The sequence below is a fragment of the Jaculus jaculus genome, chromosome 7, assembly GCF_020740685.1.
Source record: "Jaculus jaculus isolate mJacJac1 chromosome 7, mJacJac1.mat.Y.cur, whole genome shotgun sequence".
Lineage (NCBI taxonomy): Eukaryota > Metazoa > Chordata > Mammalia > Rodentia > Dipodidae > Jaculus > Jaculus jaculus.
The window spans coordinates 13,214,157-13,502,514 of NC_059108.1; the positions used below are offsets into that span (position 1 = coordinate 13,214,157).

Genomic DNA, 288,358 nt, shown 5'->3' on the forward strand with positions numbered 1-288,358 from the left:
TCCTGAAGCTACACAATTGATTTCTATTGCCAGGGCGCTATCAGTCAATGCCAAATAACTCTCCCTTCCCTTCCCTTCCCTTCCCTTCCCTTCCCTTCCCTTCCCTTCCCTTCCCTTCCCTTCCCTTCCCTTCCCTTCCCTTCCCTTCCCTTCCCTTCTCTTCTCTTCCCTTTCCTTCCCTTCTTCCCTCCACCCCTCCTTTTCTCTGTGTGATTCCTTCCTTCCTGACTTGGGTTTGAACCTGAGTTTCATCCTTCCCTCTGCATCCAGGCTTCCAAAGCAAAGAAAGGGCCTGCTGCAGTTCTGCTGCAAGCTAACGATGGCTTGATCCTATTACTGCTTTCCCTGGAACTCATAATTTTCTCAGCTGTTAGAGAGAGGAGTTTGGGGCTAGAGAGATGGCTCAGCCTTTAAGGTGCTTGCCTGCAAAGCCCAAGGACCCAGGTTCGATTCCCCAGTACCCACATAAAGCCAGATGCACAAGGTAGCACATGCATTTGGAATTAGTTTGCAGTGGCTGAAGCCCTGACATTCCCTCTCTCTCCCTCTCTCTCTCTCTCTCTCTCTCTCTCTCTCTTTCCTTGTTTCTCTCTTTCTCTCTCAAATACGTAAATAATTTTTTTGTTTGTTTTTCAAGGTAGGGTCTCACACTGGCCCAAGATGACCTGGAATTCACTGTGTTGTCTGAGGGTGGCCTTGAACTCACAGCAATCCTCCTACCTCTGCCTCCCAAGTGCTGGGATTAAAGGCATGTGCCACCATGGCCAGCTAATAAAATATATTTTTTAAAAGAGGGGAGTTTGGGCTAGAGAGATGGCTTAGAGATTAAGGCACTTGCCTGCAAAGCCTAAGGACTCGCGTTCTATTTTCCAGGTCCCACGTAAGCCAGATGCACATGGTGGTACATGCGTCTGGAGTTTGTTTGCAGTGGCTAGAGGCCCTGGCATGCCCATTCTCAGTCTTTCTCTCTCTTTCTGTCTGTCTCTGTCTCCCTCTCTCTCTCTCTCTCTGTCTGTCTGTCTCTAATAAGTAAATTTTTAAAACTTAAAAAGAAAAGACAAACCAAACAAAAAAATCCACAAAGAAAAAGAAGAATTTTTAAAAGGGGGGGGGGGGGTTCTCACAACAGATTTCCCATTCTGTTGCTGAGTCTTCAAGCTCCCTAAACAATTCATCTAAGTTCTCTCACTCTGCCATTTATAAACCTCTAGGCAGTGTGTTTCTCTCTGTCTAATGAATGAAAATGCGTTCATTTTTAATCCTGTGGGGCCACAGCACTTCATGCCCATCCTCAGGTCACAGCCCGACTACTGATGCTATTTTCGTCTGAGAGACCTGCTCAGAGGACTGTCTTCCCCATTAGCTGGCCTCTTGAGGAAATAGTGCCATTACAGAAAGTCAGCGGTGAGCAAAACAAAGCCCATCACTATAAATCATGCCGAGCAGAGGTTTTCAGGAATCTGCACGTGCAACTCCCAAGGGATCTGGTCTGGCCTTGAGGGAAGAAAATGGGGCCATGTCAGGTAGAATCTGATGTTTTTGGTTTTTGCCCCTTCCCACTCTCTCATGCTAGCCACCAGCAGCAGCCAGCATCCTGCTTTCTCAGCGGGCCTCCCGTCCCTTAAGATGGGGATAGAGGTGAGCTCTGGCCACTGCCTTCAGTTCACTGAATCAAAGTGGGGGTTTCTGCTAGGCTTGTAGCTCAGTGGCAGAGAACTTGTCTAGCATGTGTGAATCCCTAGATTCAATCCTCAGCACTGAAAACCAAAGTGTGTTGAAAATCAGGGCTGGAGAGATGGCTTAGCTATCAGTTAAAGGCTTGCTTGCAATACAGAACCCAGTAGCCCAGGTTCAATTTCCCAGTACCCACATGATTGAAGCAAGAAACACAAACTGACATATGCATGTTGAATTGGATTGCTGTGGCTAGAGGCCCTGGTGTGCCTATTCTGTGGGTGGGCGGCGGGGAGGGGGTGTGCACATGTGTGTGTCTGTTTGCAAATAAATAAATATTAAAACATTAAAAAATCAAAGTGGGAGATTCTGAGGTGAGAATGGGGTTGTCTTGGGAAATGCTAGATTAATGATAGCTCACTTGGGGACTGGAGAGATGGCTCAGCAATTAAAGGGACTTGCTTGCAAAGCTTGCAGCCTGGGTTCAATTCCCCAGCAACTACAGAAAGCCAGGCATAGAAAGTGGCGCAAGGGGCTGCAGAAATGGTTCAGTGGTAAAAGACACTTGCTTGCAAAGTCTGTTGGCCTGAGTTCCATTCCCCAGTACCCACATGAAGCCAGATGCACAAAGTGGCACTTGTGTCTGGAGTTAGTTTACAGTGGCAAGAGGCCCTGGCACAGCCTCTCTCTCTCTCTCTCTCTCTCTCTCTCTCTCTCTCTCTCTCTCTCGCTCTCGCTCTCGCTCTCGCTCTCTCTCTCTCTCTCTCTCTCTCTCTCTCTCTCTCTCTCTCTCTGTGTGTGTGTGTGTGTGTGTGTGTGTGTGTGTGTGTGTCTCCCTTTCTCTCTCTTTCTCTGTGTGTGTGCATCTTTCTCTCTCTCCCTCTCTCCTTTCTCTCTCTCAAATAAATAAATTAAATATTTTTAAAATAATAAATAAATAACAAGGTGGTACAAGCAACTGATGTACACTTCTGGTGAGCAGCAAAAGACCCTGGCACCCTTGCCAACACACACATGCAAATAAATCAAATATACACACATAAGGATATCTCACTTGGTGTGTTTACCTTGGTGTTTCTCTAAGCCTGTTCTAGTTTTTAAAAATATTTTTATTTATTTATGTATTTATTTGAGAGAGACAGACAGAAGGGGCAAACCAAGGTCTGTACACACTGCAAATGAATTCCAGACGCATGAGGCACAATGTGCATCTGACTTTCGCAGAATGGAACCTGGGTCCTTAGGCTTTGTAGGCAAGAGCCTTAACTGCTAAGCCATCTCTCCGGCCCCTGTGCTATTCTTGAGTGCGTTGGAAATCACTAGGAAAGGAACAGTTTTCCAAACTTACCTGGCCAAAGAGCCCTTTCTCCACAGTGCATGCTGTGGGACCTACTCACAGAAACACAGTTTGTGAGATACTGCTTGAAGGGCTCTTCATCTGCTCTTACACACTGCCCTGTTCAGCCTCTTTAACGTCTTGTTTCTTCTACCTCGTCCCAACTTCTTTTGCTTTAAAGCTTTCTTCTTTCAATTTACCCTCCTAACAAGCCTATTCCTCAAAATACACACATGAAGAAAGCATGTTGAGGGGTCTCCTCTTTCCAGAGCCTGGCTGGGAAAATCCAACAAAGCCTGTGAACATACAAGGAAAACTGAGAGAGAGATAGACAGCGTGTTCAAATTCAGAAGCAAAGCAGAGGCAAAGCCAGGTGGTAGACTGTCATCTGTAGACCACAGGCTCTGCCCTCTGCTGTGTTCCCAGGAAGGAGCCCGTGTGGGGAGGTCATGTGTGGGATTCCATTAGGAAGGACGGGACTGGATGGGGTTCAAAAGGCAGATGCCTGGGATTTGAACAGTGGTCCCAGGAGAGTTTGAATCTGCCCTGCCAATTACCTCTTCTCCCATGAAACCCCAGAGCCAGATGAGGACCAGCCAGTGGAAGAAGCAAGGTGACATTTCACTATGAGCAAAGATGCCCGACGGCCCTTCACACAGGGGCTCCTGGAGCATCATATGCTGGGACTTCCAGTAGGCCAGAGCCTGGGCAGATCTTTCCCTGCTCCAGGACGCCCTACCACAGGGGACTGGCAAGACTACTCCCTCTCTGGAGTGAAGGAGGTCTAGGTAGGATCCTGGCCTCTGGTTGGTGCTGTTTGATGAACAGACCTGAATTGTCCCATGGTGATGCTTTGCCACCCTCAAGCATAATCTGCCTTGTAGGAGGCAGGGACTGTGCTCTTTCCTTCACTCCAATACTCAAGAGAGGTGGCTGGAGCGCCTAGAACCTAGGTCAGGTCCCTTTGTGAACAGGACAAGGAACAGGCCACAGACACCCTGGAGGCCACTGTGTCCTGCCTTAATCCTGACCTCTTGGGCTGCCTCACTTCTGCACCTCCCAGGCTCTCCCCTTCGCATCTGCCTCGTATCACAGATTCTCACGACAAAAAGAAAAAGTGCCATTTGTGTGTACCTTTCTTACGAACAGACATACTAGTACAGGATTGAAATCTTAATTAGTGGTTTAGTTTTCCTAGAGAACAACAAAGCAAACCTATTTTATCCGGGAGAGTTTTCTCTGGTGAAGCACAGACAGGAAAACTTTGCAAGGAAGACTAGGCAATATTTTTGCTCATCCACCAAGAAGGTTGATACACTCAGAGACACGTTCCAACTCCCCCAACTTGGGAGCTTATTTGAAAAAGGAGTTTTGCAGACACAATTGTGTTACAGATCTTGAGGTGGGGAGGTGACAGTGGTTTTCTCTAGTTTCTTTATAGGAGACCAAAGGGGACAACAGAGATACATAAGAGGAGGAAGAGGAGGAAGATGAGGAAGAGCAGGAGCGGGAGAAAGCAGCACAGCTCCCAGAAACCAGAAGAGGCAGGTAGGATCTCCCTAAAAATATACACATGAAGAAAGCATGTAAAGGGGTCTCCTCTGTCTAGAACCTGGCTGGGAAAATCCAACAAAGCCTGTGAACATACAAGGAAACTGAGACAGAGATAGACAGTGCGTTCAAATTCAGAAGCACAACAGAAGCGAAGCCAAATCTGTAACACCTTGGGTTCACACTTCGAGCCTCCAGAGCTGTGAGAGAGTAAATGAACTTGAATGTAGCTTGTGGTGACCGCATACCAACAGCAGCCAGAGAAAAATAACACAGACATCGAGCCTTCTAGAAGAGACATACACACAGACTCCACTCAGGCATGAAGAGCCTCGCCCGTAGTGATCAGTGAACTGTTTCATTTGTCCATTTAGATGCTCATGTCATGTACATGTCAGGCTCTGTGTCAAGCTCTGGGGCCACACACAGGGCTGAGAACCCACTCTTGTCTCCAAGGAGCACACGCCATGGTAGTAAAAGGCCGCAAGCAGATCTTTGTGAAGGAGCAACGTGGACTAGGGAGGGGGCTGATCGAGACTTGGTCAACAGCTTTGGAGTGCCCGTGAGACCTTGCGGTCGCCATGGCCAGCTACTTAGCCCAGATGATCATGATGGGTGTGCAGGTGGTGGGCAGTGCCTGGGCTTGGGCCCTGTGGCAGGAGTTTGCAGCCATCCAGGCAGCTGCTGATGCCCAGGGATGGGCTGGACACCGATCTGCAGCTGCATCCAACCTCACTGGCCTCAGCCTCCAGGATGCCCAGCGTCTACTGAGTCCTGAGGAGGCCCAGAAGGACTATGAGCACCCGTGGGTGGCTCCTTCTACCTGTAGTCCCGGTTGTCTGTGCAAAGGGGTGCCTCAGTGAAGAACACAGAATCCATGCCCAGAAGGACAAAAAAGGAAGGGCCGAACCCCAAAACATGAACGCTTGCTCTCCTCACCCCACCCCGCAACCTCATTATTTATAGATTGGTAATAAATTCCTTTTACACACACACACACGTTTGGAGATGATTCTTTGCCGGGGCAGAGAGAGAGAGAATGGGCATGCTAGGGCCTCCAGCCACTGCAAATGTGCATCTGGCTTACATAGGTCCTGGGGAATCAAACCTGGGTCCTTTGGCTTTGCAGGCAAATACCTTAAACTCTAAGCCATCCCTCCAGCCCAAGGCTTTCTTTTTTTTTCTTTTTTTTTTTTTTTTTTTGTTTTTCAAGGTAGGGTCTCAATCTAGTAAAGGCTGACCTGTAATTCTGTAATTCACCATGTAGTCTCAGGGTGGCCTCAAACCCATGGTGATCCTCCTACCTCTGCCTCCCGAGCACTGGGATTAAAGGCGTGCGCCGCCAGGCCTGGCAACTTTCCTCTTTTAATCCTCACCACTCCTGGCTCATATCTGAGGCCCTATTCAATCTCTTCTCATTTTACCCTTCCCTGGGGTCAGGTGGCATGTGTGCCCATGCATGAGTGTTTGTGCGATGTGTGCTTGTGAGTGTGACAGAGAGAGAGTGGGGGGGGAATATGCACCCATGTACACATGAGGATAGGAGGGTGTGGGGGGGGCAGAGCTGCCATGGCGGATGAAATAGAATTTGGAATGTACCATATATCTTGGAGTTCTTTTGCTGAGATAAACCTGCCCCGTGTTGTCCACAGACTGGCTTGCTGAAGGAATGCCCTTGCAGAGTCCACTCCTGGACTCAGTTTGGTCCCTAGGAAGGTTACTCACCTCAATTTTTCCTCTTTGAGTCCACAGAGGTTTATGTGTCGGTACTGCCTGCTGAGGAACTGTGGGTAGGGCCCCCCCGAGTCCCAGGAGCCCCGCTATCCTCAGCAGCCCATAGACCAGTTATTAAATGCTTCCTTCATTTCCATTCTGCCACTCTTCCTGCCCGCCCCCTCTGTGGCCCCAAGTACTTTCAGTTGCGTCCCCTTCATTTTGCAGCTCTGTGGCCTGATCAGTACTGGAAAGGCAGTGCCTCCTTCCTGAGGACCAGGGCTAAATCCCTTCCGGAGGAATCCCAGAAAGCTAGGTACTTGGGGGGAAAACATGACAATACAGTAGCCGGTGTGCAAAATGCCTCAACTCAAACACGCGCAGGACACACACGTAAGCGCCATCAACACGTGAACAGCCCGGCAACTGGGCAAGTCACACTGTTCTAGATTTGATTCTTGCGGGTGTTAAGCCCGGGGAACTATTTGCTCCTAGATATGTGCCATCTAATTATAGAGGAACGTATAGGACTTCAATCAGGTCACCCGGCAGCTTTTGTAAAGATTAGAACGGCAAGCTGCAGTCAGATGCTGTATCACTAAGCTATACTCCTGACAAATACTTTCCGCACAGTTTATATCAGCCTTCTTTTATTTTTATTAAATTTTTAAAAATGTTTTATTTATTTATTAGAGAGAGAGAGAGAGAGAATGGGCACACCAGGACCTCCAACCATTGCAAACACACTCCAAACATATGTACCACCTTGTGCATCTGGCTTTATGTGGGTACTGGGGAATCTAACCTGGGGCTTTAGGCTTCCCAGGCTATCACCTTAACTGCTAAGCCATCTCTCCAGCCCTATATCAACCTTCTTAAGTGGGCTACACTTAATGTGACTTTCTCATATACACAGACACGGCACTGGTGGCCAGGTGTGACGAGGCTGATAAAGAATCATCTTTGAACTGCTGCTCTTACAAAGCTGTTCTGAAGACTCAATGTTTTTGTTTAGTAGCCATGAAGTGCCCCCAAACCCTCAAACAATACTTACATCACTCAAAAAAAAATGTTGGGCTGGGACTGCAGAGATGACTTAGTGGTTAAGGTGCTTATCTGCGAAGGCTAAGGACTCATGTTCCACTCGCCAGGTTCCACATAAGCCAGACGCACAATCTGACACAAGCAGCAAGGTTGTAAATGCACACAGGGGGTGCATGCGTCTGGAGTTCGATTGCAGTGTCTGGAGGCCCTGGGTGACAACATTCTCTCTCTTTTTCTCTCTCTCTCACACACACTCTCGATCTCTTGCATAAAAAAAAAAGGCAGGGGGCTGGAGAGATGGCTTAGCAGTTAGGGCACTTGCCTTCAAAGCCAAAGGACCTCGGTTCGAATCCCCAGTACCCACATAAGCCAGATGCACAAGGTGGCACATGCATCTGGAGTTCGCTTGCAGTCTCTGGAAGCCCTGGCCAGCCCATTCTCTCTCTGTCTCTCTTTCTGCCTCTTTCCCTCTCTCAAATAAATAAATAAAAAATTAAATGTCAGAAACAAACATTTTTTAAAGGCCAGTCTGTTGGGATTGCCTCAAAAAAAAAAAAAAATAAGTTGGGTTGACTGGGGTAACTGAAAGAAGTAAGATAATCTTTGATGTATTCCTGATTCAAAAAGTAACCACAGGAGCTGAGGAGATGTCTCTGCAGTTCAAGGCACTTGCTTGCAAAGCCTGCTGGCCTAGGTTCAGTTCCCCCAGCACCTACATAATAAGCCAAAGACACAAAGTGGTGCATGCGTCTGGAGCTCCTTTCAATGGCAAGGGGACCTGACATGCACCCATACTCTCTCGTCCTCTCTCCCTCTCCTCCTCTTCCTTCTTTCTCTTCTTCCTACCTCTTCTCTACCTTTCTCTCATGAATAAATACAACCTGGGCCTGCACCAGAATCCTGGCAGATCCCCGCTTACTCCTGCTGTTAAGCCCGCGGCCAAGGATTACTGTCTCGAGACACGTGTGCTCTCCATTTTGCCCTTTGGATTTCTCTTTGCATTGCTGCCTGTGAGCGTGCTGTGTCCGTGGTTTCCTGCGCATTCCCAAACAAACCTCGTTACTCTTCGGAGAACCTGCTCAGTTGACACCGACAATTCCTGCTGCTGGTAGTTGGCACATCTTTAAGATGGGGGAGTGCTGCCTATTGCTAGTACATTTTAAAGTTAGATTCTCCAGAGACATTGTTGGCACCCTCTGGCTTACAGATGTCCTGGGACCCAGAAGCCAGCAGCAAAGAGATGGTTCTGTGTGACGGGGAAGTTCTGTGGTCAACTTGATCTGTTTAGGACTCCACGGGCATTCCTCTTGAGTGGGTCTCTGAGGTTGCTTCCTGGAAGGACTACTGACTGATGGAGGAAGTCCTTCCCCCAGAGTGGGTGAGCCCCTCCTGGAAGTGGGGCTTTATGGAAAGAAGCCCTGGGAGAAAAGATCCCCTTTCTTGCCCTTCTGCCTGGCCTGGCTGCCAGCGCTGCTTGCTGGTGCATCCCTCCTGTTGGGTTACCCTTCCTCGGCCTTGGAACCAAATTCCCTCAGCCTTCCAACATGGACTGAAGAGCAGCAGCTCTCTAGGAAACCCCCAGGCCTTCAGTGTTGGATTGGGACTGCTGAGGCCTCCAGCCATGTGGACTTTCGCAGAATGCTAATGTTGGACTGCCTTAAGCTAACCCAATAAATTCCTATTTATTTATTTATGAGAGTGAGAGAGAACGAGGCGGACAGAGAGAAAGAGATAGAGTGAGAGAATGGGCATATCAGGGCCTCCAGCCACTGCAAATGAACTCCAGATATATGTGCCACCTTGTGCAGATGGCTTATGTGGGTCCTGGGGAATCGAACCGAGGTCCTTTGGCTTTGCAGGCAAGTGCCTTAACCACTAAGCCGTCTCTCCAGCCCAAACTCCCTTTCTAATGCAATTAATTCTATCGGTTCTGCTCCTCCGGAGAACCGTGACTTAATACACCCTGGGTACCCAATGGCAATAGACTCTGGGTTTCTACTGAACCCACAGCAAGCCGCGGGCCTGATGTCGTGGCTGCGTGGGTTTACAAAGCACTTTCGTGGACCATACAACGTGTGGGACGTGAGAGACCAGCACACCTGTTTGCACAGTGGCAGCAGAGGGGTGAAAGCTAGCGATGGCTGGAGAGAGGAGCTGGACAGGCCCCTCCCTGCCTTTCACAGGGCTACCTCGCTTGAGCGCTCACTCTGGCAAGAATATAAACTCTGCACAAATTCCCTGACTCTTTAATCACCACCGTGTGGAGGCAGGCATAAACTGATTTTACCGGAAGTAGCCAGAGGGGGCTTAAGTAAAAGCCCAGCAAAGGGGGCACTGGAGATGATGTACCAGTTAAGGAATTTGTCTGCGAAGCCTAGGTCCTCAGGTTCGATTCCCCAGTACCCACGTAAGCCAGCTGCACAAGGTGGTAAATGCATATGGAGTTTGTTTGCTAGAGGCTCTGGTGTGCCCATTCTCTTTCTATATGCTTCTTTGTCTCTCTTAAATAATTAAATAAATAAAATTAGGGAAAGGGAAAAAAAAGCCCAGAAAGGTGTAGGGAGATGCCTCAGTGGATAAAGTGGCCACAGAAGGACTGAAGTTGGGGTTGTCATGCAAGAGTTTATGTACTGGAGGCTCGGTACCCAGAGTGGACATGTTAAGAGGTGGTCTACCTTTAGAACGCAGCATCTAGCAGAGGTCACTGCAGATGCCACCCTCAGGAGGAGTTTATGTAGTTCTTGTGGGACCCTGCTTAGCTCTCTGGAGAGAGTTGAAATAAAACAGCAAGACTGGGCTGGAGAGATGATTCAGCAGTTAAGGCGCTTGCCTGCAAAGCCTTAAGACCCAGGTTTGATTCCCCAGTACCCCTGTAAAGCCGGATGCACAAGGTGGCACATACATCTGAAGTTCCTTTGCAGTGGCTAGAGGCTCTGGTATGCCCATTCTCTCTCTCTCCCTCTCCCCGTTTGTCTGTCTTTCCTCTGTGTACCAAACTCATACCTTGCACGCAGGGTGGGTCCTCGAACCACCTCAACTGACCAAATCCTGACATTCCCCTCACTGATATAACCAAAGATTGTAAATCCTGTTAAACTTACAACCAGAGATGAACCACCACACTCCCCTTTAAGTTACGTGTATCCATTGCTTACACCTGCCACCGCAATGTAAAGTAACTAGCAGGTAACCCAAAGAAAAAGCTTACTCTGGCCTACGGTTTTGGAGGTTTCAGTGTAAGATCTGGCATTCACAGCTCAGCCCCCCCCCCCACCGTGTGAGGTGTGTGGCGGGGGAGGTGCTACAAGGGAATGGCAGGGAGTGGGTAACTGTGAAACTCATGAACTGGAGACAGAGAAAACAAAAGAGGCCAAGTCCCCAAATCTTCTTTGAGGGCATCCCTCCAATAACAGGAAATCTACTAGGCCCCACCTCTTAAAGAGGTCCCACCACTTCCCAAGGGCACTAGCTGGAGAACACGATTTTAGCACACACAGCTCTTGGGGGGAGGAGGAGACACTTGTCTTAAGTACGGCCGTGAATAGGGGGGCAGGGACGATGCCAGAAGGCTCCTCCTTGAAGAGCAGCAGTTGAACTGTACCAGGAGACACGGGGTGCACTGGCTCCGGTGAGGAGCCGATGCCAGTCCACCAGGCACACAGAGCTGTGGAAGTGCGGCAGTTTCTTTATAGCAATGCTCGAATTCTTCTCAAGATGGAGAGTGCGACCAGAACGTCTCTCTACGGCCAATGTGAGAAGGATAAAGCAAAACTGCAAACAGACGCGAATCAGACACATGTCTGGCTTCACCAAGGTTCAGATGATAAACCTCTTCTTCCAGCTGAGATTCGGGTCTCAAGGGTAACCCACAAATTGTCAATAGCCATGTGGTCCCAAATTTGCATGTTAACTCTGCCTCACCTGGGACTTAAAAAAAAATATTTGCCAGCAGGGGTGGAGGGAGGTAAAGAGTATGGGCATGCCAAGGTCTCTGGCCACTGCAAACCGACTCCAGATGTATGTGCCACTTTGTCCATCTGGCTTACATGGGTCCTGGGCAATCAAACCCAGGTTGTTTGGCTTTGCAGGCAAGCACCTAACAGCTGAGCCATCATCTCTCCAGCCCTCACTTGGGACTTTTGGCCTAGGTCCGATCCGTGTCTGACAGTACCTGTTAGTGAGCCGGTGGCCTGGTCTAGGAGTGCAGACTCTAACTTTTGGTTGACCCGAGTTGGGATGTGTTTTCTCCACTTCATAAACTTCTTGAGTCTCTTAAGATTATGAGGCACAAATGTCACGGGAGCTATTAAGTTACAACCGAAAGATGAACCTTTCCTGATGGCCACCCTCGCGTGCAGCGTGGGGCATCTGAACTTCAGTGTGCACCTCTCTCCTCTCCAGTGTTATCCTTGTTTTGTTCTTAGAAAATAAGCAGACAAGATGAAGTGTATTAAAGAGATTTTGATGGGATTGACTAAACATTTTTATAGTTATGTCTTACAATGTTAGGTCACGATGCTGGACTGTAACATAGATGGTTTCCTGATTTCTAGCTCATGAAAATTTTGTAACACCGCCTCCCATATGCTGACAGACAGAACCGTTGTTGGTTAAGGACTAAATGGGTGACAAACGATTGTTATGTCAGTAGTACTTTTTCTCAATGGTAAAGTTGTATTCACTTTGTATTTAAGAGACTTTGGGAAAGAGGCAGATGAGAACGGGCAGGTCTGCGTCCCCAGCTGCTGCAAACGAAAGTCCAGGCGCATGCACCACCTCACACAGCTGGCTTACATGGGTCTTGGGGAATTGAACTTGGGTCCTTAGGCTTCACAAGCAAGCACCTTAACCACTAAGCCATCTCTCTAGCCCTTTAAGACTTTTTGTAATGTAGTAACTACATATGCAGACTTTCCTCAGGAGAGTGATTTTTCCCACACCAATCTCATTTCTGCTGTAGTAACTCGCGCCATCCTCCCACCCCATTTTTCAAATGAATGACACAGCAGACAGTTTAGAAATTACTCCAGAGGATGAACTTTATTCTAAAGCTCATAGAGTTTCACAATCAGTTTACAACAGTATCAGAGTCTTCATTTCACACCTTCACACAACAACGTACTGTACGGTGAGATAGGACTTTTTAAGTTTTGTTTTGCATGCTGCTAACACATTTCACTAAGCTTTTGTTTTATTCACTGAATTTGTACTAATATGAAAGCAAAATCAGTCTATTAGAATTAATTTTTGAAAGCCCTTATGAGTCAGACTTTGTCTTGTTTATAAACATCCACACATGCTGAAATGGAGAGCAAAATGCAAGAAAACGACCTTGGCAAGAGCAGATGCTTGGATCTCGTCGGCCCTCTTGAACAGGCAGTACAGTGTGTTTCCTCAGAGACAAGTCACCCATCCTCAGTGATACAAATGGAAATACTGCACAGAAGCTCGGTATGGATTCACAATTCCACAGGAATCTCAAAGTTACCAAGGCAATTTTCCCTTTTAGGATCATAAAGACTACAGACTTAAGCTTTTTTCTTTATCCATATAATACACAAAATTTCTAGACATTCTTAAAAAAGAAAATATAAATAGTCTCAGTCTGTTATGTAGAACCACATACTATGGCAAAACTGCTTCGTTAGCTGGAGGAATGTGTGCCCCGCCACCTAGTCCAAGTCCATAGTTACAGAGCTCTTCTCTTCGGGGTAGCACTCTCCGTTCTGATGCGGAGGCTCAGCACCACAATTATTTTTGCCTTCTAGATCATCTTCCTTTTTGTCAACATTTGGGCCATTTGGAGTTCTCTCCAGTTTAGGTGATTCGATTTTTGGTTTGGGTTGTGTTACGACAGGTTCACACACATTGTTTAATTCCTTCAAAAAAGAAAAGGAAAAAGAAAGTGATCATTACAGTGACTCAGACCTATCTGTCCAGTTCATTCTCCTCCCACGCCAGTGTTTACTAGCATTTCCACCAACTCCAACCACACACCTACCAAAGAAGTCCGTATCTCAAACACTCCCCCACATCATAGCTTGAAGCCTGATCATGAAGTGATTATTGTACAATCATGGACTTCAGGTTTTATACTTTATTCCTTGCAACATTGAAAGACAGAAATTATGATCTTCACATTATAATTATATTCAGTGAGGTTAGATCATTTCAAGGTAATGCAAACTCATGGGCAAAGAACTGGAACTCAAGTTTCCAGCCTAGAATGTGAACGTGGCTGGAAAGGTCCCCTTATCCATAGTTTTCACCCCATATTAAGGCCCTTCCTCTCTACCCAACTGTTCTCCTCCCACAGCGCATAATACGGTCCGCTGCGTGACATGCCCTTGTGCATTACTGGTCCTCCACCAGCATGTGGTCTCCGCGGGGCAGGGACTGTGGACAATGAATGCTCAGTTGCTGCTGGCGACACACACACTGATGAGCTCAAGTAAATGTAACCCAGCACAGACTTCAGAGACTTTTTTCTTTTGAATTTTTTTAAAGGTTTTATTTTTATTTTTTTATTTGAGAGAATGGGAGCACCAGGGCCTTCTAGCCACTGCAAACCAACTCCAGACGCATGGACCACTTTGTGCATCTGGCTTACATGGGTCCTAGGAGAACTGAACCTAAGTCCTTAAGGTTCCCAGGTGTGGTTTGATTCAGGTGTCCCTCATCAACTTAGGTGTTCTAAATGGTAAGTCCCCAGCTGATGGCAATTTGAGAATGAAAGCCTCCTGGAGGCAGTGTAGTATTGAGGGTAAGCTATGGTTGGCACAGCCAGTTTCCCCTTGCCAGAGTTTGGCACACACTCCTGTTGCTGCTGTCCATCTGATGTTTGCAAGGTGATATCCACCCACCCTCTGCTCATGCCATCGTTTTCCCCTGCCATCATAGAGCTTCCCTTCAAGTCTGTAAGCCAAAACAAACCCTTCTTCCCCGTAAGCCACTCTTGGTTGGGTATTTTCTGCCAGCAATGCAAACCTGACTGCAACATCAGGCGAAGCCTTAACCACTAGGCCTTGTGTCCAGCCCCAAACTTCGGAGACTTTGTATGTTTGCTGATGGCAATAACGAACTCAAGAAGCCCGTCTTAATAGGGATGAATCAAGACTTAAGAGACAATGGCATGTTTAAGGCTCTAATGATTTACATTAGGCCCCCAAGAGAACCCAGTAGAGTCAACACTCACCTTAATCTTTGCTTTGATTTCCTGAGCCCGTACGACGGGGTCCTGGTCAAGACTCTTCTTAGCCTGGGCGTTCATGACATTATTCATCCACTCCATTGCCTCATTAACACATTTCTCAACCTTTTTCATTTCAGACTCATCGATGTGGCTGTACTTCTCATCCTGCAAACAACGCAACGGTCAACGAATACTGAACAGCCCATCGAATCAGACCCAACTCACCAGCACCCTGCTCTCAATGACCCAACTTTTCACCATGGAAACCCCTGAGCCCCCATGCTGGCTCATGACAAGCTAGGTCTCCTCCCCCGCCCGGGGCAAGGAGCACCACCTTGTTTCTGAAGTCCGCCGCGATCTTGGCGTAGTGCTGCAGCCTGTGTCCCAGTTCTTCAAGCATTTTGGGCCTTTCCTCAGCTTCTTGAAATCGGACTTTAACTGGAGTGCCCATTTTCTAAAATAAAATGTAATGAACGGTTTTCATGCTTAAAAGGGTACAATTTTAAAATACGAGTACTCCTTTTTAGGGGAAGAAGAGAGCCTACCATTAACTCTTCCAACTTGTCAACATACGCTTGCTTAGCTTGGTCCTCTCCTTCTTCATAGAGCCAGTCCTCAGTCTCGGTGAGCAGTCTCAAAAACTTTTGATGTTCCTTCAAATGAAACATGAAGAAATTAGTGCCCATCTTCCTTCAGAAGTCTTTTTTTCTTTTTAAACTTTTTCTTGACAAATTCCATAATTTAGAGACAATAAACCATAATTCCCTCCCCCACTTCCCTTTACAAATCCACTCTCCATTACATCCCCTCCCTCTCTCCATTAGTCTATCTTTTCTTTTGATGTTGTCACCTTTTCCCCCTATTATGAGGGTTTTCTTGTGAAGGTAGTGTTAGGCGCCGTGACGCCGTGGATGTTGAGGTAGCTGAATGATTGCATCGTAAGCAGTCCCACCCCTCCTTTAGCCCGTCAGAAGTTTCTGTACAACAAAGAAACCGCAGCACGCGCCCATCTCCGCACTGCAGAGGCAAGGCAGGAGAGGACCGCCCCGGGTGTGAAGCCAGCCGGGACTACAGGGAGACCCCACCGCAACGCAAACACCACAACACTCAGAGGCACCCAAGAAGGGTAGGCCGGGAGGGAAGGCACTGTGACTGGCTGCAGCTGCCTTCACTCCATATCCTCCTGCTCACTAGTGTAACAGAATCTTCCACACGAACACAGGTAATTTATGACATCTGTCTTGTTACACAGGACATGTGGATGTGCCTAAAAACCGAACTCGTCACCGTACCTGCTCACTTATGAATTTCTCATACGGCCCACACAGCTTCTCCCTGAACTCATATACACACTCCTCCACTGCGTTCTTAGCATCATTTCTTTCTTTTTCCAGCTTATCTTGCATTATCATCTTCCCCTGTCAGGAAACAGAAAGGCTTATTTTAATCTTCCAGTATTGAAAACTAAAACAAAACATACAAAAATTGTTGTTTCAGTTTACCCCTCATTAGATTGTTCTACAAGCACTGTAGGTGGGTTCATCTTATAAATGCATGTGATGTTGTTTAATATATATAAATTTGGGCTGGAGAGATGGCTTAGCGGTTAAGCGCTTGCCTGTGAAGCCTAAGGACCCCGGTTCAAGGCTCGGTTCCCCAGGTCCCACGTTAGCCAGATGCACAAGGGGGCGCATGCGTCTGGAGTTCGTTTGCAGAGGCTGGAAGCCCTGGCGGGCCCATTCCCTCTCTCTCCCTCTATCTGTCTTTCTCTCTGTGTCTGTCGCTCGCAAATAAATAAATATATATATATATATATAAAAATTTCCTAACTTCACATTTCAGACTGGGTATCACAACCCATTGGGTAGATATAATTTTGTTCTCTTGCCAGTAGTTATATGGGTGGTTGTATCATGGTGCGATTAATACTGGCCAAGAGCCATACTACTTTTCACATTTTTAATTGATTTTAAATAAATGAACTTCTCCATAATTCAAAGAAACAGTGTATTTTAAATACACTTTGTTAATTGTTGTAGTCAGCTTCAGTAGCTGAACCCAAGTACATTAATCAATAAAATTCATTATAAATACAACGGAGTATCTGTTCCTTTTGCCTTCATCGTACAGAAATTATATACAAAACTTGGGATGTAGGAAAGAATTGCAGCCATTTATCTACTAGAACTATGTAGAGACAAATTAATCCAATATAAAAATATTTAATTAAAATACTCACCTCTGTCTCAATATACATGTTAAGAAGGTCTTTTCCTAACTGCCAGACCAAGTTGGCTTCAATAGGTAGCTCAACATTTACCACTTTTATTTTAGGTTTTTTAGCTTCTGGAGGCTGGTCAACCTTCTTTTCATTTGCCTTAAGAAGAGAGGAAGAAAAATAAGAGAGAAATTAATAATCCTTGGAAAATAACCACCACCTACTATCTTACTGATTGACCTAGGCAAAACCCAGCACCTGGCCTCACGGAGCTGAGTCTCTAGATGGCCTAGTTCCCACGGCCCGGGCTGACCAAGCGCCCCGTCTGCACCCCTGCCCAGACACCCTCTCTCCACTGAACTTCACATTCCCGTGAGTGCTTTTCTTCATAGGCCTTTAATTTCCAATCCCTTCTAATAAACAAGCATGCTCGTGAATCCCCAAAACAGTCCACTGTCCATACCTTCCCAGTCTACAATCTAACAGTAATCTCATATAAACTATGACATCGTATCTATCAGTTAGGACTTGCTCAATTTCTAAACTATGTACCTCAGCCCCCAAATCCTAATATTATACCTGTTTTAATCATAGTCAGCACTGCCCTGAGTGCTTTGAAAACTTCCTAACGCTTGCAGATGTACTATCTATTATCTGCCTTTGGGGAATGTAATTTCTCATCAGCAACTCAGAAAGGCAAAAAGCAGCACAAGTCACCCAGGTGGGTGGTGGCCCATGTCTGCAGTTCCAGCTCTCGGAAGTTGTGGCAGGAGTGACAGGTTGAGGCAAATCAGGGCCACTTAGCAAGACCCTGTCTCAAAACAGAACAAAAAAAGCTTTAAAGTAGCAAATGGGATGATGTGGAAATGATAATGAAGTGTGAGCACCCCTAATCTGAAAAGCACCAAAATCTAAAACTGACTAAATTCCACAGCTGACTTCATGTGACAGGTCAGGTGAAACACAGACCCACTGACATTACTGTGTAAACTCGCGTTCAGGTCCTGTGTGTAAACATGAGTGCACCGACTGCCCAGACTGGAACCCCAATCCCAAGACTTCATTATGTATATGTAGCTATGCCCTAAACAAACTCAGAACATTTCAGCAAACATTTGGGGAAGGGATACTTGTGTATTTTATTGTAGAGTTTCCCAAAATAATGTAAATATAGGCTGAAGCAGCTTGGAATTTTCCAAGCCTCTCCTATGTATTTCCATTTCTTCAGATTCCTATCCCTTTCCTGCCACACTGAAAAATGTAACTGAGGGGACTCAGCTCTATATAGACACGCGAAAACCAAGATGTAGAATGCCCTAACATGATTGGCCAGGGTGTCCCAGCGGGAGGAGACCCAACCACTGCTTCCCTGGGGATTCAGTCACGAAGGCTGTCGGCAACTGTAGGCGCCTGACCACAGAAGCTGGGACTAGAAAATTCAGTGACGACTGCAAAGCACGTCTGCCAGCCGAGGTTCCACGTTCCTTAGAAAACAGCAATAAGCACCATCACTAATGTCAGCCAGCACAGATGTGGTCTCCTTCCTTCTAGTACGAGAAAACGCGGCACGCAGTGAGCATGCGCTGAAGGAATGACCCACAAACAAGAAAAAAGTGCATCAGACACCTACAGCGAGCAAGACAGCAAGTGCAGCCGACTCGGGCACCGCTCAGGACAGTGTACACGTCGCAGTTCAACAGGAGCACAAACCTGAACTGACCACTGACAAGGCCAATACATCACAAACTGATACTGCAGCATGGAGTGGACGAGGAACCCTCCACGTGAGAGTTTTAAAGGGCTGAGATTAACGGTCCCACCTTCCACTCTGAACAAGACATTCCACCCAATGTCCTTTTCTAGTCAGGCATTGACACTGTCAGCACAAGTCCACTGACAGCCCTAAATCAAGGGCAATGATACTCAAGTAACTACCATCGTCACACAACTCTAACCAGAGGAGGAAAAGGTACCTTGTAGAAAAGAGTCAGGACCCACAAGACTAATAAGGAAATGCAAACTGAAAAACTCTTACCTAACATAAAATGCATTTGACCTCCACCAACAATGCTCTAAGTACAGAACCCTATCTTCAAAAATGGGAGAGAACCAAGCGACAGGAACGAGTTAATGCACATGGAACCTGCCGAGAGCGAGCTGCGAAGTGACCTGGAGACAAGGGCAGCGCCATGTCCACCTGACCACCCGTTTTAAAGGTCCGGTAAGAACCTGGTCACTTTTCAAAGATCTTGTTTAACTGTAGCTTCCAATGACTACTGCAGAAGCAAGGGAAGGCGTTACTTTGAATGCACCGTGGTTATTGCCAGATCATCACAAGGAACTTACTTGAATTGACAGGTAACCTGAGAGGAGGCTTGCGGCACTCCCGTGGCCCGTGTACTTATCATCTCATTAACTCACATGAGAACCGACCCCACGGCTCTGCCCACGACAAGACCACAAATGCTCTGCATTCCTCCGCGGCTTCTCAGAGTGGCAGTTAATCAAGAGAAGCGCTTGGGTATAAAGGAGATCCAATTTCCCTACTTGAGCAGAGTACTTCACTCATAACTGCTTTAAGTTGAGTAACACAGAAAATTAACAGAAAAAAAAAATCCACAGAGAATAAAATCACGGGGAGCTTGCTCTTGAAACTGCAGGCTCAATACCATTACGATTACATGCTGCAACATTGTCTAATGGAACGAACCAGAAGATTCACTCACTTTGTCAGCATCTGGGGTTTTGTTTTCTTCTGAGGTAAGTTCAGGTGAAGGGGGAGACTGTGAGGTTTGTTGACCATCAGTTTGTACCTGGGGCTGTGTTCCAGCTTCACTGTTGTCTTGCTGGATATTTTTCTGCAATGAAAGCCCAGGCACAAAGGATGTAGAAAGGAGGTGTGCTTGTATATATAAACGGAAAAGTTACAGGCGCCACACACAGTACACTCAACTTCTGAAATCTTAATAGGTGGGCAGAAAAGGTGCTAGATAAAAACAAAAGCAGCACAAAATACTTCAAAACTTAAAGACACTTTAAACCTGTAAGAGATTTGTGAATGACAGCAGTTAATATAGTTAGGTAATGCAGGTAGGCATCGGTGTGATGTGGTGACACCCAGAAAGTCCCCTTTAAGCACCTGCTATCTAACCTAACCTTGTAACACATGGGAGACGGGTTACTACTCCGGGCCTCTTTCCCAGAAACAAGCCTCCAAGCCACAGTCTCACCAGCAGCCACCACGCATCTGAAGAGCAGTACTTCACCTCACTGGGCAGTTACCTCCGCCATGGCTCATCACCCAGCTGGCAGCTCCCTTGCTTTCTGCCCAGTCAGCGACTTATTACTTCCAAGGCCCCTGGGACAAAGAGTGCACGGGAACAACCCTGCCTAAAACTCCTCTTTTTAAACAAAGGGAAAGAAACTGAGCTCTAAAGGGCTTTAATCCCCAGTGCTTGCTGGGTGCCCTTTTCTAATCTGTGGAAGAGGAAACCCTGGCAGCTGACTCTTCTCTGCTCACCCTGAAGTCTCTCAGGGTCCCCATCCCCCAACTTCAAGAATGTAAAGGACACTGACCTACTACTAAGAGGCACAGCATTACTAACATCCAGAAGGTACCAGAACACTGGGAAGGATGCAGCCTGTCTGCTTACCTCACTACTGTGTGGGGTTTCCAGATGAGGAAAGCACTGAGCTTCATAATGCTAATGGTGCTTCAGCATTCTAGAACTAGCTCACACCTTAATACCCCCACTAGTCCCCAGATATAAACTAACAGTTGTAACGCACCGAGCCCCTAGGGAAGCAGCCCCCGAGTCACTGCACGTCGGCCTGAGACGCCGAGCTCTTACATCCGCACTCTCTCTGCCACTCCCCAACTCAGAATCTCATTACTGAACACAACAAGTCCCTTGGAACACCAAAACCCATTTTTCCATACAATTGGAAAAAAAAAAAAAGACCCAAAGCATCTTTTCCATTTCTGTTTATGTATATTTAAAACTTAAGGGAAAAAAACATTTGACCAAACATGTATGTAGCTTTGATAAAAAGGCAAAGAAACTACCTGCTTTAATTAAATTATGTATCAGTTAATTCATACATAGATCACTATTCACTAAATTCCTATATATTTCCATTAAATAAAAAGCTATTATCTATAGTTACAAAATTTTATCAAATTATTTATCAAGAAAAATGCTTTAATCATTACTGTTGGCCTACAGCTTAGAATCAAGTTAGTGCCACGTGCAAATGCAAAGACTTCTCCATCACTTACTTCAGCATCTGAGCTGTCCGGTGGTCTGCTGGGACATTCCACGTCTCCGTCCACAGAGGACACGTCACCCTCCTCGGTGGGGACTTTCTCTACCATGGACGCGGTGGACACAGTGAAAATGCCATGCATGTTAACTCGAACCTTGACTTTCACTCTAGATTTTTCTCCATCTTTCTGTGCTGAAACATTCTGGACTACAAAGCGACCTAGGCCACAGAAAATGACAATTTTAGGGATGACACAATCTCTGTGAAGAACAGAACAAGAATTACAAGTGCTGAGCTTAATAAAGCTCACAAGTCCCGTTGTTCCAGAATCATCTCCTGAGTCCCTCCAACTCACAAACCCTTTAGTATACTTAAAGTGTGTTTGCACTTCACAGGATTTGTGTTAAGATGTCATACACAGCTTCAGAAAGCCAGAGTAATCCTGTAACTAATACTCTGGACAGACGACAAAGCTGCCCCTGCCCTGCTCCCCGGCTGGAGAAGCGCGCCAGACTTGGGCTCTGCTAGTGGTCGAAGGCAGATGTTAGCCAGCAGCACATGCTACATGTCCATCCTATAGAGAATCAAAAGTTGGTCATGTTTTAAATACGGGAGGTGAGCCAAAATGGGTGCCGCCGCCTAGCAGCGGTGAGCACTACATCGGGCACACGCCGAGCTCACGGTGGGGTCGGCGAGCTACGGCCGCCAGCGCGGCTGCAGAGACCACTACCTCACGTAGTTCAACCCCGACTGCGAGTGCCAGGAGGTCTGGCAGCCTTTTACTCGCCAGTCTGTCTGCACAAACATGGAAAGTCACCAGTTTAATTACGAGACCAGTGAAGGGCGCTGGTTAGCTATCAGGTGACTACTTCAGGAAGGACTGCCAAGTGCTCCATTCATAGCAAGAGCGCCTCAGGAGGACGGGGCGTCACAGGGCGCTTCAAGTACGTACAAACAAGCTCTTTGGTATGGTAAAATACCAAAAATTATAGATGCCATGCTGAAGAGCTTGAATTTTATCTTCTTGGCATGAGAACTAAGATATAGTATTCAATTTATCAAAACATTCTAGGCGCTGGGTGTGGTGGCACACACCTTTAATACTAGCACTTGGGAGGCAGAGGGAGAATGATCACTGAGTTCAAGGTCAGTCTAAGACTATATATATAGTGAATGCCAGTCAGCTTGATTAGAGCAAGAACCTGCCTCAAAAACAACAACAAAGCCCTCACACATCAGCATCTCCAACTATGTTTCTACCTCATATTAAATTTGTGGTAAATGTTACAAAAAATTGGGCTGGGGAGATGGCTTTCAAAAAATCTTATTGCTGGGCATGGTGGTACTTGTCTTTGATCCCAACACTCGGGAGGCCGAGGCCGGAGAATCACTGTAAATTCTGAGGCCAGCCTGAGACTCCCTAGTGAATTCCAGGTCAGCCTGGACTAGAGCAAGACCCTACCTCAAAAACAACAACAAAAATACTACTGATTTGAGAGACAAAAAAGTGACTTGCTAGGGCCTCCTGCCAGTGCAAGTACTCTCCAGAAGCAGAAGCCACTCTGCATCTGGGGGATACTGAGGAATTAAACTTGGGTCACCAGGCTTTATAAGCAAGAGCCTTTAAGTGCTGAGCCAGATGGCTTTTAACACCACTTGCTGCTCAAGTATGAGGGCCTGAGACCTTGTTGAGCGTCACTCACGGCACCCACATCCCCAGCCACGTGGTCACGCACGCCCGTAGCCTCGGTGCTGTGGGCAGGAGACTGTGTCTCAGGGAAGTATGCAGGTGAGTGACACGGGACAAGTGGCGCTCTCCTCTGACCACTTGTGCAAACACAAAGATAAGGGATATGAGTCATCACTGGTGGGCTACATCACCTTAGTCTTCAATGAACAAGAAAACCACAATTGACCAGGTGGGATTCCTTAAAATGGCTCCATTATTTATTTAAAGAAGTGGGACGAGGGTGAGTCTTAAAGACCTGGAAATGCTGGCAAGCGTCCACAAGCCAGATGAACAACTATTGTGAGTTGAAGTGAAGAGGCCATGTCAAGCCTCCCAATGAAAAAGTACCTAAAAAGATGTACCTTTAGAAAAGTGGATCAGTACAAAGCGTATTTGAGAAGTCCTAGACTGCACAAAATATTTCACCTAGAAGAAAGGTCATCATTTCAGAAGGCAATATTCTTTTAAGTAGAGATGACATCAACGTAAGAGGGAAGCAGCCAAACCAGGATGTCCTTTCAACCTCCTCAGGCCAGCACATCCACCAAGAAAGATTCCTCCACCACCAGTGCGCTGAGAGGAAACCACCTCACATGGGATTTGTTCCACTTAGTATTGCTAAGAAAAACAATGTGAAGTGTTTACACTGAATGAGAGCCCAAGTCTTCATCTCAAAGAGCAACACACACACACACACACACACACACACACACACACACACGGGGGGGGGCGCTCTCACCTATTTTGGCTTCTGGATAGGGAACTGCTTGAGGATCGGAATAGAAAGCTTCTAGCTCAAAAGGCCCTCTTCTCAAGAAGGTGAGGACTTTGGAGAAAGGAGCAGCGTGGTTCCGACTAAACACTTCATGAACACTAGTGAGGAAAGGAAGACATGTGTCAGGTCAAGTACTTAAGCTAACTAAAGAAACTCTGTGAAGTGCAGTTCAGCCTGGGCTAGAGAGACCTTACTTCAAAAGGGGGGGGGGGGAGAAAAAGAGGAAGGGGGGGCCTAAAATCCTTACTCTATCCCATCAACTCCTAGCAACCAACTGCTAAGTCTTGATAGGCTTGGTTGGGTGTTGATAATCTTAGCATATCTCAGCACTCTACCATAAAAATCATTCAACTTTTATAGTCAAGGCAGTATTGGAAAGTGATTTACTGCTACATACCCTTCCGTGTCCTCTGAATCATGGTTCCACACCAGAGATATTGAGAAAGGAACTGCATCTGTGACGGAAAATTCTCTCACTTTAAATGCTGGAGAAAGAATTGCACACTTAAAAAAGAAAAAAGTTAAAATGGTTATCATCACATTATTACTTTCCACTCATCTTTTACAACTCAACCCCAAGGGATGGGCAGATTTAAGTGGAAATCCAGAACGTGCTTACAGCACATGTTCTCGTAAGCACACACTCTGCCATGCTAACACTACATTAATCAGTAGCGCACAAATGGCTCTGGGAACAGGGAGTCTTAACACCAAGTTCCACAGGCTTAAGAGAAGGCAGATTTTCCAGAAAGGCCTTGCTAACAGCAATGCAACTCACTACAAATTCATTCTCTTCTGGATGCTTTTTAAATAAATGTAAAACATGAAAAGTGTCTATGCACACTTGTATTCTCAAGTGATCTTGCAAAGGAGAAAGCAGTGGCAGGAGGTGGGGGTGGCTCAATGGACAGAAGTGCTTGCGGCACAAGCATGAGGAGAGCCGAGTTTGATCCAAGCACCCACGTAAGTCTGTGAACGGCAACGTGCGCCTGCAATCCCCGCGCGAAGCCGGGTGAGACAGGGTGACTCACTGGGGCTGCTGGTCAGCTAGCCTAACTGAAAGTCAATGAACGTCAAGTTCAGTGTGCTCAGGAAGGCAGAGAGATAGAAGAGGAAACTTCTGACTTGTGCACAGGGCACACATCTCTGCACACATGGGCATGCACCACACGCACACTAAAAAACCCACAAAACTATTTAACAGAAGTAGCAGCAAATTCAACCAAGAGTTGGAAGGTTTGTATTATGAAAACCCTTTTTCCTTCTGCACACATTTCTAAGAATTATTATGCTAAGGATCTTTGTTTACAAAATTTCATTTTTGTATAAAAATCCCTGCTAATTAGATCAAGAGTTCCAACATGTTAAACTGGAAAAAGTTTAATCATTTAGCTCATAATTTGACTATAGCCTCTTTAGTTCTAACTTCCAGATTTACTACTTTGCTTCAAAAACTGGCTTTATGCTTCTGATTAGTCTTATTTGATAAGCAGGTTAAAAATCCACAGGGGGGGCTGGAGAGATGGCTTAGCGGTTAAGCGCTTGCCTATGAAGCCTAAGGACCCCGGTTCGAGGCTCGGTTCCCCAGGTCCCACGTTAGCCAGATGCACAAGGGGGCGCACGCGTCTGGAGTTCGTTTGCAGAGGCCGGAAGCCCTGGCGCGCCCATTCTCTCTCTCCCTCTATCTGTCTTCCTCTCTGTGTCTGTCACTCTCAAATAAATAAATAAATTAAAAAAAAATTCTTTAAAAAAAAAAATCCACAGGGGAACGGGGGAGGGGATGTTCTCAAACCGTATCTTTCCCCTAATCAAGCCTTTATGACGTCAGATTCCCATCCAATCCCTCTGCCAGGGTTTTGCGTAACTGTCACTATCACACTTTAATCTGTGCTCAGTGCCTGCATTTCCTGTGATTCCCTCAGAACCATGTCTGTTTCTAATACCTTGTCTGAAAAATACCAGGCTTAGTCGTTCTTTCAATCTTTCACTTGGGATCTTCCATATTTCAACACGGTCCTTCTGCAGCCTAATTATGTGCACACAAGGCGCTCTCAATGTGCGCTGACCACCAGGACAACGGGGAGGGGTGTGCAGGGAAGAGGCAGGGTGACAAAATACCTGTAGTGCACACCCTCTGGCCACCGCTTCATCTGCATTCAGGGTCGTGCTAACATCTTTTCCAAAGAACTTGGCAATCTTCTCTTTCACAGCTGGAATTCGTGTTGCGCCTCCAACAATCTCAACAGCGCTCACGTCTTCTACCTTCAAGTGAGTTTGTTCCATCAATGAATAAAGGGGGGCTTCTATTTTTTGCAGGAGTTCAGCACAGAGTTCTTCAAATTGTGACCTTACCAAGTTAAGAGGAAGAATTTATAAATCATTAGAAAAGTTACAGCCAATTATCACCTTGTACTGTTTCTAAACAATATAAATAACCCAGAAGTTTTGCTTCTCTCGGATAGATCCCACATGGGCCAAGTTCTTCATACCCTCCCCTGGCTTTTTAAAAATAAATCAGATAGCAGAAAAGACAGGAAATAAGAATTCTGTAGGTGTGAGAAGAAATCACTTTTAACAAATAAACTGAAACACACTTTACAAAGATGCCAAGTTTTAAGCGTCTCCAGCCATAAGCCCTGCAGCAGATAGACCACAAACGTAAGTCAATACCCAGTGGCGGCGGGCTACAAAGGACCTCTAGACTACGGCTTCAGCCAAGTTCATTTACGTAAGCAAGCAGCACAAGGCACACACCTGTTCATCTTCCCCGAGACATCTTTGTCATTCATGAAGCATTCAATATTCAGTGGCAGGTCCGTGCTGTTGGAGCTCATTAGCTTTTTCAACTTTTCACACTCTTGATAGAGACGAAGGAGTGCTCGAATTTTGGATTTTGCATCTAACTTGTACTTCGTTTTAAATTCTGCACAAAAATGCTCCACAAGCTTTTCATCAAAGTTCTTTCCTCCTAAGAAGGGGTCAAAAGCTGTTCCCAGAACCTAAGAAAGTCAGCACAGACAGACAGATTAGTTTTCATCACACATGTGACTAGAATCTTAGATATTCCTGTTCAAACCACCGAAAAGATTTGAGCACTACACTGAAGATACCATCTTTTTCTTCTTTCCTAATAGACACTGAAGAGCATCTAAGACAGTAAGAGAATTACACTACCTTCGTGCAGACCAAACAAGTCCTACTTAAAGTAATTCACCCGCTGAGAGCGGCCTGAAGGCCCAAGCCTGCCCCATCAGCAGCCTGAAGCTCCTGAGCTTGGTCCCGAGTCACATTTAACAGGCTCTGGTCTCTTAGCGCCACAGCCACAACTTTACCTTCAGTTTCCCCTTGTTAAAAGCACAGGCAGATACTTGGAAAGCCGAGTGTCCCATGTCCACAAAGACTACGATCCGAGGCTTGTCATCTGGGCTTGGGAGATCCTGCTTATAAATTCCGTAATTCAAAGCAACTACAAAAAAAAATAGTTTTAGTCTTTTGGTTCATGTTTTTCTAGTCATTTCACTGTTACTCAAGATGGCGTGAATTAATTCTCTCTTCACTTCAGGTCAATGCCCTATCTGTCCTTCAGTACGCAGAGATGTGTTGAGAATCACACCTGGTGTGAGCACCAGTGTGCCCACCTGTCACACTTCTTGTACGCACAACCTGCTGGTGGACTGCTCTCCCCCAATAACTAGACACTGCACATGCAGCCCAGCAAGTGCAGCTGCTCCGAGATCTTTGTTTTCTTGCTTTTGTTCCATCCTTAGCATTTTGACCTTAAAGTGTGTTTTGGTTTCTGGGCTTTGGAATCACTGCATTTCTTATCATTTATACCTAACAGCTTTTCAAGAACCTATTGGAAATATACTGGAAAGCAGCCTAAGAAAGCCAGTATTTATTTCTGACTAGTTTTTTCTCGTGCGTGGCAGGAAACGGGCACAAGCTCTAGGAGAGGGCAAGCGCTGCGCTCCTTAGGAGCAGCCCACGGCCTGCCAAGCGGTGCCGACCTGCGTCAGTGCTCGGCGAGTAAGCAACTCCTAAAGCCACACTTCAGAAAACATACGATGAAAAAGAATGAATGAAAGCAATGCTTATAGCCAAGTACTTACAACACCCAGGACTGCGTAGCTCTGGGAAAATAGGTTTGTTTCTTAACCATGAAAAAAGTTAAATGCAGCCTACCTAATTTGAAGGATTAAGTTGAAAAACAAAAGCTAAGAGATTTCTAATGAAAACACTCTACGAATGCTCAGATCCCCCACCTGCCGCCGTGTCATTCATGAGTCTCAGGCAGTTCAGGCCGACGATCTGCGCGGCGTCTAACACGGACCTCCGCTCGGCATCTGTGAAGAAGGAAGGGACCTGCGAAAAGAAGGATTTTAATTCTTCTAGAGCACAATACTTACAAATGCTTCACCAACCAGTTCTAATCAATTTACAACAATGCAACTAAGTGCCTGGCCAGGTCCCAAAACAGAAGGAGAATTTTAAAAACTTAAATTTCTAGCAAGTTCCTTAACTTCCATAATGTTGTTTTTAAAGACTACCTCAAAACTAGTAGTGTCATAATTTACACTATAATCAAATTCACCAGAATTAATAAAACGTTGGAATGACTTGAATATAAAATTTAAGTGAATGAACTAATGCTTTCTAAACTAGCCTTAAATTTGAAAATTAACCAGGTGTGGTGCACATACCTTTAATCCAAGCACTCAGGAGGCTGAGGAAGGAGAACTGCCATGAGTTCAAGGCCATTCTGGAGTTACAGAGTAAGTTCCAAGTCAGCCTGGACTAAAATAAGACCCTACCTTAAAAAATAAACAGGGCTGGAGAGATGGCTTAGTGGTTAAGGCATATGCCTGAAAAGCCAAAGGATTTGGTTGAACTCTCCAGGACCCACGTAAGCCACAGGCACAAGGAGACACATACATATGCACTTCATTTGCAGTGGCAAGAGGCCCTGGTGTGTCCATTCTCTCCCTCTCTCGAGTAAATAAATAAAAATTAAAATAAAGGAACTAGAAACTATAATGCTAAATCAACATTTAATGCTAGCTGGAATAAAATTATAGGTTAAGGACTACTAGCATTTACAGGTGATACCAAGCTAATTCTAGCATATGCCACTGCCCTGCACTTTTGTTATTCAGAGTTCAAGCATTAATAGACTGGTTAAGATCACAAAAATGGCTGGGTGCAGTGGTACATGCCTTTAGTCCCAGCACTTAGGAAACTAAAAAACCTTAAGAAATTTTTTAAAGGCCTGTTCATTTTCTTAAGGGTTGAAGCTTCTGATGGCACCAACATGCTTCTAGTTTTAAGCAGTTCTTTTTATTTTGTTTTAATTTATTTATTTGGGAGAGAAAGAGAGAGAGAATGGGTACACCAGGGACCCCAGCCAATGCAAAGGAACTCCAGATGCACACACCACCTTGTGCATGTGGCTAATGTGGGTCCTAGGGAATCGAATCTCGGTCCTTTGGCTTTGCAGGCAGTCGCTTTAACCACTAGGCCATCCCTCCAGGCCTTGATTTTTGAAGTAGGGTCTTACTCTAGACCAGGCTGACCTCAAACTCAACAGTGATCCTCCTACCTCTGCCTCCAGAGTGTTGGGATTAAAGGCGTGCGCCACCATGCCCGGCTTTAAGCAATTCTTTTGACTGCCTTCTAGGGCAGCATTTTAAGTAGGGCACTCATTAGGAAAGGAGTAACCATAAACTCACAGCAAGCTTGGCAAAGTGTCACAGATTTGTAGATGCTTAAGACAGGGCAAGAGCAAAAGCAGATCCCAGCTCAACTTTCAGATCACAATACTTCCTTCATCAATCTTAATAATAATTTAATAATAATAATAATAATTTAATAATTTTAAATGACTAGACTTAACGAAGATTAGTATCTTTCTAGCAGCAGTCCTTTGGTAGAACAGTTTGTCTTACAAAGGCTAGAAGAGACATTTTTATCCCTTCTGCCTAGGTCATTCATGTCCCTAGGACGCAGTGTCAGAGACCTCCAACTGTTCTGAGCAGGCCACACAGCTCACAGCACCTACCTCACACCACCCCAGTGCAGAGTAAGCCTCGGCAGACGGAACCACCATCCGACACTTGGGAAAACAACTCACAGCTACTTGTTTAACATAATGACCTTTCTGGTTCACTTCAAGTATCCCTTGACAATCTACCTCATAACTGTCCAGGCAGCAAGAGGATTGTCAATACTAAAACTTCTGAAGTCCTGGTTTATCAACTGAGGGTAGAATTCTCAACACCTGTAAAAAGCTCTCAACCACAGCAGCTGTTTGATATCACAGCAATCAACTGCTGTACAGAACAGATGTGGCCAGTCTACATTCTCCAACAACTCCACAGGGCATCCTGGTTTATGCTTTCAAGAACCTTTGCAATTTTTGGCTAAAAATATCATTCAAGTCTACTTTGAAATGCTCCAGAACCTTAATGCTTGAGTACAGTTCTGTTCTCTGCTAATAATACAGCAGACACACAGGTGGTACTTTAAGAACTGAATTCTACTCACGGAAATGACGCAGTCAGTCACTGGCTTCTTGAGATTGTGCTCAGCCGTTTCCTTCAGCTTGGTCAGCAGCATGGCCGTGATCTGCTCCACGCTGAACAGATGCCCCTCATCCATGTACATTACCTATCATGGAGAGAAACAACACTTCAAGGGCACGCTGATATGACTTCCCAGTAATACACTCTCCACAAAATCCTAGCATTTTAAGAAAGAGGACGAAAATAATGGGAGGAAAAGGGGAAGAAAAGAGCTTTTCCTAGAACAAAAAGAGGGGAAATTTTTTAAATCTAGGCAAATCTCTCCCTCTTCAAAGTCCAAGACAAAGCACTATGGAAGTAGTAACTTTTCACCAAAGAAATGCATTGAAGTATTAGGAATGCCTCCGATAGTTACACTACTGCTCACCAAACAAGTACAAATGAAGTGTCTTAGTACATTATTTCTTTAACAAAGAAGCCAAAATTTTCTAACTGCTAGAAAGTTAGAAAAACACAAATTCAGCAGTATATATTACCACTTGACTGTCTCAAAAACAATTTAAGTTATGCTCACTCACTTTTTGAGCTAGACAGAACACAAAACCCCATGTTCAATTCAGAGGCTTAAATATTAAAGACATCAACATTTTCCTCTACAGATGAATTACCAACAGGTGCTGGATTGAGTGCATTACCTTTATTCCAACTCCACCATTTTTCATTGGCACCAAATCGTAACTCAGGTTTTGCTTTTCCTTCTGAATGAAGGGGTCATTGAAAGTTCGGCCATGAAACCTCTTGAAGTTCGACACCGTATTGTTAGCATGAGTAATTTGCTGTAAGAGAATTTCAGTATTTAAGATTTTTCTCGCATGTCACTGCTTACTAGTACCGACAGTAATTTCAGATATAGTCATTTGTCCAGCAAACCCTGGGGATGCAAATAATTTCTCCTTGGAGCCTTCAACTTCCCATCAATGGATAGCCTTTGTTCTTTTTTCTATGAAAATTATCAGGGAGGACAACAGTGTCACTGGAAACAGTCAAGAGATCTCAGAATCTGCGAGGAAAAGTTAGTGAAACTGTCCGTCAGGCTCTGCACACCCACCTCATCACCACCAACTCATCTCACCCCGTTTGTAGCCCAACTAAATGTGCCACATTTCATGCTCAGCTGCTGTTGGGAGTCACATCAGATGAACAGAGTCCAGCTATTCTACAGTTCTAGTCCCCACAAGACTGGGGTACAGGAGTCCTGCTATACCCAGATGTTTACATGGGGGCCAGGGAATCAAGCTCTGTGCATGCACGTGGATCCTCCCAGGCACTAGGGCTTCAGCGGGAAGTACTCCAACTCCTAAGCCATCTCCCCAGCCCTCAAGTGTTAACTTATTAATAGACTTCCAAGTAACCAGGATAAAATTTTATGGTAGAAAGCACCGTGGACTGCAGTTTTTCCTAGGAATAGCATGGGAAGCTGGCTGACCTAGACCAAGAGTTAAAAGATGAGGATAAATCAGTTTCAATGCTTTCAGCTCTATGTGTCTATTTCTGAGGGTGCAGGAGCCACACATTTTATCAATAATGACTGAACCCGTACTCTCTTAAAGGAACTGGCGCACATGCTTGTAAAGAGAAAAACTCTCAGTGCCTAAGTGTGTGCAGAGCACACTCCAACACCTGTCGTTACTTGTAGCGGCCTTTGCTGGAAGTGGAAGGCTGTACTTCAAGCAAAATGTTCAAGTGAAACACTCAAATTCAGAAAAACCAGAAATATGCCAAGCTGTTAGGAAATAATGCTTTCTAAATCTGCTGTTTGAGACAAATACTTTTGGATCAGCTTTAGAATCTGTTAGTAAGTCTCACTTTGGAGTAAGTATATTTCACTTAAAGTAAGACCCTCGTTTAAAATAAGATTAAAGTCACCTGAGTGTTTATTTTCTGCCAACTACTTTTAAAGATAAGAATATAACCTGGCAGTACCAGTCATTCAAGCAACATGGAATGTGTTTTTATCCTAAAACGTCAAACCTGAGATGGAGGACATGAGACTCTCCTATAGGCTAAGCGCGAGTCTCAACTTGTCCTCAAGTGACTGCAGCTGTAGAAATTTAGGACAGGGCTCTCACCACCCTGCGCAGGCTCACTGAGGACCAGCACTAGTAAGTCCCTCTACTCTCCAGCAAGTCACTTTGAGCATAACTTTTTAAATTTACTTTTTCTCCCTCTTGTCATGATCTTCAGTTCAACTAGTCATACTAACATATACTTCAGAATTTAGCTTCTTTCTTAGCAGTAGTGTTTTCTGTGTTTATAAGCTTTTTAAACATTTCTTTCTTAAAGCCTCTCCAATGATTTCTTTTTCACTCCTCCTACCCTACAGTAGTGCTATTTAACTTTTTTTTTTTTGGTTTTTCAAGGTAGTGTCTCACTCTGGCTCAGGCTGACCTGGAATTCAGTATGTAGTCTCAGGGCGGCCTCGAACTCACCGCGATCCTAATTCTGCCTCCCTAGTGCTGAAATTAAAGGCACAAGCCACCATGTCCGGCTTTAACAGAATTTTAAGTCAGAAGTAATAATCATGTATGTAAAACCTTTTAGTAGCTACATGAAAATAAGAGATACATTGGGTATGGTGGCACATGCCTTTACCCCAGCACTCAGGAGGCAATGGTAGGAGGATTGCCTTGAGAGTTCCAGGCCTCGAGGCCACCCGAAGACTATACTGTGAATTCCAGGTCAGCCTGGGCTAGACCAAGACCCTACTTCAAGAAAAAAAAGAAAAAAGAGGTGTGATTACCCAAAGGAGTATGGGAAGCTGTCAATGGAAACATTCTAAGTCACCAAACAAAACAAAAGAGGAACATAAGGTAAGAAATGATCAATTGAGAGTTCATGAATGTCTCAATTAAGTATTCAAAACTTTAAAATAGATTAAGCTTAAGCACTTTACTGGTATGTTAGGGAGATTTTCCTTTAAAGCCCCATCAGAAGGCTCTTAAAACGTACCTGATTTTTGGCTGCAACCCCAATGGTTCTGTTTTTTGATCCAAATGATATAACAGACCTAAAAACAAACACAAACCAAACATTTCAAAAATATTAAAAAGCAAAAATGTGGACTTTTTTTCATAGACAAGAAAATCCTGATGTTTTCTAGTGGTAGCAGGGCAGGTACAAGCCCAGCATTATTTTGGAGTCCACAACTTTCACAGACATGCGAACTTGGGGGAGGTATCATGTACCCACTGACAATACAGTCAAGGGGATAGTCCTACCACCCCTGGCATCTCTGCTCATCAGAACTCATGTTCCAATACCTCAATTGCTAATATAATGCCACCAGGTCACCAATTTATAAGTATCGAACGCTAGTTTTGAAAACCCTTTGGATATTTCAAGGCCATTATTCAACTTGACATTAGAGATGACTAACAAAAAAAGAGTGTCATTCTACCTCTCAGTCAACCAATTCTTGTTCAAACCTAAATGTCACTGCCATACCTATTTCTGTCTTGATAAATCATCTGCCTCTTCAAGGTTCCAAAGTTTTTATTTAAACCTAAGCAAAGGAGTCTAAGTTATGTCTCTGGAGTCTCAAGAGCACAAAAGAGGCTCCCACCTGTTAAGAGACTATCTGAAAAGATCAAAGATGACGATGCAGACAGAGCAAGCCATAGGAGAATGGAATAATAAATGTCAGTACGAAATCTGCTGCGACAAGACTAAAAAGTGACTGTAACTGTCAGGCCGCTTCTCAGCAATGAAAGTGGCATGTATAGTAACAGTAGAGGCAAGATGGAGAAGCCTTGTGTGGAGGAGGTAGTGATTAAGGCTTTGGATTAGGCGTAATCTAATTGTGCATTACTAATCCAAATCTCATCTAATTTTGGTTTAGTTACTCCTACATAGGTAAATGAGATGAGTCAATTGGGACTGTACTGAGGACATTTAAATCTGCTGTGAAAGAAACAACTTGGGCCCAGACTGTCTAAGCATGCACAGTCAGGAGCATTAAAAGCAACTCCTAGACAAGGAAGTCTAAAAACGACCATTCTAGAACAATGATACACTGGCAGGATGGGTCTCATTCATCTTCCAAGAAATCGGATTAATTAGGAAAGGAACCAGTATCCAATGTACTTGTGAGCCAATTACTTTAACAAGCACCTCAAGAGGGATGCCAACAGCACCCTCAGTTTACCTTTCCCACAACAATACCTTTAAGTTTTTAGTTGTATATTATGGTCACTACATTCAAGATCACAAATTCCCTCCTGCTTTCCTTTGAACGGCTTTTAAAAAATTACTATTACTGAAGAACAAACACGCAAACTGCACGCAGGGAGGAATGTCCCGAAGGAAACACTGTCACCCCTCTTACTAAACTCCAGTTGAGTCTTTCACACTGCCAAAGAACAGACCATCATGGATTTGCAAAAGTCCTGTTGAGGGGGGGAAAAAAAAAGTGTTTCTAACAGTCAGCGTTTGCTTATTTCCTCTTCACTTTCAGAAACGTTCACCTGCATGTAAGTATCTGCATAAAGGCCAGTTATTTTACTTTGGGTTTGATGGTCCAGTTTACACATCAATTTGGACGTGGTGCATTAATTAATTAAAAAAAAAAACGACAGCAACTACTGTGATAAGCAGATTTCTTATGATTGCACAGGCAGGTTATGTTTCCCTCTTGTTACCTTGGGAAACAACCCCCCTCAAAAAGTTGGGTTTTTCACCATGTTGCTTCCTGCCTGCCCACCCCATGCTGCTGCACAGTGTACCATTTTCAAGTATATATGAACCAGTCAAATAAAAACTCGGTCTAGAAATCTTCACGAATGACTGTTAACAATGCGTTAGAAGGAACGCTTATAGTTCTCCCAAACACACACACACACCCACCCAAAAATGATTTCAGGGCACTGAGGCCAGCGACATTAGCAGACGAGAGTAAGAAAAGAGGTAGGTAGGTGGGTTGAGGTTTCACCGAGCATTATTGTGGTAGCTAACACCACCCGCAGGCTCCCCCAAGGCAAGAAGCGCAGCACACTGGCTCTTTCTAGAAGCTTCTAGGTCATCTCAAGATCCACAATGCGGAAGAAAAGGCCGAGCAGCTCCCAGCTCCGCGGTGCACAAAGGTACTCGCAGGAGGGGCACAGCTGAGGGTGGTCCACCCAGCGAGCTCCGAGAAGCCCCGGAGGGCAGGGCGGGGTGGCCGCGGAGCGAGCCGGACTGGAAAGGCGAACCAGTCGCGGGCTTCTGCTAACAGCCGGGGCTCTGCGGTTCTCCCCCAAAGTACCGACCCTGGGCGATCGGCTCTCCGAGCTCCTCTGAACCCCGACAAGCCCCAGGACCACCCACCTACCCAATCACCCAATCCAGGCGACGAGCTGATCGCATCCTGCCCGGGCCCGACGCGGGCTACCCCGCTCGCCGCCGTGCTCGGGATGCTTGCCTTTGCTCTCCGTAGGCTCCCGCTTCCCCCGAGCTCTCCCCTCCCCACCACCGGCATCGCCCCCCAGGAAATTGCTACTCACGGGGTGCACCGGTCGCTGAACTCGTTGGCGATGGTCTCGATGCCCCCGGCCCGAGCCACCGCGATGTAGCAGCTCTGCGAGCCCACGTCCAGCCCTACCACCGACATGGCCGGCTCACGGTCTCGTCCCCGCTCCGCTCGCTGCCTGCTCGGGCGCTCGGTAGATCTCGGAAGATGTCTCCGGCTCCCCGGCGGGCGGGCTGGCGGCAGGAAGGATGCTCCGGCGAGAACGCTGCGCCCGGTGTCGGCCGGCCTCTCGCCGCCGCTCCGCTGCCGACCCAAAAGGGGAGGTCCCAACGCCTCAGCCTTATGTAGCGCACTGCTGAGAACTTTCCAGAATCTGCGGCATTTACTCACCGGCGCCTCCACGTGCCACTTCCGCTTCCTTCTTCTCGAGCCTTCTCGAAAGATTTTACCCAATGGGTGGCTCGGTCCCCGGATGACGTCAGCCGTTGCCATAGCGGCAGGACAGCCGCTCCCGTACCATTGGCTCAAGCGGGGCAAGGTGACCGCCCCCCCTCTTCTGGGTCCTTCCCTTCCCCGGCAATGGACTTCTTGCACTCTCCTTGTAGCACAGGCAATGAATAATAGCTCTAAAATTCCTAAAATTCGTAATCTGACACTCGGCGGCGGTGTCTGGTCCTTAGATTGTAAAGAAAGGAGGAGCGGAGAACGCCCGCCAGCTGTCAGGAGAGCATGCCGGGAAGCGTAGTTTTAGCGGGTTGGAGACCTGAGCGCATGGCTTGCCGGGAGGCGTAGTTCGGCGAGGCGACGAGGACGCACTGCATGCCGGTATGTGTAGTCCGGGCCGCAGTGCCTGCTGGGAGCCGGGCTTTGTCTCTGGGGCTCCTGGGAGAGGCCCGGCTTTCTTCCCCCGGCGTCTTCGCGCGCTTTCTCGGCCAGACGGGCGGTCGTGTCCTTGTGCTGTGTGTTCCGATCGGTTCCGACTTTGAACTTCAGTGTGGTCCGCACATAAAGCGGCGCGGCCCTTTGTGTGGTTTTGTATTCCTTCGTCCGGGGCCGGATGCCCTTTTGTGTTATAAAATGGGGTTTTGTGTGATTAAATGAAAGCGGGTCTTTAGTTGCGATGTCATTGGGAAGGTTGTGAGTGTCGCCTGCCGACCTTGTCCCTCCCTGCCGCTCCTAACCATAAGTATAAGTTGCTGTGTTTTGTTTTTTTTGTTTGACCTGCTACAGCTTTTGTGTCTTTTCTTGGAAAGCGATGCACCCCCCCACACACACACACACATATACACCTTAATTTAGGTTCAGTAAAGCTCTTTTTACCTTCAAGTCTTTTAATACTCTCGAGTGTAGAAATTATCATCTTTTTTTTGTTGTTGCTTATACAAATAAGCACAATTCAAACGTGTGTGGCTAACTAATGTGAAATGGAATGAGGAATTTGTGACTCAAAGTTAGAAAACTCACGCATGAACAGTTCGACAGATTTTCCTACTCTAGAAAAACAAGCATATTAAATCAGAAGTTGGGGCTCATATTCCATGTAAAGTAAGCCGCCTATGCTTTTTTGAGGGTCAGGTTGCTCTGTCACTTACTCAAGTTACCTTAACCTACTTCACTTAACTCATTTAAAGCAGAACGAAGAGTATTCAGGGTGGATGTTTTTAAATCTAAAAATATGATTTAAATTTGAAAAATATGATGATTTTTGTTGCACATCTCCAAAACTTTGACCACCTCAACAACTACTTTGTTTTGTTTTTTTTTTTTTAACAAATGAAAAGTTAAAACCCATGTAATGACAGCAGTTTCAAATAGAAAAGACCTTTGAGGTTATTTTGTCTGCTTGCCATGCTTTATATAGGTGAAAACTGCCAAGAAACGTGGAACCAGACAGGTTAGGGACAAGTCCAAATCCTCACTTTCGCTGCCCAAGATGCATTCTACAAAGTACAGCTTGCAAGAAGGGCACCATTCCCCCACCCCCAGGAACTTCAACGGAGTTGACTCCTGGCTGTCCTTATTAATTTGTAAGCAGTGTGACTCTGTAATTAGTACCCCTTCCTGTGTACTTTTCGGGATTTTTTCGTGACTTAAAAGGCACACGGAGCACGAAACATATAATTATTATTCCATTTTACTTAATGTCTGTAACCCCAGCCCAACCTGTAAAATGGAAATGCTACTTATTTCTGATGAGATTTTAGAAGGATTAGATATAACTAATACATGTAGTGTGATGATGAAGAATTCAATAAGTTGCAGGAAGACAGCTTAAGAAAATTCAACAGCAGAGGCAGAGGTAGGAGAATCGCCGAGAGTTTGAGGCCACCCTGAGACTACATAGTGAATTCCAGGTCAGCCTGAGCCAGAATGAGACCCTACCTCGAAAAAACAAAAAAAAAAAAAAAAAAAAAAGGAAAAAGAAAATTCTCATCATTTGGTAGGGCTGTGGTAATATACGCTCAGGTGCACAGTCCTGTCCTGACTTCCTTTAGCTACCCACTTCCCCTTAGCTAGTCAGTGACAGAATAAGCAAGTGTTGAGAGAACATAAGAAGTACCACAGTTGAGCTTGAGATGGCTCGGCTGGTGAAGGTGCTTGTTTGAAAGCCACATGGCCTGGCCTTGATTCCCCAGTATCCACACAAAGCCACAGGCACAGGGTGGGGCATACATCTGGCGTTCTGTGTGCAGGGGCAAGAGGCCATGGTGCGCCCATTCTTGTTCTCTCTCTCTGCTTTCAAATTAAAAACTAAAATATTAAAAATGAAGGCAAGTTTTTTAAAAAAAAGAAATTCCATCACCATTACCTAATTTAGACACTTGTTCAGGCTGGAGAGATGGCTTATGGTTCGGGTGCTTGCCTATGAAGCCTAAGGACCTAGGTTTGATTCCCCAGTCCCCATGTAAGCCAGAGGCACAAGGTGTAGCATGTGTCTGGAGATTGTTTGCAGTGGCTGGAGGCCCTGGCATGCCCATTCTCTCCCTCTCTCCTTCCCTCTCTTCTTCCCCCCTTCCCCCCTCCCCCTCTCTCTGTCTAATCTGCCTCTCTCTCTCAAATAAGTAAATAAATAAAATATTATCTTAAAAGGTTTTTTGTTTTGTTTTTGGTGTTTTGAGATAGGGTCTCTCTCTAGCTCAGGCTGACCTGGAATTCACTACGTAGTCTCAGGGTAGCCTCGAACTCATGGCAATCCTCTTACCGCTGCCTCCCAAGTGCTGGGATTAAAGGCGTGCGCCACCATGCCTGGCCTAAAGTTAATTTTTTAAAAAGAAAAGAGGCCAGGCATGGTGGCACACATCTTTAATCCCAGCACTTGGGAGGCAGCGGTAAGAGGATTGCCATGAGTTCGAGGCTACCCTGAGACTACGTAGTGAATTCCAGGTCAGTGTGCCTGAGCTAGAGTGAGGCCCTACCTTGAAAAACCAAATAAGAAAAAAAGAAAAAGAAAAGAAATGGTTCATGGGGCATTACCATTACACCCTCCTGTCTTCTCATGGGCAGGAGCTCTTCATATTGTCTCCTCTTGCCTTCTCTTAAGCTACAGAAGTCTCTCTAAACTTGGAAACAAGAAGGAAGGAAGTTCACACTGCCTTTGCAAACTTGGTGTGAACCCCTGCACCCAAAGCACTGTGTCGAGGCACACACCTTTTCCCTACAGCACTGTTTTCTTCCCTGCCTAGAAAGCATTCCCTGTGGCTCAGGGCTAGGTCGGCTTCTTTTCATCATCCTTCAAGGCTCTGGTTAGATTTCACTTCACATCAAGGAAGATTTTTCTTTTACTGCCTTTTCCAAAGGTACACTCAGTTTGGGTACTCAGGGCTGAGTGGCAAACGCTTTATGCACTGAGCCATCTTCTCAGCTCCTGTGCACCCAGTTTTTGTGGTTTCTATTTCAGAGAAGTCGGTGGCAGCACCAGTGCCCAGGTGGTCTCCCTGGCTTGGGCCAGCAGCACATCCCATGCCCCCGGGCCTCCATCATTGGTTCAAGAATGGTATGTAATCCAGGCAGTCCACTCAAGGTGGCTATCAGGAAAGTGGCTGAGCATTCTAGAATGTGAAGGTTGTCTATCAGTCCCTCTCCATTGTCCTTTCCTTCCCCTGCCCTCCACCTTCTCCCTCTAGAATCTGGTGATGGAGGTTTTGAGGACTGGAACCATTACAGCACCCTCACTACCGTCTTGGAAAGGAAACCGAACTCTGTATATGGATAGAAGCAAGAAGTTCCAGTGACAGCCAAGAATTTAAATCAGTCTCATCACAACTCAAAGAGATTTGGAGAGTTGATGTCAAAATATATGTCCTTGGGAAAGGACTAATTGGAAAGAGGAAGTGCTCAGTGGAATAGGGTTAGGGAGGGAGAGAAAAGAGAAATAATGGAGTAGGAATATGATCAAGTTGTAGTATGTTCATGTATTAAAGTTCTCAATTAAAATACCATATATGGGCTGGAGAGATGGCTTAGCGGTTAAGGCACTTGCCTGCAAAGCCAAAGGACCTTGGTTCTATTCCCCAGGACCCATGAAAGCCAGATACACAAGAGAGCGCATGCATCTCGAGTTCATTTGCAATGGTTGGAGGCCCTGGCATGCCCATTCTCTCTCTCTTTCTCTCTCTCTCCTCCCTCCCTCTGACTCTGTCTCTCTCAAATAAATAAAATATTTTGAAATGCCATATATATGCATTCATATATATGTATAATATATGGCATATATATATATATATGTACACATACACATATACATATACATACACACACACATATACATACACGCACATATATTTAAAGCAGTCTTGACACCCACCCAGACTCTGGGTTTAGTTGGATAAGCAATATTTCTTCACCATGTAAACAGCTTGAATTGGGGCTCATGTTACTTGCTCCATCAGGTAAATCGCTTCCTTTGAATCATTTTCCTCCCCCATCTTATCCAAAGTACCTTCCAGTTACTGTCTGCAGTCACTTAATTTCCTTCACAAATCTATCACACAGTCCGCAGTGATCATCGAGGCTATGCCTGTATGTGCATGCTTTCCTGCTCTCTGACTGCATAGCTCAGGAGAGCAATGACTCTTTTTCTTCTTCCTAGTGCTGTGTAAATGCACAATAAATATTGATGGAGTTGATGGAACAGTTGGATGATCAAAGTGCATTATAAATTTACTATGAGAAAGGACACTTATCCGCCTTTCTTTATTATGAGTTTATTGACTTTGGCCCTGTTGATATGTTTGGCTGGATAATTTTTAAAGTACCTTTTAGAATTAATTAATTTAGGGCTGGAGAGATGGCTTAGTGGTTAAGCGCTTGCCTGTGAAGCCTAAGGACCCTGGTTCCAGGCTCGATTCTCCAGGACCCACGTTAGCCAGATGCACAAGGGGGCGCATGTGTCTGGAGTTCGTTTGCAGTGGCTGGAGGCCCTGGCGTGCCCATTCTCCCTCTCTCTCTGCCTCTTTCTCTGTCACTCTCAAATAAATAAATAAAAATGAACAAAAAATTTACAATTTATTTATTTATTTGCAAGGAGAGAGAGAGAATGAATAAGAATGGGCGTGAGACGACCTGTTGCCCCTGTAAACAAACTCCACCTGCATGTGTGACTTTATATGGGTGCTGAGGACTTCCATCACGCCATTGGCTTTGCAAGCAAGCACCTTTAGATGCTGAGACATCTCTCCAGCCCTTTGAATAATTTTCTGTTGTGTACGTTATACAAAGTTTAATTTCACCCCAGACCTCTACCCACTAGAAGTCCGAGCTCCCTGCACCCCCATCGCCCATTGAAACAACCAAAAATGTTTCCAGACTTTGCCAATGTCTCAAAGCTACAATATTGGTCTTGGCTGAGGATTCTTGCTATCAGCACTGGAAATTTGATTTAAGCCTAAGGGATACAAAGCTAGCATAGTTTTATATTGTGTGGTAGAGATAACAGAACCCTAGTTTGCTTGCTAAACCACAGAGGCTAAGGGATGAGGAGATAACCCAGGCCTGACCAAACCAGACAGCTCCAGCCTGTGTGGATCCCATATGGGAAATCGCTCATGTCTCTCATGTGGCTACAGGGCATGCCTGCTGTTGTGCTCATGGGCACTACCCACTCTGAGGCAATCATCTTCACTGTGATCAAAAAGCATTTTTTATGCTTACCAGTTATTTCATTTAGAAGTGCTCAAATAATTCAGTGCTTACCTTACTTTCCTTTGTTACTTAACAGCAATCTGAATGCCTGCATAGTTAATGAAAATGGAATTAATTGTTACTTTATGAGTCTTACCTTATTAGCCATTCTGTTGGAGAGAAGGAGCTCGTTGAGATGAGCAGGATCGTTGTCGCCTTACGTAAGATTCTGGTTTCCTATCCCAAGAACTGAATTCGCATTACCAGAAATAGACCTTCTTCTCTTTGTTTCTTCAGCGCATGTGAGAAAAAGAGGACAGGAGAAAGAGTTAGTATCCTGTGTCTTTTCTATTCTGAGCTCTCACAGGGCACATTCAAAGTCTTTCTGCATGGATTCTGTGTTGTCCTGCTGAAAGGAAACAGGTTCTGAGCAGAAAATAACCACCGAGGTTTGGGTGTATTTTTGATGGGTCAGGCGGATGCTGGAGCTGGGAGATACCTAAGTCATCTAGAGATGATGACAACATTACAGACACGTATGTTGGGTAGCATGTTAAGTTCTTAGAATCAAGGGTGCATTCATTACTCTAAATGAACTAATAATCCACTCGGAAAGGTGGAGTAACAGAATAAAAAATAAATAAATAAAAACAACTTTGGGGATTTAAGAAAGGTAGGGCCAGGCGTGTGATGGTGCATGCCTTTAATCCCAGCACCCAGGAGGCTGAGTTAGGAGGATTCCTGTGAGTTCGAGGCCAGCCTGGGACCACATAGTGAATTTCAGGTCAGCCTGGGCTGGAGGGAGACCCTACCTTGTAAAACCAAAAAACAAAACAAACAAACAAAAATGGAAAGGAAGGAAGGAAGGAAAGGAAAGAGGGAGGGAGGGAAGAAGGAAGGAAAGAAGGAAGTCTGGCATATGCAGCACTTAATTGAAGGGTCTGGAGTCATGGAAGCTTGGAGCCCTTGATGGGCGGTGTAGCTGAGAGAGCAGCTACTCATGCTGTGTCCAACAAGCAGTCCTCTGTCTGGAAAGACCGTTGTCTTTGCCCAAGTGTGCAGCATCAGCAGGCACACTTGTGGAGCACTACAGGAGCTAGATCACCTCAGTCAATGAGGGGACAGATAATATGTCACATCCATGAATCTGTTGCGGTTTCTTTTTCATTAGTCTGTTTTTATTAAGCAATTGAATTCTGTCTTTGTTTGCCTTATTTGGGCCATGTGAAATGAAATCCTTCCTTTGGGACACTTTGTGGTCATTTGAATCAGCTGTCCCCTATAGACTCCTGTGTTGTGAATGCTTGGTCCCCAGCTGTAGTAATTGGGGGGAGGTGAAGCCTTGCTGGAGGAAGTGTGTTGTTGGGGGGCAGGCTTAGGGGTGCTGTAGCCTAGCTCCCACTTGCCAGAGCTCAGCTCGCTCTGCTGCTGTGCCCCACCTGTTGTGGCAGAGGTGATATGGAGCCTGTGCTCCCGCCATCGAGAAGCTTCTCCTGGAGACTCAACCCAAGTAAACCCTTTCCTCCCGGTGGCTGCCTTTGGGCGGGTGTGAGTCCCTGTCACGTGAAGACAACTCCCACACACTTCAGGAGAGCTGTCTTCCTGAGCACAGTCACATGGTGGTGCATCCCTTCTTTCCTTTCTCCTGTCCTTGCCACCATTTGTGAATCCTGGACTTTTGGCGGTGTCCCCCAGCCAACCCTGACCTGCCTTCACCAAGGTTCTGATCCACTGTGCTTTCTTTTGGGGTCTGCCAAGGACTAGGAGCCATGGGCAGCCAAAAGCAGATCAGTGGTCTGGACACATGGTGGCAGACAGTGGGAAAGTGCCCTCTGCTAGGACAGACCATGCCACGCACCACACTCCCTTATTCACCTGTGCCCTGCACTGGCATGGCCAGTAGGGGATATTGTTGTTGTTGTTTTTCAATATATAGGGTTTCATTCTATAGCCTAGGCTGGCCTCAAACTCATTGTTTAGCTTCCTGCCTTAGCCTGCAAAGTACTTCCACCCCCTGGCAAGACCTTTGCTTTGTGCCAGGTATACCACGACGTGGCACCCACGTCCCTGTCTTCAGGAAGCAGGGGAGGGGGGAAGGGACTAGCCCTTAGAACCACAGCAAGGTCAAGGTCCTGAGCTGGGCTGGAAGATAGTCCCTTGGACTCTGTTGGGAGTACAGCCAAGAAACTACAACCTTTTAGCGGGGCGGGGGACACATCATCTCATTCCTGAGAAGTCACGCCTTGTAAAACATGGATAACCCCCCCCCCCCCCGCCCCGGTTTTGATCTTGCAGGACCAATGATAAAACAACAGGACAGAAGCAAAGCACCTGCCACAGAAAAGAAACACGAGAAGTGGCGACTGTGGTTGTGGAAGCCCTTGTTTCTGCGCTGCTGGTCACGTGAGAACTGTAGAGAAAAACATGGAAATTCTCGGCATTGCTTATATCAGCAACAGCCCACAAATTTCAAAAAAGCAGGTCAGTGTTAGGATCTTTGCATAGAATTCCGAATCAGAGAGTCAGACTTTAGAAAGGAACTTAAGAGACCTCCTTTCCTTTGGAAAAGATTAATAAAAACATGTGGCGTCCCACAAGGTTTAAAATGTGCAATTTGGAAAGGGTTAACTTTACTCTCTTTGCTTCTGTTTCCATAAAATTGTTCTTCAGTGTTATTAAAAAAAACATCATATTTCTTCTCAGAAGTATGGCTCCAGCAATAGCAGTAAATTTTCCAAAGGAGCATTATGGCATAACACATTAACTGGTCATATCTTTGATCATCCAGCCCTGGAAGTTTCTCAGATTCATTCATTCATTCATTCATTCATCCATTCATCCATTCATGCAGCAAGTATTTGTGGAATGCCTCCTGTGGAAAACCATTATGCCAAAGTGTTACAGTTTTTTCAAAGATCATTATCACCACCACCACCAACAACAACAACAAAAGTGGCCTGCCTGTAAGGGTGAGGGGGTAAGAAGAAGTAATATAGGGTTGGGGTAAGGCCCAGTAATAGAGGACTTGCTGGCAAGTTTGAGGTTTGATCCTCAGCATGCACGCGCGCGCGCGCACACACACACCCACACACACACACGGAGTACAATGAGATAATGAGGAAGAGTATAGGAGGTGTAGGTGATGCCAGTGGTTTGGAGGACCAGAGAGAGGTCACTTTAATGCTGTGACAGTGTGTGACTCTCTCACCTCTAAAATGTGTGGGTCTTCCTTCATTCAGTTAACAAACACGCCTGCTTTGTGCTTGGCAAGTGTCCCTGTAACTCAAGCTCGTGTGTGTGTGTGTGTGTGTGTGTGTGTGTGTGTGTAGTTCAGAGAACATTGGCCTTTTGCCCTCTTTGAGGCAAGCTCTCTCTCTCTCTCTCCCCATCATTAATTATTTATTTAATGAAGTAGGGTCTCGCTCTAGCCCAGGCTGACCTGGAATTCACTATGTAGTCTTAGGCTGGCCTTGAACTCACAGCAGTCCTCTTACCTCTCTGCCTCCCAAGTGCTGGGATTAAAGGCGTGCGCCACCACGCCCTGCCATGCTCTCTTATTGATTGCATACAGCAAGCTTCTGGGGGGTCCTTGTGCCTCCCACTCCCGTCTTGCCATGGAGGTGCTCTGAATCACAGACCTTCATGACAGAGTCCAGCTTTACGTGGGTCCTGGAGAGCTGAGCTTCGATTCTCATGTTTGTTTTGATTCTTTCCACAGTGCTCTAAGGCTTCTTGACAGTGGATTGTCTCTGAGGGCTGAACGAATAATAAAACTTCCCATTCTTTTTTTTTTTTTTTTGCAGGAAAAATGACCCCAGGAAATCTTCATGATAAAACAAAACCAATATCGATGAGCATTTGCTTTTAAATATGTCTATACAAATCTTCTAATGACAATACCAATCAGCTTTTTTCTGGCTGTTTTTTTTTTTTTCAGGATTTTTCTTTTACAAAAATTTCTTTTTTTTTTTGTATTTTTATTATTTATTTATTTATTTGAAAGACGGAGATACAAAGAGAGAGAGAGAGAGCGAGAGAGAGAGGGCACACAAGGGCCTCCAGCTGCTGCAAATGAACTCCAGATGCATGCGCCACCTTGTGCATCTGGCTTACGGTGGGTCTGAGGAATTTGAAGGCAAGTGTCTTAACCCACTAAGCCATCTCTCCAGCCCTTCTTCTCTTTTTTCCTAAGCAGTCAGTTCCTTCTCAGAATAATTTGGAAAAGAACATTTCCCATGGCCAGGACTCACAAAAGCATGCTTGAGTCTGGGCTGTTTTCTGTAACTGCCGCTCCAACTTTGTAGTGATACCAAGACGGGTTGTTTCCCGCCCTTGACTCTTGGAGGAGGGAAGGTAGGTGACCCACACTCCCCTACGTCAAACCATTCCCGGTCTCACTGACTCACGCCACAGGGCCACCCCGTCATGCAAGACCAGAGACGAGATGCGGACAGCTAGCCGCAGGCTCCCAAAAGAAATCACCGTGACAGCAGGGACAGGCGAGAGCAAACTCAGTGACCCTAAAGACTGGCAGAGTGGAAAGGTGAATACGCCGTAGGAACGAGCAGCCTTATGCAGAAAGCCAGAATGCTGGAGATGTGAATTTATTTTCTTTGCCACCCAGGGGAGCCAGAGACTCACGAAAATCTTGTACAAGCTGCCACGGTGAAGAGAAAAGCAGTGTTTGGCTTTAGGACTTAGTCACAGGTGCCAAACACCGAGTCACCGACGGAGCAAAGCAAAAACAGGACGCCAGCAGAGAAGGTGTGCATGCCAGGGGGGTTGTGAGGCCCATGGGGTTTAGGCCCAGGCATATCTCTCCCGGGGATCAGGACTTTCTCTCTCTCTTTGTCTCTGCTGAACTCCTCTCCGTATTGGATTCCTTCTCAAGAGCCCCCAAGGTGACATTCTTAGAAGAGAAGAGCAGGTGGTGACCTGGCCATGACCCCTGCTGTCATTGGATAGGGGCGTCTGGCCCATGTGGGCTCAGGAGTGGCGAAACCCCAGGAGCTCAGTATTCCTGCAGAATGGTTAGGAACGGCTCCGCGGAGATAGGCCCAGAAGGCAAGGAATGAATAAATCCTACCATGGCTGGGGAGAACCGAGAGAGTGTCTCGGCCAAGTGCGGGGTGTTTGCTGTTTTCTCTCAGGGACTCTCCCAAGCAGCCCTGGAGATAGGAGTGGTTCATGATCAGCTCTGGTTTACAGATGAGAGCAAGATTCAGCTCTCGACATAAAGAATTTCCCTAAAGATGTCAGGTAACGATAGAACCGAGTTTTAGGTCCAGAAACTCTTGTTTGATCATCAGGGAAGGGACAGGCCGGGCGTGGTGGCGCACGCCTTTAATCCAGCACTGGGGAGGCAGAGGTAGGAGGTTTGCTGTGAGTTTGAGGCCAGCCTGGAACCACAGGCTCCATTCCAGGTCAGCCTAAGCTACAGTGAGACCTTACCTACAAAACAACAAGAAAGAAAGGAAGGAATTAAAAAAAACGGGGGTGGGGAGAGGAAGTGAGATACTGGGAACAGGCAGGTAGGTGTTAGGAAATAGGACAGAGAGTCCTTAAGGAATGGCTTCCCTGCCTCCAGGTGAACTTAAGCCCCAAACTTTCATGTCCCAGATGCCATAGTGTATAGGCTTCTGATGGAGGCCGAGGCTAGAAGAGTGCCAGGCCATTTTCGGGACACCTCACACAGAACAGGCACTAACTCCTGGGGACAGCAGCTCCGGAGGGTCTGAGGGCTGCTGCCACCTGGGGTCCTATCCCAGGAAGCTCTCTGTCCACCCCAGGCCTTCAGCCCCGTTCTCATCGTCCCTGCCACCCCTCAGGGGGTCGCACTGAGGTCCATGGGGGCAGGTCCGCCCTGATCAGAAGCCAGCAGGAGCCAGAAGGGCTGGCAGGAAGAGAGGGATTCAGTGCCCCCTGGAGTGGTTGATTAAATCATGAACTAGAGGGCTCTGGAAAGAAAGTTGGTGTCTCAGTTTCTTCTTGAACTGAGAACGTTCCAGTGGACCTGGCCAACAGGAAATGAGATAACAGTCCAAGCCTTATGTGACCGGGAGACAGACTCATAAAAATGTCATCGGTCTTGTCCGACTTGCTGGCAGCGCTGGCAGAGTCGTAGCCCTGGCACCATGGTAGAGGCTCTCATGGCATTTGTATTCCCTTGGCTTTCTTTTGATTGTTACCTGAGAGCTTTGCGATCTCATACTGTTTCAGTTCTGTTGAGGAAGAGGGAATTAGGATGGGTGGCTTTTGGGCTGTGCTGAGCTCCACATTCTGCCCTGCCACAGCCATCTCCGGAAGTTTCTGTAGACAACAAAGTCACACAAAAGAAACCCATTCCAGGTGGCTGGTCCTTCAGACCGCCGCGTGGACGTCTGATGCGGTTGATGGGGGTCCTGCTGAGGCCCAACCCCGGGACTTCTTTCCCCAGGGTTCACTGCCGAGTGTCCACTGAGTGTCTGCTGGGTTCCAGGCGCTGTTCTGTGCACTGGGCATCCAGTAGGAAATAACAGACAAAAATCCTTGCCCTCAGGCTGGAGAGATAGCTTAGCGGTTAAGGTGCTTGCTTGCAATGCCAAAAGGACCCAGGTTCAGTTCCCCAGGACCCACGTGAAGCCAGATGCACGAGGTGGTACATGCATCTGGAGTTTGTTTGCAGTGGCTGGAGGCCCTGGCATGCCCATTTCACTATCTGCCTCTCTCTGTCTCCAATAAATAAATAAATAATAAAGAAAATCCCTGCCCTTGTGAACATTATGCTGTAATTGAGGAATATGGATAAAAATTTAAAGAAGAGTTGGGTGTGGTGCCGCATGCCTTGAATGCCCGCGCTCAGGAGGCAGAGGTAGGATCACCGTGAGGTTGAGGCCACCCTGAGACTCTCTATAGTGAATTCCAGGTCAGCTTGGACTAGATTGAGACCCTACCTTGAAACAAAACAAAACAAAACAAATTTAAGAAGAAACAGGTTAAGGTAAGTGTTATTAAAAAACAAAACCAACTAAAGCAGAGTGCGGGCACAGGGGTGTATGTGTGTGTGAGTGTGTGTGAGTGTGTGTGTGTGTACCTACATTCGCTCCTAGTTTAAATAAGCAGAGAACAAAGGCCGTGAGGGGATGACGTGCAGGTACCTGGAAATGGAAAATCACCAGCAAAGGCCCTGAGCTAAGGAGTATGGTCCCCAGTTAACAAGAGGCCAGTCCACTATGAATGGAGAGGCAAGGGCAAGAGTGACGGGAGGTGGGGCAGAGAGGTGGTTAGGATCCCCTGAGATCTAACACCTAAGACCTGAAGGACCACATTCAAGTCTTTATTTGTCCCGGAGTGAAATGCCAAGTCAGTTTTGAACAGAGAAGCTATCTGACGTTGCTGATGGGCCAGGGCACAGTGCAGTCTGCAGAAACAATGTGAGCCCCAAGAGTCGTGAGCCGGGCAAGGTTATGGTTAAGAGGGTTTGGCCACTCTTAGCAGCACTTGGGAGGCAGAGGTAGGAGGATTGCTGCGTGTTTGAGGTCAGCCTGAGAGTCCATTGTGAAGTCCAGGTCAGCCTGGGCTAGAGCGATACCCTACCTCGAAAAGCAACAACAACAACAAAAAGAGGTAATAAATGACTCATAAATGTCATTTAAAAAGGAAAGACAGACACAGGAAATAAGTGTAACAGTGTATGTCATTTTAATATGTTTAAGGTATTACCAGTTCGAATAGTATAAAAGGTAATCAAAGATGTGAAACTTCAGTGTGCAGTTTAGGGTTACAGAGCGCCTTAACTTAGCCACAGTTCAAGAGCTTAGCAGTCCTGTGTAGCTTGCCATAGCACATGCTCACACTGCAGGGGACCAGGGTGGCAGAATGTTCTCTGAAGCAGCGTTTTACATAGTCCAGGTGAAAGGCAGGGAAAGGTGTGGCCAAGGGCAAAAATCACCACCAAGAGGAGGGACCCAGGGGCAATGGCTCCTGCTAAGGCCCGCGTGGAAACTACTGACTTGATCGCTTTTGCTCCCCGGAAGCAAAATGTAATGACCATAGGAAGAAAATTCCAGGCTCTGTGGGACAGCTACCTGGAAGAAAAGAGACTCCCTGCTTCCTTTGTTGGTGCTTAATATTGTCTTCACCATGCTCCACCATCCCAGAGGCCCTGGCTCCCAGAAAGCTCCTCTAGAAGCCTCCGTGAACCTTCTAGTAGGCTCCCCCTGCACCCCGAAAATTCCCACAGTGGCCAGGAACCTTCTCCAGCATCCAGGAGGCTCATCCACCTCTCTGCTCTGATTGTTATGTAGAGCTTGGCCACTCTTATCAGCAAGCACCCCCTTGCATGCACAGGGGGTGCTTGGGGTGGGGACCTTAGGGAATCTTGCCTTCTGGAGGCGAGAATTTTCCTTCCTTCTGCTCTTGGCTTGTTAACAACACATTTGATGATAGGGGAGTTCAATCACCTTCCCCTTGCTCTCCAAATCCCTGTGTGCTGCATTGGGACTTTCATGGGCCCTAGACACTTTTATCTTTGTGTTCCCTTCTCCCCACTAAAAACAAGTAAATAAATAACAATAAGTGTATATACACATTCACATATGTGCTCACTTCTGGGTTGGTAAGAAAGATGGTCATAGAGCTTGCTTGGTCGAGTGCTTGCTTAACGTGAATGAAGCTTTGTGCCTGGTCCTCAGGGGCACATAGACTGGGCATGGTCACACATGCCTGTAATCCCAGCGCCCAGAAGGTGGAGGCAGGAGAATCAGAATTGCAAAATTACCCTTGGCTACATAGTGAGTTCCAGGCTGGATTGGCTTACATGAAACCCTATCTCCAAAAACAAATGAGTGTATTTATATATACTTGAATTTTTCTTCAAGATGAAATGAAAGTACCCCCCCCCCTTTTTTTTTAAATTTTAAGGTAGGGTCTCACTCTAGCCCAGGATGACCTGGAATTAATAATGTTGTCTCAGGGTGGCCTTGAACTCATGGCAATCCTCCTACCTCTGCCTCCTGAGTGCTGGGATTAAAGGCGTGTGTCACTAGGCCTTGCTATTTTTTTCCCATTTTTCTTTCCATGACGTTTTGAGCTCCTAAAGTATGTTTTTTTGTTTTGTTTTGTTTTGTTTTGTTTTTTTTTTTGAGGCAAGCCCAACAGACTGGCTTTTTTTAATTTAATGCAAGATAAAGAGAATTGATGTGCCACTATAGTAGAACTCCAGATGTGTGCACCACCTTGTACACATGTGTGACCTTGCACTCTGTGTCACCTTGTGCATCTGGCTTACGTGGGACCTGGAGAGTCAAACACAGGTTCCCCAGGCTTCATGGGCAAATGCCTTAATCGCTAAGCCATCAGTGGTTAAGGCATTTGGCTGCAAAACCAAAGGAGCCTAGTTCGATTCTCCGGGACCCATGTAAGCCAGATGCACAAGAGGGTGCATGTGTCTGGAGTTTGTTTGCAGTGGCTGAAGGCCCTGGCGTGCCCATTCTCTCTCTCTTTCTCTCTCTCTCTGCCTCTTTCTCTCTCTCAAATAAATGAATAAAATTTTTAAAAAATTATTTAAAGTTCTAGATACCTTGCCTGCTGGATCTAATAGGGAATTTGGCCCTTGCCCTACCCATTCACAAAATTACCCTCCCTATCTTTACTGTGTCTCCCCCCAAGAATCAATAAGGGGGTATTTGAGCTCCCCAAGGCCTTTATAAATGTTTCTTAGATGTGTCTTCACAGTCTTCTAAGGCATGACATCCGTTGAAACACTCAGGGTCACAGTCTTCAGTAGGCTAAGTTGCCGTTAGTCATGTCTTTCTAAGACTAAGTGTGCCTGGCAGTTTTATATAAAGACTATCACGTATATACCCAGCCTAAAGAGTACACCACTGGAATAGGAAATAACCTAACTGTTGCAGTCCGCTTGTTGTCTCTAGGACAAACATCCAACCAGACACAGCTTAGGGAAAGAAATGGGGTTATTTCAGGTTTACAGACGCAGGGGAACACCATCAGTAGGAGAAGCAGTTGGCTCCCTTTCAGAGAGCCCAGCAGAGAGACACCAAGGACCACAGAATGCCAGCAGGCATGAATAGCCAGAGCTCCAACTGCCCTGAACACACCTAGGTAGGGCTACGCTTAATATTCACCCCAAACATATCTTGCAGGTGGACTCAAAGATCCATGCCCAGTGAAACTCCCCCAGCCAGGCTGCTGGAGACCCAAGTTACAAGCTCAATTTCTCATCAAAAACATCTGAGTGCATGGGGCTACGCATTCAAATTACCACAGCAACTTCTCATCAGCATATCAAATTTTAATGATTATGGACCCTTTCATTTTTTCCCTCTGTGGAGGGATACAATGTGTTTTGTTTCATTTTCCCCCTTTCTCCCTGGTATGAGAACAATGTCAGGTGGCTGGTGGATTCTAGACACTTTGTTCAGTTGCCCAACCTGAGCCAGCTGCACTTTCAATTGATGTGACTCCTGGAAATCCTTAAGTGACTCTCCTGTAACTCGGTTTGCTTCTTTCCAGGCAGAGGATGGGAGAGAGCGCTTTCCTTTTCAACTTGAGCATGACCACATGACCTCTTGGTGAAAGTCTTTTCAAGATAGTATGCAATTTACCGGATTCTCTTTCCCTGCTCTGGGTCTACTTTGTCACAGATGGACAAAAGGCCTGTGCCTATGAAGAAGACAGCACAGAGCAGAGACCCCTGCTGGCCCCAGAAGACAAGTATTGTGAACAAACTAGGCTGTGTGTGTGTGGTGTATGTGTATATGAATATATATGAATGCATTGTTTTTAGGTTTGACAATGAGGCATAACCTATTGCAACACTTCCATAATTCTTTTTTCCATGTTCGGGTCTCTTTGATGTCTCCCTTTATCTTTTATTTTGTTTAGTTATTTACTTATTTGGGGAGAGAGAGAGAAAGGCAATCAGAGTGAGAGAGAATGGGCACTCTAGCCAGTGCAAATGAACTCCAGATGCATGTGCCACCTTATTCATCTGTCTTACGTGGCTCCTAGAGAATTGAACCTGGGTACTTAGGCTTCTTAGGCCAGTGCCTTAACCACTGAGCCATCTCTCTAGCCCCATGTCTCCCTTTTCTAAAGTTCCTGATGATCAATCTAAAATTTAAGGTTGTAGCAGCATGAGTCTGTAATACTGTTTACTTACGTTCAGTGCCCTGCCTGTTACAACCTATGAAAAGGTATAACACCCCTGTCGTTTAAATATGTCCCAGACTGTACCCTGTGAATTGTGAGCCAAAATAATCCCCTCTTCTCTTAATTTGTTTCTGTTAGAGATTTTAACACAAGGACAAGGAAAGTAACCAATGCCATTCCCAAATCATATGCAAATGGCATTAGGATTAAGAATAGATGAGGCTGAAGAGATGGCTCAGCAGTTAAAGTGCTTGCCTGCAAAGCCTTATGACCTGGGTTTGATTCCCTAGTGTTCATATAAAGCCAGATGCACAAGGTGGGGCATGAATTTGAATCTGGAGTTCATTTGTAGTGGCTGGAGGCCCTGGCATGCCTATTCTCTCTTCTCTTTATCTCTCTCTGCTTATAAATACATAAATAAAATTATAAAAAATGAATACACGAGGTGATGAAGCAGAGGCCCCAGGACCACATTTATAAGTAACTTTAGAGTCAGAAGTGTGTTTCAGGGAGCTCAATAGTAGAGCGCTTACATGGCATGCTCCGGTTTTGACGCCTAGCACATCAAAGAAAGAGAGAGAAAAGAAAAACAGGAAAAGAGAGGTTGGAGCTAGCAGGCTTACTCTGCCTGGCATATGGTCCCTCTGCCATGTTATGATGTAGCAGCAGGAAGCTCTCACCAGATGCTGAGCGGAGGTTGGCACCATGCTCTTGGATCCTCAGCCTCCAGAACTGTGAGCCACATAAGTGTCTCTTCTTCATAACTTATGTTTTTGCTAATATTCAGCTACAGCAGTAAAAGAATGAAGGATCCTCCTTGCTGAGCTCATGAATGGCCATGCAAGTCTCTTTGGCCAATGAAGTGTTAGAAAAATGACATGTAGCTTGCTGTGTTTCTCCTCTGTCTGCTACTTGTGTTAATGTCCCAGGAAGACTTCTCTGTCATCCTGCATGGGTCCTGGGGACAAGATGACATTAACAGAGTCACACCTGGCTCCGGATAGTTGCGCAGCTTAAGAGAGCTACAAACCTTTGTGGTGTAAGCCTCGGGGTTCCAGATCTTTCACCACTGCAACACATAGGTTATCATGGCCTGACCTGACAGATAACACTTATTACCTTAGGTCCATAGAATTTCAAAAACCCCAGAAAACCATAGAATATTACCCTTAATGGGGAAGCGACATGTTCAGACCTTTCCCTCCTCATAGTGGATGGCATGAATACCCCACCTGCCTCTTGCTCATTCATGTCCCAAGTACCTCCACGGCAGAAGGTCCTAATGATCTGATGGATTCAACTCAAGAGCTATTATTGCAGTCAGGTTCGCGTTGCTGGCAGAAATCACCCAACAAAGAGCAGCTTGTGGCGGAGGGTGGGGGGAGGTTTACTTTGGCTTACAGACTTGAGGGGAAGATTCATGTTGGCAGGGGAAAACAATGGCATGAGCAGAAGGGGGACAACAGCAACAGGACTGTGCCAAACACTGGCAAGGGGAAACTGGCTATAACACCCATAAGCCTGCCCCGAAGAATACACTGCCTCCAGGAGACATTAATTCATCAGCCGGGGACCTAGCATTCAGAACACCTAAGTTTATGGGGGACACCTGAGTCAAACCACCACAGATATCAAGACATTTTCTAGGGCTGGAGAGATGGCTTAGCGGTTAAGCGCTTGCCTGTGAAGCCTAAGGACCCCGGTTCGAGGCTCGGTTCCCCAGGTCCCACGTTAGCCAGATGCACAAGGGGGCGCACGCGTCTGGAATTCGTTTGCAGTGGCTGGAAGCCCTGGCGCGCCCATTCTCTCTCTCTCCCTCTATGTGTCTTTCTCTCTGTGTCTGTAGCTCTCAAATAAATAAATAAAAAATGAACAAAAAGTATAAAAAAAAAAAGACATTTTCTACTTGTCTCTTTAAGAAAAGACAGGAGAAACCTCTACTTATTTATTTAATTTGTTACTTTATGCCATCATAAGGCCTTGGTAAGGGTGCATGTCACCCTTCGGGTGGTAGTTTGAATTAGTTGTCTCCCACAAACTCATGTGCTCTGAAAGCTTGATCCCAAACTGATGGCAATTTGGGAACTGGATCCTTATTGGAGGTGGCATATTGTTGGGGACAGGCTTATGGGTGTTATAGCCAGCCTCCCCTTGCCAGTGTCTGGCACACTCTCCTGCTGCTGTTGTCCACCTGATGTTGCCAGGAGGTGACGTCCAGCCTGTGCTCATGCCATGTTTTCCCTTGCTATAATTACGCTTCCCCTCGAGTGTGTAAGCCAAAATGAACATCTTTCCTCTCCTCAGCTGTTTTTTGGGTCTGGTGCTTTGTGCCGGCAACAAGAAGGTGACCACCACACTTCCCTGTTTCATTTCCTGAGCAGTACGATTGCTGTGTTAGCACGTGGCATGTGGAAGGAAGGGAAAGGCTTCCTTCAAGCCCCTGGCCTCCGCCAAACGCCTTTAGCTTCCTAGAGTCCAGCACTGGGCTATCCACATTGACGAGTTATTTCTGCATAGTACTGGCTGCTGGTCATGGGTATGTGGCATTTATGAATACGTCCCAGAGGGAAGGAGGAATGAGAGAGTCGCATTTCAGGAAATCCCCTCAAGCCCTAGGTCCTATAGGGAAATTTCATTGTCTCATCTGAATGGTCTGTTATTTTTTTTTTTCCTCTTAAGCAAAACAGACAATAGATTAACAGGGGAAAGAACAAAACATTATATAGGGCTGGAGAGATGGATCAGTGGTTAAGGCTCTTGCCTGCAAAGCTTAAGGACCCATGTTCAACTCTCCATGTAAGCCAGATGCACCAAGGTGAGGCAAGCACGAGGTTGCACATGCCCACTAGGTGGCCCAAGCGTCTGAAGTTCCAGTTCAATGGCTGAGGCCCTGGTGCGCCAATTCTCTCTCTCTCCCCTTCCCTCCCTCCCTCCCTCTCTCCCTTCCTCTCTCCTTCTATCTCTGTCTAAGATTAAAAAAATATAAAAATTAAAAAATATATCAACAGGAGCCATGTAAAATATGAAAATTCAAAGAAGGGCCAGAGAGCTGAAGCTTAAATACTCACTTCCTGGGGGTACACGGAAGAATAGTGTGGTGGTTTGAATCAGGTGCCCCCCATAAACTCAAGTGTTCTGAATGCTTGGTCCCCAGCTGGTGGGAGTTTGGGAGGTAGAGGCTTTCTAGAGGAGGGGTGTTATCAGGAATAGGCTTAGGGGTGTTTCAGCCACGTCTCCTTTGCCGGAGCTGCTGTTTCCACCTGCTGTGGCAAGATGTCCAGCCACTGTGGAGCTTCCCCTCCAGACTAAGTGAAAATTCAAAACAAAACAAAACAAGCTGGGCAAGGTGGTGCACATCTTTAATCCTAGCACTTGGGAGGCAGAGATAGGATGACTGCCTTGAGTTCAAGCCCACCCTGAGGCTACATAGTGAATTCTAGCTCAGCCTGAGCTAGAGCAAGACCCTACCTTGAAAAAGCCAAAAAACAACAACAAACAAACAAAACACTCTTCTGGTCAGGTTTTTGTCCCAGCAATGAAAATGACTGCATCACATGGGGCTTTAGAGGAGTGCTAAATGACTTTCAGACAAATGAGCCTGGAGGTCACACATGGCCTGAGGAAAAGACCCCTTGGGCCTTTTGGTGGTGGACTTTGTGGTCTGGCCCTTTTATAAGATAATTTGATTTTCCCTGGGTAATGAAATCTCCGTAGGAAGGCTGAAGTGGTGATCGTGTTCTCGCAGGTGCAGCAGATCTCCAGCTAGAGGAAAGTTCCCTGCTCCCAGTGTCCCTCCCCATCTCCCCCTTCCACCTGATGTTCCCTTTGGGCATATTCTGGGGAGTTGTTTTCTGAGCTATAACAGTCCTTTAAGTCTATTCAGTCTAAGTGCCAACTTCATCAAGTTCGAAACCAAAACCAAAGCAGCATTCCAGACAGCCCATTTCGGGATCTATCCACACTGTTTTCATCAAGGAGGCCTTAGCTGAGATTCAGTGTCGTCTTTAGGAAGGAGCCAGATAGCAGCACAGGGAATCGCGGCTCAGTGAAGATCCTTCACTGATCTAGTTCAAATTAACTTTTGTTTTCAAGTTGAAAAAAAAAAAAAAAAAGCTATGTTTAGGAAATCTGCAGGGCAGCTGGTGGCTGTGAAAGCTGTGGTCCTCACAGAGTCAATACACGCTGCCCGTCACTTTGCCACAGGGGAAGCAAGTACCACAACCAACCCAGCTACCTTATTTATTTGAGACAGAGTGTGTATGTATGGGCACGCCAGGACCTCCAGCCGCTGCACATGAACTGCAGAGGTATGCACCACTTTGTCCATGTGGACTTATGTGAGCACTGGCGAATCAAATCCAGGTTGTCAGGCTTTGCAAGCAAGCGCTTTCAACCACTGGGCCAGCTTCCCAGCCTCCCCCCAGTCATTATTTACACCAGTGCACTGCACATCCCGGGCCATTCTCTGCAGTGCGGCAAGCGCAGGGAACATTTTGGAGGGCCCAGCGCAGCAGTGTGTATTAGAGATTCTATTTTCTGTAGTATTTCACAGTTGGATGGTTCTCATAAGAAAAAGCACTGAGCCTTGCATGCTCAAACTGAATAGCATTTTCAGAAATGGGACTTGTGACCACATATTTCTATTATTTCCATCCCCACTGATTCAAGACCTACACAAATAACTGGACTTCTGGCCTGTTTGGGAAAAGACTTCCAAATTTGCAAATTAATAACCCAGTCCTAGCTGAAATGCTAATGTTCAAATAGCTCATTTAGAAAACAAACCCAGCTTTATCTATCGGAGTAACCTTCGATTGTGGATTGGGTTGTAATTTATTTGTGTCCCTTCCTGCACCCCCTCACCCCAACCTCATGCCAACCCAGGACTGACAGAGAAAAAGTCTTCTGGGCTTGAATGTGGGACAGTTTAAATTATTTATTTATCTGCAAGCATAGAGAGACAAAGATAGATAGATAGATAGATAGAGAATGGGCATGCCAGAGCCATGTGCCATTTTGTGCATCTGGCTTTACATGGGCACTGAGGAATCAAACCCCAGTTGTTAGGCTTTGGAGGCTAGTGCCTTAACCACTGAACCATCTCTCCAGCCTGACACGGGACAGTTTAAATGAAGACAAGTCACTCATTGACTTCCCAATTACACCTATTGAGATGAGCCAGCCCCAAATGCCAACATGTATATCTGTCGTTACTGAGGAAAATCGCAGGAACTTGAAACAATTTTGTAAAACTATTTCAAACATTACATATGTTAAACCAACAGGCTCTTCAAAGCACTTGCTGTGTGTTCGGCACCGTTTGGATACCATGGCGAGTGCAGATATGGAAACAATAGTAACAGTACAAGACAAATGGTGTAAACATCACAGAACTATGTACAAAGTGGTTGTTCTTGGGCTAGCGTCAAGGCTATCTATGAAGACACAGGAAGGGAAACTATTAGAACTCTAGCTTTTATCTCATCCTTTTCCTATCTGTGTGATTTTAGATATGGACTATTCACATAGCAGCAGACATACAGTGAACAGCTAGACACAAGCAGACATGGTTCACATCACCTCTGTCTTGACAGACCAGCTGAAGGAGGGCAGAAACAGCAATACATCTATGGGGGTTTTCATTACTCAAGCTCAACGGTTCAAATTCCAGACATATGCAGTTCACAAGTTTGAAATTCCATGGCCTTCTGAGTGTCCTGTCCCACCTGGACATAAATTATCTGTTTTTTTTTTTTTAATTTTTATTTATTTGTTTGAGAGTGACAGAGAGAGAGAGAGAGAGAGAGAGAGAGAGAGAGAGAGAGAGAGAATGAGATTGGGCGCGCCAGGGCCTCCAGCCACTGCAAACGAACTCCCGATGTGTGCACCCCCTTGTGCATCTGGCTTACGTGGGTCCTGGGGAATCAAGCCTTGAACCAGGACCCTTAGGCTTCACAGTCAAGTGCTTAACCGCTAAGCCATGATTGTTTTGTCCAGGAGATGCATGCGATATAGACTCCTCACACACTGGTCACTTCATAGCCACTTCAGTTATCAGATCACTGGTTGTTACATAGCAGAGTATATGTTCAAGTAACAGTTTTTTTTTTAAAAGTCTTCCCTGACAACCTCCATAAGTATCTACAAGTATACAATACACCATGGTCATAGCCCCTCCCACCACCCCTTTTGTCCCCCTTCCACTGAATCCAGTCTTCTTTCTTACTAGCCCCTGGTCTGTTTTGATGTCATCATTTCGCCCTCCTGTTAGGCAGCTCTTGTGTGAGTAGCATCGCCTTCTGTGAGGTCATGAGCATCAAGGCCACTTTGTGTCTGGTCTGGAGGACAGTACTGTAAGCACTCCTCCTTGTCCTTTGGCACTTACATTCTTTCGGCCATCTGCTCTGCAGCGGTCCCTGAGTGATACGTATTTTACTTCAAAATGGCCCCACAGCATCATCAGACTGGCATGCAACAATTTTCTTTTCCCTTCTCTTTCCTTTCCTTTCATTTTTCTTTCCCTTCATTTCCCTTCTCTCTTATTCTTTCCTCTTCTTCCTCTTCTTCTTTTTTTTTGTTTTTTTACAACAATGTTTCAACATGTAGCCAAGGGTAGCCCCAAATTTAGGATGCTCCTGCCTAAGCTTCCCGAGTACTGGGATTATAGGCATGTGCCATCATTCTTGGTGTGGTGGTTTGATTTAGGTGTCCCCCATAAACTTACGTGTTCTGAATGCTAGCTCCCCAGCTGGTGGCAATTTGGGAATTGGAGTCCCCTGGAGGCAGTGTTTTGTTGGGGGTGGGCTTATGGGTGTTATGGCCAGCTTCCCCTTCCCAGTATTTGGCACACTCTCCTACTGCTGTTGTCCACCTGATGTTGGCCAGGAGGTGATGTCCACCCTCTGCTCATGCCATCATTTCCCCCTGCCATCATGGAGCTTCCCCCTTGAGTCTGTAAGCCCAAATAATCCCTTCCTCCCGCAAGCTGCTCTTGGTCAGATTGATTTCTGCCAGCAATGCGAGGCTGACTGCAACACTTGGTGTTCAGTTTTCTTAATAGTGAGCATTTTAACTCTTCTATTTTATCATTAGCTATTGCTATTAATTTCTTAGTGCCTAATTTGTAAACTAAACTTTCCCATAGGTCTGTATATGTAAGGGGACACGGGATACGGTTGTTGTAAGGAGGAAACAAAGAGAAAGCTATTATCCAGTTCAGCCAGTCTGGAGGAGGGGTGGTAGACATACGGGGTGGCCAGGGAACCAAGACTGAAGCCAGCCAAGGAAGGCACAAACAAGTCCCACATCAAGCTGGGGACGGATCCAGCACATCTGCTGCCAGCTCTGGCTGTTGGTGGCACCTTGCTACTGCCCCCATTCACTCCTTCAGCTGCTTGTTGGCTTATGCCTGGGCTGTGGCAACAAGCTGTACACCAGTCTCACTGTCATATGTCTAGATGCTTTTCTGGCACATTTTGGACTCTGCCTCAGAATCTTCATAATGGGCTCTCAAAAGCCCAGTGCCCTCCTAAGTGACTGTATACACCACTATAACAAAGACCTGAGAGTTGAGATGGTCAGTTTATACAGAGGTGAAGTTTACTTTGGCTCACAGGTTGGAGGTTGCAGTCCATGAACCACTGGCCCCACTGCTTCTGGGCCTGTGGCAGCCCATCATGACATCGGTGTATGGTACAGCAAAACTACTTATGGCCAATAAGCAAAAAGAGACCTGGATGTTCCTATCCTCTCAGTATATACTCCCAATGACCTAACTTCCTCCCAGTAGGCCTGTCCTCCTCCATTACCTCCCAATGGTGCTAGGGACCATGCCTTTAACTCTTGAGACTTTAGGGTACGTTGCAGGTCCAAAATGTTCCACAATAGGAGGCAGCAGAACTTTGTAAACCATTTTAGAACTTTCTAAAGGCATTTAAAGTTTCAATGGTGTTGCTTCCATGTCCTTACTTGTACTAATGCTATGTATTCTAAGGTTTACTTCAAATACTTAAACAAAGGGCTGTTATCTTGTGTGGACACTAGAAAGAATATGTTGATTCCAATCACTTGAAGGTCCTTTAAATTCTACACGTGCAGTGTTTCTCCTTGCAATCTTATCTGTTCTATTATTACTTTCTTACTTCAGTTTCTCTATTCATTATTGGCTCCAATGTTCTTCAATAAATCATGTTAGCTTCCCTGAACATCTACCCCAAGATTTGGGCTTTCCTTTTAGCTCATGTCCTTCCAAAGGTACTTGTCAATGCATGAAGCAGGCAAGCACAAAATAGAGCTTGCCTACTCTTCCTTGAGAACTAAAAAACACGACAATTCCAACATATGCTTGACTTGATGCTTATAAACTGCTATTTCTGAAAAACTGTATTTTCATTTGTGTAAGGCTATTATGCCACAGCTATTTTATTGTTATGAAAGTTGAGAAATTATGAAGAAAACACATTTTTAAGGAGGGAAAGATATAAAGCAAGCTTTGGCTCTGGCTTCTTCAATTAAAATAAATTATGTGTATATCTCTAAGCCCAACATCTCTCTTGTGAATAAATAAGAGGTCTTCAGGGTCCGTTGGCTTCTTCCCTGTGGGCCTAATTGGCTGTATACTCTCCTCCCCAGCTGGCACATGTCCCTCCCCAGGGCTGGTGCTTTCCTCCTGGGATTGCTACTTCCTTCTCATCCCCATGTCATCTTTGTGTGCCTGCAATATGTTTCCTGACTTGATTCATTGTAGTTACACAGTCTGTTTACCAGCCTGAAAGTCTCTCTTCCTTCACTGGCTTGCTGTGTGCTTCACCCCTCCCTTTCCATCTCTTCCCATGGATGCCTCTCACATTTCATGACCTCTTTTTTTTTTTTTTTTTTTTGGTATTTCAAAGTAGGGTCTCTCTGTAGCCCAGGCTGACCTGGCATTCACTATGGAGTCTCAGGGTGGCCTCGAACTCATGGCAACCCTCCTACCTCTGCCTCCCAAGTGCTGGGATTAAAGGTGTGCACCACCACGCCTGGATCATGACCTCTTTTTTTGAGGTAGGGTCTCACTCTAGCCCAGGCTGACCTGGAAATTACTATGTAGTCTCAGGGTGGCTTCATACTCACTGTGATCCTCCTACCTCTGCCTCCAAAGTGCTAGGATTAAAGGCATGCACCACCATGCCTGGCTCATGACCCTTATTGTTTTTCTTTATTTATTTACAAGAGAGAGAGAGAGAGATTGAGAGAGGTAGAAAGGGAGAGGGAGAGAGAGAGAAAATGGGCATGCCAGGGCCTCCAGCTACTGCAAACTCCAGACACTTGCACCCCCCTTGTGCATCTTGCTTACATGGGTCCTGGGGAATTGAACCAGGGTCCTTTGGCTTTGCCAGCAAATGCCTCAACCACTAAGTCATCTCTCTAGCCCATGACCCTTATTTTAATCCCAGCATCTCCCTGCAGCCATCTTTGATCATACAAGCCAGAGTTTTCTTTTTTCCTCAGACCCTCTCGGTGCATCTGGACTTCTTTCACTACCTGTTGCAGTAGTTACCCACGTGCTTACTAGGAAACCGTCAAGAAGCACACAGAAGTAAGATGACATGCTTTTTAAAGTATATTTTTATTTATTTATTTGCAAGTCGAGAGATAGAGGAGAAACATACAGAGAGAATGGGCATACCAGGGCCTTCAGCCAATGGAAATGAACTTCAGATGCATGTGTCACTTTGTGCGTATGGCTTTACGTGGGTACTGGGGAATGGAACCCGGATTGTTAGGCTTTGCAGGCAAGTGCCTTAACTGCTGCACCATTTCCCCAGCCCCCAAATGTTTCATCTTTAATAGTTAATTATCTCAAATATCTTGTTATAGTCACCAAAATTGGACGAACGCAGGCTGGCGGGGTGGAGGAAGGACAAAGGTGATTGACAGGCGATGTTGTGCTCACCGGCATCCAGCTCTCCTCTATTCTGAGCTACAAAGGACAGGACCTTCCCCCTCATCCCTGAAGCCTGATGTGACCTATGGCACTTTCACTGGTAGCTCTAGTTGCTGGTGCTTGACTCCTCAGCAGCCTCCTCCCATGCCACAGTGACAGTGGAGGATGAGCCCAGATGGCAGCCAGCCTGGTCACTGGCAATGGGGAATGGCTGGGCTTGAGGTTCCTTTGCATCATGACCGAGAAAGTCTCCGCTATAGTAAGTGATGGAAATTTGGGGGTTGTTACCTTAGTATAACATTGACCATTTAATTGACTCCTGTTATTTTAAATCTCTAGTGACTGGAGTTTGAAAGGTTGAGAGTCAAAGTGGTGTTCTTTGAAATGGAGTACCTCAAACACAATAGATCTGAAAGTGAACTCTGGGCTACCCAGTGCCAAGGGTAAGTGAAAGGGCTTGGGGTCAGCTTGGTGAGCTCCTTACTAGTGGCTTCCATCACTTATAAACTATGAATCTCAAACTAGCCTTTCCCAAAGGTTTTGTCTTAAGACCCCTTTATATTCTGAAAAAGCGCTGAGCTTAGCTTATGTGCACTATTTCTATGAATATTTACCACATTAGAAATAAAACTGGGGGCTGGAGAGATAGATGGCTTAGTGGTTGAGGCACTTGCCTGTGAAGCCTAAGGACTCTAGGTTCGATCCTGCAGTACCCACGAAAGCCAGATGCACAAGGTGGTGCATGTGTCCAGAGTTTGTTTGCAGTGGCTAGAGGCCTTGGCGTGCCCATTCTCTCTCAAATAAATAAATAAACAAACAAATATTTAAAAAGATAAGAAAACTGAGAGATTTAAACACAATTATTAATTTACTTAAAATTAGCACTAGGGCTGGAGAGATGGCTTGGCGGTTAAGCGCTTGCCTGTGAAGCCTAAGGACCCCGGTTTGAGGCTCGGTTCCCCAGGTCCCACGTTAGCCAGATGCACAAGGGGGCGCACGCGTCTGGAGTTCGTTTGCAGAGGCTGGAGGCCCTGGCGCGCCCATTCTCTCTCTCTCCCTTTATCTGTCTTTCTCTCTGTGTCTGTTGGTCTCAAATAAATAAATAAATAATTTAAAAAAATTAGCACAAACCCTATCACAATACTCATATTTTTATGGAAATAGTTTTTAAAGCGAAAAGTTGATGAAAAAGTATTTTTACATTTTTGTAAATCTCTTCACTGTCTGCTTCTCAATTAGCCTCTTAGTTTTGTCTGTTGAGATATACTATTCTGGATAAAATACGTGAAAAAAACATCAGTCTCATTCTGAGATGCAGTTGAAAGAGGAAGTTGAAATATTTAATCGTGTTTTTGTATGGTTGTGAATATTCTTTGACTTGACACCTCAGTGTGCAACAACTGGAAACTTATGACAGGTTCATTGCAAAGTATCCTTTGAAACCATGTTAGCTTTATAGTAGGTTTAAAGTCTTGGTCTGGGTTATATTTGGAATGTAAATAGTACATGTGCATGATTTTGTCACATTATCTGTAGGTCATTTGGAAAATACTGTTTGACCAAAGTATGCCAACTTTCCAACTGTTGATCCTTTTTTGATTTTTGATTTTTTCAGTTTTTCAAGGTAGGGTCTCACTCTAGCCCAGGCTGACCTGGAGTTCACTCTGTAGTCTCAGGGTGGCCTCGAACGATCTTCTTATCTCTGCCTCCTGAGTGTTTGGATTAAAGGTGTGTACCACCATACCCTGCTTGTTGATGCTTTTCATTATCAAACATTAAAAAACAAACAAACAAAAAGCCTCTCTCTCTCTCTTTTTTTCCAATTTCTTTGTTTTTCTCCAGGTAGGGTCTCCCTCTAGCCCAGGCTGAGCTGGAATTCACTATGCAGTCTCAGGTTGGCCTCAAACTCACAATGATCCTTCTACCACTGCCTCCTGAATGCTGGGATTAAAGGCGTGTGCCACCACGCCGGGCAGAGAGAAAGGGAGAAAGGGAGCACTGGGTGCCTCCACCGCTGTAAACTAACTCCAGGCGTGTGCGACACCTTTTACGTGAGTACTGGGAAATTGAACTCTGGTCATGAGGCTTTGCAGGTAAAGGCCTTAATGGCTGAGTCATCTCTCCAGCCCGAACTCACTTTTTTGTTTATTTTTTTTTTTAAGTTTTTTATACTTTACTCATTTATTTGAGGGAGAGAGAGAGGCAGGTAGGTAGGTAGGTAGGTGGATGGATGGAGATATATATATATATATATATATATGGAGAGAGAGAGAACAGGCCTCTAGCCATGCAAACAAGCTCTAGACACATGCACCATCTTGTGCATCTGGTTTATGTGGGTACTGGGGAATTGAACATGGGTCCTTAGGCTTAGCAAGCAAGCACCTTAACTGCTAAACCATCTCTCCAGCCCAAGAAATATGTTTTGTTTCCAAGGTAGGATCTAATTAGCCCAGGCTGACCAGGAATTCACTATGTGGTTTCAGGCTCATCTCAAACTCACAGTGACCCTCCTACCTTGGTGTCCAGAATGCTGGGATTAAAGGTGTGCGCCACTCCTTTCAACGGTAACAAGTTTCATCTGTTTTTCCTTCACAATAGGCTCACTTTTTTTTTTTTTTTTTTTTTTTGAGAGAAATGTTTGTCCTGAGTCACTGTAGTTGGTTGGCTTTTGTTCAGTGAAACTTAGTCCCTGAAATCAGCGGTTAGCTCAGCTCATAATTCAAGCAGGCTCACAATGGCCTCTGGACGAGACGTCTGACTGTGTGTGTACGAACGCATGCTTTGATGCCTACCCCTCCATTTGTTCCACAAGCTACAGAGGAGATGTGTATTCAAGGGTTTAATTTAATTAAGTTGGCAATTTCCACTGCTTCAAGGACTTTCTTGAGTGAACTTGGCTTTTCTTTCCCCCAAATACAGCTTGATGCCACGCCCTTGATTATCGCTTTCATCCATGCATGCTTTTGTACCATTGGTGGAAAGTTCCACACAGAGCCAAAGCAACATTTCAGTATTTCCATAAAAGTGGTTTCAACCTTGCAAACCTGGATACGTGGAAACCGTCTCAGGTTCTCCTAAGAGAAATATAGTCCTCAGGCAAGCGACTTAATCCATCTAAAATAGCAATGGTAGTAATAAAGCTGTTTGGAAAATTAAATGAAAGCTTACTGAACAATACTTGTCAAGCACTTAGGCTGATGCCTGGCATGAGAGAAGTGTTCAGCGCATTGCTGTGAATCGACAGGTATTGTGGAGGCAGAGTTATCATTTGTATGAATAGTGACGCTAATAATCTTTCACTTTTCCTCCCAAACTCATTCTTGTGGCAGATCTCCATTTCAGTTCATTGCCGTGTGGATCCCCTCCTGTGAATCTCTTTTAACACTAACCTGTCCACTCACAAGTACAGTTGGCATGACTTCTGCCACACTGCCATGGCGACCCCTTCTTTCCAGCTCACTCATGCACCCTTGCCTCTGCAGGCAGTGCTGGTTGTTGGGATCTGACCTTGCTAAGACTCATTTGACTCATCTGGAAAGGGGGAGGCCGAGACAGGAGGAACACGAGTTCCTGAGCAGCCTATGCTATATAGCAAGACCCCAAATCCAAGGGGAAAAGAAAAAAAAAAGATAAGGAAAAAGCATAGCCTTTTTATGTTTCTGTGGTGTTTTATTATGAGGATTAAGTGAAATAATATATTTAAAAGTAACTGGCAGAGTGCCTAGCTATATAGCATGCATTTCTCATATATTTTTAGGCAATCGTTTTTCTCTTCTGCCCTCATTTAACCTGCCAGGATGTTACCGTTGAATTCATTTTCTCACTGCTTTGCTTCATTCATTAAATTCCAGTACACATGATGGGGCGTTTCATCTGGTAAGTTCATCATAGAGTGAAATATTTATCCCTCCTTTGAGAGGGGTTGTAGTCAGGACACAAGAAAGGTCTGAAGAGCTACAGGCCTGCCATGCTGGTTTGGCCTCATCAGCTGAAGCCTCCGTTGCATTTCACTGCTACTTCAGAGCCCCACCCTGTAGGTAGGTCGGTCTCCCGAGGCTGGCACATGGCACTTGGGGCCCTACTTGCCTTTGGCCTTGACCAGCTTCCCATCCCTAGGAGCTGGCAACTCCTGTTCCTGAATTTTCTCTCTCTCTCTCTCTCTCTCTCTTTTTTTTTTGGTTTTTTGAGGTAGGGTCTCACTCTGGTCTAGGCTGACCTGGAATTAACTCTGTAGTCTCAGGGTGGCCTTGAACTCACGGCGATCCTCCTACCTCTGCCTCCCGAGTGCTGGGATTAAAGGCATGCGCCACCACGTCCGGCCTCTCTCTCTCTCTTTTTAAAAATTTTATTTACTTATTTGTAAGAGAAATAGAAAGAAGAGAGACAGACAGACAGAATGGGCACACTAGGGCCTCTAGCCACTGCAGATGCACGTGCCCTTTGTGTATCTGGCTTACGTGGGTCCTGGGGAATTGAACCTGTGTCCTTTGGCTTCTCAGGCAAATGCCTTAACTGCTAAGTGATCTCTCCAGTGCCCCCCCCCCCCCTTTTGAGGTAAGGTCTCACTCCGGCTCAGGCTGACTTGGAATTCACTATGAAATCTCAGACTGGCCTTGAGCACACAGTGATCCTGCTACCTTAGCTTCCCGAGTTCTGGGATTAAGGGTGCACACCACGATACCCGACGTCTGTTTCTGAAATTTTATGGTTCTGAGCTTTCATGTCAGTTCTCACCTGTCCCTCTGTCTTTCTCCATCTGCTACAGCCTGTCTGCCAGTGTGCTATCTGTGTGAGGTTTGCTCCTGTCCCTTACAAGTGGCTTTTCTCCTCCCTGCACTTCTATCTAACCTCGCTTCTGGGCTTCTCAGAGGACATATGTGTCACACGTGGGCTTATGATCACACTGTGTGTCTCTACCCTTTTAACTGGATGTGATTCCTCAGGAAGGCATTCCTTCCCACTCTCATGTCATAGGAGGGTTGGTCATTTGCAGTTCCTCCAGGAATGCTCATGGATACCTTACCAAAGCTGCCAGTCATGGGGGCTGGAGAGATTGCTCAGTGGTGAATGCAAAGCCCAACAACTCAGGTTCAATTCTCCAGTACCCATGTAAAGCCATATGTACAAAGTGGCACGTGCATTTGGAGTTTGTTTGCAGCGGCTGGAGGCCCTGGTGCGCCCATTCTCTCTCTCTCCCTATCTCTATCTCTTTGCTTGCAAATAAATTTAAAAAAAAGAAAAAGTTACCAGTCATTATAGTCAGCTTGTTAATCAGGATGCTGTACCTTCCCACAAGCTGTTGTAAAATGAACTTGTAGAACTCCTGATTCAAACTAGATGGACCACTTGGCTGTTTTGCTCTCCTAGCAGAGCTACTGACCATCCATTGTAGTTGCTAGTTGTCACTCTCAGCACACTGTCTGTTGGATACTGAATGAGCGTGTCCCATGCAGACACTTGTATGGCCCCTAGTCCACTATACTTCCTGATTGTCTCAAGCATGGGCAGCAAGTGACTGGAAAGGACAGCCCAACAGGTAAAGGGGTTCGTCTAGCTTTAATGAGAAGGTCCTGGGACAGTGTATCTTGGAGAGACCACTTTATACCATTTTGCCTTCAAAAGAACAGGTGTTTGCATATCAAATGGCTTCAGATTTCTGGTCTTGTCCTGGGAGCCCGCAGAGGTGAGATGGTAACTTGACTTGGTAACTTCTTGGTTTTTAGTTCGGGTTTGGTAGACTGTGAGAATCCTTTAGTGAAACTTCTTTGGCTGAAAGTCTGGTTTGACAGAAGGCGTTTGCCATGAATTGTCGTTGAAAGACCAGCTGTCGAGATGTCACTTTAGGTCAAGAAAGGATTCTTCCTGAGTACCGGCAGGGGGCTGCGGTCTCTGGAGCTGCACTGAGGGGCGAGGGGCTCTGCTCTCTCTCATTTTCTTGTCATACTATTCTCCCGTGGAGGCTAAAGACCCTCTTGCTTCCTTAGAGGTTAAGGCATCATGTAAAATGGTCACTCTCCTATTACCCAGGGTGCAGAGTCTGGAGTGAGGGGAGGGTTAAAGTATTATATTGGGGGTCTGACATCACAGTGATCTTAAGTCCTTCAGATCCAGTTTGAGTCTTTCTGTTCCACCCTCAGACTCCAGGCCTGCTTTAGTTTGGAAAATAGTCCTTTGTACCACTCATGACTTATCATAAAGCCGGGCCCCAGCGTGGAGAGGGAATGGCCCTCTTGGAATGTGTCCTGAAGCTAGGCCCAGGGGACTGGAAGAGACGTAACCTGTTCTGTGGCCTTTGCTGGAGCAAGAACTGGAGTCCTAGGTCCACTCTGGAGTCACAGGAGAGAGGCAGCAGGGGCCTAACCAGAAGCCTTCTCTGCCAGCCCAGCCGGTGGCATTTGGTTAATCTGCCATGTGCACGCAGTGCTTCTGCCTGGAACTGCGCCTTCTCGTTTCTTTCTCTTTTTTAAAGTCTCTTAGCTTGGTGTGGTGGCGCACGCCTTTAATATTTTATTTTTATTTATTTGACAGGGAAAGGGGGGGGGGAGAGAGAGAGAATGAGTGCGCCAGGACCTCCAGCCTCTGCATACGAACTCCAGACATATGCACCCCCTTGTGCATCTGGCAAACATGGGTCCTGGGGAATTGAACCTGGGCCCTTTGGCTTTGCAGGCAAATGCCTTGACCACTAAGCCATCCCTCCAGCCTTGGAACTGGACCTTTTCATTCTCTTCGCCCAGAAAGCTGCTGTATCTCCTTTAAGAAGTTGGGCTAGTCACTTTACCAGCAATTTCAAAGGACTTGGTTCCATATTTTTCTCCATACTTTCCAGTGTTCCTTCCATCTACGCATGTTGTAGCATCTATGGCTCAGGAGGAATATCAGTTATGAAGATTTTCTCTCCCAAGTGGACTGGGAATTTTTGGGCTCAGAGCCAGATATCTGTCATAGACTTCCAAAGGGCTCATCAGCCAAGAGTATCAGTTGAATAAATGAAGGCAATCCTGCCTTTTGGGCCTACTGTTTTTGCAAGACCAGAAACCATCTATACAGGGTGAGGGAGATGGCTCAGTGGTTAAAAGTGCTTGCTTATAAGCCTGATGGACTGTGTTCAGTTCTCTGGCACCCTCATTAAAGCCCGACCCACAAAGGGACGTTAATGATTTTATTAATACGTGTTTATATTCTCCTCATGCATTTATAACAATCATCTAAAATTATAATTATTTCAAGTCACCAGCCTGTTTTAATCACGTTTCTGTAGGATCCCCTGGGGAGACAGCTCATGCTTTTCCCTCTGTCTTCTCCCAAGGGAAGTGGCATATTCCCAAAAGCTAACGTGAGGGTAACAGCTTGGATTAAGGTGAAATAATCCAAGATAGAGCTATAGCTTTCTTTCTTTTCTTTTTTTTTTTTTTTTGGTACCTCGGAGTTTCTGAGAGAGATTTATTTTGTCCCACCGAATGTTGTCCCGTCACGCCTGGGGTGCCAGGGAAGCCGTGTCTCGCGGAGAGACGGTCAGCGTCCCCGTGGACATGTTTGTTCTGTAAGTCTTTCTACTCACAATAGGGAGACAGAACTCCCAGCAAGTCCATTTATCATATGACCAGAGTAACTGAAAGGCAATCCGTTATCACACGTGAGCTATGGAGCTGTGCAGTGTCCCATTTATCAATGTCTGCATGGAGAGGAGGCCAGGGTAAGTTTATCACTTCAGGAGAGGGCTCTGCTGGCTGTAGGGCCCAGTTTCCCATCCTCCCTCTGGAACACAAGTGACACTGTACTATGTGAATTTGGATGAAAACACGCACAGGCTGCTAGATTTGCTTGCTACCTAATGTGGAGTCCTCAGCTGAGTTTGTTTTATGTACTCAACTTCTCTCTTGACTTGAACATGTCTGGCTTTTCCATGTGTACTACCTAACATACACAAGGGATATTTTCTTGGGAAGCTGGGCAACTCTGGAAATCGGAAACAATCCAGAACTCCCAACTAGGTAAGTCTTGGAATTTTCCCAAGAGGGGTCTAAGGGGCCGGTCATGGTGAAGTTGAAAAGCCTGGCTTGGGTCCTCATTAGAAGTTCAACACGGTGGATATTCTAAGGCCACAGAGAAAAAGATCAGCATCAACAGGTGGCTGAGCTGCAGGCACATTGTAAGCAGTCCTAAAATATGATAAAGGTATGAGTGAAACCTTGGCCACGGCCTCCAGATCATTGGTCCTGATCATTCCCTTGGACACACAAGTGAGTCTTGGCTGGAAGGAAGTCCCAGGAGTGCAGAAGCAATGGGGGTCCCTGGTTATTCACCTGAAATCGAGCTCCCTTCAGTCCACTGGGTCAGCCCCTCTCCTTTGGTGCTTCCACTCTTCCTGGGTGGGTGGGAGCCACTTAGTAGTTCTGTGGAGCTAAGAGGAACTATGCCTATAAGGGCTTCAACATCATGCCACTACCCTATATTCCAAAGTTAATTTCCATAAGTGTTATCTTTTTAAAAATATTTATTTGAGAGAGAGAGAGAGAGAGAGAGAGAATGAATGAATGGATATGGGTGTGTGCCAGGGCCTCTAACCATTGCAATGAACTCCAGACGCATGTGCCACCTTGTGACTGGCTTACGTGGGTCCTTTCGCTTTGCAGGCAAGCACCTTAACCACTAAGCCATTTCCCCAGCCCCCATCAAATATTTTGAACTAAATATTTTACCTTTCCTCTCATTATGGTGAACACTGAAAATCACATTCAGAGATTTCATTTACACAAACATCTATTAAAAGCAAAATCCCAGGCCCAAGTGATTGGCCAAATTCCATTTAAAAAGAGGATACTAAAGTAAATACGCTGAGCTGATTAAAAACACGTTCATCAGAGAAGAATATTGGTGCCAACAATATTAAGGGTTGCATTATCGATTTTGCTTCCTTTTTAAAAATATATCAGCTAGTCCATTAGTAGAGAAGATAAATTATGCCCTGTCCTTTACTTCATAGTAAGGGGAACAAGTCATCAATTGTTGGGGGGGTGTCCCCCAGTAAAAGGGTGATACGGTTTCGGTCAGGGGACTGCTTGGAGAAGAAGAAAAAGGGAGGATGGGGGTTGGCAGCCAGGGGCAGCGGAGGGAGGAAGTCGCCAGGGAGGAGGGCACAGGCTGGGCGGGCGGCGGGGATGGGGGGTCACTGGCGCCCGCAGCAGCAGCAGCAGCAGCCCGTCGGGCACCGCGGGGTCTGGTCTCCGGGCGCTGGAAGCGCGCAGCGGGGCGCTCCCGCTCCCGGCCGCCAGAGGGCGCGGCCCGCGCCGGGAAGGGAGTGAGTGAGGGCGGGCGGGCGGGCGGGCGGGCGGGCGGGCGGGAGGAGGGGAGCCGGCGGAGAAGGGTCAGCGCGGCGGAGGCGCCGGCGGCGGAGCGGCAGCCGCGCAGCTCGGCTCCCGCGCGTCTCCGCTGCCCGCGGCCGCCCGGAGAGGGCGCGCAGCCTCCGCCGCCCGGGATGCGCTCGGCCGCCCGCCGCCCGCGCGGCCGCCTCGGGGCGCTGCTCCTGCTTCTCCTCACCTGCTCGGCGGGTAAGTGCGGCGGACGGGCCCGGGACGAGGCGTGGGGAGCGGGTGGGCGAGCGGGGGGCCGGGCGGGTCCCTTCGGCTCCCCGCGCGCGCACGGTCCCGGGCCCCGCCGAGCCGCAGCGCCCCCTCACGGCGCTCAGGTGGGACGGGGCGCGCCCGCCCGCGGGGTCCTCGGCTGCCCGGCCCGGCCGCGCCTCCCGCCTCCCGCCTCCCGCCTCGGGTCCTCCTTGGGCCGGCCGGGCAGCCCGGCGAGGCGGGGCGTCCACCCCCACAGGAAGCGGAGCAACTGTGCAACTGCGAGAAACTTTGAGAGACGCCGCGCCGCGCCGCGCCGCGGGCCCGCCCCCTGCTTCCCGCCCGCCCTTCCGGCCTCGGGAGGGACGTGCCCGGGGTCCCAAGGACGGGCGACCCGCTGGCAGTAGCCCCCTTGGCCGGTCCTGCCGCGGTGGGGCGGGGCGGGGCGGGGACCGAGGGCTGTGGGGCAGGGATGCTGCTGCTGCTGCTGCTGCTGGGATGCTGGGATGCCGGGACGCTGCTGCTGCTGGGATGCAGATGATGCTGGGATGCTGCTGAGGCTGGGATGCTGGGTGGTCCCCGGGCGAGCGCGCGACGTGCGGGGACAAGTCCCGCTTCTTCCCTGGGAACATCGCAGATATCCACGCTCACGGGGGGCTCCCGCTGTCAAGGCGCCGCCTTCCTTTAACCAAAGCCTTCCTTCTCGTGAGGGAGGACATTTCCCACCTTTCTCCTAACACGGCGGAATAAAAGTTCTTTTAAAAAAAACCCCACCACCATGGCAAATGACTTCTCTGATATTTGCTCAAGTTTGAAAGGCTTGAGGAAAAAGAAAAAAAAAATTCACTCCCTTTCAGAGTATTACACTACAGTTCTCCAACCCAGACTTCCTTGCGTCTCCAACCTGTGAAAAAGACGGTAATTTCAGAGTTTTTTTTTTTTTTCTTTCTTTTTCTTTTGGAAATGGCAGAATGATGCCGTTTGGGTAAAGACGTAGCATTTTTTTGCATGCTGCTTTTGCTAGCCAATGTGAACCTTGACAGCTCGTTTCTATTTGGACTTAACCTTTCCAAATAGAGGCTTTTTTCTTTTTTTTCTTCCCTGCTTTGGTGTACTTCTGACATTTCTTTAGGGGCTCACTTAGTAAGAAAATCAAGTGAGATTAGTTAATAATTAATTGTTCACACGCACGATTAATTTGGCAACAATGTAATTTAAAACGTTAGGGCACCTTGGACCCTGAAGGCTGCAATTGATCATGGCGAGCAATTGAATTAGGCCAGCGATCTTTGCAGGGAAGAAAGCATTGCTGAGTGGTAGCCCCAAGTCCAGGAGAGGTAGGAGGTTTGGGAAGTGGTTTGACTGCTGGGCTTTGGTTTGTTGGCTGGAAGTCTCCTGACTAACCAGCTGGGTGGGTGGTGGCTGAAACCGGCATTCTATTTATAGCACTGCATTTATTAATGGGGACATGTTTGTGTACCCGGTACCTAGGCTGAAATGCACATTTGTATTTCTGTCTACTTTTTAATAGCCTTAGGGAATGCACTGCTCAAATTTGATAATACACTGAAGGACATTCAGAATGAACTAAAATGTCAACACATTTTTAGAGATGTCTCTTAGCCTCGTGAAGTTGTCAGATAAGCACAGTAAATAAGACACAAAACCCATTAAAAGGTCCCTGTGAGACATTTGGGCTTTCATGGCTACTGAGGTCTAGTGTAAATCACTAGTGAGGCTTACTGTTCTCTACTTTGATGTAAGGGCAGGGGGCCCCTATTTGTAACCTTCTGAGACTTTGGTGGAAAGAGAAAATGGGACCTGAGCTCTGAGGTGAGTTGACAATCCTGATAGTTTTAGTACTTTATATATCCCCTTGTAGGAGTGGTCTGACAGTGGGTGGTTTCTTTACAAATTGGTGTGAATATCTAAGTTTTTTTGGTGGGGAGGGAGTATAGAACATTGATTCTATTAAACCCATGTGTACAGACAGAATTCACTGCAACTTAGGCTCTGGAATTAGATGGCAAGCCTCTTGGTTACCACGTATTAGTTCTGAATTTTAGTCTTCTCATAAAATCAGAGGCCCAGACTGTGTAGAAGCCTGGACATTTTGCAGCACATAGTTTTTTTTTTTAAACTTTTAATATTTATTTATTTGAGAGAGAAAGAGGCAGATATAGAGAATGGGCACGCCAGGGCCTCTAGCCACTGCACTCGAACTCCACATGTATGCACCTCCTTGTGCATCTGTTTACATGGGTCCTGGGGAATCGAACCTGGGTTGTTAGGCTTAGCCACGAATCTATCTCTCGAGCCCTGTCTGTACAGTTTTAACATGCCTATTTTATTGTAGCAGAGACTGCTAACTGTCTACCCACAGACCTTTGTCCCTTCTTTTCCTGACCAACGGGACTTTCTTGGGTTATAGCAGGACTGAGAGAAAGGGAGGAGGGACAGTGGTGATGGTGACAAATAGGAAACATCTCTCAGTGGCTCTTGCCACGTGGGGTTGACCAGTGAGAGATGTGTAAAGATTGTTGAGAAGGCTCACTTAACGCGGCTGGTGCGGCGGGAATGTAGATCTTTTGGCCTTGCTTCACCCTCCTCATTGCCTGTTCTGTGGATCTGATGGTTGGAGCTGTGGAGGCCATGTTGTGGCCATGAGGTGACCTTGGAGATGGAAGCCAGTTGTAAAGATAATAGAAGGTCAGAAGCAGTCTGGGAGCCACGCTGGCCCCATCTAACACCCATTTCCAGCCGTGCATTGCAGATTCTGTGCAGCCAAACCTAATCTTCATAGACACTGCTGCAAAAGATGATCTGAACCAGTGGTAAAATAATAGGTATTAGCTTTGATCCTTCTCGTCCCTGTCTTCTCTCTGTATGAGCCAAGCTTGTATTTCTTAGCACCTGCCAAATTAGGGTTTTTTTTTTCTTCTTCTTTTTTTGTTCTGAGCCAATTCTTGCTCAGATTCTTTTCATTACAGTGAGTCAGAAATTTTAAGACAGCAAAAGTCAGATCTAATTCCAGGTTGTTTTGTGTTTTTTGATTTCTTTTTTAAATTTCTCCCTGTATTTCTTCAACAGTACAACTGTATCACTGGCACTGATTTTAATCTTCTGGATAGATTCTTTGTTATCCAGGACCCAAGTTGGTATATTCCCCTTGGGCATGAACTTGACCATAGGGTGTTTGCCTGTAGCCCATAGTCATACGCAGGGGTGGGGAGAAGATATTCTTCTTTTTCTTTAACTTCTGAGAAACCACCCTGGCCTCATACCTAGAACAAGTCTGGCTCTTTCTCCTTTGGGTCCCTAAGGACTGAGGCTTTTGCTTCTTAAAGGGCATATTATAAAAGGCAAGTGGGCACGGACAATATCTGGGCCAAAGGTACAGTTGATGGGGAATGTTCAAGTTGGCGCTGAGTGCCATCTTTGGCACTGTGTGGATTCTTGCTTAATAACAATATCCAGAAGTCCCCATAGGTTACCCTGTGTTCCCTGTGACAAAGGAAAAGTTACAGTGAGTGCCAGAGGGTTACCGTACTTAACTGATGGAGAGTGTGCTTGTAGTACCATGACTTCAAAGTTTTATTCTCTAAGCCACTCTTGGAGAAAACCACATTCAAGCTTAGGGGCTCATTTGAGCTGCCAGTCAGGGTCAATTGCAAAGTTGTACTAAAAGGAAAATGACTCAAAGTGTCTTTCATTATTCAGATCGTCATTGCTGAGAACCTGCGATGGGCTGTTGCAGGAATTAGACCGGGTTAGTCTGCCTCAGCCCGCGTGGACATGGCAGTAGAGGAGGGAAGAGAATGTTTAGCAGCTACCCCAGAGACCGACTGCAGGCTCTGCTAGCTGAGGATGCTTCCAGAACATGTTGTGGCGAGATGCACAGCTTTATCTGGTCTGGGGCAGTGGTTCTCAAACAGAATTGATCGTGCACCCCAGGGGACGCTGGTCCATATCTGGAGGGGTTTTGGTTGTCACTAGGTCACGGTGTGTGGCAGGGGATGCTGCTGAGTGACCTGAAAGGCACAGGGCAGCTCTGCTGTGCCATCAAACGATTGATTATTGGGTTCTTTCTTGTCAGTAGTGCAGAGGTTTGAGCAGCTTAGAAAATGGGCTCACTGATGGCTTCCTGGAGGAAACAAGTGGTTGTAACTCAGCTGGGAAAGGGAAGCTGGAGCTAGTTAATTGGAGGGGAGAAGTGAGCGGGCCAGCGTAGGGACAGCGGGCTTTGGGGCTGAAGGAATCAGGTGGAGAAAGGACAGTGGGCTGGAGAGTTTGAGAGAACAGCTATTGAGCTGTGTGGGGACCAGGTGAGGCAGGGCCACACGGAACAGATGACAGATTTGCAGAAGACCGTGTTGAAAGGTTGTCATGTGCCAATACGTGACTTCCATCTTATGAAGCTCACTCTACTTGTCCCTTAACAAAACATATTACTGTGAATGCTTACCTAAGCAAAATTAATTTTAAAAAATACAAGCTTTAAGAAGAGCGATTGCTTGGGTCAGTGAGCTGAGACAGAATGAGTCATTGACTTTCCTCCTTCCCTCCCTCCCTAAACCTGTTGATCCAACCTTGGGCTTTATACAGACTAGGCAAGTGCTCTGCCACTGAGCTGCACCCCAGCTCTTGAGTCACTTACCTGTGGTAGGAGCTGAGCTGACTGGAGGATACAGTTTACTGATGTAGGCTTTCATGGAGGAGCGCCGTGTCTCAAAGATTTTCCTTTTCAAATTGTGGTTAAATATGTATGACTCAAGGGCTGTAGAGATGCCTCAGCGGTTGAGCTTCTTGCCTGCAAACCCTGACGACCCGAGTTTGGCTCCCCAAATACCCACGTAAAGCCAGAGAACACAAAGTGGCGCATGCATCTGGCGTCTGTTTGTGGTGGTTGGAGGCCCTGATGCACATATTCTCTCTTTGCTTGTAAATAAATAAGAAATATTTTTTAAAATGTGTATGTAATGAAATTTATGAAGTATAATAAATCTGAGATACACAATTCTGGGGGTTTAAATAACCTGATTTTAATTTTTTTGGGGGGGAGAGGTGAGACTGATGAGTTCTGGACAACTTGAGTTTGGGGTGCATGAGACATTCATTCAGGTTATATGTCAGATGAGTCCTTAGTCACTCGGGTCTTATTTTCTGCAGTGCTATAGCCACTGGTAAGTTGTTTGTGCTTTGATAAATCATCCTCCACCCATGCTGGTGCAAGCAACTCTCACTGAACTCCGTGAGTCACAGATACACAAGAAAAAGGGACTTTGAAGTAGAAGTCCTGGTTAGAAAGGGGTTCAGTAGAAGGCCTCCAGCCACTGCAAATGAACCCCAGATGCATGTGCCACTTTGTGTATCTAGCTTTACCTGGGTGCTGGGGAATTGAGCCTGGTCCGTTAGGCTTTGCAGGTAAGTGCCTTAACTGCTAAGCCATCTCTCCAGCCCAAGGAAGAGAGTATTGAAAAAAAAAATCATTTAAGCTTTTACTAAAAATGTGTGCATACTAGAGATTTGATAAAGAGAAAGAGGAGAAAGCAGTTTCTGTGTATAATGTGGAGCTGTGGGTCTAGTAAAAAAAAAAAAAAGTCTAAGCCTCCTGTGGTAAGATTTGCATATATCTGAAATATGCCAGTGCCATTTTCTCCCCTGGGATATGACTTACTTCCACTCCTAATAGAATGTTAGGAAACTGAACAGGTGATCTATTGGAGTTACATTATTGCTTCCTGTAGGAAGCTCAAGGCTTTTTATGCCTCAGGGTGAATTTATCTTCTTTAGGTCCTTGAGGGTGGCTGTGCCAAAGCTTGCACATTGTTTATGAGATGAATGGAGTGAAGGAAGCTAAATGGACGGCGCGGTTATGGAAATAGCTCCACCGTGTTCCCTTGAGTTCCTCTGTAGCTGCCTCAGTGTGCAGCAGGCTTCAGGGTACGTGAAGGCCATCTTGATGTCTTACGAAAGCCTCCCAGGCTGCTTACGTGCCGTCATAACATAACCCAAGGCTGGGTTAAAGAAAAGAAGTTTTGGCCAGGTGCGGCGGCATGCGCCTTTAAGCCCAGCACTCTGAAGGCTGAGGTAGGAGGATCGCAGTGAGTTTGAGATCAGCCTGAGACTACATAGTGAATTCCAGGTCAGCCTGGGATAGAGCGAGACCCTACCTTAAAAAAAAAAAAAAGAGGTTTTTACTCAGCTCATAGGTCCAAAAGTGGCTCAGTCCTAGCTTGGATGGCCGCATCTGGTGAAGGCCTTCTGCCATGTCAGGACGTGGTGGGTGATGTCACATGTGGAAGAAAGGCACACAGGCATGGGGAAGACTTGCTTTGTTTAATTGCAGACCCCTCCTTAGATATTTAATCTAGTCCCTTAGGACCTTGCCCGCTCCTGAGAGAGGGGTATCGATCTCTTCTTGAGGTTGGCACACTGTACTGAGTCATCTCACACTAGGGCCCCACGGCTTCCCAACGCTGCTATGTTGGGGTCCCAGGTCAAACCACGTCCAAACCATAATACTGGGGTTTGAACTTCAGGTTTCTGGTTCAGATCTGAGATGAGGCCTGTGGATGTGTATTTATTTATTTATTTATTTTAGCAAGGTGCTCAGGCGAACTGTACCTGTAGCCAGGTATGGGAACTAAGTCTGGACCATCCTAGGTTCAGGTATAAATGGAGACTGTTGCATCCACCAAAGGTACGGGTGATGACTCAGTTGCTTCCCTTTCAGATGAATTACCAAGTTATGGAATAGAGGCCTGATACTCACCAATCAGGTGCTGGGTCTACCTAGGAAAAGAACTGGAAATCCCAGGACTGAGAAGTCATTTCTAGAGATAGATTTTTTTTCAAATCCTTCTGACGGGAGTTGTTACAGCAAAGACTTCAAAAGACTTTTGGGCTGGACATGAGGACATTCCTAATGGCTTAGCATGTCTCAGATGCGTATATCATGGACTGAGTGGACTGAGTGTGCTGATAGAGGACTTAACCGGGTGTGGTGGCTCACTCTTTTAATCCCAGCATTTGGGAGGCAGAGGTAGGAGGAGCTCTGTGAGTTCGAGGCCACCCTGAGGTTACAGAGAGATTTTTCAGATCAGCCTGAGCTAGGGCAAGACCCTACCTTGAAAAACAACCCCCACTCAAAAAAAATTCCACTGTTTGTAATGGATAAGATACCCAGCAGTAGTCAATCATCAGTTGTATTTTTATCAAATAAACCTGACAGTTACCACTCAATGTATGATTGCAACTGAAAGGAATCGTACGAAGAGCAGATTTCTCGTGCTTGAGTGTGCTCTGTGTTTCACATCAGTAGGCCCTGCAGGTGGCCTGTGTGAGCAGGGATTTTTCTGACTGTCTGTGATCAAAGTTATTATTTGTACTTATGAAAAAAATTTTTTTGAGATAGGGTGTCAGTCTACCCTAGGCTGACCTGGAACGCACTCTGTAGCCTCGGCTGGCCTCAAACTCACAGCCATCCTCCTACTTCCACCTCCCCAGCTCCGGGAATAAAAGTGTGCACCACCATGCCCGCACGGCTCTGAACTGGCATTTTGTGTTTCTCATATCCTAGTATTTTGTGGGAGATGTGAATCAAAGAAGTAAATACTCTTTGCACGTGTATATGGCCCTTTCCCATTTCTGTCCCGCATGTTGTCCGTTTTGTAAATGTGTTTACCCTCTGGTACGCAGGCTGTCCGGTTGAGGCTGAGTTTGACCTTATAGTCTGCTGCTTCTCACAGACAAGTGATGCTGCTGGCTCAGAGCTCCTCCACCCATTGTACCTTTGCCTTGGATGGCAAAGAAACAACTTTGAAACAACTCCTTAAATGTTCCTTGAGCAACTGCTTCTCTCTCTGCCTTTTCGTTCTTTGTGTTTCCTCTCGTCTTGTCTGAGTGGTCTAGTCCCAGTCTTAGGGATTCAGTCCCTCTGCGCAGCGGACACGCCAGTGTTTAGACCTCTCAGACACGTGCACATAATGTCCTCAGGGCCCTGGGGCCAGCTTTCCCCACGCCTGCTCGCCACACTGCCTATTCTCCAGCCCAGCAAGGGCTCCCTACGCCACCCCTGAACTCACCTGTGTTTTCATCCGCCCCGCAGTCCTCCTGGGCTCTTCTCCTCTCTCACCCACAGCCACCCACGTGTCTTTCCACCTCAAGGTTTCTGCTCCTTCAGCCTCACAGCCTGAGGTGCAGGCCACCGTCCACCCCAGTGCAGGCCCAGGCGTGTCCGTGCATGACATGAGTGCCTCCAGGCTGGCTTATCTGTGCCCTCCCCACAGCTGCCCCATGCACCCTCCGCAGGACCGTGCCTCGGACGCCCAGCCCCGTGACACGCTCTTCCTCAAGGACCTGACGATGCTTTCACGCCCAAGGAAACGAATCAGATCCTCTAGTTAACCTGTACATTGTACCCCTGCATTCAGCCTCGCTTCTAGCTCTGTGAACTTCTGCTCACCAAGACGCTACCCAATGTCCCCACCCAAGCTAAGCTCCCCACCAAGTGTTCCCACCTCGGTCACTGTCCCCACCAGGTGTCTCCACCCCAGCCAGTCCCTCCATCCAGGTGTCTCCACTGCAACCGCTCCCCGCCTCCCGGGGCTCTTCCCTCCAGTCACTTCTACCAGGTGTTCACACCCCAGTCACTCCTCACCTGGGCCCCCACCCCAGCCACCCCCCCCCCAACCAGCTGTGGTTGTCCCAATCCCAGTCTTTCCCTCTCTCAGGTGTCACCCAAGTGTCCTTGCCAGTCTCTCCCTCACCGCATACCCTCCCTTGGTGTCCACACCCTGGACACACTGAACCTTACGTGCTTATTCTGGGAAGAGTGTTTCTGAGCCTCCCAGGGAGTGTGATCGGAGCCTTGCATGTGGAATGCGCCGCCTGTGGGAGCCAGCTCCAAGCACTGCCTCTCCTGCCCTAGGAGGTGTCCCCCACCCCCCTTCCTCAGTTCTCTCCCCTCCCCGTTGACTGGCAGGCTCCTCCCAGGAGCGAGGCCTTCAACCTCAGCCTGACATGGGGACTCTTGCCTGCTGAGCCAGGGAAAATGTGAAAATGTGAGTCGAGTGTTGGTTGCCAGGCATGGTGGTACACGCCTTTAGTCCCAGCACTAGGGAGGAGAAAGGGGATGGTAGGAGGATCACCGTGAGTTGAAGGCCATCTTGAGACTACATAGTGTATCCCACACCAGCCTGGGTTAGAGTGAGACCGTACCTCAAAAAACAAACAAACAAACAAACAAAAGGGCTGGTGAAATGGTTTAGCAGTTAAGCGCTTGCCTGAGAAGCCTAAGGACCCTGGTTCGAGGCTCAGTTACCCAGGACCCACGTTAGCCAGATGTACAAGGGGGCACACGTGTCTGGAGTTTGTTTGCAGTGACTGGAGGCCCTGGTGTGCCCATTCTCTCTCTCTGTCTATCTGCCTCTTTCTCTCTCTGTCTGTCACTCTCAAATAAATAAATAAATATTTAAAACAAACAAACAGAAAATCATGTCATGTATACCTGCCGATGCTTACAGCACCCACCAGGAGCCTTTCCTAAACATGACACTTGCTAAGCCATTTGGCCCATTTGCTCCTTGGTGGGTGGCCTGATTCCTTGTGGGCTCCAGGGCACAGTGAGTGAGAGGACCCTCATTTTTTGGTTTGGCTGTGGTTCCCCTGGGTGGTACCAGGCGCTGGGTCCCAGTGTCCATCTGCCCAGGGTGGATTTGGCTGCTGACCCTTGCCTGTGTACACTGAGCTGCCCTGGATTACCCTCGCGCCTTGTAACCTGAGACAAGCAAACTGGCCTTGAGCGCGCGTCCCTCCCTGGGGGGCCTGGGCATAAACCTGCGCTGCCCCAGGGAGCACCAGCCCTGGAGGCCAGAGCTGCTGGGGGAAATGTTTTGTAAGTAGGTCACAAGGAAGAAAGAAAGTCCGAAGGGTTCCTCCCACAGGGCCTTAGAAGAAAACGTCTGCCAGGGGTTCTGTCTCTCCCTTCTGGCATTTGTGAGGGGCTTACAGCTACCTAGGTGCTGACAGACAGACAGGCTGACAGTTATTGTCCCAGTTGTCAGCATGACCTCATACTGTAGCATGAGCTGTTTATATTTTATTTTTTTTATTTAAAGCCGGGTGTGGTGGCGCACGCCTTTAATCCCAGCACTCAGGGAGGCAGAGGTAGGAGGATCACTGTGAATTTGAGGCCACCCTGAGACTACATTGTGAATTCCAGGTCAGCCTGGACTAGAGTGAGACCCTACTTTGAAAAAAAAAAAAAAATTATTTATTTATTTATTTGCAAGCATGGAGAAACAGAGGGTGTGTCTGGCAGGGGTGGGGGGGGCGATGAGAATGGATGCGTCTCCAGCTGCTGCACCCAGGCTCCAGATGTGTACGCCACTTTGTGCGTGTGGCTTTGCATGGGGTAATGGGGAGTCAAACACCCATCATTAGGCCTTGCAAGCAAGTGCCTTAACCACTGAGCCATCTCTCCAGCCCCCCCTTTTTTTTTTTTGTAAGTTTTTGAATCAGGGTAGGCCAGGCTAGCCTGGAACTCATGGTTTGCTACCTCAGTCTCCTGAGTGCTGGGATTATGGGCATGCACCATCTCCCTAGTTTGCCTGAGCTTTTCTTCTATATGTACCAAGCTGGGCTGTAAATGCTTAACAAGTCACCATCTTGCACTCACAGCGCCCCCCTGAGGTGGCCTGAGATCTTGCTTAGTCCTTTTGACTTTTGGATTTTTGGTTTCCGTGGTAGGTGTTTCTGGGAGAGTTTTGAGAAGACACACCGGGGGACCAGGATTGAAATCCACTCACGGATTAGCAGATATGATTACTGTCCCTAGTCTGTCCTCTCATAGGAGCCAGAAAAGATAGCTGATTAGTGGGGCAAGAATGTAGTCAATTTCTTGATTTTTCTTTCATTCTAGGCCTTAGGTTAGCCCATAAAACACAGTCCCTAGTTAGTTGTAAAATCTTGATTTATTTTTCTGTATAGGTGTGCTAACACATTTGTTGGCTTGAATTATTTAACGTTATCATGAAAAAGGTCTGATTTCTGTGGCCTGCCCTGATTTGCACTTTAAATGTAGTTCCCTGTCTCCATTCACCAGAATTCATGTTGAAAATAGAAAGGAGAAAATTACTTTTAAATAGCAGTTTGGCACATAAAAGCATGATTTACTTTGGACTATTTCTCCAACTACACATTAAGGCACTAAGGCCAAATTTTCAAGAATATTTTTCTCTGCTGAACCTGGAAATTAGCATGGAACCAAACTGCAAACATTGGTCATTCCTGGGTGCTCCTTTGGTTGAGAGGGAAGGAAGGGCTGGAGAGAGGAGGGGGGCTTCTCTTCTTCCTCATCCCCTTGCCTTTTTCTCCCTCATTCCCTACCCAGTGCTATGATATTAAATTTGTGGCCCCCCCTCACTCTCTTTCTTATTGTTAAAATTTAATATTGAAATCAAAATGAGCTCAACCATGAACATTGAAAATCTTGGACATTTCAAGTAAGCATGAAGCTACTGATTCAGCCTTGGTGGTAATATATAGACAGTTTAGACTTTACAGTTCCCAAACTTCATAATCTTACACTCTGATTTATACAGCTTTTCTTTATATTTTATATATTCCACTTGCTCACTTGATTAGCATACCCTAAATCTGCCGTGCGTCAGAATCCTGAAATTTAAAGAGAAAAACAAAAGCAGGCACAATGACCCATCCCCTCCTACTTTATGAAAACGACAGCATTCATGCATCAGACTAATTTAAGAAAAAAATATAAAAATGTTAAGATATATACTTTAGCTGTTGAGAAATTATTTTGTATTAGCACTGTAAAGTTAATTATCTTGTTAGAATTTCTGAAGGTGATGGGCAGTTTTCTTTGCTAATTTTTCTCACTCTCTTAATCTATTTTCACTTTTATTCCATTTGCATGAAATCCAGATTTTGTTGGGAGGGATTGTGCAAATGATTCCGTACTTTAAAATTAGATTTATTAGTGGTATAGCATGCTGTGTGCCTACAAAATACATTTTATTCCTTTATGATGGATTTCATTTGTTTGCTCTATATCATAGACATACAAAGATAAAACATACTGGTGCTTTTCAAAAAACCCTTATCTTGCCATATGATTGTTCTTGGGATGGGAGGCAATTGATGCACTTATGTCATTGCTTTAAACATTATATAATTTGTATCTATTGTGGGAAAAGGAGCTTTTAATTTCACAGCAGATGATGGAGAGAATGACAGGCTTTTTTTTTTTTTCAAAAGGATTTTTTTTTTTTAAACTCTAGATATGTATATTTTTGGATAGAGCTAGAGTCTAGCTAATGTTAAGCCCTGACTGAAAGAAGGAATGGTGTCTTGAGTTTAGCAAGCAGGATTTGTGGGATTCACTTGAGTTACTGGCCATATCTTCCTCTTTGTAAATCCTTCTTTGAACAGTCACCTTGGCAAATATTAGATCCTCTACCAACTGCATTGGCATGCTTCAGAACCAGGGCAGAATAGGCCCCTTCCCTCAGGGGTCCTTGTTCTCAGGCTCCTGGGGGCTCTGGTGTTGGCAGCTCTCCTGGCCACAGCCCTCTGCCCTTGTAAGCAAGTCAGGTGAAAGTCAACTCTGGTTATTAGATGATGTTACTGGACCCACTAAATCAGGAAAGTTATTTTCCTTGACAAAAGAGGCAATTCTAGCCCAGAGGCCCTTGATTGTCTGTGTTTGAAATAAGAATTGCTTAGGGTAGGGAGATTTTCTTTCCTCGTTAGTACTAAGTATTGAACCCGGGCCCCTGCACATGGGAGTCCCACACACTACCACTCAGCTGTGTCCTCCCGTAAGATGGATTTTGGGATGGCATCATGTGCTGACTTTGCTCCTGGAAAGTGAGGGGCGTACTGCTCACTGCTCCACTGAAACCCTGGAGACAGAAGCTAGTGGAAGGAAACTGGTTTATCCAAAGCCAGCCCCCCACCCCCCCGAGAAGGCGAAGCCCGCTCAATCTCAGATCCCTAGCTCAGGGTGCGTCAGGCCTGTATGGGAGAGAAAAGGGGGAGCTCCGAGACCTGAGCCAGGAGGGCCTGCACTGTTAGCTCCGCCCTCTTCTCTGGACTCAGCTCTGTGCAGTGTGCTGACCAGGTCCTGAGGGAGGCCTTCTCTTCCTCAGAAAGGATTAGGCGGAGGGAAAGCAAAGAGAAGGGGAGCAAGGGACAGTGTGAGATGAGCCCCTGTTACAGCTTGACCACAGTTTTTATACTTCATAACTTCTCAGAATGTTTCATTTTCTGTAGAGCCAAGTGATATTAATATGTTGTGGCCTTATACAGTTGATCTTGTTTTTATTTATTATCTATCATCTGACTACCTTTCTGTCTATCATCTCTCTATGTATCCATCATTTGTCTGCCTATCTTCCTGTTATCTACCATCTATGAATGTATGTATGTATCTATTTATCATCTATTATCTATCGATCATCTATTATCTATCATCTACGTATGTATCTATTATCTGTCTGTCTATCTTCCTATTTATCATCTTTATATGTATGTATCTACCTATCATATCTATCAATCATCTATCTATCTTCCTATTATCTATCATCTAGGTATGTATGTATCTATGTATAGATTGTCATCTGTCTGTCTGTCTATCTATCTTCCTGTTATCTATTATCTATCTATGTATCTATCATCTATTTTAATTAGAAGTTGAAGCTACAGCCTTATGCATGCTGACCACATGCTCTAGACCCTTCCTGTTTGTTGAATAATTTTGTCTTTAAAAATATTTTTATTTATTTGTTTGAGGGGTGAGGGTGGATGTGCCAGGGCCTCCAGCCACTGCAGACAAACTCCAGACACATGTGCCACCTTGTGTATCTGGCTTACATGGGTCCTGGGGAATTGAACCTGGGTCCTTTGGCTTTGCAAGCAAGCACCTTAACTGCTAAGCCATCTCTCCAGCCCTAATTCTGTTTTTGGTGTATCCTTGAGGATTTCAAATGTGCAGAGCATCTGGGAGCAAATGAAATGGAAACAAAACCAACATTTTAACTACCTAAAAGTAGAATTTAGGTGGCATTAGTTGTGAATCTCTCCTTTCTTAGAATTTGGTAAATACTTTGGGTCTCTTTCTCTCTCTTTCTCTCTCTCTCTCTCTCTCTCTCTCTCTCTCTCTGTGTGTGTGTGTGTGTGTGTGTGTGTGTGTGAAGTGTGAGAATGTGGATCAAATAATAGTGGATAGAAACTGGGAACGGGCACTGCTTTGTATTGGAGTAGATAGTCCTTCAGTGATGGGATCCCAGTGCCATAGTAAATTAACTCATTAATTGACTTAGCATTAATGAGGGATTCCTGTGTGCTGGCTGTGTTTTAGTGCGGGGGGGGGGGTGTTGGTAAAACAATAAAATGATATTGCTAACCTTTGTGGAGCTTATAATATGCTAATATATCTCATAGACAAATCATATCCATCCCTCCTTTTTCATCCGGTGCTAAGTCCTCTGATGAAGTGTGAAGCAGCATGAGGGTGTGAGGGGGGTGCGGGGTGGGAGTCTTCTCTTCTAGTGACGGGGTCTCAGGGAGTCCCCAGAAGCTGTCTGCTCGGCTGCGAGTCCCACACACGGAGGCCCCTTTGGCTTACATTTCAGTCAGTTTTGCCCTGCCCCCTGAAATGCCATTTTGAACATGGAAGCAATTAAGCCACGTTAGTCATTTGCTATTTGGTGTGACTGTGTTTTGGATCTCAGTCCTTTGAGCAAATGTTAATGGGGAATTTGCGGCAGTGGATGTCTGGGGCCGTGGTGCGGTGGAAGGCTTAGACAGAAGGGTCTCGATGGCTGGGTTGTCTCCTGCTTATAGGATGGGGTCTCTCGTCTCTCAGGGGGCACTTCCTTGGAGTCCTCTGCATCTCTTCAGTTTTGTGTGTGCCCTGTGGCAGTGCCCATTCCCCCCTGGAGATGTTTACAGCAGGACATGAACTCCTTGCCTCCCTCCTGGTTCTTTAGGAGAAATACACTGTACACTTAAAATATTCTGTTGTGTTCCTTAACCTTCCTAATTATTCAGCCTAGGGTTTTGCTTTCTATTTTCAAAGTGTTGCTGTCATATTTTTACTGTTGTTGTTGTTGTTATTATTATTATTATTATTGTTTTGGTTTTTCCAGGTAGGGTTTCACTCTAGTCAAGGCTGACCTGGAATTCACTTTGATTTCTCAGGGTGGCCTCGAACTCACAGCACTCCTCCTACCTCTACCTCCTAGGTGCTGGGATTAAAGGCGTGCGCCACTATGCCTGGATCTTAGTGTTATTAATTTTAACGCCCAGCCTCAATGTGCCTCTGAGGAGACCTTTGTCTATTTATGGGCTTTAACTCAAAACTGTCCATTATTCTGGATGGGGAATGATTTTAATTTCTCGCCATCTCCTTCCTGGAGCTCTGGCAAGGCTCTGCAAACTCTCTCAGCTCAGCTCATCACTTGCACCGGACTTCTAACCCTGCACTTCCCCCCCCTTCCCCAACAAACCCACTCCCAATTTAGTTCTGTTGCCAGCTAGGTTTGGAAAGAGCACCCCAACCCCTGAATTTTCTGGAAATTTTCCTTTGCTTAAGATGGAACCCAAGTCAAGTTTGTCACGAAGTATCTTATGCGTCTTTTAAAAAAATTTTGTTTATTTTTATTTATTTATTTGAGAGTGACAGAGAGAGAAAGAGGCAGAGAGAGAGAGAGAGAGAATGGGCGCACCAGGGCCTCCAGCCTCTGCAAACGAACTCCAGACGTGTGCGCCCCCATGTGCATCTGGCTAACGTGGGTCCTGGGATCGAGCCTCGAACCAGGGTCATTAGGTTTCACAGGCAAGCGCTTAACCGCTAAGCCGTCTCTCCGGCCCATTTTATGCGTCTTTTAAATTATTGGTACAGTGGTATGAGTGCACAGGTCTTAATTGCTTTGACGCAGCGTTTCTCCTCCTTGGTCGCCCCCGCACTTGGACGGTCCGTCGCGGAGGCCGTCTGCAGTAGTCGTTCACAGTGGGTGCAGCTGCTGAGAAATGAGCAGACTGCGCCTCGTTAACGCAGCCTTTCTAAGCAACACTGCTGAATACCAGAACGAACTCAAACGGCTAATTTTAATGTGAAAATGTTTGTCTTTCCCTCCAGCTTCTGCTTTGGCCTCTGAAGAAGTGAAGCAGGAAGGCAAGCCACCTCAGGTACTATCTCCAGCGATTATTCTCCCCTTCCCTCTGACATTTTAAAAAACATTGTTATAAATGATCTCATCCTTCAGTAGTTAATGTGTTTCTTTTTTTTTTTTTTGTTATATGAGTTACTGTAGTGTGCAATAAATATAGATTTTGAAAACCTAACAGCAACTTGTGGGTAGATCTCCCCCTCGTACCGTTTTAGTAGATCTACTAGGTTTCAGTCATTTTAAAAGAAAATGGTATTTTTTTCCCCTTCTAGTCACTTAACCTCTCTGTACTTCAATCTCCCTCTCTTGTAAGATGGCTGTTGTGGGGATTAACTACAAATAATGTCTGTAAAGCATTTAAGGTTCTCGAAGAAGGTGCTATGCAGACACTAAATGGCATCTGTTAAAATTGACTTATTTGGGCTGGAGAGGTGGCTTAGCGGTTAAGCGCTTGCCTGTGAAGCCTAAGGATCCCGGTTTAAGGCTCGATTCCCCAGAACCCATGTTAGCCAGATGCACAAGGGGGCGCACACATCTGGAGTTTGTTTGCAGTGGCTGGAGGCCCTGGCATGCCCATTCTCTCTCGCCCTATCTCTCTCTGCCTCTTTCTCTCTCTGTCTGTTACGCTCAAATAAATAAATAAAAATAACTTTAAAAAAAGTTGGCTTATTTATGGAAGACAAAAGAAAAAGTTATTTTGACAAGGAGGTAGAATTTAAGGAGTCCTGTTGCGGGACCATTGTTTTCTCCAGTCTTACCACATCCTAACACTGGGCTTGAGTTTTCTACTTAGTGTAGGGATCCTCTGTCCCAGGGGTGTCAAGAACCTGATTGTGTCACCTGAAGGTGGAACCACGCGGAAGGGCATTCCTGTGATCAGGTGGGAGACCCTTAAGGTGACCAAGTTGATAGATTCCCCTGTATTCAGAATCTGAAGCCAGGTCCAAGTCTCAGAGTTACAAGCTTTTGATCATTAATTGTGTTCAGGAATATCATATTATGTTTGGTGTGTGTGTGTGTGTGTGTGTGTGTGTGTTTATTTTACGATTTAGGATTTACAGGGGACCATTTCGGCAGCTGTGACAAAGAACAATATTTCAAATCTATGACTTGCTTTTGTCATGTTAATTAAGGCTCCATTGTGTCTACTTTTTATTCCACAGTTGGTATAAAAATGTAATAGAATTTTTTTCTTTTATCAACAGAGTATTATCAGTTTTAACTATGTCATGGGATTCCTCCAAAAGGGAAATGATACTGTTTTTCTTATAATTTTAAGATACTTCTTAAGGCATTTTGACAGATTCCTTTTAATTTTATGATATTGCTGTTGCTAAGCAAAATAGATATTCCCAGTTATAGCACAGGAAGTTTAGCCTTAGAGAACTTAAATGACTTACCAAGGTTACAGGGTTGTTAAAAGGTGAAGGTAAAATTAATTTTTTTTGGTACCTTGCATTTTCACCTGTACTGTGCCGTTAGTATGATGTGTGCATGAGGTAAGAGTGAGGATTACTTATAAGAACTTAAGGTATGGGCTGGAGAGATGGCTTAGCGGTTAAGCGCTTGCCTGTGAAGCCTAAGGACCCCGGTTCGAGGCTCGGTTCCCCAGGTCCCACGTTAGCCAGATGCACAAGGGGGCGCACGCGTCTGGAGTTCGTTTGCAGAGGCTGGAAGCCCTGGCGCGCCCATTCTCTCTCTCTCCCTCTATCTGTCTTTCTCTCTGTGTCTGTCGCTCTCAAATAAATAAATAAATAAAATTAAAAAAAAAAAAAGAACTTAAGGTATACCTAAGTGTTGGTGAATTTAGAAATTATAATACATGCTTTCAAGTATAGGTTTTAACTACTTTTTTTTTCAAGTCAGAGACTGTATGTATCCTTTGCTTTAAGCACGTAAAGTAGAGCCCTAGATGTTGGTGTCATTTTCGGTACTAACGTACTTGAAAAGTGCCGTGAACTGCATGTATCCATAGGTCCTATAGCCCAGACAGCCGCTCTGATCCCCAAGGAGAGGCAGTGATGACACAACTCCTGTACAGCCAGTGTGCCCGAGACCGGGAAATGGAGAATTAGTTGGTCTCAGATTGTCCAGACCCCGTCAATAGAACTTAAGGCTAAATTTTCGGTTGGTGTTTTTTCATGACGGACACAATTGAGCAGGAGCTGCTCTGCCATTGTGGTCCTGAAGCCATGCCTCGCGTACCCACCCCTCTGCTTGTTTTATTTGGGGGCCCTCTGTGCGAGGCTTTCTGTCCATCTCGAGCTACTCCTGATTGGGCCTGGGTTCCTGCTCCATACCATGTGCAGTCTCATGGCCAGCCTTGGAGTTTGCTCCTCGTCATATTTCTTCAGTGCTGGCCTGCTGTGCTGCAGTCGGCCTGACCTCTGGGCTCAGAGCCTCTGCCAGGATCCTAGGGCCTGGCACTGTCTTGTGCCCTCACTCAGGACGGCTCCCAGAGGAACTTGCCCATTCAGGAGTACACTCTGGACTAGAGGTGCTGATTCCTGCCTTCACTTGACAAAGTGACCTGGCCTAGGGGACCTTGTGCTATTACACAGCTATGACCCAAGGCTAATGAAGGACACCAGAGCCAAAGTGCCATAGTTCATCCCTCTACCACTGCCTGGCTGAGGGCTTGCCTTGCCAGGACTCACCTTCATCATCTGTAAAGTGGGGTCCCAGGAGCTGCTGTTCATGTGTGCATTTACACTGAGAACCACACCATGCCTGAATTAATTCTGTACCTGATAACTGCATTATGCATCCTTTAAAAAAATACTTTACTTAGCCAGGCGTGGTGGTGCACACCTTTAATTCCAGCACTTGGAAGGCAGAGGTAGGTGGGTTACCATGAGTTTGAGGCCACCCTGAGACTACAAAGTGAATTCCAGGTCAGCCTGGTCTAGAGTCATACCTTACCTCGAAAAACAAAACAAAACAAAAAAATAATAATAATGGTAAAAAATAAATTATTTGCAAGGGTGGCAAATTAGATAGATAGATAAATAGATAGGAGAAAGAAAGAACGACAGAAAGAAAGAAAGAAAGAAAGAAAGAAAGAAAGAAAGAAAGAAAGAGGCCATGACAAGACCTTTTGCCACTGCAAACCATCTGCTGACACATGTACCACTTTGTGTGTGTGTCTTTATGTGGGTAATGGGGAATCGAACCCAGGCTGTCAGGTTTTGCAAACAAGTGCCTTTAACCATTCAGCCATTTCTCTGGCCCCTTATGCAACCTTTCAAGTGGTTATACAAACCACATGTTCTACCTAAACGAATCACAGTCACAGGCCTTGCTGCTCTCATCAGTTAAGGCTCTTTTTGTTTGTTTGTTTGTTTGCTTTTCAAGGTAGGGCCTCACTCTAGCCCAGGCTGACCTGGAATTCACTATGGAGTCTCAGGGTAGCCTCGAACTCTTGGCGATCCTCCTTCCTACCTCTGCCTCCCGAGTGCTGGGATTAAAGGTGTGCACCACCACGCCTGGCTAAGGCTCTTTCTTTTTGAAGCAGAGTTGGAGCTTATTAAGAAAAGGTTGTAACACTGATTTAGGCACATGATAGGAGAAAGAGAGAGAGAGAGACGTGACAGATGGTCAGTAGCATACACTCTAGAGCAGGTGGGCTTCTCAAGAGGGCCTCCTCGCCAGTTACGCTTCTTCTTGGTGGCAGTTGGCTTCCTAAGAGGCAGTTGGTGATGAAGGTTATAAGGAGAGCAGAGCTGATGACTACTGAGCATTTGCTTTGTTTAGACACTGGGCGCAGCATTTATTATCTTAACCACAGGGCGGAATGGGCATACAGGGCTGGCTTACCACTGAGTGTGTTGAGGGTTCTGCATCCGTAGTACTGCTTTTAGGTCCCCCCCCTCAAATCTAGAAGGTGGTGGTGCCTAGGTAGAATATGGCAATTTGCTTCTTGTTCCTCATCAGAGATTTTCTTTTCTTTTAAAACATTTATTTATTTATTTGAAAGAGATGGAGAGAGAAAGAGGCAAGAAGAATGGGTGAGCCAGGGCCTCCAGCCACTACAAATGAACTTCAGGCACATGTACCACCTTGTGCATCTGGCTTATGTGGGTCCTGGGGAATTGAACCTGGGTCCTTAGGCTTCACAGGCAAGCATCTTAACTGCTTAGCCATCTCTCCAGCCCCTCATCAGAGATTTTCTATCAGATTCTTTTTTAAAAAAAATTTTATTTATTTATTTGAGAGGGTGGGAGAGGAAAAAGGAGATAGAGAAAGAAAGAAAGAGAATGAGAGAGGGAGAGAGAGAATGGGTGCTCCAGGGCCTCCAGCCACTGCAAACGAACATGTGCCACCTTGTGCATCTGGCTAATGTGGGTCCTGGGGAATTGAACCTGAGTCTTTAGGCTTTGTAGGCAAGTGCCTAACCACTAAGCAATCTTTCCACGCCTATCAGATTCTTTTGAACATGTTCTGGTTTCTTTTGTTTGTTTGTTTTTCAAGGTAGGGTCTCATTCTAGCCCAGACTGATGTGGAATTTACTATGGAGTCTCGGGGTGGTCTTGAACTTGTAGCGATCCTTCTGCTTCTCTGGCTTCTTTTTGTGAAGAACTTCCGAACTCAGCATTACATACTTGAGTTGCAAGTGTTTAATCTATTTATTGCGGCATAGAAATGTGAAACCCAGCTGGGTGTGGTGGCACACACCTTTAATTCTAGCACCCAGGAGGCAGAGGTAGGAGGATCACTGTGAGCTCAAGGGCAGCCCGAGACTGACTACAGAGTGATTTCTAGGTCAGCTTGGTGTAGAGTGAGACACGACCTTGGGAGACACACACACACACACACACACACACACACACACACTACACATGTATATATATGTGAAGCCCATGTGAAAGGGTGGTTTGAATTTAACTTTTCCTATTCTGGTAAAAACTGTCCGTGGGCTAGATACATCAATTACAAACCTCTCTTCTGAGTAGCAGTTCAGTTGATGTACAGCCTTGGCAGTGAGCGCATTTTGATTCATATTGATAGTCAGTATGAGACACATGTGGCAGCAGAGATCATAAAGCAAACCATGCGCTTCTTGCTTCTTAGGAAGAACTAAGCCTATTCACTAGGAAGCCAAAGACTGGGTTTTAAATGTTCTGTCAATGCGGTCATTTAGGCTAATTTTCTTTCTCAAAGGGGAAATTACTCAAGACCATTTTGGTTCCATTTCAATTCACCCAATTCAACTGCTCCTTGGGTATTTTATTTTTACAGTTTACAAATTGAGTCATTTGCAGTAGCTAATCATTTCCTGGCTATTCTGTCAGCCAGTCTGAGCTACAGGGCTCATATGTAATCGGAGTTGGTTTTCTTTTGTGTCACAAAGATACCTGCTCGAAAAGTCCAGCTGGTGTTGTGGCTTGTGGAAGTCACAGTCTGAACCCCCTGAGTTCCAGATGGTCGTCATCTTTCTCCTTGTCGGTCACTGTGACTCGTTGAGCTGCTGTGTGTCTAAGGACCTGCACGTGAGGCTGGGTGTGTGAGGAGACGGGTGCCCTGGGAGGGACCAGGAAGACCTGGCTTTAGTCCTGACTTTGTGGCGAATGACTGCTGGGCCCTGGGACATTCCTTTCTTTGTTTTTCTTCTGGCATGAAGAATTTTTGTTTGTAAAAGGGGAGTGCTGGGTTCATTCATCTCCAGAGCCGTTTCTTGGTCTAAACATGTTTTGCTTTGCTGTGGATCTTGCCTGGCAGCCAGATCTGTATGTGTATCCTCCTTAGAAGGACAGGCACTGCAGCCAGTGGGCAGGCAGCGGGTACCTGTGGGAGCCAGTGGTGCCCTGGAGCTGAGTGCATGCAGTACAGCTGTGGGCGCCCTTCTGGGCAGGTGTGGCATTGGGACGTCTATTCATGCCACCTCGTGATGCTGGTCAGCACCTTTGAGAAATGGTCTGAGCTTACCAGTGTTCTAGTGGGTTCTTCCAGAAGTTTCTGTTCTCTCAGAATGGAGTGAACTGTCCATTGATCCTGCTGTCTGACACATCCTCACGTGACCACCGGTCCTTCTCTTCTCAGTGGCCTTCCTCTTCTTTTTTTTTTTTTTAATTTTTTATTTATTTATTTGAGAGTGACAGACACAGAGAGAAAGACAGATAGAGGGAGAGAGAGAGAATGGGCGCACCAGGGCTTCCAGCCTCTGCAAACGAACTCCAGACGCGTGCGCCCCCTTGTGCATCTGGCTAACGTGGGACCTGGGGAACTGAGCCTCGAACCGGGGTCCTTAGGCTTCACAGGCAAGCGCTTAACCGCTAAGCCATCTCTCCAGCCCTCCTCTTCTTGAGACAAAGGTCATTTCACAAAATGAAACTCATCATTGTCTCCACCCTTTCCTGCCTATTTTGTCGCCCTGTGGGCATTCTTAAAGGGTACTTCTCCTTGTGGGCATGTTTTGGATTTTTAATTTTACTTTAATTATTTTTATTTTGAGAGAGAGGAGAGGGAGAGAGAGAATGCGCGTGTTGGGACCTTCAGCCTGCTGCAGACGAATGCCAGACGCTTGCGCCCCCTTGTGTGCATGTGCAACATTGCGTGCTTGTGTCACTGTGTCTGGCTACGTGGAACCTGGAGATTTGAACATGATTTCTTAGGCTTCGAAGGCAAGTACCTTAACCGCTAAGCCATCTCTCCAGCCCGTGTTTTGGCTTTTAAGCTGTTCTGTTTTATTGGTGAAGACTCACAGATGCATTTCTTATTTCAGCCTGTAGGAAAATGGAAGGATATTTGCACTGCCCAGTTGTCATAATTATAGCATATGGCTGTGGAAAGTGGAAAAGGCAATTAGGAAGAAAGCTCTGTCCTAGTTGGCAGATTTATCCATGACACCTTGCACCATGCCAGAGAATTTTTTTTTTTTTTTTGCAAGTCTCCTGTGGCATTTATCAGGGTCAGAACTAGGTATCTCTGTGCACATGTCTAGATTTATGTGACCTGGACTCTTTGGCATTGAGGTACCCTTCTATATTCATGAGTTCTAGTGTCTATGCTTGTTACTTTCATGGAGTCCCTGAGACTGGACGATTTATACAGAACTGGAATTCACTTCTTACAGTTCTGGAGGTGAAGAAATCCAAGGTGGAGAGGTGGGCATCCTGGAAGGACTCTTGCTTGAGTCATCCCTTGGCAGAAAGCAGGGCTCACAAGGCTGAGCCTGAGTGTAATAAGCACTCCCTCTTGATAATTACCCCACGCCCATAATAGCAACATGCATCCACTACCTCTGAAAGGTTCCACCTCTGAACACTGTAGTGTTGGGATGACATTTTCAGCACATGCTTTTTGGAGGACATATTAAAGCCACGGTAGACACCATCAGCTGACCTCCAAGGCTCTGTGTGGGCTGTTAGGACTGCCTCTCAGGAAAAAAAGAAACCACATTTGATAGCTTTCTTAATGGCCTATGTCTGAGCCCCTAGGATGAGAAGAGCGGGAACTAGGAGAGAGAGCCCTTGGTCATGGTGCGCCCTGTCGGCACTCAGACTATCTGTGGTATCTTGAAATGCTTTGGAGTTAACAAGGGTTTTAGAAATGACTTTCCTGAGAATATAATTTTACACAGAAGGAACAAGCTGTAGCTTAAAGAAATGACTGGTCTAAGGTCACTTACAAAGGGCACAGCCCTATCTCAGAGCTTCTGACGTGAGAGAGGTGCGTAAGGTCAGTGTTGCTTGCCCCCTTGCATTCTAGTCTCAACTCTAGGCATGCGTTTTCTTTCTTTTTGGAAATATTTTGTTTATTTATTTATTTGAGAGAGAGAGAAGGAGGCATATATAGAGAGAATGGGCACACCGGGGCCTCTAGCCACTGCAAATGAACTCTAGACACATGCACCACCTTGTGCATCTGGCTTATGTGGGTCCTGGGGAATCGTACCTGGGTCCTTAGGCTTCACAGGCAAGGGCCTTAACCATTTAGCCATCTCTCCAGTTTTTACAAACTCCATCTTTAAGTCCTGTCCCCAAGTATTAATGCAATTGCATACACTTACTGTATTGCTAACTCTTGTCACAATAGCTTTATCTTTTCTTCTCTTTTATTTCAAATACAGGACTCAGATCAAAGTAGTGTGTCAAGAAAAAATGACATAGGTAAGTGATGATTTTTTTTAAAATCTAAAAGCATGTATTTGTTGTAAACCATATCCCCACGAAGTGGATTGTTTTCCTGATTTTATTTATGAGGTGTGTTTTGTAGTCCAAACACCCTTTGGACCGGTCCAGTGTTCACCATCATGAAGAGCCGAGGCGAGCGCTGCAGCCTGGCATGTGGCATGTGATGCATATCAGAAATCAGCTAATGGGGTGCATTTGCGATTCTCTGCTGTCGGCCCAGGAAGCTGTCAGTGACTGGATGAAACGAGGCAGTTCGCATTAGGCCATTTTTGTTGTTAGAGCAAAATACCCAAGGCTGGCTGCTTATAAAGAAAAGAGGTCTCCACTTGCTGCTGAATGCTACAAGTCCAAGGTCAGGCATCTATTTAGCCTCTGGTGAGGGCTCCCTTGAAGACTCAGTGGCAGATGGCATGGTGATGGGACCTGTGTGAGAGGGAGAGATCATGTGATACACAGGAAACCAGGGGAACTGCATTTATTCTCTACTGACGGAAGCCCAGTGACCTCACCACTGTGCACTGGTCCCTTGCTCTTAAAGGCTCCGCCCCCTCCCAGCATGGCGTACCGAGAACCAAACCTCTAACCCGTGAATGGTTGAGTCGCACACTCATGCCATTCCCACATGGGCGCAGGCGCCCAGGCTCGGTGGGGAAAAAGGACAAGTCGGGCCCTTGCTCGTGCTGTGCTTGCTTTAGCGCCGGGCTCCCCACTTGTGGACCCGCAGACGGCTGCCTGCCCGGCAACTCTACCCATCCAGCAGGCAAGCTGTTTCTTCCTCCTTTGTAACCTGTCACACTTCTGTCACAGTCCATCCATACCCTTGTTGGTACTTCCTTTAAAATCCATCTCTTGGGGCTAGAGAGATGGCTTAGCAGTTAAGGCACTTGCCTGCAAAGCCTAATGACCCAGGTTCGATTCCCCAGTACCCACGTAAGCCAGATGTATGAAGTGGTGTATATGTTTGGAATTCATTTGCAGTGGTTAGAGGCCCTGCCATGCCCGTTCTAATCTCTCTCTCTCTCTCTCTCTGCTTCTTTCTCTCATAAGCAAATAAGTAAGTAAATATAAATCATTAAAATCCATCTCTTCCCACCCTTGTATATTGTAACATCTTTTCTGTGTCAGTGGAAACATGCCCCTGTGATTGATCAGTGTTGGGGTACCTCTGTGGGTAGGGGTGAGCTGTCCCCACGATGTGAGCTGTCAGTGACTTTCATTCCCTGTGCGAGCCATGGAGACCCAGACCATCTCTCATTGAGCGGGACAGGAATCCCTTCCTTCCTGAGCTCAGGTTCTGAGCTGTAGACATGTGGGAGGGTCCTAGCCACACATGGACGGGGAGGGTGACCCACACCGGTGACCACATATGGGGCCGCAGGTTGCCGAAGCCGCATGGGTCTGGGTCTGCAGGCTCCCAGAACAGCTGCATTTAAGAGGCCACATCTCTTCGCTGTATTTACTTCTGTTATAACACCCTACATGGTTTGGATGGTGCTCTGTGGGGAGTTTCTGCTGCCAGCCATAGTGGCTTTGGAGGAGTTTGTTTGTAAGTTACTTCTGTTTTTTTTTTTTCTTCACATATACATGTGTGTCATGTGCATGTGAGAGCATGTATGTGGGCACATGTGCATGCACATGGGTGCATATGTATGTGGAGGCCAGAGGACAACCTTGGTGTCATACTCACATACGCCGTTTACCTCTTTTAAAAAGTATTTTATTTACTTATTTACTTGAGGGCTGGAGGGATAGCTTAGTGGTTAAGGCACTTGCCCACAAAGTCAAAGGACTCAGGTTCAATTCCTCATGACCCACATAAGCCAGATGTACAAGGTGGTACGTGTGTCTGGAGGTCATTTACAGCGGACAGAGGCCCTGGTGAACCCATTCTCTCTCTCAAATAAATAAATAAATAAAAATATTTACTTATGAACTCCAGACACATGTGCCACCTTGCACATCTGGCTTTACTTTGGTACTGAGGAATTAAACTGAGGTACTTAGGCATTGCAAGTGAGTGTCCTGACCACTGAACTATCTCTCCAGCCCCTGATCCACCTCTTTTTGAGACAGATTCTCTCACTGGGTCTGGAGTGCACTGATGAGGGTAGACTGGCTGGTCAGCAAGCTTCAGCGATGCAGCTGCCTCTGCCACCCCAGTGTTGGGGTTGGTGTGTGCCATCCCAGCCAGCACTGACTTGGGTACTGTGGATCTGAACTTGAGCTCTCAAGCTGTGAGACAAGTACTCCACCGACAGCTAGCTCCCCAGACATTTGTGTATTAATTCTACAAGTGGTGATGCATCTCATGGCACATTAAAAAAAAAATTATTTATTTATTTATTTGTTTATTTGAGAGAGAGAGAGAGAGAGAGAGGAGGGGGAATGAATGGGCATGCCAGGGCCTCTGGCTACTGCAAACAAACTCCAGACTCGTGCCACCTTGTGCATCTGACTTACACGGGTCCTGGGGGATTGAACCTGGGTCCTTTGGCTTTGTAGGCAAGCGCCTTAACTGCTAAGCCATCTCTTTCTCCAGCCCCAGCACATGGTTCTTAAATCAATTAAGTGTGTCTGGAACATGAGCTTGAGACTACCTGGGGAAGCTACCTTGGATGAGGGATTTATATTCTTGCGGTTGTAGATGGTAAGTCCTGGTGATAACCAACTTGGTTCCCATTCATGTGAAAGGGATCTAGGGGACATCTTTGTGTCTGTGGGACCAATAAGCCACCAAACACCGACACAGTCATCATCGCAGTGTCCTCAGTAGAATCAGAATGCCACAACCGTGGGCTCACTGGCTTCCGGCTCCATGCATGGTCTCTTTTTCTTATTTGGTTCATCGGTGAATGGAGGCACTGGTGCGCAGTTATTCCCCCCTGGAGGGCAGCAGTGGAGTGCTCACGCCAAGTCCTCAGCTGAGCAGCGGAGGGACCGTCCCGTCCCATCAGAAGCACATGGGGGTGGTGAAGCCTCTTCCTAGGTCATCATCAGGAGGACTAGCGTGTGGCGGAGTGTCTGGCCTGATGGGTACTTGGCACCCGAGGAGACAGGGTCCTCCATGTCATTGCCTTTGAAGGGCATCCTTTCTGCCTTCTCAGTTCTGTTGCCTTTCCTGACTGCTCTTTGCACCCGCTATGGGCTTCAGCACCACAATGATTCTTTCTGTACCCTTATTTGTACTTTATTTATTTTTTAATGTATTTTATTTATTTATTAGAGAGAGAGAGAATGGGCACGCCAGGGCCTCCAGCCACTGCAAACGAACTCCAGACACATGTGCCGCCTTATGCATCTGGCAAATATGGGTCCTGGTGAATCAAACCTGGGTCCTTTGGCTTTGCAGGCAAACACCTTAACCGCTAAGCCATCTCTGCAGCCCTGGACCTCTATTATTATTATTATTTTGTTGTTGTTTTTCAAGGTAGGGTCTCACTCTAGCCCAGGATGACCTGGAATTCACTATGTAATCTCAGGGTGGCCTTGAACTCACGGTGAACCTCCTACCTCTGCCTCCCGAGTGCTGGGATTAAAGGCGTGTGCCACCACGCCCGGCTCTGTGGACCCTTATTTTTTAAAATCGTCTCCCTGCTGCCTATTGCAGGGAGCATCGTCGTCAGGTGCTTAGTGTGTGACTCATTTGTTCATTGCTCACTCCTAGAGGAGAAACACAGGCCGTCCCTCTTGGAGTAGCGATGGTGTTTGCTGGTGGCAGATGCCATGAGTTTAGCCAAGTGAAGTCAAGGTTCCCAGGCAATAGCTGACTCACCTCGGTCAGCTCTTGGGTCTTGGCAGCGGAGACGGAGTCAGGTGGTTGGGTGGCACGGGCAGACAAAACCTGCCGCTGAGATAAGCTGCGGGCTCTGGAGTCAGCGGGAATGTGCTTAGTTCGAATGTCAGACCGTGTTTCTTGGTGCTGATGTGACTAACAGCAGGAACTTAAGCATGTAAACTCTTTCCACACCAGAACTGTACTAACCCGGTTCTTTCCTGGAGCGAGCTGGGGACGAGGAGCGTGCCGGTAACCTGCCATTGACGATCGGCCTCGTCCTGAACAACTCGCCCATACGTATCGTGTCTCCAGGACCCATTTTCCACATCCTCCTCCCTTGGGAAGCTCTGGTTGCCCCAGGCCCCACTTGGCTCCTGAGGCTATCCCAGATTCTAAAACTCATACACCAAGCCTCCTAGAACCTCCTAGAAATCTTCCTCGATGTAAGGGGCTGTGTCTGCCTACATCTCTAACCTTGTCACCTGGTTGCCCACGTCCTTCTGTGAATGTTCCCCGGGCTCCTGGGCCGGGCACTTGGGGATGTAGCAGAGGCGGGGCAGGCTGTAGGCGCCCATAAGCCCACTTCCTCTGCCCCCCGAGGCTGTCTTTTGTGAGAGACTTGGGAAACTTCAGCTCTTCAGAAGAAATACAGCGCATCCCTCCCAGAGCCAGCCGCGCCGCCCCCTGCGCTCCCACAGTGCCCCTTCTGGCTCTGGCTTTGTACCCACTGCTGTCATCTAAACTCGGCTCTGATGAGACTCTTTGTATCCCAGAATGTTGGCACCTAGTAGGCACTCAGGATGTTTGCCAAACAAGCGTGCATAACATTCATGCTTACAGGATGTGGGAAAGGAAGGGCCATCACGATTTCTCAGTAGCCGTGTTAAGTCGGGTGAGGGACAGACACAGCTCATCCGCGTGACTCAGACGTGTGAAAGGGGAAGAGGCTGCTTTTGTTCCCTACTCGGAGGAGCTGTTGTCTTCCTGAGAACTGAGTTGGTAGAAACAGCAGGAGTTGCTTACTGTTGAGAGAGTAGACAGGATTAACCTTTTGATGAGTGAATCCTTTTGATGGGTGGATCTGCTCCTTTATAGGATTTACTACAAAATAATTAAATATGAAACGTTACAAAAAGTAATGTAATATGATATGCATGCACCTACCATTCAAGTTAAGAAACAAAATATTACTGACACAGCTAAAACCTTTAAAAGCCATTATCCTTATTTAGGGTTTTTATAATTCTTGTGTAATCTTTTTTTTTATAACACACACACACACACACACACACACACACACACACACACAGTGCATAGAGTTCTGCTTACATTTTTGCAGATTACTAATTTACATAGTATTTTTGCGACTTGGTTTTATTTCAGCATTGCATCATTCACATAGGTTAGCTAGATTCATGCATGTAGTACTCGTTAATGTTTACCTGTGGCTCGTCATTCTGAGGTATTCTCACTCATATATTTCATTGGTAGATAATTGCATTGCTTTTGCTTTTATTCCTCTGACGTGGTGCCTCTGTGAGAGCCTTGTGTTTCTTTGTGGTCACATGGATGCTTCTCTCGGATGATTGATAGCAGTGGGACTTCTGGGTCACTGGAAATGTGCATCTTTAACTTTATTACATGTTGAGAACGTATCCCTTGAAGCTTATTTATTCCCTTCCTAACAAAAATAAAAATCTTTGTAACTCCTTTTTTCATATGTCGGTGTATATTAATGTTTCAGATGGAGTGGATTGAGAGTAACGTTTCAGCTGGGACATCGGGCACCACTGTGCTTGGTGTGTCGAGCCTAAAAGTCAACTTAAAACAGAGGTAGATGCATGGATGCTCCCGTTTCTATAGATTCCTAGAGAAATGGAATTGGGTCACATTCAGTAGGTTGCTCAGCATTTCCTTTTAAATTTTTTATTGAGTTTTAACAAAAGAGCATTTCCGATTATTTTTAGGACCTACATGGCTCACTGTGGAGCTGTCTGTTGTATGAATATTGGAGTGAGTGAATAAGTGAATGGAACCATAGAACCAAATCTAATAACAGCAAAACACAAGCAAATACGATTATAACCAAATTAGTGCCCTGAGCTGAAGTACGAACGAGAGAGGCTTGTGGCGGGAGGAAGGTCCCCATATCGAACAGTTATCAACCTGGTCCAGGACACAGTCACACCTCTGGTCTGTCTTGTCTGTCTCTTATGCTGGGACCATGGGTCTGTCTCTTTATTACAAGTTTAGAAGATGAAGAGGATCAAGAGGTTTCTCTGGTGAGTGACGTGAGCAGCTGGTACCTTCATTGCAAAGTCCTCTGGGGGGTCTTTCCCAGCCCCGCGGGCATGGCATACTGGGATTTGGTCCCCGCTCACTGCTGTGCAAGGTGGGCTGTGTGGGGGCGAGGTCTTCTGTTGGCAGTGGTTTCCGTGCAGTACTGGTGAGCAGCTAGCACTGCGAGAGCCTTGTTGTGGCTGCTTTCCTGGAAGTAGCCCCTAATCCTGGCCAGGAGCCTTGTGAAGAAAGATAGGGAAATTGAGTTTGTTTCCTTCCAGTTCACTTAGTGATCCTGAGACATCCACCATCACTACTCAGTGTCACTGTAGAAGACCATCTGGAACATTCTCGAAGTGGCACATTAGCTTGCTGGGGCGGTTATAATGTAGATACTAAGTCGACTCTCAGGAGCCGTGCATGGAGATCTTGGGCACCAGCCTGATGTGCTGTTGGAGAGTGGTGGACCTTGGAAGAGGCAGGGCCTTGTTGGAAGGAAGTAGGTCATTAAGGGCATGCCCTTGGAGGGGAGGTTGGGATTATGGCCCCTTCCTGTCCTTTCTGTTTCCTAACCTCCATGAGATGAACAGGCCTTGTATTCTTTATTTTTGTGTCATTGTGACCATAATTCCTGGTAAACGACATTTAAGAAAATATTCGTGTGTGTAAGTGCAGGTGCACGTGGCCAGAGGCGGGCTTTCTCTTTCTGGATCTTGCTCTGCTGCTGTTCTTTGCTTGTGTTTGACACAAGCTTCCAGGGTATTCTTCTGTCTCCACCTCCCATCTCACAGGCAATATGCTAGGATTAAGAGAGCCCCACCTTGGCTTCTTGCTTTTTACTTGGTGTCCGCGAATTAAGCTGGTGCACTGTGAGCCCATCATCCCACGGAGCCACCTCCCGATCCAATGGGAACAACTTAGAGGGAGAAGGATTTTGTTTTGGCTCATAGTTTCAGACCATTTCAGTTCCTCACAGTGGCGAAAGCCTGGTGGAGTTCCTGACAGCGGGAGCATGTAGTCATGTCACCTCATGTCACAGTGGACCAGGAAACAGACAGTGAGCCAGGCAGGTGTAACCTTCAAAGGCCCGCTGTAAGTGACCTACTTCTGCCAGCCACATAAAGGTTCTGTGCACTCCCCAAATGGCATTATTGGGTGAGGACTAAGCTTTCAGAACAGGAGCCACAACAGATATTCTGTGCCATATATTCCTGTCATGCCATGTACCACGGTCTCTAGAGTGGCAGGGCCAGTGACCATGGAGTGAAACCTCCAAACTGTGAGCCAAATAAACTCTTCCTTCATGTAACTTGATTACCTCAGGTATTTTGTAACATAAAGCTGATGAATACCAATTTTATATCAAGGGCTTAATCACCAGAAATTTATGGCCTCATAGTTTTGGAGGCCATAAGTCTTAAGGTGGAGGTGCTTGTGGGGTTGGTTGGTCCTTCTAAGGCCTGTGAAGAAAGGCTCGCTTCAGCTGCTCTCCTTGCCTTGTAGACACCGTGTCCTCTGTTTTCATATCATCTTCCTTCTGCATGTCCATGTATGCTTTTTAAAAATTTAATTATTTATTTGTTTGAGACATGGGAAGGGGGAGAGAATGAATGTGCCAGGGCTTTCAGCTGCTGCAGACCAACTCCAGGAATATTCACCACCTTGTGCACCTGCTTACATAATTCCCAGGGAATCGAACTTGGGTCCTTTGGCTTTGCAGGCAAGTGCCTTAACCACTAAGCCATCTCTCCAGCCCTAGGTATACCCCCCCCTTTTTTTTAAAGAATCAATTTTATAGTAAGAGAGAATAAAAGCCGGCTTTTTGGAGAGGATGGGGCTTCCAGAGCTGGAAAACCTTTCCCTGTATGCTTTCTATAAGGACACCAGCCATAAGGGATTAGGACCCACCTTAATGACTTCATTTTAACTTATTTCTCTTAAGTCCCAACTACAAATAGAATCATGTTTTGGTCCCGAGGGTTAGAACTTAAGCACATATATTTGGGGGGGGGGGCCACAATCCACTTCATCGCACCATGTTGGGTTGTGTGGGAATTGTTAGAGAGCTGCTGGTTGTTGTAAGGTTTTCATTTCTTTTTAAAAAATATTTTATTTTTTTTTATTTATTTGAGTGAGAGAGATGTATAGAAATAGGCAGTTAGAAAGAGAATGGGCACGCCAAGGCCTCTAGCCATTGGAAACGAACTCCAGATGTGTGTGCCCCCTTGTGCATCTGGCTTACATGGGTCCTGGGGAGTTGAACCTGGGTCCTTTGGCTTTGGGGGCAAGTGCCTTAACCACTAAGCAACCCATCCAGCCCAGTTTTTCATTTCTTATGCACTGTGGGTGACGGATGCAAGAGTGCCTCTACACTTTGTTACCGCAGACTTGGTTTAGTAAAGTGAGATGATTTGCTTACTCCTTCTAGGAAGGAAGTTTTGGAAATCTGTTTCCAAGGAGAGTATATTTTTGTCTTACGAGTTTCATATAAGTAGAGCTTTTCGCCCTTAAATATTCCCCAAAGGCTTGCCTTATAACTGTTTTTTCTGGTTTTCTTTCACCCTAGTTATGTTCAAGTTTACTTTAACCATGGTTAAAAAAAAATGCCTGAGACCTTTGTTTGTTTGTTTGTTTTAGACTTAAAAGAAATTGTATTTGTCATCCAGAGTCAAAGTAATTCTTTTCACGCCAAGAGAGCAGAACAGTTGAGAGAGAGCATCTTAAAGCAGGCTGCAGCCCTCACACAGGTATGTAGAGATGGCTCCACTGTCTGGGGTCAGGCATGTTTCCTGATATGCTCTCCAAGGCACAGTTTTATTGAGCTGAGAATAACTCTTCTGAGTCATTTTACTTATTTAATATTGACTGCTTTCAAAATAAATCTAGTTCCTGATGCTCAAAGCATTGTATTCGAAATTGTTGTAAATACTAAATTCTTGTATGCATACTCTAAATTATTGAATTCATATACTAAATTATTGCATGCATACTCTAAATTATTGTAATGCACATATGTGTTTTTAATTTAGAAGACATAAAGTGTGGGACTGGTGTGGCTGTGTCATGAAGTCTGAATAAAAGGAGTGGAAGAAAGAATTTTTAAAGAAAAGTCTTAAAATAGCAGAGATAATTAATGTTCAAACTTTTGGTAACAAGTTCTAAGGCAATTTTGATGTTGAAATAACATTTTCATTAATCTTCGCGCAGCCTTGCTACCTGTCTGAGTCTCTTAATCTGTTTTTTTTTAATTGGATGTCATTAATTGAACTTTTGATTTGATTTATAATGTAATATCCCAGAAGGATTATGGAGAGAAAAATCTTCGCATACAGGTAAATTTTAATGACATTTAAAATAGGCATGAACTGAATCTTAAGTTGCTCTGAATAACTCTGGGGGTTTGAAGTGAGGGAAGATCTCCTTTCTTGTAGGTCATTTCCCTGTGTTTTCAGAGGATTTATTTCAAGACTCCCAGTGGGTACCTGAAATTGCAGATAGTTCCAAATTCTATAGACCGTGTTTTCCCTGTACATATATAACTGATACCTAAGATACTTTAACTTAAAACTCAGGCATAGTAAGAGATTAAGATGACCTGATAATGCAGTAGTTATAGCAGCATGTTATGATAATGTCAGCACCAGTGCTGTAGTGCTTTGGGACTGTCATTAGGTAAGGGTTACTTAAATGACTTAAATGCAAGTACCGCATTTCATCAGTAGTTGGTCTGATACCAGAGATGGCCATTAAGTGACCAGTGGATGAGTAGGACATGCTCGACAAAGGGATGATTGATGTCCTGGATAGGTCACAGTGGGATAGCATAAGACTTCATCACATGCTCAGAGCAGCATATAGCTTTAAAGACACAAACTAGGCTGGAGAGATGGCTTAGTGGTTAAGGCACTTGTCTAAAAAGCCAAAGAGCCCAGGTTCGATTCCCCAGAACCCACATAAGCCAGATGCACAGGGTGGCACATGCATCTGGAGTTTGTTTGCAGTGCCTGCAGGCCCTGGCATGCCCATTCTCTCTCTCTCTGAAATAAGTAAATTTTATATATGTATATATATATATAAAGGAAAAAATAAGCAGGGTGTGGTGGCGCATGCCTTTAATCCCAGCACTCGAGAGAGGTAGAGGTAGAATTGCCATTAAGTTTGAGGCCATCCTGAGACTCCATAGCGAATTCCAAGTCAGCCTGGACCAGAGTGAGACCTTACCTCAACCCCCTCCCCCCAAAAAAGGGAAAAAACCATGGAATTTCCCATAAAGTATTTTCAAATCAGGATTGATCTTGGGGAGCCAAAACTGTAGGTGTTCTGGCCAGTAAGTGCTTCCTCTTGAGCCAAGTTTTTTTTTTTTTTTTTTTAAACACTTCTTCTAAGACCTCTGCACCAGTTTGCTGTGGCCTTCAAGACAGATGCTCACCTGTGGGAAGGTGTCCCTGTGGCATGGGTACTCGTGGGCACTACTGCAGACTGCTGCCAAGAAGGGGTTCCAGTGGCCTGACTCTTCGCCCATGTAGGTCCAGGCAAACATGACCAGGCCTTGGTGGTCACCTCAAAATGTGTAATCAGCCATGAGCTCAGCAAACGTGTGAACACATCCCTTGTTCACATATGAACTGAGAGCCTGCGTGCGGCCCCCGGAAATACTTCCGTCTTGCCGCGCAGTCCCTGTTCAGATGACACGTCATCGTTCCCGTTTACGCTGTACTAGTGGCTCTTGCATCAGTGGCGACAGTGGCGTCCTTTGCCCACCAAACCAAGTTGTTTGAATTTTCTCTCTGTATGTCTACTTTCACTCTTCCCTCCTCTCCCTTCCTTTCTCCTCCCCCCTTCCTCTCTCCTCTTTTTCCATTTTTCTTTTGTTTGTTCTTTGTTTTTCCAGGTAGGGACTCACTCTACCCCTGGCTGACCTGGAATTTACTATGTAGTCTCAGGGTGGCCTTGAACTCATGGTGATCCTCTTACCTCTGCCTCCCTGAGTGCTGGGGTTAAAGGCGTGTTCCACCACACCTAGCTACTTTTTTCATTTTTCTTTCTGTGTGTGTGTGTGTGTGTGTGTGTGTGTGTGTATGTGCATATGTGTGTGTGTGCGTGTGATGAGCTCATCACCAGCTCTCTTTCTCTTACTTCCCCCTCACTCTTCCAGGAACAGTGGTTTCCCTGGCACGTTGGAGCAGGGCTGTGTTCCTGGAATTTGGTTCACAACAAGGATGAGGCTTGTGGGTATCTTTCTTTCTTTCTTTCTTTTTTTTTAAAGCACCTTTTTATTTTAAAATTCAACCATCACCACAAATAAGGGAGAACTGGGAGGGCAGTCATATTTATGTAAAACCATTTTTACTTCAAAAAGGAGGACATAGATTAAAGATATCCATACATCATCAATATGCCTGCTGTTTTATTTATTTATTTTTTATTATTGGTTTTTACTAATCACTTTTGTACTCAGTGAATACAGTCAAGTCGGTACCATTGTTAGGCTAGCAACGGGAACTATATTATGTTCTGTCCTTTCTTCCAGTTAGGGGGAAGGAAACTTGGGAGGGGGCTGTCAGGCGGTTGGGTGTGCCTGCTTCTTCTGGGGCCTTGCAAAGGGCAGGAGCCAGGAGCGAGGCCAGTGATGCCTCAGCGTGCTCCCAGGCTCTGCGGGGAGGACGGTTCGAGGCCCTCACTGAGGCCAAGCCTGGCAGTTGTGTTGAGGACTGGAAAACGTGCGCTGATTTGAGCTTCCCTTGGCGTCTCAGACATCTGAAAAGGCATGGGTCTAGCAGAGCCATGGAAGCTACCATGTTTCTTCCCTTTGGCCAAGACAGCACCACCAGAACTTTGTAACTCATCTGCCTATTTCTGGGTCTGCCCATCCTCCCGCCCACCTCTCACCCAATTGAACTTTATCTCCCAGTCATGGCAAACTCCCTGAGGTGCCCTGATCACCTTGCTGTGCCTCACTGGCAGTCCTCCTGTCCAGCCTCCCCGGTCAGTCCCATGAACCTTTCCTGTGTGTGTCTCTCTCTTGTCTTGATGACTGGGTATCGTGCAGTTCAGGCTGCCCTCAAGCTTCATAGGGAGCCAAGGATGGTTCTGGACCCCTGTTCCTTCCACTTCCGCTCCGCGGGCGCTGCCGTGGCAGGAGGGCACTGTTATGCCCAGGTTGCTGCCCCTTCCTGACCCGCCCTTGGGAGTCACTTCTTACTCCTCCCCCACGCCCTGTACACGCCTCTTCTATACTTCCCACTTTGTATAACCGCTTCCTATCGATTTATCCTTCACGTCTACACATTTCGAGAGCAGAGAACAGAATGTCTCTCATTAGTTTTTGATTGCTTACAGCCAAGCAGTGTGTGTGTGCACTTACCCTGAGTCCTCAGTGGATGTTAATTGAATCGAATCTCTGAAACTCATTCTCTGTTTTCTCGGGGTTGTTTTCCTTTCTGTAATAACGAGTTTCTTCTCATTTCTCTTGCATACAATGTGGACGCCCCCACACACTCTATTTAATCACAAGTTCTCTGAAGGCAGACGCTTCTGTGGAGGGCTCCATAGCACCTTAGACACAGTAGATACTTAACATATGGCAGTTGAGCTGAATCCAAGATAGTCAGCAAATCTAAGGGAGTTACTTTAGAAATGCAAAATCTATTTTGCTTTTGTTAATTTTAACTCCCTCCTTTTAAATATAACGACCTCTTAAAATTTTTTATGTATTTATTTACTTGACAGAGAAAGAGGGAGAGGGAGAGAGAGAGAGAGAGAGAGAATGGGTGCGACAGGCCCTCCAGCCACTGCAAATGAACTCCAGATGTATGTGCCACCTTGGGCATCTGGCTTATGTGGGTCCTGGGGAATCTAACTGAGGTCCTTTGGCTTTGCAGGCAAAGGCCTTAACCACTATGCCATTTCTCCAGCCCCACAACTTTTTGTTTGTTTGTTTGTTTAAGTGAAACCATAGTTTAGGGTGAAGAGTAAAAAATTTACATATGAGTTGATGGTAGGAAAACATGATCTCAAGACTAGTGAGTCTTTGAGGGACAATGTGGAAGAGAACCAAGAAGATGCCCATGACTGCTTTAACACAGATGATGTAATAATGGCCTCAGGAAAGTAGAAAAATCATTTCCCCTCGCAAAACCATATATGGTTGGTGGGTGGGCTGTGGCGGGGGGTGGGGGAGGAGGTTAGGCAGCTCTGCTCCAGGTTGCCCAGTCTTGTCACTGGACCTCCCCTGTGTGGTAAAGATGAGGTTCAGTCTACACTCTGATGTGTGGGGGACAGGCGGTGTCCTTGTTAAGCGTGTGGCCTCTTACACTTGTGTATGTCATGTCCTCCGCTGCCGCTTGTCTGGACCGTCATCACATGGACACACTGAGGCGGGCAGATGTAATGTCTTGCTGCTGTCTTAGGGTCTGGTTAACACTCAGGGCTTTCCATAACTGAAAGGGAGCTGGTAGGGTGGATCTCAGGGGAAAACTGATGTCTCTGCCAAGGTCATGGTCTTGGTTGTATGTTAAAGGACTCATCTGCTTTCTAGAACTTATTGATGATCCGAACCCCTTCCCTCCTCTCCTTTTCTCTTTCCCTTCCTTTCTCCCTCCTTCCCTCCCCCTGTCCCAGATATACTGTGGCAAAGGGGATGTGGGGATACAAAGATTAAGCACATGAAGTCCTGGAGAGTGGACAGGCCCATCATCAGGCAGCCTGAAAGCAAGGTGCAGGGCTGGAAGGGAACACCAGGGACTGCCCTAGCTGTGCCGGGGAGGGGCTGGAGGTGCTGAAGGCTGTCACGGAGGGGTTTCCCAGAGCCAAGTCCTGCGCATGGGGCACCAGGCAGGTCAAGGACAGGGTGGCTCAGGAATGTCCAAGGTAGAGAGGACAGCGGATAACGGAATCTGATGTCACATGGCAAACACAAACGTGGTGTGTGTGTGTTGGGAGGGGGTCGGGTAGGAGCCAGTCAGGCTGTGAAGGAAGGCGAGGAACATGGTTACAGAGCGGCCGTGTGTCCTCTGGGGAGTCACAGCTCCCCAGGGGCGCTGCTGGCCATTCGAGGATGATCTCTTTGATGAAGCCGATGTTTAGCATCTTTGGCCTCTGAAATGACACACAGGCACGATCCCTAGCCCATGCTGTATCTGAAAGTGGCCTTTATTGAACAGGGAGTTGTTAGGGATGCAATTTGGCCATATTTGTTTTAGAACCAGCCCTCCTTGGCTGTAGAAGGGCTCTGCTAGAGAGCCAGGCATGGGGTAGAGACCTCGCTTTGAGGCCCTCAGGGTAGTGTGGGAAGCTGGTCCTGAGGGTGCCAGGTATCCTGGGCCTCCCGTAGCTAAAAGAGAGGCCCTGGCCCAGGCCAGGGGTTACTGTCAAGGTGATATGGGCCAAAATGATAGGATTTAGATGTGGGTGAAAGAGGATGCCCCGAGCTGAAACTGGGGTTGGGGGGCTTCCACCAGGTGAGGCCGAGGGTGGCCAGATGCGGTGTGCAGCAGACTCCCTCCCAAGCGGCCAGTGAGGTGCAGGTCAGATCTGGCCGGGTTTGGCCGGGAGATGGCAGAGGAGAGCACCAGCAGCTTCCGGGTGGACCATGCTGTTCCCTGGGTGGGCGCTGGGCCGCTGGAGGCAGCGGTCAGGGCGGCCCTCTCTGGAGCTGGCGGACTTGGCTGAGAAGCAGGGAGAAACGTCGCAAGTGATGTCAGGGACTCAGGGCCAGTCTTCTCAGTAGTGGTGGGTTCTATACTATCCCAGAGGTGGGAGCTGCATTAAGTAGAAGTAGGTTCCTCTCCGGAGCCCGTTCATTCTGCAAACGGAAACTCTGAGCCTCTTTCACAGCCCAGCTTCCCTTTGCTGCAGTCCCTGCCAACCACCCTTGGGCTCCCAGGCTGTGGCCGCCCTAGCCAGCCAGGGAAGTGGGACCAGGCGGTAATCGTCCTTTTCTGGTATTGCCAGTCACCTCAGCGTGCAGTGGTGGGCATGCTCATCTCTGGACACGTGGTTTCTGAATGGATCCCACTTGTCCTCTCGTGTGTCTGTCCCGCTCTCAGACATCAGGGCCTCCTTCTACTTTTCTTGTGCGCCCCCCCCCCCCCAAGGCCAAACACAATATTAGAAATCGTATCAGCATTGATGTATTTTCTAAGCTTTTAAGCTTGGGGAATAATCCCATTTTTTTTTCCCTAAAATGTTTCACTTTGCTCCCCCTTAGTTTTAGTGTGCTTATACTTAATTTTTCTTGTCCTTTATTTACAGTTTGCACTTGCGACAACCTGTTGAGTCAGGAGCCTGCCGCTAGGTGGCAATATTGGTTTTACATTTAAAGACATACAATTAAGCAACGCCATTAAGTACCCACCACCCCCGGGGCATTTCATGTCTGCATGAGTAAATAGAGTCTAGGCTAATGTGATGGAGATACAACCCCCTCGCAGTCAGAGGGGCGGCTGCTGCAGTTGCAAAGCGCTCTGCTCCTCCGCCATGCACAGGTGCTGCAGTGTGCGGGTGGGTGAGGGGCCGCAGGTCTAACTTGCTGACATGATCTGGAGGGTGCTTCCCATTCGGCTTCCTAAGACCTTTGCCAGCGGAAAGATTTCAGAATCTGTAAGGCTGCTTGATACTGGGTCTTTTGTTCTTTATAGAGCTTTTAATCCCACAAAGGAGAGAAAAAGTTGGGTTTGTTCCATGAATGGCACTTTAGAGATGTAAATATGATCGACAGCTAGCATTGGATCTGTGGAATGTTTTTTTTTTTTTTCCTGGGGTGGGGGTAGGGGCATTGATGAATACTCTGTCTTAGAACTTTTATCAACATTTGAGAAAGAAGATCAATTTCTGAGTTGATCAGTGTTGAAGTGAACCCAACGAGCAGGGCCATGTTAGTTTAAAGAAGCAGGCAAGCTCACTAGTTGAAATCTAACTGGAACCTGTTTCAAGAAATTAAATTTTAAGCCAGCCGTGGTGGCTCACACCTTTAAGCCCAGCACTTGGGAGGAAGAGGTAGGAGGATCGCTGTGAGTTCGAAGCCACCCTGAGACTCCATAGTGAATTCCAAGGTCAGCCTGGGCTAGAATGAGACCCTACCTTGAAAAACCAGAAAAAAAAAAAAAAATTAAATTTTTGGGAAAGTGTTGACAGCGCAGTCTTCCATGGGCGCTGGGATAAGGGAGGCTAACCAAGAGAACCTGTCAGGACCTTCGCAGCACAGGGGTGGAACATGCTGGCACAAGCGAGTGGGACCTCGGTGCCACGACATGGCAGAGCATGCCGGCCCTCTACTGGGTGGGTCTGGGTGCTCCAGGCACCTGGGACTTGGACTGTAAACCCTTTTGACTGCAGTGTTAGTTTCTCTGCAGATTTGCCCACTGAGAATGTTCCTGAAAGTTGCTTGGTGAAGCAGGAACCAGCAGTTAATTTTTATTATTTGAATATTAATCTGACAGTTCAAACCATCCACGCCTCCCACAGTAACAGATGCCTACAACTGCTGTTTGTTTATTCATTAGCCCTGTCAGGTTGCGCTTGACTTCGAAGCCTGCCAAAAAAATTAAAGGTACAGACATGTAATGGCCTCTGTGACGACACATCTGCTTCTCCGTGCTTTGACACATCATTGCTGGAGCGTGTTTGCCTCAAGGTGCTAAGATGAGGTCTTATTAAAAACGCAAACATTGTTTACTCATTAGAGTGTGTGCATAAAAGGCAAGAGCCAAAACACCCCACTTTCTGCGTGCAATTTAACATTGTACTTGGGGAGCTATGAGTGTGGCAGGAGCTGGTTTCTGTATGTTCTAGAATAGTCTAACTTGTTGTGCCCATCTCCAGTTTTGGAGCTTACTATGAAGTTTATAGTCACTTTGATTTTTTTTAATTATTTTTTTTCTATTGATATGATATCAAACTTAACAAAGTATAGTCTATGTGCAGAGTACTGTTGTAGATCATGCTGGTGCAAAGGGTTACAGAGGCATTTAGAAGGGACAGGCTAGTTTTGTGAATTATTCATAAGGCAGATGTTTCACAGTATAAATGACAGTCATTAAGTGGAAGTTAGAAGTACAGAGTAAGTGTGTTATGTATCCATTCAAATATTAGTCGGACATCTGTAGTTATATTAGTCACTTGCTGGGCTTTAGTAAAAGGACATCTGCAGACAGTGCACGAGGCTTATGAGGATTGTGCTATACATAGCACTGTGGAAAATAGGAGTTAATATGCCAGTATTGCATGTGAAGCTAGAGACAAAAGAGATGCAAGACTTTTGTGACATTAGATAGAAAAGAGAGGGAAAATGAGCGGATGTGCAGTCAGAACGTAGTTCTGGAAGATGAAAACTTCTTCTCAGGAAGGTATACTCGGGGTGCCAAATGAGGACTGGAATTTGTACAGGCCCGTTTGCAAGATGCATGTGCAGGGAGCAAGCCCACAGTCCTTTTAGATGAGACTGGAGGGAAAGGAAGGTTGGAGACATTGTTGGCGGCAGGGGTGGGGGATGTGGTGATGAAATACGGGGTCCCTAACTGTGTATCTCTGCATAGAATATAGATTTTGATGAGGCACCCTTTTTTTTTTTCCCAGAGCTCTTTTTTCTCTTCCGGCATTACAGACAGAAAAGCACTGTGCAATTAGAGAGACACTCAAACAGAAAGCAAAGTGAAGGCCAGACCCAGGAGGAGAGCATGTGCCATGCTCTTAATGAATAAGGCACTTGAGTTGACTTTGTTTTAAATGCTTATTTTGTGCACAGCATCTGTGAGCTAATTATGATTTGATTCTAAGTTTTTGAACATAACACAATTGCTTCTTGAGGGAATGTTTATGTGAAAATTCTTTTCTTTTTGTTTGTTACATGTTATGTTGAGTAATTTTACAACCACCACCACCACCACCACCACCACAACAGCAACAACAAAACACTTTCTGAAACCTTAGAGTTCAGTTACCAAGGGTATTCCATGCTGAAATAATTTTTACCAGGGTTCTCAAAGTGCATGAACACCCAAAATAATGGAAATCATTCTGGTTTTCTGAAGGGATTTCACAATGAGATGAATTTGGAAACAACAGAGAAGAGAGAATAAACGGCATGATTGTGTTCTGTAGTTGGGCATAGAGCATCTAGGATGTCAGGGCGTGAACTTCTGCTCACTCCAGCACAGGGAAAGGCTGTGCTTGGCCAGGGAGCCCCTGTGGATGAGGATGGGGAGATGAGTCACTATGAGTCACTGTCAGAGGAGAACTCGGGGAGAGGCAGAGGGCAGCATAAGGAATGATGGCAGGCGCTGGAGAGATGGCTTAGCAGTTGAGGCCTTTGCCTGCAAAGCCAAAGGATCCTGGTTCGATTCTCCAGGACCCACATAAGCCAGATGCACAAGGGGGCGCATGCATCTGGAGTTCATTTGCAATGGCAAGAGGCTCTGGCATGCCCATTCTCTCTCTCTCTCTCCCTGCCTCTTTCTCTCAAATAAATAAAATACATTTTTTTAAAAAGGAATGATGGCAGGGGCGGGGAAGTGGGCAGAACCATAGATAAATTCAGGTTCCATTTTAAATTTCTTTTTGTTTATTTTTATTTATTTATTTGAGAGAGACAGAGAGAGAATGAGGCATAGAGAATGGGCGCGCCAGGGCCTCCAGCTACTGCAAACGAACTCCAGATGCGTGCGCCCCCTTGTGCATCTGGCTAACGTGGGACCTGGGGAATCGAGCCTCAAACCGGGGTCCTTAGGCTTAACAGGCAAGTGCTTAACCGCTAAACCATCTCTCCAGCCCCTGGGTTCCATTTTTAAGGCAATACAAGAAAATTCCAAGAGTGGCTGATTCTTAGCATTTAGGGTCTGGAGGCAGATGCTAGATGACCCTGTTTTAGGCCACGTAGAATTAACCTTGCTCCTTTAGCGTCCGCTCCTCATTCTTACAGCTTCTGAAGAAAGCAGACACTTCTAATTTTGTTGCCTTCTATTGTTGGTTGATGCTAAGCCTTATTTAAAACCTGGCAGAATCTCAACCTTACAAATAAATTTGTCTTTTTGCTTGTTCACAGAGAGCTTTGAAAATCACTGGTTTCTGAGTTAGTTAGGCCTTGGCTTATTAGATGAAAAAAAAAAAAAACACCTCATTTCCATAAAATAAGCTGGGGAAGCTGACAAAATCTTTTGTGGAGTAGTGCAAAGAAACTGGGGAAGGATGGCCTTGCACTTGTTAATTTTAGAAATTTGTTGTATTGGCAAGAAGACAATGTGAGGTGCTTCATTAAAAGGTTAGCTTTGAGAATCATGAGTCTCACTTACTGCCTCAGCTATGTGATGATATTACTCAACTTTCCTTTTGAGATGAAAGCAAATGAATGCTTAATTGCTATCTAAAAATTCTTTCTTTTAGGTCTGAATTGATAGGCATTAAGTAATTATAGTAACTTTTTATTGCATTGGAGATTTTTATTACTGTGCTTCTATATTTTATTTACTTATTTGAGAGAGAAGCAGATAGAGAGAGAGAATGGACGTATCAGGACCTCTAGCCACTGCAAAAGAACTCTAGACACATGCACCACCATGTACATCTGGCTTATGTGGGTACTGGGGAATTGAACCTGGGTCCTTAGGCTTCACAGGCAAGCATCTCAACCGGTGAGCTATCTCTCCAGGCCCCTATAGTGGTTTTAAATAAGTTATTCAGCCATTCATTCCTTTATTTTAATTCTTACATCCTTTATGTATTTTATTTGAGAGAGAGAGAAAGAGGCAAATAGAGAGACAGAAAATGGGCACACTAGACCTCTAGCCACTGCAAACAAACTCCAGCCACATGTGCCATCTTGTACACAAGGCTTTATGTGGGTCCTAGGAAATCAGACCTGGGTCCTTTGGCTTTGCAGGCAAGTGCCTTAAGTGCTGAGCCATCTTTCTTGCCCCATTCATTCTTTTAATAAACATCTATGCAGTGTTTGCTTTGTTGCAAGCTTTTGGGAAAAATGCCTCAGGAGAAAATAGATTTTTTACATGTAAAAGTAAGTGTTTCTCTTAAATATGCAGCTAGCATGCATAGGGACATCATCTACATACTTGCCGTTACTGAGTATAGTCCATGTGGTATAGGAGACAGAACACTGAGACTCAGACAGAGGGTTGCCAACAATAATGAACTCTTCATACTATTTATAAGGACATTTCACTAACATGCATCTCCTTTGGGCTGCCCTGCATTTGAAGCCTTTCCTGTCCTGGAGACATATACTGCATGTGAGTCTTGGCTATGAAGAAGGCAGACGCTAGGGGCTGGAGAGATGGCTTAGCGGTTAAGCGCTTGCCTGTGAAGCCTAAGGACCCCAGTTCGAGGCTTGGTTCCCCAGGTCCCACGTTATCCAGATGCACAAGGGGGCACACGCGTCTGGAGTTCGTTTGCAGAGGCTGGAAGCCCTGGCGCGCCCATTCTCTCTCTCTCCCTCTATCTGTCTTTCTCTCTGTGTCTGTCACTCTCAAATAAATAAATAAATAAATATTAAAAAAAAAAAAACAGAAGGCAGATGCTAGATGCTCTGTCTTCACCGGTGTGCAGGAAGGAGGTCATAGGATCCTGCATGGTCAGTCAGATGTGCAGGAGGGAGGTCATGCGATCCTGAGTGGTCAGTCAGATGTGCAGGAGGGAGGTCATGTGATCCTGCATGGGCAGTCAGATGTGCAGCAGGATTTTGCATTGGGGACTTCAAGAAGCAGATTGCTTTAGAACTTTCTCCTCTGGAGGTGACAGTGTTGTCAATGTCTAAGAATGACAGAGGGGTCAAGCCAAGAGTCAACCCATACAAGTGTGCACAGGAGCCAAGTGCCCCATGCAGATGATGAGGGTATATCCTGCAAGGACAACTTCTTGAGGCTGCGTGGGTCACTGGAGACTGTGCTGTGCCCAGTACTTGTCCCATACCTGGTTCCTCCCCTCCAGAAGGTTCATTCTCCTGAAGGGCACAGGTGTTTCCAGTTGGTTCAGTAATTACATGACTCAGTACAAGCTTGGTCCTGTGAGGACACAGGCTAGGAAACATCCCGTCCCACGTGGAAAGACCAGCAGCGCTCATGGCATTTGAAGGGAGCCTGGAAGCTCTAAGAATTTGCTGGGCTCCCGCGGGTGGAGGCACTAAGTCACCTTGGACTAAACAGGAAGATGAGCTCCTCAGAGCTAAGAGGCTGAGCCTGTAGCGTGGGAGGGCCAGTGAAACATCTCATCTAGTGCCTGCGACCGGGGTTTGGAGTGGAGTCAGCTAGGAAAACAGCTCTAGCCACAGCCGACTTAGCCGAGTGTGCAGCACCTTTGCTATTTTATTCTGGGTTTGTCTTGTGCATCCTGCTGTGCCGTTGGCACGCACCAGCTCGTTTGCCGAGCAGTTTGCATGCACTGCTGAGCTGGTCCCTGTTACATATCATTTTCCAGAGGGGACAGTGTTATAGAGAGGTAGAGACTTGCCCATGTTCACACCATTACCGAGTGGTGGAGCTGGGCCTGGATCTGAGTTCTCATGGGCTTCAGCGCGTGTGTTCTTGCTCTTGCTCTTTCTCTTTCTTCCTTTCCCTTTTCCCCTCCCCTCTCTGCCAGGTGGGTGGGACCACAGTCACCCTTACAGCAGATGTGCGTGTCCATTAGTAAACAGTGACTTACTTTACCTGGCTTTATGCCTTCGCAGCGTGGATCCCTGACATTCTGTGGGAGATTTGTTTCCTTATTCCAGGACTCCGATGAGAACGTGAGGCCCAAGATGGCACAGACCCTGCCTGTCTTTTCACTGTTGTTTATTGTTCCTGCAATCACACGTGGTACACAGGAGTTGCTCAAAACATATTGTAAAACCAACAGTCATATTAATAGCCATCACATGCTTGGCAGATGCCTGGCATGCGTTCATTCACTTTCTCCTTCCCACCCCTGACCACTGACACTGAATGATTGGCAGCAGTAACTGTGCAATAGCTAGGTTAGGGGACTTGCCTGTGGCTTGCACGAGACTCAGAAGAAAAAAAAAAAAACTGAGCTAGGTTTAAGATGAAAATTCCCTGTCTCCAGAAATCAGATTGTTAAACACCGACTTTTACAGCTTTTGTGAGTAAATGAATGATTAGTTAAAATATATATGGGCTATAAAAATGTATTTAGTAGTACATTTCAAAGTACATCGCTTATCAAGTAAAATTTATAATGCTGTAATTTTTTTTTTATTTCTGGGAAGGATGGTTAATATTTAAGACAGGTACCTGGAAAAGGCACATGTATATATACATGTAGACTCAGATTCCTGGAAAGAATAGCATTACCACATTGCTTATAATCTATTGCACGATAAATAAATACTCATTTTAAGGGCTAGTAAATCTGTCGTATATATGTTCCAAAGAGTATATTATGCATCACTATTATCTTCATAACAAGTACCACTTATGGAAGAAGTTATAATAATAAACAGATGTTAATTCTCATCATAATTTATTTGTGTTCTGAAAGCTTTGTTGTGTAATAGTTGAGGTTGGCGTTACTGTCTGACCTGGAGTCAGGCCTGCACCCGACTTCAGTCTTTTGGAACCTTTGCCTCATACTTACAAACGTCTTGGTTGTTGCTTTCTAATCAAGCACTTGGTCTGAGCAATGAGACAATAATCCCATAAACTCATGTCCTTCTAGGTTTAGCAATGAAATGAAAGAAAGAATAAACGACAAATCCTGGAAAACAATGTGTTGATAGAAGGAGAGACCAGAAGCAAGGGAGTTAGATTGTTGAATTTTTTTTTTTTTCCTGGAAAGGTGCAGTAAGCTAAAAGATTTGGTTCAAAACCAAATCTGTGAAATAATTAAAGCTGTTCATTATAATTTAAATATTTATCTGTTTTATTCCATATTCAAGTGTTATGTCTTCATTTGTCCTATTAGTATTTCTAGACATAAAGTTTTCCCTCTAAGTTAAGAATAGTAGTCTTGGGCTATCGCTGTTGCTCAGCAGTAGAATGCATGCACCAGGACCTGGGTTCAAATTTAGTACCACAAAGCCAAAAATCAATACTCATCTTTCTGTCTTCTCAGACTACTTGGAGAGTGTTAGCTATGACACTAGACTCAAGCCCCCTTTCCAAATGAACGTGATGTCTACTTATAAGAGAAAGAGGGAGAGAAAGAGAGGATTGGTATGGCAGGGCCTCTAGCTACTGCAAACAAACTCTAGATGCATGTGCCACCTTGTGCATCTGGCTTTATGTGAGTATGAGGACGTCGAACCTGGGTTCTTAGGTCTTGCTGGCAAGTGCCTTAACTGCTGAGCCATCTGTCTAGCCTCACGTTTTTTCTTTTTTTTTTTTTTTTGTTTTTTTGGTTTTTCGAAGTAGGGTCTCACTCTGGTCCAGGCTGACCTGGAATTAAGTCTGTAGTCTCAGGGTGGTCTTGAACTTATGGTGATCCTCCTACCTCTGCCTCCCGAGTGCTGGGATTAAAGGCATGCGCCACCACACCTGGCTTTTTTTTTTAATGCATTTTATTTGTTTATTTGCAAGAAAAGAGAAGAGGGACAGAGAGAATGGGTATTTCAGGGCTTCTAGCTGCTACAGTGAACTCCAGATGCACGCACCACTTTGTGCATGTGGCTTTACATAGGGTCCTGGGGAATCATTCTCAGGTCATCAGGCTTTGCAGGCAAGTGCCTTAACCTAACCACTGAGCAATCTCTCTAGCCTGACATTTTCTTCTTCCCCTTCATTTTTCATTTAAACACTTTTTAAATTTCCTTCTCTTTTCTTTCCTCCCTTTCTCTCTCTCTCTCTCTCTCTTTTTGAGTGAGAGTCATGTTATCATCCTGTCTTCAAACTCACAGCAGTCCTCCCTCCAGCGCCTAACATTAGTTGCACACTACCATGCCTGGCAACAATGACTTTACTTCCCTCCCTCCCACCCTCCTTCCCTCCCTCCTGCAGTGCTAAGGATTGAACCCAAGGTTGCATCCCTTGGCTCCCTTAAGGATTTCTCTGGTGATTAATTAAAAACTTGCCCATGTCTTGCCTCTGCAGAAATCTGGTGATGCAGCATCTTTAAAGGCACTTTAAGTCTTCTGACTTCTTTCTTTGAAGCTTTTGACTGAAAACTTCCATAAGCATGCACAACATACCACGATCGCCTTCCCTCTCAAGACCCCCATGTCCCCCCAAATTTCCTCATCACTGAACCCCTTCTTTTTCCCACTTAGACCCTCTTCTGGTTTGATGTCATGTGGCAGTTTAAATCTTATGGCAGTGGTAGATAACACATAAAAGTTATGATAACTTCAAGTGGTAGGCAGTTAGATAATCATCTGATAGAACATTTTGTTGCCACCCATTCGATTACTTATCATAGGAGCAATGATTCATCAGAGTGTGTGTGTCTGGACCTGCACATACATTCTTGTATGTTCTCATACGTATCAGTATATTTCTATAGAGAGATCTGTATGCGATTGATGCATATGGCAAGGATAAAAATTCTTGGGGCTTTTGGTAATTAGTAAATTAAAATGTATTCACAATTAAGATGACCTGTGGCTTGCTTTCACACAAATCAAGATCAGGTTCCTGAGTGTCAAGGTTGGAATCGACTTTGTATTTTTCGGCACCTCACACATTTGGAGACTATTACCGACAAGGCATGCAAATTTTTGAAATATTTCTACATGGAGTACAGAGGGACATGAGACGTGTTTGCTATTTATGTATTTGCAAACTGAAGCACTAGGGAATCTATTGTGTTGCTTAAGGAATGAAAAGTCATGAAGCCAAGAATTCATGGAGCTTATTTCCATGTAGGACTCGATTCCTTTTTCATGTGGACTAAACCTCGGCTGCCTTTTTCATGACAGACATTCCCCATGCACTGTCTTCTCGTCTCTGCCAGAATGTCCTTGCAGCTGTGAAAAGAACCTGGCTCATACCTGTTGATTTTACATTCATTTCCCCTCAATTTTTAAAAATATTTGATTGTATTTTGACTCCACTAACCAATTTTTAAGTCATTCTATCATCTTGACATACATCTTTCCATTTTCCGATTCCCTCATTCCCAGTTTGTACATGAACTTGTTTTATTGTTAGAATTCTTGTTTTTTTAGTTTTATTTTTCTATTTAACATTCGAGATATTTCCATTGTTTTATACTTTTTATCATATTTTAATTGCTACTTTGTGACTCATTAGCAGTTATTTTTACCCAAAGCTTTTAAAAGACTTTGCTGCATTTCTTATCTAGTTTATATTAGCATTCACCCATGATTATTTCAGTTTATGCAAATAGTAATGCCATTAGTTTCTTTACAGTCTTATATAATCCTTCATGAATATATGTATGTATATAGGCTGCAATTTTTAAAAGACAATGAAACTTTTTTTTTTTTTTTTATAATTCAGAAGCAACTGTAGAGAGGCCCTGAATTATCTATCTTGGTAGCTGCTAATTTAGCCTTTAGCCTTGCTTTTTTTTCTTCTAACATGCCCATTGTCTGATTGTTGCTTTTACATTCATATTTATATGTGGAACTTGAATTCAATACCATATACAGGAAAGAAATGATGTTTACTTGATATTCAGTTGCAAAAACTTACATTAAACATTCTCATTATCTTAAGTAATTGCATTATATATTTGAAGATTGGGGTGTCATCTACCTCAATGCCATAATATTTCAAATAGTAGACATTTTTCTTATTTTCTTTTTGTCCATAAGGACAGTTATCAGGAATATATAACTTTTTATAGGTAGTATAAAACATAAGCTATCATAACCTGTGTTGAGGAGGAGGTTGAAGTATATCGGAGTTGAAATTCTGATTTCAGTGCTTGCAACATTTTGAACTGTAGAAGACAGTGCTTTATCCCCAAGCTAGCATTTATAGCCTCAAATTGTTAATACTTATGTAACCACAGCTGTGCTTTATTTTCCAATCTTTTGGTTTGTTCCTTCTATATTTATAAGTTTGTGAATCCTATCAGTATACTATTCCCAGTATTGTCAAAGTAATTAAAGATGAAAATTTCCAGTATCTAGACTTAATATGATGTTTGTGTGGTACAAAGCACTTTAAAGGCATTTTTAGAGCAATTTTCACATGAGAGAAGTGGTATATTGTGTTGTCTTGTTTAGTCAGAGCCTTTTACTTAGCATGCATGTATACATATATAAGTCCATGCTTTTCTGTAATTAAACTTCTTTTAAAATATCTTTATTTAGTTGAGAGAGAGAATGGGCATGCCAGGGCCTCCAGTCACTGCAAACGACCTCCAGACACATGTGCCACCTTGTGCATCTGGATTACGTGGATCCTGGGGAATTGAACCGAGGTCCTTTGGCTTTAACCACTAAGCCATCTCTCTGGCCCCCAGAAATGTCCTTTTTTTTTTTTTTTTTTTTTTTTTGGTTTTTTGAGGTAGGGTCTCACTCTGGTCCAGGCTAACCTGGAATTAACTCTGTAGTCTCAGGGTGGCCTTGAACTCATGGCGATCCTCCTACCTCTGCCTCCCGAGTGCTGGGATTAAAGGTGTGCGCCACCACGCCCGGCAGAAAAGTCCATTTTTGTGCCTCTGTACTATCCCTGTCAAATTCCCCTGGGTTCTTTTCCCCAGTTACTGTCACAGTCTCCAGTTGGCTCCAAGTATCATGAAAGACCCTCCTCCAAGGCTGCGATGCTGTTGGAGGCCAGGGTGGGAGAGCTGTAGTCACAGTCAGCCAAGGCCTTTGCTACAGTGGCCCCTGAAGAGACTAGAAAAAAAAGCACGTGAGAAGGAGTAACATATGAGAACTCAAGACATTACTGTGCCTATTTTACTGTGTTTGTTTTGAGTGGTCTGTTGTGTTATTTTTCAAAATATTTTATCTTTATGTATTAATGAGAGAGAGAGAGGGAGAGAGATTGGGCACACCAGGGCCTCCAGCCACTGCAAATGAACTCCAGACATATGTGCCACCTTGTGCATCTGGCTTACGTAGGCTCTGGGGAATCGAACCTAGGTTCCTTTGGCTTTTCAGGCAAGTGCTTTGACTGCTAAGTCATCTGTCCCGGCCTGTTGTGTTCTTATTTCTCTTCTTGGATCATTGCATTTTCAGGAACTCCCTACAGTCCTCCTTCTCCATCAGCTGGCGAAGCAGGAAGGTGCTTGGACCATCATTCCCTTGTTACCACAGTATGTATGTTTAACTCAAAATGCATAAATTGCTGGCATACTGATAGCACACTTGAGTTCCCTAGATTTTTCAATTAAAAGGGTTTTTTTCTCAGAATCAGTAAATAATGGAAGCAGAATTTTACTCTTTTGATTACTATATTACCTATAGACTTCCTGATGACTGCTTCCTTTTAAAAAATATTTATTTGTTTATGACACAGAGAAAGACACAGACAGACAGAAAAGGGAGGGCAGGGAGAATGGGTACTTCAGGGCCTCTAGCCACTGAAAATGAACTTCAGATGCATGTACCACCTTGTGCATCTGGCTTACATGGGTCTTGGTGAATCAAGCCTGGGTCCTTAGGCTTCACAAGCCAGCACCTTAGCCACTGAGCCATCTCTCCAGCCCTGGTGACTGTTTCTTCACCATGTAGAGTTTTGAATTTTTTTCTTTTTGGTTTTTTGAGGTAGGGTTTCACTCTAGCTCAGGCTGACCTGGAATTAACTCTGTAGTCTCAGGGTGGCCTTGAACTCATGGCGATCCTCCTACCTCTGCCTCCCGAGTGCTGGGATTAAAGGTGCGCACCACCACACCCGGCTCTAGTTTTTAATTTTCAAATGTACTTTCTTAAAGGATTACTTTAAGCTGATATGTGAGAATTATCTTCTAAATTAAGGTTGTTATGGAGAAAATGAACTTTAAGAGCAGTAGCTGTTCTGTAGATCTGGTTTTTCTACAGCCTATGTCGGTGTATTGATGGGGAACATATGCAGGAAATCACAGTAGAGCTGTCTTGCTATTCTCTTTGCTCTTCATCAGTTTCCATTACCAGTTTTAAATCTAATTATAAACTCATCTCAAGAATTATATACTGTGTCATAAACTCAGATGCTATAACTGGATTTTTTTTTTTTTCTTTTTGGTCAGCTTTTCTGTAACGTATAGCAGAAATTCATCATGGATTTTCTTCTGTGAAGAAGAAACAAGAATACAAATTCCAAAACTCTTAGAAGTGCTCAGAAGATATGATCCATCTAAGGTGAATACAACTTCAATGCCAATATTTATACTTTTGGGGAAATTATTCAGAGAAAACTTAGTTTTTATTAAGAGGTGCTAGAACTTAACAAAAGCACTCAATTTAAAATAAAAAAGAATGAAATAATGGTTTAACTTCTGGAAGTTGTGTCATAACATTCTCATTGAGGCTTTTAGCAGTTAGAGAGATAGAACATATAATAAGCCATTTTAAGTGGGAAAGACAGTGTATTTATATGTATTGGCAACTCAAGAAAGATTTAAAAAAAAATACTACTGAAGAGTTCCAGAATAGTTTGCCCTAAAATGAACTTAAAAATGCTTATTTTTCTTTATTAAACAACAACAGCACATATATAAAAATGTAGAAATACTTTGGGGGTAACAGTGGTATATTGGGCACTATGGCAGGGGCTAGAGCAAAGATCCCAAGCACGTGGCTGATTTAGGACAGAAATGACAAGCCACCAGAGACAAAAGGTATAACCGAGACTTCTCTAATGAGAATGGTGCACGTGCTGTTAGAAGCATCTAGTGGGCATTGATTGTAATCCAGAAGGGTCAGGACAGCAGACAACACTGTGGGCTGGGTGGGACTTAGGAGAAGAAGAGGAGAAGGCAAGCAGATGCCTCGCGTCGGAGGCTGTTCACTGAAGTCCGTGGCTGCGTTCATGTTTTCTTGTCTCACTTCGTGCAGGGTTTACAGAGCACTGGGGTGCCTGTGAATCTCTAGCCTGAGCCGAGCAAGCATTGAGAGTTTAGGAAGTGTTATGAATGTTTGCAAATAACCGCAAACCCTGAAAAAACCAGCTTTCTTTCTCTGCTGTGCCCCGCTGTAGGTTCAGAGGGCTGGCTGCCAGGGAAATATATCCACAGTAAATTGAGTCATTTAATCCTCAAATAAAAAAAAAGTGACAATATGATCACTTTGTGGGACCCTTAAACTTAGGCCACAGAGAGTGGGGCCCTTTCTGGTTCCTCTAGAAACTTGCTCAATCCAAACACCCACTCCAGACTCAGGAACAGGGTCTCACGTGGCACCCAAAGCAGGTTCTGGGCCTGCTTGGTTTTTGATACAGATGTGAAATCTGGGAGGCAATGATCAGTAATTGATTTTTCAAATACTGGACAGTCCCATACTATAATAAAAACCACTGATTTTGATGATTTTTAGATGCTGGAAGAGACATCATAATTTCTCTGCTTTTGATTTCTGAGAAGTTATGGTTATAATTGTTTGAGAAGGTCATTAGGTGAAGAGAAATAATGTTTTCAGAGAAGAGAATTATGAACCTGTCTCATCCAGTCTTCTCCAATGATGTGAACCAGCATCTGTGTACCTTGTTGCTATGTCTCATGTAAACCATGTATTAGACTTTTATGTTTTCCTTTCAACTCGAGGCAAACTCCCAAATCTTTGTTAGGATTTAGGAGTTTCAACCTCCTCCCAGTATTCATTTCACCTGGAGTTTATTTTTCCATTATCCGTAGTTCTAATTCTGTACAGGAGATAGTGAGTGACTCACTGTGCTTTTTAATGAAAATTGGAATGATAAATGTAAAAGTTCAAAGCAAGTTCATGAAAAGCAAGTTCAAAACACAGGTAAAATGTGACACTTTCCTCCATTTTAGAACTCTGCAATATGAAAAAAAATGTAGAATTCCTTTCCTTCTTTTGAAACTAACATTAAGGAATAAAGGTTATACAATGTAGTTAATTCAAACCCATGTGGATTTTTCTTTTATGATTTGAAATCTTAGAAGAAAACTGTGCAGCAAACCTGGCTTTGAGATTGACACAAATAATTGATATTGAAATAATAATTATATAATATGTTAGGATAATATGTATCTTGTTTGATTCTGGTATTTTTCCCTTCAGTACCTTTTTGCAGTCTTACAAATGTAGATTTGTGCTGTTAATACAATATTTTAAATGAAAAGTTTAATCTTTCTTAATTGATTTTTACTGAATTGTCTTCCTAGGTGATTTCTATAAATTTCCTTATCCTATTTGGACTTTTTCTGCATAATGCACTTTTTAATATTTAGATATTTGATGAAGAATATTGACTCTTTTGATTTATTTTTTAATAGAAGTGAACTGTGGTAACAGGTTGAAAGTAATTCTAGTATACTAATAGACCACATTAAAGTTTATCTTTATTATTCTTTCCATGAAGCCACTATGAAAGTCATTATTTTCCATAGATTCTACATTAATTTCTTCCTTAAACTATTTTATAGCCTCAGTAAAATATTTAAAAATCTCATAGGCTTCATAATAGCTAAATATTGTAATTAGGAGATAAACTATAACATGGTTTATATAAAATTATGTCTGGAACTGGGTTTACTAGTGAAAGATTAGTAAGAAGGGTACATAAAATATACTGACGTGTCAATTTTCTTTATATAAGCTTTCTTGGCATAGTACTTTAAGTAGGGTGATTTTCATAGAATTTAAGGTTATTTGATTGAGATGCTAGATTATTGATTTTTATTAAAGCTTTTAAAATTTACATCTCCAAGGTCACTTGCTTTGATATTAACTGAACTTTTTTTCCCCCTTTTTAAATTTAATTATTTTATTTTTCTTTGTACATATTTAGTTTCGGTTGCTTGGCCTCACCCTCTCCCCCTCCTCCCTGTCCTCATCCGTGCCCGTGCTTTCCACCCCCAGTGCTCTCCCTGTGACTCTCATGGCACTTAACACCCACTGCCTTCCCCGCGCCTGTCCTTGGGAGCCTCCCTCGCCCCGCCATGGGCCTCTTCCTCCTCTCCTGGCATCGCCACCTTCCCACTCCCACACGAACACACTTACATAAAGATTCCGAGCTAAGATCTGCATGCGGGAGAACACATGATGTTATTTCATGCGCCTGGGTTGCCTTGCATGATATATTTTCTAGTTCCACTAATTTCCTACAAATTTCATGAATTGATTTCTCTTCATGGCTGAATAGAATTCCATTGTGTGTATGTATGTACCCATGTTTGCATTATCCATTCAACCGCTGACAAGCATCTAGGCTGATTTCACATCTCCTTGATATTGTGACCAGAAGAGTGAACATGGGTGAGCAGGTAGTCAAGTGTACAGTCCTCAGGGTGCACGCCCAGGAGGGCTGGAGCTGGGTCGTACGGTAAATCCATTTTCAACTTCTTGAGAAACCTTCACACTGATTTCTACAGTGGCTACACCAGTTTACCCGTCCTTCAAACAGTGACAAGGGCTCCTCTTTCCCCACACCTCACCACCACGTGTTGTCATTTGTTTTCTTGATAATAGCCATTCTGACTGTGGTGAGATGGAATCTCCATGTGGTTTTAATTTGCATTTCCCTGATGGCTAAAGATGTTGAGCTCTTTTTAGAAAATATTTGTTGGCCATTCATATTTCTTCTTTTGAGAACTCTCTGTTCAGTTCCTTAGACCATTTTTATTATTTTTTGGACTGGGCTATTTATTTTTGTGTTTAATTTTTTTTGAGTTCTTTGTACATTGTAGATATTAATACTCTGTCACCTGTATAGCTGGTAAGGATTTTCTCTATTTTGTAGGTTGTCTCTTCACTTGTTCAACTATTTCCTTTTCTGTACAGAAGCTTTTTTTCATGAGGGCCCTTTTGTCAATTGTCCTTATGTCCTGAGTGACCAGTGTCCTGTTCAGAAAGTCGTGACCCATTCCTATATCTTGAACTGTGCACATTCTTTTCATCCGGTAATGCTAATGAATCCCTAAGCTTCCAGAGGAAAGTCACCACGTGGGGCTGTGAATCTAAGCAAGCCGCTCGGTTCTCTTCTGCCCTGTTGCTGAACGGACCAAAAGGATGACTCTGGGAGGTACTTGGGATCTAGCCACTGGCACAATAAAGATCTTAACAAATCCTTAAAGTGCTTATATACTGTGCCCACCAGCTTTTATATTCTAAGAAGGCATAGAGTAAGACAGCATTGGTTGCCTAGAGACAAACTTCTAGAACTTAGGGTACTTGAGCTGAGTGATATGTTTAAGTGTCCTCAGCCTCCCCGGGGCCTGCTCCAGTCACTTTACCAGAGCTTCTGCTCCTTGTTAGTTGTTCTGGCACCAAACCACCTCATGGGAGTCAGCCTTTCTCCCTCTGCGTTCTCGTCCTTGGATTCTTTGCCGTGCCCGCCACGAGCTTCTGGGAAATTCTGTGCCTGCCTCCTGTTTCATTATCGGTGTCAGCATGCTGGGATGATAGACGCTCACCACGCTTCCTGTGTGGGATCTGGGGTTCAAATTTGGGTACCCTCGCATGAGTGCCAAGCGTTTTGTCCACTGAGCCATCTCCACAGCGTTTATGCTTTTTACTGTGGGAGTGTAGCTTGATGCAGGCTATTGTGTTGTGGCCGGCGCCGGAAGCCTTTCACTGCACGCCGAGTAAAGATTATGTCCCTTTTCTCAGGCGTGGGTGACCGACCCTGGTCTGCCTCCTGCCTGACTCTTCTGTACCCTGTCCCCCACACCTGCTGTGTTCCAGCCCAGACTAGACTTCCTTTCTCATTGAAGTCCTGAGCTTTTCCCCACCTCAGGGACTTGGCATTAAGTACATATTCTGCTGTTCTTTTCCAGACGTTTGGCCCCTCCGTGGGCTTCTCGATGTTATTTCACCCTTGTTCATTTGTTATATCATAACAGGTTTCCCTCTCTTTCCCAGAGAGGCCCAGTCAGTGGCCATGCTTGTCTCCCCGCTATGCTGCATGCTGAAGCGTACCCCGCCTTTCAGACGAAGTCCTTAGTTGGCAAAGGTTTCCTTATCTGAAACAGAAGTTCCAGTCCCTCCGTCTTAAATCCCATCGCTCTGTCCCTTTATTCCATTTTGCTTTTTCATAACGCTTATCCCCACGTAAAGTTACGTATATCCATGCGGTTTTACCTGTTTTCTAAAATGTTCCCCTACTGAAAGAAGCTAAGCCTCACGAGGGCAGGGCCTTGTGTGGCACAGTAGTGTGGAGTGCAGACTCGCTCCTGCGAGGAAGCACGGCCCTCCACACTGGGCTTAAAGAGGGCTAGGAAAACCTTCACCCATGAAAACATGGGCAAAGATCATTAAATTGGGGCTGGAGAGATGGCTTAGCGGTTAAGCGCTTGCCTGTGAAGCCTAAAGACCCCGGTTCGAGGCTCGGTTCCCCAGGTCCCACGTTAGCCAGATGCACAAGGGGGCGCACGCGTCTGGAGTTCGTTTGCAGAGGCTGGAAGCCCTGGCGCGCCCATTCTCTCTCTCTCCCTCTATCTGCCTTTCTCTCTGTGTCTGTCGCTCTCAAATAAATAAATAAATAAAAATTAAAAAAAAATCATTAAATTGAATGCTTTAAAAAAATAATACTTTCTCAGAAAAATCAATATCATTGTAAATTAAACAATGTACTTAAAATACAATACTGCAAAGCCATGAGTGTCATAGCTTTACCCAAAGTAGAAAAAGGAAAAAAATATACTAGAAACGCAAAATTGATCTTTTAAAATTTGTGTGTATGTGTGTGTGTGTGTGTGTGTGTGTGTGTGTGTGTGGTGGGGGGTGCACCACCAAACAGATGCCAGATTTGGCGCCAGGCTTTATGTGCGCATTGGGGAATCAAATTCCAGGCTTCCAGGCTTTACAAGCAACCACCTTGAACTGTTAGGCCATCTTCCCAGCCCTGCAAAATTCCTTTTAGTGGGTTATAAAATCAGATGTTCATGAAGGCAGAGGAGGGTCTATTTGGGAGAACAAAAGGGGCCAGCAAGAGTGGAGGGAGGGTGAGGGAAGGTGAGGGAGGGCAGTAATGAATGAGAACAAAGTGTAATTACATAAATGTGTGCACATGAAAATGTAACAATGAAGGCTGTAATCCTAGCACTCAAGAGGCTGAGGCAGGAGTATGCCCATGTGTTTGTGGCCAGTCTGGGCTACATAGGGAATTCAAACCCAGCCTGGTCTACAAAAAAAAAAAAAAAGTTTCAGTACACAGTGTTAACTAAAAATATAATAAAGAAGAAAACAAAAAAATATGCTTTTACATTTATGGTATAATGAAGACTAACATTTTGTTCATAATGTTGAACTGATCTTGAATTTTTTTTAACATAAGGAGATTAAGATAAGTTTATCATTGTAGTGCTTATTGTATTTATTTATTTTTGTTTGTTTTTTGTTTTTCAAAGTAGTGTCTCACTCTGGTCCAGGCTGACCTGGAATTAACTCTGTAGTTTCAGGGTGGCCTTGAACTCATGGCGATCCTCCTACCTCTGCCTCCCGAGTGCTGGGATTAAAGGCGTGCACCACCATACCCAGCTGCTTACTGTATTTTTAAAAGATCTTGTATTTATTTGCAAGCAGAGAGAAAGAGAGAGACAGAAGAGAGACAGAGAGAATGTGCACACCAGAGACTCTGGTCACTGCGAATAAACTCCAGGTGCATGTGCCACCTTGTGCATCTGGCTTACATGGACTCTGGGGAATCAAACCTGGGTCCTTAGGCTTTGCAGACAAGCACCTTAACCACTAAGCCATCTCCCCAGTCCTTTATTCTATTTTTATTCAGATTATACAATATATGCTTTGTGTCAGCTCTGTATCTGCCAAGACATTTAGTTAACCAAAGCTAATGGTGACTTCATTTTGGTCTTACATAAAATGACTTTTCAAAAACTGCCATTCTATATTTTTATTTAACAGGAATGGTTTTTAGGGAAAGCGTTACATGATGAAGAATCGACAATCATCCACCACTATGCCTTTTCCGAAAATCCCGCCGTTTTCAAATATCCAGACTTTGCTGCTGGCTGGGCCCTCAGCGTTCCACTTGTAAACAAGTAAGAATGTGTTGTTGGACTTTTTCTGCCATGTTGTTCCAGCGAGTTCTCTTGCGGTTTGACTGATGGCTTGTAGGCCTTCAGGTGAGTTTTTCAGCCAGTGGCGCGGTGTGTGGCGATGGGAAGAAAGGACTGGGGCAAGGCATCGGAGGATGTGACTTCCCCTCAGACAGACCACTCCTCTCCTCCGCGTCACCTGCAGATCGGGGTTCACGATGGCCGTGGGGTGAGCGGAGAGCACAAGGGACCACCGGAGTGGAGCGCGTGGGGGAATCATGACTGTTGTAAAGGGGGCTCGTTTGCTGGTGTGCCACCGATCACCACCGAGAACATGCCCCAGGGACTTGGAGGGCTTGGCACGGATGGTAGTTACCGGGACTGAGGCTTGAGCTGGGCAGAGGGCAACTAGCGAAGGTCACGTCTGGTGGTTTCTGTGCCCGTGGCAGCCGCTGAGCAGTTTCGTGCAGCGGAAGACAGACCGGGAAGCTGCCTGAGTCGGATGTTGAGAGGGGCGCGGTGGTCCACGGGTTTTTGTGGGTGTGACTGCCGGAGAGTAATTGTGCCTTGGTGTCCTCTGGGGAAAGGAAGGTTGAAGAACATCTGTGGCCATTAAACCTCGGGGGTGGGGGGTGAAAACACTGCTGTCATGTCTCATTAAATGCCCCGTCTCTAGGACATGGAAGACATGCTAGCCCAGCAGACACGCAGGGTAGTAGAGAGCTTGTCGACTCATGGTTTCCTAAACATCTTCACGACCCCCTGCACACACGCAGGTTCTGTGCGGTGTGTGTCCTCTTTCCCACGCGCACACCACCACCCGCGACCCCCACACGGAGCCAGAACTCTCAACTCTGTGGTAAAGTGAGTGCCTGCCACATGTGAAAAACAAAGCCCACCCCCCCCAAATCTGTGCTTTAAAAAAATAATTTAATTTTTATTTTAATTAATTTAAATTTTAATTAATTTTTTTTAACTGACACAGAAATATGATACAGACATGCTAATGGTTACCATACAGTATCCATTTTGTTATGTTTAAGCCAGGTTACACGTTATCTGTCACCTCAGGCTTTCATCATTTATGATAAGGACATTCAAATGCCTTTCTTCTAGGTATTTTCAAATTATTACAGCCTGTAACTATTATCTATCACTGTGCAATGTACCCTAGGATTTCTTGCTTCTATCTGCTTGTGACTTAGTACCCATCTATCAACTTTTCCCCAATTCTTCTCTCCCCTTGGCCATTCTCAACCTCTGGCATCCACTATTGTGCTGTGTTTCTATGAGATCAGCTAAAAAAAAATTGTTTATTTATTTATTTTTTATTGGAGAAAGAGATGAAAGAGAGAGGCAGATAGAATGGGTGCACCAGGGCTCCAGCTACTGGAAACAAACTCCAGATGCATGTGCCACCTTGTGCATTAAGATCAGCGTTTTCATATGCCACATGTTGGCAAGATGGTAAGACACTTGTCTTGCTCTGTCTGGCTTATTTCACTAAACATCTAATCTCTACTTCTATCCCTATTGCTGCAGATGTCTGGGTTAATTTCTTTTGTGGCTTACTGGTATCCTGTGGTGTAAATGTATTGTGTTTTCTTTATCCATTTATCAGTTGATGGACATGTAGGCTCTTTCCATTTGTTTTGAATAATGCTGTCACACACAGGAGGATGGATGTCTCTAACATACTGTGTTCCTTCACTTTGGAAATATGCCTGTTTGGGTTGTTGGATCATATAGTAGTTATGTTTTTGTTTACTTATTTGTGTGTGTGTGTGTGTGTGTGTGTGTGTGTGTGTGCACATGTGTACCAGGGCCTTTTGCTGCTGCAGACAAATGCCAGATGGCGTCACTTTATTATTACTATTATTTTTGCATCTGACCCATGTGGCTTGGGAATAGAACCCAGGCTTGCAGGCATTGTAAGCATGTGCCATCAACTGCTGAGCCATCTCCCCAGCCCCCTGTATTTTTTCATTTCTTTAAAGGAACCTCTGTACTTTTTCCACATGGCTGTACTAACTTGCATCCTATTGACATTCTACAAGCACAACCTTCTTGCCGCAACCTTCCCGGCATTTGATGTCTTCTGTGCTTTTGACCATTCTTCCTTGGATGACCCCTCTTCTCACTGAGGTTATAAAACTCAGCTCAAAATGCATCGAAACACTAAAATACAAGGCCTAAAACTAGGGCTGGGGAGATTGCTCAGTGGTTAGCGACACTCGTTTGAAAAGCCTGATGGACTGGGCTCGATTCCCAGTACTCACCCAAAGCCAGATGCTCAAGGTGGCTCATGGCCCTTCCCTGTTGCTCATCCATGTAGTCCCATCTCCCTCAGTCCGGAGCTGTCAGTTTTAAGTCGGTGAGTCCCAGTGATTCTCTATTCTGTGTGTGTGTCCCTTCATCTTGCTGGGAATTCCACGGGCTTACAGACTGTGGACCCGCTCGGTGTTTAAGGTACGTTCTGGGGAGTCGAACTCAGGCCACGGCCCTCCCAGACCCTCATGCTTAAGCGGTAAGTCCTCCTAATCGCTGAGCCCTCTCCCCAGCCCCAATGTGCAGCTCTTTCCTTTTTCTTTCTTCTTTCCCTTTCTCCTCTTTGTTTTGTTTTGTTTATTTTTTTAAAGGTTCAGTCTCATTCTAGCCCAGGCTGACCTGGAATTCACTATATAGTCTCAGGCTGGCCTCAAACTCACAGTGGTTCTCCTAGCTCTGCCTCCCGAGTGCTGGGGTTAAAGGCGTGCACTACCATGCCCGGCCCATTGTTCACTTTTTAGTCAGGTTAGCTTTTTGCTAGTGAGTCTTTTAGTTTCTTATATATGTTGGATAGTGATCTCTAGTCAAAAGTGTAGTTTGGAAATGTTTCCTCCCATTGTGTTGTTTGTCCATCCATTATGTTGATTTGATACAATATTGATGGCTTTTTGTGTGTTTGCTTTTTATTCATGCTTTTGAGATCTTATTTAAAGAAATTCTTGCCCATTCCAATGACCTGAGGTATTTCCCTTGTTTTCTTTTCATAGTTACATAGTTTTATACTTTATTTATTTAGAAGCAAAGAGAGAGGAGGAGGGAGGGAGGGAGAAAGAGAGAGAGAGAATGGGTATGCCAGGGCTTCTTGCCACTGCAAACAAACTTCAGATGCGTGCATCACTTTGAGCATCTGGCTTTACATGGGTACTGGGGAATTGAACCCAGGCCATTAGCCTTCTCCAACAAGTGCCTTTAACCACTGAGCCAAGTGTTTAGATGGGTTTTGAGTAGTTTGATAACTGGAGTGAGGGGCTCCTGGAGTCCACCTGTGTGTGAACAGCAGCTTCGCCAGCCCCACGTGTGGTGAAGACTTCTCTCCGTGGGGGGCAGGAAAAGCACCCCTGCCTTCAGCAGCTCAAGGTTGTTTCATCTCGCATGAAACCAGCTTTGCTTTGCTGCAGTTTGAAGGCGAGGAGCTCCTGGGCCACTTTGCCTGCTGAGTTTTGTGTTTGGGGTTCAGGTTCAGTTGCCTTTGGGGTCAGGTTCAGTTGCCTTTGTTCGGCCTGGACACTTACAAAACAGAAGCTCTGAGTTCATCATAGCCTAGGCCGAGGAGGTGGGTCTTGCCTGTCCCGGAAGCTCCCCAGGCCCCGGCTGAGAGGCCTCCCTGGTGCTTCCTCCCTCACTCTACTTAGGTTTGTAGCTTGGAAGAGTGGGACCGACTTATCCTGTGTGGCCAGGGTTTCTCTGAGTTGAGCATTCTAGTCTCTTTTGAAGCCTGCTTCTCTTCTAGTGTCCTCCCGCAGTCAAGCTCTGCTGGGGAATGGAGGTCCCCCTGCTGTGTGACGTGCAAGTGTGGGGCCTGTCACAACCCCGAGAGCTAGGCAGACCCCACACCGCGTCCCCAGGAGTGGAACCACTTTCCTGAAGCTTTCTCTGCACGGCCTCCCTCTGAGAGCGTCTCCTGGTTGCCTAGGGAGTTTCCCCATCTCGCTCTAGCAGGGAAGCCCATGCAGCCCTCTTGGTGTTGAGCAGCTTGTTTGCTAGCTCAGCATGAGCCTTGTCCAGGGGTGGCTTTGTGCTCTGGCTTACTTGGCATTCCCCCAGGAATGGTGGTGGGGAGTCCCTCAGGAGACCATGTGTGTGCACGCAGTCAGCGACCACATCGGTTGCTGAGGGAGACGGCCAGGTGCCCAGCTTCCATGGCATCTGTTGCGGTCAGGTTGGTGTTGCTGTCAGAAATCACTGGGCCAAAAGCAGCTTAAGGGAAAAAAACAGGGTTTATTTTAGCGTACAGACTCCAGGGGAAGCTCCACAATGGCAGGGGAAAACGATGGTATGAGCAGAGGGTGAACATCACCTCCTGGACAACATCAGGTGGACAACAGGAACAAGAGAGTGTGCCAAACACTGGCAAGAGGAAACTGGCTATAACACCCATAAGCCCGCCCCCAATAATATTGCTGCCACCAGGGGGACTCAGTTCCCAAATCTCCCATCAGCTGGGAACCTAGCATTCAGAACACCTCAGTTTATGGGGGACACCTGAGTCAAACTGCCACAGCATCTCAGGCCTCCTCTTCTGGTAAGGCCTAAGAATGTTTTCTTCTGAGGTAGGAGAAGAACCAAGAGCCTCACAGTTACAGCTGGATGTGCAGGGACCTCGGTCTGTTTGCACCATGGTAACCAAAGACTAGATGAAGTGGCTTTACAAATGTTAGGAGTGCATTTCTAGGAGTGCTAGTGTCTGGGAACTCCAAGGGAAGAAACTTGCCATTTCCGTGGCTGCCAAGGGCCACTTTCTAGCTTATAGATAATGCCTCAGTCTGTCCTCATGTGATCAGAAGCAAATATGCTCCTCTGGCCTTCTTTTGTATTTATACTAATCATCTTTTTTTTTCCAATATATTTTTTTTAATTTTTATTAACATTTTCCATGATTATAAAATATATCCCATGGTAATTCCCTCCCTCCCCACCCCCACACTTTCCCATTTGAAATTCCATTCTCCATCATATTACCTCCCCATTACAATCATTGTGATTACATATATACAATATCAACCTATTAAGTATCCTCCTCCCTTCCTTTCTCCACCCTTTATGTCTCCTTTTCAACTTACTGGCCTCTGCTACTAAGTATTTTCATTCTCACGCAGAAGCCCAGTCATCTGTAGCTAGGATCCACATATGAGAGAGAACATGTGGCGCTTGGCTTTCTGGGCCTGGGTTACCTGACTTAGTATAATACTTTCCAGGTCCATCCATTTTTCTGCAAATTTCATAACTTCATTTTTCTTTACCGCTGAGTAGAACTCCATTGTATAAATGTACCACATCTTCATTACCCACTCATCTGTTGAGGGACATCTAGGCTGGTTCCATTTCCCAGCTATTATAAATTGAGCAGCAATAAACATGGTCGAGCATGTACTTCTAAGGAAATGAGATGAGTCCTTTGGATATATGCCTAGGAGCGCTATAGCTGGGTCATATGGTAGATCAATCTCTAGCTGTTTTAGGAACCTCCACACTGTTTTCCACAATGGCTGGACCAGATTACATTCCCACCAGCAGTGCAGAAGGGTTCCTTTTTTTCCACATCCCCGCCAACATTTATGATCATTTGTTTTCATGATGGTGGCCAATCTGACAGGAGTGAGATGGAATCTCAATGTAGTTTTAATCTGCATTTCCCTGATGACTAGTGACGTAGAACATTTTTTTAGATGCTTATATGCCATTCGTATTTCTTCCTTTGAGAACTCTCTATTTAGCTCCATAGCCCATTTTTTGATTGGCTTGTTTGATTCCTTATTATTTAACTTTTTGAGTTCTTTGTATATCCTAGATATTAATCCTCTATCAGATATATAGCTGGCGAAGATTTTTTCCCATTCTGTAGGTTGCCTCTTTGCTTTTTTCACTGTGTCCTTTGCGGTGCAAAATCTTTGTAATTTCATTAGGTCCCAGTGGTTAATCTGTGGTTTTATTGCCTGAGCAATTGGGGTTGTATTCAGAAAGTCTTTGCCAAGACCAATATGTTGAAGGGTTTCCCCTACTTTTTCCTCTAGCAGTTTCAAAGTTTCCGGTCTGATGTTAAGGTCTTTAGTCCATTTGGACTTAATTCTTGTGCATGGCGAGAGAGAAGAATCTATTTTCATCCTTCTGCAGATATTTATCCAGTTTTCAAAACACCATTTGCTGAAGAGGCTGTCTCTTCTCCAATGAGTATTTTTGGCATTTTTATCAAATATCAGGTGGCTATAGCTACTTGGGCTTACATCTGGGTCCTCTATTCTGTTCCACTGATCTACATGTCTGTTTTTGTGCCAGTACCATGCTGTTTTTGTTACTATGGCTCTGTAGTATAGGTTAAAATCAGGTATGGTGATACCACCAGCCTCTTTTTTGTTGCTCAGTATTATTTTAGATATTCGAGGTTTTTTGTGATTCCAAATGAATTTGTGGATTGTTTTTTCTATTTCCATGAAGAAAGCCTTTGGAATTTTGATAGGGATTGCATTAAATGTGTAGATTGCTTTAGGTAAGATTGCCATTTTCACGATATTGATTCTTCCAATCCAGGAACAGGGGATGTTTCTCCACTTTCTAGTGTCTTCTGCAATTTCTCGCTTGAGTGTTTTAAAGTTCTCATTGTATAGATTCTTTACTTCCTTAGTTAGGTTTATTCCAAGGTATTTTATTTTTTTTGATGCAATTATGAATGGGAGTGATTCTCTGATTTCATCCTCTGTGTGTTTGTTGTTAGCATATATGAAGGCTACTGATTTCTGTGTATTTATTTTGTATCCTGCTACATTGCTGTAGGTTTTGATCAGCTCTAACAGCTTGCTAGTAGAGTCTTTAGGGTCCTTTATGTATAGAATCATGTCATCTGCAAATAATGATAACTTGATTTCTTCCTTTCCAATTTGTATCCCTTTTATGTGTGTCTCTTGCCTTATTGCTATGGCTAAGACTTCCAAAACTATATTAAATAGAAGTGGGGACAGTGGACACCCTTGTCTTGTTCCTGATTTTAGTGGAAAAGCTTCCAGTTTTTCCCCATTTAGTAATATGTTGGCTGTAGGGTTGTCATAAATAGCCTTTATTATATTGAGATATTTTCCTTCTATTCCCAGTCTCTGTAGGACTTTTATCATGAAGGGATGTTGGATTTTGTCAAATGCTTTCTCTGCATCTAATGAGATGATCATGTGATTTTTGTCCTTCAACCCGTTTATGTAATATATTACATTTATAGATTTGCGTATGTTGAACCATCCCTGCATCTCTGGGATAAAGCCTACTTGGTCAGGGTGAATGATCTTTTTGATATACTCTTGTATTCTGTTTGCCAATATTTTGTTGAGAATTTTGCATCTATGTTCATGAGGGAGATTGGTCTGTAATTTTCTTTTTTTGTTCTATCTTTGCTTGGTTTTGGTATCAGGGTGATGCTGGCCTCATAGAAGGAGTTTGGTAGAATTCCTTCTTTTTCTATTTCCTGGAAAAGCTTAAGAAGCAATGGTGTTAGCTCTTCCTTAAAAGTCTGGTAAAATTCAGCAGTGAATCCATCCGGGCCTGGGCTTTTTTTAGTTGGGAGATTATTGATAACTGTTCAGATCTCCATGTTTGTTATAGGTCTATTTAAGTGATTAATCTCATTTTGATTTAATTTAGGTAGGTCATATAGATCAAGGAAATCATCCATTTCTTTCAGATTTTCATACTTTGTGGAGTATATGCTTTTATAGTATGTCCCTATGATTTTTTGAATTTCTCTGGAATCTGTTGTGATGTTACCTTGTTCATCTCTGATTTTATTAATTTGTGTCTCTTCTCTCTTTCTTTTGGTCAGATTTGCTAAGGGTTTATCAATCTTGTTTATCCTTTCAAAGAACCAACTCTTTGTTTCATTAATTCTTTGGATTGTTCTTTTTGTTTCTATTTCATTAATTTCTGCCCTAATCTTTATTATTTCTTCCCGTGTACTAATTTTTGGTTTGCCTTGTTCTTCTTTTTCCAAGGCTTTAAGGCGAAGCATTAGGTCGTTTACTTGCGACCTTTCTAATTTCTTAATATAGGCACTTAAGGCTATAAATTTACCTCTTAGAACTGCCTTCATTGTGTCCCAGAGATTTTGGTATGTTGTGTTCTCATTATCATTTGACTCTATAAATTTTTTGATTTCCTTTTTGATTTCTTCATTGACCCACTCATCATTTAGTAGTGTATTGTTTAGTTTCCATGATTTTGTGTATGCTCTATAGCCTTTCTTGCTACTGATATGTAGTTTAATTCCATTGTGGTCAGATAGAATGCAAGGAATTATTTCAATTTTCCTGAATTTGTTAAGATTTGCTTTGTGTCCTAATATATGGTCTATTTTAGAGAATGTTCCATGTGCTGCTGAAAAGAATGTATATTCTGCAGCCTTTGGATGAAATGTCCTGTATATATCTGTTAGGTCCATTCCTTCTATGACCTCATTTAGTCCAGATGCCTCTCTGTTTATTCTTTCCCTGGATGACCTGTCAATTGATGAGAGTGGGGTGTTAAAGTCACCCACCACCACTGTGTTTGGTGTTATCTGTGACCTTCGTTCTAATAGTGTTTGTTTGACGAATTTGGGAGCCCCCATGTTAGGTGCATATATGTTTAGGATTGTAATGTCCTCCTGTTGGAGTGTGCCCTTAATCAATATAAAGTGACCTTCCTTATCTTTCTTGAATAACGTCGGACTAAAGTCTACCCTGTCTGATATTAGGATAGCAACCCCTGCTTGTTTTCTAGGCCCATTTGCTTGAAACACCGTCTTCCAACCTTTCACCCTAAGATAATGTCTATCCTTTGTAGAAAGGTGAGTTTCTTGGAGACAACAAATTGTAGGATCCTGCTTTTTAACCCAGTCTGCAAATCTATGTCTTTTCGTTGGGGCATTGAGACCGTTGATATTAAGAGATATTATTGAAAGGTGTGTATTTATGTTTGCCATTTTTGTGTGTGTGTGTGTGTGTGTGTTACTGGTTCTACCTGTGCTCTCTTCTGTTAACTGGTATTTGAGTATAGCTTGTTTTTTCTAGGTTCCTTATATGTGTGCTTTTCCTTTTGTTCAGCATGGAGGATTCTATCAAGTATTTTCTGTAGAGCTGGTTTTGTCTTCAAATACTCCTTTAACCTGCTTTTGTCATGGAATGTCTTTATTTCTCCATCTATTTGAATGGATAACTTTGCAGGATAAAGTAACCTTGGTTGATAGTTGTTATCTTTCAGAACTTGGAATATATCACTCCAAGCCCTTCTGGCTTTAAAAGTTTGTGTTGAATAATCTGCTGTAATCCTGATGGGCTTGCTTTTGTAGGTAACTTGATTTTTCTCTCTAACTGCTTTCAATATTTTTTCTTTGGTTTGTGTGTTTGGAAGTTTGATTATAATATGGCGAGGAGAGGTTCTTTCTGGGTTTTGTCACCTGTGGTTCTAAAGGCTTCCTGTATCTGTATTGGCACCTCTTTCCCAATTTGGGGGAAATTTTCCTCTATGATTTTGTTGAAGATGCCTACTATGCCTCTGGAGTGGAGTTCTTCTCCTTCTACTATGCCCTAAATTCTTATATTGGATCTTTTCATAGTGTCCCGAATATCTTGAAATTCCCACTCATACTTTTCTTTAAGTTTGTCTTTCTCTTTGTTGGACTGCATTAGGTCTGCCACCTGGTCTTCTAGCTTAGATATTCTGTCCTCTCCCTCATCCATCCTACTGGTAAGATTTTCTACAGAGTTTTTTATTTCATTAACTGTGTTCTTCATTGCTAGTAATTCTGACTGGTTTTTCTTTATTATTTCTATTTCCCTATTTATGTCTTGTATTGCCTTCTTTATTTCATTAAATTGGTGTCCTGCCTCTTCTTTGATTCCTTTGATTTCCTCTTTGATTTCTTCTTTGATTGTTTTCATGTGTTCTTTGACCTCTTTGAACATATTTATAATTATTCTTTTAAACTCTTTCTCAGGCATTTCCTCTAACTCTTTCTCACTGGAGGACATTTCTGATGCATTAATACTTTTAGGTGGATTTATATTGTCTTGCTTTTTAGTGTTTCTTGTGTTATAATGTATATATTTTTGCATGTTGGATTAAGTTAATGCTTGGATTTTCTAGCTAGCTGTGTATTCTTAGCTGTATCAATTGATTTGATGTAATATATTTTCAGGGTAGGACCTTAAGGTATTAGGTGTGGCTCTTAAGACTCTCAGAGTATCTACAAAGATGTTCTTAGGGGTTGAGTTTCCCTGCTATAGGAGTATTCAAGCAGGCTGAGTGGAATAAAATACAGGTAGATTCTAAAATTTAACTAAACACTGTACACATTCAATCAAAAACAGCCCTGAGTATGTATGCAAGAGTAGTTATTATAATGACCAGATCCTCTATCAACGAAGAGGTTTAGATTTCTGGTCTGTTGAGGGATCCAAGTCAGCTTGTGACCAAGTGAGACCCTTCCCTGGTGCAATCCCAGTTACCTTGGGTGATTTTGGTCTCAGTCAAGTTGCTGCCTGGGTCGTCGGGCTGCTGTTCTGATTTCTGTAGCTGGGCACTTGCTTTTCCTACGGGGCAAACCGAGCCGCTGCTGCTGCCTCTGCTGCTGCCGTAGCTGCCACCGCTGGAGCCACCACCGCTGCTGAAGCTGCCACTGCCGTGTCCACTGCCGCTGCTCCCCCCGAAGCCGCTGCTGCGGGATCTGCCGCCGCTGCCGCTCCTGGGTCCGCTGCTGCTGGGGCCGCTGGTACTGGTGCTGGAGCCACTGAAGTTGCTGCCGAACTCTGCTCCTGCTTGGGTCCCGCTGTCAGCCCAAGTTGGCGTGGCCGGGTCCGGGCCGCTGCTGTGTTCGCTGGAGCTGGGTTCAGGCGTTGGGGGAGGGGAGGGAGCCGCGGCTGCTCTGGTTCTCTCACTGCTTCACGTGTTCTTCTACCTCGCGGTCTTCTCCTCCGCTGCTCGCTGCCGCTCTCCCCTCATGTTTCCGAGTTGCGGAAAGCGTGGTGTGAGGGGAACATCCCGCACCTGGCTTTTCCTGCGGCTCGAGCCGAGAGTCTGGCGGCTTTCTGCTGCGCCGCGGCTGCGGCGGTTGGCCGAGCTGCCGGAGCCGTTTTTCCCGCCTGTGTAGGCTCTGTATGCTCTATAACTCTTCTACTTCTCCGTTGCCGCCTCAATTTCCTATACACCTCACTTTTTAGTAAAAGTGTGTATTTTGCTGAGTTTTTTTTGGTCTTTTTCCCCCCTAGGCTGCTTTGGCATGGTACCTACGCCGCCATCTTAACCGGAAGTCCCTCCAATATTTTTTATTAACAACTTCCATGATTATATAAAAAAAAATCCCATGGGAATACCCTCCCCCACCCACACTTTCCCCTTTGAAACTCCACTCTCCATCATATCCCCTGCCCCTCTCAATCAGTCTCTCTTTTATTTCGATGTCATGGTCTTTCCCTCCTCTTATGGTGGTCTTGTGTAGGTAGTGTCTGGCACTAATTATCTTTTGGGGGCTCTATCCCTGTGACCTAATCACCTCCCTGAAGCCCATAGCCCTACCTCCTAATCACCTCAGGGGCTCAACTAACACCAATTCAGAGGGACATAAATATTCATAGCAGTGGGAACTACTGCTAAAGGAATTAAGGAAAAGAAACTCAGTTTTTCTATGCCATTTTGAAAGTTCCCAGCACTTTCCTCATAACTGCAGCGGTAAAGGAACAAGTAGAACCTTCTACATTTGCGTCATCTGTTCTCTACCACGTTGAACAGTGATCCACTGAGTGTAGTATGCTTCTGGTTAATAATACACACGTTCTTCTCCCTACCTCCCCTGCCTTTCCACAGCCAGCAAGTAAAATTGTAGACTCTACCATAGTAACAAATTAGGAATTCTAGTTATCTTAGACCATATTTCTTTCCTTTTCTTTACCCCCTGCAGACAATAAATGAGCTGATATAACTCATCTGGCATAGCAACTAACTTGTACAAAGATATATTTAAAAATGATTTTCTAACAGGAGATTTATTATTTATTCTGCAAGAAACAGAACTAAAGGGAGGCATAAATAAAACATCCAGTAGCCCAATCAAATGCAAAATAGGATCTTCCTGGTGGATTTGCCCCAGTCCCAAAGCTAACACATTTGATGCTGTGTTTCCTCCTCTCACTTGAAGCTGTATCAGTTTGCAGGCTCTTGGGTGCAAATCACAAAAAACAACTCACATTGGTGAAGGAAATACTTTTGCTGTAATTGGACGTGTGGTTGTGGGCTGCCAAGTCACAGGGCTTCTGTTTCTGCTGCCTGAACAGGTTGACTTCATCCTAAACTCGGTTCATTTTGTGAGTTTCCATTTATCTCCAGCTACATAGAACTTCTCCCCTCGCCATGGAATGGAGTGCTTATCCTGAGTTTAGTTGGCCAGTTAAGACACACACAGATGCACAGTACCCCTGGACCAGGTAGTTAAGATGCACGCCAGTCCTGGACCAGGTAGTTAAAATGTACACACCCCTCGACCAGGCAGTTAAGATGCACACCACCCCTCGACCAGGTAGTTAAGAAGCACACCAGTCCTGGATCACATAGTTAAGATGCACGCCAGTCCTGGACCAGGTAGTTAAGGTGTACACCACCCCTGGATCAGGTAGTTAAGATGCACACCACCCCTGGACCAGGTAGTTAAGATGCATACCTCCCCTGGATTGTGTAGTTAAGATGCATGCCAGTCCCGGACCAGGTCGTTAAGATGTACACCACCCCTGAAAAGGTGGTTAAGATGTACACAGGTCCTGGATCAGGTAGTTAAGATGCACACCACCCCTGAAAAGGTGGTTAAGATGCACACAGGTCCTGGATCAGGTAGTTAAGATGCACACCACCCCTGGATTGGGTAGTTAAGATGCATGCCAGTCCCGGACCAGATCGTTAAGATGCACACCACCCCTGAACAAGGTGGTTAAGATGCACACAGGTCCTGGATCAGGTAGTTAAGATGCACACCACCCCTGGATTGGGTAGTTAAGATGCACGCCAGTCCCAGACCAGGTAGTTAAGATGCACACCACACCTGGACCAGGTAGTTAAGATGCATGCCAGTTCCAGACCAGGTAGTTAAGATGCACACCACCCCTGGACCAGGTAGTTAAGATGCACGCCAGTCCCGGACCAGGTAGTTAAGATGCACACCACCCTTGGACCAGGTAGTTAAGATGCACACCACCCCTGGACCAGGTAGTTAAGATGCACGCCAGTCCCGGACCAGGTAGTTAAGATGCACACCACCCCTAGATCAGGTAGTTAAGATGCACACCAGTCCTGGACCAGGTAGTTAAGATGCACGCCAGTCCCGGACCAGGTAGTTAAGATGTACACCACCCCTGGACCAGGTAGTTAAGACACATACCACCTCAGATGCACATCATCCCTGGGCCAGGTAGTTACATTGGTAACTGATAGTACGCTACCCCAGGACCAAGGGGGCTTAGACTAATCAGGTTCTGACCCCAGAAGCCATCTAATTGTGGAGGTCAGTATTTAATCCAAACCAAGAAGTAGGATTAGGGAACTGCATTGTGTAGTCAATGAACAGTACTGACTACAGGGATAGTGACTCATTTGTCTTCTTTCCCTGGCTTTATGGCTCATTACATAGGTAGAGCATTAATTTATTGTATAAGTATTTCTTCTGGGATATATTTCTTTTTGTTAAGACTTTATTTATTTGTTTGAGAGAGTGACAGAAAGATAGAGAGACAATGAGCGCACCAGGGCCTCCAGCCACTTCAAATGAACTCCAGATGCACGCGCTACCTTGTGCATCTGGCTTATGTGGGTCTTGAGGAATTGAACCAGGGTCCTTTGGCTTTGCAGACAAGCACCTTAACCACTAAGCCATCTCTCCAGCCCTGCATTTGTTTCATGTGTGTTCTATGTTTCTTATGTTTCTTCCATCCCCCAACATGGTCATTTGTTGGATCCTTTGCGATTCTTGAATGTTCCACATGGTGAGTTTGGTTCATTTCTGTACTCCTTGTCCCTCCGTCTTCTTTTTCTTGCTGGAAGCTGGGAGTTGGACATGAGGCTTGATGAATTCAGATGTTACTTTTCAGCATGACTTCTTCATGGGGATGCCATGTATTCCACCTGCACTGGCCACATGAGATGGTATGCTCTGTGTGTTTTCCCCTTTGGCTTGATCAGGGCCTGGTTCCCTTCTGCTACCTTTACGGACCTGTGGTCTGGGAAACCTTGTCTTGGAGTGGAATATCCCTGAGGCTATCTAAGTGACTGGCTGTCCAGTTAGGGCTTGCCTGTTGATAATGTTGATAATGTGGGGACTTTCTGAGCTGAGCACAGCTGCACAGAGCACAGTATCTGTTTCACCAAGTCCCCAGCTTGCCTGTGTTCCTTCCTTAAAACTGCTTGCTTGACATCGCTCTGGAAGTTGGCTGTCCTTCCCTTGTATATAGGTTTCGTCTTTCATGACACTCCATTTCCTCATTCCCTTTTTCCACAACAGCCAGGCATAAACAGAGGAGTCTTTAGAATGCTGGTGCTGGTGGAGAAAGTGCAGGTCCCTTGTCCCTAGTCACTGGGTCCCAAGCCTTCAGCACTTCAGACGCTGTCCCAGCCCTTGATGATGGATGTGATCCAACCATCTGTGGAAAGATCCTGATGAGGGGCCTTAGCAGCTCCTCAGGACAGAGTCCAAAGAGGCAACACCACACCGGTCTACTTCGGCGGAACCAGTTTCCATGGCGAATCCCCTGGGCTACATGTCTTGACACACTTTCCTAGAGTGTTTCTCACCAAAATAACATTTTGTCTGTCATTCTCTCATCACTGAATATTGACTTGATATTATGCAGCCTTTCTAGCAATCCATTAACATGGTCATTTAATACTCCCTGGTAATCCATTTATGAGACCAATTTTAAAAGTACTTGCATCTTTGGAAAAATTTCTGATAGGATGTATGAACATGTTACCAGTTTCCTACATTGTTCTTCTATAGCAAGCCTTAAGCCAGAGTTCCTTCATGATCTTTGTCTAGTGCTTGGTTCACATGTGGGACAGGTTAAGGCAGCTTGGAAGTTTTCCTGTCATTAAATCCAAGGGACCCCAAAATTTTGGGACACCTGTAGGCTGGCTGATTGTGTCATTAGAATCACGCAATTGTGTGTGTGTGGGGGGTCATGATATAACAACTTGTAAAAATTAGGAAAGTGAAGTACCAATTGTCATTTCTCCAGCAGCTGAATACTTAACAAGGAACATTTCATCTGAGTATCCAGGTGACTTTCCCGACCTTCATTGGTGTTTTGGCACTGCTGGCTACCGAACCTGGCATTAGAAAACTGCCATCAAGACTTGGACATTTGCAGAGTAAGGGACTGGGGCCTGCAGTGGCTCTTGAAGCTAACTTGGAACATTGGTGATAAGGTGTGGCTCTGGGGTAACTACCACTTGCTTGTGGCAGATCTCTTGGGCTTGTAAGAGATGCCACTTAAAAATTTTGGTGTACATATATGTTTATTTTAGAGAACGTCATTGTCTGCCTCAAATTCTACCAGTGGTTTTTATTTCTTTCTTCATCCACTAAGATTTCCCTTAAAGAAAAAAATTTCAAGAATTGAAATAATTTGAACAGTAAAAGCGGAAAGATGGGAAATGTATTTAGGAGGCGTCTTGTCTGTTAGAAAGGGGCATGTGTGATGTAACCATCTAACAATGGACGTCCTGTATCCCTGATACTCTGATCACACCTTTTTGTCTTTTGCCTGTGGCAGTGAGGTAGGAATGAATCAGCTTTTGGGGTCCAGTCGTGTTATGCGAACCAGAATTCCCAAGTTCTCTTTAGAAAGTTAATTTATGAAAACTGCCTCCAGCTGAGCAGATTTCACATTGGATACGACCCCTCTAGCCAGCGGATTTCTGTCTCAGTGTCTCTCAGGGATGGACCCCAGCGTAAGGTTTCTGTGGCTCCTTGCCAATGCATGCATGGCGGCAGATCCGTGGGCTGAGACCCAGCAGGATGGTGACATCCGCGACACCGGGCTTCTTTTGTTGCTCCCTGCTGCTAACACATGAGTATCAACCTTCAGGCAAATGTTTTATAACCAAACACAAGTGATAACCTGCATCTGCCTCCTTTAGCTGTCAGAAGGGAACTTTTTAAAATTTACAACCAACATTTAAAAAAAGTGACACATACATAATGATTGTACATATATAGTGTGATGTCTTGATACAGGTGGTAACAATGTGGCATGTCCATCTCCCCAAACACAGTGTTTTTTTTTTTTTTTTTTTTTGTGTGTGTGTGTCTGTTGAAATGTTCACAATACTCTTCTAGCTATTGTGAAATACATGATAATTTGTTGCTTTAGAACATTAGAACCCAAATCCTCCCACATCAATGAATATTTTTGTACTGTTTTCACTGACTTCTCTCTCTCTCCCCCACCTCTGATAACCACTGTTCTATTCTCAGTGAAGTGATTTTAATTTTTTGCATTGCTGGCCATAGAACACAGGCCCTCATCACATTCCTGGCCCTTTAAGTGATGAATTAAAATAAACAAACAAACAATGTTTCATTACCCAACCATGCTAAGGTATTATTAGAAACTTCATCAAAAATTTGAAGCTCTGTACTCTTCTTCCTTTCTTTTTTTTAAGTGCTTACCATTTTTATTTATTTATTTATATTTAATTATTAGAGGGGGGGAGAGAATGGGCACCCCAGGGTCTCTAGCCACTACAAGTGAACTCCAGACACAGGTGCCACCATGTGCATCTGGCTTACGTGGGACCTGGGGAATCAAACCTTAGGCTTCACAGGCAAGCACCTTAACTTCTAAACCATCTCTTTTGTTTTATTTTATTTTTTTTTTTAAATCTACTCTTCTTTTAAAACAGTATTATTCCTTTGTTCATAAAGCATGATTGAAGTGGCTGGTCTGGCGGGTGAGCATCTCTGTAAACAAATTTGGAGCCATATTGTATTTAGCTGATCTTGTGACCATGTCCTTCCATCTCGGTTAGCCTGGTATATATTGCCCTCATTCACACAGGAGCACACGAGTGTTACTGATCCAGGTGTCCTGGGCAGTGCTGAGGATGCAGAGAAGGAGTCACCCAGGGAGAAATGTGAATGTGACAGACAGACGTGCATGTGTCAGGGCTGTGCTGTGTACTCAGAGGAAGGGAAGCTTCCATCCTGGTGCGTATGGAGCAGGTCCCAGAGCAGGTACCTGGGGTTTGGTCTTGAGGAAGAAAAACTTGTTAGGTGGTGGCTAGGAATAGACATGCGGGACAGATGTGCGGCAGGGCAGGACGGGATGCGGAGTAGCAAGTGGGGACGGAGCCCAGGATGGTGGGAGGTCGAACTCCCCATGCTGGCTAGGAGTGTGGAGCTTTAGTCTGTGTGGAAAAGGAACTGTGGAGGATTTAAAATATACTAATTGTACACAATAATGGGTAGTATGACATTTTCATGAATGTGTATGATGCGTATAATTCATGTTTATCCCTCATAACTCACATCTCCTCCCAATCATTCCCCTCTTCACTGTCACGTATTTCTCCCTCCCTTCTTTTCTTCCCCCTTATCTCTTCTTTCTTTCTTGGTGACTCGGTGATTTGTGGAGTGGGATGGGTAAGGGATTATTATAGGCCTGTGGACACCTTTCCAGTGGCTATGCCACTGAACAAAATGTTGGAGGAGTATTTTTGAGGGAACAAAAAAAGCAACTTGATGGGGCTGAAGAGATGTCTCAGCAGTTAAACCATTTGCCTACAAAGCCTAACAACCAAGATTTGATTCCCCAGGACCCATGTAGAGCTGGATGCACAGGGGACGCACGCGTCTGGCGTTCATTTGCAGTGGCTGGAGTCTCTGGGGTGCCCATTCTGTCTGTCTGTCTGGCTTCTTTCTGTGCTTGCAAATTAAAAAAAAATTTAAAGTAACTTGAAAGGAAACTTATTTTTTCCTCTAAAGTCACATGCTTTGCCCCCACCCCCCAGAGACTCCACGACCTAATAATTCATTAGAATTGCTAAAAGTAGCAGCTTCATATAGGGAAGATAACTCAATTAGTAAAGTGCTTGCCGTAGAATTGTGTAAGACCCGAGTCTGATCCCTGGTGCCGGTGCATAGAGGCTGGCTGTGCGGTGACTGTAGTCCAGGCACCGGGCGGCTGAGGCAGGAGGCTCTGCGGGCATTCTCGGGGCAGCCGGTTTAGCTGCTGCCTCAGTGGTGCGCCTTGTGCCGCTGAGAGACCCTGTCTCAACAAGGCAGGTGGCATTCCTGAGGATGATACCCAAGATTGTCCTCTGCCCCCCAACCCCACACACAGCCTTGTGTATAGGTACAGCCTCCCCCCATCCACACACACGTACAGCACACAGGTGAAAAAATAATTAGCAGCTTTTGTTTCTCCATCACCTGCTCTGTTGTCTCAGCAACTCCTGCTGGCGTGGTGTGATGTGAGGCTGTCATAGCCCCAGACCCCGCCCAGGTATGTACTGCACTGTGATATATTGTTTGTGGTTGGCAAGTGTTGAAATAGTGAATGCTGTTTTCTAATGTATCTTTCGTTCATGTATTATCAACAAACCATGGCCCTTTTTTTTTTTTTGCAACTCTTTCCCTTAGGAAAATGAAACTCTTACTTTTGCCTTAAAATCTACATTTTTTTAACCTGTTTTCAAATGTTACAAATTCTCAGAAATCGGCTCTTCCTGTTTGACACTTCGTTTTGTTTAAAAAAAAAAAATTAAATGTGTTTATCTTCCAGGCTCACCAAGAGATTAAAGAGCGAATCCCTGAAGTCTGACTTCACAATAGATTTAAAGCACGAGGTATGTCATGGCTTAGTTGATTCTAAGTCTTCATGACACTGATGATGTTGCTGCATGGTAGCACACTTGCCTAACACACACACACACACACACACACACACACACACACTCTTACGTGTTTTGATATAAGGTTTTTTTTTGTGTGTGTATATTCTGTATTCCCTAACAGTGCCTTTCCTCTACCCATACCTGTCTTCTCCCCACTGAAATGATTTCACAGCACTCTAGTGAATCAGATCCTTCCATTTCAAGCTCAGTCTAGTTATGTAGGTAGAGAAGTGGTGGGAAAGATTGACTGACTGTTTTTAAGGTAGGTGGATGGGTCCAGAGGTGAACTCCTAAAAGCATGCTGAAATGTCACGACACATACATCTGGTCTTTGTGCTGTTTGTGTGCTGAAGCACATTAAATGCTTGTGTCCTTATTCCCTCCTTCAGTCATAGCCTGAAATCTCATCTCCCACATGGAGGTGTTTAGGAAGCAATCAGGTCATGGGGATAGAGATCTTATACATAAGATTAGTGCCTTTATAAAAGAGAGCCACACAGCTTCCTTACTCTCTTCCCTGTGAGGACACAGCAGGACGTCATCTGTGAGCTAGTGTGATGGTTCATCTGGTTTGTCAACTTGCCAGGATTTAGTATCACCATGGAAACAAATCTCTATCTGTAAGGTACTCTTTGATTAGGTTAACTGAGGTCAGAAGATCCACCCTGAATGTGGGCAGTGCCATGATGTGGGCTGGGCTCCTGGACTGTACAGAAAGAAATCTAGCAGAGCTGGAACATTCTGGATTTTTCTGACTAGATGAATTGTGACCAGCTGCTTCACACTGCTGCTGTCATAACATACCTTATCGGCCATGACAGACTGTAAAGCAAAGCAAGCCTTCTTTTCCTTAAGTTTTCATGTGATGGAAGAGAACTTCAATTGTAGGGGTTCCCTGTTCCAACACAGCCTATGGAGGGAAGTGTTTCACCAAGGTCAGGCTGGAAAGGACACAGAGGCTGCTACAGCTGTGGTCCAAGGGGCCCAGGCTACACCTCACACTGGTAACACAACTCAGCAGCATCCTCTGTGTGATACAGGTTTTGGAGGCATGAATGATTGAAGATCGAGTGGGCTCATGGGGTCTTGTTCTGTCACTGAGGCAACGTGAGGCAGGGTTGGACTCCCTGCAGAGATGCACTGAGAAGTCGTTTCATGAAGCTGTGGTGATGCAATCTGGTTACAGTGGAGACCCCAGAATGTTGTAGATGCCTGTACCATGGGTTATCTGCTAAGGAAAGCTGCAGGCTTAGAGTGGAGGCGGCCAAGAAAGGATCTGTGTGGTACAACCAGCAGAGCTGGAGGGGCAGGGTTGTCCAAGCCCATCATACCTGGATGAGTCTCAGATGTTGGACTTGGAGCCGCAGGATTTGGTGTTCGCCCCTTTGGGTTTCAATCTTTCCTAGAAATGTCCTCGTTCTTCCTTTTTGGATTGACTGGCTGACCAGTGAGCCCCAGCAATTCTCATCTCTGCTCTGTTCAGCACTGGGGTTACAGGTGCACGTGGCCATGCTTGGCTTTTGGCAAGCATCTTGAGGATTGAACTCAAGTCCTCATGCTTGCCCAGTAAAGCGCTCTCACCCACTGAAACATCTTCCCAGCCCCTGTAACAGAGCTGAAACTGTCAAAGACTATGGGGACAGTTAAGACTGTACAACATGCATTTTGATGGCCATGAGCCTATGGGGATAAGGGACAGAAGGTTATGCCTTCAAAGTCAGGCGCGTAAGAGGTGGATCTGTGGTGGTTAATACTCATTGTCAACTTGAAAGCATTGAGAATCACCATGGAAATGAGTGTCTGGAAATGTCTGTGAGAAGTGTTCAGATTAGGTTGATTGGGGTCAGAAGGCCCACACTAAATGTGGGTGGTGTCTCCCATGGGCTGGGGTCCTGGAGTGCACGGGAAGGAGGGAGCAGGCTGAGCAGGAGTACTGGCCATTCTCAGCCTCCTGACCGGACGCTTCCTGCTCCCGTGCCTTCTCCACCTCCGCGGGCTGCATCCCTTCAGACTGCAAGCTGCAAGAAACCCGTCTTCCTTATGTTGCTGTTGTCAGGCATTTGTAGGAGTGATGAGAAAAGCACCAGGTGTACAGCGTGCATATGTATGGAGGCTGTTAATAAAAGGCACTGAGAAGCAGAGGTAGGAGGATGGCTGTGAGTTTGAGGCCAGCCTGTGGCTACATAGTGAATTCCATTTCAGCCTAGTCTAGAGTGAGACCTTACCTGGAAAAAAAAAAAAGTAAAAAAAAATCCCTTTAATTTGAAATAAACTCTTTCTTCTCATAAAAAAAAAAAAAAAGTAACAAGCACAGCTAGGTATTGGATACCAAATCTGCTGGTACCTTGACCTTGAACGTCCCAGCCTTCAGAGCTCTGAGAAAAGAAATGCCTCTTGCTTAATGTCCACCTCAACTGGGATGTTTTGGTTTAGCAGTTCCGGTTCGAATAGACCAGCGTTCCTTTCATGTGTCTGTGCTTAGTTCTATATAGCACAATGGAGGCAGTTGGTCCCAAGCAGGAAGACATGGCTCCCAGCCAACACACGGGGCTTCCTACTCCCCTGGACCCATCCTTAGTGGATCCATGGGTGACCAGTTATCTTGGAGGCCTGTGGCTGCTAGGCCTGACCATTCGCTGTTCCCAGATCTCCATGTATACTGTTCATGGGCATGTCTGGTCACCTGAAACAGACTCGCTGCACTGTCTGCTGGACTGGGAATCTCTGGACTCTTGAGGTCACTTTTGCTATATTACTGAATCCAAATTCAGGCAGCATTTCCGGAATGAATGGACACACACAAGACTTGATATTTAGGTGTTTGCAAATGATGAAATCATTTATTTTGGGGGAAATATACTTAAAAATTCATCTTTCTATATAAAAAACGAAAGGCTTGTTGAAAATGAGAGGGTGCCTAAATGTTTCCTATAACATCAGCTGTGGGATAGACACCTACGCTTGAGAACATTGAATTCACATAGAAAGCTATTCCTAGCATTGAAGGGTACAAAGCTCAACAATCTTAGGCCCACCTGGCCTCAGAGAGAAAATACTTCCAGATGTATTGAGACCGCATACAGGCTTATTCCCAGAGGTGGTCTCCTTTTGGTAATACATAAGAAAAGAATATTATGTCCCCAAATTATAGAATATATACACTTCATACATTTATGAAAACTAAAACGAACAAGACCACAAAGTAAGCCTGAAATACTTCAAGTGGTTATTATACAGAGTGCAAAAATAGTGTCAGACATTAATAGCAAAACCATAATAACACACACACAAATACAGTGGAAAATACATGTTTTTAAAAGTGGTCACAGTCAAAACAGAATGAAAACACTCCCAATTTCTCTCTCATTCTCTTACTCTTTTCATTGTATGTATGATCTGAATTTTTAAATATTTTATTTATTTTTTATATTTGAGAGAGAGAGAGAGAGATAGAGAGAGAACGAATGAGAGAATGGGGTGTATCAGGGCCTCTAGCCACTGTAGACATATTCCAGATGTATGTGCCACCTTCTGTATCTGGCTTATGTTGGTACTGGGGAATTGAATCTGGGTCCCTCCCTAGGCTTCACAGGCAAGCACCTTAACCACTAAGCCATCTCTCCATCCCTGATCTGAATATTTTTGTAGGTAGCGTTTTCCACAGCCATGCATCCTTCTAGACCTGATGAAAACAGTGCGCCAGGAATCTTGCTGTGGTTTGAGGCCAAGCTATGTCAATACCTGTAGCTCCAACTGTCTTAACGGTTACTCACCATTTACTCACCATAATGATGTCTTGTATGAGCACACTGCAGGTCAGTTATTCAGCTCTTCCTCATGAGCTTCTTCTTGGCTCCTGTTTTTTAGGTTTTTTTGTGGGGTGGGGGCTATTGCAAGCATTGTTTCTATGAATCTGTATGTGCCATTATCCTCTTCAAGAGTTTCTCTATCATAGAGACTTTTGGAATTTTAACTGCAACCTACTTTAAAAAAAAAAAAAACACTACATTTTTAGGCTGGAGAGATGGCCCAGCAGTTAAAGGCACTTGCTTGCAAAGCCTTATAGCCTGGGTTCCCTGGTACCCACGTAAAGCCAGATGCACAGAGTGACACATGCATTTGCCTTTTGTTTATAGTGGCAGGAGGCCCTAGCATGCCCATACACTCTCATTCTCTCTCCCCTCTGTTTGCAAATAAGTAAATAAGCTGTTAAAAAAAGAAAAAAAGGGCTGGAGAGATGGCTTAGCGGTTAAGCGCTTGCCTGTGAAGCCTAAGGACCCTGGTTCGAGGCTCGGTTCCCCAGGTCCCACGTTAGCCAGATGCACAAGGGGGCGCACGCGTCTGGAGTTCGTTTGCAGAGGCTGGAAGCCCTGGCGCGCCCATTCTCTCTCTCTCCCTCTATCTGTCTTTCTCTCTGTGTCTGTCACTCTCAAATAAATAAATTTTAAAAAATTAAAAAAAAAAAAGAAAAAAAATACACTTTTGATAGCCACTTTTAAAAAAAATTTTCTAGCTTTTGACACCATGTTACTATGGTCTATCTGAAGTGTTTCCAGGTTCACTTCCTGATCTCACTCATGTTCCTTCAGTTTTTACAAATGGAGAAAAGTCTGTGTCCTCTGTACTTTGGGACTTGTAGAATTCTCTTTAGTCATTTAGTCTGAAGAAGGCGTTCCTTGTGCTTTCCAGCCAGGCTGTCTCCTGTCTCCTTCCGTTCTTCTTGTCTTCCTTGATTGCTTTATTTCTCTTGTGTCCCTGATTGACCACGTACCAAGGGACCATGTGGAACTCTTCTGTGGCCGTTCCTTAGGGTTGTTACAGCTTAGTGGACTGGCTACCTCTAGCCAGTTTTTTTTTTTTTTTTGTCTTAGTGTTTATTTTGTTGACTTGAATATTTCTATACAAGTTTTTTTTTTTTTTCTTGCCTTAGGAACATTTTTTTCATCGTTTTATTTCAGCCTTTTTATGTCTTTAAGTTTTGGCCTTTACAGGGCATGCTTTTCTTTCCTTGCTTGGTTTGTTAGTCTTTAAATCATGGAAAATCTCCACTGACATTGACTGTGGCTCCCATTGGATGAACTGATCCCTATCCGTTGATTTTCTCCCATTCCCTGTCCTCTCCACTTTTTTTTTTTTTGTTAAAATTTCTTGGCCTTTACAATTTTATTTTTTTATTTATTTTTATTTATTTGAGAGTAACAGACAGAGAGAAAGAGGCATAGAGAGAGAGAATGGGCGCACCAGGGCCCCCAGCTGCTGCAAACGAACTCCAGACGCGTGCGCCCCCTTGTGCATCTGGCTAACGTGGGTCCTGGGGAATCGAGCCTCGAACCGGGGTCCTTAGGCTTCACGGGCAAGCACTTAACTGCTAAGCCATCTCTCCAGCCCAATTTTATTTTTTAGTTCATATTTGTTTTCTCCTTTACCATTTTGGAAGTTGAATCTCTATTTTTTAGGTTGTTAGAAATATTTTAACAGACATTCTTAACCTAAAATACCTAAAAATCAGTAAATTGAAAACTGAAAGGCCTTATTATAATAATCTGACTCTCAACTTGTGTGCTCTTATCTTCCAGCAGTTTTCTGTGTTCTCCTTCCCCTAAAGCCTGTCTAGGTGATACTTTCTGCAGTTAACCTCTTGATTACCGTGACCATGTGCTGCTTCTCATGACCATCAGATGTTGTCGCTTTAGTTCTTATACTTCCTGTTTAACTTCCACTTAGTTGTTCTTCAGATTTGCTTGTTTTCTTGTTTTATGTAATACTTTTGAAACTTTGCTCATGTTTTAAAGGTTTTGTTACTGTTTGTTCATTCAGGCTGGCCTCAAACTTGTCATCCTCCTGCCTCAGCCCTCCAAACTTCTAGGATCGTGGATATGCTCAGCTCTAATGAATTTTAACAGCACTTCTGTAGTCTTTACGCACTGATTTTATAATCTGTACTTGGTAATTCCAGTATCTAGAATCCCTTGGGTCTGATGAAATTGCGCTTCCTGATGCTTCCGTCCTCATCTCATTTGTTAGTGTTTCTTTTGTGTTCGTCTGAGCACCCTTGTTTATCCAGAACTTTGTCTTGCCAGTCTTCTGAGGCTTATAGTAAGGTCGCAAGTTCAGCGTAAATATTTACGTTACCATCTGCTCACTGCTAGCCAGTTATAGTAACTTGGGACCACTTTAAACTTACTCCACTGGCATGTTTTCAGATCTGACGGGTGACATGCCCCATAGAGGCCAGCTGTCAGATGCAGAATTTCAGAAGAGATTTGGAGGCTATTTTTCTCTCTAACTAGCTCCAGAGCCTCAGCTTGCTTCTGGATATTTGCTGTTGCCCGCACTCCACCTTGGGTGGCCCCTTGGTCCTCCTCCTCTTCACTGCCATCAGGAACTGGGTGTTCTCAAAGGTGTCGGCTGATGCCTATGACAGGTTCTACTGATGAGCCACTTTAATATATTCTCAATGATTTTAAGGACATTTTATACATCATTCAGAAATGTTTTCAGCAGGTCAGCGATCTAGGGTGTGTAACTACTAGAGTGCAGGAAACCAGAGCTGTGACACTGTTTTCATTACATGTTTCTGAAGTGTTTTAGAGTATTTTGTTCCCAAGGTCACTTATTATTACCTTTGAAGGTCAGAATGTTGATTTGTGGTTGGTTAGTTGTTCACTGCTTACAGAAGATCAGACCACTCTACATGGTGGCCTGACCGTCTTCAAGGAAAAATCCCATTGAATGTTAATGGACATGGCCTGACCCCACACTCACGGGGTGTGCTCTGCAGCCCTTGCGATGTTGCGTTTCTTCTTGTATTTGTGGCTTTGACTTAGTCCCCCTTACTGGTTGTTTCCTGTCTTGAGACAGATTGCCCTCTACATCTGGGACAAAGGCGGAGGACCTCCCCTGACCCCTGTGCCCGAGCTTTGTACGGAAGGTGTGGGCTCTCATTGTGCTACGACATTCCACTCTTTCCTACCACTTTGTGTAAGTACGGGAAGGAAAACTCCCTTGCGGAGCAAAGGGACATTAGCATGCTCTATATAATATTACTGATATTTTACAAAGTTTTTTTTTTTTTAAATCAGTCTTTGCTCCTCCAGGCCAGGTCACAATCATACCATGTGTGTTTAGTAGAAAACATCCTTTTAGGTAAGCGCTGTTGCCAGCTGACCTTTCCCCAGGATGGGAAAGGCAGATATGTGATGACCCAGGTATATATGCTCCCGCCTCGAAAGCCATTATCGGAGACATAAGCTAAGGAAGAAATCATATTTATTCAAGGACTCCACATTGGAAACTGGAAGCTGCTGCCCTCTAGAGAAACTGTCGGGAGCACTGAAGTAGATGAAAGTGCTTTTGTAAGGAAGAAAAAAGGTGCAGTGGGGCAGCAGGCAAGAAGGCTGGGTGGCTAAGTGGGGTCTTCTTTACCTAGCGCCCCCCTCCATCTCTGTGTCTTCCCTCCTTCTCTGCCTGGATCCTCACAATGATACTGACCTCTCGACACTGACCGTAAGCATGTTGCTTTTCTCTAAGTTGAACACCACAGTAATTTACGTGCTCATGTTAGTTGATGCACAGAATTCAAGAGTGAGTAGGCTCATTACACATTCTGTTGGTATCTGAAGGTCACCAGATGTTTTGGAGACCTGCAGAAAGATTATTTAGGAGTCAACATTCATTTAGGTGTGGCTTCTCTCTGGAATCTAGAATGCAGAGGGAAGGGGAAAAGAAGAACCACCGCCGTCACGTCAGGGGCTTGCCCAAGGCTCCATGGCCAATAACAAGGGGGATGAGGGCTGTGCCCACCTCTCCCACCCAGAGCTCTTTCCGTCTGTGTGCCCAGGGTCATTTCCTTCGTGGATGACATAGCATGAAACAGAAAGTGCCAGACATGTTCCACGACGCCCCAGGGACCCCTACAAGCCCATCTCCACCACTTTCTCAGCTGAGACTATCCAGAACTTTCGTAGGCAGCTTACTTTTATGGCAGTCCTACCTGCCGTCTCCTTCCTACCAGAAGCCCAAAGACCCTTACCAGGTCATTTTATAAAACAAAACATTTAACAACCTCATGGAATGTGTATTGTTCTCAAGTCAGTTTTAGAAAAGGCTGTACCATCTTAAAAGATAAACACACACCACAATGTGGTAATGGGGGGAATACACACACACACACACACACACACACACATATGCTGTTTGCAAGTCCAGAGGGGCAGCCCGTCTTTCTAGGTGTAATGCCCATTTGCCCTGTAGTGCTCCCTGAGTGGCATGAAGAGCTGGGGTCAGGTGTATCACCGTGAATCAACCCCAAACCCCAAACGATGGTGCCTTCAGGACTTAGTGTCACTCCAGGCCTAAGACAGGTAGGAAGGGGGTTTGAACATTTGTTCCCATGAAGCAGTGGAAAGCCTTGGGTGTACATTTTCAATAAATTCCTCCCTGGCCCCTCCCATTTCACCTGTGTGATCTTTGTTTTTCCCAGGATTTTAAGTCTTCCCACCTGTGCCACGGGATAGACCATTCTTGGCATAGACGATAAAGGGACCATTAACAATGCTCAATATCAAAGTAAAGCCAGCCCCCCCCCAAATGAGCATATTTTATTTTTACAGTAAAGCATCCCCCTCTCTCTCAAGATCTTGAGCAGTGGTGAAAGGGGAAGGAGAGGCAGTTAGCATCTACTGATTGGTTACTGACCATGTGCTTAATATAGTTTAGTGACAACAGTAACCTTATGGTAGCTATTGTTCCCACGTTCTGAATGACCAGATGAAATCCAGAGAGCTGAAGGAAGTTGTTAAAGTGCCTGTGGTCTCTACCTGCTGAGTTAGGATGCACGTCTCATGCTAGCTGACTCCAAAGACTATACTGTCAGCTGAGCTAGAGTTCTGTCCTTACTTTTGCCCCTAAGCTATGCATTGAAAATAGGTTTGATATTCCTGATACTGGTTAATCTGAACTCTAGAAGGAAGGGCTAATGTGGGCATGAAGTTAAAGTAATGCTGACTCATGAATTTGTGCAATCTTCTTTCTCTCTTTTTAGGGCAAACCAGTGAAGAAGGAGGATATTTTTGTTGCAGTAAAAACATGCAAGAAATTTCATGGTGATAGAAGTATGTTCGGGGTTATTAATTTTTATTGAAACTTTAAAATCTAAACTGCCTTTTGAAACAGTGTACAAACCAGGTATAAATTCAGGACAAGGGCTAATGCTAAGTGGAGTGTTGAAGTGGTTATTTCATCAGTATTCCTCACTGGACCACTTCAATCACCAAGATCAATTAGGAAAAGCAATTTTATATTGAAACATGAGTGGCCAAAGCCCTTCTAACTACTGTTTAGAGCTGCATTTTAAATTGGAACTGGAAAAGCTCAGCTGGAGACAACATGAGGATAATAGCTCTTTCCATCAAACAAGGGTCCATTGTGTCCAGGCTCAGTGTTTAGACTCTATGGAGATTATCAAAGGAGATTTCAAGGTAACAGCATGTCAACAAAGAAACATTTTGAAGGCTACTTTTTTTTCAGATATACACAATGGTCTTTTTTAATGAAGATATACATATTTTCTGTGAGGGAAGGAAAAGGCCAGTGGCCCTTCTGAAGGAAACCCTGGCAAGCAGATGGATGTCATTTTGACTCATTTTTGGTGTCCTTACAGAATTTTACTAGTTATGGAGATGTTAAAAGAAAAATCTCATCTTAAATATAAATAGACATAATTTCTGTTTTTACACCTCCCTTCAAGCAGCACTTTAATGATTTGAAAATTAGGCACTCTTTTGCATTATTTAATTTTAGCATATCTTTTAATTTTTTTCCCTGAAAAGACTGTCTATTTCACCATGGGTGTGATATTTATGTAGGAGAGATTTCTAAACCAGCTGTCATTTTCGTGGAGCATTAGGAAAAGTTCGTTTATGTATTTTCTGTGATAACATGATCCATATAGCTTATGTTTTAAAGGGAAGATATTTTCAAACAAAAGAATATTATAATTTGGATTTATGTTATTACCTAAGAACATAAACTGAAATCCAATTGTAATTGTCAGCCTCTTAAGAGCACATTATCTGTAATTCTTCATATGTCTTATTAAATCTGACTAAATAGCTATGACCATTCATTATACAAGGAGTACTAAAATACTATTAAAAATCAATATAGGGCTGGGTATGGTGGCATACACCTTTAATCCAGCACTTGGGAGGCAGAGGTAGGAGAATTGCTGTGAGTTTGAGGCCAGCCTGGGGACTATAGAATGAATGCCAGGTCATCCTGGGCTACAGTGATACCCTACCTCACAAAAAGTGAAGAAAAAACCAATAGCAATGTGAGAGTTCAGGTAGTAATTTTCATAAACTTAATATACCAAGGGCTTCATGTGGCGATTTTGAAAAGAAATTTAAGAAAGGAGTGGCAGGGAAATGCGATAGAGCATTTTTTAAATATTGTTTTACTGGAAGAAGTGTTCAGATTGATTTAACTGATCATGAAGATGCTCTAAAAATCATGAGGAATTTTTAAAATAGTGATGTTAAGAATAGTGCAAAGGAGTAAAGAGTAGTAGAGGCAATTTTTGCTTTAAAACACATTTTTCTGGTGGTAATGAAGCAGTGAAAGCAAGGCTCGTCCTTGGTTTTGTTCCATATTCTTAAAAAAAATGCAAATTTGTTAATTTTATGAAGTTTGAATAATTTGGTTTTCTGGTACTCTTAATATTAAGATAATCTTTTCAGCTATCTATAAAGTGCTTTATACTTGAATTTGGAGTCAAAGGGCTTCACAAATTACAGAATTTTAAATGTACACCAGGAGCCTCAAAATAAGCCCCCCAGAGCCAAATGTCCTGCTTAGCTGTCGCTGGTTCGGCTCTGGCCTCTGACACCTGAGCCCCTCCCTCCCTTGGGTATCATGAAGCTTCCCTGCATGCGCTTCTGCGGACAGACAGACATCTTCAGAGTTACATGTGCTGCCTGACAAAAACCGTCTCAAGAACTCGTGCTGGGCTGCTTGCTGGATTCAGGCAAGCATGGCGTGGCGCCTGGGCTCTGCCCCTCCTTTTGTAAGTGCCATCCGGTCACCAATTTGTCTTAGAGATTGATCCAGAAATCCTGTCAGGGACAAAGACAAAGCCATGGTGATGGCCTCTATTAATCATTTTTAAAATTTATTTACAAGCGGAGAGAGAGAGAAGAAAGACAGACAGGGAGAATGGGTGTGTCAGGGCCTGCTGCAAATGAACTCCAGACGCATGTGCCATCTTGTGCATCTGGCTTATGCGGGTCTTGGGGAATCAAACCTGGGTTCTTTGGCTTTGCAGGCAAGCGCCTTAACTGCTAAGCCATCTCTCCAGCCCTGTTAATCTTTTCTAGGTGTCCTGATGTGGGTTGTTTTTGGGTAGCTATCCTATCCTCTAATTTTTAAAAAATATATATTTAATATATATATATATATATATATTTAAATATATTTTAATTTTATTTATTTGACAGAGAAAGAGGGGGGGTGGAGAAAGAGAGAGAGAGAATGGGCACAACAGGGGCTCTAGCCACTGCAAACAAACTCCAGATGCGTGTGCCCCATTGTGCATTTGGCTAATGTGGGTTCTGGGGAATCGAACCTGAGTCCTTTGGCTTTGCAGGCAAGCACCTTAACTGCTAAGCCATCTTTTCAGCCCCTGTCCTTTAATTTTCTGATGACAGGACCTTGTGATGTGATAATTATTGTTATATACTTGATGTTGTCCAGAAAGCCAGCCCAGCCCACATGTTAGGGCCTGTGGAGAAAAGGAGGCGCCCCTGGGGTTTCTGACTCCAGGCTCCCCACAGCAGGACCACATTGCTGTCTCTCTCTCTGTATGTGGTACAAGCCCTGCTGACACTTGTCTTTGATATTCGTGTTGATGTCCTGCTATGATCAAGGTCAGTTTGGGGTTGTCTGGCAGCTGTAGAAGCTTCGAGAACTACACTCTGGGCTGGGTCTTCCGTCTGCCACCCCTGCCCGGCCATCCTACTTCTAAGTCAAGCAGAATACATGGACGGGGGCTGGGTTGTTTTGTTTGTTTGTTTTTGTTTTCCCTATTCTCGATGCAATGTGGGACAGAAACACTTGGAAGACAAAGGTCAAATGGTCATAAAAGGGGGAATAAAAACCTTGTAAGAAACCATATTTGTTCTGGAAGTCAATGGGCCATGCCGTTACTTTTGAACACACATTCCTGCTTCATTAATGTTGATCACCTTCCTGGAAGAGAGGGAGGGACAGAATGGACAAGGGTTGATATATGGTGCATTCAAGTTTTATACGGTCATGATGAGTTAGTTGATAAGACAAAAAAATCCAGTATTGAAACAATCACTTTTTTTTTTTTTTCCTTAACCATGAAGCATCTGTGCGAACGGAAATTGCCTGGATTCTGATAGAACTGCAACAAAGCACTGTGACAACACAGCAAAGATTTTGTTATTTTTATTTTTTATTTTATTTTTTTTTTTGGTTTGTCTGCCATAGAGTCTCACTCTAGGCCAGGCTCACCTGGAGTTCACTGTGTAGTCTCAGGGTAGCCTCAAACTCACGGCGATCCTCCTACCTCTGTCGCCTGAGTGCTGGGATTAAAGGCGGGCACCACCACGCCCGGTTAGCAAAGACTTGTTTTTCATATTGCCGCCCTCAGAGCACGTGAGCCGGGGAGAGATCGCCAAGTGCTGATCTGCGTTGATGCCTCGGGGTCTGGGCTTCCCTGTGTGGTGTGAGCTGTTAGGAATCCTTCAGCGTGTTCTCTGCATCACTCTGCTGTCACATTCACATGTGACTCACAAACCCTGTGGCAGCCAGTTTTGTTCAACAGGTGGTAGGTTGGGGAGCAGATTTCTCCTGTAGTTTCACTTTAATTAAAAGGTTAAGTTGAATTTGCTCAGCCATTAGTTTTTTTTTCTCATATCAACCTGAGCTTTTAAAAATAAACACTTTTGCTTGCCCATTTCAAAAAAAAAAAAAGAGAGAGAGAGAGAGATAAATCCCACCTACTCTTGTTATTGCTTTGAGCTTATTTAGAAGAGGTGAATCTGAGCAGCTTGATTAAAAAGTGTGATGGGGGTTGGAGAGATGGCTTAGTGGTTAAGCACTTGCCTGTGAAGCCTAAGGACCCCGGTTCGAGGCTTGATTCTCCAGGACCCACGTTAGCCAGATGCACAAGGGGGCACACGCGTCTGGAGTTTGTTTGCAGTGGCTGGAGGCCCTGGCGCGCCCATTCTTTCTGTCTCTCTATCTGCCTCTCTCTCTCTCTCTCTCTCTGCCTGTTGCTTTCAAATAAATAAATAAAAATAATTTAAAAAAAAAGAGAAAAGTGTGATCGGGCTGGAGAGATGCTTAGCGGTTAAGCGCTTGCCTGTGAAGCCTAAGGACCCCGGTTTGAGGCTCGATTCCCCAGGACCCACGTTAGCCAGATGCATAAGGGGTCACATGCGTCTGGAGTTCGTTTGCAGCAGTTGAAAGCTCTGGCGTGCTCATTCTCTCTCTCTCTCTCTCTCTCTCTCTCTCTCTCTCTCTCTCTCTCTCTGTCTGCCACTCTGAACGAAAGAAAGAAAAAAGTGTGAGCACTGCTGTCCATTTCCTTTGGTGACACGGTGTGCTTATTTAAAAGGTGAGGCTTGCGTTAAAACACAGCCAGATGGAAGGCCACGCTAATCAGAGCCAGTGACGCATTGTGAACACCCCAAGGGGATGCCCAGGCTTGGGCTCAGCTCTGTACCTGGCTGTGGAATAGCTAACGATGCTTCAGATATGGTTGTTGATCGGCCAGAAGGATGCTGTTCAGGCAGCAGGCCACCTCGAGCTTCAGAAGTGAGCCTTCAGAAGCTCCAGCCAGGAGTTTCCTTTTGTGGTCACTAGATCTCACATAGAGAAAAAGGTCCACTTGGCCAATGTGAAAACAGCAAATTTCTCCAAATCTGAACATCCATTCACTATCGACTATGGCACACTCACATCTGACTGGATGAACATTCATGAAAAGTTCATGTGTCAAGTCCATTTTCATCTGTGACATAGCCAACTTTGCAGGTAAATTCATTGGGGGGGGAAAATGTGGTAATGTTACCTTCCAGTGAGACACAGTTCATTAGTCTAGAAAGTACTAAGGAAGAAGGAGCCAACTGCATCATGGGCTTTCTTATCCTAAAATCTTTACTTTGCTACAATTTCATTATTCTGTGGCAAACTTTCTTGAAAGGGTTGTCATTTTATTACACAGTAGAATGCACGCCTCTCTGTGAAAACTGAGATATTATATCATGCAGCTCTCTTGAAGTAGTTTTTCAAAGTTTAATATCTTTATGAATGCAATAGTTCAATATAATATAAATTTTTTTGTAAATAATAGAATGAGTTCATATTAGAATTCAAACAGTACTAATAAAATCAACAAACATTTTAAAAGTTTAATGTAGAATCAATCATGGTTGACAATAAAACCTTAATCTTCTGTTATAAAAGGCAGTACTTGCTTTCAATTATTTATAGCTGAGAGGTACAATAAAAACTTAGAGTTATATTGATGATACCAACTGTTTAATACTTTAAATATTATCCTAATAATTAAACTGTGTTGATGTTATGCCAAAGAATGGATTGAGGTTATGAATATTTAGTTTCCAAAAATACCCCTTGGCCTTTGACTGATACTTAACAAAATTCACTTCTTGATTAACAGTTTATTGAATATCTGTCGCAGTCAGGTTCACATTGCTAGCAGAAATCACCTGACCAAGAGCAGCTAGTGAGAAAAAGGGTTTATTTTGGCTTATAGACTTGAGGGGAATCTCCTTGATGGCAGGGAAAAACGATGGCATGAGCAAAGGGTGGACGTCACCTCTTCGCCAATTTCAGGTGGACAACAGCAACAGGAGAATGTGCCAAACACTGGCAAGGGAAAACTGGCTATAATACCCATAAGCCTGCCTCCAACAATACACCGCCTCCAGGAGGCTGGGTTGGAATGTGGTTGTTTGATTCAGGTGTTCCCCATAAACTTAGGTGTTCTGACTGTTAGGTCCCCAGCTGTTGGCAGTTTGGAAATTGGAGCCAGGCAGTATATTGTTGGGGATGGGCTTATGGGTATCATCGCCAGCTCCCCCTTGCCAGTGTTTGGCACATTCTCCTGTTTTTGTTCACCTGATGGTGGCCAGAAGGTGATATCCACCCTCTGCTCATGCCACCATTTTCCCCTGCCAACATGGAGCTTCCCCTTGAGTCTGTAAACCAAAATAAATACCCCCCCCCCCAAGCTGCTCTTGGTTAGGTGATTTCTGCCAGCAATGTGAACCTGACTGCAAGAGTATCTATATATTCTGGGCATTTTGCCAGGTGTCAAGGAATGAATCATGTATGTATCAGTTTTTACCTTTAGTGTTGTTTCTGTTTTAAGCTTAACTGAAACACATTTTTATTTTAATTTCATTTGAATCAGCAAGTTGAGAAGAAGTACCTGTGTTGCTTAATAGAGCTATTCAAGTGAAAAGATGGGGAGCCGAGGAAATGGAGAGCAGAGTTCACACAGCCTGTAGGAGTCGTGCTGGTTCGGGCCGGCGTGTGGCCTTCCTCACAGCTTCTGCAGCATTGTGCAGTGGCCAATATGCCTGAGTGGGCAGTTGTAGTGTTGGGAGCCATAGGAAGCCCTTTCCCAGTCTAGGGTCAGGCATCTTGCATATTCTGTAAAGCAAACTGACTCTCCAGAACCAGGGTGAAAATATTGTGTTGTTTTGAAGTAGAATATAGTGAACTTTTTTTATGTTTTGTTTTTCAAGGTAGGGTCTCACTAGCTCAGGCTGACCTGTAATTCACTGTGGAGTCTCAGGGTGTCCTCAAACTCACGGCAATCCTCCTACCTCTGCCTCCTGAGTGCTGTGATTAAAGGTGTGTGCCACCACGCCCAGCTAGTGAACGTTTTTTAAATTTCAATTGCAGAGAGAGAGAGAGAGAGGGAGAAAATGATGACACCAGGACTTCTTTCTTCCCACTGTAGATGAACTCCAGATACATAGGCCATTTTGTGCATATGGCTTTACATGGATGTTGGGGAATCAAACCTAGATTATTAGGTTTTGCAAGCAAGTACCGTTAACTGCTGAGCCATCTCTCTAGCTCCTAGAATGAAGTTTTGAATAAAGCTTTCTCCTTTACTTTTTGTTTTTGCTTTTTTTCTTTTTGGTGTTCTAGCACCTTCACTGTTAATTTAATACATGTTAGACCATTTTGACACAGATCTTTATAACCATTTGCCTTCCTAATATTGCAGAAAAGTTGCATTTTAATGAATGACAATATGTGTAGATCATTTGGTGATTATTTTATAAATGCCAAGAATTCATATTTTTCTCTTTTAAAAGGAGATACACCTTTGTAGTTATTAAATAAAGGCTGTCTGAGCTGGTTTCTGGGTTTTGCATAGAATGTATGTGAATTTAGACAGAAAAAAGAGAAGAATATGTAATGCTGTGAAGTCTCAAAAGTCAAGTGAAGATTTGGTTCATCAGAGTTTAGATTCTTAAATTATTGACAGATCTTAAACTATGAATATGTTCTTTTCTCATAAAACAACAACAGAAAAGAATTGTGTGGGTCATTTGTCAAGTGAGTCAATATCAACGAGGGATACCTACTGTACACATCAGCTAGATGGAGCTGCTTGGAGGGGTTTGTAGCCTGTCCTAGTAAACACTTTGTGGAATCTGCTGACATCATGTTTTGGGAATGAGGACATCTGTGCTTATCCCAGAGTTTGTGACATCTATTCTCCTATTGTTAGGGAGGTCTGTTATTCATCTGTAGTTTCAAGCTAACCAGAATACCTCCTGCTTTGTTTTGTTTAAGCCATTATCTGCACAAACTGCATGAACCTTGTACACAGAGCTATTCTAATAAAAGTTCTGCAGGCTGCTGCCTCTGGGCTCCTGTGCAGAAGAAATTGCCTGGAGTCCCCTGAGTCTGTTGACTCACCCTGGTCACAGCTCAATTCCTCAGCGCTGGTCATTCAGGACCTGGAAACATGTTCAGTTGGTGACAGCAGGTGACCATGCCAACTGCTACTGTTGAGCATCCAAACCTTAAATACAGAAAGACACCAGGAACATTTTCCATTGTCTGTATTTATTGTATTATGCAAAGTAAATTATCTGTTATTGAGTTTTAAAGTCTCCACATTCTCAACTGCTTATTGCACATTTTTCAAAAACCTGACAGGAACATCAGTCATCAGTTATTCTCAGTAGCAAGGTCATGTTTTTGGTAGGGTCAAGCAGTCCTGCAGGAATTTGTGAGGATGTGTACAATGGACACCCACCATTTGAGAAGATTCTTCTTCCTCCATTGTTAGATGGAGGGATGTCTATCTCAGCCTGGACCTCACTGACTATTCAGTCTGTAAAATGATTTCTATCCTCCACCTGCACCAAACACATTTAAAAATAATTATTTATGGAGGGGTTGAATGAAATAACTTATTGGAAAAAGAAAAAAAATCAAGTTCAAATTTTAAAAAAATTAAATTTATCTAAACACAATGATCTTATTAGACTAGACAATATATTATTATGTGGCAGTTAAGTATAGCAGACGTGAGAAGTACTGACAGGATATTGCTAATGCTTCAAGGAGTTAAGGAAGTATCAAGGAAGGACACTGGTCTTTCCCAAGGCTGATAGACTGTCTCAGGACAGTCAAGGAAGAAACACTTAGTGCTTCTCTTTGTGGGCTCATGCTGCCATTCCGAACTTTCTAGCTTGTTTGTTACGATGCCGGTGACTGTTCCCTCCGTCATTTTTTCAGTACCCATTGTAAAGCAGACCTGGGCCAGACAGGCAAGCCTCATTGAATACTACAGTGACTTTGCAGAAAGTCCCATCCCTACGGTGGATTTGGGAATTCCCAATACAGACAGAGGTGAGTCCTGAGTTCTTGCCAGTCCCCTAACTAAAAACCCTCCCCCTAAAAATACAGAACCCTAGAAGAAAATGAAATTTACATACTATAATTTTGGCCTTATGTCCGGCTTTCTTTTTTCCCACCTCTTTCTCTACTGAACATTTTTACCTACAGACAGATGCTGGCTCTTCGTAGAGAGCCTGGTAGTGCACCCAAAGGGCTGTACACGCTTGGCAGGATACACTGCTGTGATTGAGTGCCCATGGCCAATACAATAGAGGTGGGTAGTGGGTTTTGTAGCTTTACAGTTCATTGTGGCTGTAATGGGTTTTGCAAAGTTGCTGTCCCATCTTCCCACACGAAGCTTCTATCTTCCTAAGTCATAAGGTCTAGTTAGTACTTTGTGTCCATTCTGAGAAGCACCTGGCCCCACTCTGCATGGCACTAAGCAATATCATGTGTTGCTATCTTGATTAGCAAACTGTTGGAAGTACATTTGCTTTTCTCTTCAGGTTGCTAATAAAGAAAAAATGTTTTGGGTTGTTTTGTTTTGTTTGTGAGACAGGGTCTCATATAGACCAGACTGGCCTTCAAGTCACTATATAGCTGAGGTTGGCCTAAAGCTCCTAAGCTTCCTGAATCCACTTCCCAAATGGTCAGAGTGCAGGTGGGCTCCACCACATCCAGACTTAAAAGAGGTTTAATTAAGCTGGGTGTGGTGGCACACAACTTTAATCCCCACACTTGGGAGGCAGAGGTAGGAGAATCATCATGAGTTCGAGGCCACCCTGAGACTCCATAGTGAATTCCAGGTCAGCCTGGACTAGAGTGAAACCCAACCTTGAGAAAACAAAAAGAGAGAAAAGAAGTTTTAATTAACAAAATGGAAATAGACACTTGGCCATCTCATTGTTAGATACTCTTTGTTTATCTTAATGTCCATCTAGTGTTCCTGCCTCATTCTTTTCTTTAGTTTTGATTCCCCATGCCCTTACAATTAGAGATAAAAGGAACGAGGGGTTGTCTTGTTCTAGAGAATACCATTGTGAATGCTAGTGTCATTCATAATTCTTTGAGTAACAGAGTGCAGATAGTACCGCATGCCCCATTCCTACGGTCGCAGCTTCTTTTAACAATGTCAGATGTATTACCAAGCTTTTTTTTTGCCATTTGTTTTGGGAAAACTATTTAAATTGAATTTTCTGTTTTGCTAACCTTAATTTTTAAAATTTTAGTTCAGGCTGGGTTCAATAATCATTTATCTGTCCACACATTCCCTACTTGATTTTCATTTATTTCTGATCTAAACTTGTCATTATTGCTCATATTTGTATGCTTTTTATACCAGAAGGAGTTTGAAAATGAGAAGTAAATAGTGAAATTTGCTCAGTACATTTCAAAGATATGAAGCTTAATGTTTGAAAAATAGAGGTTAATCAAGAATTAATAACCAAGGGTGAAATCACGTGTTGTAGTATTGACTGGCTGATGTGAACCTGTATTCCTGTCTGTGCCAGCAAATATTTATGTGGAATGGGATGCATATTCCTATTTATCAACTTGGTTGTTTTCTCCAGTGTTTTTCTTTTGCCTTCACCCTGGCATTTAGCAATAAAGCAGCACAGTTTATCTGTTGGTGTCTGAAGGACTGTGACTGCCTTATTTGGAAGTGTGTTGTCAATGCATGTCTGCCCATCTACTGCAATAGCTGACATGATAGACACTTAGTAGTAGATGCCTACTAAAGGCAGCCATGGCCTTCCACCCTCAGCACTTGCTCCCCCGCGCATGGTGCGCAGAGTTCTAACAGCTCCCTCAGGGTAAACCCTGCTGAGAGAAGAGCTCAGGCCCTGACATGGCTGGGAGACTTCATAACTATCTTATTGTCTGGGCTGAAGGTAAAAATTTTGTTTCTACCTCAAACTATTTTGTGTGACTTTGTCTTCTTCCCCCGTTCTCTTGCTCACACTCATGTGTGAACCTGACAGCCGAGACTTCAGAATCTGTATAGTTCCTTCCCGTTCACTATGTCTGAAAAATAGGGAAAGGTAATTTCTAGGAAAACTTCAAATTATTATGGTATGTGTTGACATTTAAGCTCTTATGCTACTTTAAAACTAAAAAAAAAAATTAAACTAATTCTATATATTTTAGAGCACATAATATGTTTTCAGTTTTATTCTTACCTTTTTCTAGGTCATTGTGGAAAAACTTTTGCTATCTTGGAAAGGTTTTTGAATCACAGTCATGACAAAATAGCGTGGTTGGTCATCGTGGATGATGATACATTAATAAGGTAAGGAGCCCTTCCTGTCCCAAGTGGTTCTGAATCGTACATGCGTTCATATCCAAAACTGTGATCGGTATGTCTGCTCCCGGCCAAGATGGAGACACGGGGCGTCTGTCATCCTGAAGCCCATGACTGTCACAGCTGACTTCCCTAAGAGAGAGCTCTAAGCCATTGCTTGGGGGGGAGGGAGGGGAGGAGGGCGTGTGCGTCAGAGCTCACAGACATTGTGAGTTGAAAAGATGGAGCCGAGAGGCCCAGAGGATGAAAGCCTGCTTCAGTTTGCAGGACAAAGCCCAGCGGCTCAGTGGAGGGTGCTCCTAACAAGTTCAGTAGAGTGTTGACCGGCACGTGTGGGTGAGGAAACTGCTTGAGGCTGCGGAGAGAACCCAGCCGAATGATGAGAGGGAATGGCGCTAGACACGCAGGGCTAGGCCTCATGGGTTTGCCTGTCTCCCAATCAAGCAGACTGGGAAACCCTTGATTCACAGGGTCTGAAGGAGGTTGAAAGGTCTCGCCTTAGTAGTGAGAAATCATTGACTGCTCTGCTTCTGCTAGACACATTTGAAAAGGAAGACTCTAAAATACTAAACTTTTTCTAAGAGTCTAGCCTATATCTGTGAACAAAATTTAAGATTTATAGAGAAAAGTCCAACACACAATAAAAGCATGCAAAACAGCAGGAAAATAGTGCTCAGAAAAAAAAAATCAGTTGATTGAAATTGTCGTAGAAGTAATGCAGTATTAGATTTAGTTCTTATGCTGTTGTTATTAAATAGTTTTCATAACTCTACCATGTGTGTTCATAAAAGATTCATGGAGGTATGAATGAATCTGAAATGGTCTCCTACGTTTCATCTTATAGACATGAAAATTGTCTGGGGTTTAAAACAAAGATCCTACTTGGTAGGATTAAGACCAAGTTACATGGTGCAGAAAGAAATCTGCATGAACTTGAAGACATTGTAATAACTAGCCCAAGTAAAGCACAAGGGTAAAATTGATTTTTCAAAATTAACAGAGCTGTAAGGCAGCTTCAGATGGCTTTGTAAATGTGCGGTTGGAATTCCCAGAGAGCTGAGATGCGTATATAACAGATTCTTAAAGAATTACTTTCTAAAGCTGGGCGTGGTGGCACACGCCTTTAATCCCAGCACTTGGGAGGCAGAGGTAGGAGGATCACTGAGAGTTCGAGGCCACCCTGAGACTACATAGTTAAGTCCAGGTCAGCCTGGACCAGAGTGAGAACCTACCTCAAAAAAAACAAAACAAAACAAAAAATTACTTTCTAAACTTGATGAAAACCAAGACACAGAGATACTAGAAGCTCAGTGAACCAGAAGGACGGCTAGGACAGCTTCAACACACAAGGAGAGCACACACCTCTGAGAACACAGGGATGACCCACTCTTCCCCCAGGGCTTAGGAAGTGTTGATTGTATCATATCATTTATACCAACAGTTTTTCACACAGGTTTTCCACCTGAAACCTTTTGCTGGATATATAGTCTTGTCTTGTCTTGTCTTTTTCATGTCTACTCTTGATAATGTTATCTTAGATACACTTTTGAGTTTGAGACTTCTTACCATTTCCTTTCAAAACTCTGACATCATTCTTGGCCACACTGAACTCTAAACTTTTCTAAGTCCCAAGGCAGATTAATCATGGTCGAAGGGTTAGCTGCTCTTCTTCAGGAATAACAATGCCCATAGCTGAATATTAAGTCTTTCTGTTATCATAGAAACCTGGAACTCTGGCTTATAGCTTAGCAAATATTCAGGGACATGAAAAAAAAAATCTTGAATGCCAGATCATAAACTTTTAACAAAGGAAAATTTAAAGAAGGACATAGTAAAGAAAGAAAGATAGCGAAGCTAAAATTTTGTGGACTCACGTAAGAAACAGAAAAAGGCAAATTTCATATCAACAGTTACTAAGGCAAAAAATAAAAATAAAACCAAAAGTAAAATTAGGCCTAGGAAGATTGCTCACTGGTTAAAGGCACTGAAAGCCTGATAACAGGAGTTTAGATCCTCTAAATCCATGTTAAAAAAAAAAAAAAAAAAAAAGCTGGTTGCAGTAGCACATGTATTTGTTATCTAATATTGCCTACAGACAAGATGAGAGGCAGAACCAGGAGATTTCCAGAAGCTTACAGGCCAGCTAGCCTGGCTTACTCAGTACCAAACAAAAAGAGAATCCTGTCTCTAGATAGACGGTGAGGATTGATATCCTTAGGTTGTCCCCTGATCTTCACACATATATAGCACATGTGTGCCTACACACCACACATACATATGCAACATAAAATTGAAATAAAAGTTTAATAAAGGGATCATGGATGAAAATTAAATTACCAATTAAATTGGTAAGCTATCAAAAATGAAAACGGGATAAGGAAGTTTAGGGGAAAAAGTGGTTGAAATGCATGAATCCAGGATATTCAGTACATGTATAATTGGACATCTGATTGAGGAAGCTCAAAATAAACAGAAATGATTTTTTAAGTTGCTAGAAATGAATTCATTATGGTTTTTTTTTGGGGGGGGGGTTTGAGGTAGGGTCTCACTCTAGCTCAGACTGACCTGAAATTCACTATGTAGACTCAGGATGGCCTTGAACTCACAGTGATTCTCCTACCTCTGTCTCCCAAGTGCTGAGATTAAAGGCATGCACCACCATGTCCTCATGATGTACTTTTAAAGGGCCCACAGACATGGGAATTTGACCTGGAATTATAAGCTCTCTATCTGCTGATTAAATAGCTATGTTTAAAAAGAAAAGTCCTCTGAGCTTCTAGGCAAAATAGTGAAATAACTAATGAGCATGAAAATTAGTCTGGAGCCAGAATTCTCAGAAGAACATTTATGAAACAGTAAAGAGAATTGTGCATTAAAGATTTTTATGCAGCACTTGTTGAAATCTTATTGCTGTAGAAAACTCCAGTGTCAGTGAGCTTAAGGAATAGTGTGCATCTGTGACCATCACCAGGAATATATAGTAAGGGAAGAACATCTTCCAGCCCAGAGAGCGAGGAAATTTGGGCAACAGAACTGGCACTGAGCAATTCATGATGAATCCTTTCCTGTACTGTTGTGCAGTGGCCTTTATCTTGCCTAGTTTGTATCAAAATAGTGACATTAGCTGTTTTCAGCTTCCATTCACTTGATAGATGGGTGTCTATCCTTTAGCTCTCAGTCTGTGGACATCTACAGCAGTGAGGTGTGTTTCTTAGATACAACTTACAGTTGATTCTACTTCCTGTTAGCCAGTCTGTACTTCTCTATCGGTGAGTTGAGGCCATTTACACTTAAGGTCTGTTGCAGTCAGGTTCACATTGCTGGTAGAAACTACCCAAGCAAGAGCAGCTTGTGAAAGAAAAAAAAAAGAGGTTTATTTTGGCTTACAGGCTCAAGGGGGAAGCTCTATGACGGCAGGGGAAAATAATGGTATGAGCAGACGGTGGACATCACACCCTGGCCAACATCAGGTGGACAATAGCAACAGGAGAGCTTTCCATACACCACCTCCAGGAGGCTTTAATTTCCAATTGCCATCAGCCGGGGAACCTAGCATTTGGAGTACCTAAGTTTCCGGGGGGACACCTGAATCAAATCACCACAAGGTTCGCACTGAGAGCTGTTCCCTAATCCCTATAGCTTTATTGGTTGGGCTATTGCTTTTCCTCTTCGGTGAGTTTTGAGTTTTCTTGAAGCTTCTTTGGACATAATGGGCTCCCTTGTATGTCTCCCTTGTTCTCATAGTCCTCCCATAAAACTTGTTCTTTGCTGTGCTGTCCTGATTGAAACTTTGATCCTTCTCTGTATGTGTCTTCTGCAATGCTTTCTTGGTGGTCATGAACCATCCTAGCTGGTGACAGTTTTGAAACGTGCCTATTTTCCATCAATTTTAGAAGAAAGTCTTTGCCCCATTTAGTGTCACCTCGCTCTTTCTTTCCCATTGGGTTCTCCAGTGTGCACCCAGAGTTCTTGAACATTATGGCCATTCTCATTTATTTCTTTTTTCCTTATTGTTGTTTGAATGTAGTATTCCAGCAACTTTGTCTTCAGTCCTTGATATTCTTATTCTGGTTGGTGATGCATTCTACTGTTTTTCATTTGAGTCATGGAGCTTTTCATTTCTAACATTTCTATGTTTTGTTTTTTTTTTCCAAAAAAAAAATCTCAATGTCCTTCCTGAGTTTTTCTTCTATGTTGCTGACTTTTCATCCATGTTACTGATTTTCTTACCCATTTGTGACATTTTTCTCAATGTTGTTGATTTTCCTTTCTAGGTCCTGGATTGAGTATGCTTATTAGTATACTGGGTAAGGTCATTAATCATGTTTTCCAGTAAATGTTTGAGATACTCCTCTCTCTATATATTTAGTTTTTCAAGGTAGAGTTTCACTCTAGCCCAGGCTGACCTGGAATTCAGTATGTAGTCTCAGGGAGAGGCATCTATATATTTTCTTTTACTTACTTCGTAATCTTGGAATTAGTAACTGAGCAGCTATGATGCTTTGGAGGAGTCCTGTTGTCCTGTTTCATTTGTCTTCTTGTGTAACAGCTTACACATCTCTGCATTTGGCTCTGTCTTCTCATGGAGCATGCTACACTTGAAGGTCAGTCTTCAGAACCTCCACTTAACAAGGAAGAAATGAGCTTTTGCATCCTCAACTACATCAGACTATACAAGATGCAGAAATATAGTCACTTTGATTACAGCACACTAATTCCTCACCAATGACCAGAAAACTGAAAAATGCAAAAGTGCTATAGAACGTTATAAAGTTAAACATTATTTTGGGGGTATTGAGATGGCTTAGCAGTTAAGGTGCTTGCTTGCAAAACCTAAGGACCCAGGTTTGACTCCCCAGAGCCCATATAAGCCAGATGTACAAGGTGACACACGCGTACAAGGTGGCGCACGTGTCTACAGTGCAATTGCAGTGGCCAGTGGCATTCCAGTTCTCTTTCTCGTTCCTCCCTTTTGCTCTTTCTTTCTCATAAAACAGGTAAGTTTTGAAATAGTAAAGGAATGAGATTTACTAATAATGAAAATGTTCAAAAACAAAATTAGATAAATAAGGAGGGTATGAAAAAAGCCCATGAGTCCTTAAAAATTCAATAAGGCAAAGTTGAAATACTACTAAATGTAAATGGGATAAAGGAGGAAATGTGGAAGGAGAGGGGCAAAAACCCCAAACTATGGAAAAGAAAAAATATTACCCAATAATGATACATAAAATTAGATGAATAGGTCTGGAGATATGGCTCAGTGGTTATAGCACTTGCCTGCAAAGCCTAATGACATGGGTTCCATTCCCCAGTACCCATGTAAAGTCAAATACACAGTGGAGCATGCATCTGGAGTTTGTTTGCAGCGGCTGAAGGCCCTGGTGTTCCTATTCTCTCTCTCTCTCTCTCTGTATTTCCATCTCACTGCTTGCAAATAAATAAAGAAAAAAAATTTAATTAGATGAATATATGAAGAAGAAGAATAAAAACATAAAAATGTTTTAAAAACTTGAAAAAAATAGAAAAAAAAAAGGGAAATCACAAGGGACAAAAACGTGGTGATGTGTTGGGCTAGTTTCATCTGGGTTCTAAAACACTGGAGACTGCCAGTCATATGCATGGGGCAGGGACTTGGACTCATCTTTCCTTCTTACCCCAGCCTCTCCGGGCCTTCCCTCACACAGGGGCGGCTGCAGGTCACACTGAGGCGCCCTGACAAGGCCCTGGGGTAGCTCAGTTTTTAACAATAGATTCTCTCTCAAGGTGGCACCCGGCTGCTGCCCTCTGAGTCCTAGAGCTAACAACGTGGAGTTTCTCTCCTCCACTGACTCATCCACCAGAGGAATCACTGTCCCACCAATGCCTGTAACCGGATTTGAGGCTTGGGAGGGCTGTGGGTGTGTTTGGAGGGAAGGACTGTCCATCTCTTGCTGGCTTTGCTTCTGGAAACAGTTTGATTTCTGCCACCCCCTGCCAAGGAGCTACCCAGCCAAGCTGTGTTTGGCTTACTTTTCTGTGTCACCTGTCATTTTCTTTGTACGTAGAAGATAGGATTTCACTTTTTAAAATTAATTTATTATTTATTGAAGTCAGAGTGAGAATGAATGCACCAGGGCCTCTAGTCACTGCAAAGGAACTCCGGATACATGTGCCGCCATGTGCATCTGGCTTACGTGGGACCTGGAGAATCCAACCTGGGTCCTTAGGCTTTGCAGGAAAGCGCTTTAACCACTAAGCCATCTCTCCAGACTTCATTTCACATTTTTTATGGATTTCTGAAGCTCGTTCTCTCTCTCTTTATGGAAGATAGAATCATGTACAGTACATCTTTTTGTAAGTTCCTTATTCTAATGAGAATAAATGTTTTTAAAGTTCACCTGTGTCATGCATATTGCAGAATTTCTTTTCCTTTTAATGCAGAATAATATTTCATTGAATGGATGTATCATATCTTCTCCATTTGTAGATGAACACTCAGGTTGCTCTTACTTGGGATAATACGGCTGTAAATGGGGATGTAAAAATACTTCTTTATGATCCTTTTTCATATCAGCTAATTGGACAAAAAAAAAGATCCTCTTTGGCTTCTTTTGAGTGTATTCTGAGATTTGGTGTTGTGGAATCATGATAATTTAGTTTTGACTTTATGGAATCATTTTACTTATTTAAATCATCTCACATATTTAAAAATAAAACTCAACATCTAGAGCTAGGTAAAAATCAGGAATGAGGGTAAAATGGAGACATATGACCCAGTTATATTTCAAGTGAAAGAATGAATATGCTGAAGGAAAAATATAATGAGTGCAAATAGTTTTTAAAGACAGTTATAAATATGTATATTCAATCAAGATTGAGCAAAAGGGATGAAATTTTTGAAATGGTACGGGTAAAGTGAATCTGAATTATTTTAGGTACATTTGAGGATTGAATCCATGTTAGTATTTTGGGGAGCATGGAACTGTGGAGGGGAGAAGTCAGAGAGAAAGGAACAGGGCAAGGGGAGTTCTATGGAAATAGAATGTCATCCAAGGAGTCTGAAAGAATATATGATTTTTGAAGAACTGGTGATTTCTAAAGCATGTGTACGTTTGCATGCGTAGTTCTCTGCTCTTTCTGCTTAAAGAGCTACAGATAAAACTATCGCCGTGCCGCTGCAGTGATACTCAAAAAATGAATCAAAACGAAACGGTGACGGGCTGGAAGTCCTGTAGGCCACACGTCGTAGAGTGGTTGGTGTCATGGCCTGGGTTTCAGCTTTGAGCTCTGCACGGGAAACATCAGACACACCTGACACGGGGATCACCGAGAAAGAACGCAGGGGCTCATGGCAGTTCCTTCTTGCTGGGACAGACCACCTGGCCAGAAGAAGCTGACCGGAGGACAGGGTTTCTTTCAGCTTACAGTTTCCGGGGTCGGGGGGCGGGGGAGCTTTGTCATAGTGGGGAAAGCGTGGCTCAAGCAGGAAGCTGGCTCCCAGCACATATCAGCAGGGAGGTAGAAGAGAGACTCAGCCGAGCCGCAAACACCATTGGGGCTGGACCAGTAACCCTCAAGGTCCACCCCAAGCGACCGAGCTCCAAGGCTCCACCTCCCCCAGTGCCACCAGCTGAGGACCAAGTATCCGAAACACATGTGTCTGGAGAGCCACTTCATTCCAAACGCCACACGGTGCGGATTTTTTTTTTTTTAATAATATTGATGTTTTGAATAGCAAAGCATAGGTATGGAACTAACTGAGTCTGGATGAAAGGGGCCAAAAGCTGTGTGACCGTGAAGAGCAGGGAGGGGTCCTGAGCTCTGTCCAATACCAGAGGGGATGGTGCTGTAAATGACGTTATCGTATCTGTTCATATAATTAGAATCCAAGTCATCAACTTAGATAGAAACACTGTCCCGTGTTTCAGTTTTGAATTTACCACCGTGAAGGCTGTGGCGTCTCAGCATGGCCGTCTGCTTGCTTTTCTCTCTGCTGACCACAGGGCAGCAAGATGGCTGACTTGTTAAGAGACTTCCCATGTCAGTGTTAAATTTTCTGAAGTCGTTGACTTTTCCTGTTTTCTGTCCTTAGGAAAGGCACAGTGCGGTACGAGGGGGCAGATTATGTATGTGAGCAACTTTCTGAGGTCTTTCCGGAAAAGGGCAATCTATGTGTAACGCAAGGATAATATGACCATGTGACATGTTTGTGCCAGGTTTCTACAAAGGAAAAAGAGTAAAGAGTGGCACAACTAGGGTTAATTCTAGCAATTGGTACATGTAGAGAAATGAACATTTGGGGGTTCTTTGTCCTATTCTTGTAACTTTTCTACAATCGGACAAATAAATACCATAATAGGTGAGACTGAAACACCTGGATTGCTGTTAAGAGCTGTAGTTTTGTTTGACTTAAGGAGATGCTCATTGCAAAACAGGTAGTGGGGCTGGACAGGTGGTCAGTGGACAAAGCTCTTGACACTCAGACTGGAGTACCTGAGCAGATTCCAGGCCTTAGGTAACAAGCCCTAACTGACCTCTCCTCCCCTCCCCTCTCCCGAGAAAAACATGTTTGGCATGGTGGTGTGCACGTTTTTAAATTTTTATTTTTTGTTCATTTTTATTTATTTATGTGACAGTGACAGACAGAGAGAGAAAGGCACATAGAGAGAGAGAGAATGGGTGCGCCAGGGCCTCCAGCCACTGCAAATGAACTCGAGACACGTGCGCCCCCTTGTGCATCTGGCTAATGTAGGTCCTGGGGAATCGAGCCTCAAACCAGGGTCCTTAGGCTTCACAGGCAAGCGCTTAACCGCTAAGCCATCTCTCCAGCCCGGTGGTGTGCACTTTTAAGTGTCATACTAGCATGCTGACGCTGGTGGCAAGATGGGAAGCAGACAGAACTTCCTGGAAGCTCGTGCAGAGAATAGCAGAAAGACTCCAGAGCAAGTACCTGCCTCAGAGGAGTGGCCTGAAAGCTGTCTTCTGACCTCTGTATGGGGCACCGTGGCACACAAACACATGTATGCACACAAATATTTAAAAAATGGGGATTTTAGTTTATTTTGATTAAACTGTCTCTTTAAAAAAAAAAAAAAAAAGGTCTGTCTGCTCTCTAAGTTGCATTCATGTAGCTCTGTCAGCACTCACTTCAGAGCTGTGCCGTGCTGTTTCTCTTCATTTCTGTGTCTCAGAATTGCCTAGAATGGGGACAGATTGTTAAATGAAGCTCTTTTTCCTGGATCAGTAGCCAAATCTCCTTAGAGCTGGAATCTGCCCACTTTATCCCCATTTCTTCTTTTTAGTGAATATGAAGTAGGTGATAATTATCAGACTCCATTTGTATCTATAAGCTTGAAGGAGGTTTTGTGATGCTGGGAACATTTACCGTGATAAGAAGAGGAAACCCAGAGGCAGCGTTAAATCCTATTTAGTTTGACCTTAAAAATCGAAGTGTGTGGGTTGAATTGACAATTTTAAAGTCAGTGTACAAGAGGAAGAGAAACACAAAACAGTTTTCATTTCTTCTCAGGTTAAGAATCAGACCTAAATTTTCCCTAAAAAGCTCTGGGGTTTCGCAGTCTTTTTACCGCTTTAGAGACCTTTAAGAGTATGCTCTTCGCCGGTGAGCAGTATGGACTCGCTTGCTTGCCTTCCCCTGCAGACTAATTTGTCAGACAAGTTCTTGAGGACTGATTCCAAATTAGGTGCTTAGAACATTGAACATTCGTGCTGAAGACAGCAGTGCTCCAAGGTAGTGTTTTATGTGCATCGAGAAACCTTCAAATAGATCACAAACCTGCTCCACAGGCACGTGCACCCTCTGAGCTCCAGCACTTACAGTTTTCTTTTCATACATCCAATTTGTTTTCTTCGCTTTCAGCGTTATCTACTGGGGGATTTTTTTGTAGGCTACATAAGCATGGATAGACTGGGTGATCCTTCATATATCCCTGCTTCATTTCCTTGTTACCACCCCTCTCCCCAAACATAGCAGGATGTCTAGGGAATTGGGGGGTGCTCAGTATTAACATCACTGTGAAAAAGATTCCACAGTTAGTGACGGAGAAAAATGCCTGACACGTCCACCTTGGGGAATCGTGGTACTCACAAAGCACAGGCTCAGACACAACTCAAACTTTAAAACCTTTTCTTTTATTTTCATTTATTTATTTGAGAGTGGCAGACAGACAGAGAGAGATGCAGAGAGAGAGAGAAAATGGATGCACCAGGGCCTCCAGCCACTGCAAACGAATTCCATACGTGTGCGCCACCTTGTGCGTCTGGCTTATGTGGGTACAGGGGAATTGAGCCTCAAACCAGGGTCCTAAGGCTTCACAAGCAAGCACTCAACTGCTAAGCCATCTGCCCAGCCCCCACATCTCACAAGCTTAGACCACTGAACACAGCTTCGTGTGTGTGTGGATAGTGTGTGTGGTGCATGCTCATGGCCCATGTGCGTGTACGCAGAGGCCAGACAATGCTGCGAGTCCTCCACATCACTCTCCCACTTGTTTCTTGGAGACAAAGTCTCCTTCGAACCTGACTGGCTGGCCAAGGAGCACCAGTGGTTTTCCGGTCTGCACTGTCCTCAGGATCAAGGGCATAGGCATTTGTGGCCATGCACGGCTGCTTATGTGGATGCAGAGGAATCAAATCTGGGCTCAGTCAAGCCCTCTCAGGCCCTCATGCTTATGCAGCAAGCACGTTTTCCCACTGAGTCATCTCCCCAGCCCCCAAAGACCTTTAAAACTTTTTTAAACTCAAAGTTGTTGTACATGCAAAAAATGATTTTATTTATTTATTTATTTACTTGTGAGAGGGGCAGATAGAGAGAATGGGTGCACCTCCAGTCACTGCAGATGAGCTCCAGACGCATGTGCCACCTTGCGTATCCGGCTTTACGTGGGCACCGGGGAATCGAACCTGGGTCCTTAGGTGTCACAGGCAAGCGCTTTAACTGCTAGGCAATCTCTCCAGCCCAGAAAAATGTTTTTCGGGATCACTAATTGGTGTTATGAAGCTAAGATTTGGTAATGTTGACCCAGAAATCTGGATCAGAAGAAACCAGAGGAGGCCTTTGTAAAGCGTTTCTAAGTGGCACATGTTCTTAACAATTGGGAAAAACTTGTCTTTCTTGGCATCAGCCTTTAAATTATTTTTAGATTTTATTTTCCCACAAAAGCATGTATATTTATGTCCTTGCACCAGCTGTGCTTGCAGGCGCTGTTCTGACCGGCCCTTGGACACTCTCCTGCCCTGTCCACTATGTCCACTGTTGACCCGTGACAGAAACAGATAGGACCCCGGAGGCCTTCAGGGGATGCACGCGTAGACGGTGTTCATGCATGAGGGTGGCCTCACTGAGGAAAATACCGGAGGGATTGTGCAACGTGGTCTGGGTGTTCCTAGGAAAACCTCCCTGCCCCAACGTGCTGCCCCCACCTGACAGTCACAGGCCCAACAGGGACTCCCAAACCCCTTTCAGCGCCGAAGCCCCGCTTTACACATCAAGAAAAACCCAAGTCCACCTGGGAAAAATGTGAACGCTGGTCCATGCTGCCTTGGCAACAGACTGGTAGAAGTGAGTTGCATGAGTATGATCACCTCCCGCTCTGTTCTCCCAAGTGAGGCTTCCTTGTCTGACAAGGCAGGTTCATGCTGGAGGGGAGTAAGCCTCTCACTTCCTTTCTGTTTCTAGTAGTGTATAGCATTCACGGGTTTTGGTCTTTTTAAAACAATGTATTTTTTAATTTATTTTATTTGAGAGAAAGACAGAAAGAGGCAGACAGAGAGGGAAAGAGAGGGTGTGCCTGGGTCTCCAGTCACTGCAAACGAACTCCAGATGCATGCGCCACCTTGTGCATCTGGCTTACATGGGCCCTGGAGAATGGAACCTGGCCATTGGCTTTGCAGGCAAGTGCCTTAACTAAGCCATTTTTCCAGCCCTTTTTGGTGTTTTTAATCTGCTTTTTTTCCTATAAGTTCCTTGAATTTCACCTCTAAATGATTCCAGGGTGCTATACAATGTACATAGAGTTCAGGCTGTGAAAGTATTGAATACTGAATGAGTGTTTATGTCTCTTTTGGACCTCAGCATCTCTAGGCTCAGACACTTGCTCAGCTGCTATGACTCTGGAGAACCGGTGTTCCTGGGAGAGCGCTACGGCTACGGCCTGGGCACTGGTGGCTACAGCTACATCACAGGAGGAGGAGGGTAAGAGCAAGTCATCCCTTGCTTTTGTATTCCTAAAGGATAGGGACAGACAGCCCCCATGGGTGCCCAAGTCCTTCACACGATGCAGTCATTTTGCATGTAACATGCATACTTGAAATCATCCCTAGATTACTTCTTATTACAGTATAAATGCTATGGAATATTTTTTTCTGAGATGGAAGTTCTCACTTTGTAGCCCAGACTGACTTTGAACTCATGATCTTTCTGTTTCTGCTTCCAAAATGATGGGATCATAGATATATGCCACCATGTGCAGCTGGAAATAGCTTTTACCTTATGTTGTTTAAGGAATAACAAAAAAATAGGTCCATTCCCCTAAGACATAGTTTTGATCTGTGGTTAGTTAAATCCATGAATGTGAAGTACAAGGATATAGAGAGTTAGGTAACTAGTTTAGTCAGTTGGATTACTAAATTTCCCTTTCCACACAGCAGAGGTGGGTCTGCCGGGATCTGTTCTCTTTTAAACGGTAGCTGTTACTGCAGTAGGAAATCAAGCAGTATATTTGAGGTCTATGAAAATAGCCAACAATAAAAAATTTTATCCCCTGGGGGCGGGGGCTAGGGAGATTGTTCACCTATAAAATGCTTGTGGTACAAGCATGAGGACCTGAGCTTGGGTCCCTAGCACCCACATAGAAGCTGGGTGTGGTAGGGCTCCTGTAATCCCAGCACTGAGAGGGCAGAGCCAGGGAACCTGGGGCTTACCAGCCAGCTCATCTAGCTGGATCCGAGAGCTCCAGGTTCAGCGAGACAACCTGTCTGAAAAGATAAGGTGGAGAAACTGCTGGTGACGCCTGACATTGACCTCTGCGCACACGCATATACATGTGCCTGCACACTCTCACACGCATTGTACATGCTCACACACACATTAGTAAGTAAAGGGAATAATTTATCCCTGAAGAGACACTGTAAGGTACTTGTCAAAGTACTTGGTAGGAATAGCCCAGTAATGATGATCGTCTCTAGGCAGACAACTAATTGTGATTGCTTAAATGAAAAAAAAAAAATGCCTATAGATTTTAATTTTTAGAAAATAAACCATTAGACTTTACAATGATCTGGTGCTTGATAAGTCACATTTGGGAAAAAAAATAGTATAGGAGCTTAGACTTAAGCAGTTAAGTAATATTTGTGAAGGATTTATAAGTTTTTAAATAGCAGCTAAAATCAATCTTTTTAAATGGAACACCTGCCTAATCTCTTCTGGGGAAAGATTTTTATTTGAGTTTTGTGGTTAAGTGAGTAGCTAGGTGGTTTCCCCTCAGCAGCACCACCTGTAGTACTTCCGCCCTTTGTAGCACAATAGCACTGCAGTTTTTACCATTGGTGGTTTTAAGGAGAATGCTAAGTTATTGTCAATCACTGCAGCCACTTACATTCATTCAATAGATGTCTGTTGAATGTTCAGTATTTAACCAAGCAGCACTCAATCCAGTGATTATAGACTTCTGGAGGGCTCGGGCCTTATATTTCTACGTTATAATACCTTAGATCAAAATGGCTCTGTCCTAGTCCATTTTTTTTTCTCTCACTATGACAAAACACTCAAGGCTGGGTGACTTAAAAGTACAGAGGCCTATCCAGCTCACAGTTTCGGAAGTCCAAAAATAGGCCACAGGTTTATGGTGAGAGCTTTCTTGCTACCTCACAACACAGAGGGTGGCGTCACAGCAGAAGGGAGAAAGCATGTTGAGACAGAAAGCAAGAGCGTTTCAGGGGCAAGAATGGCTACAGACACACACAAAGCTCCCCCGCCCCCCGTCACACCCACGTATGTAGGTATGCACGCATGTATTTGATGAGAGCTAATACGTGGGCTTTGGGGAACACAAACTATATCCATAGCACGGCAGGGTTCTTCTGCAGGGTGCCAAGGGTCACCTTGGGGTGCTGGTGTACTGGTGATAACGCATGGCTGTGGGGGGGGCTCTGTGGGAGTGCTCGTCAACCCTGAGCAGGAGCGCTGATCCTGGTTCCACGGTGCCAGGGCCGGGGGCCGAGGGTGGGGGGCAGAGGCCTTTGTCGAGCCCTGTCGAACTCTTCATTAGAAACAAGTTCAGGCTAGTTGCAGCCTTACAGTGGTGCGTTAATTTTGGGGTGTTAGTGTCAACTCAGGCTCAGGGTGTGGCGTAGATTGAGTTAGGAGTGTCCACTATTACCTGTGTATGGGTTTATGTATTTTGTGATTCATGCTTTAAACAAAGAAGTGCCTTTTTAAATCTCAGCACAGTAAGCCGCCATGTCTGTTTTGCTTCTTGGATTCAGCTCTTATTGGAAACTGACACTTGAGGTCTTGTGAACACTCACTTTCACTGAGCAGGTAAGGGATACCTGCTCAGCATTGCCTCCTGTAGCTCAGGCTGGCTCACCATTTACCTGGCCTCTTCCTCGCGTATGCCAGGCTCTGGGCATGCACACAGAAATGCCCACACTGCCCCTTCCCCGCCAGAGCTCACAGGCAAATGCTGCAGTCCCCACAGCGCCCCTTTCCTTACAACTGGAGATGACTGTCATGTTCCGCTCCTGCGAGCCCGCAGCCCAGCCCAGCCCTCCCCTCTGCATTCAGAGCCGCCCTAATGTACTTGCGCAGTTTATTATGCACAACGTTATCACTTAATTGCCTGTTTACTTTCCTATTTTCCACTTAAATGACGAATGACTGCAGACAGCACCTGTGTCTGCTTCTCATTCCAGCTCCCTTTGTCTCGCTGGGACTCATTGTTTTCCAGGCACAGTGGACAAGTGAACAAACAAATGCATGAACGCTGAGCCTTTGGCCTCCGCACAGCCATGCGTTATCACCAGTACACCAGCACCCCGAGGTGACCCTTGGCGCCCTGCAGAAGAAACCTGCTGTGCTATGGATATAGTTTGTGTTCCCTAAAGCCCACGTATTAGCTCTCATCAAATACATGCATGCATACCTACCCAACCCATGTGTCACTCGGGTTCTAAAAGTGCCTTTAAAGGGGCTGGAGAAATGGCTCCGCACTTGCCTGCAAAGTCTGGGCCCGGGTTCCATTCCCCAGTACCTACGTAAAGCCAGGTGCACAGGGTGGCTGGCACATGCATCTGGAGTTCGTTTGTAGTGGCTGGAGGCCCTGGCATGTCCATACTCTCTCTCCCTCTCTCTTTCTGTCTGTCTCTACTTGCAAATAAATAAATAAATTTCAAAAAAGTGCCTTTACAGGGACCTAGAAACATTCTTCATGAGCTAGCCCCTTCTGTCAATCTTTGTTCAAAGGGACAGACATAATGTTGAGTACCTTATGTGGTATCACCGTAGGATTTTTCCAATAATCTGGTTTAGAACCAACATGTGGGGTTTTTTTTTTTTGGTTTATTTTTATTTATTTGAGAATGACAGAGAGAGAAAGAGGCAGATAGAGAAAATGGATGCGCCAGGGCCTCCACCCACTGCAAATGAACTCCAAACGCATGCACCCCCTTGTGCATCTGGCTAACATGGGTCCCGGGGAATTGAGCCTCGAACCGGGGCCCATAGGCTTCACAGGCAAGCGCTTAACCGCTAAGCCATCTCTCTAGCCCCCAACACGTGTTTTTAAAGTCACAAGTCAGCAGTGGTAGCTTGTCAGGACCCACTCATGCACTACAACCAGCTTCTTAAGCAACTGAGATACAGAGCAGAAGAGGATGATGTCATAGAAAGTATGAGAGGGTATCACATGCCATAAGTATTGTTTTGTGAAGTGATTCTGTTTTCTTTACACACACATACATGCACGCCATGTGTGTACGGGGTCATGCAGAATACATGTCAACTGCTTCGCTGTGGGACCTTTCTCTAGTTTTCCGGTGGCGCTCCAGTCCACGAGTTTTTTGCAAAGCGCTGTTGCAGACCCTTGTTCTCAGGCTCCCTTTGCCAGGCCGCATCAGCTTTGGGCATGCTGCGGTCACCATGCTTCATGGGAGCCAGGCCAGGGACGGGAGCTTGGGCACTCCCAGTGTGCGGTGGCCCCTCCTGCCTCTGCTGTTGAGGTGCCCGGGTCCAGCAGCAACCTCCCCTAGACTTGGGCTCCTCATGACCAGATGAAATGTCCTCAGCTGCCAAGGGAGGGTGAGAAATGTGGTTTAAAGGTTGGTTGGTTTGTTTTTTAATTTCCTACAACGACGAGGAGAGAGGCCTGGAAAGACTAGAATGGGCCGGGATTCCACCACAGCCAACCACATGCCAGGTCAAATGTTGTCATGCCATTATTCCAGACAAGTCATGGTTGTTCCGTTTTCCTTTCCCTCCCCCTCTGTCTTTTATCACCTTAAGATAACTTCGGTAGATGTGCATCAAATGTAAAATGATGGCTTTTCCAAGCATATCTTATCTCCTTGTCAGTCGTGACACACGTGTGTAAGTTACGTAATACTAGAACTGAACTCGTCCACCTCATGAGAATTTTGATGGATTTATGTTATTAAACTCATTGAAAAATTTGAAACTAAAGGACAATTCTAATTTTCCAAATGTTACATTAGAACAAGAATATCAGATGGGGTTGTGTGGGGGTGCTGGAGAGATGGTTTGGCAGTTAAGGCCTGCAAAGCCAAAGGATCCCAGTTTAATTCTCCAGGTTTAATTCTCCTACGTAAGCAGACTCACAAAGTGGTGCGTGCATCTGGAGTTTGTTTGCAGAGGCTGAAGGCCTTGCTGTGCCCATTCTCTCTCTCTCTCTCTCAAATAAATAAATAAAATATATTTAGTATATTTTAAAAAAATTAAAAAAGAATATCACACAGAACTTTTTAAAAATAAGAGATGCATCTAACATTATCTGCTAAGTTGGTAAAGAGCTCCTAGAAGTAGTTTTGCTTCCTGGAAAGCACAAAACCGTCCTCTGTAGAGCATCACCTGGAAGCTGACTGAAGGCAACATTTTCACCTTTCTCAGCAAGGTGCCCCGGAACCTTCCTTCTGCCCTCAGCTTCAGGGGACCCACGGGACTGCACTGACCTCCTCCCCGATTCTCCCCACAGCATGGTCTTCAGCAGGGAGGCCATCCAGAGACTGCTCGCCAGCAAGTGCCGCTGCTACAGCAATGACGCCCCCGACGACATGGTCTTGGGGATGTGCTTCAGTGGCCTGGGCGTCCCGGTGACCCACAGCCCACTCTTCCATCAGGTGAGAGAAGCGGGGAGTTTCTCCTCATTGGGGGTCTTACTGCCTTCTGCTCTCGCACTTTGGAAATAATCTTAAGAACCGTGTTGCTAAGCTCTAGGAAGACATTCTTTTTACTTTATTTTATTTTGACTTATTTATTAGAGACAGAGGGAGATGGGAGAGGGGGGGAGAATGGGTGCACCAGGGCCTCCAGCCACTGCAAACGAACTCCAGACACATGCGCCACCATGTGCATCTGGCTTACATAAGACCTGGAGAATCGAACCGGGGTCCTTAGGCTTCGCAGGCAAGCGCCTTAACAGCTAAGCCATCTCTCTATCCCCTAGGAGGATATTCTTAACAAAATTTATATCCTCAATGTGCTTTATTCAGATGAAGCAAGAGCATGTCAGATACCAAATGGTGTTGGGCCATTAGGACTTTGCATGTGGGATGGGACATTATATGTTGCGCCCCCTCATTTTTACACTGGGACATACATATACATTGATACATGTGCTTAACTATGTGTACATTGTACTGGCCATCAGCTGTGTGTAATTTTATACAGTTCTCAGTTTTATCCTTCATGACTGCTTTTATTTGTTGGGTTTTACTGTTTTTGTTATATTAAACTGGGTGGCTGACAGCCATTCAATTTCAGAGTAGCATCTGAATATCTTTGTCAGGTTCCAGAAAAGGGAACATGGAGGATGTCTGTGTTTACTGTGGATGATAGCATTCATCTGTGCATTTTGGGGTTGGAAAAAGGAATCCATTGATTTCACTAACATTTTAATAACCCAGTTATGACTGTTCTAATAACAGATACACACAAACTAAAACTGTCAGCCTACACCCATCTAATATATGTGCCCCTTTGATAAGTTTGATTTTTTTGAAATTTTAATACAAATACTTAAGTTATTTAAGTTGATTTAATATTTGTTACCTCCATTACACTGAAAAAAATCTCCATGCTTTTTTTTTGTCAATCTATTGCAAATGCTCATGCAGCAATTTAGAAAACAGCACAACAAAAGCAGCACCGTAGAAAACGTGAACAAGGCAAAGAAAATGTTTGCATTGCCAGCAGAGATGCAATCCCTCTCTCTGTCTGTGAAATGGTGTGTATGGCGGGGGAGGGGGATAGAAATGGAGCTTTAATAAAAGGAAATATGGGGGAAGCCTCTTTCTAGGTACCAGTGAGAAGGCATGTCCCCGTCAGGCTTCGAGAAGTCTGACTCTGAAGCCTTTATGTTGTCCTGTGAAACTTAGAAAAGCAATGATTCTGCGCCATTCCCTCCCCTGTCTCCCTCATGATGTTTCATTCCTGGAAACAGAAACAAAATTAAAACTGTTGCTGTGTAAGGGAAGTAATTTATCAAGGTTAGTTTAACACATCTTGGATTTTTTAATAGTAGCCCTTTTCTCTTAGGCAAGACACATTAGTAAATTCAATGACAAGGAGGAAAGAGAGAAGGAAAATAGTCTCATCTCTAAGTGAGATCCTTTGAAGGTAATTAAAAAAAAATTTACTTGTGTTGTTTCCCACGTTTCAAAATTTGATCTCTTTAATTCCCATAGTAAACTTCAAACCTTTCTGAAGTCTTAAAACATGTTTAAGACCTTTCCTCCCAACTGGGACTACACTGTAATTCTTAAGCCTCTTTTATTTTTATTAAAAAGTATTTTTATTTAATTATTTGCAAGCAGAGAGCAATAGAGAGAAAAAAAAGACCCAGAGAAAGAGAGAATGGGCATGCCAGGGGCTGCAAATGAATTCCGATACATGCGCTACTGTGTATCTGCATGAAGCTTCTTTAGAGATCATGATTCGGACAATGTTTGAACACAGATCAAAACACCATAACTGCTCATATTAACAGGAATGTGAGGCAGTGAGTTAACACCTAAGATTTCTGATGAGTCGTAGGTAGATTGTTTGGAACATTCTCAATGGTGACGTTGCCTGGGCCACATTCCTTCTGCTCTCAGGACAGCGCATTGTAAATCATGATTGCAACAGACATTTAGAGTCCCCTTCTAAATCTACTGCATCCCTTCCAAACTCACATTTCACTAATGAACATGACAGTATGTGATGTCCTATGAATTCTCTGCATAAACGGAAATATCAAAATAGACAAAAGTTGTCGAAGTAACCATTTCAGAACTCTGGAAATCAAATTGAGGCTAACAATAGATTGAGAAACACTTATTTTGGAAAAGCTGCTACGCTTTTGAATGGATGGTAATGTCTGAGACTGTCTTGCCCAAAGCCACTCGCATCCTTGTCTGTGTCCTTCCCCTTCCGCTTGGCTAGAGAACACCCGCTTGCTGGCACGGGCCTCCTTCGAATAAGTAGAAATTTTGCTCCCAGAGGAGATGGACTTGATTTGGAGAAGGAGGGATGAAAACCTACAGATATATCAGCCCAAATAGTTGATCTTGACAAGAAACAGACAGGAAGAACCTGCAGCCTCCCATGTCTGAGGTTGCAGTCCAAGCTCAGGGGAGGGCGTGTTAGCCAGAGGTGCGGTGCCCAGTGCCCCAGGGCTGAGAGGTAAGCGCTCCATGCTTTCGGCCCACTGAGAACCCGTGCGTGTGCGCCTGGGAGCGTGGAGCGAGTCCGTCAGAAAGTCAACGCCGAGGTGTATTTGAAAACTGGCAGAAGCTTTGAATGTACTTTCCAGCTCACACATCCGCGCAAGCGTCAGAGGTTCGTGGTGCATCCTCACAGCTGCGAGAGCGGCTCAGCTGCTCAGATGTAGGGGTAACTTATAGCAGAATGAGTCAAAGCTTATAAAGAAGAACTAAAACTAGCCTGCCATCTCCACGTTACAGGGAGAAGGATCTTCCAGTGGAAGTCCAGGCAAATGACTTTTTTTTTCCCTTCTAAAAACAACATTAAAAACAAATCAGATTTGTGACTTGATCCACTACATCCTCTGAAATTACCAATTACCCTCATATAATCCTGAGACATATTCAAGAAAAATGAAGTACATTGAACCTGAATGGGGCCAGGCATTGGATTTGATAAATGAAGCTTTCAAAGCAGTAGTAAGACTATTAAGTACAGGGGCTGCAGAAACATGTCAGTGGGTTGGAATGTGTACCACGCAAGCATGAGGTTCTGAGAGTCCCTGATTCGCCTGGGGCTCAATTTGTCAGCACCCACCTAAAAAGCTGGGCATGGCCACACATGCCTGTAACCCCGGCTCTGTGAGGAGCAAAGACCAAATAATCCCTTGGGTTTGTGACCCATGTGACAAAGAAATGGCAGATCCGAGTTCAGTGAGAGACTTCACGTCTAGGAGCCAGATAGAGGAGCAATGGATCAGGATGCAGACCATTTTCCTCTGGCCCTCACACATGTGTGCACACGGCGCACACGTCTGCCCACACACCACACACAGAACATCATTGCAGAAGTAAAAGAAACCGTTCAGTGGAGTAAAATATGCCAGCAATAAATGAATAAATGAATAGGGATTCTTGTTAGAAAAAAATAGAAACTGAAAAAGAACCAAATAAAAAAATACAGTTTAAAAATCCAATAACTCAGGGTAAGAATTTATATGAGTTTACAGTATAAATGAGATGGCAGAAGTAAAAAAAAAAAAAAAAAATCCGTGAATTTGAAGATAGATAATAGAAAAAAGGAAGTAGTTGAAAAAGACAGAAGATAAAAAGTGAACAGAGCCTCAGGGAGATGATACAACATGAAGTGTTCCAACATACATCTAACAGGAGTCCTGGGAAAAGAAGGTGAAGCGAATGGGCAGGGATTTGCAGGAGACTCACGGTAGAAAGCTTTCTGAAGGTGGAAACTAGGAGCCCAGCAGATCTGAAGCTGGGGGGAAGGGGGGAAAAGAATGAAAAAAATTCACTATGTACATAAATGCAGGTTTTAATCTCCATTTGTTGCTGTGTTTCAATGTGCTGTAATCTTTGGAGATGAGCTTTTTAATTTTGCCTAACTCTTGTCATTGATAGAGTTCACTCATTTCTTTTCTGGTCACAGCCGTCCACCCTATCAGCTCCTTAAGCCCAATGCTTGGGATTTCCTTTCGGCCATGTTGGACCCAGAGATGCTATTAGCGGAGGCTGTGAAGACTCCTCAGGATTAACAGATGCCTCTGTGGGCATGTTTCTCTTACCTGGCATTGTCTAATTCACTGCCATGGCCTCATGTATTAGAAGCGGCCAGTGCGCTGTGAGGCTTGTGTAGACTCTCCACACGTGGCTGGGGTCGCTAAGATGCAGGGCATCACTCAGTTCTGGAATGTGTATTATTCACAGAGGAAAAGTTGAGGGTTTTCTTGGCTCCTGTTAGGAGCATCTGCATCTCCAGCAGTTCATTTTCACTTGTGAAAGTCATCAGAGATTTGTTTCTATTGCTTTGACTCCTTCTGGGACCGTGGTGGAATTATCTGAAAACTGAATTAAGAATATGCCTCCCTGGTGTTCTTCCCTGCCAATAAATTCCCAGAGAACCCTCAAGTAAATATCATATAGCACATGAATTCCCTCAAGTAATAATCAAAACTTAACAAATTTAATTAGACTGTGTGTGTGTTCATCTTTCTTTTTAAAATTCGTTTCTGGGCTGAGGTGGCAGCTCGGTTGAAAAAGCACTTCCTGCCTGGGCATGAGTACCTGAGTTTGGAGCCCATACCCCTCATAAGCTGGATGCTGTGGTGGGCTCATATAATCCCAGTGTTCCTGTGGCAAGATGGAAGGTGGAAACAGGAAACTCCTAGAAGCCCATGGGCCAGCTAACCTGGCAAACACAGCAGTGAATGATGAGAGACCCTGCCTCAAAAAACAAGGTAGATGGTAAGGACCAACACCCAAGGTTGTCCTCTGACCTCCACACATGCACTGTGTTACACATGCATCTGCATTCAAATGTATGCGTATACACACTCACACACACACACACACACACACACACACACACACTCACATACACACACCAGAGGGAGGGGGGAGTAAAAAATTCCTTAGATTTTTAAAAATTCCATGAGCACTTAGAATTTTAAAGGCTGTTAAGTACTTGTGAGAGCTTTCTGCCTACGCCATTTTGAACTTTTCTCCACAAGCATTCTTGTTTGAACATGCATGTGTTTGTGCCCCTCAGTGAGGACGAGGGTGTTGAGGCATTGTTACATGTGCTGAGCTGACCATGCGACACTGGCCAAGGGTGCCTCTTTCTTGTCCCAGTCAAATATTTGCAAGTCATGTTACTTCTGTGAGCTCTGGCCTATGTTCCTCATCACAAGAATATTGTTGCTATTGCAGAGTTTCAAGGATTAAGCAAAATAAAGTTTAACAGGATAGGCATATACAATTAAAGTATAGTATTCACATAAAAATGGAAGCAGACTATAATAAACTTCTTGCCTAGAGAAGACTTGTTTTAAAAATATATTACATCTAGTTCTAATATGCAAGGCACTGTTAGTATTGGTAACTCGTTACTACATAAAGCAGATGGCAATATAAATTTATTAACAAGTTAGGAACATTGAGACAGGATGAATGCTTTGCTTAAAGCAAACAAAAATCACATCTGGTTTGTTTGCCTTCTAACACTATACCTTACATCTTCAGTCTCATCTTTTTATTTTATTTTGGCTTGCGTCTGGGTGGCACACGCCCATGCAGGGGCCCTTTCTGCACCCCGTACAGTCGCCCGTGGTGTCCAGAGAGGAACGCCAGCTGTTGCGCTCCATTGCGCCTCTACCAGTGTTTTTGTTTTGTTTTGTTTCTTGTTTTCAGAGCCCGAGTTTGTTCTTGCTGTTTCCAGAGCTTGAAGGACTCCATGGATTCTCAGGTCTTTTCTCCTCTGGGAGGGGGTTGGGGTTCCAAATGCGCATGGCCATGCCAAGCTGTTTTCCATGGGATCTGGAGATTTGAACTCAACTCAACCCTGGCCCCCTTAGGCCCTCATGCATGGGAAGGAAGCACCGAGCCATGTCTTCAGCCGGATCTCATCATTTTAGTCAAGATCTAATTTGGTTTTTGTTTCATTTTATAAGTGGCAGAGGATTTTGAAATCAGGCTGGAGAGATTACCCAGTGGTTCAAGTTGCTTGCTGGCAAAGCCTAATAGCTCGGGTTTGATTCCCAGTTACCTGCATCTAGAGTTCTTCTGCAGAAGTAACAGGCCCTGCTGCACCCACACTCCCTCTCTCTGCATAAAGGTTTTCTTTTGCTTTCATTTTTACGTTTTCTTCTTTTTTAGCCAGACGCGATGGTGCACACCTTTAATCCCAACACTTAGGAGGCAGAGATAGGAGGATCGCCACGAGTTGAAGGCCACTCTGGGACTACATAGTGAATTCCAGGTCAGCCTGGGCTACAGTGAGACCCTACCTCGAGAAAAAGAAATTTAAACAAGAAAGTTCTGAAATGATAATATAAAAACTTTGTAAGTCCTCATGTACTTCTGGAACTAGAATTATATTATCTTTCTCATCAATGAATTCTTTTTTTTTTTTTTTTTTTTCAAGGTAGGGTCTCACTCTGGCCCAGGCTGACCTGGAATTCACTAGGTAGTCTCAGGGTGGACTCAAAGTCATGGTGATCCTCCTATCTCTGCCTCCCAAGTGCTGGGATCAAAGGCGTATGCTACCACGCCCGGCTGAATTCATTTCTTTAAATGATATCTTCTGTTCGCGGTAGAAGTAGTTTGAACGTATGTCCCCCAACAGACTCAGGTGTCTTATTAAAGCTTGCCTCCAGTGGCCCGGCTAGAGGAGATGTCACTGGGGGGAGGGGGTCTGATTTCCAACCCAAGGTATGCAGAGAGGTCTGAGCTCTGCCTGGGTCCCTGCTACTGGCTACCTGGTCCTTGCTGCTTGCTGCCCATCCATGTATGCTTGCTTGTGGGGCTGGCTGTTTGGTTGTGTCTCTGCTGAGAGCCGTGACAGGGGGCCAGCTGCTTCTGCCATCTGATGGAAATCCCCTGGATCTTTAAGCCTGAAAGAAACCCCTTCGTCCCACAAACTGTGTCTGGTTTGGAAGTTCATTCCAGCAATGTGGAGCTGACTGCCACGGAGCCCTAAGAACACCTTACCCCCTTAACATTACCCATGTAAGGCAGATTCTTGAGAGAGACCTGGGAAGTAAGATTGCTTTTGTTTTTTTTTTTCTTTTTCCCAGAACTCATACCACGATTTCCTAGATACAAATTTAAATGATTGGCTAAGGAAATGTTTGCATTCGTTACCATGCTTGTGCTATCCTCCAGAGGCAATGGGACATAGAAACAAGAAAGCGAAGTGTGTAAGAAATGAAAGCAATTGGAGATACAAGCGTAAGAGAAATGAGAAGCATAGGCGGCGATGTTTTATTCATGCTTGGGCTTATGGAGCCTGGAGTTAGAGGGAACCTAATAGAAAAAAAAATTTTTCCTTTTGACTTTTTGATGTGCCCAGTCAGTATCAGAGAAAGAAACAGGGGCTGGAGAGATGGTATAGTGGTTAAGGTGCTTGTCTGTGAAGCCTAAGGACCCAGGTTCATTTCCCCAGAACTCATGTAAGCCAGTTGCACAAGGTGGCACATGCATTTGAAATTTGTTTGCAGTGGCTATAGGCTCCAGAGTGCCCATTCTTTCTCTAATAAACAAATGAATAAAAATTAAAAAAAAAATTTAAAGAAGGACCAAAGTAGTTGCCATATAAATTCACATGTTCTTGTGAAAGTTATTTTTTGATGCCAAGGAATCGTCATTCTTCCTTGTTCTCTGCCCAGGCTCGGCCAGTGGATTACCCGAAGGACTACCTTTCTCATCAGATTCCCATATCTTTCCACAAACACTGGAACATCGACCCCGTGAAGGTGTACCTCACGTGGTTGGCACCTGATGAGGAGGACGAAGCTGGGCAGAAGACGCAGGAAGGCGCAAGAGAAGAGCTGTGATGCCCAGCCTGGTCGGGGCACAAGTGGAGACTCGTGGTGTCCAGCGAGCCGCCCTTGCTCTCTTGGCTGTGCCGGGTGGCAGTGGACACGGAATGTACATGGTAGTTTTGGATGGGGGAAAGAGTCGTACAGGAAACTGGTTTGTTTTGCTTGGGGAGGGAGGGGGAAATCCCTTGGGTTTGACACAGTTGCTGTAACAGATTACTGTGCATTTTTTAAGTTGTGCTATAGAGCTTTATGACTGTTTCGGGAAAATAAATGGCACCAGAAGTCCCTTTCCTGTCCTCTCTCTTCATTATTGTGAGCTTCAATTATGCTGGAGACCTGAGAGAGCTTATTGCTGTCACTCTGGGTAAACACCTAGCCACGTGACGTAGAGATGGCTGATGAGATGCACTTCTTAGCCGTGCTGCTGTTGATGGGAACGAGTTCCTGGGAGTTCATTAGCCATAATGAATTAACTGTGGTTACTAAAACACCATTAAAGTCTAGGTGTGGAATCCCCTGAGGTGCCAATCATCATGGTTGCTCTGTTCATCTCTTCTTCCGCTGGTCGCACCTCATGAAGACCCGGGAGAACCCCTGCTCAAGCCTCCTGTTTTTTTAGAAAGTCATCTGAGTGCCATTTCTCCCTAATGACCTCCCTTGGTGGCTGCTTGCAGGGAGCAGACAGGATGCTTCCAGAAGACAGGGTCCTCAGCACTTAAAAATGGTGTTGATGGCCTCCTTCCAGACGCATCCTGCCCTGATGTTGTCCTCTTGCTTTTCTCTGAACGCTGCTTAGTGATTCTCTTCCGGCTCCAAATAGACATGGTGCTTCTCATCCTCCCTGTCCTGTGCGCCTTGAGACCCTCATGTAGGGACAGCAGGGGGAACTGGTGATTTATCTGACTCCCTAAAGAATGAAATTTGAACACAATATTTTGATACAGCCCTAGTTTTCAATTCATATCATTTTTCAAAAAAATTTTTTTACTTATTTGTAAGCAGAGAGCAAGAGAGATAGAAAAAAGAGAGAGTGAGAATGGGCACGCCAGGGCCTGTAGCCACTGCAAACAAACTCCAGACACGGGTGCTCCTTGTGCATCTGGCTTACGTGGATCCTGGCAAATGCCTTAACCACTAAGCCATCTCTCCAGCTCCCACAGTTCATAACTTTTAATGTATAGCAATTTAATACATTCAATATTAATGTGTAAAAGTAACGTTTTAATTAGATAATTCTGTTTTGTAAAGATACTTGCCTTAGATTTGATTTTTGTGTACTTCTTTTTTTAAAATAATTACTGTTCATTAACTTTGCCTATAAATCTTTCTGTAGCCAACCACAGTTTTAGATCCATGCCTCCAAAAATTTGTGTGTGTGCATGTGTGTGTTAACAATATGCTTTTCACATGGCTTAGCTTTGACTCATTTCCAGAATGATGCAATGGCATCTCCACTGTTTCTCCAGGTTAGCGAGGACAGGGCAGGTGTGGGACGTTGCCGGAAAACTCGGTGCTGCAGCGCATCACGCTGGCGTCAGTCTTTGAAGGTGGATCCTGCAGCCCCTGCGCTGGGTTGTGGGAGGGACCACTGGACAGGCGGATGAGCAGCGCCACAGAGTTCTAAATGTCATGCTCATGCGTGGCCGTCATTGCCCTGATAGCTGGGACTATTGTCATGGCTACTGTGGTTGTCAACTTGGTCCTGGGCAAAAATACCCCTGTGGGGAGGGGGTTGGCTGCCACACCCTTACTACAGAAGAGCTCACAGTTCCTTCTGCTTCCGCCCATCACTGAATGTTCCTACTCAGAAAATAGCATTTCATTTGATGGGGTGGAAGCCAGGATGTCCAAATATGGACATCTTTGTCAAGCTATTTTCTCCTTATACTGTGATCAGTGCCTTCTCCTGGTGCTGGGCAGAATCCTGGAACCTTTTGGTGTTTGGTTAATTATGTATCCATTTTGGAACTATATAACCCTAACCATGAATGAAAACGTCTTTGCCTATGCTTTTGATTTCTCATGTGTTATATCTATTAGTTGAGCCTCGAGTGGGAATGGGTAGGAGCATGTGGAAAGGAATTGATGAAATCAGTGCGACGGTTGACAACCCAGTAAATACAGTTTTAAGAGAGAAAAAAAATGGCTATAAGTTTTAGGAAAAAAACTAACAAAAATTGAAAACATAGTTTATAAAGCTATTACACTTCAGTATATAGTAAGTTAGATGCTTTTTGAGAACGGGTTCCTGGTATTAGAGAATTGAGATTAAAAAAGACTCAATTATTTTGTTTTTTAAAAATTTATTTTTATTGACAACTTCCATAATTGTAAACAATATCCCATGGTAATTTCCTTCCTCCCTCCCTCCCTACCCCCACTTTCTCTGAAACTCCACTCTCCATCATATCCCTCCCCCCTCAATCAGTCCCTGTTTTATTTTGATGAAGAAAAAAAAGACTCAATTTTGAGACTGAACTTTCCAGGGCTTATACTGTCCTGTTCTCCTTCCCTTTGCCCTTTAAGGATTTCTTTCCCAGTCACTATTTTTATCCTAGAGATTTAACACCAAGGATTTATGTGTGGAAAGCAGAAATGTCATTTTTACTTTTAAGTCATTTCTGATGATTTAGCCACAGCAAGTTAACTGAGTAGGTAGGATTTTAAATCTTGCAGCTGAATTAGAAATCCAGGCGCACACACACACACACATACACACACACACACACACACACACACACACACACACACACACAAAATCAGCCTTGCAGAATATTCAGGAACACAATAGCATGCAAGGTTATAGGCGATGCCATGCAGGGGCACATAAATATCAGTACTCTGAACATCCTGATTGACTGGAGACCTTAGCATTTCCATAGCCACGTCCACTGTAGTTATTTATGTAGGGAGACATCTTCCAAAATTAACAACCCAGTACTCATTTGTAAGCACGTTTCTGTTGTCTTTCATTTGTACAGAGGCAGATTCTGTGGGAGAAAACCATAGACTGTTGACTGAATACATCGTGTGCCAGGCATTCAAGGTTGCCCTTTGTTCCTTTCTCTACCCTGTCCCTGCCATCTCGAATGGCTCAATGCAAGAGGCTACTCTTTCACATTCTCAAGCACTGTGGAAATAAGTCAGCACAAAATAGTGTTACCTTCTTTCTTCAGAATAAAGTAGTACCAGTTTGATGTGGTTGTTCTGAGAAGGGACAGGGGTCATTCAAAGATAAGGTACATTAGAGAAAAGATGGCTTCTCGTGCAAATTCTGTAAGACACTCAGCGTAGACTGTGAAAGGCTCGGGGAGCCAGGGAGCTCTTTGTAAGGAATGGCCCGAGAGGGTCCAAGAAGGCCTGAGACGCTGAGAAATCAGGGAGGTGCAGACCTACGGAGTGTGTTAGGCCGGAATGGAACAGCCAGTGTGAAGGCTGCACCTTGGAGACAGGCGCGGGTGCCCAAGAAAAGAAAGCAAGGCTGCGTGGCATTCAGTTGACCCCGACAAGCAGTTGGATGTCAAAATTTAGGGCTCAGTGAAGTTAGGACTGGAATTTTAGAAGTCAACATTTCAAAGGTGTCAAAAACAGGATAAGCTGAGGAGAAACACAGAAAGGGAAGGAGGGAGGGAGGGAGGGAGGGAGGGAGGGAGGGAGGGAGGGAGGGAGGGAGGGAGGGAGGGAGAGAAGGAAGGAAGGAAGGAAGGAAGGAAGGAAGGAAGGAAGGAAGGAAGGAAGGAAGGAAGGAAGGAGAGAGGGAGGGAGGGAGGGAGGGAGGGAGGGAAAAAAAGAGCCTATGCAGGGGAGCAAATCAGTGAGAAGTGAAGGCAATGCCAGGGGATGTGAAGGGAGCCAGGGAAAGTGTCTGGAGAGCAAATGGTTGTGTCAAGCTAATAAGAGGTACATTAGGAGGACTGAGAGAAGTGACTGTGATTTGGAGGCTTAACCTTGACATGACCACTGTCAGTGATTAGAGCATAAAGTTAGAGACAGCCCTTGTAATTCTCAACCCTCCATCTTTATATCCTTTTATCCTTCCTTCCTATCTTCTATTTCTTGTTTAATATTTTATTTTTATTTATTTGAGAGAGGGAGAGAATGAATGTGGGTGCACCAGGCCCTCCAGCCACTATAAACATGCTCCACTTTGTGCATCTGTCTTATGTGGCTCCTGGATAGTCGAACCTGGGTCCTTTGGCTTCAAAGACAAGTGCCTTAACCACCAAGCCATCTCTCCAGCCCCTCTATCTTCTGTTTCTATCATCTATCCATCCACCTACCTATCTACCTGTCTACCATTTATCTTTCCTTCTCTCCACCCATCTATTATTTATCTATTCATCTATCTACCTCCCTATCTATATACCTCTGTCTCTCTAGCACAGTTTTATTGAACTATTAATTTAATTTTGTTTTTTTGAGGTAGTTTCTCGCTCTAGCTCAGGCCGACCCAGAATTCACAATGTAGTCTCAGGGTAGCCTTGAACTCATGCAGTCCTCCTACGTCTGCTTCCCAAGTGCTGGGATTAAAGGCATGCACTACCACACCCAGCCTTGAACTATTTATTTATTAAAGTGGAAAGATCGTAGCTTCAGGGGGAAACATGGGGCCTAGGGAGTTAGGGCTTTATGATGGAGAGGTCTGGGACTGTCTGTGAGATGAGAATGATCCAGCAGAGAGCGAGCTGGCTGCATTGTCAGTGTTAGTGGGCTGAGCCGGAATTCACAGTGTAGTGCGTGCAGCGATCTGACTTCATGAAAGAAAAAGAATCAACTGTGACGTGAGGGAAGAGTGGAGGCACAGATACCAAGAACTGGAAGTATCACTGGCATGTGGGCACTTGCATTTTCATCACTACTGTATGAGGTCAGTATGTGCTAGGTTTAGAACTTTCTATCAGCAGCAGTGAGTCACGACAACCACACACAGTGCATTCATCCTCACAACAGCCCTTTGTCATGTGGCTGTTCCCCATAACACACATTGGGGGGTATCCAAGACACAAACCTGGGGTGCCCAGCCCGAGGTTACACACCTGGTAAGTGGCAGAGTTCATTTCATACTCGGGCATTTCATCCCTCTGCGCTTAATCTTTGACTTCAATCAAGGACATGTACTCCTTCCAGACTGAATGTTCACCTAGTTCTAAATGCCAGCCCTATGGGAACAGTATAAAGAACCCAGAGTTAACTGGGCAATAACCTGTAGAAAAGAGATTACAGAGCAATTTAAATGATCTGTTGTACAAGTTATAGAAATAATATATACTAGATTAAGAAAGGAAGAAACATTCCTTGAGGGTCATTTTAATTTTTTTTTTAATTTATTTGAGAGTGACAGACGGAGAGAGAAAGAGACAGATAGAGAGAGACAGAGAATGGGCGCACCAGGGCCTCCAGGCACTGCAAGTGAACTCCAGACGCGTGCACCCCCTTGTGCATCTGGCTAACATGGGTCCTGGAGAATCGAGCCTCGAACCAGGGTCCTTAGGCTTCACAGGCAAGCGCTTAACTGCTAAGCCATCTCTCCAGCCACCCTGAGGGTAATTTTAAACAGTTGTATTACCATGTTAAAAAGAATCGCACCTGGTTAATGGCAAATATCTCGTCTCCTTTGATCTTGCAGGGTTTTTTTTTTTGTTGTTGTTTGTTTTGTTTTGTTTTTCAAGGTAGGGTCTCACTCTGGCCCAGGCTGACCTGGAATATACTATGTAGTCTCAGGGTGGCCTTGAACTCACGGCGATCCTCCTACCTCTGCCCCCCGAGTGCTGGGATGAAAGGTGTGCGCCATGACGCCTGGCGACCTTGCAGTTTTATTTGGGTGTTTACCTCTTACATCCATGCTTCAGGAAGCACAGGTGTTCCCAGGTGCATATGTTATTTGCCAAGCAGAAAGGTGGATCCCATCCTACGTGTGTATTGCTTAAAGAATGGCTAGAGAGGTTGGGCCCCTCTGGAGTATCTTCATATTTTAGATGTGTATTTTTTTTTAAATTTATTTATTTGCAAGTAGAAGGAAACAAAAGAGAGACAGACAGAGAGAACGGGTGCTCCAGGATCACAAGCTGCTGCGAACGATCTCCAGATGTGTGCGCTCCTTTGTGCATCTGGCTTTGTGTGGACACTGGGGGAACAAACTAAGGTTGTTATGTTTAAATGCTGAGTCTTCTCTCCAGCCCAGATCTTGATATCTTTACAGGGTAGTAGTTAATATGGATGGCCACACACATCAATAAAAGAATAAAAAGTTGCCGGGTGTGGTGGCACACGCCTTTAATCCCTGTACTCAGGAGGCACAGAGGAGGAGGATCTCAATGAGTTCGAGACCACCCTGAGACTACATAGTGAGTTCCAGGTCAGTCTGGACTAGAGTGGGACCTAACCTCGAAAAACCAACAAAAAAAAAAAAAGAAAAGAAAAGAAAAAGTCAAAGAGTAAGACCTATAGGATCTTAATTATATAGTTTAAAAATCATAAAAAATAAACACACAGATATATACATATTTTCAAAAAACAAAGAGAAGGATAAACAAGAGATTCAAGATAGTGGTGGCTTCCAGGGCACACAAAAAAGGAATAAGATACATGCTGAGAGATGTCTGAGGGATCAACTTTCTTAAGGAATGCTTATAAGTAATTAATACTATATCAATGTGTGTATCAGTACTCTTTATATGTGTATATATACATATTAATGCCATAAAGTATGTTCAAGATTTAGTGTGACTTGTGAGTTGATTTAATTTTTCTGTAGATGTTTTTATTTATTTGAAAACAGAGGGAGAGAGAAGACAAGACAGAAGAAAGAGGAAGGGAGGGAGAAAGGAAGGGAAAGAGAGAGAATAAATGGTTGCACCAGGACCTCTAGCCTCTGCATGTGAACTCCAGATGCATGTGCTACATTGTGTATCTGGCTTTATGTGAGTTCTGGGGAGTCAAGCCAGGGTCATTAGGCTTTGCAGGCAAGTGTCTTAACCACTGAGCCATCACTGCAGCTCTTGAGTTATTTATTTTTTTAAAGTCTTGTTGATTGTCTAGTAAGTGTGTGTGTACATATTCCTGCGGTTGCTCGTTAAGAGTTTATTGCAAAGTGGTTGGCATTATCATTCTGTAATGCCTGTAAAAAGTTGAGAGTCTAATGACATGTCTACATTTTGTCCTGTTTCTGTCCCCTTTGGTCCAAGCTGGCAGTGTTTCTGTGGACAAAACAATCTCAAAAAGCTGGTAAGTCTCTTGTGTGTGTCAAGGGAATTCATGCCCTTAGAGAAGGGGCTGCCTCACAGATCTCCCTGGATTCCATCCAGGTGATTGGGGAGTCCATGAGCCTTGTGCTGAGTGGGAGGGGATACTGACCTTGTGACCCTCAGGGCACCACCCAGTGCTTGTGCAGTTATGTCCTGGGAGTTTTCATCAGAGCCTTCTTTCCTAACAACCTCCTAATCTTAGCATTTAAAAAATAACATAATCAGGATTGCCAGAGCATCGGTCAAATTGTCGAGGCTAGGTTCCTACTTTGTTGTTCTTGGGATGGAACCCAAGAGCTTATGCATGTGAGGCAAGCCTTCTACTGCTGAGTCACATCTCCAGCCTTCGTTTGTTTAAGATAGATAGACAGACAGACAGACAGGCAGACATAGATATAGATATAGATACTTACAAGGAGAGAAAGAGAGAGAGAACATGAACCCACCAGGGTCTCTTGCCACCACAAATTCCAGATGCATGCGCCACTTTGTGAATCTGGCTTTAGGTGAGCACTGGGGAGTTGAACCCGGGCCTTTCAGCCTTTGCAAGGAAGCACCTCAACTGCCTGTCCAGCCCCCTGCCTTCCTTGTTTGGCTTCGCACGTTCCCCCCTCTTTTTTTTTTTAATTATTTATTTATTTATTTGATAGTGACAGACACAGAGAGAAAGACAGATAGAGGGAGAGAGGGAAAATGGGCATGCCAGGGCTTCCAGCCTCTGCAAACGAACTCCAGACGCGTGCGCCCCCTTGTGCATCTGGCTAACGTGGGACCTGGGGAACCGAGCCTCGAACCGGGGTCCTTAGGCTTCACAAGCAAGCGCTTAACCGCTAAGCCATCTCTCCAGCCCTCCCCCCTCTTTTTATTTCCTTTTCAGCAGGCCGGGTGCCGTCCCTTTACTCCCATGCTCAGACGGAGAAGTGTTCCCGATTTTGGAGTTTCTCCACTTTGGACATATTTGCATGTACTTTCTGAGCTGGCACTCAGAAAGTTTCAAATTTTAGAAGATTCTGAATTTCTGATTTCAAAAGTAGATAATTAACTCGTGTTAAGCTATCATAAAAAGGCTGTATCTTCAGTATTTTGCCTGAAAAATCTCACCAAGTATGCAAGTTTGTTGCTTACAATTACACCCCAGCAGCACCAGTAACAGCTCTCCCGACCAACTGTGTACTGAAGGCACCGTTGGCTCCTTTCCTCACAGCTTTTATTACCCACATCGCAATTCCAAAGCCACTTCCAATGTTTAGGCATTCGTTATAGCAGCACCTTAGTTCCGAGTACCAAACTATTTATGACTCCTGTGACAAATTGCTAGAGTCAGTAGCTTAAAATAACAGAAATTATTCTCTTAGGGTTTCTGGAGGCCCCAAATCTGAAATTAGCATCTAGCTGAAATCAAGGTTCTGCAGTGCAATTGCTCCCGCTGTGCTCCAGGGGGCGCCACTCCTTGCCTCCTGCTGATGGTGGACACGGCATTTTTTGATTCGGAGACACATCACTCCAGTCTCCCTATCTGTGGCCACATTGGCTACTCTTTTCTCTCTGTGAAATCTCCCTCATATTGTCTTCTTTTTAAAATTAATTAGTTAATTAATTAATTAATTTACAAACGGAGAGAGAGAATTTGGGTGTACCAGGGCCTGCAGCTGCTGCAACTGAACTCCACATACATGTGCCATTTTGTGCATCTGCCTTTACATGGGTACTAGGGAATCAAACCTGGGTCCCTTAGGCTTTGTGGGCAAGTGCCTTAACCATTAAACCATCTCTTCAGTCCTTATACTGTCTTTTTTTCTTTTTCCTTTTATCTTTTTTTTTCTTTTCTTCGAGGTATGGTCTCTCACTCTAGTCCAGGCTGACCTGGAATTTGCTATGTAGTCTCAGGGTGGCCTCAAACTCATGGCGATCCTCCTACCTCTGCCTCCTGAGTGCTGGGATTAAAGGCGTGCGCCACCACACCCGGCCCGTATTGTCTTCTTAATGTGTCATTATATTTAGAGTCCACATGGACACCCAATCTCTGGATCCTTTAATAATCACATCCACAACATCCTTTGTCTCATAGAGGGGCATGTTCACATTTCCAGGGATTAATAGACTTCTGTTTTGGTTCTTGTCCTGGAGGGGAAATAGTCTTCAGCTGGCCACAGGGGGCTATAGTTAGATACTAGCAAGCAAGTGGCTGACTCTAGGGATGGCATGCGTGCTCATTCATTCATTTGACAAACGAGGAACTGCGTCAGCATAGGGGTAGACAATGAACAAGGCACTGGGAACACACCTAGATCATCATACTTCAAGGACTGATTTCACCCCCCTCCCCACAAGTTTTCTTTAAAAAACAAAATTCATTCTTCAGCTGTAGAAATGAAGATAAAGACCTGCTGTTGCAATCACCTTCTAGTAGCTGGAACAAAGCACCAGACAAAAAGCAGCTGATGGGAAGAGCGTTGTTGTTTTGACCTGTAGTCTCCAGGGGAAGTTCCATGCTGGCAGGGAAAGCATGGCATGAGCAGAGGCTGGACGTCACCTCTGCCACAGCAGGTGGAAAATAACAGCAAGATAGTGAGCCAAATTCTGACAAGGGGGAGCTGGCTATAACACCCCTTAAGCCCGCTCCCAAATCACACCTCCCCCAGCAAGGCTCCACTCCCCAGATAGCCACCAGCTGGGAACCAAGCATTCAGGAAACGAGTTAATGGCAGGGGGTGGGGGTGGGGGGGATCTGAGTCAAACCATCATGCCTGCCTCACAGCATTATGGCTTCTTTGTACATGACGGTTCTGCATATTTGCTAATATTCCTAAAACTAGAATTGCTGTCACACCGAACTCGCCTCTTCCTCTGCTTTCCATTAACCTCACACCTACACAGACCATTCTTTTCTGCTTCTTTTCACTGAGGTAGAATGGGCTCCAGGCTAAAAGGGCCCTGGTGCTCTCTTTTCTGTGCTACCAGGCACTAGCAGTTCACTTTGTCTCTGGGTACCGGTCTTATAATCAAAGGAAACAGGATTCTACCAGCTAAATCTAGGGCTCTACACTGCTAAGTATCCCCTGTTTCCACATCTGTAAATTGCTCTGAAAATTCCTTAATTTCCAGATTTTAGTCTACTCTAATTAAAATGAATTTCCTGCTTTGTCAATTTGGAAAATTTTGTCATATTGAGCTTAATCAATTAGAAACATATTTGTCTTTCATTCATGGACTCAGAATCATAGGGAAACTGACACAAGATAGTCTTAAAGACATTTTTATGGATAAAAAAGTTAATCATGGCTCACTGATACCTATCTATCAAATTTTTGTTATATTTCTAGTTTTGGAGGTGGAATACTGAACAAAATCAGGCAAGTTTTCTACCATTGCTGGATTTATATTCTTGAGTATAAATAATAATATAAAAACGAATAACAAAATGTGTAATTAGAAACTTTGGTAAGTATTGTACTTTGATGTGAGACTTTTAAAAGAACAGGTTAGCCATGTGGAAGGTTCAAAGGAGAGTCTTCCAGGAAGAAACAGAATATGCAAAGATCACAAGGGGTGGAGGATTTATGGTTTTCTTAATAAGCCATTAACGGTCCATTTGGCTAGAATGTTCTACCATCAATCTTCTCATACCCTTTGTAGCATGCTCTCTTCATGTATATCACTTATATCTCTTCACTTATATGTGTTGTTAAAATATGCAGTAGTAAAATCTGTACCTAGTATTTCATTATAGGTTGATAGCAAAATTTCCCAAGGAACACTTTATTATTGGTCATTTGGTTATTGTCATGTAAAGCAGACCACTTTCTTGGGAAACTGGATAATCTCATTCCTCAGCTATGTTTCCAGGGATCTTTAAGGCCCCATTGTCCATAATGAGCAAGACTAACCCAACATTATCCCTAATCTGGTTTACAGATGTCTGGATACATTGAATTTTGAGATTTTTTTTAATGATAAATTTTAATTTTGACCTTGCCTATAATTGGATACTAAATTAGAACTAATCTCAGCATTCAGACCACAGTGGTAACTATAATTGCATGATCTTTACTGCTATTGGTTTGAAAACACACAATAATCAATGCCAAAATTATTATCACAGTCTTTTACAACTACAGAGACCATTTCCTGTGTCAGAGATAAGCAATGCAAGTTTTTTTTTTCCCCTAAACTTTTAAAATATCTTATAGATTTGATTTGTGGTTTTAGGTCAGGCCAAAGCAAAACTGAAACCTAGCAGCAAAAATACCAAATCCTATAGCTCCATATCTTGTTTCTGGGGCTCAGGATGAAATCACCTGGGCTCTGACGGTCTTGGGTGGCCCTATCCCTCCAGGACTGCTCCCGACAGCACATATAGCCTCTCTTTTGGGTTGCCTCCACTACATGCCTGCAACTTTAATCAGCAGATATCCCATGGTCTTGGAATCTACAGTATCGTGGGGTCTCCATGGTAACACAGACTTCACCTTGACAGCTTCACACATAGCGTCTCAAGTGTACCTTGTAGTAATTAGGACCCTGCCACATGCTGCCCAACCTGTCTGGCTTTTGGGACCTTGGTGAAAGCGTCCAGGACCCCATAACTCTTGTATCTTTTAAAAAAATTAGTTATTTATTTGCAGGAGGAGGTGGAGAGAGTGAGAAAATAGGCAGGCCAGGGCCTCAAGCCCCTGCAAATGAATTCCATGAGCATGTGCCCCTTTGTACATCTGACTTTAAGTAGCTCCTGGAGAATTGAACCTGGGTCCCTAGGCTTTGCAGTCAAGTAAGTGCCTTAACTGCTGAGCCATCTCTCCAGTCCTCTTGTGTCTTTCAGGCAAGTAAGCCAGTGTCATATGAAGGCACTGCCAAGTTCTACTTACAGTGCAAAGATATAGTTTGTTCCCCTTCTGCCATGGCTGGGAGTGGTCTCTCTGTGGCTTGGTAACTCAACCTGGGAAGACAATTCATTTACTATGCTGTTGATTTTGAGCTGAGAACTCCTCCAGCTGTATTGTTGGTTCAAGTTCTCTCTCTTTAAATGAATTTACATCTTTATAACTTTAAGCTTCAGAGGGAAGGGTCCTTTCCTCAATAGAAACATTCCTATTGTCCAAGTATAAGGCACCATGTTTCTCTTTAATGCCAATCTCTTTTCTATTCCTCTCTTTACCAAACTATGTTTGTTTTTGTTTTGTTTTTTTTTTTGTTTTTTGTTTTCATATCTTGCTGTGCTCTCACTGTTAAAGCTCACTGAGAACATTGAACATTGAAGAATACCCATGAAACAGCCTGGGAAGTGTGCTGTCTTGGAATTTTCTCTGCCAAACAACCTAGCCCAGTATTTTTTTTTTTTTGGTTTTTCGAGGTAGGGTTTCACTCTAGCTCAGGATGACCTAGAATTCACTATGTAGTCTCAGGGTGGCCTCAAACTCAGGGTGATCCACCTACCTCTGCCTCCCAAGTGTTGGGATTTAAAGGCGTGTGCCACCATAAGAGGCTCTAGCCCAATACTTTTGAATTCAGCTCTACTCATTGTCAGGGCATTTCCCAAAATACAGCACAAATAGTCTCTCACCCAGTTTTCCATGGAATCCGTATCACCCCCAACCCCTGAAACCTCTGCTATCTATATAAGTATTGGCACTCTGGGTTTCTACACTCTCATGAGAATGGCCCAGTCACCTCTTCTTACAGTTCTAAAGGCCTAAGAACCACAAGGTCAAGTTTATCACAGTTATAACCTCACTTCTTGGTACCGATTTTCTGTATTAGTTACTTGTCTCATTGCTGTGACAAAATGCTTGACCAATATAACTTAAGAAAGGAAGGCTTTACTTGGGTTCAGCTTGAGAGTCCAGTCCATCGTGGCAGGGATCATGTGGAAGAGAGTGGCTGCTGCTGTGGCGGTAGGAGTGTCAGGCTGCTGGCCACAGGGTGTCCCCGGTCAGGAAGCTGAGAGAGATGAATGGCGGGGCTCAGCTTGCCTTTTCCCTTTTTGCTTCAGTGTAGAATCTTAGCCCATGGGATGGTCCGCTTACATTGAGGGTAAATCTTCTCTCCTCAGTCAGACCTCTGTGGGGATGCCCTTGCAGTTGCTCCATGAGATGTGTCTTCTCAGGGAATATCGAAATCTTATCAAGTTGGCTATTAAGATTAACAATCACGGATCATGACTGGGCAGACAAAGTGTTCATGGAGTAGCAGATGGCACCATGTGACGTGTGACCCCGAAAGTTCTCTCAGGGTGACTGATGGGCTGGCTGCATTCTGTTTACATAGCAGATATCGTTCCCACACTCATCTCCTGAGTGGCTCTTGGACACTCAATGCCTGTCTAGCTTCCTTCTGGGTTTACTCACTGAATATCAAGAAGTAGGCGAGGACTGAGGCGCCTCACTTCCAACTGCATCCTCTGCTGGGCCACCATGGAATGGTGGTGCCATCTGTCAAAGGCCTCTGCTCCTGGTGGGAGCCTCTCCCATGTGGCTTCATGTGGTATCCAGTTAGCTCCTTCTCTTGCCCCTTCAGGTACAAGGGTGTCAAAAGCTTCCTGTATTATAAGCTTCCCAGGGGTTGTTTTTATAACTGTTCATTCCTTTACATTTTTCACTTTTCAATTCTTTTATTTATTTATTTATTGCCTATGTGTGCACATGTGTGTATAATGTGGTCTGTGTGGTACATGCACATGTTTCTACCCTTGAGGCACTCCACGGCTCCCCTTTGGCAAGGGTTGCTGACCTGCAGGGGCCAGAGTGGGATGACTGATGTTCTGCTCCATCACTCTCCTGTCTGCTCTGGTTTTTGAGCTGGAATGATTTTATGTTGTATTTAAGGGGCTCTGCTGCTTCATCTGAAAACTAACCAGCCATCCCTGGCAAAGATTCTGGCAACACCGTGCTCAGACTAAAGTCTCAGTTCTCACAGCTTTAAGTTCAGGAGGACTTGGTGTGGCTGACTCCTCCTGCACCACAGGTCAGACTTGAAGAAGGAATCTACTTTGTCACTCCTCATATCTCAGAAGACCATAGGGAGATGTTATCCTGAGAAGTGGCCTAATGATTGAGACTGAACTACTCCTCTGGGGACCTGAAAACAATGAACAGTCAGAAGCAAGGGAGCCTTGGGGACCATCTGCCACAGCTCCTAGGTGGGAGGTAGTCAGAGAGACGTTCAGGTGGAAGGAGGCGTGGGCCGTGAAGGTCACGGTGGCTTTGCTGGTTTTACTGACGCAAACACCATCATGCAGGGGAAAGTGGAGAGATTGGTGCCTCCGAGAACCATAGTCAGTGGGCAGCTCGGTTTCCAACATGGCCTTTGTTCAGTATGGTTATCTTCTGCTGGAAAAAAAGAAGAAGGAGAAAGCTCAAGTAAAATGGAGCACTCAATTTCTGCAGACTTCTAACTCCCACAAGGTGCTTAATGCTAGGTGGGACTCAAAAGCACCCAAGAATGCCTTCCACTATGGCTCTCAGTTCTCTGCTTGGTGCCCTCACTTGCCAGCATACTTAAGGGACGCTCCTTGGCTTGGACATTAGCTAGCTACAATGTAACAAGGGTACAATGTAGGAAGTGTACAATGTAAGACGTCTCTGAAGCCCAGACTGACCCACAGACAACAAAGGTAACAGATTCTAGCATTCCTTCTAGCATTTAAAGAAGGAAGCTTCTGCAGTGAGTGGACATTGGTGGCTGGCTTTAAGTGATTTTATATCATATATGTATCTGGTTTGGTTTGGTGTTGTTGCTTGTAATAGCAGTTTATTTTTGTTGTCTCTGAGTGATAATTAAAGTTGAGCCTACCAGAGAAAGCTATTCATTAAAAACCCCCAAGTAGGGCTGGAAAAATGGCTTAGCAGTTAAAGCAGTTGCCGGCAAAGCCAAAGGACCCTGGTTCAATTTCCCCAGTATCCACGTTAAGCCAGATGCACAAGGTGGCATATATGTTTGGAGTTCATTTACAGTGGCTGTAGGCCCAAGTGTGCCCATTCTTTCTGTCTCTCTATATATATCTTCCTCTTTCTATCTCTCTCTAATATAAATAAATAAAGTATTTCTTTAAAAAAGAAAAGAAAAAAGAGAGAAAGAAAAACAGCCTGGCATGGTGGCACATGCCTTTATTCCCAGCACTTGGAGGCATAGGTAGGAGGATCGCTAAGAGTTTGAGGCTATCCTGAGACTACATAGTGAATTCCAGGTCAGCCTGAGATACAGTAAGACTCCACCACAAGATAAATAAATAAAATAAAGCAAAATGAAATAAAACCCACAACTTCCAAGAGCCTTAGGGCATAAAAGACCAAACCTAAGAATCCACAAAAGATGCTGAGATTAAAAAAAAATAATAATAAGGCTTAGAGACATCATTCAATGATAGCTGAAAGCTTCCCAGATCTATAGGAAAAAATTGACATCTATGCAAAATAAGTATTTATAACCCCAAATAGACATGACCAGTGAAGAATCCCTCTGAGGTGACTTACATTAATTGTCAACTTGATAAGACCCAGAATCACCTGTGAGGGACTATCTAGGTTAGGTTAGCCTCTGGGCATGCCTGTGAGGCTAAGTGAGGTAGGAAGCCCCATCTTAACTATGGGCAGCACCATTTCATGGGCCAGGGTCTTAGGCTGTATAAAAAGGCAAGAACTCACATTCATCCCTGTGCTTCCTCACTGTGGACTGAATATGACCATCTCTGCTTCAAGCTCCACATCTGCTAATTTAGAAAATCCCCATAGTGGCTCTTTGGGAAATAAGTTTATGAATAAAATTATGGATATATTTATGTAAAGTTGCAATAAACTATTTTAGAAGCCTTCATAGAAATGGGGTATATTGATATTTTCAAGGGGGATGCTATTTCAAGAGATGAATCCAAAAGTAATTCCTCCAGAGAGTGAAAAATGGGTTAAGATGTGAACAGAGATGTTCCACAAAGCGCAGTCAATCCTGCTTTTTTTTTTTTCATACTGTGTGTCACAAACAACACCCCTGCTCCCCCCAAGACTGATGGATGCTCTTTCTGGCTTTCCTAGGAGGAGCTCCTGCAGCTTCTAAAGAGGAAGATACGGTGGTTGCTTTCAATGATCCTGTGTGAAGCTCTATTATCTTGCCCTTCACTGGAGAAAAGAAATTAATGCTTTATATTTTATTTTGTAACAGGCAGACTCTCACTATGTAGCCTGGCTGCTGACAACTGGTGATCCTCCTGCCTCAAGCAGCTGAGTTGGATTACAGATGTGCACCCCTCACTTAGCCCCAGATGTATTTTGTAGCAACTGCTCTGTGGGCAATGTAGAATCCAGCATCAGATTGAATAGGCCCACTGGGATCTAGGTAAGTGTGATCCATGAAAAGGGACAGTTAGAGGGGAAAGTACAAGTCAGAGAAACACTGTGTTAGTCAGCTTTTTTTCACCAACAAGATACCTAAACAGAGGGCTGGAAGGATGGATTAGCAGTTAAGGGGTTTGCCTGCAAAGCCAAAAGGACCCAGGTTTGATTCCCCAGGACCCACGTTAGCCTGATGCATGAGGGGGGGCACACGTGTCTGGAGTTTGTTTGCACTGGCTAGAGGCCCTGGTACACTGATTCTCTCTCTCTCTCTCTCTCTCTCTCTCCCTCCTTCTCCCCCCCCCCTCTCTCTCTCTCTCTCTTTCTCTCTCAAATAAATAAAACATTTTTAAAAATTTTAAAAAATGCCTCCAGAGATAAAGGTGGCTTTGAGAGTCCAGTCAGTGGTCATTGTCCTCAGCACACGGGGCAAGGTTATATAGTGGTGCAAAACCTCCTGCCTCATGTTCAGAAGCCAAAGTGAAAAACAGGACCAGAGTCCTGAAGTCTCTTTAGGAGTCCCCTTCCTGTGATCTCCTATAGCATCTGGGCTGGAGAGATGGCTTAGCAGTTAAGGTGCTTGTCTGTGAAACCTAAGGACCCACATTCAACTCTCCAGATCCCACATAAGCCAGACACACAAAGGTGAGGCAAACACAAGGTCACACATGCCCACTAGGTGGCGCAAGCACCTGGTGTTTGATTTTAGGGGCTGGGGTCCTGGTGCACCAATTCTCTCCCTCCCTCCTTCCCTCCCTTTCTCCCCCTCACCGTCTCTAAAATTAATTAATTAATTAAAAAAGAATCTATTGCTTCCCAGTAACTCTGCTCTGGAGACCAAGTCTTTCTTTGTCACATGAGCCTACTGCTCATTTCACAACCATTTCTTGGAGATATCACAACACCATCTATGTACATAAATGGAGAATCTGGAATCTTGCAGTACCTGGGCAGAAAGAAGGTGAGTTCTCAAACACAGTACAAAGTCACTCTGGAAAGAAGCAAAACCACCACAACCTCAATGAACAACAATCCCACACCAAGTGGGGGACTGGGGGCAGGGGAGAAATGTTGGTATTTTTCTGAGACCTAGCTAAATGTTTCCCATTGATTGCTAGGGCCTCTACTTGGCTCACTGAGCCTTGGAATTTCCATGGAAAGCATCCAGAGAATAGCCATAGAAGACAGGTAGGGCTCATGAAGGACTAACATGAAGCACGCTGCTCCCTTGATCAGCGTGCTTCAGTCTCATGGCCAGTGAGACCATTGTGCCAAGCAACGTTTTGAGGTAGACTTCAAACTCTTCTATAGTTGCTAGAACAAATAGCTTCCCCTTGGGTGGGAGCAATTCCCTGCTCAAGTGATTGACAGGGCCATTTGGAAAGGACAATCTTATGACCTTCCAGGCAGTTCAGAATGCCAGGTCTTCATCCAGGGCCAGAGACATGACTTGGATGCTATTCTTTTGACCAGTCGTCAGAGTCTGCCGCTTCAGTTCCTGGTTTTACAAACTTCTGATTATGAGCTAGGGTCTGTTCTCACTGACCACCAAGCCCGCTGGTATCTAACTAGGTACCTAACACTTACAACCAAGGTAAAGGAATAAAGTAGAACTTCCCTACTTCACTCTGACACTGAGCTTGGAGCCCTTTGTGGAGGAGGCCTTCCGTCACATCATCCCATCTGAAGATGCTGTGCCCTTCGCATAGGTTTTGTAATAACCAAGTCCAAGACCCCCTCAGTGTGAGAAGAGCCTTCACGATTCCTCAGACATCTCTGGTTCTCATATTCATTTAGCCTGCGTCATGTGCATAGTTCACTGATTTCCAGTTCACCTTCATGTTTAAAGATGTGGAGAAAAGATTTTATCCAGGCTGGAGAAATGACCCAGCAGTTAATGCACTTCCTATACAAGTATGAGGGCCCAAGGGCACCTGAAACACAGGAGTTCAAATCCCAGATCTCATGAAAAACCAGCAGGGCATGGCCACGCAGTGCCTGTAAACCCAGGCCTGGTTACTCAGGTTCAAGTTCACGATGCAAGAATTCTTATGAGCCTATGAACTGAAGTTCTCAGGACAAAGTCACCCCTGTGTTAAAGATGCTATAAGCCGATTGGCTAATTAGAACTTCCCTGATTGTGACCCTCTTGAAGGTTATAGAGACTTGGAATGCTCAGATCCAGTGACAAATTATACTGGACCATTTTTAGCCCACCACTTGCTACCCATAAATGTGTTTGACCTAGCATCCTTTTGACTACCAGGCAAATTGTTTGGAAACATGTCAATAGACCAACCTTTGACATACAACTGAAATGAATGATATACTTTATCATCAGCATTATAGTTTAGGCAGTACCTGGAAGGATTTTGAGCTGGGCATGGGGGCACACACCTTTAATCCCAGTACTTAGAAGGCTGAGGTAGGAGGATCGCTGTGTCTTTGAGGCCAGCCTGGGACTATATAGTGAATTACAAGTCAGCCTGGGCTAGAGTGGGACTCTACCTTGCAAAAGGAGAACAAAAACGGTTGGAGAGTGGCTCAGTGGTTAAGGTGCTCGCCTGCAAAGCCTAATGACCCCAGTTCAATTCCCCAGTACCCATGTAAAGCCAGATGCACAAAGTGGCATATGTGTCTGGAATTTGTTTGTAGTGGTTAGAGGCCCTAACATCTCTCTGCTTGCAAATATATAAAACATAAAAAAAAAAAAGAATTTTGAAAAAGTGGTATTTCTCTTCTTACCTTTTCAAGTTGACATTTAAGATATTTTTACCATAAGCTTTACCAAGGAGAATTATGGGTGATTACATGGTCCAGTAGTGTCTTGTTAAGAGCATTTCCTACCATGTGAGTTTGAGGATAATCCAGCTTGCAGGAAACGTAATTTTATTAGGCTGGTCTTGTGCTTCGTTAGGGCATAGTCACTTTACACCCCTGTGGACTGAGAAGTCAGCTTGCAGGAAAATGACAAGGTGTGTTTTTTTTTTCTTCTCTTTTTGCTACTGCAGATAATTTCAAAGGTTTTTATTTTATTGCCCTGTGGGATATGAGTTTTGCTTCTAGTTTAGCCATCTTATTTCAGCATTCACTTTTTCATGGACTACACAAAATCTCTGTTTCTTATATGTGCTGTCTCCTTTTTTAATGGAATAACTAAAATGTTGGCTCATCTATTCATATGATATTTGCCATCTATTTATACGATACTCATGTTTTATTTGTTTCTTTTTTTTTTTTTAATTTACAGCATTGCACCAAGTCTTAGGTTAAAGGACAGTGGACATTAAGAAATATGTCCACCTCAGGCTTTGGAATCTGGCGCAGGATACCCATGTTTTAATGTCTGTGAATTGTGTTTTGACACTTCAAGCAGTAAAACTTAAAATGAAATAAACAAATAAAATACTTGAATCACTATCTTTTCTATCCAGATGGATTGCCATGGTGATTTAGTGTCTAAATTTAGTATCATTAAAACTAAATGAGATTTAAAAAAACCAGGAATGAGTTTTCCTTTAAAAGAACTTTAAAATTATTGCCTTTCTCCCCCTAAACTCATGACTAGAATTCTTTTCTTTTACCTTAATCTTTCTGCTTTTGTGGTGCTGAGCATTGAACAAAGGGGTTCCTGTATGCTGGTGGGTGAGTGTCCACCATTGAGCTACATTTGCAGCCTAAAGAACAAATTCCTGAAAAATCATATTAATGATCTTATCACACTTCTTAGAAAACACTGCATATATGCATATATAAACTGTTATGCAAAATTTATCCTGACTCTGAGGCTTTGAATGTAAAAAAAAAATCTGGGTTGATTTGTCATTATAATTAATCATTATGAAGATTTACTGATTAAATCAATAGGTACATGTTAGATTTTTGGAAGCTTTTAAGTATAAGATATTATTGAAAATGTAGCTCAGTGTATGCACTGAATGGTGTTTTATATAATTTTATATCTTCATGGATGAACATTATTATTGGTCTCTTTGGAAATCATTAAAGAAAGAATTTTGTTGGAAATGCAATGGTGAGTGGTGTTTTATACAATTTTATGTATTCATTGATGAATATTGTCATTGATATTATCATTTCTACTGATAAAAAGCACATCAATAAATAGAAAAGAATTAAAAGAATACCTTTCGGGGGTTGGGGAGATGGCTCAGCATCTAAATGTGCTTGTTTGCAAAGCCTGATGGCCCAGCTTCAATTCCCCAGTACCCACGGAAAGCCAGATAAACAAAGTGGGGCATGTGTCTGGAGAGATCATTTACAGAGGCAAGGGGTCCTGGTACACCAATACTTTCTCTCTCTCTCTCTCAGATAATAAAAAATTAAAATATAAAAAGAATACCTTTGTAACATTCTATAATTTAAAATTCTCCCAAGTTACTTGCTAAAAATTGTATATAAATTTTCACGCAAAGTAATTTTTATAAATCTATCAACTAATTACTACATCACAGTTCAGTTTTGTTGATAAGCTATACCCATATTTCTCAGTTCCTTAAGTCATTTCTGGGATGTGAATACTCTGCATTGTTTAGTGAGAAGAATAGTAATAAGAAAAATAAGTCTGTATGTGTTCGGTATAGCTGTAATATTTCTATGTTTTGTACTTCTGGAGATTAAGCCTGGGTCCTTGCCTGTACCAAACAAGCCCTCTGCCACTGAGTCACACCATCAGCAGACTGGATGTCTTAGCTGTGAAGATGTGTAGTCCAAGTTTGGTTGTACCTGCAGCACAGCCTTGGAGATGCAGAGGGTCGACTGTGCCTAGTGAAATTAGAAATGGGAGACAGGTTGCCACTTCTCTGGTAGGGAGATGAGGCACACGGGAAATGAGGAGGGACACTGAACTTGCCACATTAAATTCACAGTGTGGAAGCAAGTGTGGCGCTGCAAGTGGATTCTTTTTTATTTTTATTTTTTATTAGGGAGAGAGAGACTGAGAGAGAGAGAGAGAGAGAGAGAGAGAGAGAGAGAGAGAGAGAATTGGTGCATCAGGGACTCCAGTCACTGAAATCAAACTCTAGACATGTGCACCATCTTGTGCACATGTGCGACCTTGTAAATTTGCATCACTTTGTGTGTCTGGCTTACGTGGGACCTGGAGAATTGAACATGAGTCCTCAGGCTTAACTGTCCCCATAGTCTTTGACAGTTTCAGCTCTGTTACAGGGACTGGGAAGATGGTTCAGTGGGTGAGAGCGCTTAGTTAGGACTTGAGTTCAATCCTCAGCAAGAATGGGCAGAGGAAGGATGGAGTGGGGCACCCCATATTCTGCTCCTGCTACTAAAGGCCAGCACCTCCTGCCGCAGGCAAGCACCAAGCCACATATACATGTATATTCCACATGCACATGCATACACACTACACTACACACACATTATACACACATCCACATGCACACACACCACATTACATGCACACAAGTAAAAACCAAAGGTTTTTCTGTCCATCCCCAGATTCCTGTCCATTCATTTTAAGAAGCTTAGTTTACTGCAGAAAGATACATTCTTTCCCAGCGTGGACCTGTCATTTAGAGATGACAGCCTATGTCAGTGAGTGGCTGACGATCAAAATACAGCAATTCTCTTCCTTCTTTCACGGTGACGCGGTCCTCACATCTGTCCAGCTGAGGTATGAATGAAGCCAGTGGTTCTCCATGCCGTGATCCTAACCACTAGAGTCTCCCGTGTGCTTGGAACAGAGAGCTCAGCGGCCTGGTGATGGTCTGTCGCTCTGTGGCAGGTGTAAAGCTAGGATAATGTTCAGGTAGAATCTCGGAGCAAGCTGCCCGCTCCTACCCAACCTCTGACCCAGCGAGCAAGGGAAGAGTGAGGCAGGTTCAACTTTGTGAGTCTGTGGAAGGACCAAGGGAAGGGGAGCACAGGTTTGTCTCACACGCATCACACCTCTCACGATTTCCAGAAAGAATGATTAAGGCAGACAATCAACCCTACAAAACTTTCCATCCTCCCCCCAAGCATGGCCAGGGACAGAGGATCAAGGCTAGAGAATGACACTTAATAGTTCATCCTAAAACATTTTCAAATGTTTTGAAAACACAATGTTGCTTTTTTTTTTTTTTTAAGGATGGGTTCCAGTGAGGCAGGGAAAGTTTTCATTTTTTCTCAAAACAGTTTTTAAAGATTATTTATTTATTTATTTGTGCGTGCGTGCGCATGACAGAGAGAGAGAGAGAGAGAGAGAGAGAAATGGAAAAGGAGAGAGAATGGGCTCTCCAGCGCTTCCAGCCACTGCATATGAACTCCAGACACATGCGCCATCTTGTGCATCTGGCTTGCACGGGTCTTGGGGGATTGAACTTGGGTCCTTCGGCTTCGTACACAGGAGCCTTAACCGCAAAGCCATATCTCCAGCCCTCTCAAAACATTTTTATGGTTTTGCTTTGCCCCTCAAGCTGACTCAGACAACTCAGAATAAGAGTACAAGAGGCTATGTGAGAGGAGATCAAAGGTAGTTAATCCGTGTTCTCCTTGAGGACGTCTGTCTGGTTGTCAAGCTCCTGGACTCGGGCTGAGCGCAGGGTTCCTCTCTTGGCTTTTCCTCACAAATACATAGCCTTCAACCTGAGAGCCCAACCCAACAGAGTGGGGTGGGAACTGGGCACAGGACTTGAGCTTATAAAAATATTTTTACTTTTTTTTTAGTTTCTAGATATGTAGTTCCTTGTGTGGCAGATGGGGGTATCTCATTGGTAACTTCCAGGAATTTGAGATCCTGACTTGACAGTATGTCGTGGTATATCTAGTTTATTTTGGGAATTTTGTCAGACTTAACAGTAAGTTCTTCTGGAATAGTTCCCAGATACTCTTAAGAATGGCAATGAACTTCTAAATTCCTAACTTTGGAAACATTTTGCCTTCTTCCCATCCCCCCAAATAATAAATGTGCATAAAAGCTGAATACTTGTGTCTCCTCAAAATTCATATGCCAAAGACACTGGTCGCCCATGTGATTTAATTATAAGCAAGCACCTTTGGGAGGTAATTAGGTCATGGATGTAGAACCCTTAGAATGGGATCAGTGCCTCGATCAAAGGGACCCGTGAGAACTGGGAAGCTCTCTTCTCACTGTGTGGGGTTCAAGAGGTCAGCAGCGGGCAGGCCCAGAAGAGAACCCTAACCACACCCAGCTCTCACCTCAGAGATCCACGGCTATAAGTAAAATGATTTTGTGTGGCATCCAGCCTATGTTACCTTGTTGTTACAGCCTGAACAAGAGCAAGCATCTTGTTTTTCCAATTATAAAAGTGCATGTCCATTAGGAAAAAGTCATATAGTAAAGAATACATAAAGAAAAATATCTGAGCTGGGCAAGGTGGCCCACGCCTTTAATCCCAGCACTTGGGAGGCAGAGGTAGGAAGATCGCCTTGGGTTCAAGGCCACCCTGAGACAATATAGTGAATTCCAGGTCAGTTTGGACTAGAGCGAAACTTTACCTCAAAAAAAAAATATGAATAAAATAATGAAAATCACCTATAATATCTATTACTAGGAAAAACTACAGTTCACTTACATTTTACAAAATTGTGGTCATATGTTGCACATTGTTTATTAATTTCTTACTTGATTCTTTCACTTAATATCAAAAATATTAAAATACAAAATTATCAAACAGATGGATGCATACATATGTTATATTTACCATAATGGCTACATGATATTCTTTTATATGGCTATACTATAATTTATTTAACCCAGCCAGAATATTTTACTATTTTCAATGATCAATATCCTTACCCAAATGAGTTGCTATGGCTGCCTAGTTATTTCCTCAGGACAAGTTCATAATCATTAAGTCAGTCTGTAATATTTATGGACAACTTCCCTCCAGAAGTGCTTTCTCTTGGGAACAATTGAGTGTACCCATCTCCACAAAGAGCACCTAACCTGAGTATTGTTATCATATCTTTTCATATTTGAGTAGTCTGGAGAAATCATATTACATAAATACTAATTATTTACATTTCCTCTTTTGTGAGTTACCTGTTAATCATCTTTGCCATATTCCTGTTAGGTTATACATTATTTGTGAGACTCTGTGTGCTATGGATATAAATTATGTTTCATAGTTAATTTTTAGCAGTTTGGTAGCTTTTCATGGGATATGTCTAGTTTTATTTTCACACAAAGAAATTTAGTTGGACCTATATTTTCTACTGCTCCTTTTAAAGATTTCCTTAAAAATATCTTTATTTGAGAGGAAGAGAGAGAGAGAGAGAGAGAGAGAGAGAGAGAGAGAGAATATGAATATGGGCATGCTAAGGCCTCCAGCTTCCGCAAATAAACTCCAAACACATGTACCACCTTGTGTGTCTAGCTTACATGGGTCTTGGGGAATTGAACCTGAGTCCTTTGGTTTTGCAGGCAAACGCCCCAGCCACTAAGCAATGTCACCAGCCCTCGACTGCTCTTCATTTTTGTTCTGTTCTTAGAAAACACATACTTACTCTAAACTACAAATATTTACCTATTTGCTTACATTTTTCTCTTCCTCACTTATTTTGTTTGTCTAGGCAGCCAGGCATCGAAGATAGTCTATTTCCCTCCCTACCATTCATTTTGTCCACATTTTTGCCAGTGCTCATCACTTTCCATCATTTTCATATTTCATGATCATTTTCAGAAATTCAGTCTTATTTCACCTATTCTGATGTTTTATAATATCTGTACTTAGACTTGCTTTTTTTTATTTTTGAGGTAGGTTCTTACTCTAGCCCAGACTGACTTAGAATTCACTCTGTATTCTCAGGCTGCTCTCGAACTCACAGTGATCCTCCTACCTCTGCATCCTGAGTGCTGGGATTAAAGGTGTGAGCTACCATGCCCAGCCTAGATTTGCATTTTTTGGAGATAAGGTTTCATCAATTTATTGACCACTTAGATGGTGTCTTTTGTGAAACTGCCAATTAAAATTTTTTTTGCCCATATTTGAAAACTTGAATTTTATGGGTTTTCTTCTTGTATTGTATAGCAAATTCCTCTGAATTGAAATATCCCATCCTGGAGGGAGGAGGGAGTCTAGAGATCAATGGGTCTGAGGAAGAAGTTCCAGGGCCCCTCCCTAAGATTGTACAAGGGGTAAACGACTGAGTGGGGAGGAGACTGGCGACCTGCCCTATCAAGCCTCCGTGCCATAAGCTGATAGCATGATTAATAGTCATTTCATTTCTTGGTACACTTGATTTGTACATCTCCCTCTTAAATGTGCCTGCACAGCTATTGGCTTAAATAAGTGTGTTGGCCTGAGATTGAATGACACACCATCCAAGTCAAATACACACTGATGAGAAGAGCTCATAGTAGCCAGACATGATACTGAAAGCATCACAAGTTTGAGACCAGCTTGACTCATACAACAAGACCTTGTCTGGAACCTGAAACTAACACGAAGCCCCAAATCTTAGCTAGCACAATTGTTCCTGATGAATCCTGGGTAGAAGTTCATTTGGCATTTAAGCAAGGCAAGTTTTCCCACAGAGTGACAACTGTGCCCCAAGTTGATCTACACAGAAAGAAGTAGCCTTTGGTTTGGGTTGTGAAACTAAGTGAGAAATGGGAGAGACTGGGAAGTGTGGCTTGGTTATAGAGCTTTGGTTTCTTTTTGTGTTCATCCTGGGGTCTCTTCTGGTCTACTTGGCTAACAGATAAATGTTGAAGACTGGATTTTAAACCCTATAACCTCACAATTAAAAGGGGACATTGTCCTGTGTCATAGCTTGGAATAATGAATCTCAACTTTGTTTAGGCAATAGAATAACTAGGGACCAAAGAATTAAATTTAGAAACTGACAAACACAAGTTCTTCATGAAATTAGGAAAGATTTTAGTAGTATGAAATGACATCTTTGGGGACAAATATGATCAAATTCAGGAAGATCACCTGATTCTAAATTTATAGTAAATATCTATTTGCTACAGATTCATCAGACATAGTCATCTGCTGGCTTTTGTTAACAGATGAACAGCAGCATTTCCTGACACTTCAGCACTATTTATGGGAGAGACATCTAAAATGGGCAAAATGTTTTTAACCCATCTTGATTCTCACCCTCAGACAACTGGGGAAAGATGATTGTAGTAATCTCAGCAGCTGAACACATGTGTCCGGCTCAGCTGTTGAAGCCCTACTGAGAACCTCTGCTTTCTAGCCAAGGCAGAAGCAATGCCCAGGAACCAGATGTGTGCCTCTCCCCTCTTCCTTGCTGGAAGCTTTTGTTCAACTCACACAGGAGAAACCATTGAGTCTTTTTTTTTTTTTTGCCATGTTGTTGCAAAAGCCAACAAATTCTGTGGGGCTTAATAGTGGGATTAATAGCAAATGACTTCAATTTTCTTTAGAAATTCAAAAACCTCTTTTGTTCCTGCTGCAATTTAAACAAATAGGAGTTAGGGTCATTATCCTACCCGTGCCTGTTTACAAGATCTACAATTCAGATGAGAAACGACCCATGGGAAACGTCAGCCTGGAAGCGAGGAGCATTCTGGGTGGGGTCTTGAAGAAAGGGAACGCTGGGAAGAGGGCAGGAGGAATGCCTCAAGCGAAGGCAGCACAGAGCAGAAACACAAATGGAGGTGCTGAGTTTTGGAGATCATGGTGAACTTAAAATTAAAAAAAACAAAAAACACAAAAAACAACCCCCCCCCCCAACTTTTAACAAAATTGTCACCTTTTTGGCTTCCCTTCCAAATTCAGCAGTACAAGGAAAGGAAGGAAGGAAGGTGGTCAGATTGAAAACTTTGTCCTTGGTAAGTTCACACAGACTCCTACAAAGTCCCTGTCGGGAGAGAGAGAGAGAGACAGAGAGAGAGAGAGAGAGAGAGAGAGAGGGAGAGAGAATGCAAATTAAAGATGAATCCTGCTCTCCTTGCCTCACGCCGGCAGCACTGTGGATGAGACGTCTCCTTGGATGGAGTGCTGGGGCAGAGACTCTCTACGCAAGGCCAGCGGATGTCCACTCCCATTGCTGGTCTTTCTCCATGGGACTGGGCTCAGTGTTCTGCTGCCAGCCATGTCTTTGGTCAAGCCCTTAGTGCATGCTGGAACTCTGAAGTGGAAAGAACTTCTCAGGTTAGCTGGAGGACGGGCAGGGAGACTCCTTGCTTCTCTTTCTCCCTTCTACGTAGATATTCCGAGTCTCCGATGTGTGTCAGGCCACTGTCCTTGACACTGGAGATGATGACATAAGATTCCAAGGACTTTGCAGACAAGAGGAAGATAAAAGACACTTAAGATGTGCAATTGAGTTTTTCTTTTTAAGATTGTTAGTGTCTATGAAAGAAATATATTGAACAATGTGGTAAAGAATAACTGTAAGGAAATGGGTCAGGAACGATCTTTCTGATCAAGTGACAGTAATGGAAGGGGATGCCCTATTATGTGAGCCACATGACCACACATGACGGGGGAACCATCTTTATGTGTGCCTTAGTACGTTAGTCTCATGGATGAGACATGAAAACCTGGAACAGAGAAGGGACTTTGTTTCTCAGCATGAACCTCAAGTTCACATTAATCCCTCTGGTTTCCAAATCAGACAGAATTGGTATGTGGATGTCACACACTCAGTGGGTTTGCACCACAGGTGGAGAAGTTGGAGTTTCTGGAAACTCCTATTTTCACTGGGCGCTAGGCACCATCTGTTATCTTAGAAGGGAACAGAATTTCTAATATGCCATACATAAACAAACTTACTCCAGGGTCCTGAATGAGGCACAGTCTCCTTCTTTCAAAGGTCTTTGCTTAGGAGACATCCTTGAAATGTTGTTTTTGGAAGAAAAAAAAAAAAACCTGACATTATCTCTACTTGTGAGGTATAAAGAATCAGGAGAAATCGGTGAAGAATTGTCTCCCAACAATGTAATGATAAAGTGGCGCTCTCTAGCAGAACTAAGCATCCTACCTCCCTTGTGCACGGGTGAGCTATGTGAAGACTGCCAGGCAAGAGGTTAGGAGCAGCCATTGCTGATATGGGACATTCTGAAGCCCTCTTGGCCATGACCCTGTAGCTGTCACATTTGGCATGGTGGCTATTCAGTTGGGATAAGTCTTTGGTTTGTATGTGTACAGATCTCTCAGCTGGTTCATAATTAATATGGATCATAAATTCATTTAACCTTTGCTGTCTAAGCCAGGGGTTTACAAATTATGCAGGTCAAATCAGGCCTGCAGTATAATTTTGTGTGGTCCATGAATTTCGAATATTGAAAAAAATATATCTATATTTAGTGTTTTATTTGTTTGACAGAGAGAAAGAGAATGGGTGCACCAGGACCTCCAGCCACTGCAAACGAACTCCAGATGTGTGTGCCCCCTTGTGCATCTGGCTAATGTGGGTCCTGGGGAAATTGAACCTGGATCCTTTGGCTTTGCAGGCAAACGCCTTAACTGCTAAGTCATCCCTCCAGCCCTGAAAATATATTTTTAAAAGGGAATTGATAGGTCAGAGTTAAGTGTCTTATAGAGCCCGAAATATTGGCATGTAGAAAAGTTTGGACCTTTAGGCTAGAAAAGCCTTAGCATGCTGCAAGTGGAGCTTCCTGGGCTATTCGAGCTGGAGTTTGGAAGATCACAATGTCAAGAGAAATGGAAACAGCGGAGGCCTAACTCATGAGGCTTCAGAGGGGAACACTATCAGGAACTGGTCTACAGGCCACTTGACTTGTATTTTGGCCAAGGCTAGGTCTTCTTTCTGCCTGCATGCTGACAACACTGAATTCAAATGTAATAGTCTGCTTTGTTTGGTGGAGAAAATTTAAAGGCAGGCTAGAATGCGGGCTATGGTCTGACTACTGTTTACTGCTCCTTTTCAGACTTGCAGAAAGATGTGGAACATGTGAAGCATGGCAAGGGAAAGTCATGTAAGCAGATTTAAAGTTACAGAGAAGGAGGGTACCGAGACAACAGCTGCGATGGTGAAGCACATGAACACCATTAAAGAGAAACTTGGGTCTCTGCACTGCGGCAATAGGAAAGGCACCCAAAGGTCAAGAGCGTACTGTTGAAAGTGCAAATTCATTTGAGAGAACCTGAACTTGGAATGAATGGCCAAAGGGAATCTCTGATGAAACAAAAACAAACCAGAACAAAAATACTTCCAGGGGTTGGGGGGGAACCTAGGTAAATATTTCCCCAGGCTCAGCCCAAAGAGGCTGTTGAAAGTAAGAGAGCCAGGCTGCCCCTCTAGCTGATAGCAGAACTTGGCAGCATCATTCATGTGGTACTGCTTTGAACGCATGGACGTGATGAGTTAGGGGATCATGGAGGCGTTCATCAAACCTACAAATGCTGATCAGGCCAGGCAGTGTGTGAAAGGACCAGAGTTACCGCGCTGAGGACAGTGTGTGAAGCTGGGAAGGTGGAGGCCAGGTTGTAAGGGAGACCCCGGGATATCAGAGATGCCAGGTCCACTGAGGAAAGCTGCAGCTAAGGAGTGGAGCCCGTCCGTGAGAGAGGCCATGTGTGCTTCAGATTGCAGAGCTTGAAAGACATGGATATCCAAGCCCTGTGGATGGTTCCATCACACCCCAGGTGCTCCACGTGGAGCTGGAGAATTTGCTGTTTGCCTTGCTGGATTTTTGTCCTTGTTTTGACCTGATCTTTCCTTGTTGTGCCCCACTTCTCCCTGTTGGAATGGGACTATTTATTCTGTGTTATTGTATATTGGAATTATGTGACTTTTGTTTTTTTGTGTTTTTTTTTTTTTTTTTTGCTTTTATAGGCAGTCATATTTAAAGGATTGTTTTGAACCTCAGAAGATACGTGGACTTTAAACAGTGTTTGAAGTGTTAAATGTCTTTGGGGATTTTTGAAGTTTGATTGAATATCATCATGAGATGGCCATGGGGATAAGGGATAGCAGGTTGTGGCTTAAAAGCGGTATGTCTATGCTGGTGTGGTGGCTCATGCCTTTAATCCTAGCACTCTGGAGGCAGAGGTGGGAGGATTGTGAGTTCGAGACCAGTCTGAGACTACATAATGAATACCAAGTTAGTCTGGGGTACAGTGAGACCCTACCTTGATAAACCCAATAAATAAATAAATATAAATAAAGTGATATATTTGAGTGTCAAGTTGACAAGGAATGGGCTCATCATGGTTGATACTGTCAACTTGACAAGATCTAGAATCACCTAGGAGACAAGCTTCTAGACATGTCCTTGAGGGAGTTTGTAGACTGTGTTAGGAATCAAGGATGAGATAATCAGACTAGGATCAGGGGTACTTATCAACAGCCTCATGAATTTATTAAAAACTTGATTGTATCACTTCCCATCCCACTAAAATAAGTTGGTCTCTTATCCCTGTCATGTAAGGGCCTTAAGGGCCTTGCAATTAATCCAAAAGTTTGAATCCAAATTTAACATAAATCCACTATGTCAAGGCATCTGTATGTTGCTCCTTAGTGTTTTTGTTTGCAGGTGGTGGGGGAGAGTGTGATGATTAATCTCTGGGTGTCAGCTTGACAGAACTTAGAATCATTATGAAACAAATCTCTTGGCATGCCTACTAAGGATTTTTTAATACAATTAATTGAGGTGAGTGGACTTACTCTGTGGGTGGCTCTGTCCCGTGAGCTATGTTCCTGGACTCAATAAAAAAAAGAAAAAGCTCTCTGGGCATGGAATATTCACCTCTCTCTGCTTTCTCTCTGCTGATGTGACCATATGGTGGCAACTTCCTTTTCCTGCCATGAGGGACTGACTTCTCATAACTGAAGACAGAAAACAAACCCTTTTTCCCTGAAACTAATTTTTGGTCAGGTTTTTCTCTTCCCCCAGCAATGAGAAAGTAAACTCTGTAACTGCCTAGGTGACAAATGGCCAGTTTTCATTCTAGGGGAAATATTACATTATCCTTGGGAGATTATAAAACGTAGGCATTTTACGGTTTCTTTAGCTACTTGTGCCTTTCCCTTGGAAATTTCATAGCCCCTTTTCAACCCAAAATTAAAAATTCTTACTATATTGTTTCTTAGATGGGCTTGCAGTCAATATATCATTTACATATTACAACAAAGTTCCATTTCCCAAACTTAATACTTTTAAGTCCTTACTCAAGATTTCTCTAAAAGTTATGAAGTAGACTTTAAATCCCCATGGAAACATGGCCAAGAAATACTGCTGTGTCTCCGGGTCCTCTCCTTCAAAGTCAAACAGTTCTTGGGAATCAACTGTAGTTGGATGCCAAAAACAACAACAACAACAACAAAAAAAAACCACTTTCAACTTAAAACTACATACTGTTTACTGTCCTCAGGAAGGTAAGTTAATAAAGCATATTGATTAGGAATGATAGGCTATTTTGCACACTTTCATTTATTACTTACAGATTCTGAACAAATCTGTGTTCTCCTGTCCCTGCTTTCTTTTCTTTTCTTTTTTAATTTAATTTATTAGTTTTCTTTTCAGTAAATACAGGCAATTTGGTACCATTGCTTAGGCTCATCTGTGATCTACCCCCTCCCATTGGACCCTCCTTGTTGATGAAAATGGGTCGTGCATTGTGGAGTTAGCCCCCAGTTATTGGTATGATAAATGTCTCTGCAAATCATGACCCAACATGTGACTCTGACATTCTTTCCGCCCCCTCTTCCACAAAATTTCCCTGAGCCATGTTGGGTTCATTTTTGGTCTGCTTCAGTGCTGAGGTGTTGGGGGCCTCTGAGGCTCTGGCTCTCTGATTTGGTAGGAGTTGGTTTTTCTTTGCGTTGGTCTCCTTCCCCTTTGTGCTGGTATCTGGTTCACAGGAAAACATCACCCTTGCTTGTTTCGCCAGTTGTCCTTAGTTTCAGTTGGGCCCCTTTTGAGGTATGTTGCTGTCCCTGCTTTCTTAACTGGTAGAAGTATTATAAGAGGTCTACAGCATCTTATTAGACCTTGTTTTAAGTGCTGGCTAGGCAAAGCTTGATCCTAGTTGTGGCTTCAGGTCTTAAGGGGTATAATTTCACTTGAGCATAGCTGCTGATTCACTTTAACATGGCCTTTATAGGTTCAGCACTGGCAACTTATCCCACTTGCCTCTGTGCCCAGGCTTCAGTCAGGACTTCCGTAAAGACACTTACGAGATAGCCCCAGGAACTGTGAGTGTTTTATAGAATAGGACCATGACCTCTAGGGATCTGTACTTCTGTTCTGCACTTCGGAAGATTAATAGTTGTGGCTTAAAGAGGGGTTATATACATCAATTTCTCCCTAAGTTAATAACGCTTATCCCATTTAAACTATGATGGCTTCACTGTCTTATCGGAGAATCTGGTTTTCTTTTTCAGAAGGTAGTGAGACCCAAGGAGATAAACTACCCTTTGCACTTCAGCCAAGCCACGCCTGAAACCACAGAGGAACTGGGGAGACGAGCAAGAGTGCTACTTCTATTGTGAACCTGACAACCAGCACCAGGGTGAAGGAGACAGACCCTGAGGACACTCAGCACCTACCAAAGCAGAGATCCAGAGGCTTCTAAGAGCTCATCACTGAAGTAAACTTAAAACTCACCCACCACGGCTCAGGGAATTTTGTGGAAGAGGGGGAAGAGATATTGTACCAGGTTGAGACATCATGCTCACAGGTATTCCCTCCCCCTGCCAAAAAAAAAAACCAAACAAACCTGACCACACTTCCCATAACACATAACCCACAACCACATGGGGAATACCTGCACCCCACTAGGGAAGGACCCCAGGGGAATGGAAGCAGGGTCAAAGGATGATGTATGCATACAAAATATATTGTTAATAAGAAGAATAATAAAAGATTAATAGTTGTCCCTAACTTGGTTAACAAACCTAAAAGTAGAACACATCATTTAGAAACATGAAGAAATGAGGACTGGCTTTAAAGCTTTTGAACTCCTTTCACAAGCCAGACACTTGAGAAACTGCATTGGTTGTTCCTCTTCCAACTAATCCTTTTATGTTAAATTCTTGGACAGAATCTTCTGCTTGGTAGTCAGTACAGAATGTTTGGCTCTAGTGTCAAGCATGAACTTAACTTCCTCTCCAGCTATGATCTCAGGCAACTTGGGACTCCTCTGAGAAAATATGGGTGAAACTCAAAGGAAGCAATTGAGGAGGATAAAGGGAATCAGGTTGGTCCCGTACTTTCCTTCTCTAAGGATGATGTGGACCCTCCCTTTTACAGTGTCCCCCTGCCTAAAATATGAACAGTAGTTCAAGCTCACTTTTGCTGGTGACCAACAGGCCTCACATGAGGGTGGGGGGTGGCCTCCGCTGAAGTGGCTTCTTTCAGTCTCCTTTGGAGGAGGAAGTCAGCTACTCACAAGGCAGCTTGCTCTTTAAATTTCTTTTCTTCTGTCTTTGTTTTGGGCCGAATTTCTGCTGTTGAAAAATCTTAAGGACAATTTCTTCCAGTTGGCAAGCTTAGTCTCCAGACCCAGTGATAATTTCTAGGTTTTTCTCCAGATATTGGGAACACTTTGAGATATGAAGAAGGAGCCCAAGATTATCTGGCTGCCATTGGGGCAGGGGGAGGGCATATTTGAAGACATTCCCTTACCTTCTGCATGAGTGCTGAAAAAGTCTCATCTGGCCTCTGACGAGTTTCCCTCAGTTTGTTCCAGTTAACTGGGGGTTCACTGGCTTTTTGCATCCCCTTAGCAAAAAATTCCTATAGTGCTGCAATCTGCCCTAATCTCTCCCTATGTCAGGGCCCCTCCCAGTCAGGAGGGATTTCTGGTTTGTTCTGAATGCTCACCAGGTTGCCAAATTGAATTGTCAGATTGAATAGAATGTGGCTTTATCAGCCTCTTTTCTGGCACTTGCCAACACAGCCGATGCTTCTTCTTCCATCAGAAGAGTGGGCAGGAGGGTCTGGATGTCTACCCATGTAGGACCATGAGTGGTAAAGCTCGCCTTCACAAGGGTAATTAATCCTCCTTGGTCTACACTCAGCTTTTGGGTCACAGAGGTAGTGAAAGGCACATGCACATAAACTAGGTTTTCTCTCCGCATGTGGAACTCGTAAAGGAAAAATTTCATTCCTTGGCTTGGAATTGGTGCTGCATCCTGTACTGCTGTCAGGGAGAAGGGGGTGTGTAAATTAGGGGACAGCACAAGCATAGAGGCTCTGGGAGGACTTTCAAGCACCAGAAAGCTGTTTCCCTTTTTTTTTTTTAAAAAAAAATTCTTTTTGTTTGTTTTTACTTATTTGAGAGTGACAGAGAGAGAAAGAGGCAGATAGAGAGAGAGAATGGGTGCGCCAGGACCTCCAGCCACTGCAAACCAAACTCCAGATGTGTGCGCCCCCTTGTGCATCTGGCTAATGTGGGTCCTGGAGAAATGAGCCTCGAACCGGGGTCCTCAGGCTTCACAGGCAAGCGCTTAACCGCTAAGCCATCTCTCCAGCCCTCCCTTTTTGATCAATGCTTTGAACTTTATTCTATCAAAAGTTGTTTTGAGGCATTCATTCTGATACCAGGCCATAAAATATTCACATAGGGAATTGTATGTCATTTCCCCTCCCTCTTATAGCTCTACCTGCAAGATAGTTTTGTAATACTGAGACCATTTTAAAGTGCTTTATTTATTTATTTCTTTACAATGGAGAGAGAGAGAGAGAGAAAATGGGCATGCCAGGGCCTCTAGGCACTGTAAATGAACTCCAGGTGCATGTGCCACTTTGTACATTTGGCTTTACATGGGTACTGGGGAATCAAATTTGGGTTGTTAAGCTTTGAAGGCAAGTACCTTAACTACTGAGAAAACTCTCCAGATCCTCAGAGACTATTTTAAGGCTACCTCTCCTAGTTTTCCAGATCGTGTTGTGGTAATGTTGTGTTCTACAGGAAGATCATCTGTTTACTTTTCATTGGTGAATAGCCAAACATCTCCCAATGATGGAGACAGAAACCTAGGGACTTGCCTCTTTCCATACCTACCTAATGGTTAAAAAAAATTATACACACACACACACACACACACACACACACACACACACAGAGAGAGAGAGAGAGAGAGAGAGAGAGAGAGAGAGAGAGAGACAGAGAGACAGAGAGACAGAGAAGGGGAGAGGGAGAGGGAGAATGACACAGAGACAAACAAAGTGTTATCCAAGGTACAGATTTCATATCTCAACAGGCATACATTTTAAGCTGATATTTAAAGCATCAAAACCATGAAATACCACATCGGGTTATCTTGAAGATGTGTAAAAAACAAACAAACAAACAAACAAACACAGAGTTCATAACCTCACAGTGACAGTCACTTCCTGTACAAAACCTGCAAAAGATTGGGCCCATCAATTTTATATCATGTGTAGTGGTTACTGGGACAAGACTTCCAAATAGAAATAGCTGATGTAAGGAAAGGATTTGGTTCAGTTTAAAGTTTCAAGGGGAATGTGTCAGGGCAGACATCTGGGTTATCACATCTTGTCATATCAGCTGTGTGCAGGTGTGTGTGTGTGGGGGGGGTGGAGCAGCCAGTTAAAGCTTTCATTGACAGGTGAGCTGGGCTATAAAATACCAAGGCCTGCCCCACCGGTTACACTATTCCTAGCAAGTCCTACTTTTCAAAGACTCCACCAACTGGGGACTAAGTAGAAGGATTAGTCAAAAACACTTGAAGCTATGAGGGACATTTTGCAATCAAACCATCATATCACATCATGGTTGGTGGAGGATAAATAATAAAATTTATACTAAAGTAGAAGAGAGATGAGTTAGAAAGAAGAAAGGGCTCAGTGGAAGGGGGATTGGAGAACGGGGGATGAGAGAAGGTAATGGGAGGGGATTCTGATCAAAATACATTCTGTATGAATGAATATTGTCAATAAGAAGTTTTAGAAAGCATACATGGAATTAATGAAGACATATACATGAATAACATTTACATACCCTTTGGGACTATTTGACCTTGATACAGATTTTCTGTATGGATGTGTCTTGAATCTTCCAAACCTAATGTAGCTAAGATGAAGGCTTATGATTGCCAGGCATCCATGACCAGCCTCTACCCACAACTGAGATGCCCTCGTTCCCCAAGATCATAAGTATCAAATGGGACAGAGGTTTCTTCCATCCTCTCAATCTTCATTGATGTAATCTTAAATCTATGGCTGACCCTTTATGCACTTGCCCAATTTACTAGTCCTTATCCACCCTGTTATCAAACTCAATTAGCCAACTCAAGGACCTAGCACTGCTCACCAGGCTGGAGAAACTGAGGGTTCAGAGCAACTGCTAAGTTTTCTCAGGACCATAGTGGCTGGCTATGCAAGAGCCATAAATTAAGTCCCCAAGAAGATGTCCTTTTCGATGGCTTGGATCTTGCCTCTGCCAATGTGGGAGGTTAGCCTGAGTTAGGCCTCCTTTTTGTTCACTGCCTGTTTTGTTGGAAGTTGAAAAAGAACTGCCACCAAAAGGAGAGACTCACCTGCGTAGTGACAATTTGTAACTGGATGCAGTGGGTTCATGTGTTGGTGAGCGTAAGGCCAGGAAGCACAGCCAGCACACAGAAGAGCAAAGAAATACTTTTATAGTCTGTAGATAGGACAGCATGCAAAATGGCATGCTTTACCCAACAAAGGTGGGAGTTGGAGGAATATATGTACATATACATATACATATACATACATACATACATATACATATACATACATACATATATATACATATACATACATACATATATATATGTATATATATATATCTTCATATAGGGAAGGCACACATTGGGGAAAAGCGCATTTCTGAATTTCTGAGCACATTCGATTTAAGATACACACCACTAGGCATGCTCAGTTAAGATCATAGCTCAAGAAAAAAACCATGGCAGAAAAGACACCCCCAAATATGTTCTGTCCATGTTGTAAAAGCAGTGGGTCAGGAATATTTTGCTTATACTCTGTGGCTTTACAATATTAACTGGTCAGTATATAGTGTGGGAAATGGCAGGAATCATATGATCCTATCAAGAGTTTAGGGGGTGGTTACAGGGCATTTGTCATTATCACAAGATCATTTTAACTTTTTAAAAAAGTATTTCATTTTTATTTATTTATGAGAGAGAAACAAAGAGAGAAAGAGAGAGAAAGAGATGCCAGGGTCTTCAGCCACTGGAAACAAATTTCAGATGCATGTGCCACCTTGTGCATCTGGATTACGTGGGCCCTGGGGAATCAGATCCGAGTCCTTTGGCTTCGCAGGCAAGCGCCTTAACCTCTAAGCAATCTCTCCAGCCCCATGTTTTAATCTTTAGTTTGCTTTAAACATTTCTCTTAGTGTGATGTAGACACTTCATATTTTTGCTAAAAGACCTTTGAGGAAGACTCGCAGCCCATGCCTGTGGCTCCTCTTGGAGGCTCCAGGGCAGCTACGCAAAGGCACTTAGCCAAATGCACTCACTGGTTCCTTTTTAAATTTTTATTTATTTATTTGAAAGTGATAGAGAGAGAGGGAGAGAGAAAGAGAAAGAGAGAGAGAGAGAGAGAGAGAGAGAGAGAGAGAGAGAGAGGAGGGGGAGGGTGAGAGAATGGTCACAACAGGGCCTCCAGCCACTGCAAATGAACTCCAGACTCGAGTCCTAAAGACTTCATACACTTGACAGCTTTCTGGCCCAGAAGTCTGCACAGGGCCAGGCTTTTGTTTGTCCTCAGCCTTCCAGTAGTAGAGAGGTCATATCTGAGGTCAATGTGTGTCCTACTACGTAACCAAGGGCTTTGTGCAGATGGCTTGGTGGGTAAAACACTTTCGCTGCACCAGCGTGAGCACTTGAATTCAGATTCCCACAACCCATGCCAACCTGGATGCAGGTCTCAGTGTATCCATGGCGAGAGGGGGCATGGAGACAGGAGAATCCCAAGGGCCAGCTAGCCTGGCAGATGCAGCCCCAAAACAAGGTGAAAGGCAAGGACGGGCACCTGAGGTTGTCTTAGTGACTTCAACGTGTGCCCTGTGCCCACATTCTCTTTCTCTCTCTCTCTCTCTCTCACACACACTTTTTAATATATTTGGTTAATGTTTCACATATTGGCATTCAAATGGAAATCTTATTTATAACTTTCATACGAGGCTAATGACATATACTTTTGAAACAGGAGGATGCTCAAAATTCTCTGCCGCTCAGGTACCCACCTTTCTTTAATATTTACTAATGAGGACAGAGAGAAAAACGGGAGAACAGACTGGAAAGATAGGCGAGAGGTTAAAATGTGTCTTCATAATTCCTTGGGGTATAGCAAACCAGTCTTATGAGCGTATCCCCTCATCAGCAGGAGCTGCAACTACGTGGATGCCAGCTAAAGCCACTGTATACCTCGGTGAGGATTTGGTTGCTGGGTGGGTTGCCAGGTCACAGGCCACGTCTTACCATGGCACTCTCACAATTGATTGCGTTCCTGAAGTAGTTCTGCATCAATTTGCATATTTTAAATTGAGTCCTGACCTTCGCCTCTCTCCCGAGACCTTGACAGCACTGTGCACAATATATGCTCATCATACAGTCAAGATGCTCACATTTTCTGCGTTGGGTCATTTTTGTCCTCATAAATCTTTGATCAGCTTCTTATTTTCTGCACCCTGCATCAGCTTGACTCAAACTTGCATTTTCTTCTAACTCAGGCATTGTCGCAGTCAGCCTCAGGTCGCTGGGATGAGAATGGGCGCGCCAGGGCCTCCAGCCACTGCCAACGAACTCCAGACGCCTGCGCCCCCTTGTGCATCTGGCTAACGTGGGTCCTCAAACCTCGAGCCTCGAACCGGGGTCCTTAGGCTTCACGGGCAAGCGCTTCACTGCTTAGCCATCTCTCCAGGCCTCAACCAGTGTTTTCTTACAGGCGTGGAATTAGAATGAAGCTAGGGAAAAGTGGAAAAAGACGGGGGTGTGGGGGGGGGGATGAGAGGAGGGGATACGGGACTCAACTCTGGGGCCAGAATATAGGGGGTGGAAGAATATTGCAATTGCTTTCTCATTGCTGAGGAAACCAGAAGCAGTTGACTTGGTTTTAAATACCAGGTATGAGCTCTTTCCCTCTGAGAGGGTCTCATATCCAGTCAGAGAGGTGTTGATCACCTGCGTAGGCTGTGTGCCACTACTGCATAGGCATGTGTACCTGGCAGGGTCCCCTGCTTGTTCATGCTGTTGGTGATCGTTATCTCACAGCAGCTTGCATAGTATTTTCCAGCACTATGGGGCCGGGGGGGGGGGGGGGGGGGGGGGTGGGGGGGGGCGGTGGAGAGTTGGCTAGCCAGCAGGGAATTAGCTTCCTTCTAAGTCCCAGCATAATCTATGTCCTCTACCCAAGACCTATGGTATCTTCAGCAATAGTGTCTTATCATTTAGATCTGGCAAGTAACAAAGGGATTTGGCAGTGACCTGCATTGTTGTGGGCACCTCATGGGTCTCCACTACCAATGGTTCACTGTGGGAGGACCACCCATTTCTGGCACTGATATTTACCAGCCAGAGCCCATAGTAGTAGGGTTAAGTTTTCTCCATCCTCTGCGGGGCACTTCTGCCCAGGGCATCATCCCACTCTTAGTAAGAACTATATCGTGTAGATTTTTATCTAGGAGGAAGGTTACTATGGTATAGATTCATATTGTCATTAATTCTGAGCTCACACACTCCCTTATCTCCCCTCCCCCTCCCCAAATAAGATCCACTGTGGTGGTTTGAATTAGATATTCCCTGTATACCCATGTGTTCAAGGTGCTAGGTTCCAGCTGGTATCAATTTGGGAACTGGAACTTTGTGGCCCTGGGGCTGGCTCTTTCTCACTCTGCTAATGGGGGTGTGAGGAAGGGAGCCAGCTTCTTGCGCCATGATGGAGCCTTCCCTAGAGTCTGTAAGTCTGAAATAAACCCCACCTCCCATCAGCTGCTTCAGGCCGGGTGTTTGCCCCCGCAATGAGAAAGTAATTGCAATACCCTCCTATCCCCTGCATCCTGTCCCCCAACATGCATCCAGTATCCCCTCCTCCCGTCTCTCCCTATTTTCACTTTCCCCTGGCTTCATTCTAATTCCACACCAATAAGAAAACACTGCTTGATATGAAGAAAATATATTTTAAAATTCTCAAAAGTGGAATCCAATGAAGGCCTCTGATCATGAAGTATTCTAGGCAGTGCTATCCTAGATTAAAAAGTACAAATGAGGGCTGGAGAGATTGCTCAGTGGTGAGGGTGTTTGGCTGCAAAACCTAACAATTCAAGTTTGATTTCTTAGTCCCTGTGTACAACCAGATGCACAAAACTGTGCATGTATCTGGAGTTCCCTGGAATTGGTTAGAGGCTGTGGCATGCCCATGTTCTCTCTCTTTCTCTCTCTCTCTCTCCACCCTGACACCCTATGCTTGCAAATAATTTTTTTTAAGTTTAAGTGTAAAATTTATTGTAAAAGATGAAGCCAGGGCTGGAAGGATGACCCAGTGCTTGCAAACACTTCCTGTGGAAGCATGGTGGTCTGAGGCACTTGAGCGACTGAGTTTGATCTTCCATAAACAGTGAGTATGGCCATACATACCTCTTGCCCTCTTCTTGTAGGGGAGCAGAGACCAAAGTAATTGCCGGGGCTCACAAAGGAGTAAGCTCTGGGGTCAGTAAGAGACTCTGGCCAGTAACGAACAAGTGAAAGAGGCTCTGTTCTGCCCACTGCAGCCGATTGCACTCCACCACAAGCCAGTGTATGGGTGCTACATGGATGCATACATGTGCACACACCACACATCACACATACCACACACACACACACACACACACGCACCACACTACCATCACTACTATATTATATACACTCATGCAAAAAATGAAAAAGACAGGGTTAATAACTCAATATGCAAATTGGATTTATATTTTCCCTTTAATTTCTTTCTTTTTTAAAAAAATTTCTTTCTTAATAGAATCTGATTTAAGAAGCTAATTGTATTTACAATCTCAAACAGTATTAGATGAAAAAAGCCATTTATTTAATTTTGGCTCCTAAAATCACATATGTCTTTGTGTAAATAACAAAATTTTAATATTAGGATGCATATTTCCTCTATAGTGGTGACACTGTAGTAAGTTGGACTTACTATAAACATTGGTTTCCTTACCTGATCATCTGAGGGGGAAATAATAGTGTCTTCCAGATAGGCCTGTTATACAGAAGAGAAAGAAATGGACTGCGGTAGTCTATATCTCTTTTATTAAGAACTGACCCAAATCCATAAGCCCTAGGCTTCTCAATTTCCTGAGAGATAAAAACTGTAGGGCTTTAAGGTCCAGAGCTCAACTGTACCATGACACTATAAAGTATTTGAGGTTGGTCTGTCAGAGGGTCTGAAGGGAGGTGATGAAGTCTATTATATCCTACTCACTCTCTGGTACCCTCAAGCAACTTAGGAACTTCTTGAGACTCACAAGACTGTGTTGGTCGTGGTAGAACATGCTAGTAAATAATTGTTCAACAATCAGAGGCAGGAAAATCAAGAGTTCCAGGCCAGCCTGCCTCCAGACACTGATAATAATGGGCCTTCTAATTCCTGAGGCCACCAATTACATTTGGAGAACAACTTGATTGTGTGTACACCCAAAATGTGTTAGGCATGTTATTCTCCAAGATAAAATTTTAACTTACTTATAATAGTCCCCTGAGATAACAGGTTGTCCTCCTAGAAGTTTCTTTAAGATTAGAAATGCACCCCAAAACTGGTGGCTCTCACCAAGGCACCTAGAACTGAAAAAAATTAAGAGAGTTATATTTATATTTTTGTTGATAAATATTGTCTCCAAGGCTTAATTAACATGTTTTCCTGTATTTAAAATCATTGAGTAACGTATATGTTTTCTATCTTTTAGATATGGCTTACTGCACCACCAGATAATTTAAGTTAAATGTTACAAAATAATGCTAAGGTTTTTATACCATCCTTAAACTAGGTTTAGTTTGCTTAAGAAAGCAGGTACACAAGCCCGGTATGGTGGCACTCGCCTTTAATCCCAGCATTCGGGAGGCAGAGGTAGGAGGACTGCTGTGAGTTCAAGGCCACCCTGAGACTCCATAGTGAATTTCAGGTCAGCCTGGCTAGAGACCTTACCTTAAAAAAAAAAAAAAAGAAGAAGAAGAAGAAGGTACAGGGGCTGGAGGAAGGGCTAAGTGGTTAAAGAATTTGCCTGTGAAGCCAAAGGATCCAGGTTCGATTCCCCAGGACCCATGTTAGCCAGATGCACAAGGGGCACATGTGTCTGGAGTTTGTTTGCAGCTGCTGGAGGCTCTGGTATGCCCATTCTCTCTTTGTCTGTCTGTCTGTCTGTCTCTCTCTCTCTCTCTCTCTGCTTGCAAATAAATAAATGGAAAAAATATATTACAAAAAGAAAGAAGGTACAGACATACTATATCTTTTTCTTCTAAGTGCTGAAAACTGGACATAGCAGCCGTAACCAATGATGACCCTGGGGCTAAAAGGGAAGTCAGTATTTTGGCCCTAACCTACCAGATCAAAGAGGCCCAAGAGGTGATGGGTCACTTCAAGATGGCCCTGCAGCTCTGGTAAATCCCTTGTTCTCTTGATCAGAGAGACTGTGAAGGCCTAGAGGTTAGACTCCAATGTGCAGTCTGCAGAAGGGGATGAGCAGAGTGGAACACTCTCAGTGCTCCCAAGGGAACCCACAAGGTCAACAGAGCCCTGACTCACCCATCAGATGGCAAGAATGATGAGAGAGACATAAATTCCTCCCAGGTCCACAGCAGTTGCCCTAAAGAGCCATAACTGACCTTCAAAATACTATATATAAAGATGATGCGGGGCTGGAGAGTTGGCTTAGTTGTTAAGGCGTTTGCCAGAAAAGCCAAAGGACCCAAGTTTGATTCTCCGGTACCCACAAAAAGCCAGACGTGCATGTATCTTAAGTTTGTTTGTAATGGTTGGAGGCCCTGGTGCACCCATTATCTCTTTTTCTTAGATAAATAAAAGAATAAAAAAATTATATATATATATATATATATATATATATATATATATATATATATATATATATATATATAGTGTATGTATGTTACCTTGTTGATCTAAAGCATTCAGTAAGAAAAGTATAGCTAAGGAAGTAAAGTATGCCTTAAATGTTTTTGGCAGCAAAGCTAGAGAACTTCCCCTAATTCTAGACTTCAAATATAAGAAAGACAACCACACAAGACCACTGTGTGGCTTTAGATGTGCTCACAATGACGCAGAGCCACACCTGTGCCATTGTCAAGGTTAACTTCTGTGCATGCATTCTTAATAAGTCTCCTAATGTCTCATCAACTCTACAAGAGCAGAAATAGACCATGCCACTTGGTCAACAGCATTGGAAGTGGATTTCTGAATCTTCATGGTGAAGGAGAATTTTTACTACCATTTTTAAATAACAGTAATTGTTTTTTTTTAATCTTGTTTGCTTAATGGCTATTTTAACCTTCTCACCTCTCGTCTACAGTCAGTCCACAATGGTCCTGCGACAATCTAACTCCATTTACCTGGGTTCCCTCATTGCCCCCCAAGACCTGAAAGTCTAAAAAAAATGGGGGCCCAGGAGAGCCCCAATTTACTCAGTGCTCACTTCCCTCGGACTTCTCTTGTTTCTTTCTCCCCGACAGTCTCTTGCAGGATTGTCGTCCCACACTATCAATGCATTTTCGAGGTTCTCAAGATAGATCCACTGAAGATGTTTCCCAACTGCCACACCCTACTCAGCTTGAAGAAGCCAGATCAGCTATTACCCCAATTTTCTAGTGGCAGTTAGGGTTACTTCTTCAGAGAGGTGGTTGAGGCTGCTTAGGGGAGAGAGGGCTCCAAAGTAAATAGCTTTCTCTTGACTAAATGCTGGAACCATCCTCGTGTCTGTAGGGGAAGATCTAAAGCCACTACACTTTACTATGGGGCAGACATCAGAAGGGTCTGGCCTTCCCTTGTCTCAGCCCCCTTGGGGAGTCCTTCCTCTTCCTTTCTAGAAAGCCTTTCTAGAGAATTAGGATTCTGGGAAGATGGCGCAGTTTCTGAGAAATCTTGACCTCTAGATAACTGACATCCAGACTCACTGGCCACACCAGAAGTGCATCCGGGTGACGACTCACATAAAATCTGAGTCTAAAGGTGGGTTTCTAAGACCCCCTTCTTGCTTCCCTGGGCACCAGCTCTGCTGCGTTCCTTCCTTCTCCTAAGTCCTGGCCTTCTAGATACGTGTCTTCTTTCCTCCCATTAGCCCCCCCTCTTCTGGTAAAGCTCTCCCTCCTAGAGCTATAAAAACATCTTTCTGAACCTTAAAAAATTGCTTTCCTATTTAAGTTCTATAATAAATGGATGCATCTAGTGAAGCAGCATTATCACATAGCTAGCTACTTGTGCCACTCACTAAACGTTGATTTGTGTCACTAAACAACACAAAATGGTCAATAAGTTTTCTCCATTATTTTCTTGCTCAAGTGTGCAAGGAAAATCAGTTAGTTTATCTATTTTCAACTTCAGAAGGCGATTTTTGACTGCAGGGTGCTGGTAAATCACAATTCCAAACCTAGGTACCCCAGATGCAGTCTACCTCACGCGGGCAGGCGTCGTCCCCGGACTCATCCACAAGCCTCCTTCTTTAAGAGGGAGAGCTCGCTGAGCCCACAGTGGCTCCCAGTTGCAGAGTTTCGCAGAGTAACAGCTGGGTGTGGTAGAACGCGGATGCGGTGCGCAGCGTGGTGACGGCACGCAGGAGGCGGAAGGCAACGAAGGGTGGAGAGCCCCCGCGAGCGAATCTTTACACCCAGCCTGCACCCTAACTTTGCCATTCTCCAGATTGCATCTATCCATTTATAGAAGGCCGGCCATGGCACCCAGTTTCTGGCATATTTTATGCATCATTCAATATCCAGTCTCATGTTTCAAGACCACCTTGATCCGAGGTGCCTCTGGATGAATTCTCTCTGGCCTTGCTCTTCTCTTCCCTCACTTTGCTGGCTATTCAGGGAGTGTCAGAAGCTTTCTTCCCCTTACTGTCTTATCGGAAGCAAATAGGGGTGAAGTTGAGTTCTTCCAGTCAAATTCCAGACTAGAAGCCAGACATAGCAAAAAAAGGTTAACTTGTTGATTCAAGCTAACTAAGAAACCATGGGTTTGAGACAAGATTTTTTAAATTCTGCGTTTCCACGAAAACATGTCAACACCAAGCTTTTCTTGAAATATGGGAAGATCTGGTGCATATCTGGTGCATGTTAATATTAACGTGCACCTAAGATGGGGCAGCTGTCCCCCCATTATCGCCAGCTTCCCTGTTCACTGGCATTTCCTATGTGGTGCCCTTCCCCAGAACTGAGGCGCAGGAGTGACTCGTCAGAAGACAGTTCCCTGTGTTCCGCGTTCCCTCTGTTCCCATAACACTTCTCTGAGTTTAGGGCCAGCTTATGACCACCACCACCAGCAGCCTTCTTGGAGGCAGGACTCCACCAGAGCAGGTAGAGACCACATTCTGGGCCAATCGGCAGACAGAGCAGACAAGCTACACACAGGTCATCTGTCAAAAGTAGTTATTGAAAATAAGATGGAAAAGAAACCAAGGCCTTCAAGCAGTGGCGCTTTTCCATTCAGTTATGCACCACCGAGTGAGCGGAGGAAGAACAAAGCATTCTGGCAGAAATGGCCAAAGAGGATAGCTAAAAGCGGGTTACCTCTGCCCTATGGCCTCAGCCACGGTAAGAGGACCACGGTGGGTTTGAGGTCCATCTGGGCTACGTAATGAGTTCCAGGCTAGTGTGAGCTGCAAAGAATGAGACGGTGTCTGAAAATAATAGAAGAATCCCAGCCCTCCAATGCAGAGCACATGCAAAGCCGTCCTTCTCAGAGCTCTCTGGTGAGAGCGGTCATTTGAGCATGATCCAGTGGCAGCTAGACATAGTCAAAGAGAGACGCACGTCTCAAACAGCCCCCTTTTCCTCACCTGTCCAGCCCCAACTCCTCCCGTCCCCTTGAGTGAGGCTACAGTCTGTGGAGGATTCTGGTGCCTTAGAAGATGAACGGACCACTTTGTAGGAAGAGCCTAGGCCTATCTGGGACTGGATGCCTGTTCTTCACAAGCCTCACAGTACTCTGATAAAAACAAAAACCATGCTGTGTGTGGTCTCAAATAACACATGCGGAGGTTGCTCAAAGCAGCTAGAGCATCCTATATGACTCACTGGCTTTGCTTAGTATACATGCACTAAGGGTTACTGAGATATTTCCAGAAAGTTCTATTTTCCTTTCAGGTCAAGTTTCTCAAATAAATGCTGCACATTCAACTGCTTCTAAATCCTTTCTGCCTTATCACTGATTCCTCATAACTAGTAACTTCACTCCCTCGATTCAACTTAAGGTGCACTTTGCCAAACATTTTTCATTGATCCCAGTATTTATAGCCGGGTGTGTGTGCATGCTGCTTCCCAGAGCGCTCCTCATGCCCTGGTCCCTCCTCCTCTCTCTGCCACCACTTCCTAGCTGTGTGAGCCTGAGCAACTCAGCACCTCACTGGGGTGAACCGAGGCTCCTGTGAGGATTCAGAAAGTTAATGTCACTCTTCTGTGACAGTACCAAAACTCAGTTAATATTATATTATAGTATAATATAATATTATATATACAGTCCCAATCGTATAATGCAATGACTTCCTCCATCCTCTAAATTGTCTTCTGTTTATCCCTTCACACCTCACGTCTCTGTGTCTGACAGCTTCTTTCAGATTCTGAATGGTCTGCAAAGCTTCATCTTTAATTTGTCTCTTCTCATTCTCTTCCCTGCATGCCATCAAAAGCCTACAAGACTAGATAAACAAGCCTCTGCCTTTTGGGTTTTGTGACAGACCCCCATCAGAGAGTGGCATGAAAAGGAAAAACTCTCCAGGCATGGTGGCACACACCTTTAATCCCAGCACTCGGGAGGAAGAGATAGGAGGATCTCTGTGAGTTCAAGGCCATCTTGAGAATACAGAGTGATTTCCAGGTCAGCCTGGGCTAGAGTGAAACCCTATCTCAAAAAACAAAATAACAATAAAACAAAAAAAGGAAAAACACATGAGGTAAACACTCATGAGGTTAAAAATTGTGTCATGCTGGGCTGGAGAGATGGCTTAGCAGTTAAGCACTTGCCTGTGAAGCCTAACAACCCCGGTTTGAGGCTCGACTCCCCAGGACCCATGTTAGCCAGATGCACAAGGGGGCACACACATCTGGAGTTCGTTTGCAGTGGCTAGAGGCCCTGGTGTGTCCATTCTCTCCCTCCCTCTCTCTCTCTCTCTCTCTCTCTATCTGCCTCTTTCTCTCTGTGTCTGTCTGTCACTCTCAAATAACTAACTAAATAATTTTTTTTTTTAAATTGTGTCATGCATTCCAGGTCAGCCTGGGCTAGATCAAGACCCTACCTTGAAGAAAGAAATTGTGTCATGCATCCTTCTCACTAGAACTAGGTGACAGGGCTCCTGGGAACCCCAATAACTTAGTAGAGATTTGTTGGACAGCAATTGCTGTCTTAACTTCTGGGGCCTTTTTTATTTTTTATATATTTGAAGATCAAGAATTCTTACTTACAGCCCTTGAATTCGTCTTTCTTAAATGTAGCCCAGAGTCATTTTGGTTGGCTTGTTTTTCTTTAGAATGGCCTTTCCAGAATGTCATCTCCAGAATTTTTTGACCTTTGAGGTCTATCCTGGGGGCAATCACTGCTATACGGGCTCATGGAGAGTCAACCTGGCATCTTCTGCGCGCCACTGGACGCGGAACTCTGCCCACACGGGACTTGGCTGGGCTCATCTGCAGAGGTCCTGTGGTCCCCGTGGAGGGTGGGGCACTGTGGGCAGCAGAGCCCCTGTTGTCTAGGAGGAGCTGAGATCAAATAATGAAGAGGAAAGAGGTAACACTGGTTTAAATAAAAAGAGAAACAGAGAAGCATTGCTACCTATAATTTTGACATGGTAAACCATGTAAAATAATGCTTTCAAAGTCTACCAGTATGGGTTCCTTTTCCCCGTACCCACATAAAGCTAGATGCCAAAGTGATACCATGTACCTGGAATTTGGCAAGGAGACCTTGTTGTGCTCATTCTCTCTCTCAAATAAATGTTTTTTGGTTTTTTTTGGTTTTGGTTTTTTGAGGTAGGGTCTCTCTCTCTAGTCCAGGCTGACCTGGAATTCACTATGTAGTCTCAGGGTGGCCTCTACCTCTGCCTCCCCAGTGCTGGGATTAAAGGCATGTGCCATCACACCCAACTCTTTTCTTTTTCCCCCTCTTTTAAGAAACAACTGTTCTTCTCAAATATGTTTGAGGTCCTTTCGGAGAAGGTTGTCCGTAGTAGCCATGTTCCCTTTTCCTCTTTCTTGTCCTACTTGTAGGGCCCAGAGCTGCGGTGGATACTGATGCCCAGGGGAATAATTGATGGCTCCCCTCTAAAGTGTAGATGTGGCTGATATTCACTTCATAAAGTCATGTTGATCATAACTAACTTGTTATTTGTAGAGTGTATCAAACAGGGCCTAGGGCGTGTAGTAAGCACTGTAAGTATGATTTGGGAATATAAAGCAAGCAAGTGTCAGAGTTCAACGAGGCTGCTGGCTTCATGACTACTTTTCTCCTTATGGTTCTGTCTCTGTCTCTGGTTTTGGTTCAAGCTACAAAGTGGCTTATTACTTAGATGGGAAATGTCTGTTGTCAGTCCTACTTTAAAACAAAGGACCTGCCACCCTCACCCGTGCATTCATAAATTGCATAAGTGAAACCCCTGAGTCCTCAATGCCTTAGCAGGATTTTATTAGAAGAGGGTTTTTGTTTGTATGTTTGTGTGTTTTGTTTTGTTTTTACTCGTGATGTGGTTGTCACTCGTTCCATCCTCTTCTCTCCTCCTTGACCCTGACACGTGCTTATAGTGCCTGGGTGGAAAGGCGATTTAAATTGCAGCACTAAGGTGGCATTCCGGTTGGCATCCTTCCTCCCAGTGGATAGGACTCATGTTCTGCCCTACCTTTCTTGCCCTTCCTTTATAGTTGGATAACTATGAAGAAACTGTCCTCCAGTGTATTTAGCAACTTGCCTAAGGTCGCACTGTTCTCAGCAGTAGAGTTAGGTTTGGCTCTCTGGGTGCACTAAAGCCCACAGGCACGGATTCTCTGGAGCAGAAGAGATCAAAGGACCAAGGCACTGGTGGATTGCCTACATTCAGGGCACCGTGGAGGTCGTTATGAGCCTATGGCAAATTATGGTAGAGATGCTTCTCTCAGTCAGACATCAGGAGACTTCTTGGAAATCTTCAGAAATTGGTTTCCTAATCAAAGTGGACTGACTACAAACTCCTCGCCTTCTTGAATCTGCGGCAATGTTGTGTCATTACAATGTTGCTCCGTTGCATAGAACTATTTGCATAAGAGAAGAAGTTAAATAATGGTTTTGACAAAAATGGTGGATATGCACAGCAGAGGTGTTTCTACCAGTTCTTTTCTTGCAAGACTCACAGCGCTAAATAGAAACACACTGTGGAAAGGACTGGAAAAGCATTTAATGTCAGTCATTGTTGAGACTCCCCGCAGAATCTCGCAAGAATGTCACCCCTCCATTCACAGAATACAGCGTCCCCCGTGGGCCTCTATCTTTGTCTATAATGGTTTCTTAAGACATCCAGACCAGAAAGCCAGTTCTTTTTTTTTGGTTTTTCGAGGTAGGGTCTCACTCTTGTCCAGGCTGACCTGGAATTAACTCTGTCATCTCAGGGTGGCCTTGAACTCATGGCAATCCTCCTACCTCTGCCTCCCGAGTGCTGGGATTAAAGGCGTGAGCCACCACGCCTGGCGAAAGCCAGTTCTTATGGTGGCTAGCCATGTGCCCATTTGACAAGACTGACACACATTCCCAGGATTCCCTTTTCTCATGTGTTTCCTGTTCTTGTGGGTCCCAGAAGGAGGTATTCTCTCAAGGGTTGGAGACCAGGCAGCAGCCGTCTTGTGGCACATCACATTATTTCTAGGTGAGCATTCTGTCCTTGAGCTGCAGCCCAGCCCTTCCATAGTGTCACACTGTCTTGGTATGAAGTGACGGACAGCTTGGCCTGTGAGAACACTGCCCTTCCCCTTGTTATCCTCTTGGTTCCCGACGCCTACCCAAGTGTGTGCGTATGTGTGTGCGTGCTTGCGTGTGTTCTAAGAGAGAAGCCTGTCTTCTGTAGGAAAGCCTTCGTAATGACCAAGGCCAGAGGCAGCGAACTGAAATGGGTCAGCATGGCCTTGCAGGGTTCCTGCTAATGCTTATAAGGCTCCATGTGGATCAGGCGTTATCTTCTGATCAACCTGTAGGCTTTGGGCTCTGGCATTAGGTAAGACAGCTCTCAGCAAGCCACGTGGGTGCTCCAGCCCACCCCCCTTCAGTTATTCCTCTTATCTCTGGCCCATTGGTTCTGCACTCATAAATGCCTTCCAGATTCATAAGACTTTACCGAGGCTGAGCACCAAGGACTTAGGACAAAGCCTGCCTGTGTCTACCCTGGAAGCGTGGCCTTGCTTCGGGGCCCATCGCACGTTCACAGTTCACAGACGTACCAGGTAGTGCAGAAAGCTTTCTGCCCTGGGAGGACCTGCGACTTCTGTCCCTCTCTCGGCCTGGGAGGAGCACTGCTCCACAGCTATGCCCCATCCTCGTCCAAGCCCTTAGCTACCTCAGGATATATCGACAGCAGGTCTAGCCCTTTGCAGAAGACTAAGTTTGGTTCCAGGACACTTCTTTCTGCCCAATAAGAAACTCTCCACACTCTGGTGCATCCACATCTTGCAGGTGGGAAGTCAGAGTGTAAGAAATAAAAAAAAAAAGGGTAGGAGAAGATAATGAAAATACCCCAATAATTACCCTGTCATATGAGATCATAACTAAAGATGGGAACAGAGGGCCAGCTCCTCAGCCAGCCGTTCACATGCCACGTATGTCATTCGCAAATGCTACGCCTCCCAAATCCGAAACTCCTAAGCCAGGGTCCAAGAACCCTTGTCTTCAAATAAAACTCTTTCAAGTGGTTCTCATGCACAGAATATTTAAGAATGGCCAATTTACTACACCTTCTCTGTGGTCCATTTTGGTTCTGAGTAGAACCTCTGCTGGTAGTTAACAAAGGCGGTGGGGCTTGCTGGGCGGGGCTGGCTATGCCACGTGACTAAATACACGCTTGCGTGCGGGAAGCCAAAGGAGGCAGAGATAGAGTTCACATTCTACTGTGAAGTTTAAGAAATGTTTGTATCCACTGTTCTTCTGCACTTGGAAGACCACCCCATCTGTAAGAAAGCATGGACAATGGAGGTTATCTCAAATAACACAAATGCAGAGCAGACAGCGGCTGGATTATCAGCTCATAGATGAGGATTCAGAGGCCAGAGATGGGCCCCACCCCTAGCAAGGGCCAGGAGGCTGAAGGCAGAAAATTCAATGAGGGTGAGTAGCTGCAGATAGCTCCACCAGCAAGGTTGCCGCCGCCAGTCTTGTTGTGGCCAGAAAGTTTCAGAGAGGAAATTTGACAGCTTCTTTTTTTTTTTTTTATTTCTGTTTTTCAAGGTAGGGTCTCGCTCTAGCCCAGGCTGACCTGAAGTTCACTCTGCCGTCTCAGGCTGGCCTCAAACTCACCAGCGATCCTCCTACCTCTGCCTCCCGAGTGCTGGGATTAAAGGCGTGCGCCACCATGCTGGGCTGACAGCATCTTTGCAAAGAAAATAGTTGAGTCCATAAGTGTCTCTTCCATGGACCCCTGAGAACCCTCTGGGACCCTTTCCCTGGGTGTCTTGTCAGCCAAAGTTGTCTCCTAGTGTAAGACTTCTGGAGAACAGATCCTACTAAACAGGCCACAGCAATAGCCTCCACAGAGAGGCGCTGCCTTCCTGAGAATCAGGAGAGACAGTTTGCACAGAAGAGATGGGACTCAAGAAGCTAGTCTCAAAACTAACTGTGACAGAGTTCAGATGGCTCCTGCAGCCACGTGCGCCCACCGGCACCATACAAGGACTTGAGAGTTTTATGAAATGGGGGCAATAACAGCTCTGTTCGGACTCGGAGTGGGGAAGCTTAATCTGGCTACTCAACTTGTTGAATTCAACTTCTTGCCAAGGAAGCTTGTTTCAAAAGAAAAGTTATTTTCTGGGTGCGGGTGGGTGGAACGGGGTACGGAAAACATGGTCAGATCACAGCCTCTGTTAGGGCAGGAATAGGAGCTGCACGGAAGGAAGGATGACACCGTCCATCCACTGCTCTAAGAACATAAAATCCCACAAAGACTTGCTCTGTAAAAAGAAGGGGCCTTGAGAAAGAAGGGTGCTCCAACTCTCCTGGTGCACTGGCTGCTGGCTTGCATCTTGGGTCCTGTTCAAACTCTACTTCCAATGGTGACCATGAGTTTGCAGAGCGAGAAGGCAGGAGAAAATCAGAAGTTTTTAGCTTCTTTTTGGAACTTAATGGAGACTGTGGGGCTTACACATTAGTGTAATGATTAAAAAATAGAACCAGGCGGCTGTGGTGGTGCACGCCTTTAGTCCCGGCACTTGGGAGGCAGAGGTAGGAGGATCGCCATGAGTTCAAGGCCACCCTGAGATTACACAATGAATTCCAGGTCAGCCTGGGCTAGAGTGAGACCCAACCTTGAAAAAATAAAATTAGTGTAATGATTCAAAATACAAGAGAAGCTATTTAAAAGAGGCAAGGAAGTGTTGCCTTCAAAGTCCATTTGCTTTATGTTAATTTTTTTACTTGCTTTCTCTAGTGTAATGACAAACTGGCTGCTTATTGAGCCATACTAGAGTGGAAACGGAGCTCAAGGGCACTCAGGCTCCGAAAGGCAGCCCAGTCAGCCCAGAATGCTCAGACATCCAAGGGCGTGCTAGTAATTTCTGTAAGGAACTACAAATTATATCTCCACTAACAAGTGTAGGGGTTTTGTCCCATTCCTTTCTTTCTTTCCTTCTTTCCTTCCTTCTTTCTTTTGTTATTGGTTATATTGGAAAATGGCAAATGAATTAACTGAGATTGCATTAGCATGAGACACTGAGACTTACAGAGCTTGGATAAGTTGCCTGGGACTTAAGCATTTGTGCCGTTAGCCCCAATGTCAGTGGTATTTTCCCGACAGCAACATGAGCACCTGTGCCTGAATCCAAGGTGTCCTTGGAGACATGCAGGATTGAAGTTTTTAATTTCTCAGGAAGAGTTCCTCCAGGTGGAAAGAACTTGTAGCGAAAAGCGAAATGACAGTCCTTTAACTGCCATTGACTGTCCGGTGCAACCCACAAGAGGTCATAGCTGGCCCTTGCGTGACACAGTGGGAAGCCGTCTCATCTTCCTACTTTCCCCCTTAATAAGAAACAACTATTTATACAGCTAAAAGAAGTTTATATTGGGTAAAGATGAATTTTCAGAAAGCAGCTCCAATTCATTTTTGGAAACCCAAGCTGACATCTCTTCCCTTGTGGCAAATGGTCCAGAAGAAAAAAAGGTACAAGTTTGCAGAGTGCCTGGATTCCCCCCACCCCCCATCTGAAATCCCTGTTTTATGTCTGTCTTCATGGTCAGGGGGAAAATGTAATGTTTACTATTTGAAAGCAATATTTAGTGCCTATCCAGTAAGATTACTCAAACTGCATGCCAGTGTTCAAACCAGGTAGAAGCCAGTTAGCATCCTAATTTCAGGCTTGAAGCAAATGTAAACTGCATTTGAAAAGCTAGAGTTTGGCAAAAACTAAAAGAAAATATTAACTAAGCATATTTATTAGCTGAGGACTGAAACTTTGGGTTTTATGTTTCTAAATTGCTGTTCTATTTTTAAAATAGAGATGAGAATTGTATAGTACTAGAAAAATTCTAAAAGACTCTATGAATCTTACTTTAAGATGGAAATATGTTCCTGTTTTCTTTTTTATTCATTTTGAGGAGAAATCTAATGCTTTCATCTTTATTGATTCACACACACACACACACACACACACACACAGAGAGAGAGAGAGAGAGAGAGAAGAATAGCTATATTTTTAGCCCAATTTTAAAATTTAAGACCAGAACAGTCTGGAGTCAAGACCAGCTTGTGATCCAGACTGAGGGTCTGTCAAAATGAGCCTCCTCAGTAGTATTTGAGCCACTTCTACTTTTTTCTCAATGTGACACATAATTTATTTTTTCTTTTGAGTCTTCACTGAGGGCTGAGTATTGCCAACTTCTATATACTCAAAGTACTTTTGTCATAGTTTTTGGTGCTTAGATTTCCACATTTAACCAGGGGAACTTCTCAAGGTGGCTACTGCTACCTTTTGACAGAGACCCCTTTGTATCTGGGGACTCTCATGCTTTCTAGAACAAAGTTCACCGACTTCGTTCCCGGCCGCAGACCTGGATTCCGTCAGGTTTCATTTAGTGCTAAGGTGGTGACTTGAGGCTGAAGTCTTCTCAGGGATGGGATCTAATACCACTGACACGGCATCAGCAGTGACGTGTGTTTACCACCCTCAGCTGAGTTTTGTTAATGACTCATTTCCAGATTGTTGGAAATGCAGGGAACAGAGGCACAAGGGAAGACCCAGCAGATGGTAGACGGAAGCGATCGCCAGCCCACACTTGGCTTTCTTGACACGCACACAAACATGTACATTAAAAGGGACTTGTGAGACATAACAGAAGCAAAATGTGGTCAATACTCAAATCCTGTCTTTTTAAAATTTATTTGAGAGAGAGAAAAAGAAGGAGAGAGAGAGAGAGAGAGAGAAGGCAAAGACACCAGGGCCTTCAGCAGCTACAAATGAACTTCAGAAGCACGTGCCACCTGTGCATCTTGGCTTATGTGGATCCTGGGGAATCAAACCTGGGTCCTTTGGCTTTGCAGGCTAGCACCACAACCACTGAGCCATCCTTCCAGTCCTTTTTTTTTTAAGTAACTTTAAAATCCTAGGCCCAGTTAGGAGCTTTTAAACATGGTATGCTAAGATGATTTGAAGTAGTTGTCAATTTTTTCAAGGTGTCAGAATGACTTCACCACATTTTTTGGGGGGCAATACATACTAAAGTATTCAAGGGTAAATGTAATGTCTATAGTATATTTAAAATCATTTGACAATAATAAAACCCAAATAAAATCTCGTGTAACTATGTAAATAGGTATTATGTATATGTGAAGCAGATATGGCAAACTCAACATTTAATCAAGAGTTGCTGAATCTAGGTGACAGGTATTTTTAAAAATTTTACTTATTTTTTTTATTTGAGATAGAGAGAGAGAGAGAGAGAGAGAGAGAGAGAGAGAGAGAGAGAGGCAAATAGAGAGTCAGACAGGCAATGGGAGTGACAGAGATTCTAGCCACTGCAAACAAACTCCAAATGCATGAGCCACCTTGTGTATCTGGCTTACATGGTCCTGGGGAATTGAACCTGGATCCTTAGGCTTCTCAGATAAGCACCTTAACCACTAAGCAATCCCTCGGCAAGTATTTTTAACGTGCTTCCTTCATGTAATTTCTACGTGTTTTAAAATCCTAGTCATAAGAGAAAGTTATAATTAAAGGCGCAGGGATTCCCCTGGCTGCGGGATGGCAGCAGCTTCTGGTTTCTGAGAGCTTCGTGCTGATGTTTCTCCCCACATTTCCTGCCCAGGAGCGGGAACCACCTTCTCAGAGCTTCTTAGCCTGAAGCCTGGGAGATTTCCTTCTTCTGTGTCAGTCTTTTCTTTCAGACTACCACTGTTTTCTCCCAATGTTTTCGAATAGGCCACAGATTTGTTCTGATTTTTGGTCATGATTCTAGGAGCATCGGGAGCAAGATGAAGGTCAGAAGTTGGAGGTCAGCCTGCCGACTGACCTCCATCGTCATTTTGGCATATCTGGTTCGCCCCTGGGAGCAATCTTTCTGCAGTCAGTTCCCAACACCCTGCTTTCCCGAGACTCCCCCTTGCTCAGGCAAGAGTCAAAGCCCCTAGCCTTTTGCCTTTTGCCCTCTGACTTGAGCCACCCGCCCCTGCCTCTGCAGCATGGCCCTGCTCACCCGTGCCTCCCAGACCTCCGCTGCCCTTTGGTCTCCCCACCTGCTGTCTCCTCATGAACACCGGGAAACTCACAGACTCGGGGGTCCTCCCCTTCTCTAGGACTGTTCCTTGGCCACCTGAAATCCTAACTGGTCTACATAACAAGTCCTGTGTGCACGGTAGGAATGTCGCTTTGCTCACCCTTGAGAGGCAGCAGTGAGCGGGGCCAAGGGTGTCAGGCTTCCCGACCTGGCGATGTCTCCCATTCATGCCTGTGTCATCTCGGTCGCGCTGGCGACTTAACTCTTCCGAGCTTCCCTTCTCAAGTCGGTGGAGTTCGCTCCGTGCGGGTAGAGTACAACCTGCGTAGTGGTGAGGGCGAGTCCGCACGGGCAAGTTCCAGAACAGCACCTGGCACATTGGGAGCACTCAGATTGCTGGCACTGCCACCCAGGGGTGACGTGAGGGGCAGCCTGCTCCCGTGTGGTGGGTCTGCCCCCTCTGTCTTTCTACTTCCTTTCATGCCGAGTTCAGTGCCGAGTTCGCGTGTCATCTCCGTTTTGCACCAACCCAAGTTTCAGAATGTCTGTCCATCTGCGCATGGCTAGTTCAGCCACAGCCCCTGGAGCGCATTTATAACTGACGTCAAGGTGTGCGTGTGCGTGTGCGTGTGTGTGTGTGTGTGTGTGTGTGTGTGTGTGTGTGTGTGTGTGTGATGGGACTCAGAGCAGATAACCTTTGTATGACTACTAGTGCACAAAAGTATTGTGCCTGAATGAATGAGCACACACTGGAGACAGGGTGCGAAAGTGTACATATAATGACCTCTGTCCAGTGTTCTCAACACCCAGGAGTAGATGTAGTAGATGCGCGTGTGTTGTACAAGCAGCCCAAGGTCAGCGCCGTGAGTGAGTGAGTGAGGGATCCCCGAGGACGTGCACCCTAAGGCTCTTTAAGCCAGTCTTGCATTTTGCTGAGAATTCATATTAATCTCAGCAACCTTGACCCAAGTCTTCATTTTCTTCTCCTCCGAGGCATACTCAGTATATTTGTTTTATCCCCCACAATTCCTCACTATTGCTCACTTTCCAAGATTACATCTGTAAAATTCCCTTATGAGTTTTGCTCTTCTGAGCAAAGATTTAAGATAATCAGTTGCTAGAGGCTCTTTCATGACTTCCATTGTTGACTGGCTTCTTTGTTGCCTCTGCTGGGAGCTTCTGGCTTGAAGGATGTTACTACGGGGGTGGGGGTGGGGAGAGAAAAGCCCGCTTCCACTTTCCTTGACTGCCTTATCTGAAGTTTCTGCCCAGCACTCCCCCCTGTCATGTGATCCTACCTTCTGGGCATTTTTCTTTCTTCCAAATTACGTTAAGCCATCAAAGCACAGTTTATGTTTTCAATCACTTTCCAGCAGCATCCAGCTCTGTGAGGGCAGAGCTAGGCACAGCTATGCAGTGCCGGGCATGTGCCCTGCAGGTGCCCAGCGCTTGCTCACTGAATGAGAGAGTGGGGATGGCAGGAGACCCCGGGAAAGAAGACAGTTCCGAAGACGGTGAGCAGTGGGGGTACCTCCACGAACCCCACGGCGCTGGACCCACTGCTGCCAAAGTCCTTTCCTTCTCTTTCTCTTTCCTTCTATTGTTTTCTATTCTGTCTCCACTCCTGGCCTATTCGATCTGATCTGAGAGCTTCGTCATGTCACCATCACTGCAATTCCCTTATAAAATATGTTCTGAGTGTTCACTACTACAGACAACAAGGCCAAGAGCGGAGTGTTCGGGGAGCCGGGAGAGGGGGTTAAATTCTTGCAAGACCCACTTATGACTGATTCTGGCTAAGCCCACAACATTTCCTTTTTTTTTTTTTTTTTTTTTTTTTTAGCTGAGGAGGGCTATATTCATAAACTGTTGGCTCTGGGAGGGCAGCCTTCTTCCTAAAGCCTGACCTCAGTTTCCAAGGAACCATAATCAATCTGTTTATGAGTTAACTACGATTTTTGAATAACTTAGCTACTTTCAAATAAACCTCACACTAAGGAGAATGACTTTTTTTTTTTTTTTTTTGGATTTTTGAGGTAGCCCAGACTGACCTGGAATTCACTATGTAGTCTCAGAGTGGCGTCGAACTCATGGCAATCCTCCTACCTCTGCCTCCTGAATGCTGGAATTAAAGGCATGTGCCACCACGCCCAGCAAGAATGACATTTTTTTAAAATAAAGCTTGTGGTTTACACTTCTTTGCATTATAAGTGGAATGATTTGTGTTTCAAACTTAAGCCTAGGTCAACAGTATAAATTATGGTGACAAAATACTTTCATTTTTCATGTTTGTGGTAAAACATTTTACTTAAAAAGATTTATTTACTTAGCTAATTATTTAATACTTTTGCCTTTAAAGACTTGCCATGCTCAGGAGATATATATATATATATATATCTATATCTATATCTATCTATCTATCTATCTATCTATCTAGTCTAAGAATCCAACTATATGAGTGTAAAAGAATGCTCTTATCCATGAACCAGATTCAAGGATATCAGGTGCTGAGTACAAAGATGATAATCATGTGTGTTATATTTAGAACAGCATGCTGAAAATGTCTATCAAGAAGCATGTAAGTTATGCTATTATCTTTAAAAATCTGTATTTCCACTCCCCCATCAGACTCCCATAATTCTGCACTTCCCTCATCATCTCATCTTCTGCTATAACTACCCCCCATGCCCTTGGAAAATTCAGTTTTTACTAACACCCGCTTCCTCCCCATCACTCTCCTCTCACTTTGACCCTTACCTTGTAAACCACTGATTTTCAACCCATCGCCTCCCCTGCCTTTACTACCATGGCCAAATGTTTCCTTGGCGGTTTCCTATCACCTGCCACAGGGGCATAGCCGAGAGCCAGGTTCGCAGAGCCTTCCTTTCCTCTCAAGCACCCTTCCCACAACTCCTTTTAAGGATGCTTTCCTGGCCAGTGTCCCTAAGTATTCTAGCGGTCCTCACAAGGAACACAGAACACAGACAGGCATGGGGAGCAAAGTTGTCTTAGTTGGTGAAATTTACATGAGTGAATTTTCCCCCCATTAAGTAATTGAAAAACAATATGTGAGTGTGTGGTATGCTGGTACAAGTGTAAATGTTGAGTGTGCATATGCATGTGTGGAGTGTGGAGATCAGAGGAAAACCTTGGGTGTCATTCTGAGGAAAATGATCCAATTTTTTTGTTTTGTTTTGTTTTGGTGAGACAAGAGTCTCTCCTGCAGCTCACCAATGAGACTAGACTATCTGGCCAGCAATCCCCACGGGTGCTCTGGTCTCTGGGATTACAGGGGTGTGCTGCCAAGCCTGGCATTTTTTTAAAATTATTTATTTATTTGAGAGCCACAGACACAGAGAGAAAGACAGATAGAGGGAGAGAGAGAGAATGGGTGCGCCAGGGCTTCCAGCCTCTGCAAACGAACTCCAGACGTGTGCGCCCCCTTTTGCATCTGGCTAACATGGGACCTGAGGAATCAAGCCTCTAACCAGAGTCCTTAGGCTTCACAGGCAAGCGCTTAACCGCTAAGCCATCTCTACAGCCCAAGCCTGGCATTTTTTACATGGGCACTGGGGAACTGAACTCAGGCCCCTCATGCTTGCAAGATAAGACTTTACTAAGCTATCTCTTAGCTACAAGTCATTGTTTGTACCCTTGCTCTCGTGCAAAGGACAAGGCTGTCACATCTGTTTAACATCTGAAAGTGACAATAATTTTCATCCCCCCCACACACAAAAGGGAATTGTTGATTTTTTTTACACACATTTCCCCTACTCTGGGTTTAAATAATTATATTGTGATTATTTTTTCAGGTAGCATTTCTGTACTTTTGAGACACATTTGATTTCACGTGGTTTAGGATGAAAGAACTTCAGAAATGTGTACCCCAAAATAACACAGAACATACTCTGTTGCTTTGTGATTTTTCTCTAACTGGATTTTTTTTCTCTCTCATGTCCATGCAGCTTCATGTTTAAAGGGTTATTCTTGAAAACTGTAGATGACTGAAACACCATTCTTTAATAACATTGTCTGAGGTGGTGGCTCAGTGGATAAAGTACTCCCCACTCAAGCCAGAGCTCCTGTGTTGGGCTCCCCAGTCCCCACATAAAAAATTTGGAGGTTGTGGCTGGATTCTGGAGTCTCAGCCCGCGGATGCTGAAGGCGAGATGGGAGGCAGTCACAGAACTTCCCAGAAGCTTGTGGTGGGAATAGTAAAGGACTGAATCCAGAGGGAAGAAACTCTGCTTCAAATAACGTGGGTGGGTGAGGACCAACCCAAGACTTGTCGCCTGACCTCCACGTGTGTGCCAGGGCATGTGCATCCACATGCACACACACACGTGCTCACACAGACAAAGCTGCATGCGCAAACACACACAGATAAATACTAAATTGCCTTTAGCGTTCTATTTTAGTATGTAATATTCTGATGTGAGGTCTGATCATGGACATGCCATTTCTGTTCAGAGTGCTCTGAGGCTAAATCTTGAAGCTTTTTACATCATCTGTAAGAAGAGAGGAAGGCATCCTTTCTTTCACCTCACACAGTAAGTACTTGAGAGACTTGCCAACAAGGTGCCTTCCTTTGCACGTAGGAACAGTTCCCCAGCTACCTTGCTGGGGACTTACGCCTTAACACCGACTCCTGGCCTTGTCGATCACAGGGCCGACAGTGGCCTCCACCATTTCTTGGTTCTTTTGGGAGGTGACATTTCAGGAAACGGAATTCCCCACACCACTACAGATATCCCAGCTCCCCAAACAGTGAGCACAGCTGGAATTCAAGCTGCATGGAGATGCCTGGATACTCCTCTTGTGGACAGTGCCCCTCATGACAGTGCCCACGGCATGCCTTCCAGCCTGAGGCCCAAAGCAAAGTGAAAAATGAGACAATGTCAATGTGGAAATCAGTCACCTTGAGGTTTGCACAACGATGGTGTGCATGTGGCTTTAGTGAATGACATAAATAAATGTTTTTTTCTTTCTTTTCTTTTCTTTTTTTTTTGAGGTAGGCTTTCAGTCTAGCCCAGGCTGACCTGGAATTCACTATGTAGTCTCAGGTTGGCCTCGAACCCACAGTAATCCTCCTACCTCTGCCTCCCGAGTGCTGGGATTAAAGGCGTGCGCCACCATGTCTGGCTAAATGAACATTTCTGAATTGAAGGAGTGTCAACATGAAGGGACTAAGAAGAATGTCATAGAATGCATACCTGATCCAACTTGGACAGAAGAAAAATGGTCCTTTGAATTTCAAGTGTTAAGTACCTAAAACTCACTCCCTTCTAAAAATGAGACAAACTAAGTTCTGTTTTTGTGTGTGTGTGCATGTGTGTGTGTGTGTGTGTGTGTGTGTGTGTGTGTGTGTGTGTGTGAGAGAGAGAGAGAGAGAGAGAGAGAGAGAGAGAGAGAATTGGCACACCAAGACCTCAACCACTGAAATCCAACTCCAGTTGCATGCACCACCTAGTGGCCATATGCAACCTTGTGCTTGCCCACCTTTGTGCATCTGGCTAATGTGGGATCTGGAGACATGAACGTGGGTCCTTAGGTTACACAGGCAAGCGCCTTAACCCCTAAGCCATCTCTCCAGCCCAAGTGTTTTTTTTTTTTAATTGTATTAAAGTTATGATATTCTGAAGAGATGCTGGGCTATTCCTCTCCTGAGGCTTCTCTTCCTTGCCAGGGTCCCCATGCTTTGTGCACATGTCAGTGCTTTGCAAAGGTTTTTATGGAACAGCCTCTTCCTGTGACTCCGCTGATCAGCAGCCGTCCCACAGTTCCTTGCTGCCTACTGGCTAAAGTTCATACTCTGTTTGCTGACAACAAGGCCTTCACTGTCCGCTTGCACTCACGGTTTACAAAGCGTGACATTGCAGGACTCCAAACTTGGGGTTCTGAAGGCCACGCTCACTTCCTGAATGGGATGGGTATTCTTTAATAATTCTGCGCCTTGCTCCTGCTTCCCCTTTGACCCTACTCATCTTTTTGTTTTAATAAACAGTTTTATTGAGATATAATTTATATCCAATAAACAACTCGTTTAAAGTGTGCAGTTTAATGACTTCTGACACACATACACCCATGAAACATTACTAGGAGAAGAAAGATATCCACCACCTCCTCTAATTTTATTGTTATTTTTTGTATCACTGTATGTGTTGGTTTGAAATGAATGCATGTTCCCCCCACAGACTCTAGTGTTTTATTAATACCTGTAAATTGGGTCTCCAGCCACCTGGCTAGAGGAGGTGTCACTGGGGGAGGATCCTGGGGTCCAGCCCAAAGCTATGTTTGGGGGAGGATCTGATTCTAGCCCAAAGGTATGCAGAGATGTCTGAGCTCTTGCAGGGTCCCTGTTGCCTGCAGCTTTTTGGTATCCGCTGGCTGGGGGTGATTTCTCTCTCTCTGTCTCTGTCTCTGTCTCTTTCTCTCTCTCTCTCTGTTTGGATTTATGGATGGCAGCCAGCTTTCTCTGCCATCAGTGAAACTTCCCCTGAATCTGTAAACTCAAAGTAAGTCCCTTCCTCCCATAAAACTGTGTTTGGTTGGATGTTCATCCCAGCATAGTGGAGCTGTCTAGTACACTGCTTAAGCAATTTTATCCTCATCCAGTCTCCAGGCAACCCCTGGACCTGCTTTTGGATGCTAGAGAATAGTTTGCTTGTTCTATGGGTTTATACAAGTATCACTATATCATATGTACCTGCTTTTGCGAGGTTTCTTTCATTCAGAATATAATCATTAATAGATTAATCATATAAATCAATAAGATTCACCATGATATTTACACACATGCATACATTGTTCACCAATCATGTCCATTTATTTACCTTTCTTCTATACCCGCCTGTGGGGCTTTTTGAAGGTAAAATGCCACCTCCCCCAGCTGGGGGCACTGTTTGGGGTGGCTGTGAAACTTCAGCAGGTGGAGCCTTGTTGGAGGATGTGGTCGTAGTAGCGGGTGGGCCTTAAGGTGCTGTAGCCTGGCCTTTGATCTCGCTGTCGTTTCTGGCTAGGCTGAGATGTAACACAGGCTTCCTGCTCTGGCCTGCCCTGCCTTCTCTGCCACGATGAACTCTAAGACACAGTTAAGCTTTTTCCTTCCGTGAGCTGCCTCTGGTCCGATTCACACCAACATAACTGCACATCTTCTTCCTTTTACTCCCCTTTTCCACACACCCCCTTCCTAGTTTCTGTTGATTCCTCTTCTACTTTCATGACATCTTTCTTTTTATTTTTATTTCTGCATATGTGAAAGTCCATGCAGTACTTCTATTTCTGAGTCTGGTTTTATTTCACTTCACACGGCGTCCTCTAGCTCCATCCATTTTCTCACAAGTGCAGGATTCCATTACTTTTTAATATATATATATATATATATATATATATATATATATATATATATATTCATTTTCTAGTGTAGCTATCTTTCAGGAAACTTCTCAACTTCCAACATCAGGTCAAGCATCTTTCTTGTCATATCCATAGTATTTTATTTTCCTATGTCTGTTCTTACGTCAGTCAACACCATGAGGCTGTAAGCTCCATGATGGCAGGCTATCTTCTACTTGTTAGTAGCCCAGAATCTAGCATACACCATTTGTTGAATGGATTAAACTGCTACATGAGCTAAAGGAGGGTGGTGCCAAATTCAGAGATTCAGTGTTTCCTGAGTCTTGAGAAGGGAAAGGAGGTAGCTATAAATTGGTGAAACCATTAAGACAATGTACCTCTTATGAGGTTGATTGATAAGGGTTTCCACCATTGTGGGGTAACTTGGAGCATAATAAGACAAGGCTTGTGGATCTGTGAGCATTCCAGAGCACACTGGAGACATAAAAAAAACTGTGCTCTTAGGAGAGGTGGAGTCATTGGGATAGCATGGAGCTGAGCTCACAGCTTGGTGTCTCCAGCACCTATACCTGTGTGTTCAGCTGAGGACAAGATGCGGATCAATGTCTCAGAGACTTATTCAAACATGCAACCCCATATGGAAAACTGCATGGAGGAGACTTTCACCCATTCCACTTCCATTTGTGAATGAAGAATAGTGTGATTCACTATACTCTAAGTGGTCTGTGGAGTGAGATGATTTTACTGGATAGAAACCAAAAAGAAGTTATTCCTGATGCTTTCCAACTCCTAAGGAGATGAATGATCATGGAAAACTTTCAAAAAAAATTCCGACAGCATTTTGCTTTGGGGGTCTGTAAGGCAAAAACAAAACAAACAAAAGCCTTACATCATTCCTGCATGTAATTCTCAGTTTTCTGTGGAGTGCTTCCGGACCTAGAAAGCGCATATTTCTCAAGCATATTTGTGGGGCTGGAGAGATGGCTTGACAGTTAAAGACACTTGTTAGCAAAGCCCATTAGCCTTAGTTCAATTCCCCAGTCCCCGTGTGAAGCCAGACCCCAAAAGTGGTACTGTTGCCTGACGTTCATTTGCAGTGGCAAGAAGACCTGCTGCACCCAGTTGCATGCATGCACACGTGTGCACATGTGCATGCATATGTAAATAAATACATGAAAAAATTTTTTTTTAAAAAACCTTGCATTTGTGGTTCAGGGGAGGTTCTAAAAAGATAGAAGGAATACTGGTGCTCGGTCCCATTCCGAAGGCTGGCGCTTGTTATCATGGTGCTGTCCCCTTCTGGTAGACTTCCTTCATCAGGCAAGCAGTGGTCTAAGACATAAATAAATAAATAAATAGCATCGCATGTTGCTGAGAGGTCCAGCCAGGCTGCCTATAGCTACCTCGAGCTCCACGTAGGTTCATGCAGCCCTACAAGGGAGAAGCACAGAAACAGCATCACCAAAATCCTCTGTCTTCAGCCGCCGCTTGCACGGCAATTCTGGGCACTGAAGTAAATTTCCTGAGCCCCTCATTTCCTGCCCGAGGCCCCTATACCTCTGGCCCACTTCCCAGCCCTCTGTCTGCTCGTCACCCATGCTCCTCCTAGGCTCTCTCTGCTCAAGGTCCCCTCTCCTGGCGTCTCTGCCCCCAGGACCTTCTTCTCGCTTCGCTCTATGTAATCTCTTGCGTAGCATGACTTCAGCTGCCATCTATATGTTGGTGACTCCCAAACGCATGTTCTTTTCTAGAGCTTTGGTCTAGATTCATGGCTAGCAGAACCATCTGAGTGACCCCCAAGTGCCAAATATTCCTATATGCTACATTTCATCTCCCCATTGGCCCATTTCTCCTCTTAGTCCTGCTTTTCTTGAGTGGCCCCCTGTGCACAGTAGTCAGAATAAGCTGCAAGTAGGCTCCCTTCAAGTGCGCCCTCTCTCTAGTTAAGCACTGAACGGTACCTTCTCTAGCTTTTGCCTGCTAAATTTCTCTGAAATCCATCCCTTCTCCTGACTTTGGTATTACTATGTCCTGGACACGTAAGTTAGCTTCCTCCTGTGGCCCCCTTGGCTTGAAAGTCATAGTTTCTGACACATCTTTACTGCTATCTTACGAATATTCAAATGTGAATCTTTGAAAATATTTATTTATGAGAGAATCAGAAAGAGAAAAGAGACAGAGTGTGTGTGCCAGGGCCTCTTACCATCTACAAAGGAATTCCAAGCGCCACTTGAGTGCTGGGGAGTAGAACCAGGGTCATCAGGCTTTGCATGAAAGTGCTTTTAACCACTGAGTAATCCCTCCCACCCCCTCAAATGTGGGTTTTTATGTGTCTGACAGCTTTTGAGCCTAAGAGCAGTGCACTTCTGCCATAGGCCCTTCTTGCAGGATCAATTCCAAGTATACAGACTGGTCAAACTGTCTTGGCTATTGCTGTTTTTTCTTCATCCCATCTAGAGTATGCCTACAATAGTATATGTTCCTATCACTGCCTTTGCCGAGTATTACAAATCTGTCAAGCCACCACGAACTGCATTGCGAGCAAACTTGACATTATTTTCAAATACTGAGCTCAACTTTATTCCTAAGACAGCTTAGCCTTTCCCATTCTGGCTGAAATCAAATCTGGATTTTTTTTTTTTTTTCCAGCCATAGTAGATGCTCAATCTCAATCACTATCAAATTCAAAGCTTATCATTGTGGAGAAGATACTCTGTTGCTCAGGGTCGTTTGTTTCTTTTCCACTCTCATCTGCTTTTCCTCTCAGAGGAGACATAGATGCAGGTGGTGGTGGTGGGGGGGAGGGGCTACTATATTTATAGCATTGTGTAAGAAGAATCCAGTCACAGTGGGGACACCCTTTATTTGTTCCATAATGCTCACTCCGTGGGTCCTCTGTTCCTGTAATCTTGTAGTGTCCCTGTATATGTTGCCACATGGCCTGGTGGCCTATATATCAGGTGTCCAGTGCTGGGCTCCACCATGATATGGATGTCCAAGAGGACCAATGTCCCTGCTAATATCCTCTGAAACTTGCCTCTCTGTGCTACAGACTCCTATTAGGTCATATTTCCTTTAAGAATTACCAAACCACCCTTGAAGATTTGGGAAAATTCATCCACTTGCCCCCTTCCTGTGAGAATGGAGAATAGATTTATGGGGGTTCCCTGCAGCTTCCCCTTCACTGTGGCTGCCTGGCCCTTCTATCGTGGTGAGGGCAGTACTGCACTAAACATAGAATGAGTCCTCAGAAGAGTTAACCCTCAAAAATGTTTACTTATTTCCCATCATTTTCCTACCCTTTTTATCTCCACTTGCCTTCAGCAGTGATCCCATAGGCTCGATGGTTTGTACAATGTTATATGTACACATAAGACCATAGATCTCCAATTTTTGTTCGTATGTTAAGTTCACTTTATCTTGTACACACCAGTTTGGTAGAAAATTAATCCCAGACAAATCAGAAATTCTTACCCTCTTTCTCAGGGTCTTAGGCTAAGGCCCACGGGCTTTACAAAAGGGCTTAGAAGGCCTAAATGTTGCCTCTTACCTGCCTGTATGTCCATTTCACTGTGATGTCCACTGTCTCACTGGTCCACAGTGGTTGGATGACACAGGGTTACTCAGGCATGTCCCTGAGTCCTATCCTCATTGTCCTTTCAGTTCCATTGATATACCATGTGTAAGACACACAAGACAAGAACCAGTTCAAATTTTAAGTTAATCTAAGCTGTGTGGACATTTCTGAGGGCTATCTGAGGAACATTCTTGTGAACATGACTCTTATTTATCTAATGCTTTGATTCTTCTACTTCTCTGAAGATTAATTTCCCTTGGAATGAGAACTTCCCATAGACCTCACTGGAGCATTCAGTGTCTTCCAAAGACAGGCAGGTAAACACTCATGCCTCTTTTTTACTCTCTCAATCCCAGCAGGAGAGGTATTTTGCTATTACTGGAGGCAGAGGGATGAGATGGAATGCTTCCCTCCTCCTCATAAAGTCTACTCCTAACTCTTTTAAGTGAAAAGTTGTTCAAGTCCTACAAAGTCTACAGGCTATTGAAAATTCGGTGGCCAGGGTGACATTCTTTTCCCCCTGTGCTCTCTGTCTTATGTCACCCATCTTTGCTCAGTGCATTTTGAACCAGGTGATGCTGGGAACCAGTGTGCGCTACTGCTGCCCAGCACCCTGGTCCTTTCCCATGCCTGGCATCTGCACTAATGTGCTAAGTGAGGAGATTGTGCCATGATATCTGTGTACTGGCATCAATGGTTGGTCAGAATGTTGTGCAAGAAGTATGTAATGTGCATCTGAGGAGAATGTTTCAGGATCCAGTGATAGAGCTGGATTGCTTCCATCCCTACTATATTCATTTATTTAATATTGGATAGCCTCTGAGGCATGAACCTGAATGATAGAAGAGGCAGTGGAAGATGACAGAAGGTGGCAATTGGAAGGCAGGCACATGCCCCCACACCTCCCCCTCCCTGCTGTCCAGCCCAACGTCTGCTGTTTACCCCTGGGGGAAGAGGATGTGGACCTCGTGTATCTAAGGAAGGAGGGATTGTATTCCAGAGGAGCAGGTCACCATTTGTTTCAAGAAGTCCCTGCAGTGCTCATGGGTTCACTACCACGATGGTAAGGCTGGAACCAAATAGAACACAGATTGAGAGGAGCATGTGCTACAGTGCCCCGCTCAGATCCAGGCCGAGATACCTGCATGGGACAGCCACTTTCCCTCCACAACACTCCTCCTTTTCCTCTTGTCTTCGGCCGTCACCTCTTCCTTCCCGTGCTGCTGGCCAAAATTCCCTGAGTGCACACTCTGTGCCAGAGGCTTCCTAGGGATCTCAAGCATGTTAACCCATTTAATCTTCACAACAACCCCATGAGGTAGGTAGCTCCAACCATCACCGTCCTCACCCCGCATTCCAGGATTTGTCCAAGGTATGAACCTTAAGCTGGTTCCAGCAGGCAGCAGAGCTGGGATGTAAGTCCAGGCAGCACGAGCCTGGGGTCCCCACTATTGCCTCTATGGCAACACTGCCAAGGATGTTTCTTGTGGTCGGCACCAGATCAGAGGGAGATCCTACCCCCCGCAGCTCATTCCTGAGACGTTTCTGTCAGTTTGAACTTGGAGAATCTGAACTTTAAGCTTTTCATCATCAGCCAAAACTTTCAGAGGACAATAAATTTATGATCATCAACCAAACTTTCCAAGATCTCTCTGAACACTGCGCCAAAATACTCACTCCACCTTTGAGACGGCATTATTTTATCTTGAAGCGTCAGGCAATTTTGTAACTCGACTCTACACTGCTGTCTTGAGGGTGCAGAGGCCCAGGTTGATAGATGGGATGCAGGCCCATCAATATCATTTGCTTCCCTGAAGCAAAGGAAATTTGGGCCAATAGGGCAGACTGCGGAAGAACAGCTCATGTTCTCCAGCAACAAGTGGAGGCCTGACTTTCAGAACATCTATATAGGCTTCTGATATCAGATTTTGAGACTGTGAACACAGTAACCTAGTTCTTCCCCTGAACGAAGAACATGGTTAGAGTTATACTAGATGCAACACAGGGGGCACAAGGGGCCAGCACGATGTGCATTGTCATGATAATTCTTCCATCTACCCCCCTGGGCCTTCCCAGGCCTCTCTTAGCACTGTGGGAGTGGCTGGGACTTCAGATGATGATTGGCATATGTATGTCCCATGGAGCCAGAAGACCACTCAGGGAAGATGAGTGAGTAAACCACATGTCCCCATTTTTGATGCACCCCCAGTGAACTCCAACAAGGATTTAACACCCAGGTCTCCCTGGGAATCATGATACCAGAACAATCTTGCAAGTTTTAACACTGAGACAAATACTTTAGGAAAATGTGCATACTGTTTCTTGTGACTTGGCTACTCCTCACCTCCTTATTTCCAAGCTTAAAGATCCCTTTATTTATTTATTTTTTGGGGGGGAAGATGGGCATTTTTTGGAAAGTATGGAGCATTACCTGAAAGTATCAGGGTTATGAGCAATCTGTGGGGTCATAATTTTCATAGTTTCCATGGGCTTGGTTCAAGGACACAAACTCATCTAGGCCACTTGTGTTCTGTGGGTCCTGGTCCCCACCCCCTGCACATGCATGGCTAGTCCGCCCTTGCCTGTGCAGCAGGATGGCTCAGATTCCTCAAAATCCATGTAGAGCCATTTCCAGCTTGGGAGAAGCCGACTCCCATTAGCTCTTACTCTCCAGGGCCATCAGACCCATGGTCTATCCAAGCTACTGCTCCTCAGTGACAGAGGGACAGTCACACAGGGATTTCAGATGATGATTGGCATATATATCTCCCATGGAGCCAGAAGGCCACTCAGGGAAGCTGAGTGAGCCAACCACATGTCCCTATTTTTGATGCACCCCTCAAGCACTCTTCTAGTCAAAATGCATCTCACGTAGGAAAGCTAACATGCTTTCTTCCAAATGACCACGCAGAACCCAATCCTGTATAGTCAAAACACATTCGTGGCAGCTCCCACTCACCATAGGGAGACATTTCTTACCTATGCAAGCTTTGACACATGCTTTCGAGAGTATATATCTTAGTGTGGTCTTTGGAGGGCATCTGAGCCAGCAGTGAGCTCACCTCAGAGGATCTCTCATCAGCATTGCTGCAGGAGGGCACTGGGGCCACCTTCAAGGGCTTAAGGTGTCAAACCTTCATTTCAGCTCTACCTCTCAAGGACTGGATGACACCAGGCAGCTTCCTTTGCCTGCTGGAACACTGTTCTTGTCTGTGGAATGGGTATGCCCATATCTTACTCATAGGACTGCTACAGATCCTAAGTTTAGGACAAGGTCGTGGAATTGATAGCCTTTATTTTTATTTTTACTATTCAAACTCCCATAATTACTTAGATACATGGAAAGAAGGAGAGCCTTTCCTACACTTTTATTCTCTTTTCTCGCTTCCTCTTTCTCCTCTCATTCCCTCTCTTCCTTTTTAAAAGTGTTCATGTTGTAGAATGAACTGGAGTCTAGAGAAACCGCATTAATCCATGCAGCATAACGAAGTTTCGTAAAGTAGCATTTGTGCACTGACTGCCTCCTGAGGTCAACAAGATTAGTGATGGCGAAGGAAGAAGATTCTTGTGGGTTCCACCTGTGCCTTCCCATATGGTTACCCCTTCCCCGACTAAGAAGAGGTTCTGTAACATGAACAAGGTTAAACTTCCTTCTACTTAGCTTGAGAATGAAGCTGTCATGACTCTGCACATGACAACCCTCTCGCGGGCAGCAAGAAGCTTCCCAGTAGTGTCGGGTGGCCCACTTCACCTAGCCCTGGAGGATTGCAAAGGTGCCCACATCCAAGGGTACCTGCTTCCCCCATACCTCCAATCCTCACAGAGGGAGCACAGGATGGAGTCCCACAGCCTACAGCTATGTCCCAGGACAGAGTGACAGCTCACCTCCCAAGCATTCATTTCTATATTCTCTTTTTTTTTTTCCAATCCATTTCATTCTTTTTCTCCCACTGCCTCTAGCTCTTTCCCATAATGCCTTTCACTGACGTCACTTACAGAGAGATGCTAGCATTCCATTTCTTGATAGATTAATTACACTTTTAGACATCATGTCCAAGCAGGGCTCTTGTCCTTCAGTGAATTTGGTTTAATTTTGTTTCAACCTTGTTCTCAAGTCATTGTAAAATGGCTTGTTTGGTTATTTAGCATATTTCTTTTCTGTCTTAAAAAAGTTTTCACTTCATTGATTGATTTATTTATTTTTGAATTGAGAATTGATAGGAGTGCCCCTGTAAACACTAGGGCAAGTAGGAGGCAATGGTTTGTCACTGCCATTTGCAGGAAGGTTTTACAGGCAGACTGATCTATTTGGGTCACTCCGGCTCCCTGCTTATTGGACAGTCCCATAATGACCTCATCAATATACTGCTTGAATTCAGCTCTAAGAAGTCTTGGGCAGGCTGAGACAGGGAATGCTGGGTAAGTTCTAGGATGGATCATAACCTGGGATTTACCAAGAGTCACTTGAGGAATCATGCAAGAAATAATCTTGTGGATTTCATGTCACAAATCCCTCATTATAATATTCATCCATATAACATTTCTACAAAAGTGTCAGAAGATGGGGAACATTTGCCGTACTGTGTGCCATGCAACATGGAGGAGGGCAAAACGGATAAGATCCAACCCTATCACCCTCAAGGTTAAACCACAAAAGTCTTTATGTAAAAATGAAATTAAACTGGGAAGAACAGTGAGCAGACAGTGGAGTTGGAGGATTTCAGGGACTTTGGGGCAAAGAGTGCAGTGGAAGGTACAACAAATGTGCACCAGGAAAAGATTCTGACCCCTTCCAAGCCTGCCTTTAAGAGAATCTAAACAATATCTGAATGCTTACACAGTTATTATGTTCTGGACACACCTAGTAATGGCTCTGAGAGGTCTATATAAATGAGGACATTGTCAAGGAATGAAGTCTTGATGAGCAAATGTTTTGTGGATTAAAGGTAAATCAGATTAGGTGATCATTTTTGAGATTATGATGCCTTAAAATAGACTCCAGATTATTAACCAGGTATTTTAGCAGTAACCAATAGTCAACAAAAATTTTGGATTCTGACTACATATGTAAGCCAACATTATAGCAATTAAAGCATAAGTCCCAAGATAGACAGCATACCAGAATTCATCATCTTAGTCACTATAGAAAGTCTCATGGCTAGAGAAGCTAAAAAGCTATTAACAATTAACAGGTGAATTACAGTTCATTGTTCCTCAACATTATCTTCTTACTAATGGAAAAACAAGATGGCTAAATGACCTCTTTGATGAATTGCCTTGTTCAATGTGATTGGCAAGTACCTTGACAATGAGTTTTCTTGGTTATAACCAAGCCAAATCAAATACAGAAAGAGGGGGGAGATCAAGTTTATCTCATTAGTGATCAGAGCAATCTCCACTGTAGAGCTATTTTTAATTTAAAATAGGTCTTTTTCTTTTCATAATGCTTCAAACCCTAGGGCTTCGTAAGGATGGGTGGTAAACAAGAGTAATAGTTTATAACTCTAAACAAATTATACATTGTGGTGTGTGATAGAGTTAAATCTTATTTATGTCACCTGATACCTTCTCATCCATACATGTGTTCATACAAACACATACATGCTTGCTTACAAAGTCAAAATGAGTATGTGGGAGCAAAGGAAGAAGGAAGAAAATGCTGAAGACAGAGAGACAGGAGCATACACAGGATGACTGGGTTTCAATATCTCTGGAAGGTGGAAGAGATGGCCGGTGGTCATAGGCAGTCAAAGGTGGGGAAGGTAGCTAAGCCAGGTTGATACTTAAGCCAGGACCAGACCCTCTAAGAGGCTTGTAAGCCAAAATGAGGAATTTGGACTTCATCCTAGGATCAATGGAGGACCTTTGAGTGCTTATAAGCAGGGAAGTGACATGGTCGGGTTTGCATATTAAAGGTATTTGATCTGCTCTGTGGAAGATAGAGGGACAAGAGATGGAGCCAGGAGAGAAGTGAGACAGCAAGAAGGGTGATTGAACATGTGCTATTCCTTCAGTAACCATGTTGTGCAATCCTCACCCTCTATCTCACACTCTTAATATTTTATTTATTTATTTCACAGAGAGGTAGAGAAGGAGAAAGTACGGGCATGTCAGGGCTTATTGCATCTGCAAACAAACTCCAGGTGCATATGGCACTTTGTGCATCTGGATTTACATGGTTATTGTGGTATTGAACCTATGCATGCAGTCTTTGCAAGCAAGCTCCTTTAACCTTTGAGCCATCTTTTCAGCCCAAAATACTCTTCTGTAATTGGTCCAGAATAGAGAGTTGAAGGATGAAGTTTTCATGCATGTGATTCCAAATGTCTGAGAGTCAATAGGCTTTAATTAGGTTAGGAAAAAGAAAATCTAATAGTCTTTTGATATCTGTGCTAAATGATTATAGCCCCACACCCAGGAACCATCAATAATCCCTAGAACCTTGCTTTGGAAACATTTGCTTTGTTCAGAAAGATTAACTCACCTTAACAAAAATGGCTTATACTTTTTTTTTTAACACAGTCTTGAAAAGATTGAAGAATGTTAATAGAGAATATGAGACAATATCATCCCAGTACAATGTTAATGATTTTTCTTTTAGAATTTTATATTTAAGGTTGAACGTTTTCTTTAGTCACCAAGAGGACGCTTTCAGTACAAGTTATTTTTTCTTAATTTTAGGGCCTACTGTGTGTTTATGTTTTGAAGTACTCTACTCTTTTTAAATTTTTTTTTAATTTATTTATGAGAGAGTGAGAGAGAAAGAGAGAGAATGGGCATACAAGGGCCTTCAGCCACTGCAAATGAACTCCAGACGCATGTGCCACCTTGTGCATGTGGCTTACGTGGGTCCTGGCTTTGCAGGCAAGCAACTCATCCACTAAGTCATCTCTCCAGTCCTGAAGTACTCTACTTTTGATGATATACAAATATTTACAAGCTATGTCCTGGGGATACTTGGTAATAGTGCTCTGAGATGCTCTCAGTAGCTCCTTCCAGACTTTAAAGATCATTCTGCTTTCACTTCCCAATTATCACCAATAAATCCTCCTCATCCTTTACTCCTCAGGGAAATCACTAGAGATTCACTTGGATTTATTTCTTAGAAGATAGATAAGCTAAGACTTTTATTACATAATGTAGCACCTAAGAAAAATCCAAAAAAAACCTGCAAGCTGCATTAGACTATTCTGTCAATCTTAAAAACTATGTTCACTTGGCAAAATACAGTTTATCTATAAAGTAAGATGAGCTCAATAATTGCAACTCTGGACTTCTCTGTGGCTAAAACCCTGGGCCATACATACTGTTTATCACTTCCAACCTTTTAGACTATGTTAGTGTGACGGATAGGTTTAGGACATCTAGAACACAGTGTTTAAAAGATTTCTCTTCTCTTTGGCTTATGCCTAGAGATCAAGCAAGCTTGAGCTGTCCATTGCCTGAGACCTGGATGCACATCAACACCATTACTACCAGTCAATTTATCTGCCTGCAAAGATCAGGTCAGGAGACAAAAAGGTTAAAGGGCTTGGCCAAGATACAGATGTGGCAGACTTAGTAAGAAAATCTAAGATAGGCACATCCTCAGAGGCTCGGGGTTTGTATGTTATCTATTTTCATATTTCACTCAGCATTAGCTGTAGGAAGTGTATACAGGGCCAAGCAACATGGAATGTTTGAAATGTAAAAATCGTCTCTTATCACCATAAAAGTTACAGCAGCTGGAAAAATGTTAAACCACAAGAAGCTGTATGCAAAAAAGGGGGCACGCAGTGGGGGCTGGAGGATAGCATATGCCATGAGAGGAATACCAAGTCACGTTAGACACAGCAGATCTGATCAAGAGAAAGAAAAGAACGACAATGCAGCCCAATCTCAGAGCCACTACAGTATTTCAGTCGGAGGAGTCTTGAATTATTAGGGTGATGGAGTGGGAGAAAATGACAGGAGGTGGATGGTATTAGTAAGGAAGGCTTGGGCCCCAAACTGTGAAGAGTCAAAAGTTTTATGCCAAGGGGTATTATTATTATTATTATTATTTACAATGAGCCATTGTATAAAGTGGAAAGAATGTCATATATCTAATAAAGTATACTGTTATAGTAAATAAAATTTAAAACAATTTAAAGTAATCAAAGGGGACAAAATGAGCCTGTTTTTGTGGCGAGACTTCGATGCTCGGTTCTACAGCTGAAGGTTCCCACTCAGTGATGGCCATTGCACCCGAGGATGTGATGATAAAAGAATTGAGACTCCGGTGGACCCTCTTGAGTACCTTGGAAGCAAATGATTTCCAAGTCACGAGACACAGAGCCTTTCCAGGCCACATATTAGGGATAAGTTTTCTCAACAGTGCATCTAGCCAAAGCCCTTCCAGCCTGAGGCTAGCTAGCACCTCCTCATAGTTCCTGGCCCCTTAATTCCTCTACCTACAGGGCTCATGAATTCCCTTGTGTAGTAGCTCCCCAGCCTCCCAAACTCTGAGAAAGAACCATGTACGGTCAGACGGCCAGTAAGTAGCCTGCCAAAATTCACCCAATAGATGAAGCCAAATGATGTTTGAACCTGTGAGTTCTTCTGAGTGTCATGGACCCTTTGTCAAAGAGTGAACTTTAACCCCAGAGGACTCTGCAGGAAACCTGAATTTCCAGACCTTGGACCTGTCACTCCACAGTTACAGTCTCAATGTCTCCCTTTAATTTCAACCCGCTTAGGGGGTCAACACCATGGCTGCACCTTGCGTGTCTTTCTTCTAGTAAGTGAATTCTGTCTCTCAAGGTCTTGCCTGGCCCTATAAAGAGGATAAGGGGAAAGGGTAGCAAGTGCAGGTAACAATCAAGCAAGACATGGGATAGCATGTTAAGATACAAAGAAGCAAAATGATGAGATGTAGTTAAGGAAACATCAAGGCTGGTCTTGAGAGCCTCCACCTTGTATAAATCGCAGGTACCAAAATGGCAAAAAAAAAAAAAAAAATACATTTACCACCATCTGTTTTTACAGGGGTATGAAAGAAAGGAATATGATCCCAAGGAAAGCATGTCCTTACCAAAGAGGATGCAACAGCAAGCCTGGGGTAGCCGCAGAGGGCAGTAGGGTGAGACCCGTGCAAATCTCAGCATGGCCAAGAGATCAAAAGAACCTTCCATAAAGGAAACCACAAAGACGCTCCAAGAATCTGTTCTTCCAGTAAGTACTTAAGCAAATCCTGTAGTTCAGAAAGCATACAAAGCCAAGAAGAAGGTCCCCAGGAAGGGTGGATCTATGGGACACAAAAGGAAGAGGTAGGCTGGACACCCAGGCAATCTGTCACCTTCAATCTCTCAGAAGAATTTCAGGTTCATGCAAACCCCCATTACACACGCTGGCTAGTGCACATCCCTATTCATTTACCAAGAACACACAAGCCCCTGGCACTTCTCATCTCTTTTCCCAACAAAAGTTCTACTTCAGCTCTCCTCACTGTCCTGTCACAAAGTTTCACAGGATAACTAAGTTTCAATTTGTAGTGATATTCCTCTGACTCCTTGCAAGGTTAGGTCACTTTCTTCGAAGTAAACCTGTAAGGAGGACCTTAAAAGCCCACCAACTTCACGGCCTGTAGGGCTCCTTCAAGCATCCAAGCTCTGCTATTCCTTACAAAGGCCACTCCTCATATCCTGTCTCCCCATCCAAGCCCTCTGGACCATCACCCCATGTGTGGAGTGTATGTGATGTAGAATTCTCTGTGTACCCCAAGCCTTTCCATTTTGAACACTCTCATGCTCGGTGAAGGGCCCAGCCGGGACAGAGCCAATGACCATGTTTAGCCAGAGCTCCCCAGCTTGATGCCTGGCAGATAGGCATCGAGGCTTCATCACATTGAACTAGCTGAACTTCATTTTCAGGGATTTTTATCTTAGGATTCCTATAGTTTCCCCACTTCTGTCTGGTTCCTCTCAGGATTGCTCAGTCTAGTATCAATATGTGAATGGACATTGGTTTTGAAGGGCTGTCCAAAGGCTCCTCCTGCTACTTATGGTTCAGCAAGAGATATGATGGCTAGATGTGCTGTTAGTGGCAGTTGAGAACATCCCCGGTGTTCTGTGACAGTTAGTGGACCTGACCTCTGGGTTAGAGGTCACAAGTCTTAAGGATTCTTGTTTCTGGCCTAGAACATTAAAAGGCTATTTTAAGTGAGTTAGCAAGCTAGGTATCATCTCAACGTACGTATTTAGTCATTTCTAACACATCTTTTTGGTTACTTTCCAAGTAAGCCCCAACTTAAAAAAAAAATGTCAGTCTTTTTCACTGTCCACCTAAGGACTGGGTAGATTGAAGAATAGATTTTTACATGCCACCAGCACAAGTAGCTACGCAAGTTTAGAAGTCCAATTCTTATGAACATGAGACCCTTTCTGCATCAGGTGAAATGTATAGCACAGGGCCTGGTAGAGAGGCCATGAGCAGAGGAGTTAAAAAAAAATTGCCGGGCTGGAGAGATGGCTTAGCGGTTAAGCGCTTGCCTGTGAAGCCTAAGGACCCCGGTTCAAGGCTCGGTTCCCCAGGTCCCACGTTAGCCAGATGCACAAGGGGGCGCATGCGTCTGGAGTTCGTTTGCAGAGGCTGAAAGCCCTGGCGCGCCCATTCTCTCTCTCTCCCTCTATCTGTCTTTCTCTCTGTGTCTGTCGCTCTCAAATAAATAGATAAAAAATTTAAAAAAAAAGAAAAAAGAAAAAAATTGCCAATGAATATAAGCAAAATATTAATATTTTCCTTAGAGAATGGATTTTTCCTTTTTCAAGAAATAACAGATGAATAAATAAAGCTATCTGTACAAATCAAGGGATAATTACTGAACAGACAATTATATCACCTGAATTTTCTTTTTTAACCAGGATTGTATCTTTGACCCCTGAAAATCTTGCACAGGGTAGTTAGTGGAAAAGGTACCATACCATTAATGTGCAGGGGTGTGGATTTGGGGCAAGCAGAGCATGCTGGTGTTTTTACCATGGGGCAACAGATCTTCAGAGGCATGAGGTGTAATGCACCCACAGGACAAAATACTGGATCATCGCTGCCGGCACGGGGCTGAGCTCTTACCCCAGCCTCCTAGCCCCGTCTCTGGACAATGTATGCACTCGCATCCAGGCCCACCAGCATCTGGGCCACAAGGCAGTAGGAGTAGCTCACCACTGTTGTGAAGATGAAAAGCACAGTTTATTTGAGCTGTTTGAAAACTGCAGTTGAATCACATTTAGATTCTAGGGTCTGCTCTTATTTTCTCATTACATCATGTTCTTTAATATTAAAGGAAAGTGATGTTCAGAGACTGACGACAGATCTTGACTGTCTTAGAGATCTGGGCTAAATTTGGGAAAGTTTGATCATCTCTTGAGACATCTGGTGAGGATTAGCTGAAGAAGGGTGGTTGTGAGAATGAGAACAGCTATAGAAATAGAAACAGAAATCAGGCTTTGAGCTTTTCTGTCCATTATAAATGCACTTCTGACCTACTTGAGAAAGGCCCATATTTGTTCTCTAATATTAAAGCTTCTTACCTTTTTCTTTTACACAACAGGTCAGGATTACTTTTTTCTTATAAACACTTCTTGGTTTGCTGTGCTATTTAAAGAGCTGTTCGATTTTACTCTACGAGAGCACGTTATCCTCAAGTCCCCATAGTTTCCCTTAATGGAAAGGAGAGTGTTGCAGCCAATGTCCACGTTGCTGGGATGAACATCTAAAGCAGACACAGTTTATGGGAGGAAGGGGCTTATTATTTCAAGTTTACAGATCCAGGGCAAGTTCCATCTATGGCAGAAGAAGCTGTTTCCATGCATCCAAGCAGACAGCAACTTTTTTTCCCCTTATTTTGGTGTTTTGAGGTAGGGTCTCTAGCTCAGGCTTACCTGGAATTCACTATGTAGTCTCAGGGTGGCCTCGAACTCACAGTGATACTCCTACCTCTGCCTCCCGAGTGCTGGGAATAAAGGTGTGCACCACCACGCCCAGCTTCTCTGCATACCTTTGGACTGGAAATCGGATTCACCTCCAAATATATCTTAGGGCTGGACCCCAGGATCTGTCCCCCAGTGACACCTACTCCAGGTGGTTGGAGATCCAATTACAAGCTTTAATTAAAATGCCTGAGTCTATGGGGGACACGCGTTCAAACTAAAGCACAGGATAATCTCAGCTCACCATGTGGGCAGATAATTTGTTAGATTTGACCATCCCTTTAGTTTTGATACCTAATCATATAAGCAAGGGTGCATTTGTAAAGGAAAAAGAGCTAGAAACCAACAGGTGAAATGTGTAGATTTAGTGTGGTATGTTTTTTTGGGGTCAAAATGTAGACTAAACCCTCCATTTCTCCCTGGGCCTAGTTGAGAACAGTCATAGATGCTTGAGAGTCAGCACAGCTGTGAATACTCTGGGCTTTGAAGTCAGGCAAGCCAGGGGTGAATATTGGTACATATCACACCTATTCTTCTGATTATTTTTCAGTGTGCCAATTCATATATAAAACGAATGCAGGTTTTCATTTTGCAAAAGTTGGACAAGATCCATTTGTCTCAGGATCTACATTGCTACTTATGTGTAATGAATAGTCCACATTAGTACTCATGATCTGCAGCTTATAGTAACAGTATAAAATTCTGTATGTACTTAGCTTCTTTCAGTTGTTGGCTTTTGCAAGTAAATTTGTGACCTTGTACATACTGCTTTGTGCTTGTCTCTGATGATTTTATTAGTGTTAAAGGAAGTAGGAGAAAGTAGGTAAACTTGTTAGAGTTGTGGAAGGAGACAGATGTTCAGGTTGCTTCCTCTTTTTATTTTTGTTATTGCTGTTGAATTAGGAAACAGGATGAGTTTGAGCAGAAGGGTTAAGGAGAAGTTGAAACTTTGACTTGACAGTATGGCCTGTTGTCATTACTTGTGAATTACACATGTGAAAATTTAGTTACTTGATAAAAGTGACTTTCAACCTACAAATCTTGTCATTCATAGGGACAGCCAGGCTCAGAGTGGCAAAAGAAATTCACTCTTCAATGTTTGCATTCCCATCTGAGTTTGAACAGGACCACAGCCTTGCTTTTCCTTGCAGCTCTTATGCAATAAGGAAGTGGTATTTTTGTGGTCTCTTTAATACCACATTTAAAATACTTTAGTTTTTTTTGAGGATTATGGTGGTGAATTTGCTGCTTAAAATGCTCTGCTTGGGCTGAGCTGCTGTCTAGGGTTCCTGAGTGCCAGAAAGTCTAAGATATGCCCGACAGAGAAAGCATGTGTGTTATAAAGCTTCATTCATGGGCTGGAGAGATGGCTTAATGAGTTAAGGTGCATGCCTGCAAAGCCTAAGGACCCAGGTTTGATTCTCCAGGTTCCATGTAAGCCAGATGCACATGGTGGCGCATGCATCTGGAGTTTGTTTGCAGTGGCAAGAGGCCCTGGCACACCCATTCTCACTCTCTTTCTCTCTCCCCCTCTCTGTCTCTAATAAATAAGTAATAAATCATTTTTTTTTAAAAAAAACTTCATTCAGGAATGAGTTGCATACTGTTGGCTATAAGTTCAATGTTAAGTGGTCATCAATATTAAAGTGTTATAAACAGAGGCATGAAACAGGTACATTCTTATTGGTTAATGAAAATCTGTTGGCCAGACACTCACAGAAACCTAATTCTGTATTTCCCTTGGGAAGGATGGTTCAATACCCATTAACATTCATGAATATCATCTATAAATAAGTACTCTGAATATCAATAACCAAGTTTACCTTGTAGAAGAATAAGAGAAAGAATGGACAAACTGGAGAAGTAGAATATGCTTGTTGGGCAGCCATTGGGGCCCACAGGACTTTAGAAGCTCATTCAAGTAAGATCACTGGGCTGGAGAGATTGCTCAGTTGGTTAAAGCACTTGCTTTCAAAGCCCAACACCCTGGGTTCAAGTCCCTCATACTCACATAAAGCCAGTTAAACAAGGTAGTACATGTGTCTGGAGTTCACTTGCACTACCATGTCCATTTCCTCTCTCTCTCTACCCCCTTGCTAATAAATAAATAAAGATCATAGTGATTATGTGTTTTCACTGGGACCCTGTGAGCATGGTGAAGCCAGGCTGTGGCGGCGTGCTGGAGGTGAGAGACTGTGCAAGGATGCAAAGGGTGATTGTCATGACTAACCTTTATGGCTTATGTGTGTATATAATCTCCAAATATCTTTTCTTTAAATTTTAAACGAGTTTTTAAACATATTTATTTACTTTGGTATCTCTCCATAAGAATAAAACTTTCCCAAGACACATAAACCTTGACCAATCTCTCTGATTCGTTAGAACTTGGCAGTGTCTACAGATTTGACGCCGAGCTTCCATTATGTGCTTCGTACTCATTAAGAACTTTCTGGCATAACAGTTATTATATACCCCCCCCACCCCCTTGTATGTGTGCCCTTCAGTGTATTTCAGTGTTTTCTGTCGGTTGCCTGGACTGAAATCTGTGTTTTGCCAAATACCTTATCGTTTAATACATCTTTACACTTCGGGCTTCTTGTCTTGAAATGATGTTAGTGTCTTCCCCCTTGGCTTGCATAAATTTCAAAGATATTTGTAAAGTGCATTTGAGATAGTTAAAAACATGTAATATATCTCCACAGGATATTGGGTCTTGTGCTTGTTATTATGATATTGGGGAAGCTGTTCAATACTTATGAACAAAGGAAGTGGTACCTGACAGTTTTTACTTCAGACAACACGAGTCATATTCTGACGGGAGTAGAATGAATCTTAGCCCAAATTTTGGAACTATCTACCAGGCTCCAAATCAGCCCACTTGGTATCTTGTATTACATGCAGACACTTTCTTACATGTATGCAGTGCCCAAAGTCCCAGCAGTTGCCCTGATTATCAGCCTTGTGCATGCTTCTGGGCTCATAGAAGGAGCAGGCTTTCATTCTGAGCATAGGCAGTAGAAATAAAAAAGATGAATAACAGCAAAGACAAAACAAGGCATATTTTGTGATGAAAGTGAAGGCACGCTTATGTACCTGTCTGTTGCTGTGTTATTGGGCTCTCCTTCAGGCTTCTCTTCTTTTGGCTTCCAAGGCTTGACTCAAGAGTGATGAATCCAGGATTTGACTCTGGGCATTTGATAACTGTCAAGATGACTAAAATCACACTGTGGAATCCCTCTCCTGGGTAGGTTGTAAAGAATGGGAAAAAAGAGATTTGACCAACATGTGCATTTTTAGGACGGAACAACCAAGAGCCAGTCTCCCCTGTAGGCGTTTCAGTTTTTTGACTCACATCTCAGCAGAAGTTTCTTTATCAAGAAGAAAAGTATCAGTGAGAAATGTTTGCCCACATAGCATTTAAGGCGTACTTTACTTTTTGGTCATGCTTTCCATTATTAGTTCTTAAGACCCAGCAGATAGGCAAAATGCAATTAAATATGTACAATTTAATGTCAGCTGTGGCTCTTTGGAAGAGAGCATCAGGGAACTGGGAGGCACTCCGTGGCTCAGCACTTGTGCCATTGGCTAGGAGGGGTCCGAGCTGGGCTGGCCATGTGGCTTCCCTTGGAAGCATTAAGGATCTTCTCTCCATTTTGACTCTCCTCTTACAGTCTGTGCACTGTTTGGAATCCAACCTCTGGGTTTCCATAATGTCTCTGATCAAGAAAATAGGTGACTTATGGGCTGGAGAGATGGCTCAGGGGTTAAGCCCTTGCCTGTGAAGCCTAAGGATCCTGGTTTGAGGCTCGATTCCCCAGGACCCACGTTAGCCAGATGCACAAGGGGGCGCACGCGTCTGGAGTTCGTTTGCAGTGGCTGGAAGCCCTGGTGCGCCCATTCTCTCTCTCTCCCTCCCTCTCTCTCCCTCCTTCTTTCTGTCACTCTCAAATAAATAAAAATAAACAAACAAACAAAAAGAAAATAGGTGACTTATCAGAGTGGTAGGACAGATTATAGGTGTCCTGTCATCTCCTGGGCCTGTGTGACCTGAGAGAGGAGGATTCAAAATATTGGTTGCCCTTTTTAACTCTAACTTCTCTAATCATTGCTGGAAATTAGAGGTATGGTTATCAAGCACTCATAGTGACAGTTACACCAATCTCAAAGAAGAGTGTGCATTCAGAGCATACTCTTGAGCAAAACAAATCTAGTTAAATAGTGGCACTAAAGCTTAAAGTCATTCTAACATTCATGTCTAGTTTCCTGGTGACAGTGTAAGCCCATATTCTAGAGTATAGACAGCAGGCATGTCTTATTTCTCAAATAGCCAACAAGTCTAAGTACAGGCAGACCATGTTAACAGCCCGGAAACAAATTTAAAATACCTGGACATTGCTTTGTTCAAAAAGCAACTTAAGCCTAATAGAGTCCTGGCACCTCTGTTTTAAGATATGAGTAGCATGTCCCTAAAGTTAACTTGGTAGCCTTAGGGATTAAGAGAGTTTCTTTTTGTTGCCTGGGACGTGCTGTCCTTGAACTGCCAGTTCTGCTGTTTCATCAATTGCTGAGATTAAAGCCAGCACTGGGGGCGGAAGGGGGCTGGAGTGATGGCTTACTGGTTAAGGCACTTGCCTGTGAAGCCAAAGGACCTCAGTTTGATTCCCCAAAACCCACGTAAGCTGCCCAAGGTGGCTGGAAGCCCTGGTGTGTACCCATTCTCTCTCTTCCTCCCTCTCTCAAATAAATAAATAAATAAATATATTTTTTTAAAAGCCAGCACTGGGATTGAGCCACCATGCCTGGCAGAATTCTGTCACTCCTAATAATCCTTTAACCTGCCCGGGGGTCTTGGGGAGTGGATAGAAGACAAAGAGTTAGACATAGGAGAATTGCATCCTATTTTTATTAAAATAGGTCTAGCTGGAGGATGGTTTTAACCCCTCAGGGCCAGATTCCTGCACCTCCTAATGGGTCTGTTACCTGGAATAAGAGATAACAGGGTGAGGCTCTGGCCTCTCATTTAAAGCTCTATTAACTTGGGGTTAACTTGCTTTTACTCAGGAACTGTGAATGGAGCTCCTCAAAAACTGGGAAAGCACACAGATCATCAGAACATGGGGGAGACTTCCTTGCCTCCCTAAGGAAAAATGTCGCAATGAATGAAACTCAATTATTTCTTCTATAAAACTTGAATTATAAACACAGCAATGAAAAATATGAATTACTTTCAGGCAAATTAAGATTTCCCATTTACATGCTGTTGACATCAGCTTCATTTCCAGACCAGGCCACAGTTATAGGAGGAATGGAATTTATTGAAGCTTACACATGTAGGGAAAGTTCCCAAATGGCAGAAGTTGGTCTCCTTTCACAGGTCCATGCAGAGAGATAAGCCACTACCAACACTGTAAATAAGCCCACTTCAGGAACCTCAGGCAGAACTCAAGATCTTTGCATATTTTCTTGTTGGAATTTTTATACCTGCCCGCAAACACCTTTAGGGCTAGATCTAGGGTCTACCCACAGTGACACCAAGTTACAGGCTTGAATAAAACTCCTGAACTAATTGGGGGATATCTATTTAAGCTATTACGCATGCTGTTAAGTTTTAAAATTCTAGCTTACTGCAAGGCTTAGTTAAATCTGGTTGTTGCTTGCTTTTTATATTCCTTTCTCTGTCTTACAAAGGTTTGAGAACCGTATTCTAAGAAAGCTTTCACAGTCTTACACAAGAAAGGAAAACACAGAGAGGAAATCAAACATACTTGCTGTTGTCACTTTCCTTTCCCTTGTCACAGAGGCAAGTGGTCATTTCAAGACAAGGCCCGAGGACGTACCGTATAAATATCTGCCAGGGGTCTGAGGATCCAGTGTACCATGACTGTAAATAGCCTATGATGAGTTATTAGCATAATTTATATTAGAGTGAGGTAGAAAAAGCAAGAGAAATGGAGAGTCAAAATTTCAACACGGGGGCCTCCGGCTTCAGCCAGGGCACATGTGGCCCCCTGGAAGCAAAGAGTCCCGAGAAGGCTTAGCATTTTAGAGCAACAAGAGCCTACGCCAAAGGTACTTCAAGAAGCGCCATCAAAGCAATTAAGCTGTACAATATATGCATTAATAAATGTCTTTTTTTTTCCCTTAAAAATAAATCACATGTGGAAGCCTGGGGTCTGTGGATTTAAGTCCTTAAGAGTGGATCCCCAGCTAGGTGTCTCTAGCTGGGCCTTGGCTCCTGTATGAAGAGATGTCGCCCTCCATGCTCTATATCCATTCCCACAGCCAGAGGACTGGCTTCAAGAAGTGTATCTGGGTGGAGCCACCATTCCAGCAGACCTGGCCGCGTGTTTTCTCCTATTTCTGCCTCCCAGGGTTTATGGATTTAAGTCATTACCAGTGGGGCCCTAAATCCAGGGTCTACCCATGTAAACTCTTACCAAAGGAACCCTAAAGAGCCTATGGATTTATATCCTTAGCAACGGGGCCCTAAGGAGCCTTACATAGAGCCCAAGGCTGACGTGAGTGAATATTTGCTTGTCTGTGCAGGTTCTCTCTATGACTGATCTTAGCCACACATTCCCACATGCAGGCTGTAAGCATGCCTTAGCCTGAAGCAGCACTGACAAACAGACAAAAAGGAGAAAACTTCTGGAGCAAATGGAATGCAAGCATTTCCCATTTAAACCTGTTGGGCTGTTTGGATTAAGAAAGCCATGCTGTAATTCAGTACAGGCAACAACAAAACATCTTATATTTTCCTCAAAAAGCACTAACAAACCAGAAAATGTCAGGCAGACATGATCACTACTACGTGTCTCTAACCATGAAGCAATCCGTTCAGTTCCTAGGTAGCTAGCTTTAAGAGCAAGCAGAGAAACCTGTCTCAGCCTTCAGACCCACTAAGATCTGAGTGCAAGTCAGAGCTGTATGGTCACTGCCCATGGAGCCTGCTGTGGCATCTGTCCAGCTCCAACCCGTCATAGCCACGCGGTACTTATGGGTCTGCAGCCCTGCAGGGTCCAGAGACCATGGGGAGCTCTTTCTGCTATGTACAGGGTTTCACCATGTGACCTCCAGTCTGTGCGCACTGCATGTATCTCGGGTCACTGAATACATTCATTCTATGTAGCTTTCTGAGGAATTTTAATCAAAACTGCCAGTGACATTATGGTTGGTGACTCTGGGGTCTGCCGCTCATGGGGGCAGTGAGCAGTAGCATTCATAACCAGGGAAGGGACCCTAATGAAAAAGGGGAGCAGAGAAAACCAGTCTTGGATTTCTGCTATACTATATGCGGCTGGGGGCATCTCCGAGTCAGGAGAGCAAGGCAGATGCTATCGGCTCAGTGGTCGGTCTCTCCACTTCCATCCCCAGTTATCTTGGTTCATAGTGAACTGAGCTGAGTCTGACTTAGTGGTCGGGAATACCCGAGAGCCCTGTAAAATGATACTGTTCAGGACCGCCAGGTCTATTTCTTTCTGCCGATAAAAGAGTTAACAAGCAGTGTAGTGTTTAAAATAATAAAGTTCATTTCAAAGTAAGAGATAAAACGGACCCCTCAAGGAGCATGGGATGCCACAGCTGGAAAATCCGCCAGCCCCAGTGGGAGCTGGACTTTTAACAGGTGAGGGAAACCCCACCCACCCAGAGTCTATGAGTGGCCAGCCTAACTGAAGGTGAAGGCACTGATTGGCCCATGATGCATCTGATTCTGCACAAGTTCCTGACATCCCCCCCAAGCCAGCTGGCCAAGTCCGGTCACTGGTGGGAAGGTTCCCCCGGGGCCAGGAAGAAGGAGGAAGTGGAGTCATTCTGTTTGCCCTTTGGGGTGAGAATACAGTCTTCTTCCAAGGGCTCTTTTCCTCCCATCTGTCTGCCTGTCCACAGAAACTGCCCTGCTCCTAAAGTGTTCACTTCATTTCTCACTGTTCCCAGCTTAAAAGAGTATGTGGGTTTTAAAATTTTTATTATTTCATTAATTGTTAACTTTATGACTATATCGCATGTTGGTCACATTCCCATTGGGTGGTCCCGTTCCACTGAGGGCCTCCCCAGTGGGGTTACTGGTACCCATTGTGAGGTCATGAATGCATCAGTCAGCCTCTGTTGGAGGAGTTAGGGCCTCAGAATACTCCTTCCCATCCCGTGGCTCTTACAGTCTTTCTGCACGCCCCCTCCCCCCGCAGCTACAATGTTTTCTCTACCTGAGCGAACGAGTTAGAAGTCTACTTTAGCGATAAGTGAGCTACAACCTCTGAATTTCTATTTTGATGAGATTTGCGTGTCTTCATCATCTAATGTAGGTTGTCAGGCTAGCAGCGAGAGCAGCACTCCCGCTTATATCCTTCCTTCCTCTTGTGATGTTTCCTGGGCCCTGGCAGATATGACAGAGGCATGCTGTCTCGTGCTAAAGCAGCCAGCTTCCTTTTCTCATTGCATCAATAGATCTCAGTTCTCCCTGGCATTTGCTACCACCTGTCAGTGCATAGCCAGAGTCTCCAACCAGGAGCGAGAGCAGTGCAGCATGGGTCAAAGGGGGATTAGCAAAGTGACGTAAGAGGCTTTCTAGTGGTTATAATCACTCTTGTTAGCCAAAGACCAGTGGGAACTTCACTTTGGAGTCCCATGACCTCTTCCTATCCATAGGATTTTGACTTTGTTCTCAGTATTTGGTATGAGTTCTCTCCCACCGAGAGGGCCCCATAGTCAACCAGAGAGCTGTCCATTGCCTGAGTGGGCTGGGTACCACTCTTGCACAGTTGTTTACATCTTGTCCAGTCAATTGATTTCATAGCTTGCAGGATTCTGTTGTTGGTGGCCACAATCTCCCAACAGCTCACATTGCATATTCTGACACTATGAAGGCTAGCCACAAGGGGCTGGCTTCTCTATAAGTTCTAGTGTGAATCTCTTGACGTCCTACGTCCAGGGCCTGTTCTGTCTTCAACACTAGGCTTTAACCACTTAGCTCCGGCAGGTAACTAAGTGCTTTGGTAATGGCCTGCGTTGCTTTGGGGACCTCATAGGTCTCCCTGACCAATAGCTCACTGTGGGTTTAACTCCAATCTGACACTGGGATTTGCCCGTGGTTTTATCATTAAGCTTTCTCCACCCTGCTCTACAGGCATTTTCTTTTTTCTCCTGGGTGATCCCCACTCTTCTTACTAGGAGTAATATCTTCTAGTTTGTGGTCAGGAGGAAGGCTTGCATGGATGGTATCGAGAGCATGCAGTTTGGAGCAATATAATCAGACAGAAACAAGCATAAGCTTTCTCATAATGTCCTCATAGGGGCCACCAAGTGATTAATGGATTAATGTCCTGGGAAGGATTCGATCTCTATAAAGATGCAGGAGATCCCCAGACCCACGAACCCCCAACTTGGGGTCTTTGTCCAAGTTATGGAAGTATTGAAAACACGGACTCAGAGAAAAATAAATTATGAGATTTATTTTAGGCACAGTCTGGTGGGGGGGGGGTGAGGAAGCAAAACAAGCAAGCACCCTGGTTAAAAGGAATTGCATGTCTAGGCCCATTTTATGAACCAGACATCTAAGTAGAATGAACCTCATCGCCAGGCGCAGATGGCATGTAGGAGGAAACCTTAGTGGTTGGTGGGGCCCCAGAGGAACCTTGGACTCAGGAGTGACCCATCCACCAGTACTAAGCCTGCAAAACCGGAAGGGACAGGAAGCTATTCATCAAAAGGTTGTTGTTTACAGCAGTCTTGAGTGAGACTGGATCAAATACAAACTTGAGTCCTCCCAACACAGGCAAATTAGCATTCAGGTTACTATGGGCTAGTCCCTAGCTAACCAGCCCCCCTAAAATTATAAATAAAAATAAAATAAATAAAAGCTACTTTTCTCCTAATCTATGTCAATATCACACTTCATGGAAAGAATGTGGAAATATTTTCTTTCTTCTATTTCATGGAATACCTGTAGAAGTATTGGTTTTAGTTATTTTGTTAAAGGCATGGCAGAATTTTATTGTGACTACCTACAGCTGGATTTGGGCTTCTTCTTTATTTATTTATTTTTTAAAAACTTTTTATTGACCGATTCCATAAATACAGACAAAGCCCCTGATAAGTCAGGATTATTTTAGTTGGGAGCTTTTTTGGAATTACTGCTTCAATGTCATTACTTGACATAGATCTGCTTAAATTACTGATCTCACATTGGTTTACTTTTGATTGGCCATACATATCTAGAAATTCATCCATTTCTTTTAAATTGTCCATTTTGGTAAAATACAGATCTTAATGTGTGTCCCTGTTAATTTTTGAATTTTTTTGGTACCTAATAGGTATATTTTTAGAAAGACAGTCAGGTGTGGTGGCACACGACTTTTTAAAAAATTTATTTATTTATTTATTTGAGAGAGACAGACACAGATAGAAAGACAGATAGAGGGGAAGAGAGAGAATGGGCGCGCCAGGGCTTCCAGCCTCTGCAAACAAACTCCAGATGCGTGTGCCCCCTTGTGCATCTGGCTAATGTGGAACCTGGGGAACCGAGCCTCGAACCGGGGCTTCACAGGCAAGCGCTTAATTGCTAAGCCATCTCTCCAGCCCAAATAGGTATATTTTTATCTCTGGTTTTATTAATTTAGAGCTCCTCTTTCCTTTGATTGATTTGGTTAAGAGTTTGACCTCATTTATCTTCAAAGAACCAACTTTTTGTTTTCTCAATTATTTTTACTTTTTTTCATTTCTACTTTATTAATTTCTGCCCTGATCTTAATTATTACTTTCCATATATTATTTTTGGATTTGGTTGGTTCATATTTGTTCAAACCCTTAAGGTGCATTAACTTATTTATTTGAAACTTCTCTGACTTTAGTGTAGACAGAGCTATAAGCTTCCTTCTTAAGGCTGCCTTCTTTGTATTGCAAAGGTTTTGGTATATTTGGTATATATATCTCATTTTCATTCAATTCTAAAATAAAAAAAATCTTGATTTTTTCATTGAGCCACTCATTACTGAATGAATAGTGTGTTGTTTAATCTCTGGAGAAAGATGATCAGCTTGAGGTGGTTCAAATAGATGAGATTATGAAATAGAGATCAGGCTATTGGCATGGATCTTTGTGCCCTGTGCTTCAGAGGAGGAGGAACACGCTACCTCTCATGGGATCTGTACTGTAGGCAGGGGATTAAAATAAAAGGAGGGCTGGAGAGATGGTTCAGTGGTTAAGGCACTTGTCTGTAAAACCTGAGTTCAATTCCCCAATACCCATGTAAAAGCCAGATGCACAAAATGGCACATGAATCTGGAGTGGATTTGCAGAGCTTAGAGGACCTTGCATGCCTAGTTTTTGTCTTTCTCTCTCTGCTTGCAAATAAATAAAAAATTAAAATTAAAAAAATAAGAAAATAAAAGGAACCTGGTTCAATTCCGAGGGATAGGCTTCATTCAAATGCCACATCTACTCTTCAGAGTAGCTTCGCAATATTTGGTAGACTGCATTGTCCCAAATTTTGTTATTGAAAACTAACACTTTGAATATACCTCCGGGATGATTTGAAACATTCAAGTGAGGAGCTTTTAATTTTCCTTTTATCTGGTCAGGAAAAGTTTCATGGAGAAAATGATAAGGCCAAAGGATTTTATAAAGGGAGGCATATGGTTAGCAAAATAGAACTTTCTTCCAGGAGTCCGCCATCTCAGCAGGGGCTGGGGATAAGAACTGTAAGGGAAGGGAAGACAGCAAAGCTGAGGTTTCACAAACCTGGTAAAACTGTGGATAAAAACAACCGAACAAATGCAGGAAGGGGGCTGGCAGCCCAAAGAGGACATTATGTACTGCAATGCCAGCCCTGGATGCGCAGGGTGGAGGCAGGCGCGGAAGGAGAGAGCACCTTGGCTACACTACGGGACTAAGGCACGCGAGGTTGCTAACACGCAGGATGTTTAGCTACATGAAGGCGTGGGGGCAAAGCGAAGTGGCTTTCTCAGTAGGTGCTGGGTGCGAGTGAGAGTCAGGTCTCTGTCAGGGGCAATGTTCACTATAAAGAAACATGCTCTACAAATTGTGGATTTGTATCAGCAAAGGAGAAAAGCACTCCTTAATTAACCCCCATAACTTTCCATCACGCAATATTTGAAGCATCTATACTGTGTTTCATAAAGTTCGGAACACAGCACTCCATGGTAGACTGTAATGGAACGCCAGTTAGCCTGAGTGGGCAGTGCGGGCTCCTACCTCCCGGCCTCCCCTGGCTGGCTTGCATCACCGAGAGAGCACCGGCCGCTTCAGCTGTTCTAGTCCGGGCTTCCAGGAGAGGGCGTGAGAGGACCTAGGGCAGGTGTTTTAAAAGCTGTGTCTGGCCCCTAAGGTGCACAAATCACTTCTCACACTTAACTGCCAGAAATTAGTCATTCAGTCGTCACCCCCTGAAGAGACTAGGAAACCTACCTGCCTGGATGGCCCGGGGTCCAAGTAGACTTTGGGAGTGTTTTTCCATGCAGATAACAATTGTCTGCTGCCCAGAGATTGTTGGCAGTCTGTTAGTGCCTTGTAGCACATGTACATGTTGAGTTTTTTTTTTAATGTTTTAATTTAATTTTAATTATTTATTTGAGGTGGGGAAGAGGCACATAGAAAGAGAGAGGACGTGTGCACCAGGGCCTCTAGCCCTTGCAAACAAACTCCAGATGCATGCACCACCTTGTGCATCTGGCTTACACGGGTCCTGGGGAATCAAACCTGGGTCCTTTGGATTTGCAGGCAACCGCCTTAACCATTAAGCCATTTCTCCAGCCCTACATGTTTGGTTTTATGAGGCAATGCCAGG

At 44.5% G+C, this 288,358-nt stretch overlaps 3 protein-coding genes, 1 long non-coding RNA gene and 1 pseudogene across 4 annotated transcripts; 3 read left to right on the forward strand and 2 right to left on the reverse strand.

The window, feature by feature from the left end:
• The first annotated feature begins 5,142 nt into the window (after positions 1-5,142).
• On the forward strand, positions 5,143-5,527 carry LOC101612281 (mitochondrial import inner membrane translocase subunit TIM16-like). Its single transcript, XM_045154480.1, is given in 3 exon segments — positions 5,143-5,362; positions 5,365-5,391; positions 5,394-5,527. Coding segments are annotated over 3 exon segments (381 nt in total).
• Positions 5,528-12,331: 6,804 nt separating this feature from the next.
• Positions 12,332-35,842, reverse strand: Hsph1 (heat shock protein family H (Hsp110) member 1). Its single transcript, XM_004659989.2, has 18 exons — positions 35,554-35,842; positions 33,026-33,083; positions 30,712-30,852; positions 30,039-30,161; positions 27,761-27,860; positions 26,831-26,964; positions 26,253-26,497; positions 25,617-25,845; positions 23,896-24,002; positions 23,463-23,596; positions 21,008-21,213; positions 19,455-19,586; positions 16,750-16,887; positions 15,803-15,928; positions 15,056-15,163; positions 14,845-14,964; positions 14,514-14,675; positions 12,332-13,197 (listed from the first exon to the last, which is right to left on the reverse strand). Exons 1-18 carry the CDS (start codon positions 35,658-35,660, stop codon positions 12,991-12,993), a joined length of 2,577 nt encoding a protein of 858 aa, XP_004660046.2. The 5' UTR covers positions 35,661-35,842; the 3' UTR covers positions 12,332-12,990.
• A 10,009-nt stretch (positions 35,843-45,851) lies between these two features.
• LOC123462150 lies at positions 45,852-62,710 on the forward strand. The gene is made up of 3 exons (XR_006638125.1): positions 45,852-46,403; positions 62,280-62,367; positions 62,649-62,710. It is a non-coding gene; the product is annotated as an uncharacterized LOC123462150 (long non-coding RNA).
• Positions 62,711-72,187: 9,477 nt separating this feature from the next.
• On the forward strand, positions 72,188-196,383 carry B3glct (beta 3-glucosyltransferase). The gene is made up of 15 exons (XM_045155247.1): positions 72,188-72,269; positions 88,450-88,499; positions 96,549-96,588; positions 105,305-105,414; positions 123,759-123,835; positions 124,748-124,859; positions 131,544-131,680; positions 150,502-150,565; positions 157,475-157,594; positions 159,657-159,726; positions 168,440-168,553; positions 170,732-170,831; positions 182,917-183,036; positions 188,051-188,195; positions 195,941-196,383. The coding sequence occupies exons 1-15, from the start codon at positions 72,197-72,199 to the stop codon at positions 196,106-196,108; spliced, it is 1,500 nt and encodes a 499-aa protein (XP_045011182.1). The 5' UTR covers positions 72,188-72,196; the 3' UTR covers positions 196,109-196,383.
• A 19,524-nt stretch (positions 196,384-215,907) lies between these two features.
• Positions 215,908-216,066, reverse strand: LOC123462671 (annotated as a pseudogene).
• Positions 216,067-288,358: the final 72,292 nt, after the last annotated feature.

Bases quoted from the DNA above. Each gene is read 5' to 3' on its own strand.
- B3glct (XM_045155247.1), top strand. From the start codon at position 72,197: ATGCGCTCGGCCGCCCGCCGCCCGCGCGGCCGCCTCGGGGCGCTGCTC. The intron at 88,500-96,548 runs GTACTATCTCCA...TTTCAAATACAG, and splicing joins AGGAAGGCAAGCCACCTCAG to GACTCAGATCAAAGTAGTGT. The intron at 124,860-131,543 runs GTGAATACAACT...TTTATTTAACAG, and splicing joins GAAGATATGATCCATCTAAG to GAATGGTTTTTAGGGAAAGC.
- Hsph1 (XM_004659989.2), bottom strand. From the start codon at position 35,660: ATGTCGGTGGTAGGGCTGGACGTGGGCTCGCAGAGCTGCTACATCGCG. The intron at 23,597-23,895 runs GTATGTAGCAGT...TTTCCTCACTAG, and splicing joins GATTCAGAGGACACGGAAGG to TGTTCATGAAGTGTTTAGTC. The intron at 13,198-14,513 runs GTGAGTGTTGAC...TCTTTTTTGAAG, and splicing joins AAATCAAAGCAAAGATTAAG to GAATTAAACAATGTGTGTGA.